The sequence below is a fragment of the Cupressus sempervirens genome, chromosome 5 (genome assembly GCF_028749045.1).
Source record: "Cupressus sempervirens isolate cs-2001-9-10 chromosome 5, ASM2874904v1, whole genome shotgun sequence".
NCBI lineage: Eukaryota > Viridiplantae > Streptophyta > Pinopsida > Cupressales > Cupressaceae > Cupressus > Cupressus sempervirens.
In genome coordinates this window covers 624,155,796-624,444,153 of record NC_143122.1, presented here as the reverse complement: position 1 = coordinate 624,444,153, position 288,358 = coordinate 624,155,796, and the positions used below count along the sequence as shown (strand labels likewise).

The following is a 288,358-nucleotide window of genomic DNA, read 5'->3' as shown; positions in this document are numbered from 1 at the left end:
GGACACCTTAACATTTGGATGTTGCACTTCATAGAGACCATTAGGATGGCAAAAATGCTAATGGATTGGGCTACTATCCTTAGTGAGAATTTGCATGAGCAGCTGGGAGTCAAGACCAACCCAAAGTTCTATATGACATCATATTTGGTGTATTATTAGCAGCAAGGACAACTAACTACCCAAGAATTTACAAAAGGGGAAGCATGCAAGATGCAAATGCTTGACCTTATGTGGTTTATCCTCAAGTGGTGAAGAAAAAGCTCTTAGATCAGAGTAAGGAATATATGATAGTGAATGATGGTTTCATATTTGTAATCATTCAATTTATAGAGGGTGATAATGCTAAAAGAATGTCAATAGAGGGATAATGAGGATCACAAAAATTGGCACCTACTACATTCAATTCAAAACATTCATGTACCTGAGGGTAGTAGGCACAATGGTGAACCCAAAGAAGCTCCCAAGGTATTCTTCTGATAGACTCATTTTGTCTAAGATTTCCAGACAACTCACATTTGCATATAACAGAGTAAGGAAACAACACAAGAAGACATGGATGTGGCCGATCACCATAGGTGTGTTCGTGGTCAAGCAAAAGCAAGATATAATGACCTTTGATTCAGAATGGGATCTGTTACTTAGGGTTTGGAAACCCTAAGTATTACCCCTCCCAAAAAAGTAAAAAAATTAAAATACTTTCAAAGTAAAATTATTATAAATTATTTTGCATTATATTTAATTATTTAAATAATTAAATATTAATACTTTTAAAATAATCAAATATCAAAATTTTAAGGTAATATGATCTTTCCCATAATTAATTCCAAAAGAATTAATTATTACCATTGTGATGTGATCGTGAAAGTAAAAATGATAAATCCTATTAATTGATAGGGATAAGATAAATGTGAAAAAGAGTTTGAAATAAGTAATTACTTAAAAGAGTTAATTATTATTGTAATGTAAGGAATTTATGCAAAACATATACTAGAATAAATTCTTGGGAACTGAGTTAAATTGAAAAAGAATGTGAAAAAATTAATTCTTTAGTAGAATTAATTATTATTGTAATGTTCCTGAAAAGATAAAAGTTGGTTCGGTAAGAAGTTGTGGTAGTTGCCAAACTTCTTTTAGGAATTATTTAATGGGGAAAAATCAACTGTAAGGGGTTCTTCTAGGGTTTTGGACATGCTTGTGCATTTTTTAAGAAATGGAAGGCATTTTTAGTTTCAAAATCTGTAACAAAGAAGGGAAGGAAGGATATGGTATTTGATTTGTAACTTGTTTATGATGTAAGGGCAAATAATCATATGGTTGTTTGCTTGTTTATTTGAAATAAAGAGAAATTTACCTTGAAATCCTATGGTTTGAATTTATTTTTTTCTAGTTGGAAGTGATCCTATGGTCACTTTGGTCACATTTGAAGTAATATCTTGCTCTCATTTATTAAGGTTTTTGGTGTGTGATAGAATCCTAAGGTTTTATTCCTCCAAATATGCAAAATGAATATTAGATCTCCATTTCGTTTCTTTGCAGACAGGAAGATTGATTAGATAGCCTGTGTGCTATATATTTGATTCCCTTTTTAAAGTTATTTAAATCAAGCTTCGCATTCATATCATGTTGATGAATAGATGTTAGCATTTCTTATGTGCCTTCTGGCTAAAGGCTAATATGAAAATTACTTATTATAAATTAAAAGGAGGGAGTTGTACCTTCATTTCAAAATTCATAGAGCACTTGACAAAACAATTGCAAGTGACTCAAACTGTTGGTTCTAGAATTGTCTTTCAATTTGGGCATTTCAAAGTTATTTGTGAGAGATTTTCATAGAAGAAAGATCTATTTACTAATAGATTATTGGCAACTCTTCTTAGGAATGAAAGTGGAGTTCTAGTTCTTTCCTTTCCTTGGATATTTGAAGATACCTCCCCAAGGATGGAGCTTGGCGACTCTAATTTATTTTGGTAAAAGGAGTCTAATGTTATGGCTTTGGTTGCAGCCTAGCCATGGGGGGCTTGAATTGGGTCGTTTTCTTTATCTCAATACTCAGCCTTACCTAAAAGATCAATGGAATATCTCCCAAAGTTTTCTGATGACACAAATCAAGACCCTGATGATCACATTAAAGCAACTATAGTCACCGATGGGATTCTTGGTGTGTAGGAAGAGAACATATTTTTCAAACTATTTTCGAGGAGTCTCATTGGAAGCATTGCTGATTGGTTCCAAAATTTGCATAATGGTTGTATCACTTGCCGGAGTGATCTCGAGGTAAAATTTCTTCGAAGATTTAATCCCGCAATTGATGTTGGTAAGTTATTATTAAATTTATTTCAAATTAAAAGAATGAGATTGAATCTATGAGGGATTTTGTAGATAGGTTCAATAGGTGTGCTAGTAAAATTCCCTAAAATAGCCAACCAATTGAAAGTAATCAACTGTGTGTTTTTATTGTTCCTTTACAAACTAAAATCAATTTTTTGTTAAAGTGCCATAGAGTGCAAACATTGCAAGATGCACAAAGGGAGGCTATTGGTTTAGATGATGAAATGATTCTAAGTGGAATGAGGTGTAAAGAAATTGCATAGGCAAGAATTTGTCTCTATGAACAACAAAATTATCCGAAGGTAAAGCCTAAATAGAAAAGGCTCATTCTCAAAGTAGTAAAATCAGCACCCCCTACCTCTTTTTATCAAAGTCTAACAATTTTCAATGATGAATATTTCCTAATCCCTCTTGTGATTGAAAGCACTCCCTGTAGTGTACTTGGAACCTACCATCTACATGTTGATTATGATGATGAATACGCCTCACAATCAAATGACTCAATGATTGGAATTGATATACCTCCCATTGAACAAGGCCTGGAGGGTGAAAGATCAAATGAAAATTTATTAGGATATTTTCAAACTTCAAAATTTTATTCTTTTATATTCGGGACTATTAATGTTATTTCATCAAATGATGTTGTTCAAGAAGTATGAAGGATCAACATACACAAGAAAAGATTGATGAAGAAGTTACAAGGATTACTTGTCAATTTGGTAAACAAATGAAATGTGTGACCTTCTTATCTGATGGCACACAATATCATGAAGAGCACTTGCAACCTAAAAGATTGAAAGAGCACGAATACTCTTCTAAAAGTATGGTTGATCACACAATGCAATATCTATCAACATGCTTGGATGGCTCTTCCTATGAGCATGAAGTTAATTATGAATTATTCTTGTTTGATCTCTTGGAGACCAATGAAGCATTGCTACAACCTAAAGCACTAAAGGGTTTTGATGAAGTAGAAGTCATAGGGGATTTTACAAAAAAAGTAGCATTCCTAAAGTCTTTCTATGGTGCTAATCTTATCCAAAGAAAATCTCCTACGAAAAGCTAGAAAAGGATATTGAAAGAAATCCAAATGATAGCCAAGAAGTAAAAAAGGATCCATTTTTTTTTCATCCCCCTATTGTTCTCTCCTTAATGTCACCTTTGGATGAATCAATGCAACAATAAAAGGACCAAGGTATGAAAGAGTTTGTTGGAATTTGAAACATAGTTGTGAAAAATTCTATGCAAGACATTGGTTTCATATTTCATCGTGAAGAAATTCATGTTATTCATGAGAAAACTCTTGAATTTATGTTTATTTTTCCACCCCTACCTGGCCTTGTTAATGGGAAAAACCTTACACTTTGGTTTTTTTTAGTTTACCTTTTAAAAAATCTGCTTCCATTCTATCCAAAGTTGGTTCAGAAAGGCTCATACTTTTCCTAGCCTATAAATGGTCACATTTAGTTTCTTTTTAGGTTTTTTCCTCTCCATTGTAAATAACCATCTCCATTCTGCAATTTTGGATTATTTATTTCCTATTTTTTGTTGTTGTTGTTGTTTCCTTTCATTAAAGTTGCATCATCTTTTAATCTTTCCCCCTTTCCTTGAGTCAATCCAAATTATGAAAATTTTCAGAAATAAAAGCCCTTATGAATTGATTGGCAATGCTCTGTGCTCGCCTAGTTGTATTGTCCAAGTTCAATTTCAAGGCTCAATTTTACATCTCAGCATGTAGTTTCAAAGCTCAGTTCAGAGTTCAAAGATTCAGATGCATAGTTTGAGCTTCAGATTCAAGTTCATTTTCAATATGAGTAATTTGTAATGTCAGCTAGAATCGTGGCCGAATGCAGTGTTGATGATAATGCTATGAAAGATATCATTTTTGGTGTATATTATTTCCTAATAGCCATCACTGTGATTGGCACATAGAAATTATTATTGGTTCCATAGTACCGTATTGTTGGACCTGAAATTCAACATAGTGGGACCCATTGAGTTCTTGTACAACATCTAGAAAATATGAGGAAGGTGGCTGATGTACTTTATTTTATTAACATGGAGATAGATGACTATTTTCTATTGAGGATTAATGATGTAGCAACCTACATTGTAATTTTGATGGTACTATTTTATAGTAGCATTTCCACATGGTCAAGATGTAGTTAAAAAAAATATATTTTAAGGACACTCAATGATGGATGTCTCCAATAGATTCATGATCTCAAAAAGGGATTACTACATTGACATAAAATGGATGGTTATTCAAAAACAAAACAAAAGATGATGACCAATGATGAAATATCAATAGGGAATGTACATGAATGAGGTGGTTTATATACTCTTGGAATAGAAGTACACAATCACAGGATTGAAAGATATCTAGTGAATTGGAAGACCAAGTATTGGCAGATCCTCCAATCAAATGAAAGTTTGTATGAGTAGTTGAGTCCAATGATTCAAAAATAACATGCCAAATGATGAGGTCATCAGGAAATGTGCATGGTTCTTGAATCATCAGATCCTCTAAGCATGGTTTAACTACTAACAAATCAAATTTGCATGCAAAACGTGGAAGCTAGGTGAAGCACAATGACTTGTTGGTAGTTGAATGGAATTTTATGGGCACAATAATCACAAAGATTTATTGAGGAAAGTTTTGAAGACTAATGCAATTGCAGTCAATATATATAAAGTAAGATTCAGTAACTTCCAAATATCTTTCTTGGTTACATTGATACTGAAGGCTACATAATCCTAGGGCAAATTGTGTTTAAAATATATCAAAGCTTAAATCTATTGTTTAATCTATGAAAATGGAGATGCAAAAATATCAAAAAAACCATCAATTTTCTCCCATATTAGCAATATCAAACCCAAGATATTTGATGCAGAGTGGAATTGATACTAGTAGGAGAATCATGTTTTGAAACATGTAATGGAGGCGTCCTCTCTAGGTGGATAGAAACTCACAATCACCAAGGATAATCACATTTGTAGATGGAGTGGTTCTGCAAGAAGAAGACTTGTCAAAATCACCATCATAATAGGAAATTGTACGAGTTTGACTGATAATCAAGTCACCAATTTGATATAGTTAGTGGGAAAAGATATGGCCATTTCAGATAATATTTCTCTCTTATTGAAAAAATCTCTGAATAACTATGATTTGAGGTGAAAAGTTATTTTGGTTGGAAAGAGCTTAAGAGTTGGCATAGATTTTGATCAAAGTGGTAGCTGTGTTCATGGTCATCCATGCAAGAAAGTTTCAAATGGAAAAGGTGATACAATTTCAGATATCACTGAGATGCTGATAACATGTATCACTGGGCTAAACATATGAGTCTTGCAAGAAGTTTCTTCAAAAGACAATGGAAATAAATAAAAGATAAAGAAGATCCTTGTAGGCTTCAGATACATTGATTAATGTGTCGATTCTATGGCCCAATAGGAAGACACTAGATAGTAGCATTGAAGTTTCCCAGAGATTCTGAAGTTCTCTACATTCTAGCACATAATAAAGTCCTAGAGAGAGTTGTTGTTACTTACGATTTTGAAACCCTAAGTATTACCCCTCCCAAAAAAGTAAAGAAAAATTAAAATACTTTCAAAGTAAAATCATTATAAATTATTTTGCATTGTATTTAATTATTTAAATAATTAAATATTAATACTTGCAAAATAATTAAATATCAAACTTTTAAGGTAATGTGATCTTTCACATAATTAATTCCAAAAGAATTAATTATTACTATTGTGTTGTGATCATGAAAGTAAAAATTATAAATCCTGTTAATTGATAGGGGTAAGATAAATGTGAAAAATAAATTGAAATAATTAATTCCTTAAAAGAATTAATTATTATTGTAACGTAAGGCATTTATGCAAAACATGTACTTGAAGAAATTGTTGGGAACTAAGTTAAATTGAAAAAGAATGTAAAATAATTAATTCTTTAACAAAATTAATTATTATTGTAATGTTCTTGAAAAGTTAAAAGTTGGTTCGGTAAGAAGTTGTGGTAGTTGCCAAACTTCTTTGGGGAATTATTTAATGGGGAAAAATCAATTGTAAGGGGTTCTTCTAGGGTTTTGGACATGCCTATGCATTTTTCAAGAAAGGGAAGGCATTTTTAGTTTTAAAATTTGTAACAAAGAAGGGAAGGAAGGAGATGGTATTTGATTTGTAACTTGTTTATGATGTAACTTGGGCAAATAATCATATGGTTGTTTGCTTGTTTATTTGAAATAAAGAGGAATTGATCTTGAAATTCTATGGTTTGAATTTATTTTTCTCTAGTTGGAAGTGATCCTATGGTCGCTCTGGTCACATTTGAAATAATATCTTGCTCTCATTTATTAAGGTTTTTGGTGTGTGATGGAATCTTGAGGTTTTATTCATCGAAATATGCAAATGAATATTAGATCTCCATTTTATTTCTCTACAGATGGGAAGATTGATTAGATAGCCTGTGTGCTATATATTTGATTCCCTTTTTAAAGTTATTTAAATCAAGCTTCGCATTCATATCATGTTGATGAATGGATGTTAGTATTCCTTATGTTCCTTTTAGTTAAAGGCTAATCTAAAAATTACTTATTATAAATCAAAAGAAGTGAGTTGTACCTTCATTTCAAAATTTAGAGAGCACTTGACAAAACAATTGCAAGTGACTCAAAATGTTGGTTTCAAAATTGTCTTTCAATTTGGGTAGTTCAGAGTTATTTGTGAAAGATTTTCATAGAAGACAAATCTGTTTACTAACAAGATCAATATCCCTTGGAAGAGTACAACTCCCCTCACCCATACTTTGATAATATTGGAAGGGTGTAGTATCTATGAGGAAAGTAGTTTGTACACGAGGATGCACTAGAGGATCACTGGATGAATGCCATAGACAACTATGATATTTGAATTAGAGATTATTGTAGGATGACTCTATTTTTAGTAGAAAAGGTGCTTAAGATGAAGATTCCCCTCAAGACTATCGAAAAGGACACAAAGGATGTCTTAGATCCACTATATAACATGGACAAGATATATGAAAGACCTATAATGAATGCAAAAATTGATAGAGATGCAAATGCATATATCAACAACAAAGCCCAACATATTGTCTAGTTGAGAAGGGAATGGATCAAGAAACCATTCAAACTTGATCCAATTCCACAAGTTGTTCCTCTACAATCTAGAACACACCCAGCTAAGGGTAAAGGTACAAAAGTCACAATACCAAACTTCCTTGCTCAATCCCCAGTAAGGCCATAAACCATGCATCAACATGAGAGGGAGGTTGAGTATTTTAGGGTTGATAAAGGGAAGAATAAGAGGAAGAGAGTGACCAAGGATAGAGAAAAAATAGATTAGGACCAACCATCTCAACAACTGCAATAGGGTAGAACAATCTCAAGATGAAAAAGCAACCCAAGTCTAGAAGATTGAGCAAGTGCCTCATCCAGGAGAGGAATAAGAACCAAAAGAAGAATAGAGGGTGCCACCAGAAGGGAAAGAAGAGGAAGAATCCTCCCCCTGAGTTTCTAAGAAGGATAGGGTATAGTTCACTATGAGGGAGCCACAAAGAAGAAGAAAATTCAAGAAAAAGAATACTCCTTGCCCATAGGTACCTGAATCCATTCCCAAGGCTGAAGAAGAAGAAGAGGAGGAATAACTTGATAATGTTCCCTTGAGTCAAAGGAATCAATCAACTAGGGCCTTGGAAGAGGAAAGAAAAAGGAGTTCTACTCTAACATCATCATCTGGTCCAACAAAACTTTTTTAGGTTACAACTTTCAAGGAAGCAACGACAGTGGATCATGAACATGGAGGATCAAGTGACTGATGTTTTTAACCTTTCAGATTTTGATTTCATGCTAGTAGGCATTGAGATAGTGGGGGAGAAAATAAGGGATACTCCTAAGAGTTAAACCCTAGGTGAGGATTGGAATCAAATACTACCTTTTCCTCAAGGACCTTTCAACCTACCCTCGCTACCATCTCAAGATTTTCATTTATGGATAAAGGATTAGTGACACCACTCTCTCCAACCATTGAAGCAGAAGAATAGGCACTAGAGGAAGAGTAACCTCAACAAATGTAGGCCGATGAAGTATTAGAGGAGGGGAAAATATTGAAAGAAGAACCCCAACAATCTCTTCATGATACCCAGGCTAGGACCTTAGCCCACATAGACTCCAAGTATAGATCTTTCTCAAAAGGAGAAGACACTAGAGAGGAGTGATAAGGGGAAGCATCCTACAGTACAAACCCCCTCCTCAACCAAATACATGTCTCCAATGGGCACTACACTAGCCTAGCTAAAGAGGAAGGTTAAGGTTCGACAAAAGAGGCAGCTAAATATAACTGTAGATGAGGGAATGGAAGAGTTAGTCAAAGCTATCAAGAAGCCCGAGCCACCTATGGGTGATGCCCGACCATTGACCTTCATAATGAAGAACCAAGACCAAGACTTACTTGCACATATTGCCATCCCTCCTCCACATGGCGACATCAAAGATCTGACTCTTAGTGATTACCAAATCAAGGAGGTCTTGTTAGGGAAGCCCATGGTAGATACTACCAAAGTTTTGATCACAACAAGTGTGAAAGAGGTTTTAAGCATTTGGACAAAAATGAGTCAAAATTGGTGATGCTTAGGAAAAAAAATGAGATTATGAGAGGTTATCTACATAGAATAGTGGGCTTGATAGACCTGGATATTCCAAAGATCACTCTTGCTATGATATTAGAGAGGAAAGAAAAGGGGACAACTCATATGGATCCATTTTTGGAAGCATGTCAGCAATGACATGACAATTTTGAGAAAAAGGGTGTACAAATAATATAGGGTAATTTGAACCTATTGTATTACATTCACTAAAGTGTGGATAAATTGGTGTCCATAGTAAACTAGGAATTTGGGTTAATGGATGAGGTACATACCTAAGTGAAAGACCTACATGTTTTGATAGTAGTAGAGGATCAAAGGTATTGTACACTCATGGAAGTGTATACATCGAAAGAGCTTGATAAGCTTGAAGATTGGATTGAGAAGATTGCTATAGGTAAAAAGGTCATGGAAGGACTTAATGAAGATATTCATAAGTTGAAGGACCAGACTTGAGAGCAAATTTTGGAAGCAAAGAAGTACTACGATACTAGTGCCCTTGAGATTTTTGAAGATGAGTAAAAAATAACACTTAAGTCAGTGCAATTAGTTGTGAAACAATTCTAAAGAGCTTTCAAGGATGAAGATATTAGGAAAACATTTAAGAATGAAGAGGTATTGTTGGAACTAGACACTAAACTGGAGAATTTTGCAGAGACCCGTATGGAGGTTAATAACTACTGACAAACAGTTAAGGATAAGTATAAAGCATTGGATTTGATAGAAGCTTCCCAAGTAGTAGATATTATAGATAGATTCTAGAGAAAACATCCAAACATCACTTTGGTACAAAGGGGTACAAAACCCAAAAGCTAGAAATTCAGTTTTGACATTGGAGAAAATTTTGGATCCTTGGAACTTGTCATCAAGGTATGCAGGTGCACCATTTACAAAGGTGCACTGACAATTTTGAATAAGTAACAATATGCTAACAGTTAACTACCATTTGCTAATTTAGAGCTTTCCATGCACCGAAAACACATTTTGACGATAATTCAACTCCTAAAAATGCCTAGAGAAGGTCAAGCTTCCATTTTTAGAGCTTATAGTGACTCTTAGATCCTCTTGCAACTTCCTTCTTCTTATCTACTTCTTCTTTCTTTGTTTTAAGTCACGTAAAGGCTCACACACCCATTAATTGATATAAACAAGGGTGGATTCCTACTTAGCACCATTTAGAGAGTCAGTTTGTATATAATTAGCTTTGTTTTATTAGTTTTAAGCATATATTTGCATGAAGAGATCTCTCACTCTCAACACAAATTCAGGAGACAATTTCTTATAAATTAAGGAATGTAATATGTATTCTAGGTTATTATTTTGATGCAATAATATATGCTATTGGTGCTCTCATTCTGAGTGTAGTTATTCTTGCTAGAGTGTGTTATTTTTGTGAATTCTTGCTCATGAAAAATAATGGAGCCAATGGTTTGTTGTGTTGATTTGATTGTGCAATCTTTTAATTTTGGTGTTTACCACATGTTGACAAATTTTACTGATGTACCGAGTTGGAGAAGAGATCACCCTATTATTCTTACATAGCTTCTTGTTATGCATGAGTGCACTTTTCGTAGCCTTGTGATTCAATGAGAAGTGAAACATATCTTGGTTATTATTGAGTTCGCATTGACGATTGCATCAGTGGAATTAAGGAAGCATTTCTCCTATTTTCATTGGTTTCCTACCTGATATTTTTGACAATTTAACTTGCAGAAGTGTTGTTACCATGGTTTATGTCCGTTAGGAATTTTTGTTTCAAGTTATTTTCTTTAAATCTCTCATCACCTTATCTTTTTTATTTTCTTTCTAACACTTCGTTAAATTAAGAATTCATATAGTTGCATTGATAGAATGCATTCATTATAAAACAAAAAATACCAAAAATATCTCTTTTGTGGTTACTTTCAAAATAGAAGGTTACAAATTTTATCTGAATTGGTTGGACCAAAAAAGGCGTCCTCGTGAACAAACACATTTATCTTCAATTGAGTGGATTTTAGTAGGTCACAAGATCACCTAGAACCGTGGAGTTGGTCCTAGATTAGCTTTTCAAGAGAAGAGTTTGAAAAGATTCCTTTCATTAATCATTGTACAAAATGACAAATCAACAACCACAAGGGTAAAGAGCATACTTTCCTATCACCAAAGAATCCCAATTACAAGTTTATGTGCCTAGAAAATGAAAACAATTAGTAATATTCACACATAAAATAGAAGAAATACAAGTGTTTAGTTTTTATGCATTATGTAGCCTTGCAAACAAATGTTAGTAGCCTTTGTACATTTGAAGCTTTGACATGTGTTCTTTTCAAGGTAAGTATGCAAATGTCTTAAGGCAACACCTACAAGCACAACCATTAGTCCACCACAAGTTAGTCCAAAATAACATAAAAATCTAAAAATAGACCTTTGTCAGACTATAATGGACCTATAAAGCTTGACAAACAAGCAACAACAACTAAAAAATTGATCAAAACATCGAAATAACAAGCAGTTTTAGGCTGGGCGATACTTTGTACTGGAAGGGTATCGCACGATCCTTTTCCTTCGTGTGATAGATTTCCCTATAGCCATATGATAAAACTTTCTATAACAAGGCGATACAATTTAGTATAGGCATGTGATACTTTTACTAGAAAAGTATCACCCAATAGTACAAAAAAATGTCATACGATACTGGCAAAGTATCGCCTGATATCTATGATTGTAAAAAAGAAAAAGACCAAAAAGAGAACAAAAAATGCAAGAAATGAATGCAGATTAGGAGTAGAACCTGAGTGTTCAACCCCATAGTGGGTGCCAAAATGTATGCTAAGATTGTGTCACACTCTAAACCCTTCTATACAAGTGATTCCATGAGATTGGAATGCTTGAATGCCGACTTAGAGCTCCCTATCCATGGAGTGCAAGGATATGTTTAGAGCAATGTAGATAACTCTCAGTTGAGTCTTTGAGACACAACCCTTGCTAGTAAACCATGCGATGAGAGGTTCTTTGAGACAAGAGAAAGAATTTCAATGTCCAAGAGAACTCTCAAAATGTAATGCAAGTATGAACTAAGCTAACATGCAATGCAAAATGCAACTATATTAAACAAGATGAGATTGTGTTACAAATCCAAACTAGTTAAGATATATGATCTAGATTATTACAAGAAATAAAAGCTATACTACATGAATCTAAACTAAAATGCCATGGTATGAGCCAAATTAGACAAGAGGATAGAAGTTCTCCACAAGGTCTCAAGAATTTGATCAATAAACCTGCAACATAACAATACTAAGAGCGTGGATCCTTTGAGAAGGGGAGAGCTCTTTCTTTTAAAGACATACAGACAGTGGAGATCAAGATCAAGGGATGAAGGATCAATGGTGAAAGTTGACTTTAGCATGATCCATGTGTAAGAGGAAGTCAACCAATAAGAAAAGAGTTGACTTTGCATGTGAGAGAAAAGCCTTTTCTTTTAATTTGTAAAATAGAAAAAGGACTTTATATGTGCACATTGAGTGAGTTAGAAGAATGAGGTCTTTTATTTAATTGAAAAGGGGCATGTTCTTTTGATAAAATAATGAACTTAGGATAGTAGTCAAACTATGTGTTATAATCAAATTAATTGATTTTTAGCAATTTGGTTTAAGCAAATGATTAATTAATTTAACCAAAATGCTGAGAAGGGGGCTAATAGTTTAGATGATTATTTTTAGGTGATTACACCTACAGGTTGTAGCTCCCTTAAGGACATATTATATTTATTCTAATTGGTTGAAAGGGATCATAGGGTATCCTATGACCCTTTTGACCCATTCTATGACAAAATATGCCCCTAGTGGTCTTAAGACCCCTAGGAGTTCATATGTTATCATCAAATTGGTCGAAAGGGGCCATAGGATATCCTATGGCCTCTTTTGACCCATTCTATAATAACACATGTCGCTAGGGGTCATAGAGCCCCTAGGGATATTTTATTTATTTTAATTGGTTGATAGGGGTCATAGGGTATCCTACGACCCCTTTCGACCCATTTTATGATAACATATGTCCCTAGTGGTCCTAGGACCAGTAGGAACATATTATATCTATTTTAATCAGTCAAAGGGGGTTACAGGCTAGTAGGGAGTTTGTAACATAATTAATTAAAACATATAAATAAAATTACTAAATAATGATTAAATAGTTATAACATACATTGAATATATTAATTAACATTAATAACTACTAATGAATAAGAAACGTAAGTAATCATAAGTTAATAAATAAATGTTATTAATTAAATACCAGAAAAATACTAAATGTAGTTTACAATTATTTAAACTACCAAGCACCATACACATATCCCTAAAGGACAAAGTGGGGTGACATTTCTAGGACAAGCCTACCTTATTTAAGTGGGGTCCTCCAAATGAAAAAAATGGGGTCATAAGGAGAAAACTAGAAATAAATAAGACCAAAATTCACGTGCCATGGAATAGAAAAGGATTAACAAAAAAATGATTACAACTAGCACTTGCATCCAAAGGAGCCGCAAGTGGTACAACTATAGGAATACAATGTGAGTAATTATACATTACATGTATTTTGTTATATGTACTAATATTTGTGAGGCTTTTGTAATATTTGAAATGATGTGCTAATATTTGTGAGACTTTTGTAATATTTGGCCAATTTAAGTATTTGTTTATAACATTTGTGAAACCATTTAGCAACATGCCCATATAGTGGAAAGTCACACCTTTTCATATAGAAAAGGAAGATATAAAAAGAAGTTTTTGTATATGTGATTTTAAGATATTAACCATTCAAAATCTCATCCTATACCACTTATTGGTGAGGCCAAAAAAAAAGTTTTCTTGGCAAATTTCAAAGATAAATCAGTAACTTCTTAAAAAAGGTTGGTTTTCTCTGTCTTTTTCCCTTGTCCTCGTATTTTTTTGGGTTGCCTTTCCCCCCTTTTAATCACTTTTCTTTTTATTTTTGTTTGACAAAAATGAAAAGACATTCAACTATTCACAATTTAAAAAAAATATTTATGCTTATTCTTAGTTGATTAAACCATTAAATTCCTATAAAAATATTTAGCTATTCTTTACATTTGAATTTTCTCTTTAAGACCAAATACTTATTAAACACCAAAGGGAATCATTTTATTAAATTGTATTATTATTTACAAAATAATATCTTTACTAAATTCTATTAAATATTTTCAAACTTCCCATATAAAACACGCTAGAGGACCATAAGTTATACTTTTATATAACACATGACTCAAACTTCCCCACATAAGACAAACATGATAAGAGTGTGTCTTTGTTGAGAGGTTTTTCATTTTTTTCAATTTATTGTCTCATTTTTGTGGGTTGGATGGGATACTAGGACATAAATGTGAGTTATTTGTTGGAGAAAATTTGTAGGCATTTTTTGTTTGTTTTATAATTAATATAATTTCATAAAAACTTGCTCAAGGTTGGATGTGTTGTGTTTGAATTTGTAAAGTATTAAAATATTCTTTTTTCACCTCTTTGTTTCTTAGGGTTTGAAGGTTTGACTATACTTTTCAAGAGTAAATTATATGTTATGCCCCACTTGCAAAGCTTTTACTAATCAATAAAATTGAAGTTTATGGATCACAAAAAGCTATGTAATCTATTGCAAGGCTTGGAATCATTTTCCTATATATGTGAAATACATTAGACAAAGAAAATATAATGAATGTATCACCCTTCTGAGTGTTGAACCTCATTTTTTGGTAATTTCTACAAAGACATTGCCAAAAAATATAAAACCCCCAAATTGACAACAAATGAATGAAAATCAAAGCTTGGGCTACCATCTTCTCCAATGAATGGATTCATTATGCACTATGATTTCTCGACTTTGTTTATCATTTTTTTCTTGTATTGACAATTAAAAAAATTCATCTCTTAAATTCTCATTCCATATCTAAGAGTAGATTGATCAAAATATAAATTTTTTTAATTATTCTACTCATGGAAAACAAATCTTTAAGATTACTATATCCATATAGTAATTTTAAAATTACAATAAGTTAATCTGATTAGTAAAATCACTTAAATTTGACCAAATCTTAAGAAAATTAGAAAGAAACTACAATAAACCTAACATTTCGCTCTCTAGAGGAGCCTATGCCATCAATGAATTATTTTCCATCAAGTCACTTAGTCTTAGAAGTGCAATTGAATAATTGAATCAAGGGCTAGTGCGCCTACTTTAGAGTTCTCCTCCACAACCTTGGCACAATAAATGGACTATATATATGTATATGTATATATATGTATGTATGTATGTATATAAGTACATACATACATACATATATATATATATATATATATATATATATATATATCTATATACATATGTATATATATGTATATATATGTATATCTATATACATATATATACATACATACATATATACATATATATACATACATACATATATACATATATACATATGTATATATATATATATATATATATATATATATATATATATATATATATATATATATATATATATATATATATATATATATATATATATATATATATATATATATATATATATATATATATATCTACATACATATATATACATATATACACATACATACATATATACATATATATACATACATAAATATATACATATATATATATATATGTATGTATATATATCTATATATACATACATACATACATACATACATACATATGTATGTATGTATGTATGTATGTATATTGTTACATTAGTACACATTATAAATATAGTTACAAGTTTTTAGCATCGCTACGAATTTGTGAAGGATTCGATTATTGGTTTAGTGAACTTAACTTAATTTTGGTGACAAATCATTAAAGAAGAGTAGTCATCTACATCAATAGTGTTATAGGTGCCAATTGAGGCACAATATTATAAACTATACCAGGGGGAACATAGTATTTTCTATTAAAAATTGTCAAAAGCATTATAGAGAAGATAATTTTTTTGGCTGGATAGCCATTGGCATAACTCTACACCTTTTTCACAGCCGTCATAGTTATGGGAACTACCCCAAAATGCTCCCCCACACCAAGTTTCTTTACTTCTCTTTTACTTTATCTATAGCCTCAATAATTTTATGCCTCTAAACATTAAGTTTTGTTGATTTATTGTATCTACAACCACAAAGATGAAAATAATGTAACAAATAAGCTGCTATGAATTCATTTCTCTTACAATATTTTAATACAAGTGAAATAAATACCAAAAGAAGAATGTCACCTATATGATCTACTCTTTCTTGATATAACACTAAGAAATACCAAAAATTTGAAATAAAATATGACTTAATGTAGTACATGCCATGTAACAATGATTGATGGCAAGTAAAATGGATGGAGTGTTTAGAGTGCACAATTACAATGTCCTCATTAGAAGTTCACTAACTCTCATTATACCATTGCCTTATATATGAAAAAAACTAGCAAATGCTTGTGGTAATATTGCAACAATTATAGTTAGTTATGTGATATTGACATGTCTTACTAAGTGCTTTGGTTGTTACACTCATTTTCAACATAAGCTTTTTAAAATAAAAGTTGCTCTCCAATATATCTACTTATTTTTGTCTTGTTTTAATATAGAATGCTTATCTGAAGGAGTTGTATTTTGGAGACTGCAAGTGAAGTTGTGAAGTAATAGAGTATAGCAATTAAGTGAAGCAATGAAGATCAAGGTAAAGAAATATTAGATAGGATATTAGATCAGATATTAGAAAGAGAAGATCCATAATCAACATTGTGAGTGCAAACTGAAGGATCAAGTACTAATACATTTTGGCTAGTGAATCAAGGTAAATATCCTAATAGAGTGGTCCTAACAAGCCTAAGTAAATCTCCTAACAAAGTACTTACTTCATTGTAAGTTTAAATCCTTTAATTAAGGTAGACCTAACAGTCTTGTAAATATCTTAACAGGGTAGACCCCTTATAGGGTAGATCATAAGAAATGATCAAATTCGTAACCATAATAGGAAAAATTTGTTACTACAATAGTAAGAATTTGTGGGTTTAATCCACACCCCAATTTTACCTTCACCTTAGAGGGTTTTTGGGTAACCAAAATATTTTGCGTTATTTTTTTATCTTTAAGCTTATGGATGTGATGAATAGTTAGATTCATTTCAACATTTTAAGTTTAAGGTTATGCTATACATGACCTAAACATGAGATGGATTAAGTGGTGAATGTAGTTAAGTTGTTATTTGCTTAGAAGGATAAAAGTTTTAGTGATCTTGATTCATCCCATCTCTCAGTATCTTGGTTCCCCAATAAACTTCCAACAATTGGTATCAGAGTTGTGTTCTACTAGAAGTTTAACTACTTGAGAGTTGAGATCTTGGAGATGGAGACTTACAAAATGGGAAAGACTATTGAGAGTCAAATGATTGACATCCAGATCATACTACAACAACTTGAAGCAACAAGAGAGGAGCTAAGGAAATCCTTAAAGAGAATAGGAGAGATAGCTATCTAACATAATGACACACTTTATCAAGAAATAGATACTAAGGGAATGATTAACAATGGAATCTCCAGCAAAACTGATGCAACTTTAGCAGATCTATTGGAGAAGAATAACGTTCTAAATGAAGAAGTTAGAGGATTGAAGAGAAAACATGAAATCAAATTAGTAAGGCTATGTGAGGTGATTGAGCATAAAAGAAAGCTAAAGAAGACAAAGCCATGGAAGAAGAAGAAAAAAGACAAATGACTACATGATTTGAAGAAAAGTCATATGTTTTGCAAAAGCTTACAAATAATCATATAGACATGATGACTCAAATTCTACTTTTGAATCAAGAGCTAAATAGAAAATAGACGGAGATTGCAAATTCGAGATCACAAAGTGACCAACTAAGGAATGCACTAAGATCTAAGAAGGAACTCTTGGAGAGGATGGACAACCCTAGTGAAACTATAAGATACCTTGAAGAAATGATGAGATCACCAAGGTCATCCATCGATACCTCTAGATTAGGATATATCAAGCACTACTCACTACTGAAAAAGGAGAATCATCCAAGAGTGGAGAGAAAATAAATGCAAAACCAAAAGTAAAAACTACATGTCATCATTGTGGCAAGTTGGTATAGACAACAAACATTTGTAGAAGCAAGATTGGTAAGCAAAACCTTAAACCTAAGTGTACTGGTACCTATTTTAACTATAGGAAACAAGGTCATCAAGCACATGAGTGTATGTCAAAGGTTAGCAATACACTAACTACACCTAGATTTGAGCGATATTTCTATAATTGTCAAAAGTATGGACATAAAACACAAGAGTATAAATCATAGGAAAGATACGGCTGGACAACCAAAATGCAAGAAAATTCACCTAAGAAAGGTAACTCTTACAATTGGATTACAATACATGGTATAGTTGTCATTATTATGGAGAAGATGGTCACATTATAGAAAATTGGATAAGAACACATTTCATAGGCAATTACAAGAAATGGTTGAATGAAAGCATAGTTTGTTCTAGTTGTCACAAGACTAGTCATATGAGAAAGAACTGCAGGACCCGAGCACCAACACCAAATAATGAACACATCAAGGGAAAATGCAAAGTGGATGTTGAACAATAAAAGACAGAGATGAATCAAACCTGGAAGAAGAAGGTAGAAGCAAGAAGCAGTGGAACAAGTGAAACCAAGATCACCCAATCCAATGGAGAAGGTGATCATTCTACATCAAACTAATCAAGAAAGGTATGTAAGGAACTGCATATATAATTGACATATCTTACATAAGTTCCAAACATGAATTGTGGCAAAGTTCATATTTGCATAAGATAAGATGCATTAGAACATATTTGCGAAAATAATTGAGCAATAGAATTAATTACACTATTAAGTGTCGAGCATCAGTAATACTTTCTATATTGACCGAGCATTTCAATAAGGACCAAATTCTTACAATGATTGAGCTGATGTGTTGGCCGGGTTAAATGGTATTGATCAAGTTGTGTAGTGGAGACTAAGTTCAGAAAGCTGTAATAATGATCGAGACAATTGGATTCCACCTAATGAAGTACACAACATTTATGAATGCTCTAATTTGAATGAATGAAGGTATATAGTGCAAATTTGAATGTATCTCACACACCTAAAAAATGAAAAAAAAATAAATATTGAAATTTGATGTGAGTAGATAAAGACATTTCCCACTATCCTATGTTTGCAGGGATTTTCTCCTTAGCTAACAAACTCCATGAGAAAAGGCATATGTATATATATATTGGTTTTCTTTCATACACGAATGGTTTTTCTCCAAACATAAATGATATTTTAAGCTATGGCTACTTTAAATTTTGATTCAACATTTATATATAGTTATGTTACTAACAATCTTAAGTGATTTGAATTATGTGTAATTTTCTTGACTGACAACCTCATTTATCTTTGGTTTTTTGTAGTGGTCCATCATCCTAGTTCAAAAAAAGTTCAATCTAAGCTCTAATTTCCTTACATACAGAGATGCACAGGCTGACACTTTTGAAAGTTTCATCAATGTCAAGGGGCAACATTACATAGATTGCCCAGGTATAACATATCCTTGGTGAGTACAAACATTTTTTCATGAATTTCAGGTCAATAGGAGGATAAAGTTGTAAAGTACGTTGTAAAATCTTTCTTGATTTTTTAATACAAGACAATAGAAAATAATTTAAAACTGCGATAAATCTTTTTATTGTTTCAATGTAATATAGCGACCATAAATTTGTCAAGTTATATCAATATGTTAAAGTATTGCTAGTGTAAATCCTACATCCATAGAAACAATTTTGAATATTACATTTTGGTCCAGTCTTTCTAAAAAGAATGACCAATTGTTTATAGGAAAATAAATAAAAATATCATGAAACGTGATATTTTTCGAAACTCAAGCATAATTATGAATTTTGGGCATCACACACAACAGATCAAAAACAAATAGTTAAGCTAGTCGACTTTTTTATCCATTGAAAATAATTATAGTTAATCAACTTAGACAAATAGAAGGTAGAAATCAACAAAGAGGTTTCATTAACTCTATACAAGCTAACTGTGAAAGAAACTATAAAAGGCCGATTCAAGAATCATTGCTCGACTTATATTGGGATGCAACATCATACCATCATTTAACCAAATTTGAAAATATACTTCAAATCTATTTTTCAAATTTTAAAACTTATATATAAAACCTCTAATTTTAGATAATTAATGCCTGATTTTTGGTGATGTAATTTAAAAATATAAACAAACATCGACACAAGTGTTGTGAGTAATTCTCTAGAGCATGAGACAAACATCATTAAAAGATAACATTAACCTCATACGATTATGGGTTATTGACAATGAAAACATGGATACCAAGAGCTCTCTATACAACTAGAGTTTTGCCTTAAGAAAGTAATATTAAGTACAATAAATCATGACCATAATATATAACATTAAATCAATTTTTTTAAAATATTAACAAAGAGCATGAACTTAGTGAGCTTGTGCAATCGAGTATTTGATAAATCTTATGAGTTGTTAAATTCATTGTGTTCTAAAAGATTAGAAATCTGATATTAATTTAAAAAATATGAAAGATTACTTATCACAAATTAATGAAAATAAAATACATGCTTTAGTAAATAAAAGAAATGAGAAATAATTGTAACAAGGCTAGACTAATATTAAATTTAGGTATGAAATTATTTAGGCTAAGCCCATAAAGATAAGAAATGGAATCAATTCTTAGAATGTCTTAAGTGTTATTTGTTGTGCATATTTAGAATGGTTGTAGATACACTTTCTAAATTAACTAGTTTTCAAATGATGCATTATTGAATCTAAGCTAGAATGTGCAATTTGGCTGGTTGAACAATTATTTTCATTCATAGTAAAATGCTAGAAGATGTCAAAGAGAGATGGTCTAAGTCCATTATACAAAAATATCACTCACACTTGAAAGAGGATGCAAATTATATTAACTACTATTTGGATTCAAGCTATATATATAAACATATAGAATATTAATATTTGGAAATGATAATTCAACTAGCTTTGACAAAGCATTGATTTAATTATCTAATCGCTGGAGCACTAAACAATGTTGAGCACAACCTTGCTTGAATGCTTCTTCAACTAAACCAACCCTTTCCAAGCAAAATATACACTCATTTGAACAAAAGTATAAGATATCAAAACTAATGTAAATACATAGAATTAAATTAGATTTAAATTAGCAACATCTCTCAATTAATATTGTTGACAAATAATGAACATCCCTATATTTTTTTGGCTGTAAATCAAATCTATTGTATGAACAATTTTAAATAGGATAGTATTTTATTTTACAAGTCATTAAATTGGATTTATTATTTAAATTTGAATTATATGTGTCAATATATGAACACTAGCACTTGCGTGAAGCAATGACACAAATGTATAGATGATAGGAGAGTAAAACTTATACTATATTTGCTAATACATGAACACGAGTGCTTTGTGCCAAGCAACGGTGTGAAGATATAGTCGATAGGAGAGTCGGTTGAAGTTATGTGTCTTGTATAAAAATAGTAATTGATAATTGTATTATAAATAGAGAGTAATATTTACATTTGATAAGATCAACTATCAATGTGTCTCATAATCCTTAATTAGCTTCACATAGAATTTTGAATATATGTCTAAAGATTTTGTCCTTTGAGTAAGTACAATGAGAGTAGTCTTGTGCATACCATGAAATTGTAAACCATGAATACTCTCCATGTCTAGATCATATTTTTTATGATCTACAAACAATCATTTCTTTCAATAATCTATCTTTCAAAACTAACCTATACTAACTAAAAGATAGTAATCATGTCAAAGATTATTTGAACACTACAAAACACAAATCAAGTGGATTCCTCAACTAGCTAATGTGTACTCTCAATAATAGTACTTCTACAACAAAAATTCTATCATGATCGCCTTGTCTAGATCATTTCCTTTACAAGTACTCAAGGCCGTCACAAGTTCTAAAGTATTATGCACATAATTGAGGCACAAAAATATCTTAATAGAGTGGTCCTAACAAGCCTAAGTAAATCTCCTAGAACAAAGTACTTACTTCATTGTAAGTTTAAATCCTTTAATCAAGGTAGATCTAACAGTCTTGTAAATATCTTAACAGGGAAGACCCCTTATAGGGTAGATCATAAGAAGTGATAAAATTTGTAGCCACAATAGGAAAAAATTGTTACTGCACTAGGAAGGATTTGTGGGTGTCATCCCCACCCTAGTTTTACCTTCACCTTAGAGGGTTTCTAGGTAACCAAAATATTTTCTGTTATGTGTTTATCTTTAAGCTTATGGATGTGATGAATAGTTAGATTCATTTCAATATTTTAAGTTTAAGGTTATGTTATACATGACCTAAATATGAGATGGATTATATGGTGAATGCAGTTAAGTTGTTATTTGCTTAGAAGGATAAAAGTTTTAGTGCTCCTGATTCACCCCCCCTCTCAATATCTCAGTTCCCCAATAAACTTCCAACAATTGGTATCAGAGTTGCGTTCCACTAGAAGAAGTTTAACCACTTGAGATTTGAGATCTTGGAGATGGAGACTTACAAAATGGGAAAGACTATTGAGAATTAGATGATTGACATCTAGATCATACTACAACAACTTGGAGCAATAAGAGAGGAGCTAAGGAAATCCTTAAAGAGAAGAGGAGTGATAGCTATCTGACAGAATGACACACTTTATCAAGAAATAGATTCTAAGGGAATGTTTGACAATGGAATCTCTAGCAAAAGTGATGCAATTGTAGCAGATCTATTGGAGAAGAATAATGTTCTAAATGAAGAAGTCAGAGGATTGAAGAGAGAACATGAAATTAAATTAGTAAGGCTATGTGAGGTGACTAAACATAAAAAGAAAGCTAAAGAAGACAAAGTCATGGAAGAAGAAGACAAAAGACAAATAACTACACGACTTGAAGAAAAGTCATCTATTCTGCAAACGCTTACAAATAAGTATATAGACATGATGAATCAAATTCTACTTTTGAATCAAGAGCTAAATAGAAAATACACAGAGATTACAAATCTGAGATCACAAAGTGACCAACTAAGGAATGCACTAAGATCTAAGAAGGAACTCTTGGAGAGGATGAACAAACCTAGTGAAACTATAAGATATTTTGAAGAAATAATGAGATCACCAAGGTCATCCATTGGTACCTCTAGATTAGGATATATCAAGCACTACTCACTACTGAGAAAGGAGAATCCAAGAGTGGAGAGAAAATAAATGCAATACAAAAAGTAAATACTACATGTCATCATTGTGGCAAGTTGGGACAAACAACAAACATTTGCAGAAGCAAGATTGGTAAGCAAAACCTTAAACCTAAGTATACTGGTAACTATTTTAATTGCAAGAAACAAGGTCATCAAGCACATGAATGTATATCGAAGGTTAGAAATACAACTACTACACCTATATTTGAGGGATATTTCTACAATTTTCAAAACTATGGACATAGAGCACAAGAATATAAATCACAAGAAAGATATGACTGGACAACTAAAAGGTAAGAAAATTCACCTAAGAAAGGTAACTCTTACAATTGGATTACAACACATGGTATAGTTGTCATTATTATGGAGAATATGGTCACATTATAGAAAATTGCATAAGAACACATTTCATAGGCAATTACAAGAAATGGTTGAATGAAAGCATAGTTTGTTTTAGTTGTCACAAGACTAGTCATGTGAGAAAGAACTGTAGGACTCGAGCACCAACACCAAATAATGAACACATCAAGGAAAAATGAAAAGTGGATGCTGAACAATAAAAGATAGAGATGAATCAAACCTGGAAGAAAAAGGTAGAAGCAGGAAGCAATAGAACAAGTGAAACTGAGATCACCCAATCCAATGGAGAAGGTGATCACTCTACATCAAACTAATCAATAAAGGTATGTAAGGAACTACATATATAATTGACATATCTTACATACGTTCCTAACATGAATTGTGCCAAAGTTCATATTTGCATAAGATAAGATGCATTAGAACATATTTGTGGAAAGAATCGAGCAATGGAATCAATTACACTATTAAGTGTTAAGCATCAGTAATACTTTCTATGTTGACAGAGCATTTCAATATGGATCGAATTCTTACATTGACTAAGCTGATGTGTTGGCTGAGTTAAATGGTATCAATCAAGTTGTGTAGTGGAGACCAAGTTCACAAAGGTGTAATAATGATCGAGACAACTGGATTCCACCTAATGAAGTGCACAACATTTATGAGTACCCTAATTTGAATGAATGAAGGTATATAGTGCAAATATGAATGTATTTCACACACCTAAAAAATGAAAATAAAATAAAATTTAAATTTGATGTGAGTAGATAGAGACATTTCCCATTATCCTATGTTTGCAGGGATTTTCTTCTTAGCTAACAAACTCCATGAACAAAAGCATATGTATTTTTTTTTTGGTTTTCTTTCACATAGGAATAGCTGTTCTCCAAACATAAATGATATTTTAAGCTATGGCTCCTTTAAATTTTGATTCAAACTTTATATATAGTTATGTTATTAACAATCTTAAGTGATTTGAATTATGTATAATTTTCTTGACTAAAAACCTCATTTATCTTTGGTTTTTTGCAGTGGTCCATCATCCTAGTTCAAAAAATGTTCAATCTAAGCTCTAATTTCCTTACATACAGAGATGCGTAAGCTGGCACTTTTGAAAGTGTCATCAACGTCAAGGGGCAACATCACATAGATTGTCCAGGTATAACATATCCTTGGTGAGTACGAACATTTTTTCACGAATCTCAAGTCAATAGGAGGATAAAGTTGTAAAATCTTTCTTGATTTTTTAATACAAGACAATAGAAAATAATTTAAAACTATGATAAATCTTTTTATTGTTTCAATGTAATATAATGACCATAAATCTATCAAGTTATATTGATATGTTGAAGTGTTGCCAGTGCAAATTCTACGTCCACAGAAACAATTTTGAATATTACATTTTGATCCAATCTTTCTAAGAAGAATGACCAATTGTTTATAGGAAAATAAATAAAAATATCATGAAATGTGAGATTTTCTGAAACTCAAGCACAATTATGAATTTTGGGCATCACACAACAAATCAAAAGAAAATAGTTAAGCTAGTCGACTATTCTATCCATTGAAAATAATTATAGTTAATCAACTCAGACAAATAAAAGGTAGAAATCAACAAAGAGGTTTCATTAACTCTATACAAGCTAACTCCGAAAGAAACTATAAAAGGCCGATTCAAGAATCATTGCTCGACTTATATTGGGATGCAACATCATACCATCATTCAACCAAATTTGAAAATATACTTCAAATATGCTTTTCAAGTTTTAAAACTTATATATAAAACCTCTTATTTTAGATAATTAATGCCCAATTTTTGGTGATGTAATTTACAAATATAAACAAATGTCGACACAAGTGTTGTGAGTAATTCTCTAGAGCATGAGACAAACATCATTAAAAGATAACATTAGCCTCATAATATTGTGGGTTATTTACAATGAAAACATGGATAACAAGAGCTCTCTAGAGTCCTGCCTTAAGAAAGTAATATTAAGTACAATAAATCATGACCATAATATATAACATTAAATCAATTTTGTTTAGATATTAACAAAGAGAATGAACTTAGTGAGCTTGTGCAATTAGGTATTTGATAAATCTTACGAGTTGTTAAAATCATTGTGTTTTAAAAGATTAGAAATCTGATATTAATAAAAAAATATAAAAGATTACTTATCACAAATTAATGAAAATAAAATACATGCTTTAGTAAATAAACTAAATGAGAACTAATTGTAACAAGGCTAGATTGATATTAAATTTAGGTATGAAATACTTTAGGCTAAGCCCATAAAGATAAGAAATGGAATCAATTCTTAGAATGTCTTAAGTGTTAATTGTTGTGCATATTTAGAATGGTCATAGATACACTTTCTGAATTAGATAATTTTCAAATGATGCATTATTGAATCTAAACTAGAATGTGCAATTATTTTCATTCATAGTAAAATGCTAGAAGATATCAAAGAAAGATGGTATAAGTCCATTATACAAAAATATCACTCACACTTGAAAGAGGATGCACATTATATTAACTACTATTTGGAGTCAAGCTATATATATAAAGATATAGAATATTAATATTTGGAAATGATAATTCAACTAGCTTTGACAAAGCATTGATTTAATTATCTAATCGCTGAAGCACTAAACAATGTTGAGCACAACCTTGTCTGAATGCTTCTTCGACTAAACGAGCCCTTTCCAAGCAAAATATACACTCGTTTGAACAAAAGTATAAGATATCAGAACTAATGTAAATACATAGAATTAAATCAGATTTAAATTACCAAAATCTCTCAATTAATATTGTTGACAAATAATGAACCTCAATATATTGTTTTGGCTGTAAATCAAATCTATTGTATGAACAATTTTCAATAGGATAGTATTTTATTTTACAATTATTCTTTAAATTTGAATGATATGTGTCAATATATGAACACTAGCACTTGCGTGAAGCAACGACACAAAGGTACAGATGACTGGAGAGTATAACTTATATTATATTTGCCAATACATGAACACCAGCGCTTTGCACCAAGCAACGGTGTAAAGATCCTGCTATCCATATCCTTGACCACTCAAAACCTTCCCCCCTGCAACATCTCGGTGTCATGGAGTCGTCACGGATGGGGTAGACATAAATTGAAATTCTAACAACAACATTAAATTGTCCTCTTTAAGAAAAGGCATTTACCCTAACACATTTTTTACTTTTCTGGCAAAAGACAGTCAAAATTTGTATTCATGACTTGCAAACCATTCCCATTACTTTCTTTCCTAAGATTAGTGCCGAACACAAACATCCTGCACTCACAAGAACATATCGACACTTCAAAAACCTACGAAAATGCATTTTCCCTTCTATAAAAAATGATCTAGTGTTATCTGTTGGTTTTATCTCAATTCCAGTAGGTTCTCTTTTGCATAATAGTAATTTTGATTGTTTGTAATCAATAATGAAGTTGTTTAAAAGGAAAGAAAATCATGGAAATGTTCTCATGAAGAGGACAACATATCACATATTAAAACTGATCAAAATGTCATCACAAACGAATTTCCAACCTAATCAAATATAATGTTTCAATTTGCACCAATTGCACTTAAAGAAAACTTTTTAAGACAATGCATATGAAAATTACACAAAAATAAATATTAGAAAATTAAGCATATATGGAAAATGCACACATACAATCAACTATTTGCTAAATGCCAACTCAAAATACCTAAAAAATTTAGGGTCCCCAAAATGGAATACTGGGAACTAGAAAAATATTAGGAATCAGTATAAACATGGCCAAACATAACCCATACCCAGCTTATTATTATGCATACTAACAACCATTAAAGAACAATTCAACATAAATTGTAATTATATTTTATACAAAATGACATGACTACAGAAATACCAATTTGAATAATGCAATATAAAAATCTTTAATAGACACCAATTTTGATTTTGGTATAGAAATGTATGTGTGTATCATTTTGTATTAAGAATAATCATTATGTGACAAAGGTTTCTTTCATCAACACATAAAACCACAGAATTTCAAAATTTCATGTTGTCAATTAAAAAATAAATCAAATAAAAGTCAAGAAGCAAAGAAAATGTATAAAACTCAAACAACTGTAAACTTGCATGAACATTTATTACAGAATTTGAAGCAAATAACAAGAGCCCATTGCAATGCTTTTCCTTGTGAATATCCAAAATACAAATCTAAAGCCAAGGGCCTAGTCTCCAAACCCACTCACTTGATTTAGCTATTTGGCCATACACCTAGTAGGTGCATTTCTTCTGCAATAAGTTGATGTCATCCTTCTTTTGCATGCAAAAAACATTCAAATGTTAACATTAAAGATTCAAAAATCAAAAGTAGAAGTCAACTCATTACAAATAACAAATTTGGATTCAAGCCATGGCCGCAACAAGAGGGTACTTCACATTCTACATATAAGCAATATATGAGAGTGCATTTAGATAGGTTAGATAGTTAATTTGGGACCTCTAGGATTGGAAACAATCAAATAATTAGGAATGAGTACAAACTATTAACACAAGTATGCTTGATGGCTATTCTACACTATAGGGGAAATAAAAAATTGCTAGTCTTAGCAATAAGTGACACACTTGTTCCTGTTTACTCTGATGCCTCAACAATTAGACAAGTGAATTAATTGAAAGCACCTACAAAATGATCTCCAGCACGTGTATGTTAAAGAAATGTCCACATGTTCTCAAATAAATTTTCCTATTTTTCTTAGCAAAAAATTGAAAGTACCACTAGGAAAATTAGCAGTGGCCAATCAAAAAATAGAAATTAAATTATAGAATTTCACTTTAATGAAATATTTTCTACAAAACATAGGATAAAAGCATTTTCAAGAAATGGACTAATAGGTAAAAGCAACATGAAAACTATAGTCTTCGCCTATTTATAGGCGGGACTATTAAAAAATTGCTAGTCTCAGCAATAAGCGACCCACCTGTTCCTGTTTACTCTGATTCCTCAACAATTAGACAAGTGAATTAATATAAAGAGGCCACCTACCAAATGATCTCTAGTACGTGTAATGTTTAAGAAATGTCCACATGTTCTCAAATAAATTTCCCTATTTTTTTCATCAAAAAATTGAAAGTACCACCAGGAAAGCAGTGGCCAATCAAAAAATAGAAATTAAATTATAGAATTTCACTTTAATGAAATATTTTCTATACAACATAGGATAAATGCATTTTTGAAAAATGAACTAATAGGTAAAAGTAGTACGAGAACTATAGTCTTCACCTATTTATAGGTAGGACTAATAACAATGGGGTTCTCTCTGATGGAAAAAGAGAACAACCATGAATTGGAATAAATTAGATTAGAGGGGAATCTGCAGAAGAATAACAAGGGTTGGAGTTGTAGGAGAGTACACCAAAGTACCATCTATGTGTCTCACCACTCATTTATTTCTATTTAGCCACGAGTTATGAGGCATTTGGAGGCTTTCAATCAATAAGTCAAAGTATTTGTTTACTAAAGTTGGATCTCTTCCGGAGGACTTAGGGTAGCTTGTGATTTCCTTGAAAGCAATCAAGTGCATGCAAATAAACCTCCAAGTTGTGAAAGCTTGCATTATTATGTTACCGTGCCTAATCAATTACTAATCCATTGGCTCCCTCTAAACTCTTGTTCAAAACCTAAGCTTGGGACTATTATTTCAAACACATTCAATGTTCCTCCCAAAATTTACACAAGTGCTATCCGTTGCAACTCTGGAGTATGATGTTCTCAATGTCTATGACACATTGATTGGGTGAAAAAAAGTTTTTTACACATGACCTAAACAAGTTGCAAGTATATTTATTTCTTAATCCTTCAATCCTATTGAGGAACTCAACTTGTTGTTTGCATGAGATAATTCATATTTCTTAATCCTCCTTCATATCTATGTTTTCCTTGGGGAATATGTAAGTTCTCATTGCACCCAATGATATTTACTCTCGGGAAATGATTACCACTCATTGTCGGCATAAAATTGGGTATGGTTCTTTCCAAACATTCTGTTTCTATTTCCAAGGCATTTTGTTAAACAATTTGGGTGCACTTTACTCTAAGGATTTGACTTGTAGAATTCTCTTCATTGATACTACAAATACTTGGTAGTTTATTTGCAAATACTGGGGAAGCAACAAATACAAAAAAATTGACTTCTTTCAATAGGTTGCCCTTACTGAGCTAGAAGATTAGCAATCAAACATCTTTGTCCATCACAATTCAAGCCTCTAGTGCAGAATCTCTCTTGAATCTATACCATGGTCTGCAAGTATTTTTGAAATCTATTTAATAACAATCTTACACAGTGCCCTAGGGAAGACAAAACCAAAAGAATATCTTGTTTTATTACAAAAGATTGCACTTTGATTAGAAATTTAATTTTATGTTGACTAAAAGATACGTAATCTAGTTATTTACTAAAAGATATACAAACTAGTTTGAGCAAACCACCTCTTAGAAACCGTTTTTTGTTTTAAGCGGATAGATTTAGGATGAAATTTTTACCTATAGTATCCTATCAACTAATAGTTAAGAAGGTTTGACTAAAATAAGAAGTTGTTATGGATATATGAAGGAAATAAGTATGAAGGGCAAAACCAATAAACTAGCACTTGCACCTGAAGGAGCAAGGGGTACGCCAATAGTGACAAAAAGTGCAAGTGGAGATAAGAAGGTTGGCCACATATTTTGTGTTAAACATCTAATATAGTCACTAGGACTTCCTAGAAGATCAACCATCTCAATTCTACTCTAGCTCGAGTGTACTTAACTATGCATTTTCTCCCATAGTTAAATTGACTGTGCTTGCAACTCCATTTGCAACACCTTCTCCAAGTATTGTGCCTTATCAACCATTGATTAGAAAGCCCTTAAAATCTCTTTAATTGATAAGTAGGAGATATTTTCCATAGCAACTCAAATTGTAATATTGCTATCAGTATTCAATTGGTGTTATGCTCCTCTACAAATATGATGTTATTTCTACCCATTTATTTAGTGCATATAAAGATATGTTAGATAAAGATGAACTCCAAGCCTTGGAATAGGTGTTGAAGGATAGACACATTACTAAAGTTGATCTGTAGGTGCAAAAAATAGAGTACCTAAACAAAAAGATGCTCCTAATTAGGAAAAACAAGTTGCTTTAGATATTGAAACACCCTTGGGTAGATATGAAATTGATCAACTTGAAGGAAGTAATAACATCATAGGGCCTTGGGATCATTGATGACGAGGACTCTGTTTTAATCTTAGTAAGCTTAGGACTATTAATTATTATTTTTTAATGCGATATAATACTGTTGGAAATATTCAAGATATGACAAGTTACTGAGAGGGGAGGGGTGAATCAATAACTTTAAAACTGTCCTTTAAATTTACCACACATACATCTATGCTATTGCATTCATTAGTTCTAAAACATAAAAAATTCATTGCACAAGAGAACACAATATTTTGGTGACCCAGAAACCTTCCAAATAGAAAGTAAAACTAGGGTGGGGATGATACCCATAAAACTTCAATACTGTAGCATAAAGTTGTCCTGTTAAGGCTTACATTGACCAATTTTGGTGATTTTCCCTGTTAGGAGCACAAAGGACTGCTAGGTCCACCTTGTTAGAGGATCTACAAACACACAATGAAGTATGCACTCGGTTAAGAGATTTGTACAAAGACTGTTAAGTCTACCTTGTTAGAGGATTTTAGAAAACCGATTCACCTATTAAGATGAAGCAGTGGATCTACTTACAACTGATTGTTGATAAGATCCTTTTTACATTGATCACCTTATGTGATGAATATAATGTTTCTACCTCTATATTGACCTTGCTGTATTCCTTGAACTTCTATTGAAAATCCTTCATAGATACTCTTCAAAATTACTTCACATTACTTCGTTGTTCCTTTTTTTTATTTGATATCTTACAACACATTTTACATACATACCTTTCAAATTTACAAAATTGCAAGGTCGGCCAAAATACAAGTGAACAAATATATTACAAAGTCAGCCCAATAGTAAATAACTCGGGTTCACTGAATTGACTCGATGACCTTCTGATACACGACGTTCACTATATTACTCGGCATTGTCATGCACTCAGTAGAAGTGAAGGCTCAATCCATATTGATCACTCAATGCAGTTCTGAACTCGGTAACCATTGGTGACTCAGTAGCTGCAGTGTCACTAGGTAGATATTGCACATTGAGTTTACCTTGCTTCACTTGGAAAACACTATTTCTTCCAATGCTCGGTTTGCTCTGAATCTTCATGACACAAACTTACTGCTTGGTAGACACTGAGAAACTCGGTAGACATTGTTGGTCTTCACATTGCCTGTATTTACTTGGTAGCTTCAAGAATGCTCGGTGTAAACTATATAATTGCTAAGCTTACAAGGTAACCACTGGATGCTCGGTAAGTATTCAGAATTGAGTAAGTGTTGTCACTAATGACAAATATAACATAATGCCAAAAATCTCCCCCTTTGGCATTAGTAAAAAAAACACTTATGAAACAAAACTTATGTTAACTGACATTCTGATTTTGATTTACCAAAATTGATCTTTGTAAATCTACTATATATACATATCTTACATGTCTCCCCCATACATATGGCATACATAGCTTTTATCTATACATATGTCAATTTATTTTATTTCTTCACAAGTCTCTTTTACTCCCCTTGCTCTCTTGTTCATCTCATACTCCCCCTTTTTGACAATAATGCCAAAGAATATATACAATAAATTCAAATAGAGACACTAAAATGAGAGATAAATTTAGAGTGTACCTTGAGAATAAGAGACAATATCTTATCCCAATTATCTTGCAAAATTTTGTAGGTGGAGAGAGCCACTTGAAATTTTGCAGAAAGTTCAATCATATGATCTACTATAGAAAAATTGTTGTCGTGAATCAATGTTTTGGAATAGCCAATATGTTTCTGCATTTGTTCCATGACTGAAAGGATCATATTCTGGATGTCAATCAGTGCAGATCTGATCCTGGCTTCTTCTCTAAGTAACTCTGCCTGCTTTTCTGACAAATTTTTTAGCTTCATGTGATGTGAAGAGCTTGAACTATGGTCAAGCTGTAACTTTTGAGCACTAGCCTTCATTTCCACATCTATCTTATTTAATTTTTCTTTAATATCCTTGGTGTACTCGGTAACATCACAGAGCTTGCCAAAAAGTAATGTTACATTTGTAAAAGATTGCTCAAGGTTGCTCAAAATTGTGGTTAATTCTACCTACTTTATTTCAATGTGTTGAGCAATGTGCTCAAGCACCTTATTGTCAAATTTCCTCTCTGCCTTTTTAATGAGCTTCTCTTGCCTAGAGGTGTCCTCATTGAACTTATTTACAGCTTCTTCTAATTGTAACAAAATGTGTTGAGATGGATCAACATCAACACCAATAGCTTCAATAATTATATTTTTGGCATTCTCTATTATTGTGTATTCTCTGTCCCTCTCTTCTCTTAGCTGCTTCTACCTTGCCTTTTTCTCTAAAAGCTAACTGACCATTCTCATTTCGTTGGCTGAGGTAGTGTCCAAATCTATCTTGGGAATAATAATTTCTTTATCCAAGTCTAAATCTTCATCAATTACCTTACCAGTAAGCAGAACTTTTAGAGGAGTCTTAGGTTTTACTTCAGTGCTTACTTCCTTGGGTTTAGAAACAGAAACAATAGTTGATATAGATGGACTAGCAGAAAAGGATTGAATTAGAGGAACACTGAGAGAAATACCAACTGTATCCAAAATTGATGTGCTTCCCAAAAATGATGTACCAATGGGTAATGTATAGGCTGGAATATTTATAATTGAAGTACTAACAGAGATTGGTGTAGTTAGAGCTATTGTAGACAAAATTTTAGAATGTGCTAGCGAACTTACTGTACATAGAGCAGAAGAAGTTGGCACAATTGATGATGCAGTGATTGACTGCTCGAGTGTTGATGAAGAGGGCTACAGCTCAGAAGATGAAGTAATTGATACTTCCATAGGAGATGCTTGGAGCTGAGAGGTGACCGGAGTAGATGATATTTCTAATGTGGATGCAATCAATCCTATTGAAGTTGTCTCCAACCCTGATGATGTTGCCGACTTAGGTGGAAAGTGAGAGAGGGCAGCAATGACTTCTGCTACAATCTTCATTGGGTATTCTTCTCCATTTACTTCCTCCTTGTCTTCCTCTTCAGCTTCTTCCCCTTTCTCTTCATTATCAGCCCTTAGTGCCTGATAATCTTCAATATCAACAGTAGCACATGGAGTGCTGCCATCTTCTTCATTATCACTATCACTATCATCATCCTTGATCACAATTGGATCATCACTAGGCTTGTGCAGATGATAGATATTCTTCCACATGTTTGTTGAATCTCTTACAACATGCTCAATGTCCTTAATCAGATCAAACATGTGTGAAATCTAATCATCATTTTAACTTCATTATTCTTCATGGCTACCTTTACTTCTGCCTCAGTGAGATTTGGTAATAGATTCTTCAAGGATTGTTCATAGATGTCTTTTGCTATCTGAGTGGCTGATTCCCATCTTGGTTGCAGTCTTACTAATAATTCTTTTGAGACTTGAGGAGCAATCTGGTCTGGCGAATACTTCCATTTTCCCATTTTGGTGAGTATCAGCTCCTCAATCTGCATCTCCGCATCAGTCCTGGTTTCAAACTTTAAACCTTTGAAGTTTGTGATGCCAACTCCTTCTTCCATCTGTTTCAACCTTTCTTGAAAGGTAAGTTGGGGCTTGTTGAATACTACTTCACCTTTATTTTTGCCTTTGTCTCTCCTGGTGAAAACAACTGTGGAGGCCTTTGGAGGTTTAGTAATGGTAAACTTCCCTTTCTTCTTTGCTGGCTCTGCCTCTTTCTCTGATTCTTTCTTTTCTTCTTCTTGTTCTTGATCCTATTCTTCGTCTTCTCTTTTCCCTCGGTAAGCATTGAGGGACCAATGGCAGTTTTCATCTTAACAATCTTTCTCTTACCTTTGCTGATTGCTTGAGGTAGCTTAATTTCTAATTCAATTCTGGCTTTTGCCTCATCAAAAGTACCAAATACTAGTTGCTTGGGATCTACAAGCTCATTTACCAGTGCTTTAATGATATCCCTGGTTTCATCAATATTGACCTCATAAGGGAGAGGTTTCACCCATGCAACTCGGGGCCTAACTACCTGAATGTATACTCTATCACAGTCTACCATGAAACATACATCATCTTTATAGTCCTCAACAAGTTTAGGAGGAATCTTGAACCTGTTGTTCATTCTTTCTTTGAAGTCTTCAAAATAATTATCCATTATATTGTCAAAGTTTACACCCATTTTTGCAATAAACTCATTTATTTGATACAAAATGGGAACATATTTTCTCCATATGACAGAACCTTTGGATGGAAAGAATTTTTGCACATAAAAGAAGAGACATGTTAACAAAGAACTGAATTTGCAAGGATTGTTCTTTGATGACCTAATGCTATCCATATTTTTGTTTAGTTTCCTTAGTAGTAGTTTTGACAGGTCAAATTCCAAATTTTTCTTCACAACTTTGAATGCTAAGTCCACTGCTTCACATGGCACGCTATTCAAATGACTAGAACTGTAAATCTTGTGAGCAATAACATAAATTCTGAACCTCAGTTCTACATCGGCAATGGTGCTAATTTTCAAGCCTCTACCATCCCACTTGGCTAGGGTTTTCTTTTGGAGTTCATCCCAACCTAGGGTTTTGGTGGTTTTAGCTTTGCTCAGAATGGGAAGGCCAATAATCTTGTGAATCATCTTTTTGGTTATCAATACGGGTTGTTCCAACCATAGATGACCACTGTGAACGCGGCTAAGAATATACCTGATCCATTTTATCTGAAACCTTCTTGGCAGGTGGGATATGTGTGTCAACCCTTTTGTTTCCAAATGCTTGTGCTCGAGTTTCAGTGAGCCATCAACACACATTTCTTCTAAAGCACTATCCATTTCTAGGGTTCCTATCTCTTGAATTGAACATTTGAAATGAGTGCAGATATCGTTAATTAGAAGTACCTTTGGTGGAATTTGTGATTGCGTGCCATTAGGGTCAAGTGCCTCCGCCACTGTAGGAACTAACTTGAAATTTGGTGCTTTCCATTCTACACCCTTGAGCAACATCTTTGATCCTCTTTTCACCTTGCTACTGCTGGTGCTTTCGGATGCCATTACTGCTCGGTAAGTGATGGAAATCTTCGAACAAATTCCCTAACTACAAATTCACTCAGAATTGCTTGGAATCGCTTGAGATGCACTTGGAGAACTCTTTGCTCTGAGGATACGATGAAAATTGAAGTTGAATTTTGTCCATTTTGATGAAAAATTTGCCATTAATGCTAGGTATCATATTGTTGTAGTGCGTGACAAACTGTCATCCACTAACCTAACTCAACAAGAGTATCAATTCGACAAACAAACCAAATTCCTTTTACTCTTGACCTTCCTTGGTAAGGTCTTTGATTACTTTCCTCGATAGAGTTTGATGCAACTCGATGAAAGATAACCTTTCTGTGATCCTGGTGTATCTGGAATACTGATTGGATCATTTGTATTCCTCATATCTCTTGGAACTGCTTATGATTTTCTTGCTGAGTACAGTTCCAATACATTCTTAGGAATTTAGTTTGAGGGGATGGAGTCACCCACTGCTTGAGTGACTTCACTTTCATGATTTGAGCTTGTGTCTTCAATGGATTTGGGGATCCATTGCTGCTTCATTTGTTTCCTTATGTTCTCAGCCCTTGCTTTCTTTTCATCTTCAATTTTGCCTATATTCATGCAATTTTTAGCTATATGACTAATTTCAGTGCATGTGTAACACCTTATAGTAGTATCTTTCTTTCTTAGGTGGTGCCTAGCACAATTTATGCCAGTGTGTCCATATTCTCCACAATAATGACATTTGCACTAGGTATTGTAGTTCCATCCAAATATTGCCTTTACTAATTGTTCCGCTGGATTGAATGATTTGGATCTGCATTGAGATGCCTTCTGACCATGCTTTTTGCATTTGTGACAATTACTTTCAAATTTTGGTTTCTCCTTGCATTCATTGGCTTTGTGACCATGTTGATTATAGTTATAGAATTTTCCATTGAATTTTCTTTTTCCATTGCTCCAGCATTTGTTTGATGTATGACCAATTTTCCCACAATGATTGCAAGAGGGTTTTAGATTCCTTTTTTCACCTTGCTTGGAAGATTCACCTTGCTCTTCATTGTATCCAAGTCCTGCTTTACCTTTTTGCTTATGATGATTCTTCTCATTTTGCTAAATTAGTTGATACACATCTTCTTGTGATTTCAACATTCTTTCATTGATTTGTTTTTCAGTATTTAGGTCATTTTTTAATTTTTCAACAATTTTCTTTTCACATCTCAGTTCTCTCAATATTCTTTCATTAATTTCTTCAAAATTACTTCACATTACTTCATTGTTCCTTTTTTTTATTTGATATCTTACAACATATTTTACATATATAACTTTCAAATTTACAAAATTGCAAGGTCGGCTAAAATACAAGTGAAAAAATATATTACAAAGTTGGCCCAATAGTAAATAACTCGGGTTCACTAAATTGAATCGGTGACCTTATGATACATGAAGTTCACTGTATTACTCGGCATCATCATGCACTCAGTAGAAGTGAAGGCTCGGTCCATACTAATCACTCGATGTAGTTCTGAACTCAATAACCATTGGTGACTCAGTAGATGTAGTGTCACTCGGTAGAGCACACTGAGTTTACCTTGCTTCACTCGACAAACACTGTTTCTTCCAATGCTTAGTTTGCTCTGAATCTTCATGACACAAACTTACTGCTCGATAGACATTGTGAAGCACGGTAGACACTAAGAAACTTGGTAGACACTACTGGTCTTCACATTACCTGTATTTACTTGGTAGCTTTAGGAATGCTCAATGTAAACTGTATAATTGCTAAGCTTACAAGGTAACCACTGGATGCTTAGTAAGTATTCAGAATTGAGTAAGTGTTGTCACTAATGACAAATATAACATAATACCAACAAATACATGTATAATTTTACTATAGCTAACTAAACTCTAATGGAACTTCTCATAGTTTAGTTTTTTTGCTCATACTATGGATGGATATAAATTTGGTTTTCATGATGTATTTTATAAACTATCTTTAATATTGAAAATATTCGTATAGAATTCATAACCTAAATAACTACCATAGAGAACAATAAAAAAAACTTAAAAAAATTAGTACTTTACTTTCTTCACTTGATAGTTAAGTTTGACACATATCAATGCATTAGAAAGAAAAAATGAACAAACTAAGTTTAAAACAATGAGAAAAAAATAGGAAATATACATTTTGACATTAATATTAAAAATTGTAGTATAATATGTACAATTATAACTGAAATGTGACATTCTAAATAATCCACTTTTATTTGTATATTTTTCTATAAAGTACTTTTATTATTATCTATTTACCAATTAAAATACCAACAATATAAATGTCAAAGTCTACCAATTAGTTTTGGGGAAGAGCATGCGTAATTCTCGCATGCTCTACATAGAATTGATCCCCAATTACTAATTTTATAAGAGTATTTAAGGAATGATCATTTTTTAACTTTTTGATTGCTAATTGACAAATTTGTACACTTTTAGTAGAACATTTGTGCACAATTACTATTACTAGATTTTTGTCCAAATGTAGAGGTTAATAAGTTCCAAAGACTATTACTACAGGACGAAAAACACAATACATTGGTCATCCATGAAATGGGGGTGTAGGAAATCCCTTTTGAAGAGATGTCTGTGGATTTTCCTACCACCATGGCTAGAAAGAATGGCCCTTGACAATGGTGGTTGGCTTTGTAATGGGCCCAAAATGATTATAGTTTCTTTGGCAATCATGCTAGAGTTAGAAAGTGCATTTTTTAGTGTCTTCACTCTAGTTATGGATCTCTCTCTTCAATTATGAGAGTAGATTTCCTCTACTTTGTCACATTTCTTGAAAAGTTTAATAGATGGTAGAATTAATTCATCTATGGACTACAAAGAGGCTCTTCACCATGAAAATTTCTTCCAAGTCCTTCCAAGCTAGATGCACAAGGTTAATGGGTTTTTAATGTAATGATTGACCTTTGTGTAGTGGGGGCAGATGAAGCTAGGTCTTTGCATAAGAAAATGTAAGATGCACATGTATTTTGTTAAATGTGCTAAGATTTTTGAGCCTTTTGTTGCAACCAAATCTCTATTCTTTTATTACATCTATAATTCAACGCAATTTAATTCTGTTTGTTTTAACAACTTTAACCCTTAACTTATGTAGGAAGAAACTTGAAATTACTGCCACTAAAAACATTCTACATTCTTGGAGTACTATAAAAACTACCTACTATTACATGTTCAATCACTTTGAATTACAGTGAAAACGGTCTAAAAACTATAGGATACAAAATAATAGTCAAACAAAACAATGATTTCATTCATATTCTAATCATAGTTTATATACTCAATAGACATCTTGAATTATACTCAATGATCTAAAATTGAAAAGATGACAGTAACTAATAAAATAAAAATTCCATATATCACTTAGTTGAAAACAATGAAAATACCAATATTGATTTACTTAATAATCAGTTTACTATTCAAACACTATCCTTTATACTCAAGTGACTTGATCAATAAGATCATCACTAAATTGGAAATAACATATGTATGCAGATACGATGGAGGCTAAAGATGTAAATAAATAATAAATAGAGTCCATAAATTAATGGTACATATAAGAGATACTAATACAAATGAATCCGTAAAAGAAAATAGAAGACAATACATAATATACCATAACATATATAATATAGATGGTGCTTATTGAGATAGTATTCCTAAAATATGAAAATGTCATCTAGATATGGTATATGACCTCACCATTAACCACGAGTACAACCTAGACATAATACAAAAAATATCAATTTAGAGGAAGATTGCTTGGCAAAATCTAACGTCATAGAAGTAATTCACACAAATTTGAAAAAAGAGGGAAAATGCATGCTCAATGAGAAAAGCCTATTTGTAAAGTCAATGTGAAGGAGATGAACATAGTTGAATGTAGTGAAAGGAGAGGAGGTGAAATTTATTGTGAAGTCTTTGGATAATTTTTAGAAACTTCATGCCTATACATAAAGAAAATTATTGAAAAGTGGAAAGTCTAGTGTGTCTTGGGTTTTTTGGTGAATGTGCGGGGAAAGGAATTTGCATAGCATATATCAACTCTTACCTAATAATTTTTGTTACATTTACTCACCGATATTGATTGGGGATACACCCAATCTTTTTAGATTTTAACCAAAAAATTATCCTTAGCATGTACATGACCATTTATAGAAACATATACAACTAACAATTGAAGAGATGGGAGAAGGTGAAAGGTGGTGATCATTGGACTTCACATACTCAACACTTATATATCAGTTATCACTAATTTGATGTAGGTTAGAATCTTGTATGTATGTTCACGATAATAAATATAATCACTAATATTGTATCCTCTTCCTCAAGCTCTATATCATCTATCTTCCCATCCCCCTTCTTTCCCTACCTCATCTCTCCCCCTTCCCCTCATCTCTCTCTGTCTCCCTTCTACATTTCTATCTTCATCTCCATCTCACAATCCCTTCTCCCTACTAAATATTTATATTTTCCTCCACTCTCTCTCTCTTTCTCTCTCTCTCTCTCTCTCTCTCTCTCTCTAAGAATATCCATCTATCATATGCCCTAATTATTCTCTTTCTCTGTCTACCTCATATCTCCCCTCAGCTTCTCTTCTCCTGTTTGCCTCCTCCTACAATCATATCTTCCCCATAACTACTATCTATTAATACCTCGTCTTCTTCTCCCCTCTCTCTCACTCTAGCTCTACTACTCTCTCTCTGTTTGTATCCCTATCTCTCCCCTCTCTCTCTCTCTCTCTCTCTCTCTCTCTCTCTCTCCTTGTGCCTCCCTTTTCTCTTTATCTATTTGTTTGATGTTAGAAATTAATTGGTCCACAATTATTGAGAAAAATGGACGACTATTGAGATATCTATTGTCATCTAATTTTTTCTCATCCATTTTTAGGCAATGTTTCATACCCCCAAACATATATAGACTATTTAATGTCTTATTAATTTTTTCATTTTGGTTGTTGGTTATTTCCTACTATTTTCTTGCCATTTTTTTTTTTCCCGCACCTGCCATTTTCACAGCTAAAAAGCTACTTTCACATTATCTATTTTATCAAACAACTTTATAGTATTTACATTTAGCATAGTTTTCCTGAAGTATCACATCTTTCATTTCTTTTTTTATCATGCTTTAATTGATTCCTTAAATTTACCCACATTGAGAAGCCATATTTTTTTTTATAAAAATCATTGAACAAAATATTAATAGAGATTAAAATATTGGTAACATTTGAAGAGATTTTAAAAAAAAATTCTTTTATGGTAGGTGAAATATTTATTAAATACATTTTAAAAATAGTGTGAATTGTATATCAATTTCTATCTTTATCACTCTCTTTTGTTCCATTGCTATCTACTTATTTATCTCTCTTTCCCCTTCTAAATCTACCTCTTGCTATTACTATTTCTTCCTTCTACTCTCAATATTATAAAATTAGATTTACATTACTATTTTTAAATATAAATTAATTAAAAATATATTAATCAAATAAATATATATCTTTTATTTTTTAACTATTCTTTTTAATATTAATTACTTAGATGAAAACCTAATGTAAGAACATACATAAAATATTAAATAATTTTAATTTTATATAATAATAACTTCATAAATTATGAATAAAAACTTGTTAGCAACTATTAGAATAAAAATCCTTAAATAAAAATAAAAACCTTTAAAACAACCCAACAGCTCTCATCTAATGTTAGTTACTAATGGCACGGGCTCAACTCATGACACACTTTTTAACGTCATGCAACATGTTGTAAATAACCCCTTCTTTAAATGACAACGTCTATACAGCCACGAAAATGCACTTTCATACGAAGGAGAGGACTTAGTTAATTTTTTAAAAAGTCGGAAAAAACAATGTAAAGGAAGTGCATTTTCATGGCTGTATAGCCACGGGCTTCCTTAAACCTGTTATGCAGACAACTTAGTCCATCACTATAACAAAAACTCTTCCCATTTTACATGCTTGGGAAGATTTGGAGCAGCTGAAACAAGTGTCACAGACTGGAGTGAACTTTGATTTATTTTTGCTCTCTTCAATTTTGGGTTTTGTTGAAATTGCAAGAAATCATTAAATACATGTAAAGTGTGAAAGAGGTAACGAACGGATATAATGGTTTGTATGGTCGAATATTGTTTGTCAGTGTGATGAAAAAACTGGTTGCTTCCCTTCAAATAGGAAAAGCCTCTGCGGTAATTATCTCATAGGTATCTCTTACTTGCAATACCATGCTCGAAGAAAATTGATATCAACCTTCATACAAATCCACTCTAAGCTTGCAAACCATTTCATCCATATATACGATGGATCTTCTTCTTTCCCGCAGGCCTAAGAAATTCACATACGTAGCCACTAATGACTTCAGGCTGCCAACATTTGTAAATGGTGGTTATGAGGAAAGGGCTGAAGTGAATCAATATGATCATGAAAGCATTTATTATAATTCATCATCGATTTTGTCCATTAATAGATTATGAATCCACCATAAAACCATAAAATGCATGACATTCTGACATGGAATGCATAAGCACTTTTTTGAATCTGGGAACCAACATTTATGTAAATTTACCAAGGGCACAGAAAATTTGAAGAAACGTACCAGGATAGATATCGTGGGTTCACAAGGACTAATACAAAGCATGGACTAAATATTAAAACCTACGATAATTTAAGCACTAAGCGAACATTGTATTAACATCACCGATGGGTAAGGGCAGGTGATTTAAACGACCACAACATTATTTCTTGGAGTAACATGTTGTTGATCAAATTAATCGTATCAAATTTCTTCAAATTTAATCAATGCAAATACATATGCAATTACAAAAGCTAGAAAACCACATTCACTTAGGCAGCCATGGCAGTCTGTACAAACCAGTCTATAAGTTCCCACTTTCTAGCAAATCGATCTGCGGTGTGGAGTATGTTATTTGTGAGTGATTGAATTTCGAACGCCTTACCTATAGCTGGACCGAGGGTGCACTTGCCAAGCAAGTCCAGGAAGAGTGCGAAAATTTTGTAGCCTGAGCAAAATTTCTTGGCAAAAAGTGGGGAAACTTTCATACTCCTCTCCCTCGCCTGAAACTAATCAGACCCTTCTCGTCTCTGTTGGAGGCATCTTTTCTGCTGGTTTTCATTCTGTAGGCATTACTGGCTATGCTTTTGGTGTATGGTTCACCGATACAACTGAATCCCCCCAACTTGTATGGCCGTTCCTTTGTATTCTGTTTCCACGCAAGATCTCACCTTTATTGCAAAAGATTGCAATCTGCTTAAACTTAGATTGCAATCCGATCAAACTTTGATTTCCCTAGATATTGCATTTATTGAAATCTGCAAACCACCCCAAAAAAATTATTACTTGTTTTCAAGTGTCAGACAGGTTTAGAGGAAATGCTCAACTATAATAGCCTATGGGCTAAAAATATATATTCTATCATATATGATATTGGTCATGGAATATAGGAATAAATATAATTAAAAAATGAATAAAGTCTTGGAAGGGAAAAATAAAACTTGATATGTGGAGAGTACCTTTATGAAGGTAACTTATAATCGATAGTGATATTTCTATCCTATGTGATTTTGAATCCATCTCTCATGAGAATAAATGGAACACTTAGTACTCATTGGATTTAGGTGATGCTCATAGGAGTGAAGCATTGGGACTTCCCGGGAGGTCACCCATCCCAATACTACTCAGCCTGAGCGTGCTTAACTACGAAGTTTCCTCCATGGTAAACCCAAAGCTTGCAACCCCATTTGAAAAAAATTCACCAAGTGTTGTGCCTTATGAACCATTCATTAGAAAGCTCCTTAAGCTCATTAATTGATAAGTAGGAGATGATTTCCATAGCAAGTCAAATTGTGATATTGCTATTAGGATTTAACTATGTGATTTTGAGTCAAACTCATTGACCCATCTTTCATGAGTAGTGATTCAACATGAATCTATCTCTCATGAGAATAAATGGAACACTTAGCACTCATTGGATCTAGGTAATGTTCACAGGGGTGAAGCACTGAGACTTCCCAGGAGGTCACCCATCCCAATACTATTCCAACCTGAGTGCGCTTAACTACAAAGTTTCCTCCATGGTTAAACCCAAAGCTTGCAACCCCATTTGAAAAACCTTCACCAAGTCTTGTGCCTTATGAACCATTCATTAAAAATCCCCTTAAGCTCATCAATTGATAATTAGGGGATAATTTCCACATCAAGTCAAATTGTGATATTGCTATCAAGATTTAACTATATGATTTTGAGTCAAACTCATTGACCCATGTTTCATGAGTAGTGATTCAACATGAATCTATCTTTCATGAGAATAAATGGAACACTTGGCACTCATTTGATCTAGGTGATGTTCACAAGGGTGAAGCACTAGGACTTCCCAGGAGGTCACCCATCCCAATACTACTCCAACTTGAGTGTGCTTAACTACGAAGTTTCCTCCATGGTTAAACCTAAAGCTTGCAACCTCATTTGCAAAACCTTCACCAAGTGTTGTGCCTTATGAACCATTCATTAAAAAGCCCCTTAAGCTCATCAATTGATAAGTAGGAGATAATTTCCATAGCAAGTCAAATTGTGATATTGCTATCAGGATTTAACTATGTGAACCAGTCATTATAAAAGATATTTAATTTTTACTTATTTCTTCTAAGAAATTTCATGAATATGTTTAATTATGACAAGGCAACCCTCCATGAAAAATTAAAATTTGTTATAGAATATTTTAATATTAGAAGGTAATATATAGGGAATGTGAAATATATTAGAAAGTAAATCTCTATTATATATAATATACACTACGAAATCTTATATTAATATGGATAGTTATATAAGAATTTATAATTATAGGTCACATTATACATGGTCTTATATCACAAATATATACATTATAACTAATATATAGGTGTATGTATAAGAAATGTTTATGTAATATTAAATTTATATAAGTATTATGTGATGAATTCAAATGTTTATAGTCAAATCACTTATTCTCTCACTATAATCCAAGGAGTTGATGGTGTTGTGTAGGGAAAGGAGTAAATCTATAGAGTATATTGGTGTCAAGCACCCTATAATAAGTAATTTCACACTCTCCATGGGGTGAGTTTAGTAGGGTAGTAAGGAATCAACGCTTAGACATACTAACCACCAAATACATTATGGATTATATTCTATTTCCTTAAATTGAATTAGTTAATCACAAAGTAATAAGTGTTAAACATTGGCTATTATCAGCCTCTAAGTAGAGGTCATCACACAAAACAAAATGGTGTGGGTACAACATTCTCTTCAATGTCTTTCTTTGGGTTCATTCGTATTATAACAAACCCCAAATTTTTAAAATTTTTAAAATTTTATAGTAATGTTTTCAAAAGAATGAATCATTGATGACAAGCAAGTGGATGATTTAAAAGCATAACATGTAACGAGATGAGATCAATAATTCAAATGAAATTGAGGTCCTATAGAATATACAAGAGCATGATTACATAATAAGATTTAATTAATATTATCATCTCTAGGTAATGAAAAACTTCATGTTATTTCATGGGGAGACTTCATAGTAAAAACCAAAAACACCGCTTGAAATTTAACATATAGATTCAACTATGGGAAAGAGATCAAGGACAAGAATGTTACACGAAAAAATTATAGTCCTAAATGTGGTGGTATTATCATACTTTGGAACTAAGTTTGAATCTAGAACAAATATTTCAAAGCAATGACTTGTCATTCAATGGTAAGACATGATATATAATTAAATCATATTTGCAATTGAGAACACCAAAGGATCTATAGCTAAGGTCACATATCATTGTTGTGTAATAGAAGCCATTAGACTCAGATAAAATAATGAAGAAGTCATGTATAATCTATGAATCCAAAATCAATAATGCATCATGGTAATCATGACATATTACTATCCTCATAGAAAAAACCTCATTAATTTATTGATTTCAAACAATCAAAATATATTCATAACATTCATTCTATGAGGATAGCAATAAATGAATCACAATAGTACATGCCACAAGATGTGTAAAAATGATAGGTAATATGAAAGTTTTAAGAAAGTTAAAACAATCAAAAGTCAATAGTCATAAGAGAGATCAAGAGTTCAAAAAATGAAACTAATAAATCCATAGCAGAGCTTCCAGGTTATACTCAAAGCTCATGTTCTTGTAGAAGACAACAAACCATAATTGGTTTTTAAATAGTTACTTGATGATTAAAAGTTAATTCTTTGAAGCATAATTGATGATACAATGGTAGCGATTGGTTCAATAGTGACACTTTTATTTTGGAATCTTTACCCTCCTCTTGTATTTGCTTCCATTTCCAAGTCCTAACATCATAATGTGTGCTACATTTATTTTTGTAGTTGGGTGAGGTAACCTAGGTGACACTCATTTGACCCCTAATGCCAACCACAACTATTAAAAGGAAAGTGCACAACTAGCATCTTCACATTGTAAATTGAAAGATGAAAGGGCCTAATTGTATTGAAAGAATGACTTCCAAAGTATTAACCCCACCATTACAAATCCTTGAATCTAAGCTCCAACCTTTTATTTGCAAAATCTACCCCCCTTTCTACCAATGTCTACATTTATTAATCAATGTTGGTCTACCTTTAGAATCACAATACTATGGTGATTATGTCATTCACTCCAACAACCAAATAGTGGGTGATGATGCTCAATGCCAAGGTTGAGAAGAAATAATAAATAAATGACGCTCATTTGGGAAGTGATAAATGATGGTTCCAAACTCACCTTTTTAAACTTAATAAATGATCCTAAAAAATTCACCTTTATGCTCTATTAAATATTTGTTTATACCTAGGGTTACATGTCATCCCCAACTTGAGCAGAGAACTTGAAGGCATAAGGGTCATAATGGAGTCTCATTGAAAGAGACATGAAGATTTGAAGTTTTATGAGGTTTTATAGATTTATACCATGTAAGAAGGATATAAAATCTACAAGCGTTTGTGATTATAATCAAGGTGTTAAAAGGTTCCATAGAAGGGAAACTAGGCCTCAAGAGCTATGCAATAGGTATGGAATGGAAGGTAAGAAGTTTGATACATATTTTTGTGTTCAAAAGTTTTTTAAAACCTTATTTAGTTAGTAAAAGTGATCAATTAGGTTCAACAGAAACAATAATGTAAAATTGTAAAAGGTTATCAAAGTTGCATAAGAAACTTTGATAACTAATCTATTCATAATTCCTCAAATGGTCAACTACTTCAAGAATTGATTTTAACTTATGAGAAAGGAATAATGTGTCTATTTGAACCACCCTTTAATTTGGTATGTATAATATGGAATGAGATTCTACATGTGACAATAAAATAAAGGAGATTTTATGCAATTTTCATTGCTTTTGCTTGTTTAACTTCCTAATCATGGGTTTGTTCATGTTGAAAGTTAAATATATTGTTCCAATGACCATTAAGAGGTAATAAGGTACCAATTTATCTCTATTTTGGTGTTGATATCATCTAAAAAAATTATAACAACATATTTTATTTAAATCAGATTACCTGAAATCCTTTTCTAGGTCATTAGGCAAAACAAATAAATTTGAAATTCTTTATTTTAATGTCAAACCCTGAAATAAGCAGGGATGAATAAAATAGACTATATTTTTTGTAAATAATCATACTACAATGAATAAATGGATGTAACGAAGGAAAATGTCGGTTCACTATTTTAGATTATGTGCTTGTAATAATGGAGATTTTGTACAGTTCTAGGTCATTTAACACCTTCTTAATGGGATTCAAGGGTTTTGGAATGAATTATGAAAGGTATTATAAATATTGTAATTGATTGAATTCATGGGGCATTAAGTAGGGGTCTTTAAAGTGACTGTCATTGAGCAAAAATGGTGATTGTCTTAGTATGATAGCAAATTAGTGAATTGAGTTGGTTATTGAATGATAAAATTGGAAGACAAACACCTTTCCAATAATCATTACAATGTGAATAGAGAGAGGAAATCTTGGCAATGGTTAAGAAGCAACAAGGGGTGGAGAGCATGTTATAACATGATGAAAGTCATAGTTTGTTAAGGAACTAGTAATATGAATATTAGAGGTTAGAGATATGTTGATTTGGGAGTCAAAGAGTTCGTACGTAATAAAAAAGGGTGTCTAAGGGAGTGTGAAGGGTTTTAAGGATATGAGAATTGCAAGGGATTTACGATTTTGATCAATGAGGCAAAGTGTGAAAGGGCCATAAGCATTGGGTTTATAAGAGGGAGCATGAATTGGGTTTGTAGTGTAACAAAATTAGTAGATGCTATGAGTGAAAATATAATAAAAGTTTTAATAGGCCTATGATAAGGGTCTTGTGTGGGATAAAGAGTGATAGAATTTCCTAGGAGTCTTAAACATTAAGGTGTCGATGAATTTAGAGAAAGTGAGGACACCTTGTGAAAAGCTAGGATATTAACCTTCCTCTTCCTTGCTCAACTTGCTTCATTGCCCATATTTAGCTCAACCTTGATCAAATAAAGCCATCATCCTTGACGAGGGATTGATTATTTAAAGATGAAAGGATTTTCTCCTCTTATAACCAAGGTACCATTTTTAGGTATTATCTTGTAGTCCTATAACCCCCTATGGATGCAATCTAGGTTCCCTCCCTAATAGAAAGACCCAAATAGAATCTTAATTTTTATTGTTTGAGAGTCAATTTTGTTTCTTTATATACAATGAATAACACTCCATTTACATTCCTACTAATGAAATGCACTACTTAATATTAGAATGTGAAGGGATTATGTCTTATCCCATCTTGGATAAATTAGGTTAAGTAATCTTGTATTTCACAAGACTGATATTATGACATTGTTAGAAGTTGAGAGTTGATAACATTATATTGGATGTTGAACTTAATGTCTTTTGGAAGAAGCTAGGTTCTTACATACAAATCATAATGAACAAATTCACAAAGTTGACATTTGCTAACAACTCTAGCTATCTAGGCCCAATAATGTTTTTTATTAAATAAGAAACCAAATAAGGAATTGAACTTTTTGCAACCAAAAGCCCCATGCACAAGGTTACACAAGACAATATTAGACTACTTGCACAATTATTAGACAAACCATTTACATTATATTGACACAAGTACGAATAATCACACACCAATTGTTATATTTTACAAAATCAACCCTTCAACATAAAATATTACTTACATGTCCAATGTCTTTAGCTACACAAATCATGTTTGTTCCTTTTGATGACAAGAGTTTATGAAGATGTTTTAAAAAAATTATTTGGCCTGTTTAAAATGAAAGGAATCTGTGTGTAGTCAAATAAAGAATAACATCAAAATATTTAACTTTAGATTGAATAAATCAATTTATAATGGGAACAAAACTAACTTGCATTATATACCTCAAGAATTAATAATTTATTAGACCCTACGATTAAGATTCAATACATATTATTCAATAAGATTAACAATGAGCATAATGAAAATTTGAAATATGTGTTACCCTATTGAGATTCTCTATGTTTCAAGAATAATTTAATATTTGTTACTTAGGAGTGCCAACCATATGAAGTGGAAGATCATTTGGCTCCCCCACTTAATATTATTCTAAATTCCTCATTAACATCTAACAATCATACATTCTTCCAACTATTAATAAAACATAACATTCAACTTCTAACATTAATCAACATTCATTAAAATGTATCATTCATTGACATTCAATAACATGTAATATCCATAAACATTTTTTTATCTCATAGACACATTCATTAACACTTAAAATCCATTCATCAGCAAATAATAAGATTAAAGTCATTTTAAAATTATTTTTAAAAAATTAGATAAATACTAAGTGGAGCATCATTTTCTTCATCATTTTCCCCCTCTTCAGTTCTTGTTCCCTATGCTCATGGTCTCAATGTATGCCTACTCTTGTACTCACGACAAGGATGCCTATGCAAAGGGGATTCTACCACAATAACAAAGAAATAGGTTAAATTAATAAGATTTTATATTATTTTTACAAGTATTTCATCAATTAAAAGAACATTATAGGGGTTTTCTTTACCCGATGGGTCACATCATCTTCCTAATCATTTTATCTAGCCTTGTCCTCAACATGTTGAGCACTCTCTAAACCTTGTGGAGTTGAACAAGAAAGGTTACATTAATTAATACACAAATTGGAATTAAATTCATTTAAAGGAATAATAATGGTCCTCTTTACCTAATGGGCGCACATCATGTTCATGATGTTGTCTACCTGGATCATGTTCAACTTGGTCACTATGGTCTACATGCTCTAAAATAAATAAATAAAGGTTACATTAATCACCACACCAATTTCAATCAAATAATTTGAATTGTATTAATAATTACATTAAAAAAAATTTAGCGCATGAATACCTCTAGTATGAAGATACACACCATGACCTTAATCATGCGTGCAGGTTGTGTTCTACCCTTAGCAAGCTGCAATCCAATGTCATGTGCATTATTATTTTTTAGATTAAGGTAAAAATAGGTTTTGAAGGGGCCCTGAAACCCTTTAACAGTAAAGAAAAAGATAAACCATGAAGCACAACTAGGTTTTACAAGGACTTGAAACCTACAGTTTAAACAGTAGCAAAATTAAGTTTTACAGGGACCTGAAACCATGAAAAAGAACCATAAATGAAACCCAAGTTTTACAAGGACTTGGAACCTAGTTTTAACAAAAGACAAAAACCAGATGAAAAAACCAAAAACTGTGACCAGTAACTAGGACTAGAATTAAAAACCAGGACCAATACTAAAAACAGAGTCCAAAAACCAGAGACATTAGAAGCTGCTATTGTAGCTCTTTTATCATTTTGACCACCTCTTTACCGATCTCCGCAACACCTTGAATGGTATCAACAGCCAAACCACTAGTAGCCTCCGCTACCTTTTTCCTAGACCTCTGCCTAGTTCTTTTACTTGGTCCCCCTGGAGACATAATTTCTTCATTGGTACAATTCCCTAGACTTGTAGCAACAACACAAATACTGGAAGTTACTTGCTCCATCTTATGGCCACTTTCTTTGATTAGTAGACGAAGATTTTGTTCATATTCCTTTAGTTTGTTCGGTATATTACCCACCTGCACTTCCATCTAAGTGATCCTGGCACGATCAATATCCTAGTTTTATTGCACCTTTTCCATTTTCCTTTTGAGGCCCATTAATTCATTATACAACCATGAGTCAACTTGCAGTGAGGTGTCAGCCTTAAGTTTTCTAGTATGCAAAAAAGAGAGCATAGTTTCCCTTTGAAGAGACTCATTCTTCTCTTTCCCCATATCTTCTCTACCAGAAGACTCATCCTTTTCTGTCCTTTCCTCTTCCCTCACATTTACATCAGAAGGGTCCTCCTTTGCCTTTTCCATTTCCTCTTTTCTATTTGTCGCTCCCTTGGAATGCTCACTTTGATTCTCCTCTTCACCAACATTACTCGCCCCTAAATTTTTCTCACTACTCTCTTCATCATCTTCCTTACCACTCTCATCCTTACTATCTAGGTAGCCTTCCAAATTATAACTAAAATCTCCCACATCCGTGTTCTCCTCCTCCAAAATTTTCTCCTTATTTTTTGAGTTATTAGATCAATAATCTCTTCCACATTGTGCTGAGGAGTTTGCTGGGTTTCTTGTTTCAGACCCCTCCTTTTACCCTTAACAACATCATCACCCTTACTCTTCCTAGAGTAAGTCTCACTAACAAAGCCCTTCTTTTTATCAGAAGGAAGAGAAGACACAATGACCTTATTTTTACAATAACCCTCAATGAGTAAAATTAACCCTTGGTGCAAAATAGGGCACGACTCTTTTTCCTATGAGTTTGCAAAATTTGGAGTAAAGAAAATCTCAAATAAAATGGAAATGAGAGCCTATCTTTGTGCCTAAAATGATTAAGGAACACAAAGTGAAATACATGCACATGTTTAGCTCTACCATCTAATATAAAATACTCACGAATACATGAGAACACATCTTGCCAGATGACCTTTATCTAACCCAGTTCATAAAAATCACCATTCTTCTCCAAGTTTTTTTTCCTTTGCTTCTATTTTGGGAAATTTCTTGAATATGACATTTGAAATAATCGTTTCTTTGCTAAACTTAATACCTTCCTTTGGAAAACTCGTCGCCTCAACTATGAATTCCTCAATTAAATGCACAGTCACACCATGCAGAGTAACCCTATCTTCAATCCAATTTTTGAAGAATGTTGCAGTAACATGAGGTTTAAACCCATGAAGACGCTCCAAATAATTGGTTACAGTTCCCTTTTGCAGAATCTTCCATACAAAAGCTTTTGCCTTCCAAGCCTTGTAGTTTTGTGGCTTCTATTTTCATGGCTCTCCACCCATTTCCAAAGATTTCAAATTGTTGCAGTTAACCAAAATCAAATGGAGATGAAGAATAGAGGAGTTAATCAAATACCATGCATTCATTGATACAATTAAGGCATGCCCTAAAATAGATACATGCATGGCCAGGATCAAAATCACATAAATGTACTTCCTCGGGGAAAGAACACTAACGTCCATAACCCCACTCCCAAATATCAATAAATTGCTAATCTTAGCAAATCTTTCCCACCATTGCATGAGTTGCATCATAATTAATAAGGGCTTTGAGATCCACATTCCTTATTAAGTCACCATTCCACGTCATCTTATATCCCATTTGGACAACATAGTTGGCAATCCAATTTGCCACTGCATTACGTTCGTAGAAAGTGTGGGATATAATCACTTTTTCAAATTTATTCATTAAAGTTTTAATTTCTATAACACTTGCCTCAATCGACCAAGTAATAGAATTTTTATCATTAAGCATATTAACAATGTTTTAAGAATCTCCTTCCATCCAGAAGTTTGGAAAACCAGTTTTAGTAGCTAGTCTCATAGTATAAAGAGCACCAGTTGCCTCTGCTTTGTGACTGTCAGAGTTACCAATGGGTATTGCAATGGCATCAATTATATTACCAGTATGATCTCTCAAAACACCTCCACAACCTGCTCTGCCCAGATTTCCCTTAGCAGCACCATCGAAGTTCCATTTAAGCCATCCAATAGGAGGGCCTTCCATCTAGTCATCAATCTTGGGTCGTCTTTTTTAAATTAGAACCCTTAGGTAGCAACGGAGAGTCAATTTGAAAATATTGATCACATCTTCTCTGAGACTTAAAATTTTCCTTTATTGCTCTAACAATATATGTCATGTGCATTGTTATCATTGCTTGATTATGAGATAATATTTGTTTGAGTCCACTTTTATGATTGGTCTTGATTTATATTAAAAGATCCAAAAGATTTTTCAAAATATAGTTTTGTGATATGTTGTAAAGTACTAAAGGATATTTCATATGGATTTGGTTTCATATAGTTTGGCTCATTCTTATATAATATAATTGATGTCCTATTGGGAAAATCTCAGTAAATTTTGATGTTTTGACAGTAAAAGGGCATTGTTTCATTAAATGTCTAACATAGGGTAATTGAAAGCAATGGTAAATGGTGTGAATGGATGTTGAAGATGTGAGAGAACTCTAATATTTCCTTAGATGCATGATTCATGAATTTTCATAGTGTGGGTTGGAGGAATAGTCCCAAAAATGATAAATGATGACAGTGACATACATGAACAACTGTATGATTGAATAACGCCTAAGGTAAATTGGAATGATGGATAGGCATAATGTAGTTTGCATGTTTTGGTGACTCAATAATCCTCACATATCATAAATTTGTAACACCCTTGTGTTTGTATAAACAATTTATATAATTTTAATGTAATTGTATACAACTAGTGTATTGTGACCAATTAACTAGTATATCAAGATCAAGAAATGCAATGTGCTTGGACAAGTTTTTGTGTTGTCTAATTTAGTGTTTCCATTTCCAATATGTGACTATGATCCTTAATGCGATTAGAGGATAGGGTTCTTGAATAATAAAAGGATAATGACTTCATGTTGTAGGAATAAGGATAGTGGTCAACATTATGTGACAATACGATAATGTGTGGACAATAGAATATAAGAATTTGGAATGCTACAAAGGTATGTTGGTACAAGACTTTTTGTTGAAAGGTGACGATGTCATTTAATTGATTGTCATTGAAAGCATCAAAGGGTATTCTTGTAAAGCCTTAAAAAAGATATTTAATGAACCTTAAAAGGACAAAGGAATATAATATAGATTGATAAAGTAATGCTACTAGTAATCTACATTGGTCTTGAATGAGATTTTGCTTTGGTTCCTAAAATAGTAAAGTTGGAATGAATCTTGAAGGGTATTGATTGAATGCTTGAGTTGTGGAATAAGAAAAGTTTTAATATCTCTATGATTAACCTACCATATATGTTCAATAGGCTCTATGAGATTTTATCAGATAATTTTTCACGTAGGAGGAAAACATGCAATGTAACCTAGTTTTAAGTTCATCAGGTCATTTTGATACAACTGAAATCATTTAATATGTTTTTGATTAAGTAAAACAAGGTTTTTTATAGGGGTTCCTGAAACCCACCAATTAACATTAAAAAAACTACTAAAAGTTTAGGTCTAACAACCAAGCAACATAAAAAATAATAGGCCTAACCTAGCCAATAGACATAAACAAAAAAAAAGGCCAAAAGCTAGGGAACAAACATAAACCAAGAGAAACGATCAGGGCACTAAATCTTTGGCTAACTCCACTTTCTTGAGCTCCAGCTCTTCCTTGGCCTTAGCCTCATCAGTCTTCAATTGGCTATCATCTGGGGAAACCTCCTCTTCCTTCTTCCTCCTTTCCACTCTCCTTTTGCTCGGGCTCTCACCCTACAAAGAAGCATCCTCATTAGTCACCCTGGTTTCCTCTTTATCATGTTCCACCTTCCCCTTTTTGCTTTCCTCCATCATTGTGTGCACCTGAATGATGTCATCATTAAAACCCTAACATATGTCAAGGCTTTGGTTAGCTGAGCTATGGAGAGAACTCTCCATCCTATCCACCATTTTTTCAATCTTCCTTGCCAATTATGATATTCTTGTCCGTCACTTCCGTCCTTTCCTGCCCCTGCATCCTAAACTTAATCTCTTCAATTACATGGAAGATCCATTTAATGGACCAAAATTTGTTCACCAAACTATTGCGGGCATTTTCTAGGAGGTTCATTCCCATTTCCTGAGCATTATTGCTAAGAATCACCAAAGCTGAGTCAATTAGCTCTTCCAACTGAATTTTGCCATCCCTTCCCTTTAGAACCTCTGGGTTGATATGTTCTCTAACAAGAACCATTTTCATAGTGCTGGCATGAAAATTCCTCCATGTAGTTTTCCTTCCCTTGCATCCAGAGATATAGTAGTATTAGCCAAGCCCTCTTCCTCTTTCCTTTCTTCCAGAGCTTCAATAGTGCTCTCCTCACCCTTACCATGAGCCTTCTTAGCAACTTGCTCCCCTCCTCTTTTCTTTTTGATCGAGTTTCCCACCTTCTTCCTTACCTGTGCCTTACTATTACCCTCCTCTCTCACATTTCCCTGCTTATGTGTGTCCATCCCCTCTTTCTCATCATTATAATCCTCCACTGAGTTCTCCTCCTACTTTATCCTTCTCTCCAAACCTTTCCCTGACTTATTTTTCTTCTTCCTACCCATATCCTCCATGATTTTAGCCACCTCCTCTTCATATTTCGAGTGCACACCTGCACTATCCTCCGTATCTAATGGGAGGAAAGAGCTCTCTATCTCCTTTGAAGAAACTGCCTTTTGGGAAACAACCCTTCTGCAAGTTTGAACTTTAAAATGTTCATATATGAGTAGTAACAAACCCTCATGGAAGGCTGGATTAGCATACACTTTCTTCTTATAATCCATAATACTCTTATTTGTAGAGAAAAATAGATAGAAGGGGATGGAAATTTTGGTTCCATACTTGAAATGGTTTAGGATAATGAAATGGTGGATTTGAATTTCGTGAAACCATGTGTCAAGTGTAATGTAGGAAATAAATGCCCTTAGGATAAACTTCGATAGTTTCTTAATAGATGCGGGCTCATAGTAGGCATCGGCCTTCACATGATCCTTCATCTCCTTCGCATCCATTACAAATTCTTTCACAGCATTCAAGGATATTTTCTTATCCCTATAGAATTTTATGCCTTGAATGGGGGAGTTAATTACCTTGGTGATAACCCCTTCATTGACCTAGAAGTCGACCCAATTAATTTTCACCTTCCCCTCTCTCCATGTCTTCACCATAAGGTTAGTAATCTTTTGATCCCAACCATGAAGTTTTTCAATGAAGGACGAGATACCACCTTCCCTCAACTTCTCCCACACCCTTGAACGCCTCTTCCACTTCTCAACTTCTCCCTTTGGCTCCCTTTGATGCCTCTCCCCAACCATTATGTTGCAGAAAGAAAAACGAAGACTTTGTGTTCTCCAGGCACCATGAGACGAACCTTGGTTTATCTCACAAAACCTGTACTTGCCTCCAACCTCAATAAAGCAATAGAAGTAGTAATTACCATTTGCCCATAAGATCCCCCATAAAATGTGCCAAAAGCCCCCCAATTATGATGACTCTGAATTAGCTTGTGCCAAGCTCTAATTACTTTATAAGTTTGATTAACAACATTAACTACCATAATTACACTTTGTGTTGCCTGTTCTCCCATGGATTCTCTCTAGCTCAATTATACTTTTTGCATCCACCAAAAATCCCTCTCCTCTAGACCATCTATGTGAAGTGTCCCTCCTTAGTTCCTCATTAGCCATACAATCAGCAACCACATTTCCCTCATAGTAAACATGTGACAGAAAGACCCTTTCAAAAGAGAGGAAAATATTTTTTCATTTCCTCCATCATGTTCTTAATACTCCATGATGGAGGGTGTTCTCCCCTTCGGCATTTAATAATGTTATTTGACTCCCCTTCCAACCAAAGGCATTTGACCCCTACCTCTTTAGCCAATTTAGTAGTTTGAAGGGCTACACAAGCCTCCACATTATGATTTGTTTGGTATTTGAGGGGGAAAGTAACTGCCACAATACCATACCCATGACTTTTTTTTATCACCTCTCTGATCTTGCCACTCCCAAGTTACCTTTGGCTACACCATCAAAGTTGGATTTGTGCTAACCTTCTGGGGGTAAAGACTAGCGAAACTCCTTTCTTCTTGTTTGAGTATCAATACTTCTATCATTATCACCTACAAAAATGTTAGATCCTTTGATAAACATATAGTTTTCCATGAGGTCATTTTGAATTTTACCAAACACAATTCTAGCAGGAAGGTTAGCATCCCTAAAGATCTGGTTATTGCATTCCTTCCATATACCCCATCCAAAATGAGGCAAGCCCCATTTACTTATAGTTTGAAGCCTAGGACCTTGCCAAGAATTATCCCACTGCCTGAAGAAATCAGTAGTTGAGTTAGGAGCACATGAGCTCAACCCAAAAACTTGATTGAAAAAAGACCAAACCTCTCTAGTGAAGGAGTAGTGTATAAACAAGTGATCCACCATCTCATCCTAGTTCTTGCAAAGGACACATCTATTAGGAATAAGAAGACCCCCTTTTCTCAAGTTGTCTATAGTCAGTATCCTATTCTAGAGCAAAAGCCAGATGAAAATGTTGATATTAGGGATAAGACCAGGGAACTAGGCTTTAGCCCAGTCCAGTCTTGAATCTTGCCTCATAATAGCTTGGTATCCAAAGGCCATCGAATAGGTACCATCCAAAATATTCTCCCAAACAAGCTGGTGTTGATCCTCATTCACAACCATAGAGTTAAGAATAGTCATTAGAGGTTTTAGGTCCTCTGATATGGTAGTAAGATCCCTCCAATCTGAGCCTTGTTTGTAATCAGTTACAAATCTTCCAAACCTCTAGATGCAAATGTAGGCCCATCTTTTAAAATTAGGAATGACAATAAGAGGCCCCTATAACTACTAATTGTCCTACCAAAAAAGGGTATCCTCTCCATTCCCAACACTCGATTTTTCCCTACTGTTAGCAACTTCTCTGGTGCTTAGAAAATTGTTTCATATATTAGATCCTTTGGGAATAGACTCACTAAAGAGCAAGTTTCTGATTGAGCTATTTGTCTTCCATGATGTCCCTCCAGTCCCCCTTGTTGGAAAAGATTCTCCAAACTCATTAGCTTGGAGGGCTTTGTTGAAAGGTCACAATTTCCTTATCCCTAATCCACCATTATGTTTTGGAAGGCACACATTATCTCATGCCACCAAGGGTAAATGCTTGTTGCCTTCCAATCCAGACCAAAGAAAGTTTTGCTAGATCTTCTCAAAGAGATACACATACTCTCTTAGAATCCCAAAGAGACTCAGTGCATAGGTTGGAAGATTTCGAGGGGTAGATTTGACCCATTGAATCTTGTTAGCTTGGCTAAGACTGACTCCTTTCCTGCTTCTAGTTTTTTATAAACCCGTCTATTATGTTATTCCAGAAAGAGTCAGGGTGTCTTGGACCAATGGGAGGACCCAAATAATTAGAAGGTAGGCTTCCCATTTCATAGCCCAAAATAGTAGCAATCTTCCTCTAATGCTCAATTAGAGTATTCAAGAAGAAAATAGAGATCTTGTTCTAGTTGATTAGCTGCCCTGAGCCCCTAGAATAAGAGCTCAAGATATTTTTCATCACCCAAGCTTCACCAACTATGGATTTCCCTCCCATTATAGTATCATCAACAAATTTTTGGTGGGAGAAAACCAAGGGGCCAAAAGAAGGTTTGATTCCAAATAGAGTACCTACAATTCTATTTGTAGAAACCATCCTTCCAATACAGTTAGCCAAAATAATGAAAAGAATGGGGAAGATTGGATCTCCTTGCCTTAGACCTTTGTAAGGTTTGAAAAAAGTTGAGGGGGAGCCATTGACCAACACAACCAGGGAGGTAGTTGTCACCAATTGGCCAATAATTTTGATGACCCTTGAATTATATCCAAAGGCCCTAATAACTCTAAAAGAAAAAGGCCTAGTCCACACGATCATAAGCCTTAGACATGTCTAGCTTGAGGAGGAAACCTTCTCTCTTACCTTCTTCCAAAGAGTGGATAACTTCATGGACAGTCATAATAGAATCTAGGATTTTTCACCTTGGGACAAAATCGGATTCTTGAGGTGCTATAATGGAAGACAAAACCTTGATGATCCTCGAAGCCAACATTTTAGAGAATCTTATAAAAAGAGTTACACGAGTTGATAGGTTTGAATTGGACTACTGAATCCACCCCTGCCACCTTCAAGATAAGCACTAGGAAAGTGGCATTGACCTCCTTGAGAAGACTTCTTGCACCAAAGAATTCATACACTGCTTTAGTAACATCCTATTGAACCACACTAGAGAACATCTAAAAGAAAAAATATGGGAACCCATTTGGACCCGGGGACTTGTCAACTACAAGAGAAAATACTATCTACTCAACTTCTTGATGGGAGGGAACAACCTCAATCATCACATTCTCCTCGGGTTGGATCAGAGCTGGAATATTCGATAAGATTTCCAATTGATCATGTTCCACCAGATTAGGGTCTTTCACAAGTAGATTAGTGAAGAAGGAAATAGCCTCAACAACTATTTCTTTTTCTTCTTCCATAACAACTTCTCCCTTCTCCCTTCTTTTGGCCCCTTGGTTTTCTAATTCTTCAAAGTAGAGGTGTGGAAGAACCTAGTATTATTGTCCCCCTCTTTCAACGAGACAACCCTTGATCTCTGTTTCCAATTGGCCTCCTCTTGACTTATAACATTGTGAAGCTCAAAAAGGATATATTTTTCCACCTCCAGTCTCTCTTCATTATACCCCTCCTTTTGAATAGCATCCTATATGATGCTTAGGTCAACCAAGATCAGAGATTTGGAGTGAAAAATATTACCAATATTTGACTCGTTCCACTTTCTAATGTTCAACTTAAAATTTCTCAGTTTCTTAGCCACCTTGAACATTGCAGACCCCATAATATGGATACTCCATTCTGAGATATAGAGAGAAATGTCCAGGTCAGAGGCCACATTTTCTCAAATTTGAAAGGGAAGTTACGTTTGATATCAATTGGGTCTAAAGTGAGAAAAATGGGCGAATGATCCTAACTAGTCCTGGCCATTAACGAAAGATTGCAATTATAAGAAGACAACTAGTCTAAAGAGATGAGAGCCCTATCCAAACAAACTTGAATGCATTCTCTACCCACTCTTCTATTAGACCAAGTGAAGAGACCTCCCCAAAGGTCAACATCTAGAAAAGCCAAATCATTGATAAAGTTGGAAAGGTCCACCTTGTCTAGATCTGGAGGCAGACCTACCTATTTTTCATCCTCCCTTAAAGGGGTGTTGAAGTCCCCCAATATAATAAACATTCCCACTTGGAATCTAGATAAAAAATTCTTAATTTTAACCCAATAATTCCTCCTACCATTCTTAGTGTTGGGAGCACACACATTCAAAAGAAACTAAGATTCTTTATTTAATATTTTTAACTTGAATGAGGAGAATATTACCTTCACCGTATACAACTTGAGACTTGAAAAGATATGAGCTACAGAGAGTAAGAAAACCTCCCAAAGCCCCTTCTGAGTTCATTATAAAGCTCTCCAATTTACTACTAAAAGAGATTTTTTCCACCACCTCCTTTCTCATTTTGGTTTCTTGTATAAGGATGAAATCTGGCCTATGATGCCTTATCATATTTATTATTACCTCTTGCTTGTGGGCTCCATGTAGTCCCCTTATGTTCTATGATATGACCTTCATTTCTTCTTTGATAGGTAGGTCTTTTAGATGGTCCTTTGGCTCCCATCCGCTAGGATCCTTCTAGTCTTCTCCTTCCTATTTTGATTGTTACTATTTCTTCTAGGAGTCTTAGGATTTTCTCCAACATCAACCTTCAATTTGCTTATTGTTGCAACAGGGGAAACTGGGGAAGGGTCCCGACTCTTCTTTTCCTTTGTGACGGATAGGGTAAACTTTAAGAAACCCTCCTCTAGAAAAAAATATAAATTATTTGTAAACCTTTAATTATTTTGAAAACCCAAATTATTTTTATTAGCGAATCTCTCAATTTTTTAATTTTAAATATTATTTACATTGGCGATTATTTTGGAATCATAATTTTGAGTAGAAAATATTAGCGAATCTCAATAATAATAGGAAGTTTTCTAATCATCATGGAATATTACAAATCAAAATCAAACATGTTATATCTCATAAAAATTCTGAGGATAATTACATTATATTTTAAATCAATAGTGAAAACTAATTATTGGTAATATATCCCTAAAGTAACTAATAATTATGATAATTATTGGTGAATTAATTTTAATTTATTTGATAATATATAATATTTAGGTGAGTCAAATCTAATCATGTACTCAATATTGTGGTGAATCTTTAAGTAAAATTTTTTTAATACTATAAATTATTGAGCGATTTAAAATATTTTAGAGCTAAATTTAATAAATATATGGCGATTTAGGTCGTATTAAATCTTAAATTGTTAGCCAAATTACTAGCATTTTTTTTTTTAAATTTATAAAATTACAAATATTCACCACTAAAAAACACCCTAGTTACAGATGTCCATTTCCCTTGGCATTCATCTATACAGGTTGCAAATAGAGCCTTCATACGAGTAAGTTGCCCCGACGAAGAGGATCTAACCATATCCACCACTCTTGAGATCTTCTTGGGAGAGGCAATCCCCATACTGAGATTACCTTGAGGATTAAACCACTTGAGAGAGCTTTCTCCTCCCTCTCACCCCTAGCTTGAGTCATAGGGACATAAGATATATCCCCGCCTATTTTTGGGTCAAGACTTGCTTTCCCAGGCTGATCCTTTTGGATTAATTCCCTCGTAGGGCATGACTGCTTCAAGTTTTCTAGATCATCTGGCTTAGCCACCATCCTTTGCTTTTCAAACACTGGCCTTTGTGATTCCTCACAAAAAGTTTTGGTACTTGTAGGTTCTGTCCCTAGGACTTCCTCATCTACCAAAGGAGGAGCAACCTCTGTTTTCTCCTGCTACTACTCCGGAACTGATTCCTTGTTAGTTATTTCCTTCAATTTCCATTCTTCCTCTCCCTCTTTAGAGCTATCGATTTAAGATGTTATTGAGTCCTATGAAATCAATATGTAATGTATTTTTTCAAAGTGTTTAACAAGGTCCTAAATGGTTGTTGATTTATAAGGATTGTTGCAAATGTATTAGCACTGTTTGTACGATATCTATTTTTCAAAGATACTAATCTCTTGCATTTCTATTGTGGCTAAGACAAGAAGAGACATGTCCCATGATGGGGCATGTCTATTCATTGATTTATTATTTATGATTAGTACATGTATATTAGACAATTATTGATTATATAAGCTTATGTATGTATGTATTTATTTATACATTAATTATCTAATGATTACTAATCAAAATGATTAACTATTAATCATACCAATATATCTACAACAATCAATCTAATTGAAGCTACAACATTAACACTCTCTCTTAGCTAGGTAGGAAAAACACATGAATAGATATTACCTCAATGAAATATTTGGAATGACAAGTTTTAAGGAGATCTTTGATCAAAAGATATCCACCATTTAGATATCATCTCATGATATCAAGAGTAATGGCCTCATAATATCAAGATACATTATATTCACCAAGTACTCAAAAATGTCCATATATATTGTATCCTCAACTCACCATAGAAACATGCATGGTTTGTTTAAGGAACTTAATCTAGCATGCAAGATATAATCTATCATGATTTATCTCAGACATCATTGAACATGGTTTAGGGTTAAGGTCATGGTTTAGGTTTTAGGATTAAAGTTAAGGTTAGGTTTAGGGTTTTGATAAGGGCTAGGGTTAGTATTAGGATTATGGTTAGCATAAATGTTAAGAATGTCATTAGGGTAATCGTGTATATCATAATTAGTATTATGGATAGGGTGACTGTTTTCATTTATATTCTAATTAGGCTTAGTATTGGGTTTGAATATAGTGTTCAAGTTAGGGTTATAGTTAGAGATATGATTAGAAATGGGGTTGAAGTTAAGATAAGGTTTAGTGAGGGTCAAGATTATGATTAGGGTAAGGGTAAGATTTAGAACATAGGACTAATGTTATGGTTAGGATTTAAGATTGGGGTTTAGGAATATGGTTTAAGCTTTATGATTGGAATTAGGCTTCAAGATATTATTTAGATAAGGTCCAAGGTTTAAGGATAGGGTTAGAATTAGGAACAGGGTTAGGGTAATAGCTAGGATTAGGGTTAGGATAATTATTTAGTATTAGGGTTAGGATTTATGAATTAGGATTAGTGTTACAATTAGGATTTGGAATTAGGGGCACGGGTTATGATTTTTTACTAAGATAGGGTCCATGTTAGGATTAAGATCATAGGGCTAGGATTAGGGTTAGGGTAAGGGTTCATATCATTGCTAGTATCATGGTTCTAGTCAAAGTATGGTTAATGTTAGGGTTTTGGAAAGTTGTGGTATCAAATGTTTAATTTGAGATAAATTCAAACGAGCAAACAAAATCATATCTTACTAACCATGAACTAAGTTTGTAAATGTTAGGTTGATTGTTGAAATACACATTGTATTTTTAAACCTACAAAATCATGGTTCATCGTTTGTATGATAATTTTTTCTCATTTGATATTATTTGAAATTAATAGTTGAGCATCATAATATTCCTTATTATTTAATATCATCATTATATAATAGATATGTTTGCCCCAATAATTTTTTTTTAAATTTAATGATATTGTATGATTATGAAATGATTTCATTATATGTATATAAAGTGGTGTTTGGAATACATATTTTATATTTCAACATATAGAAGCTTAGTTCATGGTTAATAAGATGTGATTTTTAACTCATTTGATATTAAATGAAATAAATTGTTGGATATCTTTTGTAATAGTTTCTAAATTAGTAAACTAATAGTGTCACCATAAATGTGATGTCAAATACATTCCCAAATGCATCGATGAGCTTCTCTTTAGCTCAATTATCATACTTAGTGTTGATGGTTGTATAACACTCATTTCATGACATTTGTAGCCCTAATAATCATGAATTCACCATGAAAGAAGGTTATCATATCCGATCATTCATTGGGCATAACACCAAATGAGAAAAAAACAAATAGATCTTATTAACCATGAATTAAGATTTACAAGATAAACAACCCAATGTGTAACTTCACCTATTATGAACAATGAACTTGTGCAGATGCATGAGGTTGTGAAAATTTTGTATTTCTACACTTTATGTATTTGCAATGCCTTTGCCAAAAAGTGTCCATGTGCAGATGCAAGAGCAATCATTGGAGGCATGGTTGCTTATAGAAAATTTTGTGCATTTTTGCACCCATGGGATTTAATCACTGATCATCTTTTTCAAGATCAATGGATCAAATTTCATTGTGCTCATGTGATAAAATATAAGACGTGCAAAATGTTAAGCCCTTAGGTGCACAATGGAAACATTTTGTATTTTTTTGCATCGAGGTGATGTTGTTTGTGCCTCTCCTTTGAGACAACTAAACCAACAAAGAAAGAATGAGATACAACAAGAAATGATTGGTTGATTACAAAATGTAAAATGACCTTTGAATATTGGCAAAGCAAGAGAGAGTGGGGGGCATTGAATAAGACATTGTGTTTAAATAAAATGTAGTGGAAGGTAGGGTAGGTATTGACAACTGCCAAATGGAACATAAAAAATGTGAATTTTACCTAGTTTCTATTTAGGTAAGTAATGCTATGAACTATTTACACTACCATCTCGCTTAAGTATGTCTTAAGAAGAACCATTATTCATATGATGAAGGGTCATGACAACTAGACCTTCATAGGTAATTAAAAAAGAATCATAATACATATGATGATAGGTATCAGAAAGTACACCATGTTATTTACCCATGAATAACATAGTACACAACTAATGCAGAAAACAAAAAAAACTCATGGTACAAAAATCCTCTCCAAAAAATAGATAATGCAAATTATGTATTGATTTGCGAAGTGGTGAAATGAGGTCTCCATAATACCCCACAAGAACAACATCCATCACAAGAATACAATGCAAGTATCACTCCAAAATAAAGAAAGATAAAAAAACATTTCCCCCCATAATGTAGTATGCTCAAAACTATTGAACAAGTTGGAAGCCAAAATAAACACGCATGATGACAAACAATGTCTCCTCTTGCTACAACAAAGATCTAAAGGTGTATGTAGAAGAAACTCCATATCCATGAGAAAAAGAGAAGGATAAATCCCACCAATGGAAGTGTGGAAGAAGAATCAACTACCTCCACAAGTGTCTCACCATGACTAGGAAGAACCTCAATCGAGAAAGGTATAGTGGACGTAGAAGACTCAAGTTCATCCTATATTGAACAATTTACAAATTGAAGTGATGTCCAATCAAACGTCCACCAAATATGAAGCAAACAAATAAATAGCTAGAATCAGAAAGACCTAATATGAAACCATCCTGCTATATCAAAATCATGAAATGATTCACAAACCCATTGAGAGGGATTGAATTATCCTAGCACGAGATGGAGGGGTCAATAAAACATATGGATCATCATAATAAATAAAGTAAAAATCTCTCATGTGGGTTAACAAATGAACATTGTATCAAAAGTGAATCAAGATATGCTAATAATAGATTTTGAGAGATGTCTAAAATCTAATAAACATAAGGACTAAAATTAAACCCAAAATGCTATCACCCACATGGACAACATGAATAAACTAATTGTTTGCAATTAAGAGTCAATCCTATAGTGTTGCACTAAGGTTGTATGGAATCATGGAATCTAATGACTGACAATGTGGACTATAGTTCATGAATCAATCATCAATCCAACATTGATAGGTGCCTGAATGGTAATCAAGACATGACCCTTTCCTAAGTACCTAGGAGAATGTTCGTCGTGTTTGGTTGAAAAGGAAGATGGTAAGTTGGATGAAGGACACAATATATGATGCTCCCCGAGTAATTGTTTCAACTCATGGATTTCCCTATCTTTGAATTATCTTCATTAAAAGATGTAGTGAAAGTCTCACTAGATTCCATCTTGGGCTTAGTTTTTTTTGTTTCTCTATTTTCCCTTGTCTTGAGGTGGAGTAGCAACTAATGTATGAGAATTGGTGACATCATTTTGATGAAGCTTTGATTGTTCCCTAGTCAACCTATCACAAAAAAAGTATCAAAAGGTGGAGTGGTTAAAACAATTATATTTGGATTGTGTAACCATGACATCCATAGTGGAATAAAAGTAAAAAAATAGGAAATACACCCATTAACTTTGTTAATATCAAGAATATACATTCTTTATATATTTCCTCTTTCCCACTACCCTTCAACTAAAATTGTAAGGACTTAAATTTGACCAAACAATTATCAATGGAAGGCAGTGTATTAATAAAAAGGGATGGTAGTTTTGGTTCTTTCCACATAACTCTAGTATTAATAACTAAACCAAAAAGATACTTGAGTATATCCCATACCTCTATACGAGTGATGGGCTCTTCAATTTGGAAAAAAAAGGATTTTAAAAAATAAAGGTAAATCAAGTTCATTGCCTTGTCACACTCCAACATGTAAACCTTTCAAATTCCATATTGACATTAGATTGAGTCTTCCTCAAAGTTGACCACAACCCTTTAAGGAATACAAACCTACATATTTTCTAAGTATGATAGGTGTAAGGAGTGAAAAAATAAAATTGTGCCACAACAAAAAAAAGATCTAAAACTTCAAATTGAAATGAACAACTTAAATACTCCAAATATTCTAACATCAAGAGAACAATGAGAGCTGTACATTTGTACTACTCTAAGCACTTTGAAATCAAGAGAGCAATAAGAGAATTCTCTAAAATCAAGAGTAATGAGACACTTCAAGCTATAAATAGTGTTGACAATAAAACAAATTAAGTGTATAAATCTGAGAACACTCCTCATACATATTTGAGGGGGTAATTAGAGAGTATAGAGTCACTTTGAAATCAAGAGAGCAATAAGAGACATTCTCTAAAATCAAGAGCAATGGGACACTTCAAGCTACAAATAGTGTTGACAATAAAACAAATTAAGTGCATAAATCTAAGAACACTCCTCATACATATTTGAGGGGGTGATTAGAGAGTATAGAGTCCAAGTGACATGTATTAGATAACAAAATTGAAGCTCATAAAAATCAAGAAGAGAGTCTCATCTACCTAGTGAAAAATTGATTCCAAGAGATAGTTAAATGAGGAATGATTAAAAGATTTTAATATTATTCCCAAGGCCAAAGAAGCCTACAGGACCCCCTAAGAAATAACACCTATATTGCAATGAGAAGGCTTTCTAAATCAATTGAATGGCATCGATGAAGATATCACTATGAAATAGAATCAATGTCTCTTAACCACAAATTGCCTTAAACAATATGAATAATTAATTTACGATAGAAGTACAAAATTATGTTATTTATGTCCAATATTTCATATCATACATATTAAAGTTTAGAATTGATAATTAAAAACATATTTAATTTTTAAAAAAAAATAGAACTTATAGATATTTAGCTTTTTAACATCAACTACTATAAATAATAATATAGAATAAGTTCATTCTAATTTTAAACATTAAATTAAGTAATACATAATATAAAATTAGCTTTACCAACATACTAAAATAACATCGAATTAGACTAATCAATCAATAATTTTAATTTAATTTACCAATTTGGAAAAAAAAATCTGAAAATGAACACCGAAAATATGAAATTAGAATGTTCATAAATGCACAAAAGATCCGTTGAGCCATAAGTATGTTATTTTTGATATTTTTGAATATTAAAACAATTAAGAACAAAGGGGTTAACCCATTACAAACTAAAGGCCGGGCCAATAATAGCATAGATTAACAGGCCAGTTGCTAACAAGAATACAAAACAAAGCATAGAGTTTAAACCCAAACATGTCGAGGCAAACTCACCTTGAATGAATGAGTGAATGAAAGATTTTTAATGATGTCCACAAGGCCATAAGCCTAAGGGACCCACATAGAACTCCTAGTCAATCTGATGTGATTTCTCTAGCCTATCTCTTTTGTTGTGAATCTACATAAGTAAAATGGCCCCCTTGAGGAGTCTTGGTCTTTCGAAAAGGTCTTTTATGTTGTTCACTTTTAATGTTTCTTTGTGTTGGCTGTGAATGTCTTCATACACCATACAATCCTTCATATAGTGCCCCTCTGTTTCCACCACACCCTCGTTGCAAAATCTACAAATTTTGTCCTCCCACTCTTCCTTAGAGACCTTCCATCTACCAATTTCACATCTCAAATGGTGGGAACTAGATCTCAATTGAACAATTAGGATTTTTGCCTTTCCTTTGATCTCAGTTCCTAGATATTCTTTGTCATCATGTTCGCATGTGGGATTAAATTCTTTGAGATAATAGACTTTTTTTCTACCTAACTAGTTTTCCCACATGACAGATCTAACTTTTCCTGCCACCCACTTTTTTATTTCAAAATTGTTTTCCGAGCATTCTTGGTAGTCAATGTTCCACTTATTGAACCATTTATCGTTTTTTTTCTTCCATGTCTTCTTCCGACAAGTCAATTCTCCATCAACCACCCTACTAGGCCAGCAATGTGCATCGATTTTACCCACCTTCTTTAGATAACTCAACAATCTAACAATTGTCGAGGCCGCCACCAGAAACATGCCTGCCTCCGCTAAAATAATCTCCTATGGGGCTGTGGATTTGATTATGAGATTAGTTGTAATGAAGTGTTTCTGAATCCTTTCAATTTGTTGCCATTTATGGTTTGATATGCTACTCCCCCATACCTCGCTGCCATATAAAATAACTGGTATCACTAGCAACCCAAAGAGGGTTTTCTTAGTCTTCTAATCCCATAACTCTACTGTCCTACACTTGTTTTGAAAAGGATAAGATGCCTTCCATCCCCCTTGTATCCTTTTTGATTTGCATGTTTCCTAACTGAGCCAGTAATGGAAATCTATCCCCAAATATTTGTATTCTTCTACAATTTCTAGTGCTTTGTCATTAAATATGAAACTGCATTGTTGTTTTCTCTTCCTCAAGGGGAAGACCATGATCTTGGTCTTAGAAGTGTTGACCTCCATCCTTACCTCTATGCAAAAGGTTTCTAAGTTCTTCAAATGTTCTCTTAGCCCTTGTGTTGTTTTAGAAATGAGAATGAGGTCATCGACATATAAAAGCAATCAACCAGCTAAATTCCCTCTCCATTGGCTTTGTTTAGCCACTCCTTTAACTTGTCAATATAGAGGCCAAACAAGGTAGGCGATAACGAGTATCCCTGTTTGACCCCTATGTCATTGCCAAAGCATTCTAACATGCCCACTTTGGTTCTGATTTTTGCTTTAACCTGTTCGTAAAGTTTATAAAGAGTAGCTCTATACTCTGTTGGAACCTCTAGTTCTTCTATCCTATTCCATAACTTATCCCTAGGGACAATGTCAAAAGCTTTCTTAAAGTCAACAAAGCTACAAAAAGCCTCATCCACCTGATTATCCCACATTTTTTCTATGAGGAACCTTAGGCTAATGCAGTGATCAATAGTGGAATGTTTTGGTCTAAAACCTGTTTGTCCCATAGCTCTTTTCCCTTCTTTTTCTACCCATATGTTGATCCTCTGCTCTACCATACTCCCGTAGAGTTTTCTTAATAGTGGGTTTACCATGATGGTGTGGTAGTTGGAAGGGTTGTTGATATCCCCACTCTTATGGAGAGGAATAACTACATTGGTGGTCCACTCCATGGGAAAGTAGCCTTGCATGACCATGTTAAAAATATGCCTAATGTGCGGAGTCAACAAATCTGTCCTCGACTTTAGAAATTGAGCCTGCAGCCCATCAATATCTTGACCTTTTCCAATTGCTAATCTCCTTATCCTTAGAGTAATGTCTTCATAAGAAAAAAGTTCATCCTAATTGTTGGTTGTGGGAAGTGAAACTTTGTCCTCCGGTCTCTCATAAAGAGTCTTTGCATGCTCTAACCATTGAGAATTCGTAATTTTATTTTCAACATGTTTCCTAGCTTGTAACTTCTTCCAAAAATCTTTAAGATTGTGCTTTCCTAACATGATTAGCGCCTTCCTTCGATTAATCACATTTTCTTCTTTTTTGGATTTGATTAGCTGCTTGTACTCTCTTATGATTGTTTTGTTTTCCTTTCTCTCTTTAAATTTCTTTTTTGCGGCCTTGCATTCTTCATCATACCATGGATTAGCCAGAAAGGTGTTTAAGATGCTCTTCTTTATCCTTGTTCTCTTGCAACCCTTTAGTGCTTCCTATGCCAACAAACGACAATCCAAGCAATACTATCTATTCAACATCTCTGAAGTTAACGATGATTAAGTGCTAATTAGAGTTTGCCAAGAGTTCCAATTTGTGCATAAGTTCAAACATTTTTGCCATCTTAAGTAGCTATCCTCAATTTATCCATATGTTGTTTACCCCATGCTCAACTTACATGTAATGAACCCTTGTTGATCCCTGCAAAACAATGTCAATATTAGTAAGATAAAGATATGAAACACGATTTAAAATATAGAATTACACTATTAAACTACCCCTTTTAAACTTAGTACTAATCCTTTGAAGAGACTCCTTTCGAATCATTCAACCCTTGTTAAGTAATTGTCATAAAGGAGCATCTAGTTTTAGGGATCTCTAATTAATCACTTGGTAATGATCCCTCCTTTACCAAGAACCTTTGTCATATGCATATGTTGAACCTCTCTCTCTCTCTCTCTCTCTCTCTCTCTCTCTCTCTCTCTCTATATATATATATATATATATATATATATATATATTGTCTCCTATAGTTTCTCTCTAAAGAAACTACTCTAAAGAATCCTATAGTTTCTCTCTAAAGAAACTAAATTTTAATCATTGAATTTTGAGTTCCTTTTTCAAAGCAATCAAGTCATTCATGAGTTTGTCCAATTTCCTGCAGACTCATGATTTCTCTCTAAAGAAATCATCATTCCTTATTTTGGTACCTTGACAATGAGATACCTGCTCTTTTGGCGGTAATGCTTGCAACTTAATATAAATATGCCCATTTCAATATACTCCGATAGGTATGTTTGGACGTCAATTCCTGGCGACACTACCTAACTGCAATTTGATATATGAATAATATGCTTGTTTCAACGTCAATTCCTTGCAATGTTAGATACTGTAATGCCTGATTCAACGTTAATTCCTTGCAGCGTCTGACGTTGTAATGCCTAACGTTAGGAGAAATGGTCTGTGCTACTTGTATCCTGGACACTTCCAACGATGGCTTATTCAATCATAAGGGTGTTGATATTTTTTTAAACTTAATACACTTTTGTCTATCTTTCCATTTCCTCTGCTTTGATACGTCTCTCCTTCTACTGTGTATCCTTTCCTTCCTATCCTTGATCGTCATTTGTATTAATAGGATGAAATAGGGGAACTTGCCAAACGTCGCCACTACTTCATACCTGCGATCAAGAATATTAATTTCGCTAACTAATATTTCTCTTATAATGTTTGTTCTGTTCATTTCTTCAATGATCATCGATTTATACTTATTAAAGTATATAATAGTGTTTTAAAATAATGATTGTATAATGGTTATCGATTTGTTATCGATGTTTTATTTATTATCTTAGATTTATTATTATCATTAATATTGAAAACATCTTATTTATAATTATTAACTTTTTTTTTTTTATTATTATCATTATTTTTATATTTATCATTATTGTAATGTGATTATTATAATTATCATTATTTTTATTGAAGATATTGTATCATTATAATTATTAAAATTAATTATCATTGAATTAATTAATTATGATTATTATTTTAAATTTATAAATACATTGACATCATTTTATTCCTTTCTTCAAACTGACAGTCATTACAGAATATGAATTTTAATGTAGTAGATTACACGGTTTATTACATTACATGGGGCAAAACCCACGTACTAAAATATATGCTTCCAATGGATCTATCCAATATTATACTCTTACATGCAAAATAATGAAAGATTTTATGGATTTCCCAATTACAAAAACTACAAGATACTTTGATCATCTAATATACTCACTCTCTCATTACCAATTTCCCAATTAGTTTTTGCAACCACCTCATTATTTTCAAGCATTGCCATTAATGTTCTGTTAGTTTAATAACATGAAAGATCGTGAAGTTATAACTCCAAATTAAATTTCCTTGATTAAATCTCGAATGGTTAAGACTTCAACGTCGATCAAATTATAATATGTTCGTTGGTTTCTCAACCTCGTCTACCTGATTTGAATGTTGGATATTGCAGTTAATTAACAACTTGATGTTGAGGATACTTTGCTAAAATCGTATCAACATTAATCATAGGTTACCATACTTTCGAATTTCAATCAGTGGCTTGACAGGATTAAGAAATAGGTTCATAATGAAACCGATCATAAGCAGTCAACATGTATGTGCAAAAAACAGCCTCATTATTAATGTGGTTTTGACTTCACACATCTACGCTGATATTGAATATTATATTTCAATTTAATCAAGTTCCGGGTTCACATAATACCCATCATGTTTTAGGGTTCAAATTCAATTATTGTTGGCGATAACATGCACCATGAGATGGTCATATGGAGAAGTTAATTAGCTCAGCTCGCCATTCATGAAGCCCAAACCCTAGGCAGAGAAGGAACGATAGAACCATTGAGTTTCAACTACAGCAGTCATTAGGGGATGTGAGAGTACATGACAAATGCAACTACTGAATTAATTTTAAAATACAATCCCACCCAAGATGTGGGTATGTGGAGAATGATCTGAACCCAAGTTCTCGGGGGTGCTAGGACCTATAAATAGATAAAAATAGAAATTTGGTAAAAAATTCTACAATCTGAGAGACAATTCTCATCTTTGAATATTTTATAATACTTATATGTGATTGGCTTTGTCAATAATCCATTAATATTAGGTTCACAAAAATAAAAATGAAGCCAATAGACAGGAGAAAACTTGATGATCAAGGATAGGCAAGCGTGGCCAATGGATCAGCTTGCCAATTCTCACTTGATACAAATCAATAGGAAATAAAAGCAGTAAATTTGATAGATCAAATCTGATTACGTTTCTGTTGGATGATCTCAATACCAAGCAAGTGGCGACTTGGTATTCAAACACAGATTTGGAAAATTAGCAACCACCAAATGCAACTTAGGAAATGTAACTTGGTATCCTTCTTTTCCAGTCAGACGGGCATACTTCTTCAGCAAAAAGTGTTGCTTGATGAGTGGTCATATGTTGAGAACGTTAATCGCTTGGGGACCTGGGTGCATTACAGAGGCCTTCAATGTGGATTTTTGAAAAAAAATAAAAATCCAAATGGCATACATCACGCATAAGATGGGATAGGATGCTTTTTCTCAGTGTAAAAACAATATCATGTCATGGTGATGGCCCATTGGGATTATGGGTTTCAATGTCAACATGTTGAATTCCAGGAACAATTCGCTGGATTTCTTTCTCCAACCTGTCAACCTCAGAACCTAGGGCTGCAACCACCTCTTCACCTGTGAAGACACAAAATAAAATTGATGATAATGAGCAATGGGATTTCTTTAGATTTCTGCCACGAGTTTTCCTCTTCTTGACATATATTTTTTCCCCTCAAATAATAATGAACATAATTCATACCATAATTTGCCATGATATCATCAAGTGCAGAATCCTCTGTGTTCTTCACTGCCTCCCGAAACTGTTCAGATTTCCATAACTAAACATCTTTATATCCTTTTTAAGCATTTCCAGTCATAATATTAGGTCAAGCCTTTTCTGACCAGTTTCCAATCTACTAAAGTAATAACAAAATAAGAATTTGGATCTGTTACCTCTCTAGCCCATGCTTCACGCCCTGTGCGCTGCAGATAGTTCTGTACAATTGCAACTCCATTGAAATCTGCAGAAAAGGTAAAAAGGGCTGAAGAAAATCCAAAACAATATAACATATAGACATTTGAAATAGTTTTCCAGGTAAATTGTTGTATCTGAAAATGATCAAAGCCATAGAAGCAAATATTTTTCTTTGCAATATCTGGGCAAAACAACAAAATGAAGATCTACATTGCAGAATTCATGGCCTAAACATGTTATTGAAACACCTTTAAATTTGAACAGAATGCAAGATTTTCCCTCTTTCTTGCATTTTTTAAATTTTATTACATTCTTTGAAACCCCGATTTTTTGAAAAAAATTTCATCTTATGTTTACCATTTCCCCCCAACAAGTTTTTACTGCTATTATGGAAATAACTAAACTCGCTTCACTTTCAAGCTTGTTACACAACCAATTGTCACTAGCGCCAAGCCTAAGAAACCAACCCTGTATAGATAAAACAGTCTAACCTACTAACACTTGAATCCTCGTCATGGGTGTAGAATTTTTTTAAATCCATAATATGAACAAGAATTTTGGTTGTGCACTCAACTGGCTTTCAATGTTCTTTTTTATTATCTGCGAACATGATTTATTTTATATATATATATATATATATATATGGTAATATCAATAGTAAATACATTGTCTGTTATATTGTCCTGCAACCAGATACCATAGCCATCCATACATACTCCATCATATACTGACACAACTATCCCAGCCCTCTCCCACCATCCTATTCCCCGACAATAATACTAAGCCTGAGAACTAGAAATCATATAAACAGGATTTACAAAATGCCATTACCCTGGCTTGGTAACATCCACCTATACAAGTCCCAAGACACCTTTACTATAACTGTGTAATATTCTGATAATTACAAACAAAAAAAGATTGTTTCCTGAATTTTCAATTTTCAATTTTTCCTTCTCCACAAGAAGCCTTCTTTGATGCTTCTGGGAGCAAAGTCTACCCACCTTGGTTGGAGTTCTCACACCCTTGATTGGTTGAATAAATAAAATTATGTTGGGTGGACCTGATCACCCAGTAGGATATTTGGGTATCCATTTTTCCACAAGACCCAACTTACGAGAGATGTGGAACTGGAGTAAGGAGAAAATTGACAAGAAGTTGAAGAGATGGAATAAACATTATCTCACTTTGGCGGGCAGAAAGTTCTGTCCAAAAATTATGTCATCGTATAACATATACTGTGCTCCAGCCTGGTTTTTTCAGTACCAATTCGATCACATTAAGAAACAGATTAGAGATTTCTTGTGTTCAGATGGGCTTAGTGTACAATAAATAAATGCAAAGGAGGGCAAGGTCTAAAAGATCATGGACTCCAAGGCACATCCTTAGTAGTCAAAGTGCTGATAAGGATATGCCTATCAAGATCTTCAAGGTTATGAGCCCTGAAAAGTGCTATTAAGGCAAACATTTCCAAAGTTGTCCCTAAACAAAACCGATCTTATGCTGATCTTCCAATGGTGGATATTATTGCAGGTAGCTGTTCTGTTAATCCTGCTGGATCTGTTGTGTTCAAATCTTGATGGAAAGTCAGGGATCTGGTTAGGAAACATCTCTCAAAATGATATTACTGACAGTGACAAGAAAATATGTAGTGAGACGTCAATTTGGTGGAATTTATAACACAAGGGCAATCCTATTGCCCTCTTGGAGGGCTGCTCAACCAAAATTTGGGCTGTGAGAGACATAAGAACCTCCAGAGATATGATTAGATGTCAGTTGATCTCGTGGCATGTGTTCTGTGAGAAATTTGATATCCAGAGGATCCTTTCTATTTTAAGAGATGCTTACATCCCCTTGGCTCTTCCCCTACCCAGTGTTTCTCTTGATGATAGATCTCCCACTTCATTTGGTCGGCGAGTTCTCTTCCCTTTAGTCCAAGCTAAGGCTATCTACTCTATTCTTGCAACATCCTGGATATCATTACCCACCTCTCTGTCACTCAGAATGCAGGGGGGTGGACCTGAACATCTAGTAAGATATCTGGGTATCCATTTTGCCATAAGACCCAACTTAAGAGAAATGTGAAACTGATTCAGGAGAAAATTGACAAGTTGAAGAGATGGAATAAACATTATCACACTTTGGGAGGCAGAATTTAGGTCTTTCCAAAAATTATCTCATCATATAACAGTTACTGTACTCCAGCTTGGTTGTTTTGTGAGTACCAATTCAACCACATTCAGAAACAGATTAAAGATTTCTTGTTGTCAGATGGTAAGGGCGCCAGGAAAAGACATGCAGTCAAATGGGCTTGGTGAACAATGAGTAAATACAAAGGAGGGCTAGGTCTAAAAGATCCCAGACTCCAAGGCATATCCTTAGCAGCCAAATGGAATTTAATGGTTCTTCAAGGTAATGAACCCTGAAAAGTGCTGGTAAGTCGCAACATTTCCAAAGTTGTCCCTAAACAAAACCAATGTCGGGAGGATCTTCCAATGGTGGATATTATTGCAGGTAACTTTCCTATTAAACCTGCTGGATGATAGATAGATAAAAATTTAACGTCCACGAGGCTAAAAATAGCCTACGGGACAGCAAGACAACTCAAACAGACTTAAGTAGCACTGTTCGCTTCTTGTGTAGGATGATGATGAGTCCACCCAATTGCTCAATGTACTCTTTGTTTAATAGGTTATGCCAAGAACTGTCACATATAGTATCCGCAAATTTATCTCTGCTATCCTTGTAGGCCTCACATTCTAAAATAAAGTGCTGTTCAGTTTCCACTTTCCCAGAATTGCAGAATCTATATGGAAAGTGAGGGATGTACTTAAAAAACATCTCTCAAAATGATATTACTGACAGTGACAAGAAAATATGTGGTCAGACGTCTATTGGGTGGAATTTAAAACACAAGGACAATCCTATCGCCCTCTTGCAGGGCTGCTCAGCTGAACTTTGGGCTGCGTGAGGCATAAGAACCTCCAGTGATATACTTAAGAGGTCAGTTGATCTCATAGCAAGTGCATATATTATGATCTAAGCATGAGAAAAGAACACCTACAGCCAACTGGCATTTTTGCAAACAGTTGGTATGCAAACTATCTAGCTGATAAATAATGAGATTGAATTGCTTAAATGACACCAGCAACTATTATCTTTTTGATTGCAATCAAATTTCTAATACAATGCTCATGAAATATGGCCAAGACTTTGGCATTTACATGACAATGCTGGTATAATGCACACTTACAGCTAAAACTTATAATATCCTAAAAAATACAATACTAACAAAAGAACCTGGTTGTAGATGGCTGTAATAATTTTCCTTCAATGCTGCCACTTCTGCTTTACTTTTTCAAACTGCTTTTCCGGCTTGCTTTACGGTTCCGCTTTTTCCGCTTGCTTTTTCGATTTCGCTTTTTCCGCTTGCTTTTTCGATTCCGCTTTTTCTGCCTGCTTTTTCGGTTCCACTTTTTCCGCTTGCTTTTTCGATTCCGCTTTTTCCGCTTGCTTTTTCGATTCCGCTTTTTCCGCCTGCTTTTTCGGTTCCGCTTTTTCCGCTTGCTTTTTCGATTGCTACCCTGTTGAATCTCAAGACCATATCTTTCAATGGCGTCAAGATTTTCAGCTTGAAGGGATTTCGTCCTTCAAACTATTGAGACATAACCTCCAGAAAATTCTCCAATTTTTTTGATATTTCCAACCATGCTTAAAAGAAGCTCTTCCATTTCTTTTATAATGTTCTTACAAGAGCTCCATCCTTCGTTTTCTCAATGTGGGATAAAACATAACTCCCTTTATGTAACTTATGTCTCCAATGTGTTATAAAATAAAGGGGATTCTTTTAATTTAAATATTTCCCACAAACTATAGTCTATGCATTAATAAAGTTAAATATTTAAATTTAACTTTATAAAATAGCTTTATCAATGCAAAACAAATCTTATCAATGATAAACAAGTCTTTTTGCCGATTTTAAACAATTACCATCGACATACCGTTGCCACTGGATGTCCACCCATGCCCAAGATGACTTACTATAAATAGTAAGTATGCCCAAAGTTGCCTCAAAACCCCTCAGAAAGACCTGCAACTGAAATTATCTAGGCCAAATGGCCTCTAAGCCCCTTTAATGTCCTGGTTAGCCTACGGGACCGTGGGGAAATAGGCTAACGACAACATCATGCTATGAATGCTAAAAAGGGGACATCACAATACCAAAGTTGCATGGACATGGATACAAATACAGATACAGCCAGTTTTTACGATCCTGAAAATGGATAAGGCTGGATACACCATTACTAAAAAAAATACTTATATTTAACCACAGTTTACCAAGTTATTAGAGGAGATTTTTGTTACATCGAATGCAAAATGGACACATAAACGCTATATAGATAACTATAACATGAAACAAAAAGTAGAGGACATGGGTATAATATTCAATGTGTATCTGGGTTGTATTGGAAACGGGGATATGTGTGGCCAAGGAAGGATAAAATAGTTTTTGGCTACTTTGATCCATACAAGCTCCTTCAAAATATAATGACAACTATCCTAGCCCCCTACCACCACCATCATATTCCCTAATAACAATACTAGGCTTGGGAACTCGAAATAATCTAAACTCGCGTGATTTAGAAATAATCTATATGTCATACTTAAAGCACCGAATGATTACACAAGTCTTGGTTATGAAAAGGCACGTACTACTATGTTGACAAAAGAGAGGGTTTGGGTAGATAGAGCTCTTCAACCAATTAGAAATTCAAGGAGAGTTCGGGTGTTTCTACTTTCTATTGTTTTGGATGGGTGGAAAGATATGAGAAATCAACCATAGATTAATGTGACTGCAGTGTCACCCAAAGGGGCAATGTTCTTGAAGGTAGTTGATTGTGAAGGGGAAGTGAAAGATTCACAATTCAATTTTAAAATTCTCATTGAGGCCATAGAGATGGCGAGTAGTGAGAATGTAGTTCAAGTGATTACAGATAAGGCAAAAAATTACAGGGGTGCAAGTGCTTTGGTTGAGGGCCAGTATGATCATATTTTTTGGACACCATGCACCGTACACTCCCTATACTTGGTCATGCAACAAATTGGCACCCAAATAGATTGGGAGAAGCAAATTTACCAAGAGGGAGAGGAGATACAAATGTTTGTGACGAACCACCACATATCACAACCCATATTCAGATCATTCTCCAATTTGGAGTTGCTAAAGGTAAAATTCAGATTGTAAATTTTCAATTAGCAAATACTAAATTTCAAGTTTTATTTATTTAATTAAATTATTTGAATACATTTAATGTCCTATTCAATATTTATTGACATATTGTTATGATTAACTTGCTTAGGTGGTTGAGACTCGGTTCGCATCTCATACTATTGTTATGAGACGACTTGTCAAGGTTCAAGAGGCATTAAGCCAAATGGTTATTGTGAGATTTGTATATGATGGTATGGACACAATGGTTGAGAAGGTAAAACTTTCAATACAAGCACATGAGGCTGACCCCACAAAATGTGAAGTCTTTTGCAATTAACATGAATCAATCATTCATCACCGTTAGGAAAAGATGACCGCCCCGTTGCACCTCATTGCATATGCCTTGTCTCCAAGGTACTATAGTGACGAAATACTTGGTATGCCTGATAGAGTAGCACCTTATGCGGATGAGAAGTTGCTTGTGGGTGCTATAAAGCTTTTGCAAGAATCTTCTTAGATGAGGACACAAGTTAGGACTGATTTGAATTATTTGCTTCGGGAACCAAACTTAGTCCTCTTGCAATAAAGGGCCAATGTGACATGGGAGCTATCACATGGTGGTACCTCTATGGTCATCTGTTTAGGCATCTACAACCTCTCGCAATCAAAATCCTCTCTCCAGTAAGTTGTTTTTTTTTTAACTTTTTTTTTCCCACATGTATTCTACAATTCTTTAAATTTGGTTTTCATTTTTACGGTTTAGCTTAATTTTTTTTTTTTTGTAATTGTGAACATTGTCTAGGTTGCAAGCTCTTCTACTGCTGAAAAGAATTGGAGTACATACTCCTTTATCCACTTAGTAAAGCATAACCAGTTGGGCTCTAAAAAAGATGAGGACTTGGTTTTCATTCATACCAACTTGCGTCTTTTGTCATATATGCATGATCACTACAAGGGGCAGCCAAGCTTTGGGATGTAGAACCTAAGTGTGCAAACTTGGATGCAACAATTCACAATCTTGCCACAATTGAAGATGATGATGCCGATAACATCATAACACGTGGTGTATCTAGCACAAGTGGAACCGTTTTAGGTTCAAATGATTTTGAAGTTGCAACAGTTTGAGGAGATGGAGATGATGGTGAGTTTTTTGCAAATCCATATAATACAGATTTGGATTAATAAACATTGAATGGTGAACTCCATTTTGATTTCATAGTTGTGATGATTTGCTGATTTGGATTGAAATCATGAACATAGATGCTTATGATATTCATATCATTGATATGGTTTATATTTAATAATCTTATTGAGTATTTGAATATGAATTGGTGAAGTTACAAACTATGAAATCTTTTAATTTTCAATATTTCTTTCATTTCTTTCCGCACACACACATATACACACATACACACATCCATACGCATCTGCATCCCCCCCAAAAAAGAATCCCGCATCTTGTATCTACTTTTGGATCCGTGTCCAAATCGGTAACAAAGTGAAAAAGAAACAAATGCATATAGAGAACATAAGTCTATTATGATCATCAATTTATCATAACTTAAAGATCGCATGTCATATGACCTTCAAATCAATCAATGGCATAGTTCCATTAAATATTAAAACAAGGGTAACCAAGGAGTTGGATTTATGGGCAATAGTGGGGTAGTGCTAGGTGAGGGCCTTGGGGTGAAGCCTTGTGTGAGTTAAGAAGCAACACCCCTTCAAGGGTCTCAAGCCAACAACTCAAAAAGGGTCAAGGATGGTGCCTCCTAGCATATAGTAGGGTCAAGCATAGTTGCAAGGTTCAACCACTACCACCCTCAAAACTAGTCTGATACACTTGCAGGTCCAACCAAATTGCATAATTAAAGTTGATACTATGTGATTTATATGATACTATTTGACATTCGAACCCTAATTCATGCTTCTAGGTTGTACAAACATTGATTTTGTACTAATGAACCCAAAACCCTATTTCAATTTTTTGTCTTACAAGCAAATCGGGAAAGCGAACCTAAATCCAAACCACCAAGTTACGCCAATCAAGGGGTGGAAACTAACCAAGTTAGGCATTTGAGACCACACTAACCCTCATGGCACACACCATTGTTCATAATTTAACCACAACAGCTAGAGGGCAAAATTGACATAGTTGAGATCAAGAGATCTTATCAAACTACCCTATCTTGCAACTTGTAAACATTCACAAATCTAACTCATCTTGAATTTCCACAATTGAGGAAGCACAATTCGCATAAAGAAATTTTATTAATTTCCATGATTGAGGAAGCACAATTCGCACAATTGATAAATAATAATTAAATTTATTTAGTTTATAAATAGAATAAATTAACAAGTTTACTTATTTATAATATGTTATTAAAATAGTGTATAGCCACTAGATTGATGATTATTGATCATGAACATTGTTAATTGATATATGGTTAGTTATTAACATCTGTTAAATTGCTTTATTTACTAATAATATTCACTTAAAGATTTGAGATATCTTAGAAAGGTTATTATTTTGATTAGAGAACATAAAACAGTTTTGATAAAATTAAACATGTTGGGTGGATATTTTGCAACCAACAGTTTTGAATAAAACCCAATAAGAAAATAGGTAGACTAGCCACAGTGTGTGAGACAGAGTCTCTCCTACCTTAAAGGGAAGGCTCCCACTTCTCACCGATCCTTGGATCAACTCAAGTTCAGCAAAAGTTGAGAGATTTGAAAAGGTATTACCAATATTCTTTCCTCTTAGCTTTTAGGAAAGAATCCACTTTCCTATGGAGCGAGTAATGGGCAAAATGAAATCTTGAACTACACTTCTATCTAGAGTTGTAAACGGTGATACCGATAAACTAACACTAACTCAAAGACTAGCTGAAAGCGTACCAGTTTGGCTCTAAGTTTGGTCTTAATCTACGCTACAAGAAATATCTTTACTATTGGGGCACAAATACTTCCAAAAGTAAAGAATTCTAACTATTTTGTGAATTAAGAAAGAGATACAAGCTACAGGAAAAGCTCCTAGTCTATATATCTCCACAACCACTCCGAGTCAAAGCTTCGATTCCGATTGCTTCCTAATTCTTTATACTCAACTATCAAGAATGCAAAAATACATGAATCAAAGCAAACAAATGCAAATCATAGTCAAAGCTTCCAACTCACACAATTTCTCCAAAGCTCCCTTGCATACAATAATAAATGATATTTACAATGAGAGGGCACTCCTTTTTATAGGCAAAGGAGTTGAGAAAATGCATGAAAAAGTGGGAGTAACTCAACCAACTTTGACTCGGTCTAACTCACAAGAGAAATTATTGGAGTACATGTAGTTATATGTTTTCATATAATACATCCTCTTCAATTACAAACATGAAAGAAGAAGAAGAAAGACGGAAGAGAAATGAAACAATCCTAGGGATTGTTTTGAAAGGCCATGTACTTGGCTACTATCCTAGATGGTCACGGGATCAGGAGTTCCTGTATTTCGTGCCACTACATTAACCTTGATAATCATGGTGTTGCATCTTATGATAACCTCTGACTCTCTCTGATGAATTGTTTGTTATCATTTGAAAACTTGATGTGATTAAGCTTTTGAGTTGACATGAATTCTTCTTTGTATAAAGTTTCTACAAATTCTATAAGATCAGACTGAGTTAATACCTTTTGTAAAGCTTGCTGCAATGATCTTTTAATATTCAAACTTGTAAGAAGTAATGTCAATAATATAAATATTATTCTGAGATGTTTTATCTCTGAAAGTGATCGAATAGGGCAGAATTGCTTAAAGGAGCAGACTATATATTTTTGTGTGTCCTTTATCTACAATTATACCTTATATATATATATGACAACCAAAGGGCATGTCCCTTGAAGGGACATGACCCTATCTAGGTCAGCCCTTAATAGTACTCCCATAATCAATGCTAAAATGAGAATAGGATTTGTAACTACATTAACTAATTTGGTTAAGTTTATACTCAACCATTATCCGTAATGAGACGCCGATCATGCCTATGAAAGGAATATATATATATAATGCTAGATAAGATATGTGCGATCGGCACAATCAGATCAGCATGATAATCGAAGTTACAATTTTAACACTCCCTCTTAACTTGATAATCATATTAAGTGATAACATATCTAGCAACATCAATTAAGATGAATAAGCATAGATTGATACCCTATATCTATCTAAATCTCCTTAGCATGTGGTATCATCGAACACAAAATACTATTTATATTACTATACCTGTGATATGACTTATCACTGATACTAGTGATAACAATATTATGAAGAATACAATATATAGGATAAAATCTAGAGAATAATTAAATTCTTCATTTATTCAAGTTGTGACTCATAGGTACTGATATTCCTATATCACAACATGATCCTAAGTTAAGATCTACCAAAACACAAGATAAACTCTAGAGAATAATAAAATTCTTCCTTCATCCAAATTGTGACTCATAGGCATAGCAATGTCTACATCACAATGTGATTTTGAATTCATCTAGATCTGACAGTAGATTTGTACTGTTCAGCACATTATTTAAAAGATCGTCACCTCTTAGATAATGAATACAAATGGTGGAGCCCATGACAATCAATAGCCTGACAAAAAATTATTTTAATAATAATTTAAAGAATACAAATATATTACAAATCAACCATACTAAGTCTTTTCCTAAAGTGATCTATCTTCACTCGAGAGAGAGGTTTGGTAAGAATATCTATTGTCTAATTTGCAATGCAAATGTATTCTAATTTTATAGTATTCCTGTCAACCATATCTCTAACATAATGATAAGGAATTTTAATATGCTTAGCCTATCATAGAAAACTAGATTCACAGAAAGCTTGATGGAACTCTGATTATCACAACGAATAATAGTAGGATTCATGGGTTGACCAAATAATCCCACAAGTAACTTTCTAAGCCAAATTGCTTCCCAAGAGGCCATTACAGCTGCAATATATTCTGCTTTTGTGGCACTTTGTGCTATTGATGACTACTTTCTGCATATCCAAGATATCATTGCTGATCCTAAACTGAACCAAACTCCAATCTGAGTCTATAAATCCATGTAAACTCAATTCAACTTTCTCATATTTGAGCCCAAGGTTAAGAGTGTTTTGTAAGTATCTCATGATGTGTTTCACTGCAACTAGGTGAATCTCCTTTGGCTCACACATAAACTAACTTAAGGTATTAACAGCATAGCAAATATTAGGTCTTGTATTTACCAAGTACATAAGGGACCCAATCATCTGTCTGTAGAGAGTAGAATCTATGGAAGGTGATTCTGTTGCTGCTTCTTTAAATTTATGTAGATTAGTCTCCATTGGAGAACACATAGACCTGCAGTTCCACATTCCAAATCTCTTCAAGATATCTACTGTATACTTTCCCTGATTGAGTATGATGCTGTCAGAATTTTGCCATACTTTCAATCTTAGGAAGTAATGAAGGAGTCCTAAATCTTTCATTTCAAATTCTCTGATTAGATCTTTCTTGCATTGATCTATAAGGTGATCATCACCTATTATTAGTAAATCATGACCATATAGTAGTAGTATTATCCTATCATCTTTATCCTTTTTATAATAAAGATTTGGATCAGCTTCATTCTTTGAGAATTCTAAACTAGTGAGATACTTATCAATTCTTTCATACCAGACCCTTGGAGCTTGTTTAAGCCCATAGAGAGCTTTCTGGAGCCTACAAACAAAAACTTTAGGGTTATGAGTTTCAAATCCTTCTGGTTGCTCCAAATATACCTCTTATGTAATTTTTTCATTTAAAAATGTTGTGTTTACATCCATTTGATGTACTTTCCATCCCTTCAATGTTGCAATAGCTAGGATTGCTCTTACAGAGGTGTATCTGGCAACAGGAGCAAAGGTTTCTTCATAATCAATTCCCTCTTTCTAAGAGAATCACCTGGCTATGAATCTAGCTTTATATTTTTCAATACTACCATCAATAGCATGCTTGATTTTAAATATCCACTTAGGAAGAAACAATAGATTTTCCTTTAGGTCTTGGAACAAATTCCCAAACATCATTTTTCATAATGGATTGGTATCCTTTCGTCATGGCATCCTTCCAAGCTGTATGTTTAATAGCATCTAAAACATTGGTTGGTTTTGATTTAGACAAATCACTCGTGTTTGCTGCATAATTAGAACATCTTTTGGGTCTTTTGCTTTCTCTAAAGGTTCCAGATGGTGCAGCTAAGTCTTGTGCTTTCTCTACTGTATTAATGGCCCAAACTGGTCTTTTCTTAGAATTTTGAGTTTCTTGAAGATCGAGATAAAAATTTCATCTTCATTTTCTTCAATGTTCTCCCTCTAAAACTCAGATTTAGTATTTTCTTCAAAACTAGGTAAAGGAGAGGGATCTCCAGAACTTAGGGCTCTTTTGAATGCTAAATCTTCAAATATTACATCCCTACTAAGTTCAATATTTTTCTGACCAGGTATAAAAATCCTATATGTTTTAGATGTTTCATGTCATGTCCCCATCTTGGAGGCAATTTGATTTAATTAATTTAAATAATTAGGTTGTCCAAAATAATGAATATTTTATGAGGATGACTAATTAATTATTTTAATTAAATAAATAAGTGGTATTAAGTTAATTATTTATAAAGTTATCAAATAAATAAATATTAAAAGGTAACTTTATATTTAATTAATTTAATAAAGTGACTTGAATTATAAAATTTTTTTTTTATAAAGTCACTTAATAGATAAAATAAAATAATGTTCTAAAAGTTTCTGGAGAAAGTGGAGAAAAAGAATAAATAGGCACCCCGGGCTTCATTCTAATAATCTAGTTGTTTATTTCTCTCTTGACATCAAATTGTGATTCAGTCACATAGTCTATTGTGGAGCCAAGTGGTTTCAGATAGTTAGTTGATCTTTGGAAACGAAAACTCCCTTGGATTTGCATAACTGAGGAAGTGAAATATCTTCTGAAGGGTTGCACATTTGGAGGTGATACTTCAGTCACTTCAGCTAGGGCATCATTGGGCCTAAGGCCATTTTCAGCATTTCAGCATTTCAGGAGGCATTTTTTAGCAGGCCGAAAAAGCAGGCGGAAAAAGAAAATCCGAAAAAGCAGCTCTGAAAAAAGCAATCCGAAAAAGCAGTTCGAAAAAGCAAAAACGAAAAAAGCAAATCCAGAAAAAGCAAGTGGAAAAAGCAGATCGGAAAAAAGAAAAGCAAAAAGGGCAGCATTGTAGACAATTATTACAGCCATCTACAATCAGGTTCTTCACTTCTCATTTGGCATATTTTCTGAGAAATATAGGTTTTCAGCTGAGTACAAAATATAGCTTCAGCACTTCACTATTTTTGTATTGTAATTGTCTTTCTTTGCCATTTGGCATTATTGGTATCAAAGGAAGGCTAAGATTTTGCAATTGAAAGAGCATTGTAATTTTTAGACTATCTATATTGCAAACCTAGAGTTTGATGATCAGCTTATTAGTTTGCATGCCAATTGTTTGACAAAATGTCAATTGGCTGTAAGTTCTCTTTTTGGCATAAATAATGTTATAATTTTGCATACTAAGTGTTTATATTAATGCCACTTGGTTGTAAGTGCATTAATGCCATCCTAGGCTGCATCCAAAGTATTTGTCATAATTACTAATTGCTGTAGCTGCATTTTGCAAGTAGTTTAAGTCACATATATGTATTGAATATTGCCAAAATTAGTTGCACATTCATATTAGTTCATTCTTTAGACAATCTGGAGTCTTTTTGTAAGCATTTTCTTTGATGCAAATCGAAACAAGAGTCATTGCAGCAATCTGAAAAGTTATATCAGTCATATGACCCCTTGTATGCAAAGTGTTTGACACAATTCTTCGAGCCTTCAATCAGCATTTTAAGATCGGATTTGAGCAGGACCATTACAGTGGTATCAGAGTTTGTTTGCAAAGTGTTTGACGAAATGTCAAACAACTGAAGTATAAAGACGTGGTGTTTGAAGAAGTTATAACCTATTGGGGTTATTACAGTGGTATCAGAGTGGTTTCCTGCCAGCCTGATTGGGTTATTTCAGATTGAATTCAATTATCAGTATGGCTTTAACAGGAGACAAGGATTTGGAAGAAAGACTGCACAATGTAAAGAAGAAATTAGATTGTCCATTTCAGCGAACAGAGGACCTTCTAAGAACTTTGGAGGAGTTGGAAACTTATTTAGGCGAGTTTGATCAGTCAAGACCCGATGCTATGCAAACAGCTTTACCTCCAGCATTTGGTTAGTTGGTTAAGCCCCGATTATTGAGACATCATGATGAGATAATAAGACTTACAGCTCTCTCTTGCATTAGTGAAATCATGAGGATAATAGCTGGCCTTGATTCTTATGACAATCAAATTATGAGAGAGATACTTCATGCCATGGTAAAAAGCTTTGAAAAGTTGGACAACATCCAAGACCCTTATTTCACACAGAAGGCAAGATTACTTGAAGTATTTGCGAGGTGTAGATTTGAAAATATTATGCTGGCAATAGATTGTATTGGTGACATTCGCAGGATGTTTAATACATTTTGGAATATTATGGACGAGTTTCATCCCAGCAGGGTATTGGCATCAATGCACTCCATCATGTTCACAATCCTGTTTGAGGAGGATGAAATTTCTAAACTTTTGGCAAAAAACTTATGGTATGTTTGGACAAAAGAGAGGAATTTGTCACCTATGGCACGTACGTGGTTAAAGAGCCTGATTGATAGGCCTAAGGATCGTACCTTCCCTATGACAAGCAGAAACTTGTATGAGGAGTTTAACAGACATGCAGATTCGATACAGGGAGACATTAGCACATCTTCAAGTAATGGTTTATCTGCATCATCTTCACAGGCAGAAGGGGTTACAGATGTTGTGCAGGTTGAGCCAGTTGCATCAGAAGGTGATATCACAAGCACACCGGATTGCGTGATTGACACAAATAGTGATTACAGTACAATTGGGCTGGATGAAGTTACAGCAGTTGGGGATACTGTCATGTTTGAGGCTAGTAGCTCTTCACTTGGTTCGGCAAGCCAGCTGAAGACAAGGGACAAGGATATTGTCGCGGCTTTATCTCGTCATGACAGGATGCATGGATTGATTGAGAATCACATTTGGATGATTCAACTGCAGGAGAGACAGAAAGGAGTCACAACAGGTTCTTCTTGTGTTGACTTACAGGCGATTAGGGAAGGAATGTGAATGATGAAGTTGAGTTATTTACATCTTCTATCAGATCGTGACCATCTTCTTAGCCTTGTCGGAGACTATTCAGATGTCTTGAGGAGGAAGGAGGAGGAAGTTGACAGGCTTTCTCGCGAGCTTGAGGACACTCAAGCTTCTTTGGTGAATACTCCATTGGCATTACAGGACTAGGAGAGACATGGGGATAAGCATGGCATGGAGTTGAGTTTAGTTTCATCTTGCACTCCTGATACTCAGTTTTCTACGGTAGTCGGATCATATGTGGTTGTTGATAATGTCGTGAGTTCATCTTGCATTCACATCCAGTATACAGGGAAAATGTCAGATAGGTATGTGGAGTTAGTTGGTATTAGTCATATTACTCAGGTGAGGAGTTTGCTTGAGTTACCAGCTGATTCTAGTTTACGGATATGGATTTGAGATTGTTATATTGGCATTTGGGATTCAGTTGACTGGAGATCTTTAACACTTTTTGGTAGCAATGATTGTTTGGGTGCTATCATGGAATTGATTAGCAAATTGCACGGTGTTGTCTTTTCTTGTGCCAGCAGCTTGTCCGATGTTGGTATTAGTTTTTATACACCGGTGATGGGTTTTGTTCATATATCCAGTCGACCATTCTTATTGGAATGTGTTGATGATCTTTCATATTTGGCAGTGTGTACAGATGAGTCCCAGGATCATATTGGCATTGATGACATCCAAGAGGATGCAGTGGGCAATTTTGAAGACTTAGTTTCCTTGGCAGTTTCTTTTGGTACAGAGAAGTTGGATAGCAGTGCTACAGTTTTTGATACTCCGTATGTTGATATGAGCTTTGGAGTTGATTCGCAGGATATGGTTGGTAATACTCTAGAGACCAGTAACTTTGAGGATACTCCCTTAGACAGTGTGTCAAAGGAGGTTTGTATGTAATGGGCACCCCTGAATGTCCCAAAAGCTGAACCAACTGCTGAAATTATATTAATTCTAAAAATGCTGCAATCAAGTACAAAGAGATGTATTCCAAAGGCCAAACCCTAAGGGAATGACGTCTAGAATGTTACAACAGAGAATGCACGTCCTCTATTGCCAAAAGAAGGGAGTGTGATTCACACATCCAAGCTCTTATCAAATGCAAGTCATCATCATCCGATACAATAATCCGATGCTCAACAATGAGACTTTCAGCCCTATTTATCCTTTTCTTCATCCTTCTGGAAGGAACTAAAACATTAATTAATTGCAAGGGCTAGAAGCTTCCTCCTTCCAATAATTAATGCATACCCTAAAAACTCCTTCCTGTAAATAATTAATTAAATCGAGAGGCTTCCATCCTTTCCAATAATTAATACACACTCTAGACGCATCTCCTTTGTAATACAATAATTAATTAAATTAATTAAATATAAAGCCACCTTTTAATTTTAATTTATTTAATGACTTTATAAGAAATTAATTTAATTTTTTCTTATCCTCCACTTAGACTTTGGAGAACGTGAAGGCCAAAAGATGGGATCATTACAAATCCGCCCTCCTTGAAATTGCTTGTCCTCAAGCAATTAAGTAACATAATGGACTCCAACCTCCACCTGGATCCCAATATGTGATATCCATATGGAAGTTAAACCAACTGCGAACCCGCATCATCAGGACCAACCCCTGTAGCCTAGCATTCAAAACTTGTGCTGATGAAGTCAGAATGTCATCATAAGGCAACTCCATAGAAGATCTATGAAACATCTTCTTCCCTTTATTCATCCACATAATATATATTGGACTGGAATGCATATTATCACCATCATGCATTGAAAAAGATGTAGTTGTAGGTGAACCATATGTACTCATGCTAACTGTATCAACAATAGGTGTTGCCGCATCGAAATATATGGACATAAGAAAAACATTAACTGTTGTAATAGAAAACTGAACTGAATTTGTAGTTGATGAAAACTCATAATCATTAACATGTGTGGCTTCATTAGAAAATACATCAATCACTGCATTTATACCATTAAACTCCTCATTGGATGCTTCAACTGACATAGAAGTGGCTGCTGATATGATAGTATCCTCGCATTCTCCTAATTCCACTATTGCTATGTCATCATCCCTTGACAAGGCTTCATATGTGGTCTCTTGACTTTGCATGCATGTCTCTACTGACTTTGCCGAAATGCCCACATCTCCAACATCATAGCTGGCTGGCTCTATACGTGTCTCGATCCCACCTGAGAAATCGACTACTTTCTGCTCTGGAGCAACATACAAATCATCAATGTTGATGCCCATCTGTCTAGCCATAAGCTGCAACATCATATCCATTCGCCTATTCTGCTCCTGTTGCATACGTTGCCTCTTCTCTAGTGTACCCAATAACTGGCTGAACATCACATCTTGATCTGGACTAATATACATCTTTATCCGGCTATCAATATGATCTCCACAGGATGGCAGGACTTATAGCTCTGATACCACTGTAATGGGCACCCCTGAATGTCCCAAAAGCTGAACCAACTGCTGAAATTATATTAATTCTAAAAATGCTGCAATCAAGTACAAAGAGATGTATTCCAAAGGCCAAACCCTAAGGGAATGACGTCTAGAATGTTACAACAGAGAATGCACGTCCTCTATTGCCAAAAGAAGGGAGTGTGATTCACACATCCAAGCTCTTATCAAATGCAAGTCATCATCATCCGATACAATAATCCGATGCTCAACAATGAGACTTTCAGCCCTATTTATCCTTTTCTTCATCCTTCTGGAAGGAACTAAAACATTAATTAATTGCAAGGGCTAGAAGCTTCCTCCTTCCAATAATTAATGCATACCCTTAAAACTCCTTCCTGTAAATAATTAATTAAATCGAGAGGCTTCCATCCTTTCAAATAATTAATACACACTCTAGACGCATCTCCTTTGTAATACAATAATTAATTTAATTAATTAAATATAAAGCCACCTTTTAATTTTAATTTATTTAATGACTTTATAAGAAATTAATTTAATTTTTTCTTATCCTCCACTTAGACTTTGGAGAACGTGAAGGCCAAAAGATGGGATCATTACATTGTAGGAGACAGTCTAGCCAGTGCCATCGTGTGTCTAGTCAGTTGAGAGTTAGTGAGCGAGACATTGCTATAGCTTGCCAGCATTTCGATGCTGCTCGTCAGTTGTTAGCAGTTTATGGATGGAGTTCTCCTACTAGTGATGAGCAGGGAGGCAGTTATCTTTCCTTAACAGAGATCCACTCTTTATGGGAGGCTATTCGGATTTTGAGACACAATTATATGCAATTGGTAGCCGACGAAGATTATCTTATAGAGTGGGGGAGTACAGCATACGATGCATTATTGGCCAAGGAAGATGAGGTGAGTGAGCTTACTCAGCAGCTCAAGGTGACTTCTGAGATTCTTGAGAGTACACAGTTGGCTTTCGAGGAGTCACAGTTTCATTTGGCTAAGGTGACCATGGAGTTAGAGCGACTGCAGTCTTTACCAGATTCTGTACAGTCACAAGCTGTGGTGTTTGGTGATCCGAGGATGTCCATGGTCGAGATTGTCAAAGACAGTGGAGATGGGGATGCATCCATCCTTGATACTAACATTGGCATATCGGGTTTGTTCCCACTAGAGTTAGGTTCAGTTGAGTTGGGTGTTGTAGCAGATTGTTGTGGTATGCCTAACATAGTGGTGGCCTCTTGTATTGATGGCACAGAGACTAGAGATGTTGTATCAAAGATCATGTGTGATGTTGGTGAGCCGGCAGTTGGCATGGTTCCTGCTAGTAATACTCCCTTGGTGATATCTTCGGAGGTAGTAGTCAGTTCCAACATGGTTAATGATCGATTGCAGTTAGTTTCATCTGGATTGCAGTCTGAGCCACCGACTAAGATTGGCACATTCTATCGGCATTACACTGTGAGGTATGCTCATCAATTTACCTTTGATGACCATGTTGATGAGATGATGATACAGAGATGTACTTTGGTTCCTAGTGCTTGTCATCAGTTATGGGACGGTTTGACGCCTCGGGATGAGAGTTGTGATGGGCATGACATGGCAATAGATTCTGTGGTTGATAGCTTGATAATACATGACTTAGAGCAAGAGTTTGGGAGTGATGCTTCAACGGTTGTTGTTATTGATTCTACTCCTTTGGCTATGACATCTCCTGACTTAGCTGGTGATCAGTCACAGTGGGTTGTATCACTTGTTCATGGTGAGTTGTTGACTGAGGTTGGTTCTTTTTATCAACATTATACTGCAGGGTATGTACATCAGTTAGCATTTGATCCTTGTGTTGAGGAGTTGATGGCAGGCAAATTTGGTTTGGGTTCCATTTCTTGCTGTTTGTCTTGTGATGTCTTTTCACCATCAGCAGTACATGGGAGTTATGGTTATGAGACAATGGCCGGTGATCTACAGAGTTGTGTTGCCTACAGGAGTTGTACAGTGTGTGGATTCTCCATACTTGGTACAGTTTCATTCGGGAGCGTTCACCATTGTTGCAAAGTTGGATTGTACATTCCGTATAGGCCAGTGGGATGCGTTGATGGTATTTACTGTGTTGGCAGTTGTGATTTTGGAGTTTGGTTGAGCTGTAATTGTCAGTTTGATTATGGATTCCTCTTGGTTATATTGCAGAGGATATTATAGGAGCCTGTGTTAATTGACAGTAGTATAGTTCATGACTACATTTGGGATCCAGGCGGATTGATTGGTTTATTGTTCAGTCATTGCTTGGGGACAAGCAATTTCAGAAAGGACGGACTGTCATGTCCCCATTTTGGAGGCAATTTGATTTAATTAATTTAATTAATTAGGTTGTCCAAAATAATGAATATTTTATGAGGATGACTAATTAATTATTTTAATTAAATAAATAAGTGGTATTAAGTTAATTATTTATAAAATTATCAAATAAATAAATATTAAAAGGTAACTTTATATTTAATTAATTTAATAAAGTGACTTGAATTATAAAATATTTTTTTATAAAGTCACTTAATAGATAAAATAAAATAATGTTCTAGAAGTTTCTGGAGAAAGTGGAGAAAAAGAATAAATAGGCACCTCGGGCTTCATTCTAATCATCCAGTTGTTTATTTCTCTCTTGACATCAAATTGTGATTTAGTCACATAGTCTATTGTGGAGCCAAGTGGTTTCAGAGAGTTAGTTGATCTTTGGGAACGAAAACTCCCTTGGATTTGCATAACTGAGGAAGTGAAATATCTTCTGAAGGGTTGCACATTTGGAGGTGATACTTCAGTCACTTCAGCTAGGGCATCATTGGGCCTAAGGCCATTTTCAGCATTTCAGCATTTCAGGAGGCATTTTTTAGCAGGCCAAAAAAGCAGTCCGAAAAAAGCAAGCCGAAAAAGCAGGCAGAAAAGCAATCCGAAAAAGCAGCTCTGAAAAAAGCAATCCGAAAAAGCAGTTCGAAAAAGCAAAAACGAAAAAAGCAAATCCAGAAAAAGCAAGTGGAAAAAGCAGATCGGAAAAAAGAAAAGCAAAAGGGGCAGCATTGTAGACAATTATTACAGCCATCTACAATCAGGTTCTTCACTTCTCATTTGGCATATTTTCTGAGAAATGTAGGTTTTCAGCTGAGTACAAAATATAGCTTCAGCACTTCACTATTTTTGTATTGTAATTGTCTTTGTTTTCCATTTGGCATTATTGGTATCAAAGGAAGGCTAGGATTTTGCAATTGAAAGAGCATTGTAATTTTTAGACTATCTATATTGCAAACCTAGAGTTTGATGATCAGCTTATTAATTTGCATGCCAATTGTTTGACAAAATGTCAATTGGCTGTAAGTTCTCTTTTTGGCATAAATAATGTTATAATTTTGCATACTAAGTGTTTATATTAATGCCATTTGGTTGTAAGTGCATTAATGCCATCCTAGGTTGCATCCAAAGTATTTGTCATAATTACTAATTGCTGTAGCTGCATTTTGCAAGTAGTTTAAGTCACATATATGTATTGAATATTGCCAAAATTAGTTGCACATTCATATTAGGTCATTCTTTAGACAATCTGGAGTCTTTTTGTAAGCATTTTCTTTGATGCAAATCGAAACAAGAGTCATTGCAGCAATCTGAAAAGTTATATCAGTCATATGACCCCTTGTATGCAAAGTGTTTGACACAATTCTTCGAGCCTTCTATCAGCATTTTAAGATCGGATTTGAGCAGGACCATTACAGTGGTATCAAAGTTTGCTTGCAAAGTGTTTGATGAAATGTCAAACAACTGAAGTATAAAGACTTGTGGTGTTTGAAGAAGTTATAACCTATTGGGGTTATTACATTTCACTATACTCAACAAAAATACCTTCCCTCCCAGAGGGTTCTAACTTAGTTCTCTTTTCTTTTGAATTATGTATATATACTGGGCACCCAAAAGTCCTAAGATGACTTATATTAGGTTTAACCTTAGTAAAGACTTCTTCAGGAGTTTTATCTCTAAGGTAAGAGTGAGGACTTCTATTTTAAATATAGACAACAGTACAAGAGGTTTTTGCCCAAAGATAATATTCTAAATTTTAATCAAACATCATAGCTCATGTTGCTTCTCTAATTGTTCTATTCTTCATTTCCGTAACTCCGTTTTGTTGTGGGTTATAAGGAACGGTATACTCCCTCTTACTTCTTGTTTCTTTACAAAATTCTTTAAACATATCTACTGTATATTCCCCTCCATTATTAGTCCTAAGAGTTTTAATTCTGTATCCTGATAAGTTTTCAGTTAAGGTTTTGAATTGTTAAAATCTCTTAAGGACTTCTGATTCTTTACATTTTAAGAAGTAAATCCAAGTTTTCTTAGAGAAGTCATCTATTAAAAGTATATAGTACCAAAATCCTCCAAGAGAAGGAACAAACATAGGTCCACATAAATCTGAGTGGATTAATTCCAATGGACTTTTGGTGTTCTTACCTAGAGGGCATCCTTTGCATATGCTTGAGTGATCTTTATTCAACTTAGGTAGACTAGTTACCATCTTCTCCATAGTTGATAAGGTTTTGAAATTTAGATGTCCTAACCTTATGTGCCATATTTCATTTATATCAGTAGCTTCATGAATTAAAGCTTGAATAGGTTGACAAGGTTCTGAATTTAGCTCATACAAGTATCCCTTTCTTTGACCGATCAACTTTGCTTTCTTAAAAGAAGAGTTCTTAGACTAGGTCATTACTTTACTATCCATGAATGCAACATTATGTCCATCATCTTCAAGTGTTGTAACCGAAATAGATTCCTTTTTATCCCCAGTACATAGAGCACTCCTTTGAGATGTAGAGAACTACCCGACTTCAGTTTCAAGGTGCAATTTTCAATTCTTTTGACTGAATGAGCGGAATTATCACCAATGGTAACTTCGCCAGCAACTTCTTCAAATATGGAGTCTAGTGCTTCTTTGTACCCTGTAATGTGTCGAGATGATCTGCTATCAATTACCCATGCTTTGCTTGATACTTCATTTGATAGTGTAGAATACAATATACAATTCTCAGGATCATAGTTATCTTCTTTCCTCGTAATGTTTGTATAGTTTACTTGCTGCTTGGAATTCTTAGGGCATTTAGATTTGCAGTGTCCAAACTTTCCACATTTGAAGCATTTTATTTTAAATAGATCTTTTTTAGGTTTGTCATTCTTTTGATTACCCTTCTTCTTCTTAAGTGCTTCTTCTTACCTTTATAGGAATTTGAATTAAGAACATTAAGTTTTTTTTGTCTAGAAAATTGTCTCTAGCACTTGCTCTTTTTAAGAATATTTCCCATGAATCTAGTAACCCATCTATAGTCATAAATGTTAGTTCCTTCTCTTCAATTATTGTCCCTATACTTGCAAGTTCATCTCTTAGACTAGCCACCCTTAGGAAGTAAGAGTTCATAGATTCTCCCTTGTTTATCTATATATGCTTTAGTTGCCTTTTGAGTGCAAGGGTTCTAGTCACATTGTTAACTTGATATGCATTTAATAATGCATCCATCATATGAAATGTTGTTTGATAATTCATTAGCATAGGTACTATTTCATTTTTCACTCCATCTAATATGATCTACATGACTTTTCTGTTTGCTTTACTCCAAATAGTTTTATTAGCTTCAACAACAGGTTGCTTGCATGTCGAATCAACATATTGTTTCACATCATTGTCTTCAAGAATCATCACAATTCTGAATCTCCAAGCAACAAAGTGTTCTTTCCCTTAAAACTTGTCCTCGAGTCTGATTGTGCTTGCCATTGAAGATAGAAAGATGTTGCTAGATATATTAAGTCTGACTGGCAATTTGCAGAGCCTAAGTTGGACTACCAGAGCTCTAATACCATGTAAAGTTTCTACAAATTCTGTAAGATCACACCAAGTTAACACCTTCTATAAAGCTTGTTGCAATGATCTTTTAATATTCAGAATTCTAAGAAGTAATGTCAATAATATAAATATTATTCAGAGATGTTTTATCTCTACAAGTAATCGAATAGGGCAGAATTGCTTAAATGAGGAGACTATATATTTTTGTATGTCCTTTATCTACAATTATACCTTATATATATATGACAACCAAAGGGCATGTCCCTTGAAGGGACATTACCCTATTTAGATCGGCCCTTAATAATACTCCCATAATCAGCGCAAAAAGGCGAATAGGATTTGTAACCACATTAAATAATTTAGTTAAGTTTACACTCAACAACCATTATCCCTAATGAGACGCCAATCATGCCTATGAAAGGAAAATATATATATATTATGCTAGATAAGATATGTGCGATCTGCACAATCAGATCAGCATGATAATCGAACTTACAATTTTAACACTTTGTAGATTGGCACATTCTAGAGTTTCCGAGACTTGAAAACCTTCTCAATAGTGTCCAGATGTAAACTCGAAACAACTTTCCATCAGCACCTTCAACTTTTTATTTTCTTTTCTTTTTGAAGCAAAGTGTTTGGCCTCACACAAATTTAGGTTCTCAGGCAGCCACTGGAAAAATGAAGACCAAATAAATTACCGCTTCTTTGAGAATTAAAGCACATCTTTACTAGATATCTTCATTCTTTATAGAAATTTTGGCATATCTTGACTTGCTGCAACACGAAAGTTTCAATGGGAGTGAATCCATCATTGGAAGATATGGATTCTAACTCCATGAGAGTATTGGCAAAATGGATCTCTAAAGAACAATATATTCAAATTATTGATTAGATACTCATGGAACATATGCAATAAATTGGATGTAATATGGAAAGTACATGCAAAGGGCTAAAATGGAACTTAGGAAGATGGATGGCATCTAAATGTGTATGGGAAAAGCATGAGTTCTTATAAAGATGCCTTGAGGAATGAAGACTAAGTGCATGGGAATGCGTACAAATGATAACTTTTGACTTTAAAAGTGTGACCTTTAGTCAAAAATGGGTTCTCTAGATGTCATTACACGAAAAGTGAATTACATGCAAATTTGACATGTGATTGGAAACGAAGGATAAGATTGCACGTAAATGCAGATGGAGGGTGAGATTACATGTAATTGCATGTAGAGAATGAGATGCAATGTGCTATGGCATGTAATGATGGAGATGGAATGAAATGATACACTTGCACGAAGAGATGGAAGGTGGAGTGAAGTGAAACATGCTCAAATTCTTGAGAAAGAACTTGCAATTTCTTCCAAATGAAGAAAAACGAGAAAGTAAGCAAACAAACAACAAAAACAAGCAAGCACAAAAGAAACACATACCTTTGGTCTTAGACTCAAAGATGCTAACAAGCAAAATTGTTTTCATGTGCAAATTTGAATTTGGAGTTTGGGGAAAATCCAAAAGTGTGAAAATGAGAGCTTTCATCATATTTAAAGGCAAAATGCACCTTTCATGGCATATATATAAACAAGTGTGCAACATCAAGCTAAAATATGCAACAAAATAGCAAGATAAAAACAATTACAAGAATGAAAATGTCCACTTACTTGCAGATCAATGAGCCAAAATAGCAAAATTTATAGATTTTGAAGACCAATTCTTGTCCAAATCCAGATTCTCAAACAATAATATTGACCTCTTCAATCGTGCAAGTGATGATCATCAATGTGCAATGAATGGTTGTTTTGCATAAGAATCCTCAAAAACGTGGTCAAAGATCACCAATGCATGGGTCATTTTTGGCAAAATCTCCAAGTAAAACCTGTTTTTATCAAAAAGGTGGTCCTAAAAAGCCATTGCATGAGTCGTTTTTGTCATGGGAATGCAAAAACGTGATCTCCAAAGGCAATAACATGCATTAAAACTAAAAACAACCCCTATTGATCCAAACGTATGGGCTGGAAATGTCATTTTTTAAGTGTTTTTAACAAAAACGTGTCATTTGCATGCTAAAATCTGGCTCGTTTTTGCAAAAATGTGGCCAAATATTGCAAAGATATTGGTCATTTTTGGTCTTTTTGGCTTGGGAATGCAAAAACATCTTCCCTAAATGCAAAAAAGTGAATGAGAAAACTAATGCTCTGGGCATTTTTAGCAAAACCACGCCCTAAAAATGCATATATTTGAGTCATTTTTTGGCTTCAAGATGCAAAATCATGATCTCCAAATGCATATACATGTGTCAAAATGCCAAATCAGGGTCTATGGATACATTTACATGTTCAAAATGTATTCATATGATGGCTGGAAGTGCAAATCACACTCTCAAGACCTCATTACATATTTTAAAAACATGCATTTGCCCTCAAGATGCAAAATGCATTCTAGAAGGAGCAATGCATGTTTTAAAAACTTGTTATGACAACCCTTTTAGTGCAAAATGCATTCTTGGAGGGTGATTGCATATTTTAAATTGCATGAACTTACATGTATAAGTTTTTTTTAAATGTCTTTAGTGCAAAGTCGCACTCTCTAGGGGTCATAAAATGTTTTAAAAACACTTGAATATGCAAGTCTCACTCTTGGAGAGTCTTTGCACATATTGAAACACATGCATTTATGTGTTCTAAAATTGCCTTTTAGCTCAAAATCATGGTCTCTAGAGGCATTTGCATATCATGTAAATGGGTTTAAAGACATGCTATGCACAACTTAAGTGATGAATTAAGCACACCTTAATTTAGTTTTTGAAGAAATATTATATAATTGGGTCATAAATAATATTTACACTATATATTTGTATATAATGTGCAAATATCATTCAAAAAGTAATATTTACTAAGTTGTTTTAAATTAAACATAAAAATTGAATCAAACTATATAGTTAATATAGTCACTAGGTGAAAAATTAAAAAAGAAATCAACTTAAAAATATGACATAAAGTGCTCTATAATTACTTTAAGTAAAAAGTTAAAATGATAAAGTAACATAAAAAAATAAATAGAGATTATGTTCTAATTTTCAAAAATTGAATGTCAACTTTAAAATATAACATGATATTTTAATTCGTGTAGTTGCACCCGGAGAGTCCACTTTTTGGACACTAAAATGGTCATATCTTTTGATTGCCAACTCCGATTAAACCCTAAAATAGATTGAATCAAAGAGAAAACTATTACATCCCAATTTTTGACCTAATTTAAACCACTGAGGTTCACATCAAGTCAGTTGGCAGTTTAATTTGTTATAATCTTGCAAAATGATAAGATGGTTAGTCGTTATAATTTCAAGTGAAGATAACATGCTAGTTGATCATTTAGCACCAATTCACGGAATTGAGAAGATGTTAACCGTTGTGATTATTTATGATTAAATAATTTATTTTGATAATATAATATAACTGCGGAGAATTTCCTTGTAGTAAGCATGTCGAAGGGGTGGAAGCATTGTCAGAAAAGAATTAGGCAGGAGCATCACCATCACTGACCAGACAAGATGAGGACCTAGCGACTTGGAACAAGATACAACTGCAGGACCCACATGAGCTATTTAAATAAAATAGAGTTAAAATATAAAACATACCTCAAAGGATTTTAAATGGTCTTTCACCTTATTATTATAATAGATATATCTATATACGTACATATAGATATAAAATGAAATGGCATCATTATATTATAATAATTCAATAAAGTGTTGTCACCTCATTAATATATTTACATGTACTTGTATAAATATAAAATAATAATAATAGTCAAGATATAATAACATTCAAATTATAATCTTCCAACTCTATTCTTTTCTTTTTAATATTCTTGCTTTTAATTGATTAACACTTGGCATGATAAATCGATTTAATAATTGGAATTCAAATGGATTTCTTTGAAGCCAAGAAGTCGCGGCTTGCTTTTTAAATGGAAGTCATGAGGGAGGCGGACAGATATCTCTCTCTATTCTTTCATTCACCTGACTACCTTTTACAAGATCGGCTTCCTTTATCAATTATGTCTTCCCATTAATTTCATCTTTTGGCACATAGTTTTTGGCTTCATCCTCCTTTTGAAATCTCTGCAATTTATGGCAGCGTCTCTCTTGTTTCAGTCTATTGTATGTATCATTCTTACTATGGATTGACATAATTATTGTGGTTACACCTAAAGGAAAAGGAAAGAAGTGCAGATACAAATTGTTAAGTAAGTTCCAGACACCCGACTTTTATATATTTCAAGCACTGACTTCCATATGTTACAAGCACACGTCTTTTCCATGATACCAACCACAAATCAAGAAAAACATTTATACTGGGAACCAACGTTTAAGGCTGATTGTTAAACTTTCAGCAAACACCACTCATTTTACTGAACATATTAGGTTATGTGATTAACCTAACACCAAACATTGCAATGTAACTTATACCAATTAGCTACAGCATTTCCGATTTATATAGCAGTATGCTACAATACTTATCATGATAGTATCTTGTTTGATATCTGGCCGATATTATAGAATCAATTCTCTTTAAAATAGATTAGATCATGGCAAGTGATAACCAAGTAACTATAGTATGGATCCATAAATCATTATGCCACTGGATATTACAATTAAACAATCAATTATGAAATCTTTAAAGAACATAATCATGTAATCACAGATTGTGAAATGCTGGATGTATGTAATCTTCCTGAATAATTGACAGAGTTGTCTGCTCTGAGATTCCGAACACCTAAGACTCAACCGGCTGTATAGCCAAGGAAAAGGGTGAAGAGGTGAGAGAAAGGAATCTGCAATAACATGAAACAGTATCAATTATGCAATAACAATGTTTATTATTATTTTTAAATGAAACATTTAATAGCTTATGCATGATCCAGTTATCGTAACTCCTATTGTCAAGTCGAGTGGTGTGATTAGATACCAGGATGCTCAGCAGATGACAAGATGATCCCTCTCTATTCCAGGTAGGGAGGACCTTTCTCAATAGAGATTGTGTGGGCATAAGTTATGGTCCGAGGTTGGGTGGTTAAGCCCCTCACAATGTTCACCTCTCCCCACGTTGTTGGACATACAACAGACAAAGATAAGCTATACATTCAATTGTTTGTCGAAAACAGGTATTTTTACTTTTATGATGCACATGCAAGATGAAGGTAAGAATAATTGAGTTATATTATCGTTATAGTTATTTTACATTTAGTTGCAAAAGAAAGTTTTATCTTATAAATAGATATATCAAACTTTCATTTATATGAATAATAAACATGAGCATATCTTCTAATCTTGAGTTATTGTCATAGTTAAGCAATTGGAAGTAAAGGATTGATACAGTAGTGTCTGAAGCCCTAATTGATATAGTGGTATGAGATGCCCTAATTTTATATAGTGGTATTTAATGGTAATGATCATTTGATTTTTGTTATAGCGGTATTGGATGGAAGTCATTATATGATATTATTATAGTAGTATCTAATATCTATCGACTAATCTAGGTGGTTGCAGAAGCATCTCTAGTTTGATTTCGATCTCGAATTCCATGATATGTAGATTTTACATTCCATAGTAAATTCATTCGATGATGTTTTCAATTCTTAGTTATGAAATTTTGCTTAATTGATTTTAATTGTAAATCTCATTAACATGAACATGACTGACATAATTGTCTTCCTATGAAAATGAAATAATAACTGTATTTTTTTGAGTATGTTAGTTGTTAATTAAGACCCGATAAAATTGGTTGTTACATATGGTATCAGAGCATTGGATTCAACGACGAAACCTTGGGCCCAACATTGTTTTTGAGAGAAACTGATAATGCAATGTTGGAAAAGATTTATTTTATGTAATTGAATATTTTACAATCAAACTAAAAAAACACACTAGGAAATCATCTAGAATAGTCGGGAAAGGCTGAGACAATATAAAATGGACAAATGTATAAACTGCAAAATCATAAAGATGAAATAGAATTAAGAAGATGAAATGATTGGCAAGACGAGTGGTGGTGATCGGGTCATTGAACCCATTAGGAAATCCTTGGCCATGGTAATTTATAGGCATATGTGTCATCTAATGATCACTTGATGTCTGTAACATCAGTTATATAGGTATAACTGAATGAGCACTCAAAAACACCTGGTAGCTCGAATGGTTGGACTAAAAAACATCCCAAGCCCAAACCTGAGGTAGGGAGGACCATTCTAATATGTTAGGATGAGTGGGGATAAGTATGGTCCGAGGTTGGGAGGTTAAACTTATGTCAATGCTTCTCCTCTCACCAATGCCAAGGCTTGCACAATCCAAAATAGCTTCTATAATCTTGATAAAATGTTATCAAAATCCATGATGATGGCTAAATAATACCTTTCAGTTGAATGTTCCGAGCATCTACTTTATGCAATTAATTGTAGAAATAAATTGTTGTCTATTTTTGAACTTGAATTGAAGGAAAACAAAATCGTGAACCATGATTCCTTTTGATATTGATTAAACAAAAAGATCATTTTGTGCTCCAGTATGGAGTAAACACACACTCAATTAAAACTATCAATGCTTGTTTACAGATGTAAACTTTTGTTTGACTTGAGTTTTTCCTTGAAACATTACACTCAGGAGATGGGCATGAAAGCCTAGATCATACAAATGGAAAAGATAAACCTCTAGATATTTACAGATGAATGATGAGCTACTTGATAAGAATCTTATGAATTGTTTCAGATGCTTATGATCTTGATTAGATGTATGATGATCTTGCATAGTATATCATGTTTTTACCCTGTGACACACTACTATACATGCATAATACACATGCGATGTTGACTATACAACTAAGCTGTTGTATATTGTTTTGGAGATGAAGTTTTTATTCTATCATGAGATGATTATTCTAATGAAATGTTATGAGATGGGCATGAAGGTCGAGGTTACATAAATGGAAAACATGGATCTATTAAAATTTTTTTAGGTGATCTGTAAGTTTGCAAGGATGATCTACCCATTAATAAGTGTCATATGCCAAATGTTATGTGATTTAAATTATGATCAAGTTATGCTCTAGAACTTGATAGTTGAAGAATTCCAATTTTGAATACTTATCTTACTCTCAGTTATTGAACCCTGAAAATTCTCTTAAATGAAGATATCAATATGGAATCGAACTAATGATATGGTAAGTGCCTACATGAGTATAACAAGAATATGAAATAGAATCAACTCGATTGATGCTAAGATGACCACAAGTATGATAAAGTGAACTCAGGTGAGTATGTGTTTAATTTTACGATATCATGCTAGTATCTTTCTCAAAACATTGAAGTAAAAATGGATCTTGAGTTTCGATTATGATTTTTATTTTGATCCAATTTTGGAAAGAAATGATATCATGATGCTATATATACATCTTGCATTTGGAATATTCTTTTAGTGCCTAATTTGTAGTGATCATTGAGGATGATGAAACACAAAAGGGAATGGTACATTACATTCCAAATTTTGGCTCAATTTTAAATGCTCCTTTATAATGTTCGTTACAATTTCAAGTTCATTGAGGACGATGAACCACAAGGGGAATGGTATAATTTTAAATGCTCCTTTATAATGTTCGTTACAATTTCAAATTCATCAAGGACGATGAACCACAAGGGCAATGGTATGTTACATCCCAAATTTTGAGCTAATTTAAACCATTGAAGTTCACATGAAATCAGTTGGCAGTTTAATTTGTTATAATCTTGTGAAATGGTAAGATGGTTAGTCATTACAATTTCAAGTGAAGATAACATGCTAGTTATCATCATGGAATTGAGAAGATGGCCAACCATTGTGATTATTTATGATTAAATAATTTATTATGATAATATAATTTGCCTGCAGAGTATTTCCTTGTAGGAAGCACTTCAAAGGGGTGGAAGCAGTAAGAAAAGAATTAGGCAGGAACCTCACCATCACTGGGTAGACGGGTTGAGGACCTAGCGACTTGGAATAGGATACAACTATGGGACCCGCATGAGCTATTTAAATAAAATAATTAGAGTTAAAATATAAAACATACCTCAAAGGATTTTAAATGATTTTTCACCTTATTATTATAATAGATATAAAATGAAATGGCATCATTTTATTATAATAATTTAATAGTGTTGTCACCTCATTAATATATTTACATGTACTTATATAAATATAAAATAATAATAGTCAAGATATAATAACATTCGAATTATAATTTTCCAACTCTATTCTTTTCTTTTTAATATTCTTGCTTTTAACCGATTAACACTTGGCATGATAACTCAATTTAATAATTGGAATTCGAATGGATTTCTTTCTTTGAAACCAATGGAAGCCAAGAAGTCATGGCTTGCTCTTTAAATGGAAGTTGTCAGGGGAGGCAGACAGATATCTCTCTCTATTCTTTCATTCACCCAACTACCTTTTACAAGATCGGCTTCCTTTATCAATTTTGTCTTCCCATTAATTCCGTCTTTTTGCACATAGTTTTTGGCTTCATTCTCCTTTCGAAATCTCTGCAATTTATGGCAGCGTCTCTCTTGTTTCAATCTGTCGTATGTATCATTCTTACTAAGGATTGATATAAATACTGTGATTACACCTAAAGGAAAAGGAAAGAAGTGCAGATACAAATTGTTAAGCAAGTTCCAGACACCCGACTTTTATATATTTCAAGCACCAACTTCCATATGTTACAAGCACCCGTCTTTTCCATGATACCAACCACAAATTGAGAGCAACATTTATACTAGGAACCAACATTTAAGGTTGATTGTTGAACTTTCAGCAAACACTATTCGTCTTACAGAACATATCAAGTTATATGATTAACCCAAAACCAAACATTACAATGTAACTTCTACCAATTAGCTACGGCATTTCCGATTTATATAGCAGTATGCTACAATACTTATCATGATAGTATCTTGTTTGATATTTGATTGATATTACACAATCAATTCTCTTTAAAATAAATTAGATCATGGCAAGTGATAACCAAGTAATCATAGTATGGATCCATAAATCATTATGCCACTGTATATTAGAATTAAACAATCAATTTTGAAATCTTTAAAGAACATAATCATGTAATCACAGATTGTGAAATGTTGGATGTGTGTAATCTTCCTGAATAATTGACAGAGTTGTCTGCTCTGAGATTTCGAACATCTGGGACTCACCTGGCTGTATAGCCAAGAAAAAGGGTGAAGAGGTGAGAGAAAGGAATCTACAATAACATGAAATAGTATCAGTTATGACATAACAATGTTTATCATTTTTGGAAACATTTAATAGCTTATGCATGATCCTGTTATCGTAACTCTTGTTGTCAAGTCGAGTGGTGTGGTTAGATACCAGGATGCTCAACAGACGACAAGATGATCCCTATCTTTTTCGGGTTGGGAGGGCCTTTCTCAATAGGGATTGTGCAGGGATAAGTTATGGTCCGAGGTTGGGTCGTTAAGCCCCTCACAATGTTCACCTCTCCCCAAGTTGTCGGACATACAACAGACAAAGATAAGCTACACAGTCAATTGTTTGTCAAAAACAGGTATTTTTACTTTTATGATGTGCATGCAAGATGAAGGTAAGAATAATTGAGTTATATTATCATTAAAGTTATTTTACATTTAGTTGCGAGGAATAGTTTTATCTAATAAATAGATATATCAAACTTTCATTTATATGAATAATAAACATGAGCATATCTTCTAATCTTGAGTTATTGCCACAGTTAAGCAATCAGAAGTAAAGGATTGATATAGTGGTATCTGAAGCCCTAATTGATATAGTGGTATTTGAAGCCCTAATTGATACAATGATATTAGATGCCCTAATTTTATATAGTGGTATTTAATAGTAATCGTCATTTGATTTTTGTTATAGCGGTATTGGATGGAAGTCGTTATATGATATTATTATAGTAGTATCTATAGACTAATCTGGGTGGCTGCAGAAGCATCCCTAGTTTGATTTCGATCTCGAATTCCATGATATGTAGATTTTAAATTCCATAGTAAATTCATTCCATGATGTTTTCAATTCTTAGTTATGAAATTTTTCTTAACTGATTTTTACCGTACATCTCATTCACATGAACATGACTGACATAACTGTCTGCCTATGAAAATGAAGTAATAACTGTATTTCTTTGAGTATGTTAGTTGTTAATTAGGACCCGATAAAACTGGTTGCTATAAAAGCAGAAAGCAATGACTTGAGCAAATTCAAAAGAACAAACACCAACAAACACAAGCTCAAGAACGAGAAAAATGACGTTGAAGGCTTCAAAAATCAAGCATAGAGTCAACAAACAGGAAAACTAAAAAGAATTGACAAAAGCCTTCAATAAAAGGATTCATTATATCAATTGGAATTGATTGGTTGATCAATACTAACCAAGTAACTAATAAACTGAACTCAAAGAAATGCAAAACTAATTTGAAAATATCGTATTGTTACCTACATTTTGTGTTGACAAAATGCAGGACAACAAAACACATTGGATGACCACGTTAAACATTAGATGTTGATGCAAAGTAAACATATGATTGTAAATTGGAAATTTATATGTAATCATTTTAAGGTTTTGTGACATTTGTTTTAAGTCTTGTAATGATTACTTCGTAGTGGTTTTCTTAGTGAATCATTTAGCTGGCCAACTAGGGTGTCCACCTGAGGTTTTTTTTAGAGTTCGTTTATGATATTTGTCAGACTAGATGTTATGATGTATCATATGATTCGATTTGAGATTTATGTTCAAGGGAATTGTTTTGTTGAGCATTCATGTTGGGTTTTGAGAACCTTTATATTCTCAGGTTGCCTATCAGGGAACCAAGTTTGATCATTATTGTTTTGTGGAATGCGACACAAGTGTGATTTGTGAGTTTAGGAGAGGTTGTCTATGTGTATTTCTATAGGGGTGGCTTGCAATAGGGGTCTAGGATCTGAAGTGGTTAGTACTGTAATGTCCCCATTTTTATCAAGTTCCTATAATTGGCTTGGTCAATTTACCATCACGACCCTTGTAAGCTGACAGTGGGATTTGAGGGTCTCTGTTGTGGGGTTATAAGCTTTTCAATAGCCTATGGTGTGTTTTGGCTCCATTTGAGGGACTTACTATTTATAGTAAGTCTAACTGTTGGTTCCGATGAGCTTAGTTGAGTTAGAGAAGTTGTGTGATGCTCTCAATTTTTATTTCGAGCTTCTCACCCTATCAGGTTCATTCACAGTAAGTCACCCTGTTAGGTTCATTCATCGTCTTTCATCATCAAGATCACTTTGGTGTTGTCAGATTTCAATTCTAATGGTTCTTCAGTTGTTTTCGCAAGACAGGTGAATTATTATTATTCATCTAAAAATGTTGAGGTTGCTATTTTTGTTGTTGTTGGTTGATCACCTCAATATCATAGCTCGTTGGAATGGGACGAAAAGTTTTAAATTGTGGGAACAAGAAGCAGTGGCCTTACATGTCAGAATATTAAGTTATAGTGGAAAAGGCCATTTTTGGAGCCAAAAACAATTAATAATTTAAATTATAATGGCATTATTATATTTTAATGTTGTGTGTAAGAAGCTTCTTAAGTGAAGATCATTTGGGAAACTTGTGCCATTTTGAAGTTATAAATATAGGGCCATTGATGGGGAAAGGCATTCAATTGATTATTTTCTTTTGTTGCCTGTGAGGAGGTTCCGAGTTTGTGCCCTTGCTGAAGTATAAGGGTTTTGAGATCTGAGAAAAACAGTGTCCAGCAGAGAGAACAGTGCCACCCTGTCACTATCCACTAACTGATCTAACATATGAAACATATCAAATACAACAAATACTCCATTTCATATTTTCTGATAAATAAAGCAACCAAAAGCTCACTTTACATGGAATATGCTCCCTATTTGTGGAAAATCTCCTGATAAATGAAAATCTTCATTGAACTGATTAATCTTTTGTAAATAGAGTTTATAAGTGCAAGAAACTTATAGAGTATCAAATCAAGAATTCACAAAAAGAATGCTAGTGAAGAGGTGTTACCTATCTCAGCCTTGAATCTAAAGGAACCAGGACCTATCACTTCACTTTTGCAATCATAAATAGCATCAACTACCTGCAAGAGTCTGAACTCAGCTCTTAAGCAATAAAATTGCATGGCATATAATAAGTGCATTGAAGATCAAATCAGCCTCTGAAAATAGTCCATACCGGGTCAGAGGCTAGAAAACTGAGGACACGCGTCATGTCCTGTGGATCAATTGCCCTACCAATCAATGCATGCCGATTTCGCTGAATCAGGAAAATTGCAACCTATAAACAACACTGTTAACAATTAGAAAGTTCCCCAACGAACAAACAAATGATATTTTCAACTGACACTACCAAAAGTAGGAATTTAAGTACCAAATTATACATTACTATCAGACAAGCTTTCAATAAAAAAATGTCTTGACTTGCATTTCGTACTAATCACAGAGGCATAAAATTTAACATATACAAACTTAGGTCGTTTCACAAATTTCTTAATGAAACCACATTAGGATCCCATCCCATATTAATGTCCAGTGATGGTGCAGAGGAAAAGTCCACGGCAAATCGTCGCCAATTTAGGATCCCTGGCACCCTATATTGAATGCAGGGCCTCCAGGTCAAGATTGAGTTGACCTGGCATAAGCAGCAGCTAGCACAGCAGAGGTTATAGCAGCATAGTAAGCTAGAGAATCAAGGGCAAAGGCACAGCGATAATAAATGACAGCTTAATGAGTTATTGATCAAAGGTCAAAACTGAAATCCGAAATGTCTTTTGCCTGTTTCTATAACAGTAGCTGGCTAGATTCTAGGTTCGACAAGAAGGCTTTGAGCAAACTCACTTTATTACCAACCCAAACTCATCCTTTTGTAGCATAGGGATTAATTAAATACAATCCACATTTAAACCAATGAATACAAATTGTTAGTATTTATGCATGTAGTTGCCCTCGGGCAGATAATTCATCAAATTGGTCAAGAAAGTAGTGAACACATTAAATTAACTCATAAGTTCTCAATATTTTGAATGAGCAAGCTTGCACTAAATTCCATGATGATGCACCTATTTGTGACATTATTGCCAATAAAATCTCAAAGGATGACTTTTTCTTCCACGAAACAGCCAACGCAAATCATGTCTTCACTTCATTACATATAACCTCAGCTGAAAATTTGTCTTCATTATATCCATAGATAAACCCCCAGATTACATAGTATGAAATGGCAACTAGTTGTAGCATTACGTGCTTTCAATATTCCAAACCACGTCTCTTCTTTCAGTGAAACAAAACCCACAATACAGCATGTTCCTAAATAACAGATTAATTAATTTTATTTCTAAAATAGGTATGACACAATTCTCATTCCTAGACCCAATACATAACCTAGTCGGAACCTATGTTTCTGGCTTTGCAATGGCTTGGACGGGATTTTTAATAGTATGTGTATTTTGTAAGCATCTGTATGTATTTGCCATGGCAATCACAAGAGAGCTTGCCAACATGGACAAAGGAAATATGATGTAAAGCAAAAACCAGGGCATATAAGTCAACATAATATTTATAAAAAAAAAAAACACTACAAGATTAAAAAAGTTAACTTCCCATGAAGGTCCAGTAAAACAAGCAATAAGACAAAAAGTGAAAGTAGAGCAAACAGACCATTCCAAGTAACTGGCCCACTAAAATAGATCCAATTGGATCATAAATTGGATTTCCAGTTACATTAACTGCAACCAAGGATAGAGCAGCAATGATTAAACCAGTAACTGCAGCACCATCCTGAGAACACAATAAACAAATTCAAATGTTAACTCATATTATGCTCACAAAGTTTCAGGTTATTATTATAATGATTGGTTGATGTATCAAAACAAATCTCTTAGTCAGAAACTTTTAGAACAAAGCAAGGAACCATTATTTTATTTCTAATCAGACATTTGCATGACTAAAACTAAAACCATGTGTTCCTTGTGTTATGATGTGGCCATCTCTAATCTTATGTGTGTATGAGACAATATGTTAATAGCTACTTTGATTTCTGCAAGTATGTGATATATAAATGGATTCAAACCTAAAGACTAATACAATATTATGTGAACAAATCTATTGTAATATTCAGGGAATTCTTCAAAGAGAAAAAAAAACCTTTGCAAATATTTAATATCATGGAATATTCAAGCATAAATTTAGTTCAAAACCTTTCATTTTTCTGATATTTTACAACAAAAAGAGTTCATATCTTCTGAAGCAAAATCAATTTCAAAATTTTAAATAATAAGTTGTTTTGGAAGAATAATCAATTGGAAAAAATAGCCTTCAATATATTCTACACAGATTCTGTTAAAGCTCATATAATATTGAAAACAATTAACATTTAAATATATTCTCTGTGTGGCCTTCTTTTCCGACTAATCTAATACCTCCATCATCACTGCCACAGAAGTAGGATCATGACCACGCCACAGATAATCACGCATAGTCATTCCTTCTGCTGCAGCACCCTTCCGAACGGCACTTAATGCTACAACAAGAGAAGCACCTGAAAAGAAAATTCGACTTTAAAAAGATTGTTCCGTTTGGTAAACTACACAAATCTGAGTTATAATTCATCAAATTGACAACAATGGAAAACCAGCACATGAAATTAACACCTTCCATGACAAATGATCCGCCAATAACTAAAGCTGCCAAGAAAATGTTTGTAGGAGGCTGATTTCAAAAACCATCAAATCTTCAATTAATAAATAGCAATTACATGACACGATTCTCAAATCTGGCAAATTCTCAAATATAGACAGCTAAAAGCCACTGATTAAGAACTTGCAAAATATATGGCATTCAAATTCATTTCTAATAAAATATTTAAAAGATAGCAAACCTGTGCAACCCATAAGTTTTGAATTCCATGAACAATGGTGGCTCCACACCCGAGGCAGAAAATACCAACAGCAGAAATCAATGACCAGACAAACCGTTCCTTTGAATAGCCATAACTGAACAGAAAATTTAGAAACCATGCTAAAATAATTGTTTGGATATAAAATTTTCCCAAACAACAAAAAAGCCACATCTGTGAAATGAGCTCAGAGATTACTCCAACACTAACCCTTGCACTTCAAACTATCCAACAATTCTTAGGCTGATGCCTATATTTAGTGTTTTATACATATCCGATAAACATAAGCACTTTCATGTGAGACACTCAAGCAATATCTAGCTTGAGCGATAAATGAACAGATATGACTGAAAAATTAGGAAGTTTACATACATTTGGCATAAATAATTGATTTTCATGTAATCTGAAAGTGTTTGTATGCCTCTCTGTGTGTGCGTGCACAAGCTTGTTCTCTTTCAATCCTCTATAAAGCTTCTAAGAAACTCTCATTGTGCTTTGATGACCAAGAGATAAGATTCTTCTTTCTTTACTTGCTAGATTTATTGTGCAGCCCTTTAACAGAAGTCACTGGAATGTATAGAATATACTCACGGGTGAAGAGCATCTGGAGCACGTCTTGAGCTATTAAGACCATAAAAAAGAAGAGCCTGCAATACAGCCAAAATGATTCCAGACTTCGTACATAATTACAAGAGCAAAGATTAAATAAATATGAGCAAAAGGCAATTATTTCTCATTTATCATTTAATTCATCCTGAATGATAATGAAAAAAAATCTATAATCTATAATACAGTTAGATTAAATTAAATATGATTGAGGGGAAGAAAAAATGCTGCCATGGTACCAAATGGAAATATACAACAATAAAAAATGGATCAAAGCTTCCACAATTAACGTGAAAAGTAATAGTTCTTCATTGTAATTGAAAAATGGAGACATGAAATACCTTAGTAAAAAATAATGAAACAAATTCCATTGTAACATGGTTTACCAATTACCTGATTTGCAAAATCTGCAGCTGAGTGGACAACCTCGGCAAGCATTACATGGCTTGCTGTCATTAGCCATACTCCACATTTGAGAGCGAAAACTAGAAAGTTGCACCACATTGCAGTGATGACTGCCCTCTGGCTGCAGTTAAAGTTCCACAGTTGATTAGCAATGGCTAATTGGCTAATTGTCTAAAGATTAATCAATCAGGTTCTTTGTTGGCAGCAATCAAAAATAAAAATAAAAGAAATGATGACAGGTTAACATCATTAAATATATATTATGTACCTTTCAAAAGTTTCCTTGTTTTTCTTTGAATAGTAAAATTCTTATATCTGCTATAACTAGTCCTCCAAACTGCATTGGTCATTCTTTATTTAAATGCACTGAAATGTCTTAGACGCTGGCTAAATCAAGAGTTTCCATCCAATAATTCTGATAGAGATTAAAAGGATTTTGTCCTCTAATTTCTGCCACGAGAGGTTCTGTCATTAGGTTGATCGAATCATAATTCATGCTCCAATTCAGTGAATTGGAAAACGAAATGTTTCTCTGTGCTGCCCTTCTCGTTGTTATGTTTCTTGTTAAATACCCTTTAAAGAGCACACGATTGTATTGAGAGAGGTACGGGGGCGGGAGAACCGCCCTATCTATATATCCATCCTATCTAGAGAACTTGAGACCGGTTGCCCCTTCCCTTGTCTAAATAACTTTAAATGCTTAAGTAAACAATTATGCACATGAACACGATAACACAATGTTTACGTGGAAACACAATACAGGGGAAAACCACGACAAATAATTGCTTCTATATAAACTTGTTCTTTTACAATGATTTGTAGGCTCCAACCTACTAAAGGCTCCAACCCCTATGTTTATGAGCACCGACTCACTGAAAGCTCCAACTCCCACACTTCACAAGCACCGACCTACTGGAAGTACCAACCCCCACTATTGTCTTCATGAACACCAACCCATTGTACCCAAACTTATTTTCCACCTTGATACCGTTTCTTACTCAACTAATGATGGATACATTTCTTGCACAATTTATCCTCTTTTTTCCGATACTTCTCTTCTGTTAATACTCTACTCTCATATTTTCTATTCTTCCCAGCTTACTCTTTTATACTTCTCTTCATTATATACCTCTTTTTACACGCTTTGATATAGGCATATAAATTCTTTGTTATTGTTCTGACATTTATATAGATATATCAGATTTAACAAATCTATATATATATATATTAGTCACTATTTATTGTTCTCCTCACTCTCTTTATTCCAAATATCTATGCCTCTTTATTCTTTTTTTTTCACTTTATTTTCCGCATACCACACTTCTTATTTATATTTGGAAACATAAAAGAATGACATTTCAAAATCAAGAGTCATATCTCCTCCTCCCCTTTGTTAATTGCACTTCTTGATTTAATTTATTTAAACAAAACATATCTCTGTATTAGAATCTTCAATTGATATTAACCTTTTTGTTTGTATCGTACATGGATTGAGTATATTCATCACTTTTACTTAACTTCCTATATTGCGATGATAATCATTTTTATCTTTATTTGTTTTTGTATTTTCTGTCAATGCTGGAAGTTGCTATTTAAACTATTCTTCATTGCTACAATCAAACTGAAGTTGCTCTTTTATTTTAATCGCTGTTAAGGTTTCTGTTGTATTACTCAAAACTCCCGTTTCCATATGATGGAATCAGCGTCAAAGAAAACGACTGATGTTTTGCCAGTGTTACATCTCTTCTGTAAAACTCCAATGCCTGACTCCAATAGACACACGCATAGGATATGCTGCTGCAATCAACATCAAAGAAAATGACTGATGTTTTGCCGGTGTTACATCTCTGCCATAAAACTCCAATGCCCAACTCCAGTAGACACACGCATAGGATATGCCACTGATTCTAGTACTGATGATTCTGATTCACTTTAGAATTCCTTTAACAACATAGATATGCTTATTATATTATGTGATCAATAATAATATCATTGACAGATATTGATATCGATGGCTTCATTTGTGACTAACGTAAATCTCCGTTGTGTTCTTGAATGATAAAACTGATATATGATGTATAACATTAGTAGATATGCTTCATAAATTTGCAGCCTTCTCTCTTATATTAAAGCGCAGATGTTTCATCACTAACAGATTTACTGATTACTTTGAGTAAATGTTTCCAAGGTTGTCGTATATCTCGAATGCTTCTACTATGTCATCAGAATTCAGTCTTTGCCATAGAACCTGTTTGCATATAGTTTTGACTGCTCCAAGAATGACCATTACTGTAGCCTTCATATATATGCTCGATCTCTCTACGCACATTGTTATTTTTACTGAGATATCATCTGCCATCAATATTTAACACTGAGGCCTCTAGTTGTTCATTGTTCCTATCTTTAATTGTGAGAAGTTGATCACTGCTATAGTTAATCTGTGCTGATGGATCATTGTTTATGGCATCTTTGTTTTTCATAAATCGACCTTGTTGTTGATCCCAATCGAATGCTGTTTACTTTATTAATGCGTCTCTCCTTATACAAGTACGAATGATAATTGGGCTTTTTAAACTGTTAAAATTTCCTTGTTAGTGTTGAAATCCTTTGTCCTATGTTCCCCTAAGTTTCTCGTACGGGGACAGCGGGGGATGGTGGGACGGATTTCCGGAACGGGAAATTTTTTTGGCGATTTTGGGGACGGGGGGAGATGGCAAACAGGGACGGCTATATATATATAGGGAAATTTTAAAATATCCATTGAAATTTGCAAATATACATGTCATTCATATGAAACTAAGCACAAAGCATGTCATTTAAACATTATAGAACCATAACATACAACATTTGCATGCCCTCTAGGAAATAATATCCAATTTAGTACTCAATTGTCAAAATGCATATCAATATCAGTGAACAATATCATAATGATAAACATGATAAATCTGAAAATCTAAATCTAAATATGCCTAAAGCTATACGCCCGAAGGATAGAGGGCTGTCATAAAATAATAAGTATCAATGTATCATAATCATGTTCACATTCAACATAAAAAAACATAACATAGAGAAATGAAGCGGACTGCTGCTCCTATTCTGCCTCTACTGCATTTGGAGGGGTGGGGCCAACCTCAGTGACCTAGTAAGGAGCCTTAAAATTATTTTTTAATATTCACTTTTCAATTTTTTGAATAATTTTTTCTTTAAAAAAAATTTTTAAAAAAAAATTGGGGACGGTTGGTCATACCCGATACGGTGGGGGGACGTCTAGGTGTCCCCTTTCCATACTAGGGACAGCTTTTTTCCCCAAGTTTCAAGGACGTCCCCTGGTAATTTGCCTATTTTGAGGACAACTGAGGGACGTCCCATACCCATCCTCGGAACATCCCTGTTTCCGAAACTACTCTTTTTAGGCTGGGTACACGTCCCTGGGGAACATAGCCTTTGTCAAATATCCTAACACTTAGTTCCGTACTTTCACTCATGTTGTGGTCATATATAATTTATACTTGCGACAATGATGCTTTGACAATAGTCCTCTATTTTGCTTCATATTAAAGTAATCATTCCCTTGTATATTTGGAGTAATTATTTCTTTCCATGAAAGTGGCAGTCCTTTGTTCATTTTATGTGAGGACAATATCTCCATCACCTTTCAAGTTGTTGTAGTGCTACTTTAAATTGAAGATTATAGATCAGGTAAACGTTTCATCTTATGTAATGATAATAACTTTTGATAATAGTATTAACTCATTTCATATTTGCCATCAACAACAATTTCTTCTTCATACCTTTGAGATAAATGATAATAATCAATTTCCTCCATTGGCCACAACCCTTCACATTACTTCATCACTCTTGGGTGGATATTTTGCAACTAACAGTTTGTATAACTTATGTCGCAAAATAGAAAGACCTGCTACAGCATGTGAGACAAAGTCTCTCCTACCTTAAAGGGGAGGCTCCCCATTCTCATTGTTACTTGGATCAACTCAAGGTAAGCAAGAAGTTTAGAGATACTGAAAGGGGTGTTAGCTATATTTTTCCCTCTTTTTCCAAGAAAGAGTCCACTTACTCATGTAGCGGGTAATGGGCCAAATGGATCTCTAACTACATTTCTATCTTTTAAACTTGAATAGTGATACTAATAAACTCAAATCAACTCATAGGCTGATTGTAAGTGTACTGACTTAGATCTATGTCTATTTTCCTATGCTATAAGAATGGCTCTAGACCTTATAGACTCCTATGCAATCCTTCAAAGATTGATCTCTACTATTGGGGCACAGAGACTTCCAAAAGTCTATGTTCTCTAATTCTAATCCTATAAGTTATTTCAGCACACAGACATGAAAGTAACTGATTTCTAATAAGATGCGTGAACCAAGAAAGTAATACAAATTGCAGTGATTGCTTCCAATTTATTCCACCGCAGTCATTTCCAATCACAGCTTTGAAACAAATTTATTCTTATATTCACTTTGCTCCAGATACAAACAAGAATTGTATGAACTAAAGGAAGAAACACAAATTGCAGTCACAACTTCTAATTTATATCATTGTTTCTAGACATAGCTTCAAAATAAATTGTTCGTTTTATTTGCTCTCTCTTTAAAACTTGCACAAACAAATCACAATTATATTCAGACAAATTCTACAGAGCTTTCTTGCATACAAAAAGATGATTATTTACAATGAAGGGACTTGCTTATACAAGCAAAGGAGTGAGAAAAAAACGAGAAAAAGGTGAGATAAACTCAACCACATTGACTCAATCAAACAAAGAAAGAAGACTTATTCAATTACACGACTAAAGGTACATGTAATTCGATTGCATGCAAGTCAATTACATGCAACATGCCTTCTAAATCTAAAAGGCTAAAAACACAATTAAACAAAAGTGAACAAAATGTTGAAAATTGCTAAATCAATATTGCAGATTATCAGCGAAGGCCTTGTATTTTGTGATGCAACCACAGATGACTGAAAGGTCGGGTATTCTTGTGTTCCACGCCACTGCATTCACCTTGATAACTGTAGCATTGCATTTCTTGACAGCCTGATAATTCTCTTTATAATCTACCATAGGCATTTTGCTGAAAACTTATAGGCTGAAAGCTTATTCATAGTATAAACTCCAAAATCATCCGCTTCAAATTCTGCATTGATTCTATTGGTGAATTCTAAGGTTATGGTTTCCTCTGCCAGCAGGTTATTATCCTAGTGAACGGTTTGCATCCCATCTGGTCAAGGTCATCCATTATGTTAGTCTCAACAACACTGCAGCTTCTAAGGGCTTCTTGCACCTCTGTTACCAACCCTTCTATTAATCATACCTTGTTGACCATGAGCCCCTGATATTCATAAAACATTTCTAGGGATGGGATGATTTCATGTGTTCAAGACATCGAAGTTCGTTTCAAACATTTTGTAGCAGATGCTCAAGTCTTTGTCCAAGGTGTTTAGTTCTTGGTTGAAGGAAGAGTGTGTATTCTTGAGCTTCAAGACAATATCTTTAAGATGTTCAACGACTTTATGTGCATCCCTTATGGCCTGAACTCCTGTGATAATCCCCCTTAAATCTATTAAAAGAAGTTGAATCTCTAACCAAGGAGTTTAATGAAACAGTTGGCATACACAAGGCTGTTGTTGACTAAAATATCACTGTAGCATTGTTTAATGGTTATAATCCAGACTAACAGTCAACTGCCTAGCATATTTGATTTATTGTTTGCAAGAGTTCACATCATATGTAAGTCGGTATACATAAAATTGCAAGACCAAGTTATGAAAATTTAATCAAGCAATATTCTCCTCGATGTCTGAAATATAGTCAAACTTCTACGTGCTAAGGAAATCATTCAAAAACCAACTTAGCCCATATGAAACTCATGGTTAAATAACATACAAACCGATTTTCAACAATAGGTAATGTTGTTAGTTGGAGACGAGAATACCCCTACTACTGAGATGAGTATATCCGTGTTGTTGGAGATGATGGTACTAATGTTGCTGCCGTCTGAGGAACTCCGTAAATCCCCCTTGTAATCACTCTCGGTCTCCTTGCCTTGGTCTAACTGTCACCACGCCTCGACTATCACTGCTCCGTAGGGGATTATTGTTGCATGAGCCTACGGTGGAGTAAGGATGGGTGTCGGTCTGTAGATGTCCTAGCCCCACGTTAACCTGTTGTTTGTTCAATACTAGGTAGCCCTCATCTTGGACGTGAATTAGAACCAATGGAAAGCTAGCTCAAATGATGTATTACCTATTCTTCCTTGGCTATAGAGTGACTGTCCTTCCTGCCTTCCGTCTAAGCATAATCTGCCAACTGATATTCTATACTTGCTAATTACCATAAACTGACTTCAATCTTCTCTTCTTCTTGCTGTTGAAGTTCCAACTTCCTATAAACCTCCAATGTATCAATTCGAACTTCAGTTCTGAATGTGCAAAGTGAGATACTAGGTTTGCATCCAGCCTCACTATTTTCCTTAAGGGGTTTCGTCCTTACGAAATATCCAGTCACATTTAAGCAACTCTTAGGATTTGAGAAAATGACATATATTTGTGGTGTCAATCCCAATGCAACTACTTTCTTTTATAACCTTGAAGTGAGGGGAGATGTGCACAACTTAGCAATGTGGGATAAAAGCCTATTTTGTCTTTTAGTCACTTTAGTCATTTTGCCATAAAGTGACTTTAAATAATAAAATACTTTAAAAATCAACTTAATAAAACAATGTGACTTTAAACTTAGAATTTCCCACTTAAAGTATCTCCTCTACTGAAACCAAAAAACCCCTATGACTAGCTGGCATCCTAAAACAAATGAAATTAGCCTATCCAAATGGAAAGATAGACCAATTAGGTGCCATTAGGTCTTATGCGGAGAACAGGACATTGCAATTCTCCATTCCTAAGATTGCTTGCCCTCAAGCAATCTCGATGTCAGATGCTGCAGGATTGACTCACTTTCCCAAGTGGCATCTTCATATGGAAAATCCTTCTAACGAATCAAATATTCCTTGATGGACCTATTACACAGCTTCCTTTCTCTGACCTCTATCACCTCTGCTGGAACTACTACTAGCTTCCCTTCCTCATCAAGTGGAGGCAATCCGATGGAGGGTACTACATGTTGACCAATCGTATTCTTGAGGCAAGAAACATGGAAAATGTTGTCAATTCTGCTGTCATGATGAAATTCCAGCTTATAAGCAACCTCCCCAACTCTCCGAGTAATGCGATAGGGACCAAAAAAATTAGGCTCGAGTTTTTGAGAGCCACTCTTCTTCAAGGAGCTTTGTCTATACAGTTGGAGTCTTAGATAAACCATGTCACCCAACTCAAAACTCTGCTTTGTCCGACGGCAATCAGCGTACATCTTTTGCTGATTCTGAGCCTGTAGAGTGTTCTCTCGAAGGGATCTAAGGATGTCCTGCTTATCCTATATCCAATCCCCAGCTAGTGGTGCCCTGCTGTCCTGCAAAGCCAGATCTATGAACAATAGAGGTTCACTACCATAGACAGCTCGAAATGGAGTCATCTAGATGGACATGTAGTAGGAGTTGTAGCAATACTCCCCTAGGTATAACCACTTAACCCAAGCTCTCTGTTGCCCTACTACATAGCTCCGGAGATAAACCTCCACCCATTTGTTTACTAACTCTATCTACCCTTCTGTTTGGGGGTGGTAGCTTGTGTTGGGTGTCAACTTCGTACTTGTCAATCTGAATAGTTCCTGCCAAAAGGTGTTGAGGAACTTGCTATCCTTGTCACTCACAATGGTGTGAGGAAGACCATGTAGACAAAAAACCTCTTGAAAGAATAACTCAACTACCTGAGAGGCCAACCAATCTGCTGTTATGGCAAAGAAATGAGCAACTTTCATGAATCTGTCCACACCATAAAAATGGAGTCTCTACCCTGCACCCTCGGCAATCCTGTAATAAAGTCCATGGAGATACTCTCCCATTTTTGCGTTGGACTAGGAAGAGGCTGTAATAACCCGGCTAGAAACTCACGCTCTGAATTGTTTTGCTAACAAGTCCGGCATTCTCTAATATGTTGGAGGGTGTCATCCTTGACGCCCTTCCATGAAAACCTTTCCCTAACCTGTTTAGACCCTGGGCATCCTGTTGATGGTGCATCATGAAGAGTTTCCATAATCTTACCCTTGACATACTCAATGTCAAAATCATAGGCCTAAATTTTGTCAAACCACTTTTGTTGCCTTTCATTTAGATCCTTCTATTCTAAGAAGTGCAAATTGTTGTGATCCGTCCTAACTATGAATCTGCCACACACCAAATATTGTCTAAACTTGGCTAAAGCATACATAATGGCCAACATTCCCTTGTCATAGGTGGAGTACATTCTCTCACCATCCTTGAGCTTCCTGCTCTCATAAGCGATCGGATGCCTATCCTGCATTAGAACTATGCCAATCCCACTCCTTGAAGCATCACACTCTAGTACAAATGGCTGAGAGATATTGGGTAGTGCAAAGATTGGGCATGTGTTCATCACCTGCTTGAGCCTATCAAAGGTTACCTCTGCATCAACTGTCCACCTGAAAGCCCTTTTCCGTGTGAGATTGGTGAGGGGGGTTGTCTGTGAAAAACCTCTACCGAACCTCCTGTAACAAGAGCAAAGACTTAGGAAACCCCTCAAATCTGATACATTCCTCGGTGGTGAACAATCTAGGATTGCCTGAATCTTTTCCTAGTGTACATTCACCCTATCTACACCAATCACGTGACCAAGGTACAAAATCTTGGTTAATCTGAACTCACATTTTGACTCCTTCGCAAATAATGACTGCTCCTCCATAATACTGAGTACCTCAGCTAAATGTTGCAAGTGCTCGTCCCAAGTTCTGTGGAAAACCAAAATGTTATCAAAAAATACTAACGCTCTCTTTCGTAGTTGTTTTCCAAAAATAGGATTCATGCATGGCTGAAATGTAGCCGACACATTAGTGAGTCCAAATGGCATAACCAAGAACTCGTAGTGTCCATAGTGAGAGATTAGAAAGCTATGTTATGCACATCCTCCTCACGAACCCATAGTTGATGGTATCCCAATCTGAGGTCAATCTTCGATAAGTAAATTGCCCCATGTAGCTCATCCAATAACTCATCAATACGATTGATAGGGTACTCGTTCTTAATGGTCCTCTTGTTGAGAGCACGATAATCAATACACATGCGAAGAGTGTCATCCTTCTTTTCACCAATACGACTAAAAAAGAAAAGGGATTGGAGCTAGGTCTAATGTGTCCCATTTCTAAAAGTTCCTTAATCATCTTTTCTATCTCCTCTTTACAGTTGCTAGGATGATGATAAGGTGTAGTGATGATAGGTTTCGCGCCCTCCTCTAACTCAATGATATGCTCAAACCCTCTGTCTGGGGGAATGCCCGAAGGTACATCCTCAAAAACCCTCTTGTGCTTATCAAACACTCGCTGAATGTCAATATGAAACTATTGTCCTGAGTCCAACGTAGCCTTAGACGAAATGAAACAATCTGCTGTCCACTCCATGTAATCATACCTCATAATAGCCTCCATTCTATGGGCTAAAATCAACCTAGGTTCACTCTCTGGCATAGCCTTGAGGATCACCTGTCAGCCATCCTATAAGAACTCCAACTACATCTTATCGTTATCAACTGTGTATTTGCCAATAATCTACAACCACTATCTTCCCAACATGGCATCTAACCCATCCAAGTCGACCACATAAAAATCTGCCTCAAGAAGGAAATCATCAAAATGAATCAGAAGTCCTGACACTTTCCCTGTGCATCTCAATCTCTCACCTCCTGCCACTCTAACCTCAAATTCAGGTATATCATCAATCTGTAACTTCCTCTTTGTAACCCAGCATGTGCTTATGAAGTTATGTGATGCCCCTGTATCTAACAAACACACAATACATTGTCCCCTAACTATTCCTTTCAAACGAAAGGGATGCCATGTGGGATCGCTAGAAAGGGAAGCTATGATAGGAGGTTGTCCCTGAATGGATTCCTTCTTTCTCTCTCTAGGTGGTCATTCCTCACCTTCTTTGTTTACCGTACAGGGTAAGAAGTTTAACACATGTATAACACGATTCAATTCAGAACAGGTATTTTATTCATGTATGCACTTACTAATTACAATCCGATTACAATGACTACAATGATCCATGATGATTCCAAAGTCCATCTCAGAGGTGTAGATATACCTTTCCGAAGGGGTGACTGAAACGTAACGTGCCCGTTTGGATACTACTCTACCCATCGGCTACATTATACATTTACCGACAACATCATCCCCCCCAAAAAAAAGGTCGTCTCCGAACGACAATACAACAAAATCTGTTACAAAATTTCATTAACAAATTACACCAATGCATAAGTACTAGACAAAGGGATGCGTCCCAAGCGTAGTGGTCGTCTGCGTTTGCAACTCATTCACCTCTGCCCTCAACTTGTAGACCTGTTCTTTTCTGATCTTCAGCTCTGCTTCTGCTTCCAACTGGAGCTCTAGGGCTGATTGCATCATCTCTCCGACTTCTCCCAATTTCTTCTCCTTTTCTGCTGCCATCTTTTCTTTTTCCATTAACAAGGTTGCCCTCTCGGATTGCCAGGCCACCCTCTCAAATTCCCAAGCTGCCCTCTCCGAGGCTAACTTGACAGCTGACTCCTCCCGAGCTCTCTCAGCTGCTACTTGATCCGCCTGACTCCTCCGAAGAGTGTAGTACGTCTCCCTGTGTAACTTCACTATCTCCTGAATCTGTCTCTCAATCCAACTCTCCATCTCAGGTTCCTTCATCATGGACCAATCCTGCCGCATCTCCGTGGTCTCCACATGAGGCCATCCCCTCTCCTGAAAACAAACTGTAAAGGCAGCTGGGCATCCCATCTGCATGAAGGATATGACTCCCTCCAACTCCTTCCCTACTGATTCCAACGCCTGCGTCTTTGCCGAATCTATAACCTGGCGAGCCCGAGATGCTAGAGCTGTGACATCATCAAGAAAAACTGCCTCTGTCATCGCTGTCTCCCGTACTAATGGGCGTTCCTGCTGTGTACCCATAGCCTTCTCCACTGCACCTCCCATACACTCAACAACGCTATGTGGTACTCCCTCACTCTGTGCCTACGCAACCTCCTGTAGTGGGTTCTCTGAAACTGCTTCCCGCGTGGGTGTCGGCAGGTATGTCACTCGAGGTGCCGGAGTTCGGTGGAACTTTGTACTCAAAAAAGCACTCACCCTCTAGGTTCGGTCCTCTGGACCACACCATCTGCACAGTAGTTGCGGCGCCTCCTTCATAGTACAGTCCGTCGCAAGTGACTCCAAAGATTACATGCCCGGCACTATATCATCAGTCATCCACTCGCATCATATTGTATTCTACTCTGGCCTCCATTGTTATTGTTATTGTTTCCACCCCTTCCGCGTCTATTATTATTTCAATAGCCACCTGAAGTTGCGTCATTGCCCGTATTATTGCTATTGTTCAATGCTTCTTGCGTGAGTAACACCTGCTGGTGTCCCTTTGCTTTCAAGTTAAACGGGCACTCTTTCAGGGAATGCTCCGTCACCTGGCAGATGTCACAAAACTGCTTCTTCGGGCATGAACCCTTCGTATGGCCTTCCTCCTTGTAGTCTGTGCACCACAGTTCTCCTTTTACTGTATCCAGATTCTTTTTCAAATTTTTGAATTCTTTCATCATCCGAAGTGTGTCTTTCTGTAGTGCTTTCACCTTCTTGTTTGATTCCTCATTGCTACTGCTACTTTCGGAGGATGAGTCATCCGAATCAAAGGACTTATGCTTCTTCTTCTTACTTGTCTTATGTTCGCTTTCCAAATCCATGGCACAAGTATACGCATCGGTGTACGATGCTGGTGGTACAATCTTCATTTTCTTTTTAAGAGTAGGTCGTAGCCCCTCCACAAACCATTGTTTTTTCAGCCCATCCACTGGTTGACTCTCCATCTTTCCGATTAATTCTTTCAGTCGCCTGGCATAGGTTCGGACTGTCTCATTCTTTCCTTGTTTGGTGCTGTATATCTTTGCCACTATTTCATTATCATCTCGGAGCAATCTGAATTCTGCTATAAATTCTTTTTTAACATTCTCCCATGTATTAAGTTTCTGAGGACTAGTGTTAGAAAACCAATCTATCGCCACACCCCATAAGGTTGCTAGAAATTGTCTTACCCAATCATCCTCATCCGTCACACCATTTGCCATGCATATGGTTTCACACGTTTTACAATGTCTGATAAGGTTTGTTGAACCATCACTGTGAAACTTGGGTAACTTTTCTTTAGGGCCTGCAATCGTTACTTTCCTTTGATTCCGAGGTACTTGTGTACCCGCGCTATTCTGAGCTCCCGCGTTGTTCTGGACTTTCGCATTGTTCTGTGCTCCCGCGCTGTTCTGGACTTCCGCATTTTTTTGTGCTCCCGCGCTGTTCTGGACTTCCGCGTTGTTCTGGACTCCCGCGCTATTTTGTGCTCTCGCACTGTTCTAGACAACAGTCTTGTTTCTAACAACTGCGTTGTCTGGTGAAAAGTCTTCAAGTGACGTTCTATTCTTTGCCTGTATCCGTTGGTCGTCCGGTGTATCGAGAACAAAGAGATCACTCCACGCTCGTGCTCCCTCAGCACTCCAAGCCATTCAAGTTGTTTCCCTTCCATTCGGATACTCTCCCCTCGGTGTATATAGGTTAAGGAACTCTTCCCTTGTTTCCTCCACCAAATTCAAGCGTTGTCGAGTTTCTTCCAGCAATTCCTTGGCACTCCTCAGCCTACTAGGTGAGTGCACTCCCTCCGTCTGTGCCTCTTCACCCCTTCAGTGCCCCTCAGTAATCTGCTGAAGTCTTTGTCTGTGCTCTGCTTGCTGTGTTAAAATTAAAATTTCTTTTGCTATACTTAGATCATTTTTATCTTTTACCTTGTTCCGATCCTTGTTTGGCAAATTCGGCATTAATCTTCATATCATTCCTTCGTTCCAGGTACGTCTGGCAACGGCGCCAAATGTTTACCGTACAGAGTAAAAAGTTTAACACATGTATAACATAATTCAATTCAGAACAGGTACTTTATTCATATATGCACTTGCTGATTACAATCCGATTACAATGACTACAATGATCCATGATGATTCCAAAGTCCATCTCGGAGGTGTACAAATACCTTTCCGAAAGGGTGACTAAAACGTCATGCACCCGTTTGGATACTACTCTATCCGACGGTTACATTATACATTTACCGACAACATTTTTCCTCATCGCTGCCCTCCTGTTGCTCATCTCCTCCACTGAAAGTACCTCGACATAATGTATTTTGCCTTTCGCAAGGCATCTATGATCCGGTGTCCATGGCTCTCTGCAAGTGAAACATAGCTTCTTCCTCCTAAGTTCATTTCGTGTCTCAAAGTCCATCCTAGGAGGTGTAGCCATATTTTGGTTCTTATTCTTTTGGAACAAAGTGGACCCCTTATAAGGTTTCTTAGGAGGCTGTAATATCGAAGAGGGTGAATCTAGATCGTGTACGATCTTAATAGCATCATCCAAGGTGTTTGGCTTAAGTACCTTAACCAAACCTCAATATTTGTCCTGTAGACCCTCAGTAAACAGCATTACCTTACATTTCTCTGACATATCTAGAACCATCACCAAAATCCACTGAAACACATCAATGAAATCATCTAGAGATCCGCCCTATCGCAACTGCGCCAAATCCCTTTAATAGACCTCTATATCCTTCTTGTCAAAGTGAGTGATAACCTTAGAGCTAAAAGTCTCATAAGACGTAATGAGACAATTATCTTGGGTGACCAGCCCATGATGCCACCAATCATACGCCGCTCTCTCCAAATGCATCGTAGCGAATCTAATGGCTTTTATCTCTAACATGGGCTTAAGTGTTAGGTAGGTGTCTAGCTTATGAATCCAAGCTCTCGCAGATGTCTTACTACTGCTATCAAAAGTAGAGTGAGATAGTTTGTTCATGGCAAGCTTCGAATCCCTATTTTGTGCTCTAGGTCTCATGTCCTATTGGGGTCTCTGTCTCCCTTTTTTATTTAAATATTGAACAAATGACAAATTTTATTTTGTTAAGAAATTAACCTGGATAATCCATAGGTCTATGGGTGCAGATCGTGCCTGACTCTCCTTGTTATATACTTCATTGAATGGCATTTTGTAATTACTTATACTTGCTCTATGGGTGCCCGCGATTTGGGTGTAATAGGTTTTAGTTTTGTTTCTTAACTAACTTTAGTTAGAACTAACTAATAACTATTCTGTGGTCGCCGACTTAGGGTAAACTAATTACTTGTTAAATGCTAAGGGTTATGTCCCTTAAGGGACATACCCTCTGAAATGGATATATAAGCGGGCTGTGAAGGAAGTATGGTGACACACAGCACACCTACAGTCTGATCTCCAAGTCTTCATAGCCTCACGGGTTATTAGCAACATTTTCAATACTTTAGTTTCCACATATACCAGGATCTACAGTTATCTTATCTGTATATTCAGACCTGAATATAAGATTTATTGCCAAGGTTATTCCTGAGCCTAACTAGACTTTGATCTTGAAGTCTGATCCTGTTATCAGAATCTGCAGAACGTTACATGGTATCAGAGCCCTGTTATCAGATCTAGCTCTCTGCAGATTTTCAATTATCAGAGCCTAGTTACAAATGTAAGGGTTATCAGAGCACTGCTGAAATTTATCGTAGACGAAAGACCAGAGACTCTTAACTTGAAGCATTACAAGACCTTACTGATATGGACAAGAGAAGTAGGATGCCAATTGTTCACATGGCATTGGATGCTGATCAAAAGTAAATAAATTTCTTGGAATAATTGATCGAGAGCTGCATATATATCATGAATTATGTCGTATAAGAAGTGGACATCTGAGATCTCGATAGAGGATGACATCTCCAACTGATGGATAGAAGTATGAAGGAATTAAGAATTTTGGATTTGAAAACTCATTTATTAAGAGTGATAAATATACAAATTGAGCCCATGGTGTTGCGGTTATAAAGAATTTTGAAATACTTAATATGCGCACGACTGTTGTAAGCATTTCAAGAGATTATATCCATTTGCACTACTTGTGCAAAATTGACAATAGGTTGCAACACCTCACAATAAGGATTTATGTTAAAGGTGATCTCTAATATATATATATATATATAAGTTATTTGTCATTGCACTCAGAGGATGAGTGGTGAAAATTCAACACCTGCAAGAGATTAATAAGGAACAAATCACATGATAAGAGCAAATTAGGAAATATAATTCATTCACGTGCATCCTGATATAAGAGGAACATGAGACAAGAAATCTGAGTCATAGTTGCATGAGTGACATCGATTTGAACTGGAACATGAGTTTTGGTAACAACACGCCAAACACTATGAATGTTGAGTCCCCACCACTCTCTTCACACATTGACCACAAAAGGCTCAGAAAAGAAAATATTGTAAAGATTGCAAGGCATTGTTTATAGTTTTGAAATTTCAAGGTCTTGCCAACATTGTGCTAGAGAATATATAGTCAAAATAGGAGTTTCGATGACCAAATAACCAGTGCACATGATCACATGTGCAAAATATACAAAGAGATAAGGAAAGGAAAACTGTGACACATCAGTTATTGGTGCTCAGGAAAAACAAAATGATGACATTCACATGAATATTTGTTAAAATATTTGTCAGTCAGAATGTTGCTAAATGCTTATATCTGTTGACTGCGGATGGACCAAGAAGTACAAAGAGATGAGTATTCTTTATGGTTGAATAATGCTCTTCAATCCTTCATGTTGTTACTAATTCATGCTATATTATTTGGATAATGAATCATGAATGATTCAAACATTGATATTTCTCTAAGACTGTTATTAATCTCTGTGAAAAGCTGTCAGGATGGCACCAAGGTTAGAGTACCAGATGTATCTAAGTATTCTTCTACCAAGGAGCAATTACTTTTCATAAGAGGAATGCATAGGAAGATGAGAGATATGTAGATTGCTTCATTGATACATTTTCTAAGGTTTTGTCAGGTCGGGAATATTAAAGGAGGATACATCAGGCTGCTGGAGACTAGAGTCGAGCACAAAATTCATTGTAATATTTGGTGACTATCTACCATTCTGGAAGGCCATTACTCAAAGAGTATTTGGTGAATATCATTGATATTCTAGGAGGCCAATACTCATGATATCATATGCGATATCAAAACATTTTACTCAAGGTATTTCTAATCTTTCCTCAAGTCCAAGAGGGAGTGTTAATGATTGTGGACTTAGAAAAGATGCATTCTATATAACCTTATGACTATTCAGATTATTAGTATTGGTTCTCTTAGAAAGAAGGGAATAAAGTGACATCATGCTTTGACACTAAGATCATTAGCATGGTATGCCTTCTTAAAAAAAAGGAGATTTTAAATGATCTACAAAGGTGAATCTTGACTTAGAGGGAGTAAACCATGCTTTATTGATTCTCAAGTAATAAAGAATTTGTAGCAGAGAATCATAAGTATCATTTTATAAGAAGGTTATATGTCAAAGAGAGTACCTAGAAGATCGAGTTAACTCCCCAGGATCTAGGTTATACTAACTCAGACTGAGTGTACCATGTCAAGATGGTGTATACTCATAAAGTACAAAAGCTTTCATCAAGGTCATGATGGAAAGATAAGTATCTATTGTACTTGAGCTCTTCTTTTACCTTATGTCTATAATATCTTTCATTTGTATTTTTATATATAAGAAGAGTATATGCCTTAATTTTTTTCTTTTCTGAAAGAATGTTCTTGTAGGAAAGAATTTTGCATTTAGAGGGAGCTTGACATCTCATCAAGGCAACCTTGAATAAGGAGCTCGGAAGATTTGATATCCAATTGGAGCATTGAAAATCTAAAGTGAGCAACCATCTAATGGGCCTACTTTTATAAACATCATGGTGTGGAAGCATTTCTCAGCATCAGTTTGTAGTAACAGAAAAGAATCTTCTAGCATGAATTTGCCATGATAAAAAATGATCTTATGGTGTTTTAAAATCAGTAGAGGACTACTAGCAAATCTTGAATATACAAAGATTCAAGATTGTTGTGAAAGAGACATTTCGATGTCTATGAATCACAACGTGGATAAAGAGAGAATTTAATTATTCTCTAGACTTCATCCTTAAGTACTAGAAATTAGAAAGCAGATATTCTTATCAAACCTCTCTGAGAGTGATCATCTCAGGAGGTATGATTGAATTGTTTTGTATTCTTATGATAATTTATATTATTGTCAGGATATTGACTGTTATGAGGCTTCACCATTTGTGTTTGTTATTTAAGAGGTGACGATCTCTAAGATAATGTTCTAACCAGTAGAGAACTACTGGCAGATTTGGATGAATTTAAGATCATGTTGTGTACCTATGAGTCACAACTTGGATAAAGGAAGAATTTAATTATTCTCCAAATTTTATCTTGTGTAAGGCATTCTAGTAATGGATTGTTGGTAGAGTCTAAATCTTGGACGAAATCAAGATCATGTTGTGACAATGACATTTCTAAAAGTCCAGATGTCACAACTTGGGTAAAGGGAGAATTTAATTATTCTCTAGTCTTTATCCTGAGTATTGCATTCTATGCAATACTGTTATCACAAGTTCAGGTAATACTTCATATCACAAGCCTTGTCAAACACTCTGTGTTACAAGCCTAGGCGATTTGATAGTTTGTATTATGAACGATGCTTAGTGATTTGATCACAAGCTCCGGTGATAACTTATATTACAAGATTTGTAATATGATGTGTTTTTCAGATATCATTTGTATAATGATACATCATGATTGAAATTCAGAAAGGTATAGAGTGTATATCTATGGTTAGTCATCTCTATTGATGTTGCTAGATATGTCTCTATCATTTATCCTATCAAGTTAAGAGTAAGTGTTAATTCCTTGCACCTTTGACAAGACAAGTGTTCTGATTTTCAGATCTGTCTGATTTGGATGCATGAGTTCCCTTAAGTATTGGTCACTAGAACATAGTGTCTCCTCTAGACAGTTTGGCATTTTCCTTGTGGCTTTTATAAGCCTTCTTATTTACTAATGTGGTTAGTTAGTTACTAATCATTAGTAACTCTTGGAATGGGCACCAATCTTGAGGAAACAATTATGTTGTTAAATGGGCCAACCTAGAGAGGGACATGTCCATTCAGTAGATTTTACTATAAGATCCAAATGAGTTTTAGATCGTCTTGTGACATTGACATTGCTATGTTCATGGGTCACAAATTGGATAAAGGGAGAATCTTAGAATTCTCCAGGTTTATCCTGTATTCTAGTAGATCTTAAACTCAAGATCTTGTTGTGATTTAGAAATACCAATTTCTATGAGTCACAACATGTGTCTTATCACTAGTAGCAATGATTTGTCATATCACAGGTTTAGTAATATGACTTTGTATCATATGTTTTATGATACTATGTATTAAGAAGAGAGACATATATAGAGTATTAATTCTTGCTTAACATCTGTATTGATGTTGCTAGATATAATATCTCTCTGTAGGATTATCAGGTTAAGAGAGAGTGTTAAGAAATTAACTTGGATAATCCACAGGTCTATGGGTGCAGATTGTGCCTAACTCTCCTTGTTATATACTTCATTGAATGGCATTTTGTAATTACTTATACTTGCTCTATGGGTGCCGGCGATCTGGGTGTAATAGGTTTTAGTTTTGTTTCTTAACTAACTTTAGTTAGAACTAACTAATAACTATTCTGTGGCCACCGACTTAGGGTAAACTAATTACTTGTTAAATGCTAAGGGTTATGTCCCTTAAGGGACATACCCTCTGAAATGGATATATAGGCGGGCTGTGAAGGCAGTATGGTGACACACAACACACCTACAGTCCGATCTCCAAGTCTTCATAGCCTCACGGGTTATTAGCAACATTTTCAGTACTCTAGTTTCCACATATACCAGGATCTACAGTTATCTTATTTGTATATTCAGACTTGAATATAAGATTTATTGCCAAGGTTATTCCTGAGCCTAACTAGACTTTGATCTTGAAGTCTGATCCTGTTATCAAAATCTGCAGAACGTTACATGTTTAACCGGATCAAGGAACAAATCCCATTCATCATACATTGCCATAGCATTATTTGGCAATAAGTTTGGTGCCATGGGTAGTGCTACCTCTTCCTCTACATTAAAAAATAGGCATCAAAGGCCCATCAGTGTTCCGTATTGGGCCCTAGTAGCTCGAGGTGATCTTGCTACACTACCACCTCTACTGTGATGACTCGGGGCCACTCTGTAAGGTGGAGCTAACTGCTGCATAGCACCGGTAAGCTACTTAAGTGCAGTAGCTATATTGTTCTACCCATCTCTAACAACTCTTAGGGTTTCCCTCACTTCACGTTCTTGTTCATTCTCATTACGAACTATGTGAGTGTCCTGTACCTATTCAATCTGTTAAACCTGTTCACCTGTTCCAAAAATTAACACTTCATCAACTGAATAACTATCCTCAAATTCAATTTGATCTAAAGATGCTGCCTGTTCAGGTTGGAAATGACTAAATTTATAAGGTTTCCTCCTCATACCTGGCTGTTATTTTTTCCCGTTTAATCCAACCTACTACGTAATAATTTTTCCTCACCAGTTGGCAGGATTTATGGCATTGATACCATTGTGATAATCCCCCTTAAATCTATTAAAAGAAGTTGAATCTCTAACTAAGGAATTTTACCAAACAGTTGGCATACTCATGACTGTTGTTAACTAAAATATCATTGTAGCATTGGTTAATGGTTATAATCCATACTAAAAGTTAACTGCCAGCATATTTGATTTATTGTTTGCAAGAGTTCACATAATTGGTATGTCAATATACAAAAAATTGCAAGACCGAGTTATGAAAATTTAATCAAGCAATATTCTCCTCAATGTTTGAAATATAGTCAGACTTCTACGTGCTAAGTAAATCATACAAAAACCAACTTAGCCAATATGAAACTCATGGTTAAGTAACATACGGACCAATTTTCAACAATAGGTAATGATGTTAGTTGGAGACGAGAATACCCATACTGCTGAGATGAGTATATCTGTGTTGTTGGAGGTGATGGTACTTGTGCTGTTGTCGTGTGAGGAACTCCATAAATCCACTTGGAAGTCCCCCTCGTAATCACTCTCGGTCTCCTTGCCTTGGTCTAACCATGGCCCAACTATCACTGCTCTGGAGGGGATTACTGTTGCATGAGCCTACGGTGGAGTAAGGATGGGTGTCGATTTGTAGATGTCCTAGCCCCACATTAACCTATTGTCTATTCGATAATAGATAGCCCCTGTCTTGGATGTGAATTAGAACCAATGGAAAGCTAGCTCAAGTGATGTATTACCTCTTCTTCCTCGGCTATGGAGTAACTATCCTTCCTGCCTACTATCTAAGCATAATCTGCTAACTAATATATTGTACTTGCTAATTACCATAAACTGACTTCAATCTTCTACTCTTATTCCTGCCGTTGAAGTTCCAACTTCCCATAAACCTCCAATGTATCAATTCGAACTTCAATTCTAAATGTGCAAAGTAAGATACTAGATTTGCGTCCAACCTCGCTATTTTCCTTAAGGGGTTTAGTCCTTAGGAAATATGTAGTCACATTTAAGCAACTCTTAGGATTTGAGAAAATAACATTTATTCGTGGTGTCAATCCTAATGCAACTATTTTCTTTTATAACCTCAATGTGAGGGCAGATGCGTACAACTTGGCAATGTGGGATAAAAGTCTATTTTGTCTTTTTGTCAATTAAGTCATTTTGTCATAAAGTGACTTAAAATAATAAAGTACTTTATAAATCAACTTATTAAAACAATGTGACTTTAACTTTAGAATTTCCCACTTAAATATCTCCTCTACTGAAATCAAAAGACTCCTGTGACTGGCTAGCATCCTAAAACAAATGTCATTAGCCTATCCGGGTGGAAAGATAGACCAACTAGGCACCATTAGGTCTAGCACGAAGAAGGGTACATTACAACTCCCTCTATGACAATTTTCTCAAACCAACCCTTTGTTAATTCAGCTGTCATGTTCACCTGTTTAGAATGAGGTGTGGTGACAATGAATTGTGAACGATTGTGACAAAGAATCTCATGAAGGTGAGTACTCTCCACCTTGAGCTGGTTCTTTCTTTCCCAGAGTTCATCATTGCATCAGCACAGGGTAGAAATTGTTCCTCTGCATCAATCCAGCATCCCAAACAAGACTATATTTTCCAAGTTCAATTTTTGTAAACTTGTAATATGAAACATGAAGCTCTTTAGGCAGTTTCTCTACCAAGGGTTTTGCAACTCAGCATATTTGGTTTTCTCATAATTAATAAAGATTCGCAAGACAAACTTGGCTTTGTGTACTGGAATCTTGGATTTATTCATTTTAGGAAAAAAATTATAAAGTGGTACTTCTATCTTCCTTTTCACAGTAACACTACTTAACCATGTCGGTATGTTGAAATCTTACTCAATGGAGACTAGCATGGTTGCTATTGCAAACACTGATCCTAATTGTATCTATTTCGTTGTGATGCATGCATTTGTCTGCACAATTGGTATCATGAGGGCCATCTGAGATGACTAAGTCAGGAACAACTCAAACCCAAGGGCTGAAGTATCAAGTTGGGAAAATTGACTTTCTGCGAGAGTAGGAAAAGTAGAGGTCTCAAAAACATTTTCCAAATTTTCTGTTGTGAGGGTAGAAGGAGCCACATAAGAGATAGGTATTGCTGAAACATTCACTCTTGAGATGGGAATGGTGGGTTCAAAAACTATAGAAAAGGAATCCACATCAGTGTCCATGGTAGACAAGAAAAGCTCATTTGGCATAGATGATTCTTTGTCTTTTGATGTTCTGGAGGTGAAAGGATGACCATCTCTTCTTCATCTGAATCCTATGCTTTTGGTGAAGCTGGAGAAGAATGAGATGCTGACAAATACTCTTTCTTCGCTTAATATTCAATTTTGGCCCCTTCTCTGGTTTTGAAGTACAAGAACCATCTTTCTTTTTACCTTCAACGTGTAATTTTCGGCCCACAATAGCAAAATGATTGCCATCCACACTAGCTTTTAGCTTTCTCCTTTTCACATCCTTACTTTTCAGCCATGAATTGGTATTCATGAGGATGGCCTGAAATCTATCAAATACGGAAGTAGATTCCTTCTGCTACTACTAGATAGGAGCAGGAGGAAGCTTTGGAATTTGACTACTATGGTAATCTAGTCCAAAATCATATGATCATCCTTAACCCGTTTTGGAATAGGAGCTAAGTTAAGATCTATGATCTTCCACAATGTAATGTCCTCATTTTTTATGAGATTTTGCAGATGATCGTGTCAGTTCATTATAGCGACCCTCGTGAGATGACAAGGTGATTAGGGGGTCCTAGTTGTGGACTTACTATTTTTAGTATGTATATTTTTGGCAATTGTCATTTTTGGCAGTGCAATGGATGGCTCTGGAAGTTGGCCATCCCCTGTAGTGGATGCGGTTATTAATTGCATGAGCTCTTATTTATTAATTTATTATTGAAGTCACATTATTATAATAATAATATTTTATTATAATAATACTATGAAGAGATATTACTAAAAGAGTTGTGTTGGAAAGTTTCAAGAGTTCAATTCTTTTGGGAAAGTTTCGCAGTTTCTGAAGTTGAGTTCTTCTGAGAAACTTTTTCCAACAAGGGATTATAACTATGAGCTCATTTCATTGGGAAAAATACACTTGAATATTTATTTGCTTATGTTGCCTTTGCGGCTTTTCTGAGGTTTTGGATTTTGTTGTCCTTGCTGAAGTATAAGGGTTGAGACTGTGATTTTGAGAAGTGCTTGACAGTTCACAACCGAGGTATTGTGAATTATTTGATCTGAATTATATTTCTCTCCTACTGTAATTTCTGTGACTAAGGAGAAGTTCATTTCTAAGATTGCATTTGGAATTTGAAAGGAGTTTCAAAGGAGCCTTTGCATTCACCTGCGGTTGCATTCCAAGAGATTCAACCTGAGGATCTAGGTTGCTATAATTATTAGGGAAACAACATTTGTGTTTGGGAGATATTTACAACATTGCGTCAAGGTTGGGCGGTACATTTGGAGGTAATCAAGCCTACAATTTATCCAAGCAATTGCACAATGGTTGTGGTTGGTAATCAAGCCTACAAATACATCTTCAAGGCCATGTTTTTGGCATTCTTGCTAAATGCATTATCACCTAGAGGTTGGGGTTTGGGCTACGATTTGTCAATGGATAGCAAATTTTGCATATACAATCAGGATCTTATCAATTCATATCTTGCAACATGGTTTGCCAATAAGTATATTCCAAAATTGCATTGTTGTTATTGTATAGTGTAATTACAAATTCCCTCATTATCTTTGTTGAGAGTATATCTATAACTTCAAGGGTTTGAATAACAAATTATAAGTTGATATTTATCAAGTTGAATTGCAAATATCATTTCAGTATTTGGTTCGACCGTTGTGGCATGACAATTCACTTCTAGCTATGTTATTAACAATGTTTATGAGGTTGCTATAGAAGTGTTTGATAGAATGTCTAACAATTAGATATTAGGAAAAATTAGTGTCATTTGAAGCTATGACCAGGCAAGGTTATTACGTGCAATGTAAGTCGACAATAATCCATTGTGCTTACCTTTGTTTTGCTCTGAAGATCTATCCAGACATTCTCCAAGCGATGAACATGGGTGAGTCTTCTCTTCATCTTAGAAAGTTGATGAGTGTCATATTCCTGCTATTGGTCAACCCATTAGATATAATAGTGCAGCCTCTTTGTTCCAAAACTCTTCATTCTCTTCCACAAATTGATGAATGCTTTGTACCTCATTCTGTAACAATGATCCAAGCACCTCATAACGAGTTGGGGTTTGAACCCTTTACCAAACATGAAAATTGCAATGATCGATTTATCCCAATATGGACTAAATAGAGCATTGAAGGGAATATCATTGTAGTACCAAAATCTTGCAACTGCCACCCTTGTCTTCACAAGCATCTCTTTGTTAAATACAGTGCCTAGACATTCAGGGTGAGCACCAAGAGTGTTATGTGAAAGCCAAAAGTTTGATATATACCCACTCACATATCTCCATCCTTGTATATGTAGCCCAATTGAAGAAGAAGCCTCTATACTTGTTTGTGACCCTGTAGGACTAAAACCCCCATTGGGGATGCCATGGCCTCTAATGTCCTCTATTTTGCTGCCTTCTTTTGTGACTATGCTTCAAGGCTTGCCAAATCCTCTCTTGTAGACTCTTCAGAACATTTATCACACAATGTAATATCATTGCATGGAATCTTTGCATGATGATATTTCAATGAACTTAAGCCCAAACTCATCTGCTTAAGGCAATGGATACATTTGACATCTCCTTGATTTGTTCCTGGGATTCCATGCTTCCCTAAAGGGTCCCTCTTTTTGCCACCAACCATTTTCTATAGAGACTGAAAGTCTACAACTCTGAGAATAAAGAATCAAATATTAGATAAGTTTGAGATCAAATAATTTGTTATAAATTGAGATTAAATTTTCTCATACTTTTAAAGAGGGGACTCATCAAATAGTCATTTGATTTAAAAAGATAAATATATTTCATATTTAATTTAAAAAATAAAAATCGATATTCAAGTTATACGATATTATATAATTTTAGTTTTTTTTTATAGGTAATATGTCGAAGCCTAGTTTACTATCGATTTATTATTATTGTATAGATTAATTATTATTATTATTGTGTTAATCTCGAATAAATTTGAACCCAAGACCTCCCGATGATAGGCTCGCAATGTATCGATGCGTTGTAGGCTCTTGCCTTATATAATTTTAGTTTTTAATTCTTATATTGATCTAAATAAAATATATATATAAATATAAATACTTATATCTATTTTAACTTTCTACTATTTTATAAACTACATATATATATATTTTTTTTAAATATTATGTAAAATTATACATATATATAAATTAAAATATAGGTTAAATTAAAAATAGATAAAAAAAATTTAAAATATTATATATATTTAAAAATAGATTAAATTTTATTTTTATATTTAAATAAATATAATTAAATTGTTCGATAGTCAACTTCAAACCTAAATTTAATCTAGAATTTTTTTTTATAAATAACAATAAAGCTTCACTACAGATTTCATACCTTCGACAAACTGCAAGTGGACTTTGCTTCCATGGGCAAACAGTGACTAGCAAACTAGACTACAAATGAACTTTGCTTCCTTCCACACAATGCACTTGTCACAGACGCAGCCCTTCCAACACTTGCTTCATTCAACTTGGAAGCCCTTCCACAGACAAACACAGTCGATTATGATCACTCTTTTCTCCAAGCACGAGCGAGCACCCAATCAATCTTCTAGATATTCATCAAATAAACCTTTCCTCAAGCACAGACAGGCAAACAAACAACAAAATGAAAGACCACAATCCTAATTTTTAATTAAAAAATTTCCACTTTATTGAAACAGTTTTTTATAGAAGTTTGGGAGATTTTTGATGATTTTTTAGTCGAAAATACTGCCGTATGATTTTGAAAAACACAACCCCAAGATAGTAGGCAATATATTTGTTTTGCAATACGGATGAAATTATACCGCAATATTTGTAGTATATCACAGAGATTTACATCTATGCTTAAGACAGCGATGAAACGACAAACAAGAGGAGCATTTGACAGTGTCTCGGGAAAGACAACAGAAGAATTGGAGAAGCTATTTCCGAAAGACTTGATAGATTTATTGATTCATACTATTGGATGGAGATTGGTGGACTATCAACTCTAAGATCTTGGATTGGAGGGGGCTCTAATCATTGTCTAATTTAGCTCTCAACCGTCACCTTCAAAGTATCAAAAAATTCTTGTTTAAATTTCAGTTGTGACTCCAATATCTCTCACTCTCCAAAATCTGGTGGACGATTGGTGGCAGACCTACTTAAGAAAAGGCTATGTATTATTTTGTTAAAAACGTGCAGTATGTAAAGTACTAGCTCAAAAGATAGACCAAACAACACATTGGAAATCTCTGTTACAACAGGATAGCAACACAATCTAGGCTAGATTCTATTGCTCTGTTGATTTGTGATCAAGGAATGAACAAGAATTCAAGTAGAGAGGAGTCTAGAAATGTTAAGAAGTTAGATGAATGAAATTTGTGAGAGGAGTTTTTTCGAAAAAAGAAGTCTCGTATTGATTGCCTTCATGAGGGGGAAAGAAATATTGTCTTTTTCACAATTTTGTCAACATAAGAAGCAATAGGAATCTAAATTCCACTCTTATCTCTTCAGAAGGTGTTGGCTTGTGTTCTTTGAGAGAGATTTCTAGAGAGACCACTAGGCATTTCTCTGCCTTGTTCACTCGAGACTCTCCCCCTATGAGAGAGGATGAAAGATCCATTTCGTCTTGAATTTCCATGTTAGTTTCCAATTAGATGAATGAAGCTCTGATTTCACCCATTTTGATGAGGGAATTAGTGTTCCACATGAAAAAAGGTAAAGCCCTTAGCCCTAATGGCTTTCCTATTGAATCTTATCAAGAATTTTGGGAGATCATCAAATTTGAACTTTTAGAGATGGTTTAAGAATTTCATAGAAATAAACAAATATTGAGAGCCTTGAGTTCCACATTTCTAGTTGTTATCCCCAAAAAAGATGGAAAGAATTTGGACCAATTTAGACCAATTGTTGTGTAATGTGGCGTACAAAATTATCACTATATTAATTGTACAAAAACTCAAGGTGTGTCTTAGGACTTATAGTACAGTTCCAAGATGCTGAGAATGATCTTATAAACAATATGTGTATTCAGATTTTATTGATGCAGATATCACTAATGTTTACTGTAGGTCCAGTCCTCTATACTCGATCTTGTGTGATTGAGAATATCTCTGCCATGTATTCATGGGAAGGAGAATGCTTGGAAGATTAGACTGTTGTGTATGTGTGTCCTCCAAACTGCATTAACAACCCGTACATATATCCCATCTAGAGGGTATGTCCCTCAAGGGACATAACCCATGGCATTTAACAAACAACTTTGTCATCCCTAAGCCGGCAATCTTAGTAGATAAATAAGTTATCACTAAGTTAACCAAGAACAAAACAAGGTATTTGTCTATAAATCGTCGACACCTTTAGAGAAAATATATATTAATTTGAATGCCATTCATTAGGAATATATGTATAGAAGAATAGGTACGGTTTGTACCATCAAACCTGTAGGTTATCTAGGTTAGATTCTTAACACTCCCTCTTAACCTGATAATCCTACAAAGAGATCATATCTAGCAACATCAATATTGATGTTTAAGCAAGAGTTAATACTCTATATCTATCTGTCTCTTCTTAGTATGTGATATCATAGAACACATGATACAAAGCAATATTACTAAATCTGTGATATGACAATTCAATGCTACTAGTGATAAGACACATGTGACGCATAGAAACTGGTATTTCTATATCACAACAAGATCCTGAGTTTAAGATCTACCAGAATACAAGATAAACTTAGAGAATTCTAAGATTCTTCCTTTATTCATTTTGTGACCCATGAACATAGCAATGTCAATGTCACAATACGATCTAAAACTCATCTGAATCTTACAATAAAATCTATTGTTTAGTACATTATCTAAAAGATCGTCATCTCTCATAATGCCTTTTACACAAGTATTCATTATTTTAGAGATCGCCACCTCTTTAAATAATGATTACACATGGTGGAGCCCATAATAGTCAATAGCCTGACAAAAATAAAAATATTTTATTAATAATCAAAAGAGTACAAATGGATTACAACTCAACCATACCAAGTCTCCTTTTGAAATGTTCTATCTTTATCTAGATAGGGGTTTGGTGAGTAGGTCTGTTGTCTGATCTGCAGTACAAATGTATTCCAATTTTACAAAATTCCTACCTACCATATCTCTTACATAATGGTAAGGAATTTCAATATGCTTGGATCTGTCATAGAAAACTGGATTCCTCGAGAGCTTGATGGAACTTTGATTATCACAATGAATAATCGTAGGATTCATGGCTTGCCCAAATAATCCCAAAAGTAACTTCCTCAGCCATATTGCTTCTCGAGAGGCCATCGCTGTTGCAATGTATTCAGCTTTTGTGGAGCTCTAAGCTACTGAAGACTGCTTTCTGCATATCCATGAAATTATAGCTGATCATAAACTGAAACAGCATCCTGAAGTGCTTTTCCTGTCTTTAACACTTCCACCCCAATCTGAATCAATGAATCTATGCAAATCTAAAGCAACTTTCTCATATTTGAGTCCATAATTAAGAGTGCCTTGTAAGTATCTCATAATGTGTTTAACAACTAGGTGAATCTACTTAGGTTCACACATAAACTGACTTAAGGCATGAACAGCATAGCAAATATCAGGTCTTGTATTTACTAGGTACATGAGGGATCCAATCATCTGTCTGTAGAGAGTAGAATCTATTGCAGGTGATTCTGCAGCTACTTCTTTAAGTTTATGCAAATTGGTCTCCATTGGAGAAGACATAGACTTGCAATTCCACATTCCAAATTTCTTCAAGATATCCGAAGTGTACTTTCCTTGATTTAGTATGATACTATTAGAATTTTGTAGTACTTCCAATCCTAGGAAGTAATGGAGAAGCCCCACGTCTTTTATTTCGAATTCTCTAGTTAGATCTTTCTTGCACTGATCTATAAGATGATCATCACCTATGATTAATAAATCATCAACATATAATATCAATATTACCATATCATCTTTATCTCTTTTATAATATAAGTTTGGATCAGCTTCATTCTTGAAGAATCCTAAGCCGATGAGATATTTGTCAATCCTTTCATACCAGGCCCTGGGAGCCTGTTTAAGCCCATAGAGAGTTTTCTTGAGCCTGCAAACAAAGGTATTAGAGTCATGGGTTTCAAATCCTTCTGGTTGCTCCAGATAGACTTCTTCTAAAATCTTTCCATTTAGAAATGTTGTCTTTACATCCATCTAATGTACCTTCCATCCCTTAGATGCGGCAATTGCTAAGACAGCTCGAACAGAGGTATATCTGGCAACAGGAGCAAAAGTTTCTTCATAATCAATCCCTTCTTTTTGAAAAAAACCTCTAGCTACAAATTTGGCTTTATATTTCTCAATACTCCCATCAGCAGCATGCTTTATTTTGAATATTCATTTGGAAGAAACAACATATTTTCCTTTTGGTCTTGGAACTATTTCCCAAACATCATTTTTCATAATTGATTGATATTCTTTTGTCATAGATTCTTTCCAGGCTAGATGTTTAATAGCATCAGAAGGATTGGTTGGCTCAGTTTTGGATAAATCAATCATATTTGCTATATAACCAGAGAATCTTTTAGGTCTTTTACTCTCTCTAACTGATCCTAAAGGTGCAACAAAGTCGTGAGCTGCTTCAACTATTTTTATAGCCCAAAGTGGTCTTTTCTTTGAATTTTCCTCAAGGTTCATCTTTTCATTTTCAACCTCTTCTAAGTTCTCCCTCTGGGATTCAGATTCACTAATTCTTTCAGAACTTGATAAAGGAGAAGGTTCATTGGAACTTATGGCTCTTTTGAATGCAAGATCTTCCTCAAAGATTACATCTCTGCTAAGTTCAATAGTTTTCTGTCCAGGTATGAAAATTCTATATGCTTTAGAAGTTTCACTATACCCTACAAGGATACCTTTCCTCCCAGATGGTCCTAATTTGGTTCTCTTTTCTTTTGAAACACGAATGTATACAGGACATCCAAAAATTCTGAGATGACTTATATTGGGTTTTACTTTAATAAATACTTCTTCAGGGGTTTTATCTTTAAGATAGGAGTGAGGGCTTTTGTTTTGAATATATACAGCAGTACAAGAGGCTTCTACTCAAAGATAGTATTCTAGATTTTGGTCAAAAATCATAGCCTTAGCAACTTCTATAATTGTCCTATTCTTTCTTTCAGCTACCCCGTTTTGTTCTAAGTTATAAGGAACAGTGTACTCCCTCTTGATCCCTGATTCTTTACAAAATCTTTTAAACAATTCGGAGGTATATTCTCCTCCATCATCTGTTCTAAGGGTTTTAATTTTATGTCCTGAAAAATTTTCAGGTAATGCTTTGAATTCTTTAAATCTTTGTAGGATTTCTTCTGATTCCTTGCATTTTAAAAAATAAATACATGTTTTCCTAGAGAAGTCATCTATGAACAAGATATAATACTAGAATCCTCCAAGAGAGGGAATAGACATAGGTTCACATAAATCTAAATGAATTAATTCTAGTACATTATTTGTTTTTCTAGTACTATCATGAAAACGACTTCTAGTACTTTTACCTAGAGCACACCCTTTGCAAATACTAGTGTGATCTTTATTTAATTTTGGTAGTCCGATAACCATCTTTTCCATAGTTGATAAGGTTTTAAAATTTAAATGCCCTAATCTTCTGTGCCATATTTTGTTAGAATCTTCAGCTTTGTGAACTAGGGCTTGAATGGATCGACTAGATTTTGTCTTCAATTCATACTAATATCCCTTTCTTTGACCAATTAATTTAGCTTTCTTGATGGAAGAGTTCTTAGCCCAAGTTAATACTTTGCCATCCACGAATGCAACATTGCGTCCATCATCTTCAAGTGCTATAATAGAGATTAGGTTTCTTTTAATCCCCTGTACATAGAGTACACCTTTAAGAAGAAGAGTATTTCCTATTTTTAGTTTCAAAGTGCAGCTTCCAATTCCTTCAACTGAGTGTACAGAGTTATCATTAATAGTAACTTCATCGTTAACTTTCTCTAATAAGGAATCTAGAGTTTCTTTGTATCCCCTTATAAGTCTGGAAGATCCACTATCAATTACCCATGCCTTATTTGAGATTTCATTTGATAGAGAGGAATACAAAACACAGTTCTCTGGATCATAAGTCTCTTCTTCTCTAATGACATTTGTACAATTTGCCTATTGTTTGGAATTTTTTGGACAATTAGATCTATAGTGTCCAAATTTTTTCACATTTAAAACACTTTATTTTAGATAGATCTTTCTTGGGCTTTCCATTCTTTTGATTTCCCCATTTCTTCTTGAAGTGTTTTTTCTTGCCTTTATAGGAGTTTGCATTAAGAACATGAAGTTCTTCATCTTCTACTTTTGGTTTTCCTCCTTTCTTTAGTTTTCTTGACTCTTCTTGAAGACAATCATTCTTAAGTTTGTTAAAGTCCAGAAGCTGATCTCTAGCTATTCCTTGTGCGAATGTTTCCCATGATTCTGGCAATCCATCTATGGCCATGAGCGTTAGTTCAATGTCATTAATGATGGTTCCTATGCTTGATAATTCATCGCTAATGCTAGCAACTCTTAGGAAATAAGAGTTTATTGATTCTCCTTTCTTTATTTGGATTTAATTTAGTTGTCTTTTTAGTGCAAGAACCCTAGTTGCATTGTTTACTTCATATGCATTCCATATGCATTCCATAATGCATTCATCATATCGTAGGCAATTTGGTGTTTCATAAGCATAAGTACGATATCATTTTTAACTCTATCCAAGATGATTTGAATGGCTTTTCTATTTCCATGGGTCCATATGGATTTGTGAGGTTCAACTGGTGGTTGTTTGGATGCTCCATCAACAAATTGTTTAACATTGTTTTCTTCAAGAATCATCAAGATTTTGAATTTCCATGCTTCAAAGTGTTCCTTCCCATAGAATCTGTCCTTAGGTCTAATTGTATATGCCATTGAAAATGGGAGAAAACTACTGAATATATATGAGGTCTGATTATTGAAATTTTGCAAAGCCCTAGATCTAATAACTTGGCTCTGATACCATGTAAAGTTCTATAAACTCTTTTGTTCTTGAATTAGACTTATAGTACAGTTCCAAGATGCTGAGAATGATCTTATAAACAATATGTGTGTTCAGATTTTATTGATGCAGATATCACTAATGTTTATTGCAGGTCCAGTCCTCTATACTCGATCTTGTATGATTGAGAATATCTCTGCTATGTATTCGTGGGAAGGAGAATGCTTGGAAGATCAGACTGTTGTGTATGTGTGTCTTCCAAACTGCCTTAAGTACCCGTACATACATCCTATCTAGAGGGTATGTCCCTCAAGGGACATAACCCTTGGCATTTAACAAACAAATTTGTCATCCCTAAGCTGGCGATCTTAGTAGATAAATTAGTTATCACTAACTAAGTTAACCAAGAACAAAACAAGGTATTTGTCTATAAATCGCCGACACCTTTAGAGAAAATATATATTAATTTGAATGCCATTCATTAGGAATATATGTATAGAAGAGCAGGTACGGTCTGTACCATCAGACCTGTAGGTTATCTAGGTTAGATTCTTAACAGGACAAACTTTTGAAATCTCATATGAGGCAAGGTTTGATTCAAGAATTTAACAAGACTAGTTCAAAGCCTCCCTATTCACATTTCTAGTTTGTAGATAATACTACCTTGATGGGAATGGCTGGGATTAATGAAGTTGTGAATTTCGGAAAGCCTCCAACATTTACTTGGCTGCTTCGGGTCAAAAAATTAATGAAGATAAATCTTCTACATTTTTTCTTTAATACCCCTTGGCTTATCCAAAATAGGATTGCTAAGATTCTTAGATTTCAGATTGGATCTTTTCCTTTTGAATATCTTGGGATTCCCATTAGTGTGGGAGCACAAAGAGAGGAGTTTCGACATAGGACCTTAGACAAGTTTCATAGGAAAGTAAGCCATTAGACTTGTAGATGGCTTTCTTCTCATGGCATGTGACTCTTCCAAAGTCTATGGTTCAAATTATAGATTTTTTGTCTCCAATTAGTTTTACACGAGATGAATGTAGTCTCTCACCAATTTTATGGTCTAGTAAATTCCTTTCCTCAATATGAAGCCTAGTATGACTGATCAAGTTTTAGTTGCAAAGTTATATTGACAGCAATGTGCTTGTCAGGATCAAGACTAGGCTAGAATTCTTACTCATTAATATCTTCAGGGAATGGCTTGCTTGGACATTGTTAATGTTTTGTAGCTTCTTTTGGATAAAACTTATTGAATATATATATATATATATATATATATATATATAAGTTGTCATCACATTCTTAATCAAAGTGAACATATGTTATTGATAACTAATGAGAGTTGAAAAGACATGTCTCTATGGAAACATTCCTCTTAAATATCATATACATATGCCTTGAGAATGTAATTTGGAAAACACAGAAATTACTAATAGTATTAGTACATTTGCATCCTCTAAGAAAATCTACATGGTATCAAAGCAAAGCCTAGGAGGAGGATATCAACTAGGAATTAATAAATGAAACAAAACTAGATTGTATCATGTGTTTGTGCAGCGGTTGTCTCTCTAGAACTGATTTCAAATTGATGCACTTCTATAAAACTTGCGCAGAGGAGGAAAAACATACTATGGATCAATATCATTAATGGGTAACAGAAAACTATCATAAGAGAGAAAACTATCACAAGAGAAACTCTATTTTCATTGGCATTGCCTGCAATCGCCGCAGGCACGGCATATGGGGCCCTCCCTTTTTATTTTGGTTGATTGCAGGATACATCCATTCTGGTATACATAATTGCAAGGCAAAGTTTTAACCTCATCGCTTCTTTCAAATGAATCAAGACAAATTGCACAATTGATTTCAATGTCATCTGATCCCTGAGACCAAAACACGGCTAATCCCAAAATAATTAAAGCATCTTCCTCGCTAATTGTATGAGTTTTAGATAATTGATCTTCATACAAAAATATACGCATGTTCATATGAAGACCCTGTATTCTCTGCAAGAAATCAATCAAAACTACATTACTTAGTTGGTAATGAGTGTCAACCAAAAAGTTGATTTTACCATTTTGCTACATCGCATCTTCAAAAGGAGAGATTATTTGGCTGAATTAATTCCTCTAAGACAATCCAACGGACTTCTAGGATACTAATTACTCCATTCTTGTTTAAACCAATTATGAAATCTAGCAAGCCTTAAAGACTAGGAGCATTTTATAAAATGGGCACCTGCATAACAAGAAAAAAACTTAGGAATCAAACAAGAGATTATCAATGTCGGATGTGGAAGTTGATTGACTGATAAAGAATGAAACCCATGATAAGGAAATAAGCAATGTAGCTATAATGGGGGTAAGGGCATCGGGTACCCATTAAAAGTAAGTATAAGATATGGTTATTTTAAGGATTATTCTATTCAATGTTTAATAGAATATTATGTGATATATAATTATTAATATGGATGGTTTTATATATATATATATATATATATATAATTTTGAAATATTTATTAATACAAAAGGATAATATTTAACAAATACTCAAATTTGATATAATGATTAAATATAAATTAGATATTTATTTTATCTTTATTGGAATTATTATTATGTAGAATTATTTATTATCCTTCAGTATTATATTAGTCTCTCTCATATCTTATTTGTATAGGAGTTATTTGCCTTGATCTTTTCCTCCGAGAATGTTCTTGTAGGAAGAGGGAGATCAATATCAAATTCAAAGGGAGATTGACATTTCTTTAGAGGTAAATTGATGTTTAGAGAGAGTCTCACACATCCGTCTGAAGGAGCAAATAGAGGATATGGTTTAGTCAACCTTCAATGATCTCAGTCGTATTGATTTAGCAGAAGTAAACTATGTTGAGATAGATTCCCCAGAGATCAATAAATTATAGCAGTCAAGAGGAATGTGATTCATGAATATACCTCACGACTGTGATTTTATTGGGCCTACCCCCTGTGTACATCATGAGGAAGTGACGACTTCCAAATGATGTCACTTGTATTTGCACGAGTTATTGTAAGGTGACGATCTTACAATAACTTGTATTACAAGATCAAACATATTGAGTATATGGTGAATGTCTTGCATCTCAACATTCTAGGAGGCTATTACTCAAAGAGTACTTGGTGAATATCATTGATATTCTGGGAGGCCAATACTCTTGATATCATATGTGATATCAAACCTTATTTTGAGTACTTGGTGAATATCATTGATATTCTAGGTGGCCAATACTCTTGATATCAGATGTGATATCAAACCTTATTTAAAGTATTTAGTGAATATTATTGATATTCTGGGAGGCCAATACTCTTGATATCAGATGTGATATCAAACTTTTATTTTGAGTACTTAGTGAATACCAAATGTCAATATTCTGAGAGACCAATACTCACAATACCAGATGTGATATCAAACTTTATTGAGTACTTGGTGAATATCATATGTTGATATTCTAGAAGACTAATACTCATGATATAAAATTTGATATAAAAATGTTAAATATCTTCTTATGAAAGATATATTATTTTGAGGTAATATGTGTGTTTATCCTCTGTAGCTAAGAAAGTGTTAATGTTTTGTAGCTTCTTTCAAATAAAACTTATCGAATACATACATATATATAAGTTATTATCACATTCTTAATCAAAGTGAACATATGTTATTGATAACTAATGAGAGTTGAAGAGACATGTCTCTATGGAGACATGCCTCTTAAATATCATATACATATGCCTTGAGAATGTAATTTGGAAAACATAGAAATTACAAATAGTGTTAGTACATTTGCATCCTCCAAGATAATCTACAGAAATGACTAGGTATGAACTAAAAGGAAGGGGTTCTATGATTTGGGACACTCTCAAGTGAGGAGGAAAACTTATTAAGGAAAGTCTATTTTGGATTTTCCACGAAGACTCTAATGCTCTTTTGTGGTTCAATTCGTAGGACAAACATCCCCCTATTGTGGAGGAGTTTCCTCATCTTCGGCCTCTTTGTAATATTTTGTTTGAAACTAGCTGGAGAAAAGTTGAAAATTATAAAGACTATTAAGATTATGGGTCCATTCGAAGTAGCTTGTTGGAAGGATCCTTAGGAGGGGTCCAGTGAGGGTAATGTGGAAGATTGTTAGGAATTGGCTAAGATCCTTGCGAGTGGATTTTGCAATTCTCTTAAAGAAAGGAATATTCTTGTCTAGAATGTTGATTTATTGCATTTAGAGACTAGAATGTGACATAGATTATATTTCAAGTTAGCTGATTAGATTTATTCCTATGTCACATTCTAGTCTCTAAATGCAATAAATCTACATTTATCTTGTGTTGTAAATATTTGTGCCCATTATATTTCAGTTATGCTCTTTGATGTATCTCTTGCTTTTTACTAAAAAAAATTTTACTCCTTATTTTCAAAAACACAAAAAATAATCTAATAGTTATTACAACATAATAATTTTATAATTATTTTGCAGTCTTTAGAATAACTAATAGAATCCATTCATTTCAAAATCGTCCCATTACCTTTGTTGGACTGTTTATTTTGTATGCAATTTACACTCTATAAAATCTTTTTTATTTTCACATATCAGTTGCGTATGTAGTTGCAATAAGTATAAATTATATAGAGTTGGAAATAGGTCACTCAGTTATAACATCTTATCAACTTTCGTATACACTGCTGTAATAAATACGTAAGTACAGGTTCAAAAATAAAAATATCTTTCTAAGTTTTATTTATTATCTATGTCATTGTAGTATCTAAATAAATCTAATAACTAATATATTATATTACACAATTATTTAAAATGGGATATGCCTATAAATCATAAAACATATAAGGTTTTATAATCTTATATTATGTAATGTCCCCTTTTTGAGACATAAAAAATTCTGAAGCCAAATTCATAAAATATTAATTTGGGCTTGAGGAAGCTTAATACAAAATTATAAAATGGGTCAAATTAATATTTTATAAATTTGGCTTCAGAATTCCTAATGTCCCAAAGAGGGGACATTACAAGTCCTCCTTCCTCGAGATTGTTTGTCCTCAATCAATCGGTGCTAGGGTCCCATATAAATTTGCAAGTAGGGTTGTAGCCCAAACTGAAAATTACTGCTACACTCATCCACTGTGCTACTCTGATTAAAACTGCTCCAGGCCAAAAACTGTATAGCCACTCATCAATACACTGTTGGAGTAAAGCATCAATCATACCAATACCAAGATCACACAGAAATAATACTATCACGACCATCAGATATGAGAAGCTCATTTTCAGCATTCTTGGATTATTGTTTGTTTGGAGAACTTGAGTTTCTCTTGGAGAAACATTGAGAGAGTTTACATCTCCCATTTCAGACCTAAGGACACAAACCTTCAGACCATCACTTGTGGATTGGACATAGCCACGATTCACCACTGCAGTGGATTAAAGACAGAATTTATGCCGAGTTTACAGGTTCTTTTTATATGTCTCCAATCTGACTGTTATTGCTGATAAAGATTGGACTTTATGCATGTTATTGTATTGCTGGTTTTATAATACAAAAATAGGTTTGAAATTAAAACTGAGCCTTTAATGAGCATATGGTTCATTTGCCGCTTTATGTTGTTGGGTTATATTGCATTAATTATCTGTTGTATTCTGAAAATTGCTTGTGAGAAAATTTGGAGATAATATCCTACTGGGATATTGCAGTGATATCAGAGCTGGTTTTGCTGCCATCCAGTGAAAATTCATTAGAAACAAATGAACAGAAGTCCTAAGGAAATATTATCAAAAGTTAGATTGACAGATATTTGGAGGGAAAATCATAGTAGCTCCATTGAAAAGTTATAAATCAGTCATTTGTGAGCCGCATTTATAAAACAAAATAAACTTAATATATTATTCTTAGTCTTAATATATAACCTGTTCAACGAAGAGTACATTGAGCAATTGGGGGGCTCATCATTAGTCTACACAAGAGGCGAACAGCGCTACTTAAGTCTGCTTGAATTGTCTTGCTGTCCCATAGGCTATTTTTGGCCTCGTGGACGTTAAAATTTTATCTATCTATCTATCTATATTATTTCCTTCGAACACTTTTCTGGCAAAGATCTTTTATTAAGAATTGCATGGTCGCAAATATAATCGGACTTTGATTACTAAATTTTTATGAGTTGTTTGTGGGCCCGCTTATTTTATCCTAGATTTGTTGGGAGGATAACTTTATTATTGGAGAATCGTGCAATTGTGTGAACCGATAAAATAATGCTCTGGAAATATTTTACACATTTATTCTGACATATTCAACTGAAGTAAATTGGGGGAGACCTTGTGCGATTCCAGATTGTGGGAAATTTTTCTGAAACAATATTTTTGATGGTTGTATTCCGAAAAAAAATGGTGGAGAAATATAAGCTTGATTATATGTAGCATGCGAGCACAAACCATTATTTTTTACAAAGTTCCTTGCAACAAATATTATTACAGACAAAGACATTGGAGTAGCTTGGATGACTCCCACGCTGGTTGACGATATTTTCTAAGAGATTAATAGCAGATGTGCTTGACTGGAGAAGTATCTCACCCATTCTGCACGGGTCTGAGAATTCTTAGAAGTCTGATTTTGTCAGGGAAGACTAGGTGGCTTGAGTGATATTAATACACGGGTTGTGTAGAAGGAGCCGATGATTTTCAGGAGGTGAAACTTTTGCTGACGTATTTGTGTAGAGCTTTGATACTGGGCACGGAAGGAGGAAAGAAAATACTGGCAGAAAATTGCTGCAAATGCAGAGCTTTGAGTCGATTCTACTGAAATCCGGCAAGCATAAGGAGTCAAGCATTCCAAGGAAATCAATCGTCACAGCCACCTAGAAGTCACAAGCGTTATCAATTGTTTTAGAGTGAATCAAGGGCACGATATTGAGGAAAGACAAAAGTGTTAAGCAAAGACTTGCAATTTTTTCCAAGGCCAAGCTTCCTTCCTAGTGTGGTCGAGCAGCTACAAAGGTTTCTTTGAGTGAGCTATTTTGGACAGATGTTTCACATTCCTGGCATCTGTAATTATTCTAGAACAGAAGATCTAATTGGATTTGCTCATATTGACATGGGTCCCAAATTTTAATTGGGACAGGCCATTAATTTCTCCGCTACATAATATGTTTGCTGTGAGAAGTTTTGCAACAGGGAATATAGTCGAGCAGATTAATTGAATAGCTATAATACTGCCTCGAAAGAACGGAGCATTTCTATTGGTCATGTCTGTCGCTACAAGTTTTAGCCGTGAAACAACAGTTTCCTTTGTAATGGTCGTGGACTGTCAAAAGTCAAAAAGAGTTGGTTGGACAGTGATGGTCAGAACACAACTTCATACAATCACAGTTCATTATCAAATTTCTCATCATCATGATTAAGTTTGGCAAATTATTAACAGACAAGGCTATCAGGAGGTCTTGGGGCATGTAAGAAACGGTTGAAGCTATAAACTATTGTGCTTTTCATGAATTTTCTTGTGAATTGTGTTAAGATTGTAGCTTCAGTAAGAATGAATTGACCTAAAGATAATTCTTTTATGGTTATTGGGAAATCATCATTTTAAAAAAATATCTACTTATATATATACATATATTTATTTATTTATTTTGAAGCTATAAACTATTGTATTTGTCATGAATTTTGTTGTGAATTGTGTTAAGATTGTAGCTTCAGTTGGACTGAATTGACCTGAAGATAATTCTTTTTACAGTCATTGGGAAATCATCATTTTTTTTAAAAATATCTACTTATATATATATATATATATATATATATATATATATATATATATATATATATGTTTGTGTGTGTGTGTTATTGTTAATATGTTACCTAATGATGATTAACCATAGAGACATGTCTCCTCCTTTCATATTTATAAGTCAAATCTGCACTTGGAACACATCAAGATGATGGCAATGTTATTACATTTGCAAAAAAACAATCTTCTTTATGTTAACATGGTATCAGAGCAAGGATCCTTCAATAAAGCCTAAACAGCTTGAAGGTAGATCCCTGATGAAGATCCTAAAGGAGCAACTGAGACAAACTATAGAAATTCATAGACTTCGTAAGCATTATACAAAGACCCCTAAGTAAACAGATCTAGAGATTAGTTCTCGAGAATTGGAGGGTAGAGGCATGACAATGGAAAATACATGTTGACACTCCTGGCTGAATTGATATATACCCTATTCAGTTTTATGTAACCTTACTAATGCTACGACTGTTTGGGAGTATTTACAATGTGATAATATAATTTGATGGGAAAATTATAAACTATGTCTGACATAAACTATTAATAAGAAATTACGATGAGATTCGAACAGCGTAAGGGAAGAAAACAAATAATAAAATATAGATTGGTCAAGTTACATACGACAAATCAGAAATAGCAGAAAAATATCTATTGTCTACACGCGAGGAGAACCACTATTTGTCAGGAAGAATAGCATATGTCAATGCACCATAATTATTGTTGCAGGTTAATATATCCAAATTAGACACCACTACTATATGGTTGTTCGAAATAATACACGTCAAGACATTCAATTTATCAGGCACACACCAGGCAGAATGATTACAGAACTTTGAAATCAAACAAATGACAAGTATCGAATGCACAAGTATTAACCAGAAAAGACAGTGCAGCAGGTATTGTGGGAGACAGAAATAAATACCGTGATATATTGTTTTTGTCTCGTTCTAAAAGCATTGGACTGAAAATAAATATTCATTCGACGAAAAAGATAAGGAAACGATACAAGTCAGTTTAAATCAAAATTTGGTGATAACTGATAATATCTAGTGGAAGCCTATAATGAAGTCGGTTTAAATATTAGTTATGTTTACTGAAAGTATTGGGCTAAGAAGCAAGGAGCAGAGTTAACTTCATCTGAAACGGTGTTTTTAATGTGAACCGACACCTCTTTTTAGATAATTTAATGTAAAGTATTGCCACGTCAAAGCCATATTTGGAATTAGCTTGTGCGGAAGTATATGCTTGGACATATTTAGTTTCCATTTTATATGTTGATGGTAAAGATGAACAAAATGCAGTTATAACTATTCTCAACTGTTGGCAGTTGTGGTAGACAAGTCTGCTTGAGTTGTCTTGCTGTCCCATAGGCTATTTTTGGCCTCGTGGACGTTAAAATTTTATCTATCTATCTATAAGTAATTGAATTAATGGGTTGAAGATAGTGAGCGCCTCTAATAAAAGCGAACATTAATTGCTCAAATTTGTAAATGATTATATAAGTTTTGAACACACATAATTGGGGTTGTAAGAGTGTGTGATATACAGAAGAAAATGGGTCACATAAAGAGGACGGGAATTGTTGTCGGTAAAATGTATAGTGTAGCCGATGGGTAGAATAGTATCCAAACGCGCACGTGACGCTTGAGTCACCCCTTTAGAAAGGTATATGTACACCATCCGAGATGGACTTTGGAATCATCATTGTAGTCATTGTATTCGGATTGTAATCATTGAATGCATATATGAATAAAGTATCAATTCTGCATTGAATCGTGTTATACTACTTGTGTTAAGTTTCTTTACCCTATACGGTAAACATTTGGCGCTGTTGCCAAAGGAACTTGGAATGAAGGAATGTGATGAAGATTAATGCCGAATTTGCTTAACAAGGATAGGAATAAGGTAAAAGACAAAGATGAAATACGTACAGCACAAGAAGTTTTAATTCTAGCACAGCAAGCATAGCGCAAGCAGAGGCTTCAGCAGATTGCCAAGGGGCACCGAAGGGGTGAAGAAGCACAGACGGAGGGAATGCACTCACCTAGTAGGCTAAGGAGTGTCGAGGAATTGCTAGAGGAGACTCGACAACGATTAAACTTGGTGGAAGAAACAAAGGAGGAGTTTCTTAACTTGTATACGTCGAGGGGAGAGTGTCTGAATGGAAGGGAAGCAACTCGCACGGCTCAGAGTGCCGAGGGAGCACGAGCGTGGAGTGAACTCTTCGTTCCCGATACACCGGATGGACAGATACAGGCAGAGAATAGAACAACCTCACTTGAAGAAGACCTTTCACCAGGCAACACAGTTGTCGGAAACAAGGTTGTTATCCAAAGTAGCAAGGGTGTACAGAACAGCGCGAGTGCTTTGAACAGCGTGGGTGCTCAGAACAGCGCAGGTGCTTAGCAAGTACCTCAGAATCAAAGGAAAGTAGCGATGGTAGGTTCTAAAGAAAAATTACCCAAGTTTAACGGTGATAGTACAACAGATCCTATCCGACATTGTAAAACATGTGAAACCATATGGGTGGCAAATGGCGTGACAAATGAGGGCAATTGGATCAAACAATTCCCAACAACTCTGCGGGGTGTGGCAATTGACTGGTTTTCCGACGCCGACCCTCAGAAACTAACTACATGGGCGAATGTTAAAAAAGAGTTCATAGCAAAATTTAGATTGCTTCGGGACGATAATAAAATAGAAGCCAAGATATATAGTACTAAGCAAGGGAAGAATGAAACAGTACGGGCCTATGCTAGACGACTAAAAGAGCTGGTCGGGAAGATGGAAAGTCAATTGGCAGATGATTTGAAAAAACGATGGTTTGTGGAAGGGCTACGACTGGCTCTAAAAAAGAAGATGAAGATTGTACCACTAGCATCGTACACCGACGCGTATACTCGTGCAATGGATTTAGAAAGTGAACAAAAGACAAGAAGAAAAAGCATAAATCCTCAGATTCAGATGATTCATCATCTGAAAGTAACAGTAGTGATGAAGAATCGAACAAGAAGGTGCGAGCATTACAGAAAGATATGCTTCGAATGATGAAAGAATTTAAGAATTTGAAAAAGAATCCAGACAAAGTGAAGGGAGAACTGTGGTGCACAGATTGTAAAGAGGATGGCCATACGAAGGGCTCATTCCCAAAGAAACAGTTTTGTGACATCTGCCAGGTGGCAGGACATTCCCTGAAAGAGTGCCCATTTAACATGAAAGCAAAAAGACACCAGCAGGTGTTACTAACGCAGGAAGCGTCCAACAACAATAACACAAGCAATGATACAACTTCGGGTCGATATTGCAACAATAATAGATGCGGAAGGGGTGGAAACAACAATAATAACAACGAAGGCCAGAGTCAAATACAGTATGATGCGAGTGGACAACCAATGATACAGTGTCGGGCGTGCAATCTTTGGGGCCACTTCGCTAGGGACTATCCTACGAAGGAGATGGCACAACCATTATGCAAATGGTGTGGTCTAAAGGAAGATGCAAAGTGTCCAAAACAAGGGGTAAATCTATTAAGCATTGAAACGTGTGATGAGAAAGTATTGGCAGTTACACGAGAGCAGGCGAGGAAAGCGAAATATCTGGATGCGGAAGAAGAGAACGAGAGGTTACAAAAAGCACGAACAGAGATAGAAAAGAAAATGAAAGCAGAGAAATCACAAGTCAAAGACACTATCAAAACCTCGAAAAGGAACTTGGCAGAACAGAACATGATGAGGCAGATAATGCAAACAGAAGTGCCTATTAAACTAAATAACCTCCTTCTCACGATGCCACAATTGCATGCAGCTATTATGAATATGACAGCGTCCTCGAGAGTGACGGAGGAAGTAGGGGATAGTAAGGGAACAACGGCAACAAACCCGATGCTACTGGCACTTACAATGGGAAGACACCTGACGGTAGTGGAGATGGGTATTTTGGGTACTGTGCTAACGGATACAATTGTAGATGGAGGACCGAGGGTGAACGTGTTGCCGGATGATATTTGGAAAAAGCTTGGACAACCCACACTATGGCCACCTACTTTCCAATTACTCATAGCAGATCAACATGGGATAAAGTCATTGGGAACTTTGATGGCACAGCCAGTAACAATTGGGACACAACCATTTTTACTAGATTTTGTGATCGTCCCACTGAAGAGAAGAGGGTACGACAACATCCTTGGACGAGGGTGGTTGGTGCAAGCAAAGGTAAAGCATGATTGGAAACAGAACACCCTATCCATTGAGCAAGGAGGCAAAAGATTCATAACTGATTTGTATACACAAATGGTAGGGGAAGAGGCAACGTCGTCAGACTCAGAAGGCGAAGGTGAGAGAGATGATGAATGAAAAAAGAGGATGAAACCAGATGAAGAAGGGTTGTTGAGATTGGAAGGAGGGTCGACTAATGATGACCTAGATTCGGTGAATGAACTGCAACATTGGCAGATGGAGGATTATTAACTCTTTCCAAGCTATAATATGTTAAGGCTCAACGAAGGTGAAAAAGAAGAAAATGAATGTCCGAAGGAGTATAGAGAAGCGAAAGAAGGAAAGGAGGTTACGGCTAAAGTTGAAGGGAGGAACATACCTTATGAACCCAGAAAAAAGAAAGATTCCACCGTACGGTACATGGTGAATGGACCACGTGGAAAGAAAAGATTACACTGCACCACGATTTAGGAGAAAGGTGTCGACAGCAAGGAAAACACATCGTACGAGCTGCACAAGAAACAAAGGAAACAAAGAGGAAGGGCTTAATAAAAACTGCAGTTGTACGGAGTGAAGGTTCCAGAATCAAGAATACAGTTATTGACGGCAAAGAGTGGCAGCTAACGAAATTCATGGTACCAAGTTTGAGGATTGCAACCAAGAAAAAGTTGGGCAACATGGAAAGCTAAAGAGAAAGATTGTATAATTTGAACAAACTCGATGAGTGACAGCTGCAAGCATAGTGGGTCATCAAAAGGCATGGCATGATAAGCACTTAAAATTAAACAGCTTTCAACCAGGCCAGTTACTATTGAAGTGTAATAGACGGAATGAAATCAGACCTGGGAAGTTCAAAGTTAAATGGGTCGGACCATATAAGATACGGGAAGTTAGCTATAACGGAGCAATTAAGTTGTGGGCATTGGACGGAAAAGAAATACCAGATGCAGTGAATGGATCGAAATTAAAAATATACCATGAAAGCAATGGTCCCTCACTGACAAACAATTGAGAAAGAAAAAACGACTTTAACTAATGTATATATGTATAATAAGTAAATAAAATATAGAAGTTGAACATAGTTTTAAACTGCCAAGTAATAAACTATAGTTTTAAAAGTGTGAAGATGAAGAAGCAAGACGCAAAATTGGAATGACTGGAATTTTAGACAATAAAAGCCTGTTGTATGGCCTTAAGGGACATAATATGGAGTTAAACATAGCTCTAAGTGCTAGATAATAAAGAAACAAAAGATGAAGGATTAAAAGAGTAGAATAATTTAAAATATAATTGTGAAATCAAACTATAAAAACAATGGAAGTATGGCCTACCATACGGCATGAGTCCATACGGACCTGAGAGGCATATCACAAGCTAAAAAACCTCTGTACGGCTAGAGGAAAGCCATAGGCAAAGTTAACATAAGACCGTATGGCGTACGAAACACAAGAAATGCACAAGAGAGAATTTGAAGCCATACAGCCAGATCCCATACGATTGAAAGCAAAGACCATATAATTAGAAGGGGACCATACGGTGACACAACATAGCCATATGGCTGAGGGTGAATGTAAAGACAGCCATACTGTGTTAAAAAGAGAGGATTGTACGGTGAGACAGTAGAATTGAAGTTGAAAAAGGACCGTACGGCCATCCAAGAAGGAAATGAGGTCGATTATAAGGAGGCTAATGACTATACGGCCTCAAGAAAGCCTTGCAAGTACATAAAAGCTACCGTACAAAAGGAAAGGATGGAAAATATTCTAGATAAGCTACTACCGTACGGAAGAAGGGAAGATAGTGTGAAGTGAAGACCGTACGAACATAGGAAGGAGAAAGGAGAGCCATACGACATACGGCAGGAGAGGTGTCAAGGAGCTAAAAAGAAATCAAAAATTTACGAGTCGTACTGTGTACAAGTGAGAGCAATTATTTTGGCCAAGAAAACAATAGACTGAAAGAGACTAAGCATTGCTTGAAGGTTAAGAGTCAGGGAAGCAAATTCCATACGGCAACTAGTAACAGAAGGAAAGACCGTACAGTCTTAGATTATAAGAGGGGAAAAGGACCGTACAGCCTGAGTTTGTAGAGAAGAAAACAAGCCGTACGGCCAGAAGCAAAGACAATACTGTACGGCCTTCGAAATGAGAAGAGAGTATAGACAAGGTACGGAGAAATTATAAAACATCATTGCACTGTTGTACCACATAAGTTGATAAAAGGGTCGACACAGAAGAAGGGTGATAGGAGGTTCTTAAAAAAAAAAAAAAATTGACAACAAATCAAAATTGTTGAGAATGATTAATGTATGATGCCGAAGGGAAGGGAAAGACATAAACAGGTAGTAAAACACAAGCAGTTGTCAAAAAGAGTGTGGGATTAGAAGAAAATCAAAAAAATAGTGTGTTCCATGCAGTTTTGTGTGGGTTTCGGAGTGCTAATTTGGTCTTGGCGGCCCCTCGACCCCACTAGGGGCGATGCGCCCTAGACCCCCAGTCCATGCGGTTATCAGTCTTAGGAAGTGTGACCAATTGATGAGACCTGGAACTACTGCAAGCATAGTGTGTCAGAGGTGGAAAGATCAACGAAGCAAGCCTTTCAAGAGGGGTGATATGCTTTGAGGCACTTGGAGTAGGTGTTGGACATGAAATTGTTTTGGTGGATGCATAGAGAGCTCAAGAGGAGTTGATCATCCAGTTGAAGGCAATACAGCAACACTTGGCTCAGGCTACCCAGGAGTTGGAAGCAAAGAAAGCAACACAAGTGGCTATCAAGGTCAGCTTGATTAAGGAGACAATATTGTGTTAGCAAAGGCTACAGATGCAACGTAGTTTGGAGACCAATTTGGTATAGGCACGGGATGAATGTGAAAGTGGTGTGACTAAATCAAATCTATCTTGTTGTAGTTAGTCAATTAATGTATCCCGTTTTGTTGTATTTTTCGGAGACGACGTTTCTTTTGGGGGGGATGATGTTGTCGGTAAAATGTATAGTGTAGCCGATGGGTATAATAGTATCTGAATGGGCGCGTGACGCTTGAGTCACCCCTTCGAAAAGGTATATGTACACTGTCCGAGATGGACTTTGGAATCATCATTGTAGTCATTGTATTTGGATTGTAATCATTGAGTGCATATATGAATAAAGTATCAGTTCTGCGTTGAATTGTGTTATACTACATGTGTTAAGTTTCTTTACCCTATACGGTAAATAGGAATGTCTGGTGCAAGACAACAATGTTCGGAGCAACAGGGACATTGGCAGATGCAGCAAAGCAGTTGCAATCTATTATTAACCACCTCAAATCAAGTAACAAGAATTAGCCATTGCTATTTTATTCATAACATTTGTGCCTAGCACTAAGAATTTAAAACTCCATCAAAATCAGAGTATTCAAGACTAGAGTATACTATTGGAGATGATATATAAAGAATATGGCAAAAGATAAAACAAAATAAAGATGTCACCATGTATGTGGAAGTTAAAACCACATGAAGATTAGTAAAGTGTAAGATAGAACGAAGAACTAATGATAAGATAAAGTGATTAATGCATAATGGAAATGAAATAAGTTGCCAACCTATTTGTTATGAAAGCAATTATTTAATTATTGACATATCCTCACCATTACAAACAAGAGATTGTCAAATTCTTCAAGTGAAAAATTAGTTATGTATCTTTAGATTGACACAACTATTTTGAAGGCCTATCATGAGAAGTTATTCAATTAGTTGTACCACCATATGATACTCTAATCATACTATTTAAAGAATATCAAGAGGCAATAGTTTAAGATAGGGTCTTAAAAAATAAGAGAAACTATGTAATTTAGTAAGGCACACTACCTGCATGTCACTGTAAAGGTATGTTACCAGTTTGAGAGATCAGTCTTCTTTTTGACTTTTTCATCTAATAATCAATCATTACTGATTGTCATCGATTACACAATATTCAAACCTCTGAATATATGAAACAAAAGATGTATATCACAAGTACACAAAGTTAATCCTTATCTGAGCATATATAACAATGAACCCAAATTAGTTTCAAGAAACTTCAATGCGTGACAAGACCTCCATTTGGAGCAACAATTTTAAATTACTTTCCCATGCTCTTGTTCTTGATGTGATGCAAAAGTGTTCAATGATGTAAGCTTAGGATTTCACATTGTGGGGGGAGAATGATAAATAATGTTCCGAAACCACTTGAATGATCCTTAGAAAGGAGATGTTTCATTCTCAAATAATCCAAGAAGGAAAATCACTTATTTGATGTCTATGGACCCTCATATCCAGATAAGTATTCTTATCCTTGACTATTACATTTATCTACTCATTGTAGTTTCTCTCTTTTATTTGAAATTCTATACATACTATAAGAGTTATTTGCCTTGATCTTTTCCTTTATGTCTGAGGATGTTCTTACAGGGAAAGAAAGTTGGTACTTTACACTTGTTGCCAAATATTGTGCAAACTCAATCTTATGACAAAAGCTCCAAAGAAGCTATGATGTAGAATTCATTAGTCATCTGATGATAAGATGGGATAAAGTGAGGTCCTTGAAGCAAATATCCTTGACGATTGAGATTATGAGTATCCTTCTACGTTAAGAGGGAGTCCAACTCTTCTTCAAAGGCAACATAGGAAGATTGATATTCAGAGAGAGTCTAAAAATACATGTGTGTGACCACACGATTTTGATGGGCCTACGCCTATGTACATCATAAGGAAGTAACGACTTGTTACTAGAAAGTCGAAGACCAAATTCAGAGAGAGTCTGACAGTTTATCATGGGCATCCTTGGACAAAGAAAGCCTCTAAGGGAGTAGCTAGAAGATCTTTTCTTCATAGGGAGAATTGCAAGGTGCAATTCCTTTTTAATGAGTTCTCCACAAAAGAAAAGTTTGAAGTGAAATTCCTTGAGAGAGAAGTTTGAGGTGAAAACCCTTATTCTACCCTCTAGAAGTAACTATGGTGGGTCCACCCTTTGACTTGGTTTATGGTGGATATCATGTGTTACAACATAATGTTGTTATTTATGTCATGAAAGGTGACAATCTTAGCAATAGCTTGACCATGTTATCATGATAGACTTTATTAAATTGTTGTATTGTGATGAAGGGTGTTCCCCTTAATACCTTAAACACATAACAAAAACAAAGAAATAACAACAATTTGTGAGAACAATATATGTGCTTCTTATTATCGTCTCAAATGCGGAATTACAAAATTCACAATTACAATATGCTAACCCACGTGGGCACCTTCATTACAGTAATCTGCAAGACAAAGCTGCGAACTATCACCCAGCGCTATCCTAGACAATGTACCGGCATTCCTTATATAGGCATTTTTACACCACCCGAGAAGTTTCTAGACATCAAACCCTAACCCTTGAGACCGACTAACTCTAAAATTACATAGAGTCGGCCAAATACACCTCTGACATTTATTTTGGAGGTTTTGGTCAGCCCAACTTCGAAAGGTCGCAACTTTTAAATCATTTCTCTAATTTTCTATTATAACCCATTTTCAAAATCCTCAACTTCTGATCTACAGTCTCGAATTCCACACAAACACCCATCAGTTGAGTTTTCGAGCCTCATCCAGGCATGTTTAGACCTTCAAAACTGAGCCCAAAGTTTTTGTATCAAAAATCCACAATAACTTCATCAATACTTATGATATAGCATTGAACCTCAACTAGCAGGCTGATATGACAGAGATGAACCTCCAACTCTAAAATTAGGACATTCTGAGACCATACAACTAACTGAGTAGCAAGCCTCCATAGACAACAACTCTGCATTAAGACGACCCTTATTCAAACAATTAAAATGTAATATTTTTGGTTGATGCAAGATTGCTCTTACACCCAGGATGCTCCTGCATTATACTGGAATGAGTCAGAAATCATGATACTGTGGTTGTTGTGTTGTATTCTTGATCCATTGTCATGATAGACTACATTAACTTGCTGTCTCGAACTGTGTCGGAACTCATGACAATAAGTAAATCATAATAGCCCTGGATTGAGCCGAAAATCATGAGATCAAGAGATTATCTGATCGACTATGTCTATGTCCTGGATGTGCCGAAAATCAGAAAGTATATATTCTTAAAGGGATATAATTGTGTATATGCATTTTTTATGCAAACTCAAATATGAGTTTATTCAGATTAAGATATTGATCATATCCTCCCTCACTAAGAGGGAGTGTTAAAGTAATAACTTCACTTGGATCTGATATCAGTATATGGAACATACATATACGCATGTACATGTATATACATGCATATGTAAATGCATATACATACATATATGAATATGTTTGATTTACTTCACGTATTGATATCTCATGCTGATTGATACTTGATGATCATGCACTAATCAGGCTGTTTATATTAATATATATACAATGATAGTTTCTCTCATAGACCAAGGATAGATTCATGACATTATTGATACTATATTTGTTGTTCTTGTTTTGTTATCTGATAGACTACATTCAATTGTTGTCCCAGAGTGCTCGAGATCAAATAACACACGTCTTTCTAAGATATAGCATATTCTTTTGGTAGGCATCAAAGATTTGATGCCAGTACACATACCAAAAGAATATAAGTATAATGAATATCATATTGATAATTTTTGTTGAATTATACTTCGGATTATTTTGAAAGATAACATCTACGTTGATGGATATATGTTAATATGCCATTCCAAGAATATCATATTGAGTAGATATCTCTCCATATGTTGGAGAGCATAATGTGTTCTATAACAATCCTCCCTAGCTAAGAGGGAGTGTTAAGATTGTAGCTTCAGTCGGATTGAATCGACTTGAAGATAATTCTTTTATCGTTATTGGGAAATCATCGTTTAGACAAATATATCTACTTATATTATATATATATATTTATTTATTTATTTATTATATTATATATTTAGTTATGGTTATCTATATTATTGTTAATATGTTATCTAATTATGATTAACCATAGAGACATGTCTCTTCATGAGACATGTCTCCTCTCATATTTATAAGTCAAATCTGTATTTGGAACAAAACAAGATGATGGCAATGTTATTATATTTGCAGATAAGTGATCTTTATCTTAACAAATTGGTTAATATCATGTTTCTTCCAAGTAGCGGCAGCAATAAGTTTTAAGCCCTTACAACTCAAAGCACATTATCATACAATAATGCAGATATAAGAGCGTTTAGGAATTGGTGGGATATAAAGACACGAGATATACCTAGCATAAGAAAAAAGCAACAATATGAAATTAGAAAAAAGACAGTGCCATCAGGAAGTCAGAAGTAAGATGTGGGTAGAAATTGAAGTTGTTTACTAGGAATCGAAACAATGGAATGAAGACTGTCATGATACATGTCATCGTTGTGTAGTAGTGACCACTAGTTAAACCTGGCATGAGATAGTGTTGATCATAATATCTAGATATTTGTAATAGTCCATTCGAACTCTCCTATGGGCTTTGGAGTTTCAATAGACATATTTATAGATGAAACACTTTGGACTATGTATTGAAAAAGTATTCATTTGGACATTTCCACGGGCTTATTCTCATTGTCTCTAACCAAGGAGAAACTTTGAAATTTTGGTCATGTAAGGAGAAGTGAAGCATTCAGCTAAAAGTTGGTGTCTTCAGAAGAATCTAATATTGTGAAGTTAAGCTTCTAGTTGCAACTAGGCGCATTTCTTTAAAAGGAAAATAAAATGTCACTTGTTTTCCACAGCATGGAAAACATTGAACGAATAAATGTCCCTTTCAATATTATCTTGACAAAAAAGAATAGGATAGCTCATGTATTAGTTTGAGTCTACGATTCAAAAATCTTAGAAAAAATCAGATTACATGCAAACAAATAGAGAAGTGTAATCTTCAGTACATCAGAATTCAGTTTAGGGGAAACAATATAAGACCATGGAAAAGATGAAGAACAATGTCTTCTCTCGAGAATTCAATGAACCCTTTGAAGGTGAATAGTTAAGGGACTTGCATAAGGAAAAAACAATAGGAAATAGGACGTACATCATGGGATGGTTGTTAGAGACCAAGAACTTAGTTGATGACCTTCTATAAAATTTGGAAGAGCTGGACTTTTGTCTATCTAATGTGGATCAATCTAATTGGAGGCTCTTAAATTGGACTTTATAGCCTTCAATGATTGCGTAAGTGCAGCCCCAAAAGTTGGGGAATCTGAATAATGGTGTGAGACTTACAATTGCCTCTTGCTTGAGTGAGATCATTAGGATAACAGCTCCTGTTGCACCTTATGCTGATAACATCTTGGAGAAGGTGTAGAATGGAATATCACACAATTTCACAAATACATCTTGGAATAACATCTTCTGAGCATTCCCCTAATCTAACTACTCCTTCCTCATTTGGTTCCATCCCTCCATAGTCCTCTCCTTCCGAGTCCAATGCCAGGTCTTCACTTACTGACTGGTTCTTAAGGTCTATGATGTACTTTCTTCCTTCCAACTCAACAGATAGAGTATTTCATTTCCAGTTATGGGTAGCTTTTTCTGTCACCAACCATCCCCTTCCTAATAAAGCATCGTATCCTTTCTTCTCTAGAGTGATAACCACAAAATCAAGAAAAAATTGCTGCGTGCCAACTATGTCTTTTTGTCCTATGAGCGTTTCTATACTCTTGATTCCATGTTGGTCCGCTCCCACTAGTTGAAATGTCGGTGGCTAGAGTGTAGGTTTCCCTATTTCCTTCCATGTTTCTTTTGATAAGACAGTTACATTGGAACCTCAATCCACAATGGTATTCAAGAGTTTGCACCCTAGTATCTCCATCTCTACTACCGCTGGTGTTCTCCCTATCCCTATGGTGAACAATGTATTGTCTTTTGTACATGCTTCTCCCTCCTTTTCTTTCTTTGGGGTTATCCCTTTCAGGTTTGCCCCCTATGTTAATGCTACCTATAGTTGGGTAGTGTTTCTAATAAATTAGCTATTTTCACTGGGATAGCAGTTTCTAGTACTTGCTGCACAATATTCATTACACCCCTATTTGAAGTAGGCTTCTCTAGCTTTATCTTTCCTTCCTCTCCCATGCTATCTTGAATGTATTTCTTTGTTTCCTAAAACCTTTCGATCTCTGTAGTAGCATCCAAATAGGTTAATTTTCTGGCTTGCATCCTGGAAACTGCAAGAATCTCGCCTTTTGGATTATCAATGTTTAGCATATTTACTCCTTTTTGTCTCGAGCAATTTGCATCCTCATGATTGCTTGGCCCACACCATTTGCAGAGCATCCCTCCATTTTGTCCTCCTCCGCTTTGACAATCTTGTGCACAATGTCCCCATTCATTACATCTCCTACATTGAATCATCAACCTCCCCTTTGCATCATACTAGAGTGGCTGCCGCGGTGTGTTGTTATTGCTATTATTGTTGCTATTGTTGTAACTTCCTCTCCTGTTATTTATGTATCCTCTGGGTGAGGCTTCTGTATTTGTGTTCTTCAACGAAGTGGAGGGAAGTGTGGATTGCCCCCCTTGGGTCAAGAATACTTGGGTGCTCCTTGTTTTCAAATTATAGGGCAATCTTTAATTGCATGCCCCAGTACCTGACAAATCTCACAAAATGTTTTCTTCGTGCATGCTCCTTTAGTATGGCCTTCTTTCTCACACTCAGTACACCAAAGTTCTCTCCTTTCTTTTCTTCCTTACTCCCTGCCACTTCCTTCATTAAATGCCTCAAGTCTTTTCTCGGGGCTTAAATGGTTTTGGATTCTTCTTCACTCTCCTCTGAGCTTTCACTTGAGCTTTCATGCCTTCTTGCCTTGGAAGTTTTACTCTCGCTTTCTATGTCCGTGGCACGGGTACATGCATTTGCAAAGGTCAATGGTGGGACTATTTTCATCTTTTTCTTGAGAGACGTTAATCCTTCAATGAACCATTGTTTCTTTAGTCCATCTACCGGCTTGTTATATAGTTTCCCTATCAGCTCTTTCATTCTTCTGCTATAGGCTTTGACAGATTCACTCTTCCCTTGTCTTGTGTTATAACTCTTCGTTACTATTTCATCATCTCTCAAGAGTCTGAATTCTTCATCGAGCGCTATGCAGATGTTATTCCATGTGTTTTTCTTTGCTGCCTCCAAATCCGTATACCAATCAATGGCAATACCCCTTAACGTGGTCGGAAAGGCTTTTAACCATTCTGTTGCATCATTTTGTCCATTCGCTTGCCATATTGTTTACATGTTTTACAATGGCGAGCGAGGTCCTCTAAGCCATCTCTAGTGAACCTTGGTAATTTTTGTTTGTCTATTGCCATTATGTGAACACCTCTCGATGGAACACCTCCTGATGGAATACTTCCCGATGGAACACTTCTTCCTAATGGAACACCTTCCGATGGAACACTTCCTCCCGATAGAACACTCCCTCCCAAGGAGGAACTACTGAAAGTATCCCCTTCTTCTTGACTTTGCTCCTGTCGGAAGTCTCTCCCTGCTGGAATTTTTGGATTTTTGTATCCCAACTTTCTTGTTGGTGTTTTTTAGATGACCAAATTTGCTATACCTTCAATTGTATGCTCAATTAACCCTTCTTGGATTCTTGTGGAGTCCCCTTGTCCTCCTTTCCACTTACAACGTCTCTACTCTTGCTACTAGAGACGTAGTATCCTCAAGGCGACTTCTTCCTCAGTTTCTTCTCCCTATGCCCGCCTGGGATATATATTTGGAATCAAGGGCATGAATCGTTTTAATGTTTGTTTGCCTTTTTGGAATCTTCACGTTCTTCCCGATCCCTCGTCCTCCTTTCTACAAATTGTTGTAGTACTTGTTGTCTCCTCCTTTCCCTTTATGTTTTAGCTCTTTCCTCTTCCACTCATATCACATTCCATGCTAGCAGGCGAGGGATCTCTCCCAAGAGATCGTACACTGCTGGTGGCACCGAAAGTTCGTCGCGTGCCGTACCTTCAAGGACCATTCTCTAACGGGCTTCCCCTTGTACTTATTGATTGACTGCAACTTCCCAAGCCGTTACCAGATCATGTGTCAATTGATCTTTCCTAGTTATTTCCTCCTCTTCCTCGTCACTATTTGTTACTTGGATGAGCGGTACAAAGGGCCTTCCCATTACTCCATTCTGCCAACCTCCAGGTTCGGACTTAGGCAACGGTGCCAAAAATGTAGATTGGAATACACAGAGTAATCCAATTGATACATACAAAGTAAAATCTAGAATATACCATTCATACCACAATACCAGTAGGCGAGGAAATGATTTCTTTATTAATACCAAAAACCAACATGAGTACATTACCAATGTTCCAGACATTTATAAAAGGGTCGGTTAGTTGGAAACCAACCGACACATTTCCTCACCACCTAACTACCTAGCCCAACTAGTTTTAACAAAAACTAAACATAATAGTTAATTTATTTCGACTACAAAAGGTCCTACAATTGACGGTGGACATTTTGTGTGGATTACAGGATGTCAAAGGCCTTAATTTTGGTAAGAGAGCTAAAATATTGGATATTATGGCAAAGGCTAGATTTTTTATCATCATGTTGGACCTTTGTTGTGAATGAATGATACTTCAAATGTTTCATGGTTTCTTAAGTATATATAGGAAGCATCATCCAGACAATGTGAAGGCCTGCATTAAAACTATCATGTCATTAATCCTTGATGAGAACGGTGACATATGTAAGCTATTAAAATCATATTCATTGGTCTCGTGGCGAAGGGAGAACATAATCTCACCTATAGCTTACAACCTTGTGGAGGAACTAATTGAATATAAGTTGGACATGTTCAAAGAGTTTATAGCTGAACCTGAGTTGATTTTCAGCATGCATACAAGTTGAGGGATCTCCAAAAAGGAGCAAGAATCTAATGAGGGATCAGATCTGTTTCACATGTCACCATTCTTGGACACCTGATCACGTTTGTGGTGATACAGTCGCCAAAGAAATACAGACCAGCAATGGGGATGATAAGAATTTTACTCTTTTACCCTTACAAAGCAACACAACTAGTGGAGATGACATAAATTCAAGTATTGTCTAAGGTATGAAACATTCAAGACTCTACATTGGTGATTTAGAGATTGAAATTGACAAACATTCTATTATAGGTAGTCATACTCAAAGTGAGGTTATGTTGGATTATTCCGAAGAGGTTCACCAAACTTCATGTCATGAGGAATTGTTTAATGACATAGCAGCACCCTTGCCCTTGCACACAAATCAATCAAACAGTGTTTTTGAGACTCATGATGAGTCACATGTTTCTTACATCAGCAACTCACTTATCCATGATTGTGATATAGAGGTCCAAACAAAGATGGCAATCAGGGATGATGGTATTTTGTGTGACCAATCAGAAAATATTCTTCATAATGACAAAGATTAAAACCAATTCTTGAAGGAACAGTTGAGAGTCGCTGAAAATATGATTGTTGCAGCTTTAGTGACGTATGATGACGCGCACAGGATTGTTGAGGATCTTCACATGAAGGCACAAATGGAAAGGAGGCAAACGGGAATGGAAAGAGATTCTTATGTTGCTAATTTACAGGGGGTTAAAATAGTGTTAGAATCTTTGAAATTAGATCATTTATGCATACTTTCAAACAAGAATTACATCTTAAAGGTTGTTGAAAATTATGCTGGTCAATTAAGGAAAAAAGAGGATGAGGTTAATAGGCTCAACAAGAAGCTTAATGTTGCTCAAAAGGCATTGGATAAAACACTGCTCGCTCTTCATGAAGCAGAAAATTAGATTGTCACCAAACAATCTAGAGATCAGGAGGAAAAAGGAAAGGCATGAGTTTTTCCAAGAAGTGATTAAGGAACTTGATAGCATTCGGCAGACTTATGACTTGGATAGCAGCCACAAGAGATCAAGTAGCAAAATTTTGGATCATATTAAGCTAGTAGACTTCTTTGTTTGAAGTGGATGCTTATTGGAGAATTGATAATCCACTTTTTGAGCTGAATACAATTTCTGATTTCCGTGATGAAGATGATCTTGACTGGAAGATGTGGTATCTAGTTGCAGTTCCTTGCGGTGAGTTTGGTTCATAGGATTGGTGTGGTGACCCGATTTTCTGAATTAACGATATTTTTGATTCTACGATCAACTTACACATAAGTTGAATAGACTCCTTGCTTCACCAGCTAAATAGATCTTGGTTGAGGATTGATGGGAGTTATAATTTGACCACAGGGGATAGATTTTTAGTCCTTTCTTTATTCCAACGCATAAAGGAAGGCATGAGTTTTTCCAAGAAGTGATTACAGAACTTGATAGCATTCAGCAGACTTATGACTTGGATAGCTGCCACAAGAGATCAAGTAGCAAAATTTTGGATCATATTAAACTAGTAGACAATTTTTTGTTTGAAGTGGATGCTTATTGGACATTTGATAATCCATTTTTTGAGCTGAATACAGTTTCTGATTTCTGTGATGAAGACGATCTTGACTGGAGGATGTGGCACCTAGTTGTAGTTCCTAGCGGTGAGTTTGGTTCACAGGATTGGTGTGGTGACCCGATTTTCTGATTTAATGATATTTCTCATTCTCCGATCAACTTACACATGGTTTCAATTTTTGACTTACACATAAGTTGGATAGACTCCTTGCTTCATCAGCTAAATAGATCTTGGTTGAGTATTGATGGGAGTTATAATTTGACCATAAGGGATGGATTTTTAGTCCTTTCTTTATTCCTATCGACATTGTACCCAGGTGTATTTCAGACTGATGATAGAACGTATGGCCTCTCTACACCTTTGGTATTGATTTCAGCTATTGAGCAATTTGGTTCCTTCATCAATAGTTCAAGATGGATAGTTATGATGGAGGTTGGTATGCATTTCCACAGGAGATCACTCACAGATGGAGAATTGCCCAGTATCAGTAGCTCATCAAGACATTTATAACTTCTCATATCTGATAGTTGTGATAGTATAATAGTGTGTGATCCTGGTATTGGTATGATTGATGCTTTACTCCAGCAACATATTGATGAGTAGCTATACTGTTTTGGGCTTGGAGAAGTTTTAATCTATGTAGCACAATGGATGGGTGAAGCAATAAATTTTAGACTGGGTTTCAAGCCTACTAGCAGATTTATATGGGATCCTAGCACCAATTGCTTGAGGACAAGCAATCTCAAGGACGGAGGACTTGTAATGTCCCCTGTTTGGGACATTAGGAAATCTGAAGCCAAATTCAAAAAAAAAAAAAATTTGGCTTAAGGGAGCTTAATACAAAATTATAAAATGGGTCAAATTAATATTATTAAGTGAGTTAAAGGTGACAAGAAGGAAAAAGGACAGAAGGATAGGCGAAGGAAACTGAAGAGTCACTGTTTTAAGCATAAAAGAAGCATGAGAAGCTCATTTTCAGCATGCTTGGATTATTGTTTGTTTGGAGAATTTGAGTTTCTCTTCGAGAAACATTAGGAGAGTTTACATCTTCCATTTCAGTGTTGAGGTCGCAAGCCTTTAGGCCATCTCTGGTGGATTGGGTGTAGCCCTGGTTCATCACTGCAGCGGATTCAAGACAGAGTTCACACTGAGTTTACAAGTTCTTTTTATGTGTTTCCAATCTGACTATTATTGATGTTTGTAAGATTGGACTTTATGCATGTTTTAGATTAAGGTAAAAGCAGGTTTTGAAGGGGCCCCGAAACCCTTTACAATATAAAGAAAGATTTACCATGAAGCTCTACCAAGTTTTAAACGGACCTAAAACCAGCAGTACAACAGAACCAGGTAAAGGACCTGAAACCATCAAACCCAGGTTAGGGACCTGGAAAGACAGACTGGAAAAACCAGAGAAACCTCCCAGACCAGAAAAGAAAGGACTAAGATTTCGATTTCACTCCCTTTTTATGAGAACGCAAAATCATATCAAATTGAAGGTGAGACTTTTTAGATCTTTTTGTTTTTACAGGTATCCATACCTCCTCAACCAACGCAGCCTTTGACTGCCACTTTTGAGCATTCAGAAAAGTTGGAAAATCATCCAAACTGTGGCTAGGACTAGCCATCACAACATCCAGCGATCTGGAGCAGTAACCACTGGATTGAATACCACTTCCAGCAACAGCATCAAAAGGACATACATCCTTTTGGCCAGGGCAATCCACCAATATGGGACCAGTATTCAGAGAACCAGCATTAACACAGAGATTAGATACTTTCACTTTATTTCCAGAGTCAGTATTCACATTATCTCGACCAGATTCAGAAACAGGGGTACCAGAAATAGTACCATTATCAGAGATAATAGAAACAGAGTGTACCAAGCCCATAGCAACCTTAGAACCAGAGTCTTGACCTGGTTCTGCTATGGGATCCACAACACTGTTAACAAGACCAGAATCTGCACCAAGAGAACCAGAACAACCATCTTGGGCATCCACCTTGGAAGCAGAAGCATTCACCAACACTGAACCAGAATCCCCATCTGCTGTAGAGGATTTATGCATGTTATCGTATTGCTGATTTTATAATACAATAGCCAATCTGGAGTTGTTAAAATTGAATTTTTTATTGAGTATACTGGTTTATTTGTCAGTTTATGTTGATGGGCTATATTGCATAATTGAATTGTTATATTCTGAAAATTGTTTGTGAGAAAATTTGGAGATAATATCCAATATCCTACTTGGATATTACATATTAGAACATTAAATATTAATGTACCCCTGATAACATTATGTTCTAACACAAGGGCTGCTGATGAGGAGCTTTATGTGCTCACCCAAACACATGCAACCAAAGCTGAATATGCAGTAGTGGGTGTTTCAAAAATTGGGCACTACTGACTATTTTCAAAATCCAAAGCTTAGGGTTGGTGAAGGAACACACAACTGAGGGTTTTAAGTTTCAACACTCAAGATAACAAATTGTCTTCAAACATGTACATTTAAGCACAAAGGATTTCGGAAGCTTACGCAAGGCAGCAATTTCCAGGATCCTAGGGAAGACAGAAAACGTCCCAATAAGGATATATCAAGAGAAGAAACATGATGTATCAGAATGGACCGCAGAATGATGGTGATCCTAGGTAGTCATTACCTTTCAAGGATGGAGCCACAAATTACTAGAAATAACATGACCCCTATCATATACAGACCAAAAACAATCATATAAAAGCAAAATTTTGAGCCTAAATATCATTTTGTAGGGATCATTATACGTGTAACCTTTCATTTAGGTCCATTAACTAAGGTATTCAACTGAATTTTCATTATTGTTGCAGTTTTTTCTTTGAAATGGTCAGTATTTTACCCTCCACAAAAAGCAGTTCATGTTTATTTGTTGAAAATCAAATCTCCACATGCCTATAGCTGATTTACAAATATTTATACTAGTTCACTAAAAAAATCTTCTTATTCAAAGCCTAAATCATTAGCAGTCTTCTGAAGTAAAAAGAAGGCGCAACTTTGGAGGGACACAATTTCTATGGTCATGAAGGTAAAAGGGGTGTTCGCTATAGACACCTGTCTTTACTCTTTTAAGTTTCAGCAGATTTCATTGCTCAGTCAGATCCTAGTTTGTTAGGGTCTCACAGTTCTGAAACCAAAGGGTTAAACTCTTCCAGATCACAACTCTAGACAGCAGATTACAAATTCATTTTCAGTCAGTATAGGACTGAAGTGCAAATGTGCATACCCTAGGGCATAAAACAGAATTTCAAAAGGCTAGATGTCAGCAGATACAGGAGTGTAATTTATATGAAGAAAGATGTGCACTAGATAAGTGATTTAAAAGTTTGTCAAAGCAAACATATGCACACGTTAGGGCAAAAAAAACAAATTTTTAAAACAAAAAAAATACAAGTATATTATGGTGCTTGCCACTGGTTCCTGAAACATTATTTAAAGTTAACTAATTTGCATATATAGGCATGCAACACAGAGGACCAAGGTCTAATTTAAGAAGGTTGCAAATAGCCTATATAGGTGCACAAACCTTCATGGAGAGATAAAATCTCAAAAATAGAGTTGTGGCTATTAATAGATTTCAGATCAATTCAAAGCAAAAACAGTTTTATAATATTGGCCTTAAAAAAGATCACATTTTTATGTGGATGAATTAATGCTTCATTGTTTCTTGTAAGACTTTCATCCATAGCAGAGCACTGATCATCATTGATACCTTTTAGCAAATTCCTTACCAATCTTTATCAAGAGTTATTGAATTCTTAAGGATTTTCATCTATAAAAAGCTTATATCATATGTAACCACTGAAACTAGTGAACAATTTCAAGACATAATGCGTTTTGTAATCTGCCTTATGTTTTTTATATTATGCATGTTTGAAGCCTAGAACCACACATTTTGTATTCAATCCACCAAGCATCATGATGCTGTTTAGTTTTACAAATACCTTTCACTAATGCATAAATTCCTTACAGAATTTTGGTTGAACCCTGATGTATTCATTGATCGATTAGCACGAAAGAGCTTATGCAGTATATAGAACCATGGAGGTGCTACCACACAAGGTACCAAACTTATTCAGGGGTGCAAATACACACTTCAATTTAACATGACTATATCACCAACCAGAAAAAGACCAATTTCATGAGATGAAAGGACTGGCACTGATTACTCATCAAAAACAGAACTTAGCAGTAGAAATTCAGTCTTCTGGAGGTGCTCCAACACAAGGTACCAAACTTCTATCTTGTGTGCAAATAGAGACTAATTTTTAACAGGACAATATCACCAAACAGAAAAATACCTATTTCACAAGATGAAAGGACTGGCTTTAATTACTCATCAAAAACAGAATTCAGCAGTAGAAATTCAGTCTTCATAGTAGTTCATACACATAAATATAAGAAAACAAAAATGGAATTGGCAATGTTAGACAAAGCACGATTGGCAAGGTAGAGTATAAATTAGTACAGTCAACTGATTAGAAACCCAACATTATTCCCTTGCAAAATAAGTCACCTTGTAGAAAAGTTCAACGAATTTCTGATCAGCAGGAAATGCAGTCCTTTCCCTTGTAGGTTGAAAAAAAAAATCTCCAATTTAGGTGAAAATCCTGTGATTTAAATGCAGTTCTCTTTTGGCAAAAGTTAACTTTACAGATGTACCTAATTTTTTCCCGGAAACAGATTGTTGGATGACAGCTTTGCATTTTTTATACAGACATAAAAGGCACTTCTTTCTGGAGCTTGCTGAAGACATTTTGTGAATAAAATTCTCTCCAAAAATGTGAGCACATAATTAATTCATAATCTGATTTGATATTATTCTTTATCTATGAACCGGGTTAACCTATATCTGATATAAGCTAAAAAGTAATCATGAGTTGGTTCAATCTTTGCTTCATTAGAAAAGAAGTCATCAAGTGTAACAAATATATTTTGGCAGAAAAATGCAGTTACCTTGGATCCACAATCGTTTCCTTGGAGGATTTATTAATAGCAGCATCTGAGCAATAAACTGCATGCAAGAAAAAAATAAAAGCATCAATTAGTTCTGCTCTAATCTAAGTTCTAGGTGTCAATGCATGTGAAAAAAAGGTAGATCTTCTCGCATATTAATACCATCCAAAAAATGCTTCATTGACATTGAAAGCCAGATATAACATCATACTGTTATCTTTCATTATCAAATTTCAGTTCTAAGTAGCATGATTCAAGGATGGTTTGTTCATAGCAAAAGCTAATATCACGGTATTCTCTTCACTTGTCAAATTGCATACCTAGATTTATGACAGATTCTATCCATATTAGCATATTATATCTTGTAAAAAAGTGGAAAAACAACAGAAACAGAGAATTATGGATAAAACCCAGTTGAACTCACATGATGATTAAGTTGGTAAAGACAAGAAAAGCAAAAACTCTAGCTTGCTAGAGGAAAAACATGTAATGCTGTCTCCTGTAGACAGCATTCAAGTTTGATCACAAAAGCTTAAAGATCATGAAAATTCATGCTCTCCATATAATTATATTCTTGGATTCAACAACCAAAATCCACAATAACTGATTCCATGTAATTGCGCATAAACCTACCGGTACTCTTTTGCAAAGTTCTAGGGTTCCTTTACATGTTCCATGGCATGTTTATCCTCATTATCTTAAAATCTAGCTGTCATATTGCTTTATTGGTTTTGTGTTCTAATTTTATGTTGACTTGCTTGACTGGTCACTCCCAACTTATGTCCTGAAGACATTTTGATTGTATGGCAAATTATCCCCTAGTATCCTAATGTTCCCACTCAAAGCATGTGCATTTTGTATAACTTCTGTTGTCAAGCTAGGGATTTGTGGTCCCCATCCTTCCTTATTCAGCACCTTGTAATTGCATAGCTCCTAAATCTTCTATCGTGCATTATTTCCTAAAGAGGGTTTCCATCCTGCCAAAACACAATATAGTCTATTGCCCACCAGCTCATTCGCCATGTCAGTTTGCATCATCTTGCATCAGCTTGCTAACTTCATATTGCATTTAGTTTTCTTATTGCAAACTCTCACAGCGATCATCTTTTCAGCCATAAATATGCAAAAGGCCAACATGTGTCATCCGTGTTTGCCACATCTACTTATCATATCTAGTCCCTTTATTGCTGAAATAATTCTTTGCTCCATCCAAAAGCTACCAATGCTCAAAATGTTAACATGGCACTGCTTTCATTAACATTTTTCCATTGTAGCTAACAATTTTATCACAAGTTCCTTCGATGGGCCCATCTGTAGAATTGGGAAAGGCCTTGAACCTGATGGCATCCAGCTGCAGTCATTCATTGGTAGATACGTCATCAGGGTTCAAGGATTAGTTTCCCTCAAGAGCCTGTGATGCTGCCATATGCTTACATAGTAATGCCATGTAAACTTGAGGTCCATTGCTTGTGCCCAATGGAGATTCTTAGGTCATTAGTCAATCATGAGAAGAATTGGAAGGAAGATTCTCAACTTGAGATCCGGTTGACTCATTTCAGAAGGCAGGCCTTGTTGCCAATAAATGCAAAAATTTAAAAGGGGCAAAAATATCGTGCGAATGGTCAGGTTATAAATATCAACGGTCGACATTTAAACTTGAAGAATGGCTACTTCCAAACATCTACTTCATGCCTATGGCATTAATGGAAATCATATTTGTTTCTCATCTGATTTTGCCAACCCCTTTTCACTCAATTGCAATCTTTCTCATCTCAGAAGCTCTATACAAGCCTTCCATGTTGTGTGTTCGCAAGATTCAAGTTGCAAACGGATCAAGAGTTTTCAAGAGCAATAAATAAATATGTCCAACTCTCTTGTGTTTTCATTGTTTTGCTTTCAAAATAGGGATTGTGTGTTTCCTAAGGTTTTCTAAGTCAGAATTGAAGTGTTAGAAGCACTAGTTCTCCGTGAAATCTCTGTAAGTAATTTTAATTTTCAAATATGCAAAAAAACCCTAACCCTACCTTATGCTCATAAAACCCTCACCCTTACAAACAAGTTGAGTGAAGAGGAATGAAAAGAAACTTGCATAAGGAAAATATTGCATAGTCTCCTAGGTCCACGTGCTTGTGGTGCAAGAATCCTGTTTGATAACCTAGTTAACAAAAATGACACCTATAGAGGCCACATCATCCCAATTAACAACTTTAACCTAGTCTAATATGAATTTAACAAATGTATAGCAAAGGCATCCATTTTATAATGTGTGGAGCTTGGGTTCGAGTAAATTAGTTATGCCCAAAGTGTTCATCTATGTAGATCTAATTACGGAAATCGCAAAGGTGTATAAACTAGACACCAGGGCAATATATGATCCCAACATATAGGTCCTTACTAACCTTGACAAGCAGTATATTTTAAAGGTTTCAATTTGAACATCAATGCCCAAGTGCCCATTAATTTTGGTGATTTAATAATGGAGCATAAAGAGTTGAATGGAAGTAATAGGGTGAAATGTTCCCAATTTCACACCTAAGACAGTGGACAACCAACGAAAGAAATTCACAAACATTAATGAAGAGCCCTTCAATTATGACATCTTTGAAGATTACTTAATTAAAATATGTATTGCCCCCTATCAAGCATTGGGTGTAGATTCACAAGTTCAAATGCCCACTCATCTCATGGTGCTAGCTATAGATATCCAACACTAGGACCAAATAGGCCATATGATTATGCAAACTATGTTGACGAACAAATACACAAGGCCTTTAGTTCTCTAAAGAAAACTTCTAACATGGTGTATATTAAAAGCCACTTAATGTTCTCTCTTATACTTCTTGAGAGTGGTGCAAAGTTTTGGCAACCTCCTCTTAAAGAGGCTGTGGATGATGCAAAACACAAGAAATTGCCAATCGAGGAATAGACATACATTTAGGATATGCACTATAAGAAGGCCATTTCATTGCACATTTGAGAAGTCCTTTAATAAAGTAGCGCTCTGTAATTTGGCAAAGGTAATGGATTGGAGGTTGATTATAAGTGCAAGAAGATTCTTGAGGCCAACATAGCAAATTCTTCAATTAAGAATATCTACAATAGAAGCGATTAATTTTTCTATTCAGATTGCACAGTAATAAGAGTATATGGTGCACCCGTGGTGTAATCTCCCCATTGTTAGCAAGTTCCTGCAATCAGCTTGGTCAGTTCATCATCACGACTTTTGTGGAATGATAATGGGATTTGAGGGTTTCAATTGTGGAGTTATTAGGCTTTCCAATGGCCTATGGTAAGTTTAGGCTTTGTCTTGAGGGACTTACTATTTATAGCAAGTCAACAGTTGGTTCTGATGAGTTCAATTGAGTAACATGAGTTGAGTGATGCTCTCAATTTTTATTATTTGCTTCTGGTTTGGGCTGAAAGAATTTTGGAGGGAGCGTCAAGTTCATTCATTGTTTTTCTTCATTAGGATCTCTTTGGTATTGTCAGATTTTGATTCTGATGTTTCTTCAGTCATTTTTGCAAGACAAGTGAATTATTATTATTATTCAACTATATATGTTAAGGTTACTATTTTTGTTGGTACTTTATGTTGGCCACCTTAGTGTCATAGCTCATTGGAACCGGGTTGAAAGTTTTAAATCTTGGACACAAGAAACGATGACCTTGCGTGTTAGAATATTGGTTGAAAAAGTCATTTTTGGTTAGAATATTGGTTGAAAAAGTCATTTTTGGTAGCCAAAAGGAAATTAATAAATTATATTATGTGCCTCTGTATAAAGCGAAAAGGCCTTTAAGTAAAAGGTGTGTAGTTGAAGCTAAGTTGCTTAGTGGAGATTATAAATATACCTCCCATTATGAGAATTGATTATCTAATTGTCTATTTGCTTTTTATGGTTTTTTATGAGGGTTTTCTGAGTTAGTGAATTTCATTCCCTTGTTGAGGTATAAGGGTTTGATTTCTGGGTTTGAATTTGGTACTTCCTCATTCTATTTCAATTGTGGCTGAGGAGAAATTGTCTATTGGAGAATTTGGCGTCTTCTCTTACTGGCTTTTATTGTGGTTGAGAAGCAAATAATTTCATCTGTTGTTGGGAGTTTTTAATCTGCATTGAACACATACTGGGTGGCTGAATTTGAGAGGTGACATGGGGTTTCTCTTGCAGCGAATTCCTTCCAAAGACTCTGCTTTTAACTACAGCAGTCACCATTCATGCCCAGATTTACAAATAAATGGTTTATTCTTCACTCTAGGTATGAGTCTTTGCAAAGTATTGTTGTACTTGTCATTAGGATGTATATTTTGAACTACTAGGAAAATAAGTAAATAAATTAAAGTCCATTAAATTTGTAACAGTGGTGACATAATTGTAATTATTTAGTTATATTTCATTGTACTTGCAATTTGCTTCATTTGTATAACTTTCACATTGCAAAAACTTCATATTTCAACCCAAACACAATCTGAAAATAGATTACAGCAAGACAAAGCTTGCTTACAAAGTGTTTGACAAAATGTCAAACATCTGAATGGTAAAGAAAATTGGTGTTTGTCAAAGTTAGAATCAGTTGGGGTTCTTACAAATGGCAACACATTTGTTGCCAAGATCAGTCTCTGGCAAAGAAGAAAGGGTATTTGCCACCTCTAACCATTTTCCTTATTTTCAAATAAGAGTTAAAGAGGGGTTCAAATTGATATGTAATAAACTTGCACCCTAAAAAATTGCAGTTGATATGGTGAAGAATTGTGATCCAAAACATTTGATCCAACATATGAGGACTGCATATAGGCTATCAGGAAATGTGCATGATTATGACCCCTTTAAGGATCTAATCAGAAATTGCTCCTCGAAAGCTAAGGTGATAAGAATAAGTGTATCTTGGACCAAGATTCAAATGGAAAAGGAAAATAGAAAAGGGACTTGACCTCCTCTTACAAAGGACCACATAGAGATGTCACTAAACCTATGTTGAGAATAAGAATAATGTTAGAAAATGCTGCAAATATTTATGTAGATGTCCAGAGACAAGCTACTGGATTGCCAAGTTCTTCATCTCCACATATTTTAACACATCATGTGTAAATATATTCAAAAAGTGATATTTCACTTAAATGTTTTGAAAAACATTAAAGTAAATCTCAACATCAAATTAGACCATAAAGTGCTAAAGTCACTTTAAGTGATAAATTAAAAAGTAACTCAACATCAAATTATAACATAAAAAGCACTATAATGACTTAAATCACTTAAGTGATAAATTAAAAGTCATAAAGTAACTTAAAAACATAACAAAGATTATTTAAGTTATATTTTTCAAAAAGTGCAACTCGACATTAAAATATAAGGTCAATATTTTAAATATGCAGTTGCGGTTGGAGAACCGACTTTTTGGGCACTTAATGTCTTGTGACTAACAACTTCATTTAAACCTTGATATCTTGAATTGAAGGTATGATCGAAAGCAAAAGATTGAAGGAAACAAAAAGGACTACAAGAATCTAAACAAACACAAAAGGGACTTTGAAGGCCTCAAAAATCAAGTATAGTCTAACAACCTAAAAAAACAAAAGAAGGACTTAGAACCTTTGGTAAAGTGTTTTATTATGTGGATTGGTGACAATTGTTTGATCAGTTTTTGCCAATTGAATAATAAGTTATCTCAGAGAAAAGCAAAAAGGTTTGTACTATTATCTTCATTTTGTGGTGACAAGCAGGACAACCTACTACCTCAAGAGTAGCTAAGGTTGCTCTTCTAGCAGAAATCTAACTTCTGAAATTTTAGCGTTGACGAAGAAACACTTCAAATTTGAGGAATAGTTGGAATTCTTCATGTCATCTTGTTCAAATGAACCACAAGTTCATGCATAGGTATGTGAAAGTCCTCCTTCAGCTGGGTGAGTTGGGCCAACAAATCATGAGCATCTTCAAGAGGTTTGAAGCTTTCTTCAAACATGACTATGAGAGTAGCCCAATTTGTAATAGATTGTGCTGCAAGGCAGTAAAACAAGTCAGCAACCACACCTTGGACAGTTTCTACGAACAACTTTACAATCGTGTCCTTATGTTCAACACCACATGCAATGTAAAAAACAGCAATATGTTCGTTACAATATTGTTGTCCATCACTGAAAAACTTTGCCATATTCTTCTATGAGCCATCAGGAAGAGCATGTAGAGGTAGAGCCAAATTCAATGGACCAACAGCATTTCACCAAGGAACTTGGGTAGCTATTTACATATCCTTAATAAAAGCTTCAAAATCTACAAGAACTAAGACAATGAATAGGACACGGGCATAAGTCAAATGAAAGCGTCAAGCTTTTGAATGTCGTCATGTCCCAAGTAGAGTCACCAAAAACTGTTGGGTGGCAATTTTGTAAGTCAGTATAACAACTTACAAAACTATGGATAATTTGCAACTAATAGTTTTCAGGATCAATTTGAAAACAGTGGTTCCAATCACAGCATGTGAGACATAGTCTCTCCTACTTCTCAGGGAAGGCTTCCCCCTCTTATTACCACTGGAATCAATGAAACACTTAACTACTTATTTACACTAAGCTAGATCAGAGCACACTTGTCCAATTCTACATTTCAAAATAGATGTTAATATTACAATACAATCTTAAAGCAACAGTGTATTTCAACTACAAAGCATCTATTGGAGCAATAATTCCGATAAACAAAAGATTAGACACAAGAATAACCTTTAGTGTACCAACATTTATGTAACCAAGAATTCATGAGAGCTCAAAGTCTTTCCATGGCTCTTCATAAGATTTTAAGAACAAGAATGAAACATATGCAGCTCAAAGTCTCCACCACTTATTTCACATTTGTTTTCACAAATCTGAAAGTAAAAGTAGCACAAAGTCTGCAAATTACCTCCTTATCTGTATGTTCTAAGCTTATAGTTTGATAAGGAGCTTAGTCTGCAAGACAAATTTGGAAACAAACTATAACTCTAAATGCACCATGCAGCTAAAAATCTACAAGATTGAGTTCAAATCCCTTTTGAAAATATTAAACTCACAATGAATACTTAAATGTCGTCACATAATACCCTGAATCAACACGAAGTTTGAAAGCAAGTTGTCTCTTCTATTGAAAGCAATTTAATTTACATCTAAGCTCAAATTTGAAGTGTATATAGTATATACAAACTGACAAAAATTTCTTGCATTGTTGAAAGATAAAACTTACAGTGAGCCCCCTCCTTTTATTTTTAGGAGAGGAGAGGAGAAAAAGGTGGACAAAGAAGGGGAGACTCTTAACTACCTTTAACTTATTACACTTGTAATCTGACAATGTTTTACAACTTTACATGTTATACTATCACATGCAATTACAACTTGTTACCCAATTACATGTAATTTGTCAACAAAACTACTCCTATTTATAAAGCATGTGAAAATGACCAAGTGTCTGACAAAACACAACTTATATTACATCATCCTTTGTATGGTCTTGATGATGCTACAGGATGCTTTGTGATTGAAGTGTCCAGGTTTGGTGAAAGCATCACAGAATAGAATATGAATCTGCATTGTAATGGTGTTTATTGGGAGAGCATCTTTATTTGTGTTCATCTTTGTCTTGAAAGCATTCTATGTTGTCATCACTTTGTAGGGTCCATCCTGTGATATGCTTCTGCAACCTTGGACTCCATAATCAGGATTTAGAAACTCGAGTACATGTTGGGATTTAAAAACCATATGCCATATGTGAAGAACCAAATTTGGGGAAGATCATTAGCTGCAACACAAATTTTCTACGTGAGGGGAAGTACTAATTGTTCTCTCTGCATAGCCGAGGTGGGAAGCTCAAAATGTAGGAACATCAACATAAATTTTTTAACACTTCATGATCTGAAGCTTGGAAGAACAACCGGCATCTTTGTTGAATGTTCACTATGTTTCACTTCTTCTAAATCAAAAGGAGAATCGTACCCTTTGTTCATTGACTGCAAACTTTGAGAGCTCTATTTAGTTTTCCTTTTCAGAATTTTTTATCTTTAGCTGTGATAGAAGAAGAATTACAAAGACTTCTCACTTTCTACATTTGAACTTTTAAAAAAGCATTGGAAAAAGGAGATTTCTCGAATTCCATTCTCCATAATGCAAACTCCAGATCTGGAAAAGTTCTTTGACAAATGGACATGGATGAGGGCCAAAATGCAAGAAGATAGGAAGCCAAAGACCCATTCAAACATGCACAATGCTGATTTTTATGCCATTATAAGTTGAAATGTAATGGGGAAGAAAAACGGTGCCTTCAAGAGAAAAACATGGTTTGTACGAAGTGTTACAAACTGCAAATTATCACTTCTACCTTGGATGGGCTTCTCAAATGGAGCTGCAAGTTCAAAATTGTATCTCTCTTAACATTTACAATTTTGTGCCCTGAACGGGCTTTTAAAAGCTTGATGCAGGTGTTGGGGTAGCATTTTGAATAAAGACGGGCTTCACTAGCCATGGTACAAGCCAAAAACGTCTATATTCTTCCTTTAACACCCTAGACAGGTTTTGCCATTAATGATGCATGTGTTGGAAATGAAAAACACACTTTAATGCCTCATGCCAGTCTTTGTAAGCGACAATGTAAGCCCTAATATCAGTAACAGGCTTTTGGTCTTATTTAACACATGAATCACCATTATTAACTAGTGTCGGTGGCTTTATGCAAGACAAAAACGCTATTTATGGACAACTGAGGGTTTTTGAAGTAAAAACGAGATTTAGAAGTTAATAAACATGTTCAACATCACTACCTTTAGCAATGATGTTTTTTTAAAATGAATCGCAAGTTATAAAGCAGCGAGTTGGACAATCACGGACTTTCTAAATGCAAATACAACTCCTTTCATCATTCCTAGCCGACTCTGCGGTTTTGGAGGGTATCTGCATCATTAAAATCGTCTTTTTTAATAATGGCGAGCTTTATAATAGCCATTTATGTTCCAATGATAATAAAAAATGGACTTTGTAATATGCATTAAAAGTTATTTAAGCACAAAAAATGGGTTTTTGGGTGAGTAAAACAAGCAAATATTGCCACTTTTTCCTCTTCAAAGTCAATGTAATAAAAGACTTGGCAAGGGGTTTTGATATATAAACATAATGTAATGCCTTCAAAAATCTTCACCTCTACTTATGACGAGATTTTTTTTTTAAATGATGAATAGTCCCTTCTATATTAATTAAATATTTAAGTTACATATTCACAAAAAAAGGGCCAGGGAATAAGAAGATCACCCCGTGAAAGTTCACACGGCTAAGTCAGAATCTAATAGCTATTCATCAAAAAAATATATATACTGCCTTCAGGCGGCTAAGGCAGTGCCAGCCAAGGTAGGTGGATCCTGTCGATCATTAAAACACCATACATAAGTGGGGTTGGTGGGTCGCTCGAGAGGAGCCCACCCATCAACAGCAACATCTTTCTATTTATCTTCTACCTCTGCCGAGGGAGGCAAAATCGCCAGGTCCAAGCGATGGAATGACCATTTCGGATCAGTACCAGAGGTAAGCCAACCAAAGGCAACAGGTGTAGCGGGAGGAGAAACCAGGGACCAGCTAGAACCTCGTTGCAGAGAGGTAGAGCGGCAACAGTGGATATCCCAACCATCGCTAGGAGAGCAAAGACAGCAGATATCTCAACCATTGCTAGGAGAGTGGTGACAACGAACATCCCAACCACCAATAGGAGAGTGGCAAGGAGCCTGGGAACATGACATATGTGAGCGGCGGGACCGAGGAGCTACGACCTTGCCGGCAACCATGGGGTGGAGTCTGATACGCAGAAGAGGAATCTGGTGGCACCCAACCGACTATACAAGGTGTGTTACCCCAGTGATTAAGCGGCTCCTGTAGGTGGGCCACCTCAAGAGCCACCTTGTTGGCTTGTACTTGAATCTTCATCATTACATTGTTACATATGCAAGGTTTAATGTACATAGATACATTTATATCTAGAAAGCTACGAGTGAAAAGAACATCATTCCTATCTTTCGATAGGCCGAAAAGAATCTCTATCCTGAAAGCATGCCAAATCAAGGTATACTTAAAAGGGATTTGGAGGAATCACCCAACAAAATCATGTGCCAAGAAAACAGCTCTAGCCTAAAAGGCTTGAAAAAATCATGAATCCAGAGCCAGTAGTGTTGAGCTCTTCAACAAAATCAAAAGATATGCATGAAAGACTTTGACTACCCACAAAAAGGACAATGTAGGTCAGGAATACCCAGATGCTTGAGCCAAGGACCTAAAGGTATTCCTTGGAAAAGGACACACCAGGCAAAGTGTGCAATCTTCAGCTCAGTAATGGCATTCCAAATAGTATTAAACTTGTATCTCCAATTCCGCTGCGAAAACTAGAGGTGTCAACGTTGGTTGAGCGTATCAACCATAGGCAAGTGAGACACTATCCAAAGGTATCCCATTTTGGGCTTCTAATTGACAAGAGGAGTACACAAATACCACTTCCAATCCTTCCACCATGGTTTGACAAGTTGGACACCCAACTTGTAGAGCATATGAAGCGGCAATGCAAAAACCAATTGGTCAAATGTCTATCAATCTCGGCAAGACAAACAAAACTAGACCTACAGATTCTCTCACGATCTAAGGCTCATGGTAACTCTAGAAAAAAGATCTTTGGCAATCTTGATGCCACATTTTAAAAAACGTAGTGCACTAGCACCCTAAATTTTAGCAAGAGGCCTACCTTGAATTGCAAACAAGGGTGACCACAAAAGATTGTATTGGTTCATAGAGAGCCCTTCCCTAAAGCCATCACCAACCCAACGAAGCAACAACTTGATGGCTTCCTAGGCTTTCCAAATGCTTTTGACAACAAAAGAGCCCTAGATTTGCACTAGTTCTAGCATGATGCGAATGGTTTGATACCCAACCCCCTTTCAAACAGGTCTATTAACTAGGAATCCAAAGGAAATGCAATGCCTGAGAAGGATTTTCTAGACTTCATTTCCAATGACAGACTGAATGACCCATCTAGCATATAAAGCAATACCTTGTTTTTGAGTGGAAATGTGGCTAAGACCTCCATATTCCTTGGGCAAACAATAGTATTCCCAAGCGACTCTATGAAATCCATGATGCTCAACTCTCGAAGCCCAGAGGAAATCACTGAGAAGCTTTTCGAATTTTAAGTAAGAGGCTTTAGAAGGAGCCCAACAAGTTGAATAATATACATGGGTAGCAATTAAAACCTTGTAGATTTGGAATTTTCCAGCCAGAGAAAGAGGCTTGGTGAATCAATAATCTAGCTTCTTAGAAATCTTAGCAAGCAGAGCACTCCAAAGGTCAATAGCAGAAGCTTGACAAGCAAAGGAAATGCCCTGAAAGCGAAAGATCTCACCATGTTGAATCCATTTCCTCTCATAGTAGGCAAGCCAAGGTGGAGCTGGAAGAAATGACTGCCTATTACACAAAGTTTTGTGTCATTGGATAGCAAACTCAAAAACCAAGCAAAAGGTATCAAGACATTGGAGGGCGTTCAAAACATTTGCCTCGTCCTCAATTAGAGTAAGGAAAGAGTCATCAAGAAAGTGCCCATTGACAAGCTGAGTAGGGGACTCGAGCAGGGCAATGCCTCTAACATGACCAAAGGAGATGGCATTGGCAAGTAGATACCCAAACCCTTCAACAGCAAGAACATACAAAGTTGGAGCCAAAGGACATCCCTGGTGAATAGACTTGAAGAGACCAAAGGCTTCAGATTGCCTACCATTGATGGTGATGCAAGCAGAAGTGTCCCTGAAGAGCATCTCCATTGATTCGAGAAAAACTAGCCCCAATCCTAAAGCTTGAAGCATAGCAAGAATCAAAGGCCATTCAATGCGATCATAAGCCTTGGAAAAATCAATCTTGAGAAAGAGAGTTTGCTTCTTAGACCTATGGGCCCATTCCATACCTTTGTACACAGCAATGATGTTGTTGAGGATATATTTATGGATTTGGTGGAGCCAGTCTGCTCTTGGGAAAAAATAAATGGCAAAAGATGGCAAGAGCCAAGACTCTAGCTATAATCTTGTAGGAGACATTCAACAGGGTGATCGATCTCCAATTGCTAATATCTTCAGGATCACTGGCTTTAGGTATGAAGTTAATGTTTCCTTTGTTAATAATGTTGCCAAGTGATTTGGAATGGAATGCTTCAAGGTAGACCTTGTGCAAGTCTAGCCCAATGGAATCCCATAAAGCTTTGTAAAACTCACAAGGGAAGCCATCACACCCAGGGGCCTTGCCACCTTGCCATCTACCATAAACAAGACGACTTCCTTGAGGGCACTGAGGGTGAGCATTTGCTCGCAGAAAGCTCGTTGCTCAACCACAAGCCATTTAGGAGTAACAGCAATGCATTCCTTCAAAGCTTTGTCCCTTTCCACAGAGTTGCCTTGCGAAGTGAAACCCTTCTCATAGTGACAGACAAAAGCTTGGAGAATGTCAAGGTCGGAGAAGCTCTATTGACCTTCATTAATATTTTGTATCCCTACCAAGCTACGACGAGCTTTGAGGGCTTGAAAGAACTCCTTTGTAGCTTGGTCTCCGACTTCAAGCTAGTGGAGATGAGCTTTAATCTGAGCACCCCTGGCGGCATAGTTGTCAGCAACCTACTTCTAATGGTGAAGATTGGCTAGCCGAAGCTGCAGATCTAAGTCAAACAGATTCATGGCCAATGCCTCAGAAGCTGCACATAGACCTTTGGTGGTTGCATCATAGGAACACCTACGGTACAAGGCAAGTTGCATGTCATATATGTAGAGAAATCTAGTCGTGTAGGAGATGGCATCATTCCACCATTGAATCCATCCCATGTGGGTGTGGGGCCAAGGTTCTAAATTCTAGACACGCAAAATAAGCTATAGTGGGATCATGACTCAAGAGTGACATGTTAAGAAAAAATTGCATTTTAGGCCACTTTTGAGCTATTTGCCAGATAATAGAAAAGAGAATGGGATAGTGGTTGACAAAGTCACATCATACAGACGAATAACAAGTAACTCCCTTTCTTTAGAACCAGAAAAACAAATTGTGAAGAATTCATTGCATGATCAAGTCTTTTAAAAATCCTATCAAATACAACTCTAACATTAGACCAAGTATGACAAATCCCCCACTAGAATGGCGATGATGGGCATTGGGATCAAAAAGGCCTTATTTATTACGCATGTAGTACCAAGCTTCCCTATCCCTAGATGTCCATCAAAGAGGTAATATCCCTTCTTTGTCAAAGGCCAACTCAACCATATTGAAGTCCCCACATACAACCCAAGTGGCAGGTGGTAGAAAGTCTGCCATCCAATACCATAGTTGTGATCTTTCAACAGCATCATTGAAAGCATAAATGTTAACTATACCAAAGGAATGATTATTAAAAGACAACAAAATCCATACAATCTTATGTATGGGGTCAGAGCCATGAGAAATGACTGAAGAAATCAAACGAGGGAGAGAAGAGTAACCACACCACCTCAACCATTCTCATGTTAGGAAGAAAAAATAGCGTTGTCTAGCCAAATAACACGGCAAGAAGCATTGAGCAAAAACCCTAAAATTTTAACTTCCTAGAGACAAAATATCTAGGATAGCAAGTCGACATCTGGTGTCTCAGACATAAGAAGAGACCCCGCACATTCCATGAGAGAAAATTCATGATAACAACTCTTGCATGTCACCCACATCCCCAAGAGAGGAGAAACTGTTGTGCACAAAAGAACTAGTCGTGAAGGTAGGAGAAGAATCTTTGCAAGAGGTGATTCTCTGTTTTTCAAATCCACCATCTAGGTCTTCTCCACGGCCATCTAAGCTGCGAGACCTTTGCAAGGGCTATGAAATAATCATGGAGGCCACCTGCAAAGTGCAGACCCAAGTGAGTCGAGAAGCACCCACAAACCCCCCGATCCCCTGAGAAGCAAGGTTTGAAACAGGTGGTAGCACCACCAACGTAACTAGCGCAAAAGCAAAAGTGACTAGAACAATCTTCAGCGAAGGTTGGATAGAGAAGGACGCTAGTTGTTTTGGTGGCTAGGAAGTTTTACTTTTGCAAAAAACGGTTTTCCACTCATCTAACTTACCATTCTCGGCAGGTTTGGCCTACGAATCTGTGCATGGAGCCGGCTTGCGAGGCACAACCTATGAGCAATCCTTTTTTTGTGCTTGGCCAATTGACACCGATAACAGGTGTTCGGCAGGCTCAAATATAGCACCTTCTAAGTGAAGGTGTGAAACCCAACTTGGATATCAAAAGTTTCCTTAAGATCTCAGGAAAGGTCTACTTCAACGCAAAAGCCTTCTTTGGGGACGTGCGATGAAAAAATTTTCAGGTTCCAAGCAAAACCACAAGCCAAGGGTTTGGGCAATGGCATGGATAAATGACCAACTAGGCACGAGGAGACCCGAGAACTCGACCCATACATGGACCTTCAACTTCTTGTCATCTGAGACAGAGAAGTCACGGGACCATCGCTAGAAAACGAGCAGCAAAGACCTAACTATCGAGGACCCATGGTTAATAACCGCATCGGCCTAGGAAGGGTTAGCAAACCAAAACAAGAAAAAGCCCTTGGTGAGGCTTTGAACACCTTCAAGCCGGATCCCATGAGGAGTCCAGGACTTGGCAACCCATTCTTTAAGCATTCTTTCAAGAGGAATTCTACCCACAAAATACCCTATCAAAGTATGCTTCTCTAATCATTCATAGGCATTATCAAAATCCTGAATATTGAGAACAATATTAGGGGAGGCCTTCCCTCATGAAACACTTTCGGAACAATCTTGCGAGGGCGTTTGTTCTGTGGAGGCACCATGAGAACCTGTTGCAACAACTCTAGCACCAATATTAGCTACTGGGCTAAAGTTTGCTGAAGCCATAATAAAAACCCCTAATGCTCTGCAACTAATGCAGTATGATAGGTGCAAAACCAGAGAAAAAGTCGTATTACATGCAAAACCCTAGTAGAGCGCATTCCCTCTACGTCTTCCCTATTGGGATTTTAAATTACATAAGCAAATCTGTGCAAGTCAAAAACATATAAAAAATTGCAAGGACAAACTTTAATAATGAAGTTACAAATCATTTAAAACACGTACATGGGTTTGTAGATGTGTAGATGCATTTAATCCCAACTTGCCTTTAAATGTTTTTTGCTTAAGATCAAAACAACTTTCTCATGTACACTCACAAGCATTTAAAACTTTTTGAGGAGACAACATATAGTAAGGCTTAAAAAGCCCACCGACACATTAAAATCTTAATAAGAGTTTACATTTTTTTTCAAGTATGTATGGTTGAACTTTAATTCCATTTTGCAAGTAAATGATACACTTGACGAAATGCAATGACCAACAAAAAGCCCACTTAATCGAGAATTTAAACAAGAAATGAAGACATACACTTCAGCTTAAGATGCCCACCTCGTGTGTACTTAATTCCTCATTACCTCTTGAAATTCCACTCAGATTGAGACCTAAGATAGCCTGAAACAAGGGGAATTTGAAATGCAACAATTCTAGGGTGAAAACAAAACTTTAAACAAACCAAACCAACCAAGAAATTGCCTTTGAGAATTTCAACTACAAATTTTTGCGTAGGCTTGTCCAATTTTGTGGATGCAAAATTGAGGACAACACCACCTTAATTCTTATGCTCCACTCTTTCTTCCTCCGTCCCCTTTGTAATGTCCCCTTTTTGGGACATTACAAATTCTAAAGTCAAATTTATGAAATATTTATTTGGCTTATGAGAGCTTAATGCAAATTTATAAAAGGGTCAATTTAATATTAAAGGGGCATTAATAATAGACAAAATGGCAAGATGACGAGGAGATAGGGTAGCAAAAGTTGAAGATTCGTGGCATTGGACAATTTAAGGATAGATAGTTTCCGTTGAACAGTCTTGGATATTGATTAGTTTTCTCTTGGAGAAATAAACAAAGCTTCAGCCTCCATTCATGATCTGAGGACGCAAACCCTCAAGTTCTCCTTGGGTGGATTGGACGTAGATGTAGATCATCTTCTGTGGTGAATTCATGATGGAGTTCACAATTGCTTTTTAGGTTCATTTCTAGTCATCCAATCTAATTGTTATCACTGTTTTTATGATTGGATTGTTATTGTATTGCTGAACTTTGTAATGCAATAATATTTTCTGAGTAATTTAATTAGTATTTGATGGTCTTTAAATGGATATTATTGCATAAATCCTTGTTTATGATTCTGAAATTTATCGAGGAAAAAGTTGGAATAGAATGTCTGGGTGGGATATTATAGTGATATCACAGCATTGAACTTGCCATCCTGTTGGGCATAGTTGGAGGGTTCATCAAAGACATATTTACAAAAATATTTTAATCAGAGCTGTGTGTCAGGCCAGCTTGTAAGGTCTCTTGAAAAAACATAAATTAAACGTATTTCCAGTGTGGAGAAATCTTTGTCTGAATTGAGGAACATAAATATTTTATTCAGCTTGTTTTATTTTGAAAAGATATATTTTGTGGGTTCTGTGAGAGTGATTTTGAATATCATATACCAGAGATGGTATTGAGATATTGAATAATATTTGTTAGTGAGTGCTAGTTGACTCATTCTGAACGTTTGTGGGAAGCTAGAGATTATTTCCTCTCTAAAATATTGGTACGATAGAGCTGATATTAATTGGGAGATTTTATTATCCAAAAGCAGTACATTGGTAGAAAAGGGATTTTTCCGTGTCTGCCATTATTTTGATGATTCACAGAAAAGATTTTTAATATTTTGAATCCTATTGATTGTTACCAACTTAGTTCAATATTCTTTCAGCCGTTTGGTGAGTGGCTTTATTAAAATATTCTAGCATGTTTACAGTAGACACTGGATTAAAATCAATAGACTGGGATATACACAGGATACTTCAGATATGTTTAGGGTCGATTAATATTTCAATGCGTAAGTCCATATATGAGGCAGACAAATTATTTCTAAGGCAAAGTTACAATATTGATTTCACTGTGAAGACTATATTTGGGCGTAGTAATCAATATTGACAATAAATAAATTGAAGACCCAGGCCAACGGTGTGACAATATTTTTGACATTTGTAGGTCATGAAAATATTTGGAAGATTTTTATCATCCAAAATCAAATTTTTGATATAACTCTGCCACAGTGAATAAAGTCTGAAAGGAATTAATTTTTAAATCTAGCCTTTCTATTGGGCTCCACAACTCTTCATATTCTTGTTATATCTGAGCTTTATCATAACAATTGAGCCATCACTGGATGAGAATCGGCAGTAATAGAATTTTGGTAGACAAAATCCAGAAAAGTTGAAACGCAAAGACTTATATTCTTATGGAAAACTTTGGAAAAGTATTATTTTCCTTAGCTTGATATTCCAAAAGCAGTGTTTTCATTGATAGAAGACCATCACGGGATGAGACGGAGGTTCACGATATTAAGCATTCCATTTTTGCCACTATGCAAATCGTTGACTTTTTTGGAGCAAGTGCAGAGTTGTGAAAGTCGATCCACAAAGGGGCTATTATATCCTATACTAGATCGTTTTTACAATAATTGCAGACTCAAAGAACTACGTGGGTGTTGCTGAGAATTATTGGTGCGGATACTACCGTATCACCAAGTTGGAGTGCCCTCAAAGTTCATAGAACAGCAGTTTTCTTCAACAAGCCTTCCAGTGATAATTTTTTGGAAGAAATATATTTGGATTTGATTTTTGAAAAGACTAGTTTTGGTTAAAAGCCTCAATAAATTCCTACTGCCTAGACCATTAATAAACAAGCATAGTAACACAAGGACGCGTCCCCGTCATTTTTGGTTGCCACATCGGAGACAGAGATGCACCCTGGACAAGGGGATGGCGTTCCCGAATTCCCTAAAGCACCACATTGAGCCGCTGGCAAGGCACATCCCTGCATCTCCGTTAGGCATAAGGGGATGGGAACACGTCCCTTGACCCAACTGGGGACAATCGGTCGTCTATCGTTCTAGGACATAAAAAAGTGCCAAAAAGGATATTTTAAAAGGTTTTAATATATTTTGTTTAATTGTTTGCTAACCCTATGTGGGCCCATTTAGAGGTTGAAATACCATTAAACCTCTATGTTTTCTCATTTTTATTCATTTCATGGTTTTCCAATTTTTGCAACAGCAAGAAGAGTTGTAAAGTTTCTGCTAAATCCTTATCTCTTAATCAGACTTTTAATCCAATCTTATATGCTGAGAATGATCTTCTACGTAGAATGAATATTGATGAAATTAGTGCTTATTATAATGCAAATACAATACTGAATATTTAACCTTTTTATTGTGATAGAGAATCTCAAATATAAATTGCAGGATATAAAATGCTTATAGGAGCCGACTACTATAACTGTGTGTCCTATAATCTGCATTTACAACCTACTTATATATCTTTTCTAAAGGGTATGTCCCTCAAGGTACATAACCCTTCCTAACTTGGCACCTATAGGAGAGAGATATATATATCATTAAATGCCAACATTGGAGATATATTACTATTAAGAGGAAGTGCGGTCTGTACTGTCAAACATGTAGGTTTATCTTGGTTAATATTCTTAACGCTCCCTCTTAACCTAATAATCCTACAAAGAGATATTATATCTAGCAACACCAATACAAATAAATAAGCAAGAATTAATACTCTATATCTGTCTGACTCTTCTTAATATGTGTAATCATAGAACACATGATACAAAGTCATATTACTAAACCTGTGATATGACAAATCACTGCCACTAGTGATATTATACAGGATAAATCTGAAGAATAATCTCTTCATTTATCCAAGTCATGATTTCATAGAAACTGGTATTTCCATATCACAACATGATCCTGAGTTTTAAGATCTACTAGAATACAAGATAAACCCGGAGAATACTAAGATTCTTCCTTTATCCAATTTGTGACCCATGAACATAGCAATGTTAATATCACAATATGATCTTGAACTCATCTAGATCTTATAGTAGAACTCTATTGTTTAGCACATTATCTAAAAGATCGTCACCTCTCATAATGTTTTATACAAGTGTTCATTATTTTCAAAGATTGTCACCTCTTAAAATAATGAATACAAATGGTGGAGCCTATAACAGTCAATAACTTGACAAAATAAAATTATTTTATTAATAATCAAGAGAGTACAAATGGATTACAACTCAACCATCAAGTCTCCTCCTGAAGTGTTCTATCTTCACTCTAGATAGAGGTTTGGTGAATATGTCTGTTGTCTGATCTGCAATGCAAATGTATTCCAATTTTATAGAATTCTTGTCTACCATATCTCTTACATAATGGTAAGGAATTTCAATATGCTTGGACCTGTCATGGAAAACTGGATTCACTGAGAGCTTGATGGAACTCTAATTATCACAATGAATAATTGTGGGATTCATAGCTTGCCCAAATAATCCCACAAGTAACTTCCTCAGCCATACTGCTTCTCGGGAGGCCATCGCTGTTGCAATGTAATCGGCTTCTATGGAACTCTGTGCTACTGAGGACTGCTTTCTACATATCCAAGATAACATTGTTGATCACAAATTGAAACAGCATCCTGAAGTACTTTGCCTATCTTTAACACTTCCACCCCAATCTGAATCTGTGAATCCATGTAAGTCCGAGATTAAGAGTGCCTTGTATCTCATAATGTGTTTCACTGTGACTAGGTGAATCTCCTTTAGTTCACACATAAACTGACTTAAGGTATTAACTGCATAGCAAACATCTGGTCTTGTATTTACCAAGTACATAAGAGACCCAATCACCTGTTTGTAGAGAGTAGAATCTATGGATGGTGATTCTGTAGCTGCTTCCTTAAGTTTATGTAGATTAGTCTCCATTGGAGAAGACATAGGTTTGCAATTCCACATTCCAAATTTCTTTAAAATATCTGATGTATTCTTCCCTTGACTTAGTGTGATACTGTCAGAATTCTGTCGTACTTCCAATCCTAGGAAGTAATTAAGGAGTCCCAAATCTTTCATATCAAATTCTCTAGTTAGATCTTTCTTGCACTGATCTATGAGATGATCATCACCTATTATTAGTAGATCATCAACATATAGTATCAGAATTACCATATCATCTTTATCTCTTTTATAATATAAATTTGGATCAGCTTCATTCTTAGAGAATCCTAAGCTGGTGTGATACTTATCAACTCTTTTGTACCAGGCCCTGGGAGCCTATTTAAGCCCATAGAGAGCTTTCTTGAGCCTGCAAACAAAAGCATTAGGTTCATGAGTTTCAAATCCTTCAGGTTGCTCCAAATATACTTCTTCTGAAATCTTTCCATTTAAAAATATTGTTTTCACATCCATTTAATGTACCTTCCATCCCTTTGATGCGGCAATTGCTAAGACTGCTCTTACAGAGATATATCTAGCAACAGGAGCAAAGGTTTCTTCATAATCAATCCCTTCTTTCTAAGAAAATCCTCTGGCTACAAATTTGGATTTATACTTCTCAATACTACCATCAACAGCATGCTTTATTTTAAATATCCACTTGGAAGAAACAATAGATTTTCCTTTAGGTCTTGGAACAATTTCCAAAACATCATTTTTCATGATAGATTGGTATTCTTCTATCATAGCTTCTTTCCAAGTTGTATGTCTAATAGCATCAGAGGGATTGATTGGTTGGCTTTGTTTTGGATAAATCACTTATGTTAGCTGTATAACCAGAGAATCTTTTAGGTCTTTTGCTTTCTCTGACTGTTCCGGAAGGTGCAGCAAAGTCTTGAGCTGCTTCAATTGTTTTAATGGCCCAAAGTGGTCTTTTCTTTGAATTTTCTTCAAAGTTCATATTTTGAATTTCATCTTCGATTTCTTCTAAGTTCTCCCTCTAGGACCCAAATTCACTATTTCTTTCAGAACTAGATAAAGGAGAAGGCTCATCAGAACTTATGGCTCTTTTGAATGCAAGATTTTCTTCAAAGATTACATCTCTGCTAAGTTCAATAGTTTTCTATCCAGGTATGAAAATCCTATATGCTTTAAAAGTTTCACTATACCCTACAAAAATACCTTTCCTCCCAAAGGGTTCTAACTTGGTTCTCTTTTCTTTTGGAACATGGACATATACAGGACATTCAAAAATTCTAAGATGACTTATATTGGGTTTTACTTTAGTAAATACTTCTTCCAGTGTTTTATCTTTAAGATAGGAGTCTGAGTGAGGACTTATGTTTTGAATATATACAACAGTACAAGAGGCTTCTGCCCAATGATAATATTCTAAGTTTTGGTCAAAAATCATAGCCCTAGCAGCTTCTATAATTGTCCTATTCTTTCTTTCTGCTACCCCGTTTTGCTCTGGGTTATAAGCAACAGTGTACTCCCTCTTAATCCCCGATTCTTTACAAAACCTTTTAAACAAGTTTGAGCTATATTCTCCTCTGTTATCAGTTCTAAGGGCTTTAATTTTATGTCCTAAAAAATTTTCAGTTAATGCTTTGAATTCTTTAAATCTTTGTAGGATTTCTTCCGATTCCTTGCATTTTAAAAAGTAAATCCATGTTTTCCTAGAGAAGTCATCTGTGAACAAGATATAATACCAGAATCCTCCAAGAGAAGGAACAGACATAGGTCCACATAAATCTGAATGAATTGATTCTAGTACATTATTTAATTTCCTAGTACTATCATGAAAGGGACTTTTGGTGCTTTTACCCAGAGCACACCCTTTGCAAATACTAGGGCGGTCTTTATTTAATTTGGGTAATCCAATAACCATCTTTTCCATAGTTGATAAAGTTTTAAAATTTAGATACCCTAATCTTCTGTGCCATATTTCATTGAATCTTCAGCTTCGTGGACTAGGGCTTGAATGGATCGATTGGATTTTGCATTCGATTTATACAAATATCCCTTTCTTTGACCAATTAACTTTGCTTTCTTGATGGAAGAGTTCTTAGCCCAAGTTAATACTTTGCCATCCACAAATGCAACATTGTGTCCATCATTTTCAAGTGTTGTAATTGAGATTAGGTTTCTTTTAATCCCTAGCACAAAGTACACCTTTAAGAAGAAGAGTATTTCCTGATTTTAGTTTCAAAGTACAATTTCCAATTCCTTCAACGGAGTGTGTTGAGTTATCACCAATGGTAACTTCACCGTTAACCTTCTCTAATAAAGAATCTAGAGTTTCTTTGTATCCCATTATATGTCTAGAAGATCCACTATCAATTACCCATGTTTTATTTGAAATTTCATTTGATAGAGAGGAATACAAAACACAGTTCTCAAGATCATAAGTATCTTCTTCTCTAATGACATTTGTACAATTTGCCTATTGTTTGGAATTTTCAGGGCAATTAGATCTATAGTGTCCAAATTTTTCACATTTAAAACACTTTATTTTAGATAGATCTTTCTTGGGCTTTCCATTCTTTTGATTTCTCTTTTTCTTCTTGAAATTCTTCTTCTTGCCTTTATAAGAGTTTGTATTAAGAACGTGAAATTTTTCATCTTCTACTTTTGGTTTTCCTCCTTTCTTTAGTTTTCTAGATTCCTCTTGAAGACAATCATTCTTGAGTATGTTAAAGTCTGGGAGCTGATCTCTGGCACTTATTCCTTGTGCAAATGTCTCCCATGAATCTGGCAATCCATCTATAGCCACAACTGTTAATTTTGTGTCACTAATGATGGTTCCTATGCTTGATAGTTCATCTGTAATGCCGGCAACTCTTAAGAAGTAAGAACTTATCGATTCTCCTTTTTTTATCTAAATGTGATTCAATTGCCTTTTTAGTGCAAGAACCCTTGTTGCATTGTTTACTTCATAGGCATTTCGTAATGCATTCATCATATCAAAGGCAGTTTGATGTTTTGTAAGCATAGTTACAATATCATTTTTAACTCCATCCAAGATGATTTGAATAGCTTTTCTATTCCCTCTGCTCCACATAGATTTGTGAGGTTCAACTGGGGGTTGTTTGGATGCTCCATCAATAAATTGTTTTACATTGTTCTCTTCAAGAATCATCATGATTCTAAACTTCCAAGTTTCAAAGTGCTCTTTCTCATCAAACCTGTCCTCAGGTCTGATTGTGTAAGCCATGAAAGATAGAAGATTGTTGCTTGATGTGTACAAAGTCTGATTACTGAAATTTAGCAGAGCCTAGGTTCAATTACCAAAGCTCTAATACCATGTAAAGTTTTTGCTAAATCCTTATTTCTTAATCAAACTTTTAATCCAGTCTTATATGCTGAGAATGATCTTCTAAGTAGTATGAATATTGATGAAATTAGTGCTTATTATAATGCAGAAACAATACTGAATATTTAACCTTTTATTGTGATAGAGAATCTCAATATAAATTGCACGATATAAAATGCTTATAGGAGCAAACTGCTGTAATTGTGTGTTCTATAATCTGCATTTACAACCTACTTATATATCCTTTCTAAAGGGTATGTCCCTCAAGGCACATAACCTTTCCTAACTTGGCAACTATAGGAGAGATATATATCATATTAAATGCTAACATTAGAGATATATTAATATTAAGAGGAAGTACGGTCTGTACTGTCAGACCTGTAGGTTTATCTTGGTTAATATTCTTAGCAAGAGTGAAGAGCTCATACAAGGGAGATTAGTCGAGTAAAGAGAGTGTGTGGAAAGCAAAGAGGTGTAAGGAGCAAGAAGTGGAGGAGAAGGAAGATATTTCAATTTCAGCTTGTTCAAGAGATTTTTGAAGAGAAAGGTAGGGTTTTACATGTTTTTTAATTCTATTTTCTGATTTTTCAAGTCAAGATCAATGTTTTTTTTTCTAGTTTGTAGTTTTTAGTTCTTTGTTGAATTGCATTTCCAAATTTTAGTAGATGTTTCTTGTTTCATTTCCAAAAAAATTTGCTTAAATTTTAATGAAAAAAATTGTGAATTTGAAGAGCATAGTCTGAAAGCATGTATTTATTTTATAATTTTTTCATTTAATGAAATGCAGTGAGAAAATGACCTCCCAAGGTCATGAATCAAGTGGGTCAAATCACAGTGATGATGAGATGGATTTAGAGGCCCATCTCACAGTGATAGCAGCCAAGAAAATTATAACACTATGGCCGAGCATGATGAAGAGAATGAGGAAACAAATTTACAATCAAAAGATAATTGGCCACCCAATCCACCAACTACTAATTGCCCCTCCACTATTTTGGCAAAGTGGACTAGGAGTAATGAAGACCCTAAATCACCTCTTGCATGGTTTGCAACAAGGATAACTGGATGAACAACTACAGGTGGTAGTACAAGGAAGTGGAAATGCAACATTTATGGGACAGAATAGTTTGGTAGCATCACTAGAGTTAATGCGAATTTCCTCTTTTGGACAGGAAAAGGTGTGGGTGCATGCATGCAAGTTCTTGAAAACGAAAAAAATTGCATTACAAAATTGAGTTCACCAAGCTTTGGGTTGTTCCAGATGACTTGGGAGTTGAGGTACCTACCACCTTGGCTGGTAGGCAACAAGTTCAGAGTTTTCAGCAAGCTTATAAGTAGGGGCAGCCACATTTTTCTACTCCTAGTCCTAGGGGTAGACCACAGCTGAGACATATTACTACATCATTTGAAGGGGCAGCCTTGAGTCCTTCTACATGTGAAGAAGCCATTTGAAGATTTCTTTTTTTTTCCAATGACATACCTCTTCATGTGACACGGTCTCCTTATTATAAGGAGATGATGCAGCTGGTGGCAAGGGGAGGAGGATCGCCATTTGTGCCACCAAGTGAGCACAAATTGCGAACTACAATCTTGGATAAAGAGTATGCCAAGATTGATTTAGAGAATGAGAATATGAGGCCTGTTTGGGACGAGTATGGTTGCAGATCATCATGGATGGGTGGATGGACATTAGGAACCATCCACTCGTCAATATCATCATTACATGCAGAGAGGGGTCATTTTTTCTCAAGGTTATTGATTGTTTAGGGCATCAAAAGGATGTTGATTTTCATTTTAGTATGCTTCAAGATGCTATTGAGGAGGTTGGGCCATGAAATGTGGTCCAAGTAGTGATAGATGCAACACATGTGCGTAGAGCTGCAAGGAGACTTGTTGAGACAACTTACAGAAATATTTGGTGGACTCCATGTTGTGTGCATGTCATGAACAATGCACTAAGGGACATGGGGAAATTGCCTGGATTAAGGGAGTAGTAAGCGATGCTAGAGATGTGTAGATGTTTATCTACAATCACCACACATCACATGCCCTTTTTAGGTGCTTCGCAAAGGAGTTCTTGAAACCGGCCAAGACCCGCTGTGCATCCTACTTCATTCTTTTGGAGAGAATGATTGAAAAAGGAGCCATTGCAACTCATGGTTATGACGAATGAGTAGAATAGGTGGGATCGGTCTAGGATAGAGCAGGGAATAAGGGTGGAGGAGATAGTGAAGAGTGATGTATTTTGGAGTGATGCAAAATACATTGTCTCTTTGAGCACTCCAATTTTCCAAGTCATCCAATATGGGGATGGGGATGTAGTTACTCTTGGAGAGGTGTACGAGTGCATTGATGCTATGCTTGGATAGATAAGGGCAATTGTGTGAGAGAGGAACACCAATTTAGCATTTTACACTAAGCAAATTCGGCCTATTATTCATGGTTGCATATGCATTGAATCCGAAGTGGTAGATGCCTATGCCTGGGAGAGTTACACCACTGAATCATGATCAGGTAATCTTTTATCAATTTAGTACCCTTGCACTTGAAAATTAGACATTAATACACTTGCACTTATGAATGTTTAAATTTTTAATTTACTGATTTTAAAATTTGAATTTTAGGTGAAGGAAGGAATTTTCAAGTGCATTAATAGGATGTATGACATTGAGACAGTAGGGAAGGTTCGCACTAAGTGGACCAAATTTGCTACTCTTAGGGTCTATCTAGCTAGAGTAAAGGCTGACATAAAAACAATGGCACAAGAGGATCCAATTTTGTGGTGAAATCGTCATGAACCCAAATCAACAACTACCACACTAGCCATCTGTCTCCTATCTCAGGTTTCTTGTTCTTCAACTTTAGAACCTTTACTTTTCCCTTTCAATTTCACTTTTACTTTTCATAATGCATTTCAATTTTTTGATTCCCATACTAGTCATTCGATTGCTATCTTAGGTATTTAGCTCTTCAACTTCTAAGAGGAACTGGTCAACTAATAGCTTCTTCCACTCTCTTAAGAGGATTAGACTTACCTCTAAGAAGCTGAGAAGCTAGTGGTTGTACATTGTGTCTTACATATCAAAGATCACAAGACACGTGTGTACAAGGAGAGCCCTGCAACATGATGAGATGTAGAGCCAAAGGAGCCCTCACAGGTTGATGAGGATGCAGATACTTCTGATGCAAGATTGGTTAGTATTCCTCTCGCAGCTATTACCCTTGAAGAGGTTGAGAGTTCAGAGGATGAGTTTGTTGAGCCTGAGCCTGAGCCTCGGCTTGACATGGATGAGTAAAGGCATCTAGGCAGCCTCTACCACATTTTGGCAACCCTTGGGCCTTTAGTACTTGACATTTTCAATTTTAATTTTATAGTTTGTACTTGAGACTAGGCTAGTTGAAGTTTGAAACATTGATAATTGAACGTTGCGATCATATCATGGTTTTGAGTTAAGCTACTTGATGTAATTAAGTTTATGATGCCATTGAATCATTGATGAGATAATGATACTCATACTTTGGCTAAATTGATTATAGATATCTATGACTTTTGAATTTGAATCTTCAATCTTTGATTATTTAATTTATTTGATATAATTTAGAACGTAGAACTTAGATCCCTTTTTATTGTTCATTGTTCAATGTTCAATGCAATGTAAAATTAAACTAGCAATAGCAGTCTTGATGAACTTATACTTCATATTTATGTCTTATATTGTTATACATCTTTTCATAATTACCATTTTAAAGTATCATATGTATAGTATATTACTATATACTATATACCCCCTGTCCCCCACTCCCGTTCCCCGGCCATCCCCAAATTGAGGCCCCTTTGTTCCCCCCGTCCCCTAGTCCCCACATCCCCAAGGCCAGTGTAACTATGTACACAAGGGAAAATTTATACGATAAGGGGGAAAATGCAAATATTTTCTTAAGTGGTTATAGTGACGTCAAATTTGAAAAATTGTGGCTTTCCATTTGGTATGAATTGGATTCGGGAATTAAATTTTGAGTGTTACAAGAAGCAGCTGACAAAAAACACATTCCGATTATAACCATTGTCATAACTGCAGGTTGAAGTCCATAAATATTTGGAGATTAAGGAATATTCCCTGCTGTCACATTCTAGGAAACTGTCAAGCAAGACTGAACCAAGTCAGAGACATTGCAGTTATCTGGACGTAGCCGGTTGCAAACTGGAGCTGAAGCACCAACAGTTGGAATACATCAGATCTGCATGCATTTTTCTTTTTGGCATTTTATTGTGGGTGTCCCAATTCAATTATATAATCTGAATTGTCGTGGAAATTATTTTGGTCAGCCAAAGGTCTAAGTTTAACATGCCAGTCATACTTTGCCGCATATACTATTATATAGATTGGAAAGGTTAGGGGGAAAATATCATATTGAGTGATTAATATTTGGTTGTGTAAAGTTTTATTGGAAATTTTGAGGGCAAGTTATTTGGTGTCATATGTTGTGCCTACACGTTATTGGGAGTATATTCTAAAGGCTGAATATATTTCTTGCACACCGATTTGTTTTTTTGTGCTTGCCATTACTGCTGGAGCCATGCCTTCCAGATAAGAAGGCTGCTGGAATATTTCAGGTTATAATTGGACTAGTATTTGGCATGCTTGTGGCCTCATTAATGCATATCATTCAATATGAAGATAATTGTCAGTTACAACCATCATTTAAGTCCCTTGCAGAATTACAGAAGCATTAAAATTTCACCTCTGAATGTTAATGCTATCCAGCACAGTTGGCGTGGAGGGTGAGCTTTGTGCACATGACTGTGAATGTTTTAGGAGGGGCTGAGGCCTATTGTTAGTGATTCCCATATTGGCCGCTAGTTGTTTAGACAATGATGGAAAAATAGTCCAGTATCTCTGGAATAGAAGATTGCAGCAGAAACTCAAGTTCATTATCAGAGTTGACAGATTTACAGTCTGTAATTGCATTATTGGCAACTTGATTTGACAACATTTCTGAGTGGTTAAAGTGAATACAAATGGAAGTATTGTGACCACATTTCACAGTTTCAAAAACAATCACAGAATATCAACAGCTCAAGGGTTGGGACATTAAATTATCTATCAATCATCTTTTAATTTCTTTACACCTGTAGACCAGACAAAGCTGCCATTTCAATGGTGGGAGAAAAAAAGTCCTGCTATACGTAAATTTAGGTAGCCATGACTGAAAATCAATAAGAAAAATTGTGTACCTGGAAGTGTGTATGGGGGGAGGTGATTTATGAGGACTCTCCCATTTTATTGAAATCTGATTTATCAGGCTTTGTACTTGCTAAAATTCAGTACAGGAGTATTCAATGAGGGAAAATTTGGCAAACAATATGTCAAGACAGAAAACAAACATGTTTAGACAGTTATCAAAATCTATTGTTAAGGACAAGGAACAAATCCTTGAGGAAACACTCTATAACATAGAAAAGAAACTTACAGATTTGCTTCAATCAAAGTATGAATTTATTTATAGTTTGGGAGCAATAGAGAGTCATTTATCCACAATAGAACAGCTAGGATATAAGAGTAAACAAGTGAACATACTTCGTATAAAAGGGAGAGATAAAATGTGTAGTACAGGCAATAATGTTGTTAACCTCATTGTGTCATCTAAATCCAAACCGAAACTTGAGCCTAAACCTTAAATTAACTTTAATCTTAAGCAAACTACTAAGGCACCTAATGGTCCTTATATTTTTGCAAAGATTAATGGTAACTTTCCCAAGAAGGTTATTGAGCCTACTTGCATGGTGAATGTTATAACTTGGAAACATCTTTTCATAAGACAATTTTATCAAAACTCCTATTATAAGTTTGACATGATGATTAGGAGTTTTAATGGTTTAACTTGACTTACCCATGGTTTTATCACCCTTCTCGTTGAAGTTGGCAAGTGCTTAGATGTCACCTTTGTTGTTATCCCAATTTCCAATTAATTCCATGTAAGATTAAGAATTATCCAGCTTATGTCTATGAAAGCTATTGCTTCTCCTAACTATAAGTGCTTGAAATGTCCCCATAATGGAGAAATTATCACGATCAATCATAGTATATATTAGCCTTTAGTGAACCATTAAAAACTTTGATCTTAACTTCTTTTCGCCCTAGACACCTCCACTATTACAGCCTCACCAAGACATTTTCTTCCTGTTATATAAAATGATCCAGCATAAAATGATATCCCAATTGAACAACCCTAATCCTTGTCTCAAACCTGGACTCCTCCCCACACCTTATGTTCCTCCTCTTTATGCTTCAACTCCACCTACTATATTATACAAACGTCCCACATCCTCAACCTTTTATTCCTCTTGAAGAAGAAAAAGAGCACATGTTGATTGATCCTAAACCACCCCAAATGTCAAGCAAAACCAAAGAGATTGCAATACTAATGATTAACACTGTAGATGTCATACTAAGGGTCATGAGCTTTCTTTCCAAACCATTTCCTCCCCTAAGATGCCTTCTAATGCTTTAATCCCCTTTGGTCAAACTCTGACCAGACCAAGGGAGGAAGAAAATCTTAACTAAATTGTCTAAGCATGATATTTGTTCAAATTGTGTTAAGGAACCTATTGTGATTAATTTGGATGATAAGGATACTACTCTTAAAGATGATAACAATGTTAATAAGGCAAATGGTATTGATTCCAATGATTTTGATAACATGAATGAGGTTATTGAAATCAATCATGAGCTTTCTTCAAGATTTTCTAGACCATTAAATTCTTGCCCCTTGTGAAAAGCAAAATGACTCATCATGAGAGCATGATCTTTGTTTGGAATTTACAATAGCTCCATCTGGTGTGCTTGATATTGTTTCTTTCACATGTTGTCCTCACTCCCTAAATAATGTTTAGCAAGATGGGTTAGCGATTGATACATTGAGTATCTCATCTTGTGCAATGAACTCTCCTTTGGGTTTGCTTATTCCCAATGTGCTTCACATGTGATGTGTTGTTTGTTATTGTTTTTTTTGTAGCTCTTTTTCGATGACCCTTGTTGCTCTATAGGTGCAAAGTGATAAAGGGATCAAACTTGTTGTGACATTCTTCTATTTGTATCTCAATTCTTTTGTAAGCTTATATAGATGAATGTCGTACATGTGTTATTGTTGTAAATGTGTCTTTTATTGTCTATTTGAAAACAATGCAAATCAGTGAAAACCACCTATCTTTTTGGTCTCGCCATGTTGACCCTAAAAAACTTTGATTCATTTGTCTAATGCGCTCTTCTTCAATTATGTTTGTAGTTCCACTTCCTTTGGGGATGAAGTCAATTCATTATGATTATTCTTGATAAACATGAGTTATCATATGCATATTGACCCCAAAGTTAGTAAATACCTTATGTGCTCTATTTCCCTTGATTTTGTTCTTGCTCGAGGGCATATCATAGTGGAAAAGTACTGTCTTTTGGATGCTTGTATAGTACCTTACATCTACTGTATACACAACGGTTCAACAAGGGTGCATGCACTCCGCTTTTTGTTACACATTATAAACCACACCACAAATCAAATCCTACAAACAATTTTTTCAGGTTAAATACCAAGTTGTGCCTTTTGCTTTCCAATCTTCTCTTGGTGAATTTCCTTTGATACAATTCTTACCTTGGTTACCCTTTGCACCATTCTCTCGGTAGATCTTGGAAACAGTGCTTTCCTTGGTTATCCTTTGTATTGTTTGTTTTCGGTAGATTACCTTTGATACAATGCTTTATCCCTTGAGATGAGTTGGCTAGCATAACAAGACTTACTAGACAATTCAATTCTCCTTTCCACAATATACGCATGACTCATAGTAAGTTTAGCTTACAAGGCTAGTATGGTCATATCTTTTCACTCTCTTTTTGTGTGATTGTTTCTTTTTTCTTGGCATTAGATTGATAAGGACATTTGTTACTTGGGAGCTTGGTGTTTCCTTGTCTCTTTTACCTTGATAGAAGTTATTTCCTATACTGTGGTCTACTTTAGTAAGATTATAAACTAGGTTCACACCTTACTAAATGTAGTGTCATAAATTGTATCCCTGTGCAATTTCTTGTTCAATTAGGTTCTATTTTAATGTTCTTAGCCTTTCATGCCCAATATACTTGATCCAAGCTGATTCTACATGAAATTTTGACTTCCTTTTTCCAAATGGGACCTGAAATTTAGATTTTAAGCTACATTGAGTGGTCGGGGGCACCTAGGATGCCTCGTTCCTTAGATCAAGCCAACTAAGACGCCTTGTGCCCCAATGATTGGGCACAAATTTAAACCGCCTAAACATTGTTTTAGCCAAGATTTTAGTCTCGCAATGGCTTTCATCAAGTTTTACTTGCTAAAATGTTGTGAGATATATAAAATCAAGCTACTCTCCCTCAAATATTTGACACCAACATTCAATCTATCTAGATCTCAACTACAATTTCGCATTTGCAAATTCTAAGGCAAGAGATCAAGCATGAAGGCATTGAAGACTACAAGTATTTGCAAATCTAAGCATCTTGTGAAGACATCCATGATCTTCCCATCACAAAGTCAATATTAAGTCAACTTCAAACATTGTCATGAGCTCAAGACGGTTTATGGAGGAATATAAACTTTATTTTTTGGATCTGGCCTTTGATATGCTTTAGCATGCTTTTAATTTCCACTTATTTCCAATTCAAGTTTAATTCCTAAACTAGGATTTGACTTAGACAAACTCCTTTCACACAACATTTTCTCTATCTTTTGTTGAAGTATTGGTAACAGTGAGACAAATTATTTATACCTGTGTTTATCAACATAAATTTTTCTCAAAGTATATCTTTAGTGATGGATTGTGATCATTTTTCTTTTAGTTCCAGCACTTGCTATGATGCTTTTCTACTTTCTTGATTCCCTATTTTGCAGTCTCAGGAGTTGTTTCTATTGTGCTAAGATGTTATTGTTTCTATCAAAAGTGATATGGCATTCTTCAATTATCATCGTCGTCCAGCTAAGAGACGTGAATGTATTCCCTATCATTGTTGTGGCATTCTTTTATGAACCTGTTTCCTTTGTTCTATCATTCATATTACTCACATTATCGTATTTGTTGGAATGGCAACAAGGTATCATGTTTAAGTTGTCTCAACATCATGGAAGATGTTTGTGTGTTTGTCTTGGGACCATTCGAGGAAAGCACAATAACGAAATGCATTGAAGAGTCTTTATATTGTTCAAAACGATTGTCCCTTGACATTCCATGGAAGTCTATTTTGTTATCATGATGTAATATGGCAATGGGTCTTCTTTACGATTTGCAGTGGCTCCTTATTATAGCTAATGAGTCTTGTCAGGAGTTTTTTATATACTCCTTGTTCTTTGTACATGGAGTTGACCGTGTCTCGTTTCTAAGGTTAGAGGATATATGTCTCTTAGGGGGTTTTGTTTAAACAGCTTTTAGCAGAGATTTTTGAGTCCACAGAATTCACAAGCACCGTTGTGTGTGTGTAGAAGACTTTTGTGTTGTAAAAGACATATATCATTTGTATCAAGTGTTTTGCATACTGTAATATTATGATATATATGGTTGGAAGATACTAGACTTATAAGTCAGTATCTGTGAGACACTAGGAGACTTTTGTTTGATCTTTGTATATGTCTAATTGATTGGTTGTTGAGTATCAACAATCAGAAGATTGTGATCTATATATTTGTTTTAGCAGCCAATAAAGGATCATGATTTTGTGGGCTAAGTTTTTCACCCTCAAGTGAAGCATTTTCCCAGGATAAGTTTTGTGTTCTCACTTGTTTTATGTTTTTACTCTCAGTTCATTGTATTCTTATGTATTCTAGTTCAAAATTCAGCCTGGTATTAGAGGCGGTCTAAGAAAACAATCTAGAACCAGGACTCATAAGCTTCTATTATTCTTCACTCCACTTTCAGTTTTTGGTTTCAACTTCCTACAAATGGTGAATGGACTTTTTGTGGAAGACAGGTTGGATGGAGCATCCAATTTCACTTCATGGAAATCCAAAGTCCTAATTGTACTGAAAAGAATGATCTACTCAAATACATGAAGTCTGATGTAACTGAACTGTCTGAAGTAATTGAGAAAGCTCAATGGAGAAAGAACATCATCATGGCAAGAAAGACACTATTTGATTCTGTTAAGGATTATTTGGTATCGGTTATATCAAAGTTGAATTCAGCCAAAGCAATGTTTGATAGTCTTCAAAGTTTGTATGAACTCAACAACCCTAGCAAAGCCCTAGCTTTAAGACGACATCTCCTACATATCAAGATGGCTAAAGGAGAAATTGTTGTATCTTTACTTATGAAGATTATAGAATTGAAGGATCAGTTAAATGCTATCGAAGAATTAATTGAGGACAAAGACCTGGTTATGTTGGTCATGAATGGCCTTCCTCACTATTGGATCTTTCATTCAGGGGATTAGTGGAAGAGATGAACTTCCCAAGTTTGATCGTTTGAGAGCTGATTGCATTCAAGAGGAATGCAGATTGGAGGTGAAAGGAAATGGGTGGAATTCTTGGCATAAATTAGATTATGTTATTGCTGCTCATGCATCTAGAAAGAAAGGAAGTGAATAGAGAAAAGGAAATTTTAAGAGACATAGAGAAAAGGATTCTGATTCAGTTGCTGGATCAAAGAAGAAGAAGGATCTCTCCAACATTCAATGTCTCAGATGTGACAAGTATGGTCACTTTGTCAAAGATTGACCTCATAAAGAATCTGGTGACATTTCAATAGGAATCTTTTTCTAAAGTATTACTTCTTTGAATTTAGTTTAACATTTCTGATCAAAAGAAGGTCTGAAATTAAAGGTGTCAACTTTTTGTCATTGTTGAATCTGCTTTTGTTTTCATAAGGAATTGATAGAGATCATGAATGATCTCAGTCAAGTTCAGGTATTCTGAAGTGATGAGTAAGCTAGTTGTTTGTATGTTGGGTACTCAAGACTATTTTAAGGGAAAGCTATATTATTTTTGTGGAGTTTGCATAAATATCTATGCAACTGAAGAAGATTGAAAGAAATTCTGAGTTGTTTCTGGTTTGATTTGGGATGGGCTCATTTCAAAGCTTTGTTTGGAGATTTGATCTTATTTTGCTGAGAGTTTCATATTGTTGTTCAATCTTCTGTTGTCTTCTATTTTGACTTACTATTTGAATGAGTTTTGAGGGCATCGTGTGAAGCTTAGAGACTTGGTTTCCCTGTTTGAGTGCACAGGTTGCTACAACAGTTTCTAGAATTTAGTTGCACACCTTTTTGTGTTCTTTGGAGGTGATTGGACAAGTCTTAGCATGAGATCCTTATTTCTAGACCCAAGGACAAGCTAATGTCTATAAAGAGATAAGTATTTCATATACTTGTACAATCTTAATGTATCTTTTATATAGTTCCTACTTTAGAATAGTAATTCGTGTATTCCTTTTAGCATCAGTCTGTTTATTTCTCTTCAAGGTAGTTTGATTCTATGAGTTGTTATTAATATCGCTTGGTTGTAGGATCAGATCGAGAAGCATAAGGGTGTTAAGTAAATTGGATATTTTGAAGGGTTGTGAGTTTGCTTTGGCTCGTAGTTGTGCAAATATTAAGATGAGAAGAATTCGGTGTATTGGTGGATTCTAAATACTTCAATCTGATTTATAAATTCTAATATCCTAGCTATATCAGCCCAGTTTGCTAGGGAACATTCATGGTGGTAGATTTGGGTAGCATTTTGTATTCTCATGTTATGAAACACCCATATTGGTATTTTCTGAGTTATTTCAGCAGTAAGAGATGGCAACTTCAAATTTGAAGGTGTCAAAGATGAGTCACTTGTAAGAAAATCATGTAGGCTATAGAAATGTACAAATTTGCAGCCATGGAACTGAGTTAATGGCACATAACTTTATAGAAGAGGAAGAACCTTTACAGATTGTCTTTGTAATCTGTTTTCTTATAAGAGAAGGTAATGACATTCAGAGAATAATAAATTCTGAGAGCACAAGGCATGAGTTAAGAACTTAAGAGTATTAAGGTTCACTTCTAGAGAATCTTTTTGCAACCTTTGAGGCAGTAGGGATCAAGAAGGAGTTACGTGAAAATTTGAATGTGTCAACTAAGTAGGTTGTACGTCGTAGAGAACAGAATTGTTCAGTAAATTTCAATTTGAAATCCGTAGCTCTGCAAACTTTCAGCATAGAGTGATCTGGGATGACGTGAAGTTTGAGGTGAAAGCCCTTGTTCCACCCTCTGGGAGCAGTCATGGTGGATAACAAGACTTAGCTTTTGAGTTTCTTTCCCCCTTTGGGAGTAGCCATGGTGAACGTCATGCTGAGATGACAATGTCACGGTCTTGTTATTAACAGTTTTTGGGTGCAGTCTCTTATGTTTGTGATGTTAAGAGATGCCAAGACATACGAATGATCTCTCTCTTGCTAAGAGAGAGTGTTGAAGTTCTGTTAGTAGCGAGACAAATTATTCGTACCTGTGTTTATCAGCATAATTTTTTCAGCAGTAATGAACTGTGATCATTTTTCTTTTGGTTTGAGCACTTGCTATGATGCTCTTCTACATTCTTGATTCCCTGTTTTGCATTCTCAGGAGCTGTTTCTATTCTGCTAAAATGTTATAACTTATTGTTTCTATCAAAAGTGATATGGCACTCTTCGGTTATTGTCACTGTCCAGATAAGAGACATGGATGTATTATTTATCATTGTTGTGGCATTCTTTATGAACCCTTTGTTCTATCATTCATAATATTCATATCATTGTATTTTCTGGAATGGCTACTTGGCATCATGTTTGAGTTGTCTTAGCATCATGGAAGACATCTGCATGCCTATGTCTTGTGACCATTCAAGGAAAGCACATTACCAAGAACGTGTTGAAGAGGATTAATATTGTTTGAAACAGTTGTCCCTTCACATCCGCGAAGTCTATTTTGTCATCGTGGTGTTACATGGAAACGGATCTTCTTTATGATTTGTGGTGGCTCCTTATTATAGCTGACATGTCTTATCAGGAGTTTTTGAAAGACTCAGTTCTTTGTACGTGGAGTTGCTTGTGTCTCGTTTCTATGGGAAGAGTATACATCTCTTATATTTGTTTAAACAGATTTTAGCAGATACTTTCAGGTCTAAGGAACTCAAAAGTACTGTTGTATGTGCATGTTGAAGACTCCTGCGTTGTAAAAGACATCTATCATTTGTATCAAGCATTTTGCATACAGTGATATTATGCTGTATATGGTTGAAAGATAATAGACTTATAAGTCATTATCACTGAAGTCGGTATCTGTGAGATACTAGGAGAATTTTGATTATCTCTGTATAACTCTATTTGATTGATTGTAGAGTATCAACCATCAAAAGATTGTGATCTGTATATTTGTTTTAGCAGTCAATAAAGGATCAAGATTTTGTGGGCTGGGTTTTCCACCCTCAGGTGGAGGGTTTTCCCAGGATAAGTTCTGTGTTCTCTGTTGTTTTGTGTTTTTAGTTTCAGTTCATTGCATTCTTATGTATTCTGGTTCAAAATTCAACAATTTTCGTGTGCCGGTACAAGTAGCAGACATGTGGAAAAAGCTACAGAAGGATCAAGAGAAGAGCTACAGTCTACAAGTTGATTTATCAGAAACTTGAAGGACCCAGTAATATTCCTGTAATTTCAACCTCAAATTTAAATCACAAGTCAGTTGCAATCTGCTAGTTCCAAATCCTCTCCAGAATCTGTTAATCTATTTTCAGTCTTCCTGTAGACACAAAAAACCCTCAATTCTCTCCATTTGCCCCCAAAGTTTACATTCTTCCATCCACAATTGCATTCAACGGCAGCCTTCAATTTACAGCGAAGGATCATTGCATCTACCTAGCGATTCATTCTCTCTTGAGGCCTGGTGGATTATCTTCTTTCCAATGTAAGAGGAGATAGGACTAAGCTTCCTAGTTTGTTTGTGCATCCTAGCGAACCTTGTTTCCCACATTTCAGTTACAGTACATTAAGGGATACATTCATCAACCATGCCAAAACAGGAATAGTGGGCTCCAAATATTAAATTCCAGGCTAATTTGTTGAGCCGTGCATGTTTTGACACTGATAGTCTATGTTGCTTCTCTGGAATTTAAGCAAGTATAACTCTTTGAAAGAATCGCTAAGGCATCAAAATAGATATCATAGTTTCATTACTAAAAAGATGAATAACTTGAGGGGTTGGTCAATCTTTCAATTGCCTCCTACCTATAAAGGGGATAGAAACATGAAAGATGACATCGTGTAGAGTAGATGTCACTTTCCCTTGCCACTATGTTCACAATAATCAACGTGCATGGAGAGACAAACAAGGAGAAATTGAGCCTGTGTTTTAACACACTTGGAAACGCTTTCAAGATTGGAATATAGGATCACCAATGTCATGTTAGCAATGGAGAAGATACTAGGAGATGATTATATTGATCACATTACCAAGGTCTATCAGTTTCTTTCACAAAGGTGATTTTGAAATTCAGGGTGACGTGAAATGGAATTGGATATTTGACTTACACTAAAATCAGTCCAACTTCCAAAGGTCATGGTATGCAAGGTCAACTTCAAACAAATTTTTTTGTCAATAAAAAATCAGTTTGGATGTAGTTGTGTCTTACTTGAGGCAAGTGCACATCTTCAAAAGCTTCAACGGTTCCAACATCCTTAGCAGTGCACAAAGCTGAAGCTTGTCTTCTACCGTAATTTCTATGTCTTGAGGCATAAATGTTTGTCAAATGAACATGTCACATCAATATATTGTATTGAGGCTTGTTTGCTCCCTTGTTTTTTGTAATGTCTCCTGCTAGGACTTCAGTTAAAAATTTCTCTATTGCGTTATTTGCAGACTTATTTCATTTCATGTCTTCCATATTTCTCCATGATTATCCCATGATATCTGTTATCGGTATATAATGTTCCTTATATACTTTGTTGGAAGAAAACATGTATTTTTTCCTTAATTTTTATTATTATTTATTAATGTTAATATTATGTTATTAATAATACATGTAAATATATACTTTAATTTATATTTTTTGATTAAAAATTTTGAAATAATAATATTTTATTATTTTAAAAAAATATTTAACTACCATTTAATCCTTCTTCATTCATTAATATTGTTATTATTATAATGTAATATATTGTTGGATATTATATTATAATATATGTTTTAATTGTATGAATACTATTTTAGCAGGGATATCACAGTCCTCCCCTTCAAACTATGTAATGGACACCCAGGAATGCCCAAAAGCTGAACCAAGGCTGAAATTATATTAATGCTGCAATCAATTACAAAGAGATGTATTCCAAAGCCCAAACCCTAAGGGAATGACGTCTAGAATGTTACAACAAAGAATGAACGTCCTCTATTGCCAAAAGAAGGAGTGTGATTCACACATCCAAGCTCTTATCAAATGCAAGTCATAACCATCCCATAATCAGCAATGAAACTTTCAGCCCTATTTATCCTTTTATTCATCCTTCTGGAAGGAACTAAAACATTAATTGATTGCAAGAGCTAGAAGCTTCCTCCTTCCAATAATTAATGCATACCCTAGAAATTCCTCCTTGGCAATAATTAATTAAATCACGAGAGGCTTCCGTCCTTCCAATAATTAATACATACCCTAGAAGCTACTCCCTTGTAATTAATAATGAAATTAATTAAATACAAAGTCACCTTTTAATTTTTAATTGAATGACTTTATAAGAAATTAATTTAATTTTTTCTTATCCTCCACTTAGACTTTGGAGAATGTGAAGGCCAAAAGATGGGATCATTACAAATCCGCCCTCCTTGAAATTGCTTGTCCTCAAGCAATTAAGTAACATAATAAACTCCAACCTCCACCCGGATCCCAATTGAAGTAATATGTGATATCCATATGGACATTAAACAAGCTACAAATGAACATCATTAAGACCAACTACATGTCCTGCAAGTTAGCTCCCAAAACTTGTGCTGATGAAGTATAAGTCTGGATGTCACCAGAAGGCAGCTCCATAGAAGATCTATGAAACCTCTTCCTCCCAACTGCTGCAACACAAAACTGAATCTTTGTAGATGGTGAAAACTGAGCCCAACTCCACTCAGGTGAATGATCAACATCAGCCTCAAACATCAGATTGTCATAAGACAATGTTGCATCCATGTTGAACATAGTACTATCCCAAGAGTGAACATTAACACTTTGTTGATCGATAGTATAATATGACTCTGTCACTATATTGCTCACCTCATTAGCAATAACAAGTGTACTATCATCAGAGCACACATCTACAACCACATGCATACTGCCAAACTCCTCATTGGATGGTTCAACTGACATAGAAGTGGCTGCTGATATGATAGTATCCTTGCATTCTTCTAATCCCAAATCGATGGACTCCATATCACCAACATCATAGCTCAGTGGCTCTATATGTGTCTCGATCCCCCCTGAGGAAACAACTTCTTTCTGCACTAGAGCAACATACAGATTGTCAATATTGATGCCCATCTGTCTAGCCATAAGCTGCAACATCATATCCATTTGTCTATCCATTCGCCTGTTATGCTCCTATTCCATCCACTGCCCCTCCTGTAATGTATTTAGTGTCCTGAACATTACACTTTCTTGATCTGGACTAGTATACATTTTGTCAAACTCTTTTACATTTATCTCGCAGTTCCAAATTCCCTATAAGAACTCCACAGGATGGCAGGACTAATAGCTCTGATACCACTATAATGGACACCTAGGAATGCCCAAAAGCTGAACCAAGGCTGAAATTATATTAATGCTGTGAATGCTGCAATCAATTACAAAGAGATGTATTCCAAAGCCCAAACCCTAAGGGAATGACGTCTAGAATGTTACAACAGAGAATGAACGTCCTCTATTGCCAAAAGAAGGAGTGTGATTCACACATCCAAGCTCTTATCAAATGCAAGTCATAACCATCCCATAATCAGCAATGAAACTTTCAGCCATATTTATCCTTTTCTTCATCCTTCTGGAAGGAACTAAAACAGTAATTAATTGCAAGAGCTAGAAGCTTCCTCCTTCCAATAATTAATGCATACCCTAGAAATTCCTCCCTAGCAATAATTAATTAAATCACGAGAGGCTTCCGTCCTTCCAATAATTAATACATACCCTAGAAGCTACTCCCTTGTAATTAATAATTAAATTAATTAAATACAAAGTCACCTTTTAATTTTTAATTGAATGACTTTATAAGAAATTAATTTAATTTCTTCTTATCCTCCACTTAGACTTTGGAGAACGTGAAGGCCAAAAGATGGGATCATTACAAACTATGCTTGTCCTCAAGCAAAAAGATATATTCATAACTTTTCTTGAAGAGCATTTAACTGAGTGCAAGAATACATAACGAATTCGTGGAGTGTAAATGAAAACACAAAGCGTATATGAAGTAGACACATGAATGCATGAAAACATGAAGTAGACACATGAAAACACAAAGCAGACACGATGTAGACACATAATACATGCATTCTTGATTAATGCCTTATAGTTCGCTAGAGGCAAGAAGATGATTTACAAAATTTATTTCTTCGATAGAATCCTACGACAAGTGGTCATTAGTACACGTGTCGATATAAGTTTTAAAGAAAATGTGAGTCCTGATAAATTACTCCAAGTCTGTCCCATGCTAACTCCAAGAGGTGGCAGTGTTTATCCATCCAAATGAGGTGGCCTACTTAGCGGGAAGCTTGTTTTGCTCTTATTATCGCTTTTAGTTGAGAAAAATACTTAGGATGTAAGCACATTGCTTAGGCACCAAACTCAACGGTCTCCCTCAAGGTTTCTATGGATCCAATCCCTTTATCCCATCTTGAACAAGTCCTGAAGGCAACTTCTTCCCATTTGGGACAACTCCTCAAGGCATCTTACAAGGACATTGATACTCACCCCTCTCGAAATACCAATTGATTGGATTACTCTAGCCTCTCCCTGAATACATCTTTGTTCTTTCTCTCCTAAGGCTACCCTTATAGGTAAATAATAAACTATATGTGAATTAAAAGGGTCATGTTATTCTGATTATAGCTCTGGTCTAAACGGAATGCTAAGATGCAATAGGTCACTTTGACACCAAACTCACAGGCTTCCTCATAGTTTCTGTGGATCCAAGCCCTTAATCCCATCTTGGAATAACCTCAAGGCAACTTGATCCCATCTTGGTCAATCCTCAAGCATCTTACAGGGACATTGATCCCTACCCATCTGGGAATAACTGATTGGTTGGAATTACACAGGCCATTCCCCTATTGCATCCCTATTCTTTTCTTCTAGCTTAGAAATAATAGTTGGCTTCAGCATGTTAATTACAAAAAAAAAGATTTCAGTATTCCCCTTATCACATTGAAACAGACAGTATGATACATACTTACCTCAGAGATGCACAAATTTTAATAAAATATTATTTCTTTTGTGTTGGTTATGTGTTGTAAGCCTGACTGTATCGGACGTAGATTGCAGAACAATACCTTTTTATTTATACCCTCCCCGGGTATGGTGTGTAATGATGCTGGTTATATATGTCATTAAGGCTATATGTGTCGTACATACTTTGGTTCCTTTTAAAGTTTAAACCATTTTGACAAACACTGCCACTGTTCTCTATTTTCACTGACTTGCAAATATTTATTATTGAGAGTTTTATTTCTATTCACCGATTGCAAACCAGATCCCTGTACCTCTTATTAATGCCCTTGCATGGAGATGCCTTTTTCTTAACTGCAATTTTATCAAACACTTGCTCCTAAACAGCTCTGTTCTCTGTATTGGATTTATGGCAGTGGGTTGTTTGTAGTAATAGGAGTAGAGCTGCTTAGTATTTCCAATGGCATACACATTCAGAATCACTACGTACTGTTACAGACTTACAGCTATGTAAATTTGTACTGCAAAGTTTATAAAATTGAAACGAGGTTGCATCATAGATGTTCAATATCTGAAGGTTCTATGAAGCTTCTACCAATATCCAATGCTTTCAGTACCCTATGCAGAGATGAAATGCTGCACCATGATATTTTGAGAAGAAGTCTTTGACAAGCTGTAATTTTGGGGCTCTAAGACTTAAATCTGCCTGACAGGAGACCACGACTCATACCACAATACTACCAAGAGCTCAACCAATAGGTGGGCTTGATTATTTTAGTTTTTGATATTAATGTTCCTGCTATAGTCTGGCTATATCTAAATTTTATAACTTTAAATAGCTGAACCAAACCATTCAAATATCTTAAGACCATTTCTATGTTGATGCCTCTGTCGTTTTCACCTTCATAAATCCATTTCCCAATGTTCGTTCACCGGCTGTTATTTCACCAGCAGAGGCCAAAATTATAATACACTTACATCTGCGATTATGGGCTGATATTTGATTCACATTCCCTTGAGTAGATTTATTTCCTTGTCCTATAGTAAGTTTGCCCGATGGTATTATAATGTTTAAATTGAAACTTGCCGCAGATTTGTTTTTTCTTTAATTCTTCCAAACATTAAGTTTCCAGCCCCACATATAATTTCAACTCAAATCAATATGAAACTATGGCAAATTTTCCAATGGCCCACTATAAAATTAAAGTCTGAGGCAAACAAAAGCCTCACCAACAGTACAAATGAGCCATATGCAAAATCAACACCACATATACTGCAGAATTCTTTATAGAACCCAATAACTTTAGTGAGTAGCCCGTTAAACATATAAATATTAACCTCCAAACGCATTGTGTCACCCAGAATTATGAATATTTGCAGCCCACTTTATTGAATATTAATATTAGTAAAGATGAACTTATTAATTTTCAGAAATTGATTCAAATGTCAGAATTATTTCAAACACAGCCGGCCTGTCGTAAACAGTTCCTTCCGCACAGATAAAAACTATCTTGAAGCACATGGATGTATCAGCAGACATAAAAAAATTCCAAAATATTTTCTTTTTTTGGATAATAATAAATTTGAATGATTTTCTTTTACAAGTATATGTCTCTGATAAAACTTTTCTTATAAAAGCCTTTTGTAAATTTGACTCTCATAGAATTTCTCAGGTTGGCAGGAAAACCTGCTCTGATACCAATTGTAATGTCCCCTGCTAGGACTTTAGTTTAAAGTCTCTATTAAGTTATCTGCAGACTTATTTGATGTATTCCATATTTCTCCATGATTTTCCCATGATATCTCTTACCGGTATATAATTTTCCTTGTAGACTTTGTTATAAGAAAACATGCGTCTTTTCTTTATTTATTTTTATTACAATTTATTAATGTTAATATTATGTTATTAATAATATATGTAAATATATACTTTAATTTATATATTTTGATTATTATTAAAAATAATAATATTTTATTATTTTAAATAATATTTAATTATCATTTAATCCATCTTCATTCATTAATATTGTTATTATTATAATGTAATATATTGTTTGATATTATATTATAATATAAAGTTTTAATTATATAAATATTATTTTAGCGAGGATATCACATTTCTACAGAAGGAAATTCCAAGACATTGAACAAGGATTCTGAGCTTTGTCGGGATCAAGCTTTTCATAAAAGTGTTAAGTCTAAATGATTGAAGAGAAAGTTATGGTTGGTAGGGTCTATAGAGCAGATCTCTTATATCTTAAATATCTTTTGGAATAAAATACAGGAAGAAAATGCATACTTTTGTTACAATTTCTCCAAGATGTATACTCAACTATCTTTTGTTTCATCTCTGCAATTTTTTTGTGGTGTATGCTTTGTTTTGTACTTCTTTTCAAGTAAAAGATTAAAATGCTTTGAACAAAACATAAGAATTAAGTCATGTACTATGGATCTAGAAGAAGAATTGTCACAAATTTCATAATTAGGGGGTGCTTATGTAATGCATAAATATTTACTAGCCACCACTCAGTAATTAATTTGCTAGATAGATATCATTTGCATACAGTAAATTGACTCTGCAGCTTTAGGAAGGCACAGGTCCAAAAGGTTTTAAACTTTTTATGTCAATTGTTCAGACCATGCTTAAAATGATAAATCATTCTCATGTATCCCTGTTTCCTTTACAGGGTCACCTTAGAGGATGGCATAAAATTACACAGTTTGTTCGATGATGATAAGATACGACAGATTGCTGGTTTGATTGTCAAGATTCATAGCAGGAGGTTGGATCTGGAAAGGAATCAGGATTAATGCTTCTGATTTGTGGTCTCTTAGACCGATGGTCTCGTGGACGTCATTAAAATCCTTCATCATCATCATTTAAGCTATTCCTAAGCTATATGTTCTTAGAGGAAACAAAAAAAATTGTCCAGGAAATGAGCGAAACTGTGAATGTATTATATGTTTTCTTGGTCCATTGTCTGAGAATATTTACGCTATGTGATACCCGGCTTATTAATTGAAGAAATTAGATAATACTAATAAAGGACTTTCCCACTAGGTCTTGCAGAAGCTGAAGAGCAGAAAAAGGTAATTTTAAGCTCTCTGTTTGTTCGCAACTGATCTATAGCCATTCATATAGGATGTGGCTAAGCTTTGGGAAGTTTTAGGCAATCGGTTGAAAGGATCAACACCTACTTGACATAGTCAGCACAAGATGGGCTTGCAGGTACATGTTGAGCATAGTTACAGGTATAGGAAAGGAACTTTTGGATCACAGTACAAAAGTACATGAATATAAAGAGCATGTAATTCTCATGCAAAAATCCTTTGTTAAAATTAAAAGCAACTCTCATGGTCACCGATTCATGAACAAATATAAGGCTGCTTGTCTGGGCTGTACTCTACCGAGTAATAATTCTCCTTTCAATACATGCCTCCTAGACGTATATTGATTTCATTTTTTGTTCTCTTTCAAATTCTACTTCTGCGATCTGCACAATCTCAAAAAACAATGCTAATTCTTTGTTTGAATGATTAGTATGGTGTCTACTGTCATTTTGGGTATCAAGAAATTATATTTACTTCTTTTTCTGCTTTTGTTTATGTTTTTTGCAGCAGAAATCATCCAAAGAGGCATTTGAGATAAAAGCACTACCTGATCAGAGCCAATTAATGGTTCCTAGTTTTGTTTAAAAATTTGGCTTCAGCAATTATCCAGCTGAACCAAAAAGATTTAAAAACTTGGGACTCTGCAAAAACTCAGAGGAAAACTCAGAAATAACTTGGTAAATTTATTAAATATTAAAATATATATATTTTAGAATATGCTTTAAAAGAGAGTGTTAAATAAGCTCCATCGATCACAAAATGAATTTAAAATTTCAATTGTATATAAGCAAAAACAAAAGATATCTTAATGAGCACATAAACAAATAGCATCTTAAGGGTTGATAACTATGAGCACATAAATAACAAGCATATTGCAGAGTTACATTGGGGTTGAACATTGTATGACAACACTGGACATGTTAACAATGACCTAATAGTTAGTTGATGACTTGAATCCTCTAACAATCACGAAAAATTCATGTGGTAATGCTTGTGAAGAATAAGTCAGCATCTACAAGGATTTCCAGAAGAAAGGCTTCGGCATAACCCACTGTAATACAATTGATGGCTCAAAAGGTTTTAGAAAACTTATTAAATCTACGGACTTTGATAAAACAAAACAATCAGAGCGTTCTCAGAATAATGTTTGATAGTTTTCATCATCTATCAAGTTAATTATCAACTTGGTCTGTAGACTGGTTTATATGATTCCATGTTCCATAGTTCCAATGCTGGAAAACAAGCGAACAGACATGGTTCAAAAACAAGCTAGTATATATTTCTAGAAATGGGTAAATGATGTGATAAGAGAAGTAACTCAAAGAATAACACTACAAGGAATGCTTTAGAAAGGTCACAGCTAGAAACTTTCTGTCACTTCAGCAAACATATTTATTGGAAAAGAACCAAATCCATTATAATCAGCATAACTAAGGGGATCTAAAGAACTTCATGTGGCACCAAAAGAATATTCAGATTATTCCAAAACACAAAAAATAATTACAGAAAGCCTTCGTCTTTCTTCATTTTGTCCCAGACTCATTCCTGGATTTCAAAACATAGCATAACCATCACTGCAATCATGAACTACTGTTGACAAGAGGTAAAAAAGGACATTGACCTTTGAAGGAAGTAATAAGCAAAGCCAATTGGTTGGAAGTGGTAACAATGTTTATTTTCACTTAAATCACATTCGGTAATGATGTGTTTTTGCAGGAAAACTGACATAATTGTTTTGCTAAAAACCAAGGCCAAGTTATTACAGCAATATTAACAGGCGAAAACTTCAGTAAGTAATAAGCAAAGCCAATTGGTTGGAAGTGGTAACAATGTTTATTTTCACTTAAATCACATTCGGTAATGATGTGTTTTTGCAGGAAAACTGACATAATTGTTTTGCTAAAAACCAAGGCCAAGTTATTACAGCAATATTAACAGGCGAAAACTTCAGTAAGTAGAGGCGATTCCTGTGAATACTTGCCAAAATTGAAAACTCGGTTCGTACATGTATGCCTTCTGACCTATGACTCCTGTGTTGGGGAGGACTGTGTTCATGATCTGATACTTTGGTATCTAAAAGGTGGGGGAAATTTGTTACAGTAAAGGTTGATTACTTGATACAGATGGACTTCACAACCGGAGAATAGTAGCATCTAAGAATGAACTAGGCATATATCCTACCCTCTGGTGATAGTATCTTGCGGCGGAGCTATTCCTCTAAAACGTGTACTTCACAACTACTTGCTGTACTACTCGACAATGAGAACTAAATGCCTATAGTAAAAGGGGATTAGCTTCTTCCTTGGGTTAGCATGATCATCCTAAAAATTATTATCTCTTGGACTGCATTGTGAAATATTCATTATATTTGTCACGAACTTTTCACCATGATCATCCTATGGGGTTGTTAATTCTAGGACACTGCACCGCCAGCATTTCGTGACAGCAGTCAAATACGGTCTTCTTTTTTCACCATGCTCATCCGAATCGGTCATCAGTTCCTTGGCTGCATTGTATGTATTTCATGATAGCCATCATTTATGACATATAGAGCGCTTGCCAAAATATAAAAATCGGTCTTTTAGAGAGAGAGAAAGAGAGAGGGTACTTACATAAAGAGAATCGACATAAAAAAATCGATGTACTTACATCGAGAAGATAGTTCATTCGGCAGTTTATTGTCCGTTGGCTTGAATACAAGTGCCCAAACGGCTCTAGCTCTTGATACACCGTGCAAAGAATATTTGAAAGAACCAACAGAACCAACCCGATTTGAAGAAACGAATTTTCGATTCTTTTCATGTTTTCTTTGATCTTTATATTTCAGAATTGCATCTTCTTCGTTCTCGTAAGCCTCTGCCTGGCTGCCCCTCAAAGAATTTGCAATCCCAATGGGATTCGTCAAGGCTGAAAACCTTCTAAACCCTGAATCCTGCTTGTACAAATCTGATCGATTCAATAGCAAGAATGACGAAGATAATTGGTCAAATTGGTCCCTTATGAGATGCCTACGGATAAAAACCGTTCCCCATTCACGGCCTGATGAACAAATTTTTTGCATTAAGGCACGCCTACAGGAAACTCCTCCTCTCATAGGATTCAATTATATTATTCTCATGAAGCAAAATTTACTAGAATTAATATTAAAAGTAATAATGCTTCTTATTCTTTTTATACGTTTTCCCTATTAAGTCTGGCATGGTAAGACATGAATTGCAGACAAAACGGATCGAGGATTTGAATTAGGGTTTTAACTCAACGTTTCAAACCCTGCATAAAATATAATAGTTGGGGTTTATGTGTTCTTTTTATGAACATCTGATACGTTCACTGTCAGTTTCAGAGGTGTAATAAAAATAGTTGAATTTAACAAAATATGTAGAAAACTGCTTAATAGTCAAAATTGAAGTCTGTCTTGGCTGGTCATTGTTGCGAGAGGGATCTCGCCTTCATTTATTTCTTTTTTGAATTCAGAATTTCAATTCAAACGCAGTTTTAGGATAGTCAAAAAAATATTATCACTATTTAATAAGTAATTAAACATATAACATAAAATTCATTCTTTCGTAACATAATTGTCCATATTTTCTTATTACTTTCATTATAAAGCGTAAGGATTAATGTGTTGAGATTGATGTCCTCTTCTTATCTTGGAATGATGTCTTTTTATATTAAAGAAGACTCCTAAGATCCACCCACACTCTTAGCAACATAAACAAGTTTCAAAGTGGATTCAAATAAGAATTCTAAATTTTCTAAAAGATTTCATGACAATGCAATGATGGTGAGAATAGTTTTCTATCATAAAGATTTCATATGTAATCCAAGGAATTGGGAATCAACTAAATCTTTGCCCTCATCCAATCAGGAAAATATAGTGAATAGAGCCATAATTGATATCAATAAGCCTCAACCTAAAATAATATTAGTAGCCAATAACATCCCTTTAGGTCCTAAAAAACCTAGTATATCCTCATAACCAAATCAGATCAAAGAAAATGGTAATCATATCTCCCTTTTCAAATGTTCTAAAGCCTATATCCCTCCCCACATAAAATGGTCAAAAAATAGCAGTAACAACAAATATGGAGATAGAGCAAATAAATTCCCAAAAGTAGAAACCCTAATAGACAATCATAAGCATCAAGAAGATATTCTAATTATAAGCAACAAATTTAGTGAGAATGGATGGTAGGATTGTTCAGATTTAGGAGTATATGCATGTTGGAATGGCCCTGAAGAACTTAATCCAAAATTGGTAAGAAGTCTAAAAAATATCTGTGGGAGTCAGGTAAGTATCATAATCTATTCTAATCATTTGTTGTATCTACATTGTTCAAATAATGAAATTAGGAATGAACTGGTTTCAATCTCAAATTGTCATTATAAAAGTTATCCAGTTAAATTTATAGCATGGGAACCAAATTACTATGAACAAAACAGTAGGAAATATCATGCACCAAAGTGGTATGAATACAAAAAATTTCCTCCCTAGAATTAAACCACATCAAAATCCTAAACAAAATTGGGAAATCTTTAGGAAACTTATTAGGTATTGAATCAAATTTCAAAACATCCAATAGTATTAAATTTTTAGTGAACATAGAGAAGGGGAAAAAGGAGCTCAAACCCAAGAAGATCATAACAAAAATATCAATCTACAAATTAATTTTCACAAATTTTGAAGGAGAGGTAACAAGCATTGTTAGACCTAGTCCTAGAATGGATAATAAACTCATAAATATCAAGCAGGTGTTAAGAAACATTAGCAACTAGAGGAAAAGAGCAGAGGAAACAACAAAAAAGAAGGGAGACACTCAAATACTAAACAAATGCAAAAGGGAGAACAAGGAAGCAATAACAAAAGGGAGGACAAAAGGGCAGAAAATATATACAGAAGAAGGAAAATCAACAACGCAAGAGGTATAGTAGAGACAAATGAAGATGTTGGGAGAAATAGAAAATGGAACTATGGAAAATAAGGACAATTAGTTTAAACTCTCAAAACTCAAAGAATGTGAAGTATGTCAAAGAGAGAATGGTTTCTTGGAGGATATTGAATCTAGCATGCAAAATTTAAATAGATTTTCACGTGACATCCTACTTTTACAAAATGATATTGAAGACCAAATAATATTAGGAGAAAAAATACATAATGAACATGGGAGAACAACATCCCAAGATAATAAAGAAGAGAGCATTGAAGAATCAACAATTGAAGAAGCAGAGGGAAGTATGTTAGATGAAAGGAGTGAAGATGGAAACAATCAACACCAAAGTAAAAGTTGTGAAGTGAATCTCACAGCAGGAAAGAAGGACACATCAAAGAAGAGTATGGGGATTAGTACAAAAGAAGAACAAAACTAAAGGAAGAGAAAGTCTAAAAATGGCAAATGACAACACAAGCAAGGCATAATTAGAAATTTTAAAGAGCAAAGCAATAAAAAGTAATGAAGGATCTACAGAAGCAAAGGAGTCTAGAGAAAATCATTATCAAGGAATCTATATACCTCCAGCCACATCAATACAGTGGAGTAATGTTACAATCTGAAAAAAATCAAAGAAAAGGAGTTATAAATTATGGCAAACATCAACTAATAGAAAATATCTCTTTGAAGATAGAGACAAAGAGGATCAACAAACATCTAATAACATGGATAACATTAAGAATCCCTTAATACCAATGAAATAGCAACCTATATCAAAGCAGTAAACCTAGAGGAACAACTAATATGAAAAGAACAAAGGATTAAAAAGGACAATCATATTGGAAACTGCTAGATATGGGAAGAGTTTGGGGTTCTGAATGATAAATGAAAAAATAAGTGAAGAAGAAGAGGTCAAAGAGATGGAATGATAGCTCGAAGAGAATAACGAACAAAATATAGATGAAATGAAATTAGAAGACTAGATTGTTAAGGAATTAGTAGAAGAAGAAGATAATAATGAAGAAGAAAGAAACTCAGTCAGTATAAATAATGAGTAGAAGTCCTGGGATAATCTAGGAATCTGTATTAATGGGGAAAGGTTCAAAACTCTAAAATGTGGCAAATAGGAAGTGAAGCATGGAAGGAAATAACTTAGGGAATTAAGAGAGACTAATGGGCAAGCTAAGGAACAAAAAAAGATCATCAAAATTCTAAATGCAAGGAAGGGAAAGAACCTTCCCACAACTCAATGAGGATTACAACTTGGAATGCTAGGGGTCTAAATGCCCCCAGAAAGAAACACTTGTTAAAGTGTAACCTTGCCTTATTTGAATTAGTAGCTATATTAATTCAAGAGACCAAAATGAATAAAGAAAGGAAATAAATTAGAAAAGCAATTGGGTAATTGGAAAACTACACTCATGGAATCTAATGGGGCATCAGGAGGAATAGGTGTTGTATGGAACCCTCAAAAGATAGGCCTTAACATTATGGTATCAAATAACCACTGGATGGGATGCAAAGTTATAAGCTTTAGACAATCTCCAAATAATCCTAATAAATGTTTATGGACCTACCCAAATAACATATAAGAAAAAATTGTGGGATGAAATCAGTTCATTTATGGAAAATTATCCTAGTGAAAACCTTATCGTTGGAGGAGACTTTAATGTAATATTAAATTTAGAAGAAAAGTATGGGGGATCACAAATGGTTTTCATGGGCAATAATGGATTTCAAAGAATGGGCTAGGAAGAATAAATTACTAGACATTCCAACCAACGATAGAATATTTACTTGGAATAACAGAAGAAAAGATTTCAGCTACATAGCCAAAAAACTCAATAGATTCTTCTTTAAAGGAGAATTAAGTAATATAGATCTTTCCATATAGGCAACTATTGTGCCTATTGTTGGTTCATATCACTATCCTGTTAGAATATTTATTAGAACTGAATAAACCATCTAGAAACCCATTCAAACGCAAAAAAATGTGTTTCTTAGAAAAGAAAAAAAAAACTTCATGGAAAATATTAAGCAATGGCGGCAAGAAGGTAAATTTCAAGGATAAAAAATGCATTGCTTTGTATCTAAACTTAAAATATTCAAAGAAAAAAATCTTTAAATGGAATACAAATCAATTCAATAATATATTCAAAGAAAAACTAAAACATGAAGATGACCTTAAGAATTTAAATGAAGAAGTTATCAAAAAAGGTATGGATAATGAAAAATTCACCAAAGAAAAAGAATTGCTAGGAAAAAAGGAAGATTTCCTGGCAAAGGAGGAGATATTTTGGAGACAAAAGTCAAGGGAGAATTGGTTAGTAGAGGGAGACAGGAACACAATTTTTTTCCATAATAGCACTATTTATAATAGATCTATCAACAGAAGAACAAAAATAAAAAAACAAAGAAGGAAATATTGAAGAAATCCCTACAAAGATAGCAGAGGTGTTTGTAGATTACTATAAGAACATCCTAAACATTTTTGAATTTTCAAATTGGTTAGCTCAAGAAAAGATGATAAAAGAAATTCCAAGATTAATCACCATAGAAGACAATCAATCCCTCAATAAACCATTCACCTTAGAGGAAATTAAAATGACCCTTTTTAACCTCAACCTAGATAAATCACTAGGACCGGATGGTTTTCAAGCATTCTTTTTTCTAGAAATGTTGGGAAATTATAGGGGGGGATCTATGGAAGGCAAACATCAAGAAATAGAGGTTGACTATTAACAAAAATCAACCATACCTTCTTAGCTCTAATACCAAAAAAATTAGTCACAAAAGAACCTGGAGACTGCCCAATTGCATTATGTAATACAATTTACAAAATATTATCAAAAGTCTTAGCAATTCAGTTAAAAACAATCCTTCCTAAACTCGTTTTGAAAGAAAAAATTGGCTTTGTGCTTGGCAGATCTATTCTGGATGATATAATGATTGTTTAGGAAACCATTCATTCAACTTCTAGGAATAAAGATGCATGTATGCTCATGAAATTAGATATTCAGAAAGCATACGACATGGTGGATTGGATATTTTTATGTAAAATACTAAAAGCTTTTGGATTTTTGCATCAACATATCATATTCAAATGTATATCAACACCAAAAATTTCACTCCTTATAAATGGTACACCAAAAGGGTTCTTTAGTATATCTAGAGGGATACGACGAGGATGCCCTGACTCGCCTTTTTTATTCATTATTATGGTTGAAGCATTTGAGAGATCAATAAAGAAAGCCCAAGAAGAAGGTAAAATAATAGGAATAACTGTACCATAAAATATTCCCAATATTACTCATCAACAATTTGCTAACAACACAATTCTACCAGGAGTACGCACAAAGGAAGAAGTTGAAAATTTGTATCAAATTATACATGAATATACAGAAGCATCAAGGCAAAAAATGATTGCTGAAAAATCATAAATATTTTTCCTCAATACACCATTAGAAATGGAAGACCATATATGTAATAAGATGGGACATAAGAAAGGTTCATTTCCATGTAAGTATCTTGGTATTCACTTAGAAAAAGGAGAGAGGAAGAATAAAGGATGGGAAAATATCTTAGACAAAATTGACAAGCAAATGAAAACTTAGAAAGGAAAATGGTTGACTAAAGCTAGTAGAGCTATAAAAATCAAAGTGATTCTTTGAGTTATACCTACTTATCAAATGTTGTGTCTTCCATTACCTAAAAATATAAACAAAAAATTAGTAGGGAAACTCATAAATTTCTTTTGGAAGGAAACAAAAGATAAAAAGAAATCAACTTTGATTACATGGGAGATGATATGTAGACCAAAAGAATTAGGTGCCTTAGGTATTAATAATTTCAATTGGAAAAATGAAGCTTTAGGAGAAACACTAGTTTGACGAATATACCAAAAACAAGAAAGTAAATGGGCCAAAATTTTATACAATAAATATTTGAATGTGATAGATCCAACATCATTACCTAGAACAAGGAATCCACCTAAAGGGTCAGATGCTTGGAATTTCATGATAAATTGTCTCTCAATGATTAGTAAATATGTTACTTGGGACATGGGAAGAGGAGATGAAGCAATATTTTGGGAAGACTCTTGGGGCAATTTCCCTCCTTTAGTTAGTCTCAATATCCCCTCAAATATTAAAAATGTAATGTCCCCTTTTTAGCATTCATAGCATGATGTTGTCGTTAGCCTATTTCCCCACGGTCCCGTAGGCTAACCAGGACATTAAAGGGGCTTAGAGGCCATTTGGCCTAGATAATTTCAGTTGCAAGTCTTTCTGAGGGGTTTTGAGGCAACTTTGGGCATACTTACTATTTATAGTAAGTCATCTTGGGCATGGGTGGACATCTAGTGGCAGTGGTATGTCAATGGTAATTCTTTATAATCGACAAGAAAACTTGTTTATCATTGATAAGATTTGTTATGCATTGATAAAGCTATTTTATAAAGTTAAATTTAAATATTTAACTTTATTAATGCATAGACTATAGTTTGTGGGAAATATTTAAATTAAAAGAGTCCCCTTTATTTTATAACACATTGGAGACATAAGTTACATAAAGGGAGTTATCTTTTATCCCACATTGAGAAAATGAAAGATGGAGCTCTTGTGAGAACACTATAAAAGAAATGGAAGAGCTTCTATTTTAGCATGGTTGGAAATAGCAAAGAAATTGGAGAATTTTCTGGAGGTTATGTCTCAATAGTTTGAAGGACGAAATCCCTTCAAGCTGAAAATCTTGACGCCATTGAAAGATATGGTCTTGAGATTCAATAGGGTAGCAATCCAAAAAAGTAGAAACGAAAAAGCAATCCGAAAAAGCGGAACCGAAAAAGCAAGCGAAAAAAGCGAAATCAAAAAAGCAAGCGAAAAAAGCGGAACTGAAAAAGCAGGCAGAAAAAGCGGAATCGAAAAAGTAAGCGAAAAAAGCGGAACCGAAAAAGCAGGCCGAAAAAGCAGTTCGAAAAAGTAAAGCAGAAGGGGTAGCATTGAAGGAAAATTATTACAGCCATCTACAACCAGGTTCCCTTGTTAGTATTGGTTTTTTTAGGGTATTATAAGTTTCAACTATAAGTGTACATTATACCAGCATTGTCATTTTGGTAATCCATGTAAATGCCAAAGTCTTGGCCATATTTCATGAGCGTTGTATTAGAAATTTGATTGCAATCAAAAAGATAATAGTTGCTGGTGTCATTTAAGCAATTCAATCTCATTATTTATCAGCTAGTTAGTTTGTATACCAACTGTTTGTAAAAATGCCAGTTGGCTGTAGGTGTTCATTTCTCATGCTTAGATCATATATATGCACTGAATATTGTTAAAATTAGTAGCACACTCATGTTAGGCCATTGTGTAGTCCATTTGGAGTCTTCTAGCATAAGATTCTCATTGATGCAAATTGAAAAAAGAGTCATTTAAAGCCAGCTAAAATACTATATCAGTCATACGCCCCTTGCATGTGAATTGTTTGATGAAATTCCTTGAGCTTTCATCAGCATTTTTGAGGACAGATTTGAGGAGGGTTATTACAGTGGTCTCAGAGCTTGCCTGCAAAGTGTTTGACGAAATGTCAAACAACTAAAGTATAAAGAATTTTGGTGTTTGAAGGAGTTATAACCTGTTGGGGTTATTACAGTGGTATTAGAGCTTGCTTGCAAAGTGTTTGATGAAATGTCAAACCATTGAAGTATAAAGATTTTGGTGTTTGAAGAAGTTATAACCTATTGGGGTTATTACAGAAAATACACTTGTTAATTTATGGGGGATAAAGGTAGATAATTATAAACAAATAAAAAGGGTGAACAGGGAGGACATATGGATGTAAAAATCTCTGGAAAATATAGACTTAACATCTAAAGAAAAAGAGATCCTAAAGTGAATCCTTGGACAACAATAGGTCAATCATAAAGGTAGGAAAGACAAACTTATCTTGGGAGATTTGAAAGATGGATTATATAGTGTAAAGAAAGGATACAAACTAATAATTAATTCTCAAAGGTGGGAGAACATAAAAATTCCTCTTAAGATTTGTTGGGATCCAACCATTTTACCAAAGTCAACAATCTTTTTTGTGGGCAACAACTCAAAAAATAATTTTAATAGCTAATAGGCTTAGGAAGATGGGGTTCAAAGGTCCCTTAAGATGCAATTTGTGTAAAGAAAATATCGAGACAACAATGCATTTAGTTTTTCAATGCTCCTATGCTAAGGAATGTTGGGATTGGCTTCGACAAAAGTTAAGTTGGACTTTCCCCGTCTATGGGGATCTTAATAGTCATCTAATTGGATGGCCTAATGATAGTGATTTTAAAATATATGGTAAACTCTGGAATGTATCTCTTGCCATTCTTATGTGGGAAATTTGGAAAGAAAGGAATGGGAGTATATTTTGTAATTTAGAACTAAGTATATCCTCTTTCCTTAATAGAAGCAAGTCTAACAGAAGTTACAAACAATTACTTAAGAAAATCATTCAAAGAAGAAGGGACCTTTATAAAATGAAGAAGTGAAAAAGAGTTGGGCCCACTTAATCAATTCACCATTAGTCTCTGATAAAAATACCAAAAATCAAGAAAAGGGTGCAGATGGGAACCAAGATCAAAAGGATGGACAAAACTAAACATTGGTGGAGCATTAAGAGGAAACCCAGGGAAAGTAGGTATAGGTTGTATAATTAGTTCTTATTCTGGAAACTAGATTATTAAAAGAGGTAAACCCTTGGGTATCGCAATAAAAAATATAAAAAAATTAGAAGCTCTTCATGAGGGGCTTTTACTAATTATAAAATTAAGGATAAAGAGAGTAATCATTGAAGGGGACTCCCAAATCATTTTAAATGCCATAAGAAAAAGGAAAACTCCAAATTGGATTATGAACTCAAAGATTGAGAATGTACTGAATCTTGTTGATAAGTTAGAGGAAACAAGGATTAAATATATACATTGAGAAGGAAATATAGAAGCAAACCTCCTGAAAAATAGAGGAATGGAAGGAGAGGATATTATTCTCCAAGCAACAGAGCCTCCTTTTGCCTAGAAGCCACAAATCCAATTGCTTCCTTAGTCTATCTCCTAGGCTCATTATCATAAATTTTAATCCCTTTATTAATCCATTTAACATATTAGCCCATTTAATACCCAATAATTATGACCTTTAGTGAACTGAATAGATAAAGAGGATTTTCATAATCATATTTTATAATAAGCATAGAACATGACTGATAATGATTAATAATGATATGAATGTCATACTAAGTATCTTACACAATTCTAGATCTTTCTAGCTCTTTTGTGATTGTCCTTCTCTAGTAATTGGGGTCTATTTATTTGCTCCTCTATTGGCTTACCTATCACTCTTGGTTGTCTTTTGCTAGGTGTTTATTACTACATGGTTCCTTAGTATATCATGGAGTCTGTCATATCCTTGTATCATGCCCTAAAGGTCCACACTATGGCCCTTAGGGGATTGTCAAATCAAAGAGATGGAACAAGATATTAAATCCAGTAGATGACATGACAAGGGTAGCCATAAGAAGGATTCTAGATGAGAATGCATTCAATTATGATTTTACTTGTCGAACAAATAGCTCTGTCATAGGCTCCTTCATAGGTTGTTTAGTTAAGGCCAATGTTAGGTAGTGGGAGATTATTCATCTATGCTAGAATATCTTTGACCCCATCTAGCTAGTGAGTCTAGAGCATGCAGTACTCAGTATTGATCAGAAAATGAAAATCCTATTACCTGAAGTTTATATGTCTCACCCTCTTGGCAGCCTAGGGCTAGCCAATGTGTTGAGGCGACCTATCATTTATATTCGTTATAACATTCAATTCTATAAGGAATGGCCTAAGATGGAAGCCAACATCATCTTTTTGCTTCATTGGAGGGGGATTATGGAAGATCAGAATAAGAATTGGCTTCTTCAATATTTGTGAATATTTGATGCCTATATCGACCTAGGGGTGGATTTCTACAATATTAATAAATTGGATTTCTCACTGCCAAATTTGTTCAAGTCTAGCAAAGAAAATTTGGCTTATACCTTTCCGCCAAGATCTAGGGTGAATGATATGGAGGAAGCAGTTGATATTATCATAGTATTTTGGAAGGTTGGGAAGGATCCTTAATCTCCCATCTATGATGTTTTCTGGGTAGTTTTTGGGTCCTCAGTCCTATTTTTGATTAGGTTTTGTCTAGTTATTATCGTACTCCCAGTGTTGGTTTCGTCTAATGGTTATGTCTTTCGAGGGTTTGGTTATATCTTTGGTCCTTGTTTGGTTGGCAAGTTTTTGGTTTGATCCACTTCTAATTTTTCCTTCTTTCCTTTAGTATCCTTAGGTTTATTTCTTACTCTCCTATTTTGGTCTTTGTCCATACCTCCATATGGTTTTTGTTTGGATTTGACTTAAGTATTTTAGTTAGAACGATTTTGTATATTTGTCTGAACTATTACTTGGTTCAGGTCATTGTACAATATGGATTATATGTACATATTTAGAATATCAATATAAGGCTTCCTTTCATAAATGGTGTGATGTTGACATTATTCGTATCCTTCATTTATCTAATTGATCAAATCTAAAAGTTTCGCTCTCATCAAATTAAGAAAATAGAAGTTGATTTTACTATAGGATAAGATATAGATTTGGAAGAATCTAAACCTAATGTCTCTAAAGGGAGAGAACCTAGTATTAGGACAAAACAAAATCGAATTTAGTATCTTTAGAATAATTAAAAACTGAATAGTTTGATAGTTTGGATTTCAATTATAATAGTTTAGAATCAATCCCTGCTATTATTTTGCACAAATAGGTTAATCTTCAGTATGTATGGAGTCTAAGTTGTGATGTATATTATTCACATTCTAGCTTTGAAGTCAAGCTAGCACTATGAATTAGGAGGTTTATTAGTTCTTTGATTAAGCTTATCATATGTTCTACTAATTATAAACAAATGTGTTTATTCAACAGAAGGTAGGAAGACTAATTCTCAATTCAGAAGAAAATATAAGATAAAATAACATTACTGGCAAGTGAATAAATTAAATAGGTAAACTACTTTTAATTAAAAAATAAGACTTTAAAATTTAATTTCATGAGGACAACTTTCAAAAGAAAAATTAATGTTAAATCAAGACAATATGATATGATAAGTCAATAATCAACGATCAACCATGAGATGTTAGAATATCTTTTGATTTTGAGGACTAACATTTAAACACGAGTTTGAAGTGTTTTATATTACAAAGAAGCAGAATGGAACAACAAATAAAGAATACCAAACTCAATATTGACATGGAAAGAAGCTTCAATCAAACATACCCTTGAAAATATTGGGTGCTATAACACTATATTTCATCCTTATACTCTACATGAAAGGAAGAATGCTTATCTAAGTCTCCAACTGTGTTGTAGACATATGTATCAATAAGCAACAAACATGCAATATAAAAATTAAAGGAAGATAAAAGGTATAAAAAGAGATATTTTCTTTAAGTTTTCACTAAGTTCTAAAACTGGGGTATGCCTCTTTTATTTATGTATTTTGAAAAGGACTTAGGTCCCGAGTAAGCTTAAAGGTTTTCTTCTCCATTCTTTCCTATCAGTGACCGTTTGAACGAAGACTCTTGTAATGTTTCTATTTTATTAATATAATTCAAAAGGTTCAAGCCGTTTACCAATCAAATTTATTTTTAAAATAAATAAATAAATAAATTCCATTAACTCATAGTGCAATTATAAATTAGTCAACTAGAATTATAATTATAACTAAACTATTTATCATTTTACCATTAATATCAATAATCATAACTAAATGACTATATAGTAAACTTCACTATAAATCCTCTTAAAATATAATTAAATCATAATTATAAATTTATAAATTTATAATTATACATGCATTCATAAACATGCAATAAAATTATCAACAGTTTAATCGAATGTGCTTGTATAAATAAAAGCATTAATATTAAAACCTACGTATAAAAAATGTATTTGAATTTGATTTCTAAAATAAATAGATAAGAATTCTATTTTTATTTTTTAATATTTTAAATTAATAATTTAACAATTTTTTATTTTTAACATTTTGAAAAATTAATATATATTTAAAAAAAAATAAAAATAAGCCTATATATATTATTTTCACATACTTATGTAGTTTTAAAACATGCAAGATTAATATTTCAATTTGTCTAACATGCATGTATTCCTTTGCACATGCATAAATATATTTATTTACATACATATATATTCTTTTACATACATGTCTACATTAATTTACACTCACATTTATATATACCATTATTTTTTAGGAGATCAATTTTTTTGTCAATACAATATATTTCATCTTATTTTAAAAATATATAAATATATTTTCACATATAATATTCTTTTCTCATATATTGAATTCAACTTCTAATTTGTATAACAATATCTAATGGGTTTTTGACTTTCAATTTGGTTTTATTTCGTAAGAAATTTACAAAGGGATTCAATCCAACCTCAAATTGGATGAATATTCATATTTTCTAATTATATTTCTTGTAAGTTTTCTCAAGAAGCAACCAGGGTTTTGATTGATTTCATGCAACATAGTATTTATTAGTTTTAATACAAGGATTTATAGATTTAAATTTTCATCAGAATTTTCTACAGAAGAGCACAATAAGATTTCAATTTCAAAAATTTCAAAATAATATAACCCCAAGTTTAATTTCTCTTTTAAATTCCATAGACAAAAACATTCAAGGATTTCAACAATTGACTCAATTATAACTTGACATACACGAAGAGGACACTCCTTTCAAAAGGAAAAAATTGCAAGGTTTTTCAAGTTCAACCTCAAATACATTGATTGAAATATGAGACAACATATGTAAAAACACACAATCCAAAATAATCCCAAGCTTTGAAACAATTCTTTAACTTTAATGTCAACCACCAAAATTCATAAATATGACAGTTCTATTTTTTCATGATGACTCTTGTAATTGTCTAGTCTCCAAAAAGACCAAAATAATCATGATAAAGAAAACACTCAACCCTTTAGGAGGACAACTCAACTTAACATTAAATTATAATATTTTAATTCACTAATTTTCCTCGTGCACATTAATTTATTTTTTAAATACTTTATTTTCTATTTTTTTAAATCTTTCCATACATTTTTAATTTCCACAATTATTATTTTAATCTATAATTAATATTTATTACATGCTAATTATATGAAACTTACTTGGTATCAAACTTGACCTTTCAATTTTTTCTTGTACATGATAATATTCAAATCAATGGTAACCAAATTTGCTACAACTTATAATATTGATATGAACTTATTAGATTATGATAGAATAATTATCTAATGGCTTTGCAACAGTCGAGATTCAGAGGTGGTGACCATTTTTCTCGTGCTTCAAAACATGATGGACAGGTTCATGGTTTCTCGACCTTCTGTAAAGCAATGAGGCAATGGTTTTGGTAGGATTTAGGATTAGTAGCCCTTCAACAGAAGATTTTCAAATCATTTCAACATAGGGGGAGGTTTTAGGGCACCACAAACCTATCATGTTTCAATGCATAAATATGTGGCTTTGAGATGGAATGGTTGGGGGAGGAAGAAGCATGAGGGTGGTAGATATTTGAGAATTGACAATAATTTCCCAAGAAAAGGGTTTCAGTTTAGTCAGATTGCCCATAAAATTCTAGAGACCTAAAGAGTAGTAGAGGGATGAACTGGTCCAAGCAAAGGTAAGTGAAAATGTTATGGTAATGCAAGCTTCTTCCATTTCATTTAAAAATAAGACCTAGGAGGAATCTTTAGATTTTTTGAAAAATAGGGCCATCTATGAAATGGACTAGGGCTTGGCCTTCAGTTAGTAAGATTTAGAGTTGGTGCTCAAAGCTTGGGACAATAGTTTTGAGTTTAAAACCCTAGTTAATGGTTTCTTTCTTGTTATATGTCCTACAAAGGAGGATAAAGTATGAATCCTAAAAGGAGGACCATATATGATTGATAAGAAAGGCCTTTATGTTTGGAATTGGACCCAAAATTTCAATCAAGAGAAAGAAAAGATCAAGGAGACTGAGGTGTGGTTCAAACTTAAAAATTTACTAGTTGAATATTGGAATAAACCTACATTGTTTCTAATTGGTGACTCCTTTGGGGCTTTAATTGATTCAGAAGAAGTGGTTGACCAATGGATTATGCCATTTATCTATGGACCCTTGTTAATGTCCAAGATAATGATCTTCTACCTAATCATGTGGTCTTGCATTCAGAAAATGGGGAATGGAATCAATCCATTGTTGTAAACTTGCTAGAAATAGAAAACCCATAACTTGTTCAAAATCAAAAGGGAAAGGTTTAGAGATTAATGCAGATCTTGACAAGATTAAAATATTAATGGAGGTTAACAATCAAAGTGCAATAGTAGCCCTTCAAGGTAAATATGAAATGATCCTAAACAAACTTTGTGTAGAGGTTTTAGAGTTGAACATAGACATTCAAGTTTGCCCCTAGGAGGATGCGTTGAAAGGGATTAGTACGATGTCAACACAAGTGGTGAAGGAAACACCAACATATATTTTTTATTTCATTCAACAAGTGGATGGTTTGTATTTGGTCACTCAATATGGGGTTATCAGGTTGAATCCTAATATTATAGCTTCTCCTGTGACCCACGAGATCCCTTTGATTTTTGTGATCCCATATACTATGGAGACCCTAGAAGTAGTTGAAGGGAACTGTGTAAGCATAGATAGAGCTCAAAAACTAGCAGATGAGGAGGTATCGACCAAGATAGGCAAACCAGATTATGGTAGTGGACATGATGTTGGGAAAGAGTTGGTTTTTAAAGATACTCAAATCCATCTGATTAGAAACCTGGATTCGTTAAAGGGTTTAAGGGAAAGTGTTGGTAATTTAGACTTTGATTTGAATTTCCTTTTTACAGATGATGAAGGGGATCGAGATCTATTAGGTGTGGGGGAGGATTTGGATATTGTGGAACAAAGAGGTGTTACCCAAACTCCTTTTGAAATTTCAAAACCAAAATTTGGGAGAAAAAGAAAATAGGTAGGATGTCCACCAAAGTGAGATCGGAAATGACTAGTAGTGAAGTAGACTAGACTAAATTGCTAGGATTGAAAAAAGGCTATGCCTTTTTGCCGTAGCAATGAAGTCCTTTTTGTGGAATGTCAGGGGATATAAAGCCCCTGACAAGATTTGCTTAATCAAGATATGTCTTGATCAAGTTAGGTTGGACGTGGTTTTTCTTGAAGAGACTGAGCTTGATGGAGACAATTGTGCTTCATTTGGTCGAAAAATCCCCAAGTGGCAAGTTGCTTTAGTAGAAGCAATAGGCACTTCAGGAGGTTTAGATGTGATGTGGTTGGAATTTTCAATGAAGGTGGTTGAAGTATCCCATGGGGAGAATTGGTAGATTTAGGAAGTTTTCTCCTTTCAATTGAGATGTAAGTGTTTTGGTGTGAAAGTTTATGGCCCAAATAATCCTACTCAAAACTGATTACTTTGGTGCACTCTTACTATTATCCTAGCCCAATATCTAGATGACTAGTTTTTTCTTGGAGGTGATTTTAATTCCATCTTATCTCCCAATGAGAAAAAAGGGGGAAATGGGTGGATGTGGAATAACCAGAGGTTTTTTCTTGGACTTTGTCTCTTCTTACGGGCTAATGGGTGTGGTATTTAAGAATAGGAATTTTACTTGGACTTACAGAAGACAAGGTTTTCTATGTGTTGCATAAAAACTTTACAGGTTTCTTTTGGGAGGAGATTGGAGATATTTTAATTGGTTATGTCATGTAAAGATTATGCCATTCACAGGTTCATATCATTTCCCCATTTGTTTGTTTATTAATGAGGACTCCTCCCTTGAAAGGGTTGCTATAGGTTTGAGCCAATGTAGACATGAGTTGCTAATTTTTGGTCTCTTATTGAGCTATGGTAAATTAATGCCCCTATGAGGAAGGGTAATAAGGCTTTTCTCTTCTTTAAAATTTTCAATTCCTAAAGGAACAATTAAAGGTGTGGAATAAATTTTAGTTCAAGAATGTATTTTCAGAGAAATTCATATTAGAAGCTGAATTAGATTGTCTAAATAATAAAGTGATTTTGGAGGGTATGCAAGAGGATGACTTTCTAAAGGAAATGGAGTTGAAAAATCTTTCTAAAACTCTTTGACATGTGTGACCAAATCCTCTTTTCCCCTGAATTTATCAAATTTAGGGATTTCAAAGTTTTTAGGAAAGGGTGTCATTGTCATAGTTTTGTCAAATGGATATGGACAATCATTCTCAAACTTGAAGGTCTTGTTCCATCCTTGAGTTCTTTTAGGGAATTTTTCATTTCTTCCCACTCAGGGTTGATAGGTGTTATTGTGGGTGCCCCCACCCTTGTTGCCCCCTACATAGGGTAAATATCGGATGTCACAAGTGAATGTAGGTGACTTTGGTTTGTATATTGTGGTGGATAAAATGTGAATTGTGATACTATTGGGATGAGATTTATGGGTTGATGGAATGGTGGTTGGACATATTTTTGTGCTTACTAGATGTGGTTTTGATAAGGTCATTGTTGTGGCAGAGGGTAGATGCGAGACTGTTGTCCAGTCAAAGGATTATGTATGTAGGTTTGGACATGCGATGACTATAGTGGGATTTTTTGGAAGGGTGGTGGTGGTGGATATAGCATTATAGTAGTTTGGGATTATGTGCTTGGATGAGGTGGCAACTGTGAGTTGTATGGAGCCAAATAATTAGTGTAAGGAAATGCGCCTATTGTTAGCATTGATTGGCATGGTAGTGTTTGGTCACTTACTAGAGGTGGCATGGAAAAATAATTTGTGATGTCAAGTGTGGGGTTGACAAAGGATGGTGGTGGTGGTTGGAAATTTGGCATAAATGGATTGCTAGTGAAAAGGTTTGTAGGTGGTTCTTGTGATTGTGTAAAATTCCAAGGACCTGGTGGAAATGAGGTGATGGTGTTTTGATTGGAAAAAAATGGGTTGATACTGATAGTAGGTGGGATAAAAGGTGGATTTCTAGACACTAAGGAAGGTATCCCTATGGTGTAATGAAGTGTTGATTGGATGTGTTGCTAAGAGGGATTGACTGCAGTACTAGCAGATGCATATGAACTTGAAGAGGAAAATTGAGGGAAGGAGGATGCAACACTACTAAGTGGGATAGAAGTAGATCACAAAATTGGAGTAGTGATGGTGGAGGTATTTGTAGACATGGACACTATAGTAGTGGTACACTGGGATGTTGTGTGGACTAACGATTGTGTCATGGTGGGTTGATTACTTTGTGGAATGGGAGCACCAATTTGGATTAATGGTATATTTGGATCTGCGGGTTTTGGTTACATTTTTTGATGTCTTCATTCTAGTATGGAAAAGGGGTCATTAGGATTAGATGGGCCAATGGGTGGTGGTAGTCTTCCAAATAAGCGATGGGCATGATTGTATATGTCTAAAGGTGGTGGTATCCCAAAGCCAAAGACACCAACGTTGTCTCTCAAGAATTTTTCCATGATGGTTTCCCTATTTCTATCTATGATGGCATTGATAATGGTTGTGTGTCCTACTTGATTCATAAAGGCATCTATGTCTAGTGAGGGACCCAAATTTTCTAGATTATGTGGTGGTGGATCATGTGTGTTTGCATATATTATTGTGTATGGTTGTGCACTAGCTAAACTACTGCTAAGATTAGGATCCATTTATTTCTTCTTCCTTTAATTCTTAGAGAGACATGTGGTAGGTGGCATGAAATAATGATGTTCCTAGGATGAAATGCAAGATGGTAGGAGAACAAGTGCAAGTATATGTGGGTGGATGATTTTGCTAAAACTTTAGAAGGATATAACAACTATGATATAAGGATTTTCTAATATGTAAAGATATATGATAGATGTGCAAGAAGGATTTTACTTCTAATGATATGATACCTAGGAGATCTAAAGAATGAGTGATGTGGTGTCAAAGTGAAAGAGGATATTTTTCCCTATGTGTAAGCTTGAGATATGATGGTGATGTCAACTCTAAGGTATACTTGTGACCTTTTGGAAGAAAAATGATGATCAAGTATGGAGCCCAACCTCTTGCTCAAGGTGATGAGAGACACAAATGATAGAGATAGATTACCCTAAACAATGCTTAGTTAAGGGATAACCAAGATAGTGTGATGGATTTATGATGCAAGGTAGACAATTCTCAACAAAGGGACACTGAATGCTCAAGTATGATGGAGATGATGGAAGATTTTTGGATCCATGTTTTTGAGTTAGATGGGGTTGGATTTTTAAAATCATGGCCTAAGGATGATGTATCTACAAAATGCTTTAAGGAGGATAAGGACCTATATGATAACCTTAAGGGATAAATCTATGATATGATAAGTGCAAAGTATGTTTAGAAGAAGAGGAACCTAATCAAAGTGGGTATAGCTAATGTAGTTGATGAGGCTTTGGTTGACTCCATGTCTTATTATCATGTTTTGAATCTTTTGGTCCCACTTAGTTTGTAAAGAAACTTCAATACCTTCTCTCTTAGTTTGATCTACTTTAACAAGTCTTTGGTTGACTCCACATCTTATTGTCATGTTTTGAATCTTTTGGTCCCACTTGATTTGTAGAGAAACTTATATACCTTCTCTCTCAGTTTGATCTAGTTTAACAAGTCTTGGATTTGGTGTGTACTTCTTTTCTTCTACTTCTATTTCTTTATAAATTGTTGTCTATGGAAGTCTGACTCTTTTAAACTTGGGTTTTGGTTGGTTTGACATAAAGTTTGACTAGGTTTATCTCAATTGTGGGTAAAGGCAATAACTACGCTAAGTATACCTTTTACTTTAGGTTGGACATCATCAATCTCTTGGATAATAAATGGGTCTAAGTAGATAAGAAATGGTTTTTTTATCAAAGGATCATATAACAATTTTAAAAGAAAAACAGGTGAAGTAAAAACCAAGTAGACTTAGGGTTGTTGCAAATAGTCTTGCTAACAACCATTTTGAAACCACAAGGATAAGTTTCTTCTGATAATGGATGGTTTTAATTAGCTATGTAAATGTTTTTATCAAAAGGATGGTGTAATGACTTTCATTCAGAAGAGGTGAAGTAAAACCAACTAGACAGAGGGTTGTTGCGAATAGACTTGCTAACAACCATTTTAAAACAAGGATAAGACTGCCTTTGATAAATTAATATGTCATATTGTGAGAAAATAATCTCTTAAAGGAAAAAGTAACATCAAGAGAGACATACAAGTGATCGTTTCAGCAAAAGGATTTGATAGTAACCAATGTGTATGTTTTACAAATGGTTTTCACGAGGTCTTTTGCAAAAATAAGATAACTCAAGCACACTTTTATCCCTAAGGTCAATTTGGTTTCAACATGTTTCTTGTTAGGCCTGCCAGGTAGAGCCCATCTTGGTATTTTCTGGATCTAGTGCAATATTTCTCTCTAATTGAAAAGGTGAGTCGATACAAGAGTTGACTGAAAAACTTACATGTCAATGATCCTTTAAGATGACATATAGAATCACACCTTCTACGGGGACAATGACTCTTGGAGATGAAACCTAAGTAGCCTTCTTATGCCTTTACTAGGGGAAACATGTATATTAGGTAACTTCAAAGAAGCCTTATATTCTTTACACACCAAGGATACAAGGGTAGCTACTAAGTTGGTTCGTAATTAGATCTATGGAGTTATCCAATCAGTTGTTACGTATGTGATTCACTTAAGAATCTATTCTAGACATGCTAAAATCATGAGAAAGTTTTTCCACCTTAGGATATCCCCATAAAGGAAACACCTAAACTTTCTTGATGGAGCAAGAAAGTTTACCCTTCTTCTCATTTATATATCGGCCAAAGGATTTTACCGATTTGAGCTTTTATCCAAAGGGGACACGCTTCCTAGAGGATTATGAACTCGCTAGAAGAACTACTAGGTTGGTGCAAATGATCTTGCTAACAACTTGATCTGAATCATTTTTTCAATTCAGAGGACAATATTGAAAGAAGAAATAATGGTATTGTAAGCACATAATAAACGATATCAAGAATTCAATTTACTCATAATATAAAAAAAAAATTCACATAGTTGTGGACAATCTTGTAAGTGAGATTTATACCTGTAAATCAATCAAATTTGGACAAACCCGTGGAGGAGTTGTGTGTCCAAGTTCATAAAAGTTGGGCTATCTCATGAATGAGATGTATGCCCATGAACTCTATAGGAGTTGGGCAATCCCATGGTTGAGATGTATGCCCATGAACTCCGTATATAAGATCTAATACAAATTGACAATGTCAACAAATGAGATGTACATCCATATCATTCTCTTTGTTGAATTTGACTTGAGCCTCTTTGTGCATATCTTCATGGATGTTGAAAGGTTGTTTTACTTACATCTTCATTAGAAATTGAACGGACAATTCAAAATTAAAGAGTCATACTAATTGATTAGAGACAAACATTAATTAAAATATATGACTTAATATAATATGCCAGTTCAATTCTGATCACAACTTTCATTACATGTGTCACGTATTTAAATGGTTCTATTTGTGCAAGAAAGAGAAAACACAAAGATGTGCTAAAAGACACAATCTCAATACACATAAAGCACTTGATTCATTATATTTTTGACACTTTTAGTTTTTTGCCCATTAATAACTTGAATACACTCATGATTAGCATAAAAAGGTTTATTCCAACTTGACAATGATGGTCAACATAATAAATTGAGTTAACATAAGAAATTGTGTGTATGAAAATGTTGAAAAAGATGGGAATAAGAACAATTTGCCTTAAGTCACTCAAGATTGTATGAATTTGTTTTAAGCACTAAATTTGAGGTGTTTGAACCATAATATTCTTTAACACTTAAATCAAATGTTCATCACATTAGTTTTTTTTAATGTTTAGCATTCAAGACTTTGTTCACTATTCAACCATTCATTCCATTTGAAAGCTTGTAACTTTTCTTTATGGCATTCGAGATTGAGTTGGAGTTGTTTATTTTAAAACCAAGGTAAAGTCGTCAAATAAACTATTAACTAAATAAAAGATAAAGAAACGCTTGCATGCTATTCCCCCTACAAGAATCCAACATAAAAAATTAAAAGTATCAGCAAGCCCATAGGAGTCAACTTGCGTTCCCGCAACACGGGAATGAGATCAAACTTTGTGAGATTGTGGTCCAAAACTGGTGAAAAAAAGGAAAGAAAAAAATAAATCACAGGCCATGGATGAAATACTCATAGAGCGGCCCCACTAGATAGTGATCATACGACTATGATTAGTGTTCCCATCGACAGGTTTAACTGCAGGTTTGAGGACATAAGTTAAGTAGAGTTTTTTGGGACTAGATTTTTGACAGAGCAATCCCACAAGTATTGCAAGTGAACCTGCTAGCAGTAACAAGTGATTCTGTAGAAGGAGGGCATGAATGAAGGAGGAGACTTAAATGAATATGTAGTAGGTGGTTTAGGTGATGACCTCAATCCTGTAAAATTCTTCCCGCAAACTTGCGGTCGTGGGTTCACGAAAATGAAGTATTTTTAGGTCTTGCTATTAGTAAATGGATGAGATGGTTGGGAGCATGTTGCCTATATTGGGCTTGATGTACTTGCAAATAAAGTTAAAAACCTAACGTGCAAATTAAGAGGCACAATATGTTAGTTGTTAGATTAGTAAGTATATGTCTAAAATAAATAGATAATGACCTAAATGCAAAGTCCCACCAGGCATACCAAAATATAGAGCTATGGAAGTTAGCATGCAAAGAACATTACTAAAGATTATAACATTCACAAGCCAAAAACAAAATTCACATATAGTTTAGATAAAAGAAGGTGCAAAAGGGGAATGCAAACCAAAGGGAGAAGCACCCAACAAGCCTCCTTGATATCATAGATATGTCTAATGATGGGGATGTATGCTCAAACATGCTTCAAGCCTTCAATGGATGGTGAATGAAGGTGTAAGTGTGAATGGATTTTGTCATTATAAGAGTATTTTGGTAGTTTTTAGGCTCTCAAAATTACATTATAACATTAGCATAAAAGTGTGTTAGATTGTGAGAGGGGAAGGGTCCAATTTATAGGCTAAGGGGTGGTGAGATGGATGGCTAGGATGCAAGGATGGAAAAAGGATGAGGGCTAGGAGGCAAGGAAGGGGAAACATGTGGATTATGCTTCTCTAAATCCATAGGCTTGTGACAAGTGTCACAAGGGGATTGGATGGGGGAAGAGGGTCAAAATGTAGGGTCAAAGAGAGTTATGAGGGAGAAAGAGTGTGGAAGAGGGATGTAGGAGGCTTTAAAGGGCCATTAATGCTTTATAAGAGCATTAAAGTCTCTTGGATAGGTTTGTAAGAAGGATGGGATAGGACTTTGATTTTGGCTTCGGCTAGAAATTCTTAACCCTTGTTTAAAGTTGTGCACATGTTTAGGAGGGGGATTAGGCTTGGCTTAGGAGTGGATTAGGATGCAAGTGGCTTGACATTAATGAGATAGGTAAATTAACTAGTTAAGTGAGGTTAACATGAGTGAATGGGTAGGATTTGGATAATGATAGGGTTTAGGAATGGTTAGGGGTTAAGAGTTGATTTATTAAATGATTTATTTGATAAAATGGGATGTGGGATAAATTAAATAGGTATAGTGTGATTATTTAGTTTAATAGGGGAATAGAGATTTAATTGATAATTTGACTCCAGGTTGTCATTTGATTTTATCAATTAGACTATAGTTAATTAGTTAAATCAAATAACTAAGGGATGACAATTGATTAATTAAATATTTAATATTTAATCAATAATAGCCTAGAAGATGACTAAATAAGACTATCTAGTTAAATAACCAGATTATAAAAGGTGGAAATGTACATTTATAAAAGGTGGAAATGTATCTCCAAAGCAAAGTACAGGCGAAGGAGACTGGAGTAACATCAAAGTGCACTTGTCACTATGTCAACTTATTTAATTCAAATTGATCTGTATAAAAATTATTGGCTTGACTTAAGGTTTGAACAATTGGAATTAGATTTGATTTGTATTAAAATCATTGGCTTGGCATAAGGTTTGATCTATTGGAATTAAAATTGATTTGTGTTAACATCATTGGCTTAGCTTAAGGTCTAATCAATCAAAATTATTTATATTAATTCAAATATGATAACTTAGTAAATAAAAAAACAAAATTTGGCCTTCACAATTTAAGTGTTTTTGGCTATAAAAACTATTTAAGGAAAAACAAGTAAAAATCGATTGTGGAGATTACTATTGTTAAATAAATATTGGCTAGCTTCTCCCTTTGCACTACCAAACATTAACAATTATATTTTTTTTGGGGGGTGATCACTCCTGATAGACTTAGAAAAATATTCTACTTTGATAACAATGATTTCATTCACAATTTTAATTATATTGGGTGATGAGTACCTTGAAATAGAGTGTAATGCCCTGCCAAGGGATCCAAAAGAATTAACCTAAAGTTTTACTAATTTTGCCAAACATTTTTTTTTAAAGAAAGAATAACACACACGTCAAACATAAAGTAGTGGAAGCAATAACATACAATCAAACATAAGCAAACATAACCGATTACATTCCTGAAGGATCCCAAGACGTTGAGTCACATTTAAATTTTAATTAATAGTAAGTTTAAATAACACATCCACATGAAAGAATAATTAAAAGTCCAAAGTCCATTTAAACAATACACATTTGTTCCGAATGCCACTTGGCAATAAAATTCGAAAGGCTTAATCATCCACTGTACATGTCACAGGGTATGAAAGGCTAAAAGAATATACAATTATAAAAATAGATTACATCATCACTTTTAGATCCATGATACAAAGTACAATACAATAAGTAAAACCATATATCATAAAGATATAACTATCCATCGTAAAGATACAACCATCCATCATAATGCACAAAGATAGAATGAAAGGAAATGAATACAAAGAACTCCAACCACAATATCAATGGACAAATCTCAATGATAAGAGTAAAAAACACTACCACCCGATCGTGTGGAACCTAAATGGTCCACTCCCACCATGCTGAGGAGATAGTCTCAAGTCCCAAACATGATATGAATCCAAAATAAAAAAAAATCTCTAAGTCTAGGAAACCCAAAAAGTGATCTAACTCAAAGGTTCCAAGATAAATTAACATCTAAACCCAGAGGCACACAAAGACATGTAGGAAACCTACTATGTAAGTTTGCAAGTGTCATCACACGAATCAACACTAGAGTTACCCTGGCAGTCTCTCAGGATCTTGGCCCCCTAGCGATCCCTATGCATCACTAGTATCCTCTCGTACTGACAAGGCATACTAACGATGCATGGTTGCAACCAAACGTTCTCTCTACTCCCATCCTAGTCTGTACTAACACTTGAGGCATGGGCGAGAACATACAAAGACTCTTATTAGGTTTATTTTATTTCTATTTAGTGTAGTGTTTTTCACTTATTAAACAACTTACAATGCGTTACCTTGGCAGCCACTTAGGACCCCGACCTCCATTGTAAGCCACTTCCCAACATTATATATAGATAACCTGACCCTAGGCTCAAAAAGGTATAAATCAAAGAATCATAGATTTCACCCCAGTCCTATACAAGAGACTAGAAAGCATCAAAAGATAATTCACAACAACACATCAGTTCTCTATGAGCAACTGGAAAGCATCCCAAAAATATTGATCAAAGACTCAAAATAGTTAAGTCAAATATGTCATAGCATGACATCACTAAGAACAAATCATACAAACACCTCAATCCTATAAAAGCGACTGGAAAGCAGTCCAAATATAATTAATCGAAGACTCAAAAAGGTTAAGTAAAGTAGGTACACCATTCACCTTAGTTTCACACAAGAACATTAGAACGCAATAATAATCAATAGATCAAAACACCTTATAGAGCATACAAGACATATTACCATGGTTGACTATAAAAGATCGTAATCAAAACAACATCATGACATCACAAAACAGAACTCCTAAGCCTCTGGTAAACATCCTATTCTAGTCAAAGCTAAGTCAATCGAACACCCAACAGTAAAATCACATGTCATAAAAATAGTGCATACAAAAGTTACTATCACAATATATTAGGTTTTGAAAACACACCAGTTCCATTTTCACTTATAGGTTTTCTCAAGTTTTCAGTTTCGTTATCAATATATCAGTTCATAATGTTTGTGATCTCAAATAGGATTTCAATTTTCATTTTCTCAAAGTATTATAATTACTAAGGTTTTTAAATAATAAAATTTCCCTAGTATTACAAACCATTTTCATCTATCTGAACCATATAAGCACATCCAAGTTTATAAAAGAAACCATTAATTCTCTCAATTAATTTCTTTGATTTTTAATTTACTTTAGAAATATATTTAAATAATAAAGTAATAAATCAAATTTTTAAATTTTAACAATACTCATTAAAATTAATAATTATTATTATCAGTTATTACCATAATAATTTTAAATTTATCAAACTTTGGAAAAACTTTTTCAAAAAGGAAATCTACTAAAAATAGAAACTTTTCACAAATGGAAAACTACTAAAAACAGAAACATTCCAAAATAGAAACCCACTAAAAATAAAAAATTTCTAAAAATAGAAACCTACTAAAAATAAAAACTTTCTACAAATAGAAATGTACTAAAAATATAAGGTTTCCAAAAATAGAAACCCACTAAAAATAGAGACTTTCTAAAAATAGAAACATGCTAAAACTAGAAACTTTTCACAAATGGAAATTTACTAAAAACAAAAACTTTCCAAAAATAGAAACCTACTAAAATAGAAACTTTCTAAAAATAGGAACCTACTAAAACTAGAAACTTTCCCACAAATGGAAACCTACTAAAAACATAAACTTTCCAAAAAAGAAACCTACTAAAAATAGAGACTTTCTAAAAATAGAAACTTGCTAAAACTAGAAAATTTCCACAAATAGAAACCTACTAAAAATAGAAACATTTCAAAAATAGAAATTTACTAAAAATAGAGACTTTCTCAAAATAGAAACTTACTAAAAATAAAAACTTACTAGAAATGGAAACTTTCCAAAAAATGAAAACTTACTAAAAACATAAATCAATTTCCTTTCACACAAGGGTTTCAAAACTTAAATTCAGTCATAGACATTTTCAAGAAATGAAGAGCAATAATTTCAATATAAGGGTTTCAATTTTCCAATTTACATACAGATGATCTCAAAATGAAGAACAATAATATCACGAACAAGGTTTCAAATTCAATTCATATACAAAGGTTTCTCAAATAAAGAACAATAAAATCACATACAAAGGTTTCAAATTCAATTTAATTCTGAAAACAGATTCACAAACACGAAGAAGACAAAGAAATTGAAGAATGAACAACTACTGCACAAATTCACAAGATCCTACCTAGATCTGATGCTAAAACAATGAATGCACAAAACACACAAGAATTTTCCTTCCTTTCGAAAATCCTCTTTTTAGAAATTGACTCATCCAAACTTGTGTAATTGCAAAATGAGCTCTAAATCTCTGATAAAGAGTTCTCCCTTAATTTGGGGCTTTGATTGTGCAATCACGCGATCTTTGATAAAGAATTCTCTCTTAATTTGAGGCTCTAATTGTGCAATCACGCGAGAGAACTCGCTGATCAATTACCGTTTATTACTTGTTATCTTTTACCTCTTCATGCATAAACTTTTAGATATTTAATTAAAATATCTTTATTAAGTTAATTAGCTTTCTCTCTTTAATTTAATTTATTATATTTTAATTTCTTGAATACACTTTATGCAATTTTATTAAAATAAACTTTATTAAATAATTGTTTACTCTCTCTTTAATTAATTTATTATATTTTAATTTTATGCAATTTAATTAAAATAAACTTTATTAAATAATTGCTTACTCTTTCTTTAATTAATTTATTATATTTTAGTTTTATGCATAAGCTTTATGCAATTTAATTAAAATAAGATTTATTAAATTATGTTTTCTCTCTCTTATTAAATTATGAGATGCTTTAATATTATATTTATTAATTCAACTAATAATATTATTTAAAGAAAAATTATTAAATAATTATTATTAATTTAAATTAATATAATTACACTTAAATTAGAACTAAAACTTTATCTTTAAGTTGAATGCTTTTATTTAATTAATTCACGAGGTGCTTTTAATAATATATTTATTAACTTAATTAATAACATTATTTAGAGTTTATTATTAAAATAAAACTCCTAAATAATTATTATTGAATTAAATAAATATAAATACATCAAAATTAGAACTTTAATATAATCTTTTAAATTTAATTGTCTTATTTAGTTAATTTCTCAATTAATTAAATATAATTAAATATTAAAATTTCTATATAGAATTTTTATGTAATAACTTTATGCAATTAAAATATCTTTATTTAAATTCACTTCACTTATCTTTTTAAATTAATTTATTATATTTTAACTCTCATGCATACTTTATGCAATTTAAAAATAACTTTAATAAATTAATATCTTTTCCATTCTTTAATTTATTTTTGAAGCGTTAATTGATACAATATTTATCAACTCAAGTAATAATAATATGTATCATAATAATTCACTTTTATATTTGTCACTTGTATACTAGACTTTAATATTCAACACAATTCACCAATATTTTTCTTTTTTGTTGTGTTCACTAAGGAAAATTGCAAATATTTTTCTCTTGTTGTTCCATGCACTAGGAAAATTGCCCAACAAAACTAGCAATGGGAACCAACGAATAAAAACCATGGTTGAAATCACCAATTATTTCTCACATTTATTTGACTTTCTAAAAATATTGCTAATAATTTAGTACTAATTTTGGCTGATTGCCAATGATTCATCTACACAAATATTTTTTTCTTTGTATGAGAATAATGTTTTTTGCCAATATAAGTACATAAGATTTCTACAGGTACTAAATCTTTTGCCAAGGTGATGCTACTATTCCTGAGGAGGATTGGTTTTAATTTTATCACTTATAAAATCCTTTAACAGGGTGGACTCTTAGAAGGAGTTATAAACCCTCGAACTAAGGTAGATCTTAATAGAACTTATTGTACCCTAATAGTGTACAAAATACTCCTAATAGGTTGAATATAACAAATAGGTATTTGTAATCTCACAACAGGGCAACCATTTAACTATTGTGAAAATCTTGTGGGTATCATCCCCACCATGGTTTTTACCTTCTAATAGGAGTTTAATGCAAGATAAAAATATAAGTGCTATGTGTTGCATGTAATGAATGATTAGTGAGCTTAGTTTATTTTGTTACAACAAATGTTTGCTTGATTAGTTTAACTAGTAGTTTGAATTAGTAGTTTACCTATTGCAATGATTCACCCCCCTCTCAGTACCATTCCATAGCAACAAAATAAAAAAGTTTGGAGCATAAACTCAAAATCATCAATAAAATCTATAATTCCAATATAACAATTAGGACATCACAATCATATCAACATTGTAATGAAAATTACTTATGAACTCTCCAGGTTCCAAAATATGTCCATAATCCTAGATACAAAACAAAACATGTCTAAGTCCTCTTTCAAAATTTTATCAACAAACTGGATGCATATGATCTCCTTGATACATCAAATGTATTATCAATCTCCAAGTGCACTAGTAAACCATAATACAAGAAGTTCGTAATCATCAAATAACATATAAGATCAAGAGGATGACATTTATCAACAATTCATCATGGAACTAGTTCCAATAATAAGATATCAAGAAACATAGCGAGTACCCTCATGTGGCCTCAACTACATAATTAGGCCCAAATTATACTATAATAGAGCTTCACAAGAAAATACCGATCAACATAAGAAATCAAGGTCTATGACATTATTCCATAGAGCCATAAGATAACAATACAAAAAACTAAAATATCAAACACCTCAAGATCCTTTGGTAATACTTAGGTCAACCCAACATCAAAACCCTCAAAGTCACATCTTGCATCAACATACACAAATTACAACATTAATGTCATCATCTTAGATGATACAAGGCCAAACTATCAAAACAGAATGCAAAATATTTGTGTCACAAGGATGACCAAGAAGAGCTTAAAGACCAATTTGACTAAGTATTTTGAATCATTAATCATTTTGTTTCTCAAATCTTACTACCAAAACTAAACTCATTAATACCATCCCAATATAATTCGATAAAATTAAAACACCCAATACTATAAGTAAAGCAATCATGTATCTACAATCTCAAGATGTACATTCAACACATATCTCTATTGCAAATCATGAAATATAAAACTTGTTTCATCAAAATATCATTCTTATAATTTGATAAAATCTTTTTTCTTAGATACTTTTAAAAATAAAACTAAAAATAGAAATATAACGTGTATCTAAAAGATTGATATTTATGTATTCCCAACCTAAAATATTTTCTAATTTAATAAAATAAGTAAAATAGTTAACAAATCAATATAGTACCTACTTAACTAGAATTCTAAAAGTTTCATGAATTAATTAGCATGAATTGCCCTTACAAAAAGAACTTCCATAAAGAAACCTTTGAAAATAAAATTATAGCAATCTAGTATAATGTTTTCTTTAAAAAATTGAGTTAGTTCTATATTTATTTCAGATCTAGGCTTGTAATGTAAATTAAATTTTAAAATAACATTTATATAATAATCTTTTTCTATTTTAAGTTAAAGAATTTGATGTGATAATTTAATTTGAAAATACTTTCTTTCCTTTCTAAAGATACATAAAAAGAAAGAATCTTTTAATTAAAACTCTAAAAAAAATTAGACCTAAGTAATGCCTCGTAACTTGTAAGCAAGACAAAATAAGGGAAAATGGTCTTCCTTATTATCCATGCAGCCTTCCTCTACTTACTTTTATATTAAATTCATAAAATGAAGGCATGTGGGATAGAATAAATAAAGCCAGAATAATTATATTTTATAAGTGAATAAAAGTTTGTCCATGTATAAAAGGTGAGTGAAGCCTATGCCAACTACCATTATTGTAAAATAATTATAACATTAATAGATGTAATAATGGAAATTGCTCATGCATACTTAAGGATAAATGTATGTCAAACAATGCCAAAAGAAAGAGGGTAATACATGGGTGATAAGAGGAACGCTTGGATTATATTTCTAGATCGGGCAAGACAAAATCTCTTTCTATACATAAATAATAATTACAAATAGATGGTCGATAACGCTTAATTAAAAACTAACAAGGGCGTAAGTGCCAAAGTTCCTTCCTTTAGTGTGATGGATTTTGCAGTAAGAGTTAAGATGTACATTTAATTGTAAACTTGAAATGGAATGTCACATGCCATGGAGAGCTTTTAATTTGTGAAGATCAACCACATCAAATACATACTTAAAATTGTGATGATGCAGCTAACAATATACTTTTGAGAAGAGAGTGAAGATTGTTTTGACTACCATATCTTAGTCCTTCTAGTGTGAATTCACATCCAAATATCCCTACTAATATAGAAAACTAGAAGAACATAGTCCATATATGCTTTCAGTACATAACACTAATTTTCTACCCACAACTATTGTATGCTTACAAGTAATTTTTTCTTTTGCATGTTTAAGCTGATAGGCTTTTATGTGGGAGCTTTGCTCCCGAATTTTATAAATTTTTGCCTAAAAATTGTTAGCCCTTCTCGTCAATATTTTTTTTCTAGCCATAAAAATAGAAACCTATAATTTTGGCAAGAAACTTTTCTTAATTAATTTTTTTGCCATAAAATTTGTTATTACTTATTGATTTTTGGATTTTTCAACTACTTTTTTATGACCCTCTTTGAAATTGATATCTTTAAAAATTACTAAAAATCTTACTTTCCTTATTTTCATCTTTATTTCTTACTGCTGCAACATTCTATTTTTAAAATTTGATATGCATAATTTTATGGAATTTTTTTGTAGTTCTCAAATCCATTCCTTGCATTATATTGCAATTTAGTAGTTCCTTGATGAAACAAGATAGAAATTTCATCATCTATTATTATTATTGTTGGCGTAGACATTTCAGATAATAGATATAGTGCTGGTTAGTATGGTTATAAATATTTGTTGTCAATTTTTACACTACTGTGTTGTAGGTATAATGGTTGCAAAAACTTTATCAAAAAATAGAGTTTCAAACTCCACAATGATGGAGGCGATGGATCAAATATTGGGCATGTCTACGAAAAGCCATTTGGAGAGCATATATTAGAAATCACCCATATAATTCGCAATGGAGTCAAATTATTTAGTGATTTGCATACATTTTAGTGATATTTTTTCAGTTTGTTTGATGTAGTTTATGAGTATTTTATAGTCTTATAAGAGAATGTCTACCTCATGTATTTGAATGTAAAAATTTATTCATTGAAAACCAAAATATTTATCAAGATTTCAATTAATAGATATTTAAAGTCAAACATGCATCTAATAATAAGTTAAATGGAAATTTTCAAAATAAAATATTTTGATTTTTCATATATATGCATCTATCATTTAATTTCGATAAATAATATGGAAAGTTTTTCAAGGAAATATAAATATATGTATTCAATGATTGATTTTTTTAGAAAAAAAAAAATTCTCATCGAAGAAGAGATTTTTATAGATGAGTATGTTTTAATGTTTTTGTAATGATCCCATCTTTTGGCCTTCACGTTCTCCAAAATCTAAGTGGAGGATAAGAAGAAATTAAATTAATTTCTTATAAAGTCATTCAATTAAAAATTAAAGGTGACTTAATTAATTAATGTTTTAGTTCCTTTTAGAAGGATGAAGAAAAGGATAAATAGGGTTGAAAGTCATATTGTTGATGATCGGATGATTATGACTTGCATTTGACAAGAGCTTGGATGTGTGAATCACACTCCCTTTTTTTGGCAATAGACGACGTTCATTCTTTGTTGTAACATTCTAGACGTCATTCCCTCAGGGTTTGGCCTTTGGAATATGAAATGTCCCTTTTCTGATTTTATATGATATTTCATGCCTCTAATCAGATTTTCAAAATCAAACAACTAATATCACAAAGATCCACCAATTTCTCAATAAACCCCAAATCGGGTATGCCAGAAATAGTGCCAAAAGCTTCACAGCTTCACCTATTATTAACAAATCTGAAAGTGGACATTTTACAAAAATTTGAGCAGCATAACAGCCTATAAAATGACATGTCCATATCTGTCTAACATGCACACAATAGCTCCCAAACGGAGGACAAAAACAATGCTCATCGGGCTCTCGAAAATAGCACAAAATAGCCCAGAATCACCACAAAAACTTAATAATCTATCAAAAAAGTATAATCATATCCAAATACATATATTTAGCTCTATTTTAATATTTAAAAGTCTGATATACGGCAGCAACCCAAACTGATATGAAATACTCAATTGGAAACACCAAACTCTTACAAAATATACACCCGAAAACCCACAAATCTGCACTGTTCAGCACAAAGGCAAACTTTGCATGAGCATGCACATAGAATGGCTTCAAACTCCCATCCTTAGCCTTCCTAGAAACCTGCAAACTCCCGTTCTTGGGTCTCCCTGAAAACCTGCAAACTCCCGTTCTTGGGTCTCCTTCTCCACAGGTTTGGCAGCCTCTGAAGAATAACAAAGAAATGAGCAAAAATCAAGTTCCGGAATCAGCCCAAAATGCTTCCAAACCCCTTAAAAGAGGGCATAACCCCAACTCACATCCAAGAAGGGTTAATAAAACATATTTTAATAATCATCTTCATTTATTAGTCCATTAGCTTCCAAAGATTATCCCCTTTTGTTGAAACTTTGCCTTTTTGGGCCTGCCTGCCTTAGCAAAGATTATTATTTTTTTAATTATTTGAAAAGGGACATGAAAAGTCCTCCCCTCCCAAATATTGCTTGTCCTCAAGAAATGGCTGAAAAATAAACCAATCAATCCACCTGGATCCCAAATGTAGTCATGAACTATACTACTGTCAATTAACACAAGCTCCTGCAATATCCTCTGCAATATAACCAAGAGGAATCCATAATCAAACTGACAATTACAACTCAACCAAACTCCAAAATCACCACTGCCACAGTCAGAAACCCATGTGACACAAACTCTTAGAACATCAGAACCCAAGTAAAGTGGACAAATCAAACTGCCAACACAGTAAATACCATCAACGCATCCCACTGGCTTATATGGAATGTACAATCCAACTCTGCAACAATGGTGAATGCTGTCGAATGAAACTATACCAAGTATGGAAAATTCACACACTGTACAACTCCTGTAGTCAACACAACTCTGCAGATCATCAACCACTGTCTCATAACCATAACTCCCATGCACCCTTGATAGTGAAAAGCCATCACAAGATAAACAACAAGAAATGGAACCCAAACCAAATTTGCCTGCCATCAACTCCTCAACACAAGGATCAAATGCTAACTGATGTACATACCCTATAATATAATGTTGATAAAAAAAACCAACCTCAGTCAACAGCTCACCATGAACAAGTGATACAACCCACTATGACTGATCACCAGCTAAGTCAGGAGATGTCATAGCCAAAGGAGTAGAATCAATAACAACACCCGTTGAAGCATCACTCCAAAACACCTACTCTAAGTCATGTATTATCAAGCTATCAACTGTAGAACCTATCTCCATGCCATGCCCATCACAACTCTCATCTCAAGGTGTCAAACTATCCCATAACTGATGATAAGCACTAGGAACCAAAGTACATCTCTGTATCATCATCTCATCAACATGGTCATCAAAGGTGAATTGATGAGCATACCTCGCAATGTAATGTCGATAGAATGTGCCAATCTCAGTTAGTGGCTCAAACTGCAATCCAAATGTAACTAACTAGAATCGATTACTAACCAAGTTGGAACTGACTACTACCTTTGAAGACATCGCCAAGGGAGTAGTATTACTAGAAGGAACCATGCCAACTATTAGCTCACCAACATCACACATGGTCTTTGATACAACATCTCTAGTCTTCGTGCCATTAGTACTAGAGGTCACCACCATGTCAGGCATACCACAACAATCTGCTGTAGCACCCAACTCAACTGATCTTGACTCTAGTGGGGACGAACCCGATGTGCCAATGTTAGTACCAAGGATGGATGCATCCCCATCTCCACTATCTTTGACAATCTTGACCATGGACATCCTCAAATCACCAGACACCATAGCTTGTGACTATACAGAATCTAGTAAAGACTATAGTTGCTCTAGCTCCATGGTCACCTTAGCCAAATGAAACTGTGACTCCTTGAAAGCCAATTGTGTACTCTCAAGAATCTCAGAAGTCACCTCAAGCTACTGAGTAAGCTCACTCACCTCATCTTCCTTGGCCAATAATGCATCGTATGCTGTGCTGCCCCACTCCATAAGATAATCTCTATCGGCTACCAACTGCATATAATCCTGTCTCAAAATCTGGATAGCCTCCCATAAAGAGTGGAACTCTATCAAGGAAAGATAACTGCCTCCTTGCTCATCACTAGTAGGAGAACCCCATCCATAAACTGCTAACAACTGACAAGTAGCATCAAAATGCTGGCAAGCAATAGCAATGTCTTGCTCACTAACTCTCAACTGATTAGACACATGATGGCACTGGCTAGACTGTCTCCTACAAACCTCCTCTGATGCACTGTCTAAAGGAGTATCCTCAAAGTTACTCGTCTCTAGAGTATTACCATCCATATCCTGTGAATCAACTCCAAAGCTCATATCAACATATGGAGTATCAAAAACTGTAGCACTGATGTCTAACTCCTCTATACCAAAAGAAACTGCCAAGGAAACTAAGTCTTCAAAACTACCCACTGCATCCTCCTGGATGTCATTAATGCCAATATGATCCTGGGACTCATCTATACACACTGCCAAATATGAAAGATCATCAACACATTCCAGCAAGTATGGTCGATTAGATATATGAACAAAGCCCAACACTGGTGTATAAAAACTAATACCAACATCGGACAAGCTGCTAGCACAAGAAAAGACAACACCGTGCAATCTGCTAATCAAATCCATGATAGCACCCAAACAAACACTGCTACCAAAAAGTGTTAAATATCTCCAGTCAGCTGAATCCCAAATGCCAATATAACAATCTCGAGTCCATATCTGTAAATTATAATCAGCTGGTAACTCAAGTAAAATCCTCACTTGAGTAATATGACCAATACCAACTAACTCCACATACCTGTCATGATGAGATAATGAAGTCACAATACTGTCTTTGTTCACTTTCAATCGGCTGGACAAATCATGTGAAGTACTACCAACGTCAACCTCATGTGTCGAAGCATCTAACTGTGCCTGGTACTCTTTCTCAACAAAGTCATGAATGCTCAATGTCTGCTCATCTCTACCAGGTATCTCACCATCAAGCACAACAACATCCTCATAATCATCATCTGAACCCGCTATGCTGTAGTCACTACCTGTTGTAACTACACCATCCTAAATACCTGTGACATCACCCTTTGACGACCTGTATACAATTGTCTCAATTTGAGTATCAAGTTGACCATTACTATCAATCTGCATAATATCCTTTCTTACTACCTCCTATGGCGGAGTAGAATCTGAGACCTCAACCTGGCTATAAGCTAGTTTCTCAAACTCCTCATGCAAGTTCTTGGTAATTGTGTCATCTGCCCTGTGAGAAAATTTGCCAAATAGAAATCCAGTCAACTTATCCACCTTAGCTGGGTCGGACAACATGTCATTCATTATACGGTGGTGCTCAACCAACTGTTCAGACATGTCATGGCTTATTTTTCTAAGTTTATCTCGAATGTCTAAATAACCATCCTTTCTACTATTCTCACTCTAGATATCAATTGTCCAAGATCGTGTCCTCTGAGACTCTGTACTATACCTATCCATTCTGGATAAAGTAGAGTGTAACCTCAATAGGTTATAACTTCTTCAAACACAAAGAACTAACATGCAATTGATTAGAAGTAGCATGCAACCATAGATTTTGACATGCAACTGATTAGAAGCAACATGCAACCATAAATTATGACATGCAAGATCTAGGTAGTTGTCAAAACTGACATGCAAGATCTGGGTAGTTGTCAAAACTGACATGCAAGATCTGGGTAGTTGTCAAAGCTGACATGCAAGATCTGGGTAGTTGTCAAAACTGACATGCAAACTTCTACAAACCCTCAGGCTGGCAAGATCATGGCTCTGATACCACTGAAATGTCCCTTTTCTGATTTTATATGATATTTCATGCCTCTAATCATATTTTCAAAATCAAACAACTAATATCACAAAGATCCATCAATTTCTCAATAAACCCCAAATCAGGTATGCCAGAAATAGTGCCAAAAGCTTCACAGCTTCACCTATTATTAATAAATCTGAAAGTGGAAATTTTTCCAAAAATTTGAGCAGCATAACAGCCTATAAAATGACATTTCTAGATCTGTATAACATGCACACAATAGCTCCCAAACGGAGGACAAAAACAATGCTCATCAAGCTCCCGAAAATAGCACAAAATAGCCCAGAATCACCAAAAAAACTTAATAATCTATCACAGAAGTATAATCATATCCAAATACATATATTTAGCTCTATTTTAATATTTAAAATTCTAATATACAGCAGCAACCCAAACTGATATGAAATACTCAACTGGAAGCACCAAACTCTTACAAAATATACACCCGAAAACCCACAAATCTGCATTGTTCAGCACAAAGGCAAACTCTGCATGAGCATGCACATGGAATGGATTCAAACTTCTGTCCTTAGCCTTCCTAGAAACCTGAAAACTCCCATTCTTGGGTCTCCCTGGAAACTTGCAAACTCCCATTCTTGGGTCTCCTTCTCCACAGGTTTGGCAGCCTCAAAAGAATAACAAAGAAATGAGCAAAAATCAAGTTCCAGAATCAGCCCAAAATGCCTCCAAACCCCTTAAAAGAGGGCATAACCCTAACTCACGTCCAAGAGGGGTTAATAAAACATATTTTAATAATAATCTTCATTTATTAGTCCATTAGCTTCCAAAGATTATCCCCTTTTGTTGAAACTTTTCCTTTTTGGGTCTGCCTGCCTTAGCAAAGATTATTATTTTTTTAATTATTTGAAAAGGGACATGACAGAATACATCTCTTTGTGATTTATTGCAGCATTCTCAACATTAATATAATTTTAGTCTTGGTTCAACTTTTGGGCATTCCTGGGTGTCCATTACAGTTTTAGATGATATTTTTTTTATTTTAATAAGTTATATAGAGTGTTTCAAAATAAAATATTTGATTTTTCATATATATATATATATATATATATATATATATATATGTATTTATGTATGTTTTAATTTTTTTTATTAAGGAAAACAAGTTTTAACGGGACCTTGAAACCCTTACACAACAAAAGTTAGACAAAAAAAGAACACTTAAAGTAATAATTTAACTTAAAGCAACCAACTAAAATAGTCCCCCACAAATAAAAGAAAGAAACCTGATAAAACCAAGGGAGTAGGATGAAAAACTAGGAGCAGCAAAAAAGCCAGGAACATAGTTCAGGTGATTTCTCTGAGTATTTTTGCAACACGAATTTCTAGCTTTGACATTCTTCTAGCTACCTCCTTCATGTTAGTAAGATCTTTGTTAGGTTCCTGGATATCCTTCTTCTTCATGCTAGATCTAGTTCTCTTTCTTGAACTATCATCAGGAGACTTGTCCTTGGTGCTATTAGGAGAAAGATCCTCCTCCTTGTTGGCCCTGTGTTCTTCCACTTTGTTAATGAGCACCTTTATGTTCTCATTAGCCTCTTTGAGAATGTTATAGCTTTGTTCAACAATATTATGCAATGAGCTCTCCATAGTTTGGACCTTGCTCTTCACTTCCTCTACTCTATTATCCATGTTCTTTTCTTCCTCTGTTTTCATGTTCTTCAAGTTATAGTTCTCCCTCTCCAAGTTGCTCACTCTGTATTTAAGCTCTTGGATTTCATGGAAAATCCATTTATGTTGGTGTGAAAGCTATCCACTGTGTTGTTTTTAACGTTGTTGAGAACATCAATTTGAGGATTTTCCTTAGTGGTGTCACTAAAAATCACAAGGGTTAGGTCAATGAACTCTTCCATTTGGATTTTTTCCTCTTTATTCTCCTTGACCAAAGTTCTAACCAATTCTCTATTAATCCTAATTCTAGTAGAAAAAATGTCAAAATTCCTCCACACCACATGCCTATCCTTGCTCGTAATCGCGCATTTGTATTGGTTGGTTCTGAATTCCTCATAGCCTTGCTCCTGCTCATCCCCTTCACTCTTATTAATAGCCCCCTTTTACCTATCCTTCCCCACACCCTGTTTTTCCTCTGTGGAATCAGTGAGTTTCCCTCTTTTCTGGCCCCTGAAGGTCAAGACATCCTCCTCATTGTTGGCTGACATTTTGTTGGTAATGTTTCTCTTACCCCTCTTCCTCTTCATACCCTCCCCTTCTCTAAGATAGGTCTCCTCCTCTCCTTCAACATTTTCTCCCTCCATGTCCATGCCCTCTACCCTTTCATTATAGTCCCTATTTGAAGAAATGTCAAAAATCTGTTTAGGTTTAGTAAGTACTATTTTCTCCTTTTCCATTTTAATGATTCTTTTACCAAAATTGTGTTGTGGAGAATCTTTCTCCTCCAAGTCCAAGTGCATCTCATGGTTGTCCTCAGTATCATAAGGCATATAATCCTCTCCCAACTCTTCTGAGTCCCCTCTACCCTTCTTGCCCTCCTTCCTATTCTTAATTTGTTTACCCATATACCTAGCCTTAAAAAAATCATAGATTAACAACAATAGCCTCTCATGGAAGGCAAGGTTTCTAGAATGCTTCTCCTTGTAATCATTAATATTTTCATTAATAGAAGAGTAAAGGTAGACGAGAATAGATATCTTTGCCCCATATCTAAAATGGTTGAGAAGCACGAAATGATGGGTGCAAAGGCAATTGAATCTAGTGTCGATGGAGATGTACTTGCTAAACCTCCACAATGGCTTAATGGTGCTTGGCAGATAATAAGTATCCTTCTTCACTAAAGACTTATTTTCCTCTAAATCCTTGGTGAATTCTACCACCGCTTGCCCTGAAATCTTTCTATCTCTATAGAGTTTCTTCCCCATAATGGGAATACTAGTCACCATAGAGATAACATCCTCCATCACCATGAAATCCACCCCATCAATTTTAACAATTCCCTCATTCCAACTCTTTACCATACTGTAGGTAATGGAGGGTTTCCATCCATGGAGTCATTCTATTAAATTTGTGACTTCACTTTTTCGAATGCTCCACACCTTGGAGTGTCTGCACCACTTCTAAGCTTCATTCTCTGGTTCCCTCCTGTGTCTTTCCCCCACCATGATTTCTTCCTCTATGCAAGCTTTATTTCTGGTATTGATACCCTTCAAAGCTAGAATATCTTTTGCACTAGTCATTTTCTTGAAACTCTCTTTCACCTTGTGTACTTTATGCCCAAAATTGATCCTCAAAGTAAGTTGATGGATATTGTTGATGTGAGAAGTACAACTGCTATCATACTTACACATCACATTTCTACACATTCCTCATAAATCATAAATAATTATAGTGAACCTACACATCATATTTCTTCATATTCCCCATAACTCATAAACAATCATAATGAACCTTTTATGATTCCCAATCTATCGATGATCCTTTCCCTTTTAATAAGCTCATTAACATCTAGCAGGAAATTATGCTCGTCTATCCACTTTGCCACTTCATTGTAGTTGACTACCCAATTATCCAACCTGTCAGCCACTTGATTGGCTTCCCTATACTCCTAAGCCACATAGATTTTTTCAAAGATCTTAAGGTGTTGGATGCATTCTTTGATGATATTTGTTATCATCCATGTTGGCTTGTTCTTCTCATTAAGGCAGTCTATAATATTTTTTGAATCTCCTTCTAGCCAAATATTTTTGACTCCCATATCTTGAGCCAATTTGATTATTTGATGAGTTGCAATCGCCTTCACATAATGATTAGTTTGAATTCCCAAAGGAGCAGAAACAATGACAATCCCTTTACCATATGCATTTTTGATGATGCCTCCCACCCCTGCCTTTCTCGGGTTGCCTTCAACCACCCCATCAAAATTTGCTTTATGCTATCCCCTAGGTGGAAGAGTCCATCTACAATCTTCCCTCTTATTATTATTCCTACCCTTTGTGTTGAGAAAGAGGTTAGGACCTTTGATATTGGTGTAGTTCTCTAGCATAGTGTTAAGGGATTTGTGGAAGATAATCTTGACATTTGTTTCCTTCCCCCTAAAAATTATATTGTTCTGCTCTTTCCAAACCCCCCAACACATATGGGGCAAGGTCCAATTCCACATGTCCATGATACCATCCCCTAACAATGCATGGTACCATTGTTCAAAGAGCCCCAATATTCTAGAAGGAAAGCACTAGGTCATAATGAAAAAAGACAGGAAATAAGACTAGATAATTCTAATGAAATGGCAGTGGATAAAGATATAGTCAACACTCTCACTGTGATTTTTGCACAGAATGCATCTATTGGGCATTGTATTACCCCTCTTAGTAAGGCTGTCCACCGTTAAAATGAGGTTTTGGAGCATAATCTAGAAAAAAATGCTAATTTTTGGGATGAGACCTGGATACAAGGCTTTCGCCCAAACAAGGGTAGGTCCATTATTTTGCATAGTCTCATAGCTAGAGGTTGCAATATAATTGCCATTCACAATCTCCCCCTAGATTATGGAATCCTTGTTGTGGGATAGGGGTATATGCCTAACCATGTTCATCAACAACTTGAACTCCAGGGACATCTCGGTCAGATCAATCCACTCATTTTGGACCCTATAGTCACTTACCTTGCTTCCATATATTTCCATACAATCATTAGCCCATCTATTAAATGGCTCTATGTTCCATAGAGGCCTTGGTATAAGCTAGTCATCATACCAAAAATTAATATTTTCTCCATTTCCTAGTTTCCATTTAGCTTTTTCAAAAGATAAGCTCTTCATTCTCATAATGTCATTCCAGATGTTAGAGCCCCTTGGGTTAGGATCCCTACTGATGAACTATCTGAAATTAATGTTAGCAACATACTTGAACTTCAAAACATCTCTCCATTTTCTAATAGTGCTGAAAAAACTCCAAATTTGTTTTGCTTGAAGGGCTTTGTTGAACTATTTCAAATTCCTGATCCCCAGTTCCCCATGCTTCTTAGATCTGTAGATGTTCTCCCAAGCCATCAAAGGGTATTTCTTATTGCCTTCAGTACTAGCCCACATAAAATTCCTCTGTATTGCTTCCAAATTTTCAACCACCTTTGAGGGTATAGAGAAGAGGCTTAAAGCATAAGTGGGCAAGTTCTGTAAAGTAGATTTAATTAGCATCACCTTGCCAGCTTGACTCAGAGTGATGCCTTTCCATCCTGCAAGATTTTTGTTGAATCTATCAATGAGATTATTCCGATAGAGGTTAGGAGGTTTGGTCCTTAAAGGGAGACCCAAATAAATGGAAGGGAGAACTCCAATATTGCAACCCAGAATATCAACAATTTCCTCTATCTATCCATTGGGGTGTTAATAAAGAACACCAAACTCTTGTTCCAGTTGATGAGTTTCCTAGTGTCTTTAGAACAAGTATTGAGGATGATCTTCACATTTCTATCTTCTATTACCGAAGCCTCTCCCCCCAAAATGGTGTCATCCATGAAATTCTGGTGGGTAAAAATCAGGGGACCAAAGGAAAGTTTCAGGCCCACTAAATCACCTTTGCTCCTTTTGAAATGGATAATCCTGCCCAAACCTTCAACCAGGATGATGAAAAGGATAGGTGAGAGAGGGTCTCCCTGTTGAAGTCCCCTGGAAGATTTAAAGAAGTCAGAGGGGGTCCCTTTAACCATGATCACAAAGGAGGGGGTAGAAATCAGTTGAGAAATAATCTTTCTCACTTTGGCATTAAAACCAAAAGCTTCCAGAATTTTGTCCAAGAACCCCCAATCCACCCTATCATAGGCCTTAGAGAGATAAAGTTTAAGTAGAAAACTCTACTATTTACCAACCTCTAGGGAGTAGATCACTTCATGAACCTCGATGATGGAATCCAAGATTTGTCTACCAGGGACAAATCTTGATTGTTGAGGTACAATATTCTTCGATAGTAATTTGATAAATCTATTAGTTAAAGCCTTTGCAAAAATCTTGTAAAAAGAATTGCAGAGACTAATAGGTCTCAAATTTTCAAAAGAATCCAAACTTGTGACTTTAGGGATCAAAACCAAAAAAGTGGCATTGATTTCTTTAAGTAGGTTCCTGACACCAAAAAACTCCTGAACTGCTTTGACTAGATCATATTGAATAACCTCCCAATACAATTGGAAGGGAAAAGTGGGGAAGCCATTAAGGCCAGGGGCCTTCTCGATAAGAAAATAAAAAATTGATTCCTTAATTTATTCCACCTTTGGGATGGCCACTAAGGTCCCATTTTGAGCATCACTAATCACACTAGGAATGGAATTAAGAATAACATTCTAGTCCTCTTCTTCCAAGTTAAGTTCTTTAGCTAGGATGGAATGAGAGTACTTGATAGCTTCCTCCACTATCTCATTATCTTCTCTGATGGTATCATTCCCATTTTTAATCTCACAAATTTCATTGGCAGCCTTGTGTTTCAAAGTGGAGAGGTCGAAGAATCTTGAGTTTTTGTCCCCTTCCTTGAGCCAAACCAACCTAGACCTCTGCCTCCAAAACATTTTCTCTTTCCCCACAATGTTGTGAAGCTTAGCTAGAATATCCTTTTTAAAATTCATCCTTATATCATCATAAACCCTATTTTGAATCTCTTCTTGCACCTTAGCAAGGTCGTCCAAAATCCTCTCTTTAGCTTGAAAAATATTACCAATGTCCATTTTGTTCCATTTTTGAATCTCCATTTTAATGAATCTAAGTTTCTTGGCCACCTTATACAATGTACTACCTTCCACCTATATACCCCACCACTCCTTGATTTTGTCAAAAAAGGCCAGGGTGAGCAGACCGCATCTTCTCAAATCTAAAATGGAAAGAATTCTTTCTATTGATGGTTTCTAAGGTAAGAGAGATCAGAGAATGATGTGATCCAAGACACACCATAGATTAGAGCTTGCAGTGGAACTAGTTCATCCAATCCATAGTGATGAGGGACCTATCCAATCTCACCTGAATGCAATCCATACCAAATCTCCTATTAGACCAAGTAAATTTACCTCCCCTGTGCTCAACATCCAAAAGGGCCAGGTCTCTGATCATGTCAGCCAAATATTGCCTATTATCCACATCAGGTGGGAGCCCACCTAACTTCTCTGAGCCCAAGAGATGGGTATTGAAATCACCCATAATGATGCCCTTGGGTTCTCCCACCAAGGAAAACATATCACAAATTCTTTTCCAAAAGATTATTATGCTATTCTTAGTATTAGGGGCATAGATGTTCATGAGATACCATCTAACCTAAGCCTTGGGATTAAGGAAATGCATGGGCAAAATATTTCCTTCATAAAAAATGATGTTAGCTTCAAAGGTTTTGTTCTAGATTACTAACAGGCCTCTAGAAGCCCCCTCAAAGTCTGTAGTCGTGTTCTTCATTCCTTTACTGAAAAAAAAATCTTTTCAACTTTCTCCTTCTTCATTTTAGTTTCCTAAATCAAAAATAAATCTGACCTATGATCCCTAATCATATTCCTAACAATTTCTTGTTTGTGGATTCCATTGAGTCCAAGAATGTTCTAGGAGATGATCTTCATGATTTATTTTGGCTACATGTTTCCTAGATGGTTCTTTGGGTCCCATCCATAATATTCCTTCTTGTTTCTTCCTTTCTAATTTGATGCTTGTTCTTCCTACCTAGAGTGTTGGATTTACTTCTACTGTCATCTTTTACCCTAATCCTTGTTGCTATAGGCAAGACTGATGAGGGATCCTTGTTGTTTTTCTTTTTCATATTCTTGATTGATATCCATGGTCCTTCATTAGCTTTCTTGCAGCTATCAAAGAGAGCTTCCATCTAGGAGAAGTGGCCAGGAGTGGTGGCAGAAACCCTCTCAAGAAATATATTAACTATTGTAGGGGAAACCCCATTACTTTTGCTAAATTTTGATTCTTGTGTAAGAGGTTGTCTTAGCACCTCCATAAGAACCCCATCTTGAGAGTCAAGAATGATTGATTCTTTGTTAGTTTTCGCTATTGTGGTCACCTCATTGGTATTCTTCCTTGTGATCTTAACATCATCTATTTTATTTCTATAACCCACATTATCCACTCCCCCCATTGAAGTGGTGATTTTAGGGTTAGTCTCGATATCTACCAAGTTCCTATTGCTAGTTGTCAATAAGACCTTGTGCTCTGCCTCCTCCTCATTGTCTTTGTTTCCTTCCAAAGTGTGGTGTTCTAGTGGGGTCTCTGTCTTATCTCTCTCTCTCCAAGAACTTCTCCCTTTGGGATCATTCCATTTGTTACTTTCTCCTTCCATACCTTTCTAGGAGCCTTAACTTGGTTTAGGGATTTGTGTTGATTATCCTTGCATTTTTCGTGTTTATTTTGAGCTTTGTGAGCTTTTTCCTTCTCTCTGAAAATAGGGCTTTCCTTTTTGGAATGGTAGCAGGCAAAAGGTACATTCTCATAATTTATTTGCTACACTCATCTTCCCAGACGTGATTGAAACTTGAGTGCTTGAGGCATATCCTAGCCCTCAATCACTCCAACACAAATTCTAGAATAAGTGAGTCTTTTCCTAGTTGCAGTAATAGGGTCAATAGATAGTAGTTCCCCAAAAGAGTTGGTGATACTGTCAAAAACATCTTCATGCCAGTATCCTAAGGGAAGTTTTGGCAATCTAATCTAGACCGGGGCCTGGGTTAGGAAATCATTTTGGTTAGATGTCCACTTTTGTAATATAAGAGTAGACTTCCCCATCGACTAGTTACCCGCACAAAGAATCCTTAAGTAATCTTTAGGGTAGGAAAACTTAAAAGACATAAAGCATTTTTCCATAGCCATTAATTCAACCTAACCTTTCAACTCCCACTTGTTTCTTGCAAAGATTCACACTAGATCAATATTTGGTCGGAGGCCTATGAACTTACCCACTAGGGTAGTGGCCATGCTCAGAATATTATGATCTATAATCTCTATAGGGACTTCTAAGGCAAAATTCCCCATCTCCTTATTTGATTTATCAATGATCTTAGGAAAGGAGGATTTACCCGATGGTTTGACTCCAAACAGATTATTCCATCACCCCCAGGCCCTTGGGGCCCATCCCGATGTCCTTGGTTTTGGAGCAAGGTTAACATTTTCTCCTGGATGTGGTTGCAAGACTTGTGGTCCCCATATTCTATTACATCTCCCTTTCCCTCATCGTTATCCTTCTCCGGCCCATAGACTGATCGCCCTGCCCCAACTTTGCATGAGACCTGCTCAAATACCCATTCAAAAAATTACCTCCCCTCTCCGCTCCACTCCCATGGATGCTTTCTCAAAAGAAAATGAACTTTGTATAATCAGTATTGATGCGAACATGATGATAATACACTATTGTATGAATGCATGATTAGTTTTGTGAAGAGACCTGCCATATATGTTTTAATTTTTTATATGATATTTGTTTTGATTTTAATATGTTAAATAGGGTGTTTCAAAATAAAACATTTTGATTTTTCATATATATATATATATATATATATAATGTCTATTCATTTAATTTGGATAGATAATATGAACATTTTTAAAGGATATATAAATTTATGTATTCAATGATTTGGATAGAAGATTTTTTTAGGAAAAAAAAAACATTTCTCACAGGAGAAGGTTTTTATAGATGAGTATATTTTAATGTTTTGAAGATATTTAAAAAATTAGTGATCATTATTCTTGGTATAATATGACCTAATAATTCTTTTTTCTACTTTACAGGAGTGAAAACACTGAGGATATTTGTAGATGAAACTAGCATATGAATTATTCGAGTTGAATATAGGAAAAATAGTACCTTAATTAATGAAGGAAATTGGAGTTAGTGAAAATGTGGCACATTTTATGCTATGCCCAATTTTAATTTAATTCTAATATGGGTTCCTTCCTATTCAATTCATACAAAGTATTTTAATGTTTCAATGTTTGATAAAATAAGAGAAGATTCAATTGATATGTTAATAGTTTAATTGAAAATTTAGAATACTCATTCAGTAATTATTTTTTTTCCATAATAATTTTGAACATGTTTGCCAAAATTTGTTATTGATAAGAGTTTTAAGGTTTTTAATTAATTTGAATGCAATTGATTTCTTTTAATTTATTTGTCTTTTAAAAAAACAATTAAGATAATCATCTATAATTTTTTATATTTCTATTTGTTTACATTATTAATAAATATTTTATATATTCTATCAGCACAATTGCTAGTTGTATACATGTGTGACAAATGAGAAAAATGTATGGCACATGTTATCTTTGACTAAATTCAAAAGACTTAAAAAATATCAAAGGGAATGCAATTCACAAGCCAAAGCTAAATCCAAAATTTTTTCGCAAAATGGATACGACTATGGATGTCTATGATTTTTGTTTTTATAAGGTCTAATACTTTTTTTTAAGAGTGTATGTTTAAATCTCCCTATTTCAATAGATTATCAAATGCACATGCAAGTACTTTGTAATAATTAACTATTTGTGAGTGACCAAGTTCACAATAAATAGTAAGTACTATTTTTAGAAAAATAATACGACAATATTTCAAAAAAGCTAATGTAAAATTAAATATAAAATTTTATTCATTTCAAAAGCATGTAATTATTATCTAATTCATCATAGATTTTCTTTAGATAATTTTTTTTTGGTCGGTAATAAGTTTTTTTAATATATTATTAGAATATCATTTTTACAGATTTACATATGGGCTTCAAAATATAGCCTTCCTTTTCACATACATGTTTCTTTTCTAGAAACCATCTAATTTATACAAGTAAACTTTCATCTTCCCCCTAAACTTACTACCATGATAAATCCATCCCAAATACATGTTGGCAAATAATAATTGGCTATCATTGTAAACATAAAAAGAACAAAGTATTCGCCATCTGTTCATATGTACTTTTTCAATTTTCCAATTTTCATGCCATCATTTGGCCCTTGCCTTGTCTCGACCATTTTCATGCATGCATTCCTCTACTCTAATTTCCCCGATTTTCCAAACTTGCCCTCAAAAATTGTCTTTTTTATCTTTGAATTTATCTGCTCCACTACCTGGTTTCTTTGTCACCCTCAAAAATTCCCTTCTTTAGTCACTTTTAACTGCATCTGGCAACATTCACCCATAAAAATCTGAAATATAATTGCTCATTTTCCTCTTCTTCTTCATCATTCTTCCACCCACACTGGGAATTTCACCCTGTCCATGCTCCTTATCCTTCTTTCACCATCACTTCTCCTCTTCCTTGGGTGATTTATGAAAAATCTCGTAACCCTCTGCCCACTCTCCTCTAGGAATCTTTCTATTTCCGCCACCAATTTTTCCCATGCTGGCTTTGTTTTTTCTTTATAATCTTTCTTATCAACTCCTATTGGCCACCAAAGGAATCCCACTCTACCTCTTCTCATTCCTTCTTCATAGTTTTTGTAACACTCATTGTAGTCAAAGCCTTTCCCTGACCATGCCCATTCTAAAAGGGATTCCATTCCCACAATTAAATCAGTCAGGAACAAGTTTTTCATTACCTACTCCACTTCATCCACCAGGCTTGCAATTTCCAGCCCCTATGCCATTATGATTGCCACAATGTCCACATTAATCCTCTAATGATGTGTGAAATTTTGAAACAACTCTCCAACTATCTCCTTCATGGCTTCCACCACTCTTGGTGTTGGGCATTTGAGTGACATTTTTAGCCTTTTGTCTTGCACCAACCCAAAAAGAGCCTTCTGCTATCGATTAGTTCTAAAGGTAAAGGTTACCTCCATTTACCTTTCAAATTTGTCACTATCACTTCTTTTAGATTACTATTCAGGTGGTTAGAATTGATTTCCTCCCATTAATTTATATTGATTTCCGACTGCCTTCCCATAGAAGAAAATTTCCCATCACTCATCCGCACATATCAAGTAAGCCTTTTACCACCTTTTGTCACGATGAAAGCCATTATTGCCAATTTCCCAAATCTCATCCTCTTTTTTCTGATAGTCCTTTATGATGTCAGTCATCACTCCTTTCTTAAAAGCATTTGACTAGTCTTAAAAAGGTCACCACTTAATCAATGCTAAATTATACTTCATTCAATATTTCCCAACAACTATAATATTCAAATATTGGCTTCCCATCATCAACTAATCCCACTACCCATTTTGAAAGAGCATCTGCATCTCTATTTGCTTCTCTAAAAACATGACATATTTTAAACTCCTCAAAACCATTTAACTCATCTATAATAGACTCTAACAAATTTCCTAGGTACCATGCATGGATTGAATTATTACTCACCACCTACACCACCACTATTGAATCCCCTTCTAAAATAATTTTTTGCCCCACATCTTTTTATACATTTTAAAGCTAACAATGCAACTTAGAACTCAACTTCATTATTTGTCCCATCCTTTAGTCTTAATGCTCAATAAGCCACTATATCCCCTAAATTGTCCTCAACAATGCATCCTACACCTAAATTCCTGGGGTTTCCTTTAGAGGCTCCATCAAAATTTACTTTTAACCAGCCTGTGTCAGGAGCTTCCCATTTCACATCCTCCCTTTTCTTGGTTTTAGAATAATCTTTTCCTATAGCTCCTACCTTTCCAATTTTAATCTCTAGCCACCTTTTCTGAATTGCCTTGTTAGAGTTCATGAACGTACAATTTGATAGATTTTCCCTAAAGGCTTTTGCATTCACTATTTCAATTGAATGATCTATTCGTGGACTTGATCAAGTGTCTCTGATCTATCCTAAAATATCCTCCTATTTCTTTCCTTCCGAACCTCCCATATCACAATTGAGGGGCATATTCTCCAAATGCATTCTAAACAATTTCTTCTTCCTCCCTTTGGCCATGAAATGAAAAAGGCCTTGAGAGAGGGGCTCCATGGTTTTGCCTAGCTCAATTTTCCTTGGAGGCAACTCCAAAATTTTATTGCTATGTCACAATTTAACAATAAATGATCAACACTGGCTTCTTCCTTTCCACACATAACACATTTTCTATGGCCCTAAAACCCAAATCTCCATCTTCTCTCCCTTGTTAAGATCCTTCCTTGAATTGCTAGCCATGCAAATGTTTTAGCCTTTGGGAGAATTTTTTTTGCTCCAACATAAGTCCCCTGCTTCAAAACATTCATCCACCTTAGAGTCTCATATCCAAGCTTAACTAAATATTTACCCAAGGCTGTTGCACACTAGCTAATCTTATCTTCCTCATATATAATGCAAATTTTTCTACTATTGAAGATCTCCCTTAGGGATTGTTGTTGTCCTTCTGATAGGCCCTCCATTCTTCAATCTTTCCACTTCCATATTTTTCCAAAAACCCCTTCACTTTTCACCATATAATTTCTTACATTCCTACCCCACATATCACATAAAATCTATTTCAAATCTCCATCTCCTGATTCCTCATCTAAAGATTTGTTACCGTTCCAAGAATCCTCCCAAACTTTTCCCTCATCATAAACTCTTTTTATATCCATCTTGACCATCATTTTGCAAAGTTTGTTTTTTCTAACCGATTGGATCATTTCATGAGCTATAATCACCCCTTCAAAAATTGATCTTCCTGGAGAAAATCCACTTTTTTCCTTTGAAAGTACATCATTTAGTACCTCTTTTAGCCTATTAGCAACTACCTTTGATATGATTTAATACATAGTATTACATAAAGAGATTGGTCTAAAATCCTTAAACGAGTTACATTGCTCCTTTTTTGGAATGAGGGCTATAAAAGTGTTATTTAAATCTTTTAGAACAAACCCTCCTCTTCTCGATTCCTCCACCATGTCCCAGATTTCTTCTTCTTCCATTCCCAAATGAGTCTAAAGAAACTTCCTGTAAATTCATTAGGCCCTGAATTCTTGTCATTCCCCAAGCCCCACAATGCTTTTTTCACTTCCTCTTTAGAGACTACAACACTTAACCTTGTATTTTTCTCATCTGTAATGCATTTCTAAATGCATTCTAGAACCTCATAATCTAAATCCTCCTCCCTCCTTCACTCCACCTCTATCCTTGAAAAAATTGACTGCAACATCCATAAGATCCAACACCACCCGCAACAGTCTGTTGATCCATCACCAACAACACTAGCTTATCCAGATATGAATACACCTACAGTGGCTCGAGAAGCAAGGGTAGCATCCAACTTCATTGGTTCCATATCAGGATCCATATACAGGAGATCTATCATATGGAGAACCGAACCGAACCCTTTGCATGAATCAATTTACCCATCAGAGACAGAGCCATGGGTGGGGGCAACAAAGACATGATTTTATGGGTAGATAATTGCTATGGGCACTCTGCTTCAATAGCCTACTCTTTTATGGGCCCTACTTGATGACGAAGAAGAGATAGATATAAAATCAAAAGGGGTTGAGTTCAATATAGAATTCAGTTTCTCTATCCTTGAAAAAATTGATTGCAACTTTCTTTATCATGATTGGGTCTCTTATCACTACACCTTCTCCATTCTTGATTGAGAAGATTTTATCATGGGATCTTCTTATTTTAACTAAATTATGGAAAAACTTTGTGTTCATATCCCCTTCCTTCAACCAAGTTTCAATTGATTTCTGCCTCCAAAACACCTCTTCTCTTAACAAGGTCTTATCATACTCTTATTTTAGCCTCTTTTCATTTTAAAAATCATCCTCGTTCATCCCTTCCTAAATTATTTTGTCATTCAAGATTTTAAATTCTGCTTCAAAGTCTTCTTTTCTTTTAAATATGTTTTGGAAAGATTCTCTATTCCACACCTTCAGTTTTCCTTTTATATACTAAAGCTTCTTAAAGATTTTAAAAGCCATGTTTCCCTCCCTCTTAAGAGGTTCTTGCCACTAATTTTCTACCATCTCCTTGAAACCATCTGCCCTTAGCCACATAGCTTTAAATTTGAAAGGGCATCAATCAGGGGCGAGTTCCTCCTATAATCTTAGACTAATAGGGAAGTGGTTAGATCCATGAATAGGCAAAATCTCAGCTTCCACAGACTAGTCAACTTTGGTCCAATCCCCCCCTAAAAGGACCTATCCAATTTTTCAACAATATTTACAAACCCTTGCCTCCTATTGTTCCATGTAAAATCCCCATGTTTAAAGGGAATATTGATAAGTCCATTATCCATAACAAAAGATGAGAATTCTCTAACCCTTACCTCCTTTTTTTTCTTCTGGGTATAAGATAGCATTGAAATCCCCCCCTACTATGGTGATTTCATCTTGTAAGATTTCCAGCAAAATTTTATTGTTTTCTAAAGTTCTCTTTTCTCTTTGCTCTAAATTAGGCCATATACATTAAGGACATTGAAATCATAACCCAACTGTTTTGAGGAGACCTTTACCTACTGCCAATTCCTTTCAGACTGCATTACAATCCCCTTTACTATCTCCTTGTTCCAAATGATAAATAAATCTCTAGAAGCTCCCTCAGTTTCTACCCATATGCTTTCCCATCTACACAACTTTCTCCTCATTCCCTCCACATCACCCAACTTTAACTTAGTTTCTTGCATGAACACTATATCTGATTTTGCTTGATCTAGGCCTCTCCTGATCAAGCACAGTTTGTTAGGGGCATTACAGCCCCTAACATTGCACGAGAGGATCTTCATCTTATCCCTATTTGTTCTTAGTTTACTTTGACCTTTGGTACTTCCTTCTATTTGAATCAATGCATTGATTGTTCTTCTACCCCTTTTTTGACTCTCCCCAATCATTACTTTATGTTTTTTACTTTTAGATTTCTCAATGGTTCTATTTTCTTTAAGGATCATATTTTCCTCCATCCCAAAAAATATTCTTTCTTTGTTGCATCTCTATCTACTACCTCCCCATTTAGACTCTCCTCCAAGCTTGATTCCCCTAATCTTCCTTTTAGGTTTCTTATTGGAGAGATTTCAATATCCTTGAAACCATCCTCAGTCCCCCCTTCCATAGCTCCATCTTGCCCAGTTATATACCCTTCATTCTCCTCCCATTCTCTATGTGATTCTTGTCTTTTTGACACTAATTCTAACTAGCATTCATCCTCCTGAAGTTTGTGAGTTCCCTCTACTTCCCTACTAACCCTTTTTCAGTTTCTTCTTTAGTTCTATCTACCAACCTTTCCTTCCCATCTTCCCTTGTCCTCAAATCCTTCCCTATTTCACTAGTCTTCATCCCTTCCTTCCTCTGCTTGTCCACATCTCCCGTTTGCTCATTTTGCTATGGGTTTTTTACTCCTTCACTACTTTCCATATTAATAACTAAAGCTTGACCCCCCTCCAAAAACCCACTTTCCCCCAATCCTCTTTCCTTATAGTTGTTTGCTCTAGTTTTCACCATCATAACATTCTCTATTTTTGCGTTGTCCCTTTTCCACCAGTTTTCACTCTCATCTTTATCCATTTCTTTAATCCTAGCTATTTCTGTCACCATCCAAAGTAGTCTTTCCTCATCTTTTTCCTTATTACATCCTTCTTGTTTACATTCTTTAGATTGATGTTCCTCACATAGACAAACTCACAAACCTTTAACCCTTCCTCTAGAAACACTGATTGTCTCCACACATCCCCGTCAATAAAGATCTCAATCATTTTCGGGATTGGGTGGTTGTCATTCCACATTATGCATATTCTTGGAAACATTTGCAGAGTTTCTCTATCCACCATTTCTATTGCCTTTATAAATGTTCCTAGCTTGTTTCCAATCACTCTATAACACTGCTCTTGCCAATATTCCTGAGGCAAATTTTTCAACCCTATCCATGTAGGGATTTCCTTTATTACCTCCTTTGTTGGATCAAAATTTATGGTCCATTTCTTTAAATAAAACCCATATCCATCCATAAAATAAGGACCATTATTCAAGATCCAATCCCTATCTTGTGCTATATCTATTGTCACGATACAGAAACCATTTTCAATAGTTTTAAAATCTTTCACTTCCCCTATTTTTCATCACACCACTTTTTGACCTTCTCTATTGCAAACTTTGGCCCTCCCCACTTTAGAAATAAAGAATTTTTCTCTAAATAGTCACTTCTCCCATTTATCAAACTGCTATCCACCACCACTTTCTCCATTGTGCATCGAGTCCACTACCGATCCTCAACCATTTGCTTTTCCTAGTTTTCTACTACTTGTGGTTTTCTCATATTTTTTGCTATATTTTCAAAAACCACTCTCCTACCCAAATTCATAGATGTATATCTTTGCATCGGGTTTGTTCTCAAGCCACTTTCATTCTGCCTTGCTCTTCCATTTTGCCTTTTGTCCCCATTGTTCCGTTTCACTTTTTCCAATCTTTCCTTGAAGTTTCTATTACCATTTTGCCATCTCCCATTCCTATTCCCCCAATAAAACCTTCCTTCATGTCTCCTGAATGGTTCCCAGCCATTTCCAAACCTCCCAAACCACTCAGAATTCCTTTTGTTCACTATAAACCCTCTCCAGGTTTCTATCCTCTAGCGATCCACCATTGGGACCTTTGTTGCCTTCTTTAGATAAATTTAAAACATTAATGCATTGTATAATTAAAACAATGTACACGATTAAAATGGTAAATACAAATTTTTAAATATTTAAAGGAATTGAAATGCACTTTGTAAATGATTCAAAGATCATTTTTTTAAAATATCAATTAGCTAATAGACTTTTAATGTGAGATTTCCCTTATACTTTTTGCCTGAAAAATTTATCTCATGCCGTGAAACTACTTAAAAGTCACAAAACAACCTTTATAAACTTGTAAAACCATTTTGTGATGGTCGAAAAATCTTTTCACTTTAAGAAAATGATGTCCAACCTTATATATTTTTAATTTAATTTGAAAAAACTCTTCTCATCTATTTTTTAATAAGTTAAAAATTATTACTAATAAATTTTTTAATTAATCGAATTGAAAATTAAAATAAACAATAACATTGTATAAAATAATAGCAAAATGGATCAAATTAATTTTATAAAATATAAAAGTTATATTTTTAGGTAAAAAAGATATGTTTTATTTTTTTGATAAGTTATAGTATAACAAATTTATTTCTTCTTTAGGTAAGAGCCTAAAACACAATGGTAAATTGTGAGCCTCTTATCGAAGAGGTCTTGGGTTCAAATCTACCTATGCTTAATAAAATAATAATTAATAACAATACATAATAATTAATCTTGGCTTCGACCTCTTACCGGTCAAAAAAAAGAAGAGTTTATTTCTTCTTTAATTTAATTATTCTTTTAGCAAAAAAAGTAATTAATATTTTATTTATTTTTCGATCGGTAAAAGCTATAGATTATATTATTAAAAATATATTAAAAAATTACAAAGTCTCCATTTAAATGGGCATGCGTAACAAAGAACAAAGGGAGAAAACCTCCAGTCTTGCTTGGGACCAAGGTCCTATACAAAGTGCAAGATTAAAAGGGGCAAACCCCAATTTTCCTAGCCTACTAAAGGATATGACCTTCTAGATGTTTTTAATGTTTACATCTTTTCATCAATTACATCTCGGGTTTTATACACAAGTGCCCCATAACTTTTGGGGATTTTGGGAGATAATCCCTCCTTTACATCTTGTGGATCCTCCACATTGCTAACTTTGTTTATGGAATTGTTGAGTATTCTACATAAGTAGACACATCTCGACCAGGAGGGCTAATTGCTAATTTCATTTTTGGCTCAACCAAGACCAGATTTCTTTTATTTAAGGATAATTATATAAGAGAAGTTCTATTGATTCTGAGGCATGTTCACACAAGGGGCACTTGGATGGACCTTCGAAACCCATTTTTGTAGAATGATCTACTATTAATACTCTTTTTTGAAGGGAAGCCCAAAGAAATATACTAGCTTTAGGGAGACATGTCTTATCCCAACATAGCTTGAATGATAATTTGATCTCCTGTCATTGCTAGGAGTTAATGATAATTTTTTACCCTTTGTTAACATTGTATATGCCATCTTTTGAGGCCTCACATATTAACCTATCATTTCTTTATTTATGGTTCAATTGTCTCTCCTTTATAATATTTTTAATGATTTATTTATCTTGAGATGTTAAATTTATTTCCATCACTGACTTCCACTTCCATTCTTTGTAAATGTTGTCATTAACTTTGACTTCATAATCAATAACTCTTATCCCCCTAGGTTAATAAGTGTTTTATGAATGTTATTGGGGATATTCATAGTATGCCCAAGAGTCTTCCCAAAATAAGATGTCTTCTCCTTTACTGGTATCCCATGTTAGACTATTAGTTATTAGAGAGTAGGAGTTCATCATAAAATTCCAAACTCTTGATCCTCTAGGAGGGTTAATAGTTCTAAAAAGTGATAATAGTTCCACAAGGTTAAGGTATTTGGAATATAAGATTTTAGCCCATTTGCACTTATGCTCTTGATACATTCCCCAAACCAACTTGCCTCCTGATGCTTCATTTTGCCAGTTGAGATTTTTAATACTGAGACCTCCATACTCTTTGGGTTTGCAAATACTTTCCCATTTGATGAGTACTAATTTCTTTTTCTCTTCTGTGCCTTGCCAAATTTTTTCCCTAAGCTTACTATCTAAAGCTTTTTTGGTGTTTTATGGAAGGGGGAGACAAAACATTTGGTATGTAGGAGAGTAGATAAAATTAATTGTATAAAACTAGAAACTTATATTTTTGGGGTAAAAAATATATGTATTAATCAAATCAAGTATTAAATTTGTGCAAACAAAACTCATTCTAATTAAAATAATATCCTTGAATGAATAAAATGGAAAAAACCTAAATGAAATGATAATATGATAATATGTTCAAATTAAAAAAATAAATTATAATATTATTTGAAAAAATTTATACACTAAATTTAAGATTACTTTTTATATAAAAAATTAAATAAATAGTTTTTCAATATTTTTTTTTGGAAAAATTGTTAGAAATTCATTACAATAACTGGGGGAGGGTGGGGGGTGAATCAGTTATTCAAGGTCTAGATGTACCAATAAAACTTTTTACTTCAACTTAGTGAAACCATTAACCATTCATGCATCCAAGATAATCACTCAAACTTGCAAGTAACTAATAAATCAACATGCAACAATAAAACATGAAAGATCTTTTCAATAATGATCTTCTGAAGTGATGCCCTATGAAAGGCTAACCCTGTTAAAGGTTACAACAAACACAGTTAAATGTGACTCGGTTAAGGGATTTCAATCGCCTTGTTAGAAGTGAGCTTGGTTAAAGGACTTTATGTCATTCACTTGGAATTCCACCATGTTAAAGGATTTTCTAATGACTGTTAAGTCAACCTTAGTCCAAAAGATTTTACCCTAACTGATACAATTGCTAGAGAGTAACAATAGGGCTTTTGATCTGATACAACTTACAACTTATCTTGCAAATTTCATATCTCAATTCAGTTCTCAATTATGCTTGGCTTTTAGTCTCTACAGCTCTGACGACTTGTTCACTCTTCAAGATTTTGTCTCCTTAAGCCTTCTTGCTTGTTGTGCCAATGCAGTCACTCATGTGGTCACTTGATGAAGTAGAGTCTTTGTTCTCTGCTCTACCTTAGTCTTTTTTGGCCTTCTCAAGGTCTTCTCCTTAACACGACATACTCCAGCTACTTTGCTTCATGACTAAACCTTCCTTAAGTAGGAAATTAGAATACTTTTCCTGCTCTATTTTCCATTGTCCAAATTATGGTTTTGGATGGATTAGGTAGGATACAATGTATCTGCCCCTATCTTGTTTCTTCTAGAAGCTTCTCCTAGAATCCATTTGAAATCGCCTAAAAATAGTTAACCTCAAATTCTATATCACCAGCTCATCATTCTTATCTTCCACTTGGTTTACAAAATTCAAGATAACAAACTTACTGACTCAAGTTTGATGAATCTTTGACTTTTCAAATAATGCAACAGCTCAACACTTTTAACCTTTTGAAGCTCAGCACATACTGCATTGCTTGGCATCTATTGTATTTTCACTTGGTATCAACTACAATTTACTGATGCTTGACACCTATTGCATTTTGCTCAGCACTAACTATGTTACTCGACACACACTAGAATTTTCTTTTACTCAGCACTGACTGATATTTTGCTCGGCATGAACTAACTTTTCTTGGCACCCACTATTAACTTTGGTCAAGCTTTGTAGAAAATCTTAATATTATCTATTCTTCTAAAGTTTCTAAGTGTAGCCAACCTTTGTATCTTCAAGTATATTATCAATACATTATTTCACCATTGTCTTAACTGATCCTTGTACTTCATTACATAATCATAACTCGACCTTTTCTCTAGGTGTTGTTGTTACATCTTATTGATTAAATCCTCTCCATTAATCAACTAAGTGATAGTACTTGGATCTTATAAGAAATTGTCTTTCCAATAAATAGTAGGTTTGACATCAGTGAAAAAACAATGATTGATACATTCTACTTCACCAATGTCCCTTTTTCAATAATGATCGTTTCAATCAAATTTCAACAATCTCCCTCTTTGGCATTGATGGCAAACCAAACTAATCAACCAAGTCACCTAAATGATAAAACATTTTGATTGACCAAACTAACTAGGTTAAAACAATACGACAATGCCAAAAAGAAAACTTGTATTCTAAATTGTTCCTTTCATTAGCAGCTTCCAACTTCTTATGAATCCCTCTGAAATTCTTTTTCTTGTAGCTCCCTCTTACAAGATAGATTAGGGTAATCATCTCCTTTTGGCACACTATCTCTTTTCTTCCTCTTTGATTTGCCAGCTTGATTGATTTCTATTATCTTGTGTTGTTTCTCCCTCTTAGCTGCTACTTCTCCTTCTTTTGTTGTTTCTTTAGGTTTGATCAGTTTCTGCTATTTATCCCTCTTTGAAAACAATGCCAAAGACATAACATTTTGACATCTTAACATGTAGATATAGAATTTGCAGTAGCTCCAATTTCTCCCTTTATCACCTTGCTTGTGACTGATTTGGAATTTCAACACTTTGATTACTTTAGGCAAAACCTAAAGTAAGATCCTCTGCATTAATTTATGTCATTTAGCAATCAACCTATTTGATGCAAGGCAATCATGTTGTTACTTAAATAGCCTTTGATAGGGGTATCACCCATAACTTACCTCTAAGATATTCATATGCATTTTTAGGTAATAGTTTTGTGAAGATATCAACAATTTGTTCCTTTGAATTGACATACTCCATCTCCACCTCTTTTCCTTCAACTAGCTCTATTACATAATGATACTTGATTGCAATGTGCTTTGTCTTATCGTGCATCAGTAGATTCTTTGATATGTTGATGGCACTAGTATTATCACAATAAAGTATCATAGGTTCTGTTATCTCTTCCTTCATACCTTTGAGTAGATACTTGATCCAAACAATATTTGTACAGGTTATAGCAGCTGTAATATATTCAGCTTCAGCTATGGATTGTGAGGTACAACTTTGATTTTTACTATTCCAAATAACTAGTCTCCTTCCTAAGCAAAGTGCTCCTCCACCAGTGATTTTCTTATCACCTATATTTCCTCCCTAATCAACATCAGTGTAGGTTCTTAATTTAAACTTTTTATTCCTCTTATAGTATAGGCCAAAGTCCTCTATTCCTTTTAAATACCTCATTATTCTTTTCACTGTCATTAGATGATTTTCTCTTGGGTTTGTAGAAAATCTTGCAACTATTCCAATAGAAAATGCAATATTAGGTCTGTTGTGTACAACATATTGTAACTTACTAATCATTGAGCTATATCGTGTCCGATTCACTTCAGCTCACTCATCATTCTTTGATAAATTATGTCTTGTTATCATGGGTGTACTCACTGGTTTTGAATCTTCCAGTCCAAATATTTTTTGTATCTCCTTGATGTACTTTGACTGGGTAACAAATATGCCATACCTTCATCACTTTTTGCATCAAAATTACCATTTCTAGTATCCTTAAGAATATAACATTTGCTACTAAATACTTTGAAATGTTTCACATTGGGTGAGTGACCATACCATAATTCAAAAGGTGTTGCATTAGTACCTTTCTTGATTTGTACTCGGTTCAGGGTATAGACAGTTGTGCTTATAGCTTCTCTCTAGTACTTTAGAGCAACATTCTTCTCCATCATGAGTGTCCTAGCATAGTCCATTATTGATCTATTTCTTCTCTCAACAATTCCATTCTGTGGAGGGGTTCTTGGTGCAGAAGTTTGTCTTTTGATTCCTTTGTCATTACATAACATCTCAAATTCTCTTGATGTGAAATCTCCTCCTCTGTCTGATCTCAAACATTTCAGACTCTTTCCTATTTCTTTTTCAACTCTTGCTAGAAACCACTTAAACATTTGAAAGGCATTAGACTTTTACTTTAAAAACATAGCTATCATCATCCTAGAGTAATCATCTACAAACAACATTATATACTTGTCTCCCTTGTAACTTTGTACTTCTATAGGTCCACAAGTTAGTATGAAAAATTTCTAATACTTCTTTAGAAGTATAAGTTTTTCTTTTGAAACTTGATTTAGTGATTTTGCCTAGTTGACATTGTTTACATATTACATTGTCAGGATTTTTCAGTTTGGGAAAACCTCTTACTTTCTTCATGTCACTGATACTAATCAAGTTATCAAAGTTGACATGAAATAGCCTTTTATGCCATAGCCACACATCATAAAATTTTACAATAAGACAAGTAGCATCCTCTATATCTCAGTAAAACAGATTGCTCCTATTTTGATCTCCTTTTCCTATCAAATTTCCATTTGTGTCATATATCTTGGCAATTTTATTTCCAAACTCAACTTTGCAACCTACATTGCTTAGTTGTGACACACTCAACAAATTGTAATTCAATCCTTCAACATAGTATGCATTATCACATGAGATCTTTTCTATGAGCTTAATTGAACCTTTTCCTTTTATTAGACATGGAGCATCATTACCAAATCTAACACTATTTCCATCATATTGAGTTAAGGTGACAAACTTACTTTTGTCTCTTGTCATGTGATGTGAGCCTCCACTGTGAATGATCCATTTGTCATCCTTGTTCACACAGGTTACAAATGTAGTTGCCTCATCTTCATTAGACTCATCCTTCATTGCAACATGGACTACCTCATCATCATTTTCATTTGAATCATCTTCTTCTACAATGTAGCACTTTTTGCCTCTATCTTTGTACTCTTTGCTGTCTTTATTTCTTTAGCTTTTGTTATTGTCATTTCCTTTGTAGTTTCTCTTTTCTGGACACCTGGCAGCAATATGTCCAACTTCATTGCAATTAAAACAAATGATGAGTAGCTTACCTTTAAATTTGTCTTTTCCTTTGTGGAATCTTCTCGCCAGGAGTGCTTCTAGTTGATTGACATCTTCTTCATCAGTGCCACCATCACTATCACTGGACACATGTTTTATCCTTCTCTTCTTCCTCTGCTTCTTCTCATCAAAATATTTTAGTAGAAAATTAGCCTTGAAAGCAAATTCAAGACTTTCTGGCTTGTAATTGTTAAAGTTGGGTAACTCAAATGCAGTGAGTCTTCCTATTAGACCTTCACGGGTTAGATTGTTCCCTGGAATGCATCTCAATTCTTGGAGAATAGATACTCTAATAGCATAGATAGGCAATAAAGTTCTTAAGACTTTACTTGGAACAATGTCATCATCTATATGACCAATTGCACCTTTTATTGCACTCACAACTTTTTTTATTCTAGCAACATATTGAGCAATGTTCTCACCTTCCTCCATTCTCATGTCGTCAAACTTACCTCTGAGGCTTTCTGACTTGGCTCTTTGTACATTTTTATCTTCTCCATATATAGTTTTTAGGCCTTCCCACATCTTATATGCAGCGTTCCATCCCTTGATGTCATCAAATTCTGCATAGCTGAGGGTAGAGGCAATCTCCAACATTGCCTGATTGTGCTCCTTCTTCTTCATATCTTCAACAGTAGGCACACCAATTGGATCAACATGTTCCACTGTAATTGAAGATTGTGCATGGTCTCCTATTCCTCCAAGATGCAATCTCATTACACTTTGCCATGGAGGGAAGTTGTCTCTGTTGAGCTTGGGCACTTCTCTCTTGGACATCTTGATCTTTATGCTTCTAGTACCTTCAAACTAGTTCAATTAGCAGATGGCTCTGATACCAATTGTTAGAAATTCTTTAGAATAATTGAGAGGGGGTGAATCAGTTATTCAAGGTCTAGATGTACCAAGCTAATCACTCAAACTTGCAAGTTACTAATAAATCAACATGCAACAATAAAACATGAAAGATCAACACACATAACACAATGATTTAATGTGGAAACTCAATTTGGAAAAACCACCAGTAACATGCTACTTCTTTCTCACTCTTCTAAAGTGATGCCCTATGAAAGGCCAACACTGTTAAAGGTTACAACACACATTGTTAAATGTGACCCAGTTAAGGGATTTCAATCACTCTGATAGAAGTGAGCCTGGTTAAATGACTTTAGGTCATTCACTTGGAATGCCACCCTATTAAAGAATTTTCTAATGACTATTAAGTCAACCTTAGTCCAAAGGATTTTACCCTAACTGATATAATGTCTAGAGAGTAACAATAGGGCTTTTGATCTAATACAACTTACAACTTATCTTGCAAATTTCAAATCTCAATTCAATTCTCAATTCTACTTGGCTTTCAGTCTCTGTAGCTTTGACAACTTGTTCACTCTTCAAGCTTTTGTCTCCTTAAGCCTTCTTGCTCGTTGTGCCAATGCAGTCACTCCTATGGTCACTTGACGAAGTAGAGTCTTGTTCTCTGCTCTTCTTTGGTCTTTTCTGACCTTCTCAAGGTCTTCTCCTTGACACCACACACTCCAACTACTTTGTTTCATGACCAAACATTTCTTAAGTAGGAAATTAGAATACTTTTCCCACTCTATTTTCCATCGTCCAAATTAGGGTTTTGGATGGATTAGGTAGGATACAATCTATCTACCCCTTATATTGTTTCTTCTTGAAGCTTCTCCTAGAATCTATTTGAAATCATCTAAAAATAATTAACCTTAAATTCTGTACCACCAACTCATCATCCTTATCTTCCACCTGGTTCACAAAATTCAAGATAACAAACTTATCGGCTTAAATTTGATGAATCTTTGATTAAATCCTCTCCATTAATCAACTAAGTGATAGTACCTTGATCTTATAAGCAATTTTCTTTCCAACAAATAGTAGGTTTGACATCAGTGACAAAACAATGATTAAAACATTCTGCTTCAACAATCTCCCTTTTTCAATAATGATCATTTCAATTAGATTTCAATAGAAACATTATATTTATATTAATAACTGGTTCAAAAAAGCTCCCAAAGAAAAGGACCAGAAAAGAAAAAATTCGATCATTGCCTAATACAACAAAGGAATGTAGAAGAAGAAATATTGCATCAAGAGAGAGTACTTATCTATCAACACTAATGAATCTTGTCCTAGAGATTCTCAGATCAAGAATATAGTAATTACAAAGAGCCCAAAACTCATATGAATACAATTCATTGATTGGTGCCAGAGACAAGATCCATAGCCCAATGAAAAATGTCACAAAGATTACCATCACTAGTCTACATCCAAAACTTCAATTAAGACCATGATATTAGAAATCCATCTGATGCAAGTGTAATCCAAGATCCCAACTTGCATAAAATATCTCAAAAGAACAAGTAAGATCCGTAAAAGAAAAACATGTGAAATCATAGAGAAGTCATGATTTGCTATCAAATAAAATATGAGGAGGAATCCGTCTTATTCTAAACATATTCTTTTGTCATAATATTAACCAAGTTGGGGAGATTAAGGAGGTTAAGTTGGGACAGTAAAGAGTTAATATAAACCCCGTCAGTACCCAAATTAGCTAGACAATCAGCTAAAATATTTCCTTCTTTATAAGTATGCATGATGTAACATTCAAATATTGAATCAAGAAGAGACCATACTTGATGTAATATATACTATATGTGTTGAAACTAGAGCCCAGAAAACTATAAAATAATCAACAATACTAAAGAGATAAAACTGGAACAAAGAACACCAAAAATATCTTGGGAAAACCCTTTGAGAATGAAGGGAAAAGCCCAGCCACACAACACAAAATAACTTTATTAATAATGAAATGTTCAAGTGTACAATGCTTATTGCATAATGCAAATATATAACAATAGAAGAGACTTTTCATATTCTAACCGAAGGTCTCTTGAGTTTCTCATAACTCCTATAATTAAATACGTCTTTTCAAATATTCATGCCTCAATGCATGTGAATGACACATGTCATTTACATTTATAATATTACAAATTAAACTTTAAGTGTCTTTTTTAGCTAAAGATGACAATAACTGTAATAACGTTCATATTTTCAGAGATAAAGATCTCTATCGCAGCTACTATCTTCAACAATATGGACCAATTATATACATGACGTTTAATACACACATTAATAATAATTGATGAATCCCCTTCAACATGTAGCTTAGATATAGAAAGTGATTTTGCAAGTTCCTAACCAAAAAGCAAGGCCAAGGCCTCATCTTTTTTATTAGTACACTAAGGGTGAGAAGATGATTTTTTTGCAATCACATGACCTTTAAAATCTCTAATTGCTATGCCATAGCCTGAGTTGCCTGGATTTCCTCTAGAGGCCCCATCAAAATTGAGTTTGAAATAACCCTCACTTGGAGGAATCCACTTGGTTTGTGCTCAGATAAGAGGAATCTTGGATGCACACAATGGAGCAGGAAGATGAGAAAAAAGTAAACCCTTCCACTGCTTAATAACATAGCCATCCTAAGGAGAATAAACATGTGTACCCTTATATTTACTTATTGAAGAATTAACAAGCTCAACAATTGATCTCTCTAATCCTTCCAAAAATTGAGGTATTGGAGATAACATCTTTCTGAAAATTCTCTTGTTTCTTTCCCACCAAATTTTCCATACTACAGATGCAGGGATGCATGAAAATATTGATTTAAAATATAAGATTGGTCATGCTTTGAATAAATCCCATAGAGAATTAAGTAATGGCATATGGAAATTAAGCTTATCGATTACAAAATGCCAACAATCTTGGGCAAAAGGGCAGTTTAAGAGGAGGTGATCTGTTGTTTCAATAACTTGCAGATAGAGCACATAGTTAAAGGGATAAAAAATGTTTAATCTATGAAGACGATCACTAGCTAAAATTTGGTTCTTTAGTGCAATCCATGCAAAGAATCTTGCTTTTGGTAGAACTGAGCTATTCCAACAGAATTCAAAAGAACGATATGTGGTATGATTATACTGGTTGTGTTGGAGAGCCAAGTATCCTAGTTTAATAGAGTATTTACCATCTTTAGTTGGAACCCAAAAGAGGCAATCCAAATGATTAGACATAAAGACATACCTTTTAACTAGTACTTGTTTGAAAGAAGAAGCCTGATTGTGGGATATAGGAAGAGATGAGGGGTCTTGCCAAATGACTAGCCCTGTGAACCTATGAATAGCTAAGACATAAGTAGAAAAGGATGTCCCCCAATCACTATGTTTGAAAAATCCTTTAGAGAATCAATAGTGGCAAGGGGGGGAACACACTCCATGAATCAAACCAAACATTGACACTCTCCCCATTGTTCACTTGCCATGATATGAATGAAGTAATAACTTCTCAAGAAGCCACCGTGAAATCCCAAACACAGACCCCTTTGGCGGGTCTGGTATAGTAAGAACTCTGGAAGGTTCCAAGTTATCTAAATATTTCTCTTACAAAAGGCGACAACATTTGGCAGAGGGTTTTTCATACATTTGCCAAACAAGTTTAGTACTAAAAGCCCTATTCCTATTGGTAATGTTGGGAAGTCCAACACCTCTTATTCTATAAGAGGTTGACATGGCACGAATAGAAATTAGCCGTATTTTATTTTGAGCATTCATATTATCTAACCAAAGAAAGGTGCAGATTAAAGTTTCAATTTGAGAGATGATACCTTTGGGGGCTTTTAGAATGGAGAAGTAATGGTTAGGAATGGTAGAAATAATAGATTTCATAAGAAAAATTCTACTTGAGAGGGATAACTGACGAACCTTCCAAGCACTAATTCTACTATTGATACAATCAATCACAAATTTCCAATAGGAGGGTTTGTTTAAACCCATAAATCAAGATGAA

The 288,358-nt window shown here is 34.8% G+C and overlaps 1 protein-coding gene across 2 annotated transcripts; it reads right to left on the bottom strand.

Annotated features, from left to right (window-relative positions):
- Positions 1-73,018: 73,018 nt before the first annotated feature.
- On the bottom strand, positions 73,019-223,404 carry LOC149557445 (Cation efflux family protein). Of its 2 annotated transcripts, none has more exons than XM_089832094.1 (13): positions 222,564-223,404; positions 175,178-175,235; positions 112,782-112,914; positions 112,374-112,429; positions 111,765-111,879; positions 111,538-111,595; positions 111,307-111,425; positions 110,546-110,665; positions 109,065-109,166; positions 108,897-108,969; positions 74,009-74,076; positions 73,815-73,893; positions 73,019-73,690 (listed from the first exon to the last, which is right to left on the bottom strand). In XM_089832094.1, the coding sequence occupies exons 1-13, from the start codon at positions 223,006-223,008 to the stop codon at positions 73,566-73,568; spliced, it is 1,551 nt and encodes a 516-aa protein (XP_089688220.1). In that variant the 5' UTR covers positions 223,009-223,404; the 3' UTR covers positions 73,019-73,565. The 2 variants fall into 2 exon arrangements, with proteins under 2 accessions (XP_089688220.1, XP_089688221.1); XM_089832095.1 differs by having other exon boundaries at positions 73,815-73,875; positions 222,564-223,365.
- Between the last annotated feature and the right edge of the window lie 64,954 nt (positions 223,405-288,358).

Coding starts and splice junctions, on each gene's coding strand:
- LOC149557445 (XM_089832094.1), bottom strand. CDS start 223,008: ATGAGAGGAGGAGTTTCCTGTAGGCGTGCCTTAATGCAAAAAATTTGT. Junction 112,915..175,177: donor GAAACGATTGTGGATCCAAG/GTAACTGCATTT, acceptor CTTTAACTGCAG/CCAGAGGGCAGTCATCACTG. Junction 73,894..74,008: donor GTGAAGCATGGGCTAGAGAG/GTAACAGATCCA, acceptor AAAGATGTTTAG/TTATGGAAATCTGAACAGTT.